The sequence below is a fragment of the Letharia lupina genome (assembly GCF_014066315.1).
Source record: "Letharia lupina isolate WasteWater1 chromosome Unknown contig_6, whole genome shotgun sequence".
NCBI classification, from domain to species: Eukaryota; Fungi; Ascomycota; class Lecanoromycetes; order Lecanorales; family Parmeliaceae; genus Letharia; species Letharia lupina.
The window spans coordinates 926,695-1,210,681 of NW_023502975.1; the positions used below are offsets into that span (position 1 = coordinate 926,695).

The following is a 283,987-nucleotide window of genomic DNA, read 5'->3' on the forward strand; positions in this document are numbered from 1 at the left end:
TGGGTGAGGTAGAATAGGATAATAAGGCTACCGAACTATGTAGGTGGGAAGGAGGCATGATATGGTAGGGGATGCCTCCGCCAAGGCCCGCTAGCCATAGGGCTGAGGGGTGTGTCAAGGGTACGCTCGTAACAGTACTCCCCCCTCTCAAAGAGCCATGGCCCCCATGGCTGGTAGACCGGAGATGCAGGCCCATTGCTTGCCTTGTATCTCCAAACATCCATAGTCCCTGCAGGCCTTGATTGGAGAAGATTTGTCAAGGTATGGTATTGCTGCAGCAGTCAAAATCCGAGTCTTGGCGATCGATTTTCTGAAGAACATCGGATGGTTTCAATTCGTTCAAAAACACCATGTCCGAGGTTTTGCCGGGCCGCATGCTGGTCTTGACTGTGCCATGCCTGCCATATCCTTCAGAGATCCTGGAGATATAGCCACATCTTGCCTGCGTACCAGCAAGATTCTCCGAGTTCTTCTCCTTGCCCAGTCTTCTTGCCATAGTCCTTCTTGCCATAGTCCTTCGGTAGAATTGAAGAAAGTCCAACGCATGCATGTGTCATGAATCCACCTCCAACACCCGTTGGCAGCCTGGCCTGGGAGCTGCACTGTAGATTTGCCCTGTGTCTCCCATGCTCTTGCCATCAAGTCCATCCATTCCATCCTTTGTCGTAGAGTTTGATAGGAGGTAGGTGATAAGAATCGAATGTGTTGAATGCCATTTGGTAGCAGGCTCACTATGTGTGTTGTCGACATGCTCAGTGAAGAGATCGTACGTTTGCTGTGTTTCGGGTCTGTTCCCGTCGCCTTGTAGCAGGCTCACTGTGGGGTGTTTTGATGAGTTCTTTTCGATTCGCTAATCCTACGAATGGTCCAGCGGTGCTTTATCCCTCCTGCTGTCCAGAGGCCGTTCCGTCATGCCGAAACGAATTACCCGTTTGGTGGGCTGACCCAAGGATACGATGCCTCAAGTTCCTGTCTTGACCTCAACCGGTCGTGGTGTCTTGGTCTCAAGTTAGTATCTTGACAAAGCCCTTGCCAGCGCGTTTGTTTATTAACCATTCGTCCGCTAATCCGAATGGGCGTGAGTGTGCGTTGATTGGCCCGTATGTGTTTCTCTTCGCCGGGTGTACGAAGGAGCCTTATTATAATGTCAGGACCAGCATAGAGGTACGTCATATGGGTGAGGTAGAATAGGATAATAAGGCTACCGAACTATGTATGTGGGAAGGAGGCATGATATGGTAGGGGATGCCTCCGCCAAGGCCCGCTAGCCATAGGGCTGAGGGGTGTGTCAAGGGTACGCTCGTAACAATTATAAGTAATAAAGCTATTTCTATAGCGTAGTAAAAGACTTTATCGAAGAATTATAATACTTTCTAATTAATACTTATTAGAGAATAATAAACTTAATTATTAAATCTCTTAATATTTATAAAGTAAAGAAATAAATCTTAGATCTGCTTATAAAGATTGATCGCGACACTAAGTATTTTGTGTGAAAGCAGACGTCATTGAATTACACTAACATGCTATGGGGGTGTTTTTTGATGTTCGGTCGGAACCCCTGAATTTTACCCCCTGCCAGACGATGGGATAGACCAAGCTTCGTAGTATTCGATGAACTCGAGCCCTCGCTCTGGAAGGTTGCTTTCGGAAGTGAGGGATATGAAGTTGAAACCACCAGTATCACTCTCACCTACTGATCTTGAAAACCTCCTCCTTTCAGACGCTGCGCAATTCGGGACAATATCTCATTTTTATCTTCCGGCGTCTTTCCCACAGCTTCTATGTGCGCCTTTTGGAAGACATCCCACACCTTGACATACCTGTTTTCTGTCAATCCGATTTTGCGAAATGCCTCATACATCTTGTCATGACCCTTGAGGTTGTCGTAATCCTCCCGCAGCACTTTCTCCGCTCTTTGGATCGCTTCGTCGACCTCGACCTTGCTCCGTTGCGCTCTCAAGTCCGCCTCGGGATCACGGGGAATTTCTGTGATCTCTGAACCGTCCCTCTGGGTTGGTGGCCGGGTTGAGTTGAGTGTCCTCTGGTCATGAAGCAACTTCTCGTAGTACAATGCAGCACGTTGGACACAATCTAGGATGAGTGCCGCAAGACCTGCTGCTATGGCTGTTGCTACCGACGAGCCTGTCAAGAGGTTGCAACTTTGTATAGGGCCCTCCTCGTTATAGCGTTCCTTAACGACTTTGTGGCCTGGGAAGATGAAATCGACATTTGTCGCATTTCCAACCCATTTCCATTTGCTGCCTTCTTCTGTCGCCGCACCAATTTTGAAGAGTTTTTCCTTTAGGGACCTAGCGGGAAAACTTCGATCGCTCTGGGCACCGCCGTCGCTGGCCGCGCAAAACATCAGGATTCCTTTGTTTGCAGCGTCTTGGACCGCCTGCTCCAGAGCATCGATATCGGATTTGTTTTCATCTGTCTTTTCGATTGTCCAAGACATGGATATGATGTCAGCCTCTCTCTCTACAGCATATTGAAGGGCCTATTGCTCAAATATCAGAAAGATAGTTAACCTACATCCGGATCTCTGAATGGGCTCATACCTTCGCGGCACTTTTCGCGGTGATTTGCCTCTCCAGATTCTGGCCGAGGTACTCGTCTAATTTCAGCGCAATCAATTTTGCGTGTGGACATACTCGGCATATCAAGCTTGCCATGGCTGTCCCATGTCCACCGCTCTTCAAATAGAAAGACTTATTCAAGTTCTTCTGCTCGTCCCTCAAACAAAAGCTCCTTCCTCCGAGGACTTTCCCATGCAGAGCGTCCTCTTTCATGTCAACACCATCATCTATTAGCGCTATTTTTACCGGTTTATAGGACGTACTAGGATACTGCAAATTTCGCATAAAGTCGGCGAAGTCGTCCATGCATATCAGCCACCGATGGCGAATCTCAAGCTGTTCCCGCTCTGCGTTAGTGTGAGTATTGCTGGATTCATGCTTTTGGGGAGAAGTTTCGTCGATCAACTCGATTGAGACATGAGGGCAACGAATTGCTATGCGGTCTTTATACTTGGAGACATTTTCCAGGGTGCGGTGGGCGGCTTCAAGTCCCTATGTGAGTGTATGGTGCATTAGCTTCCTTCAAGTTCATGGAGGTCTCGGGTTTGGTGCTGATGCAAATACCTGAGTGGTATGCAAATATATCTTCTTTAACGAATTCATTCGCTTCAAGACCTCCTTGTCGCTCCATCCCCATAAGACAGCATTGTTGCCACTCCAATAGAGATGCATCTCCTCCACATCTGGCGCGGCCAACGCAATTGTCTCTGTACATATATCGAACTTCTGCCAGTCCCAGATTTCCACGCTGAAGGTTCTCAAAGCAATCTCCACCGCAGCATCACTATGTGCGTTGTTATCTCTATCGGCTACAATAACACGAACGATGCGTTTGACTCTCTTCGTCCGGAGGAACTCGAACAGAATCGTCATGTCATCGCGGCCGTTGCCGCCTCGTCTGACGGACGTTCCTCTCTGAGGACGGGGGGAATTCTTTTTAATTTGCAGATTTGGGAAAGCGACATACTGCAAGACGCTCTCAAATTCCAGAGGGGCGAAGCCTTGGTAGATCTGGTCTTCAGTAATTTCTAAAGAAAGTTGGTCGCACAAATCGAAACAAATTTCTTTCCCTATGCATAAAACATCCCGTCGTTAGGAGCTAACCTGTACAAGACCCGTTTCACCAACTAGCTGCACGAGGGAACTCACCTTGGTCCTTGCCGTAGAGAAAATCCTCCGCATCCTCAGTCTTCATCGTGCGCATGCAGTGCAACATCAGGAGATCTTTCACGGCGTCTGCGCTTGCATCTGTGACCTTTGGGAGTCTATTATTTTCCTGCTTCTTCCTTTTCCTCGGTTTCTCGGATTTCTTCGAAATTGTGTCTTGTCGACTGAGAGTCCTCGAATAGCCATCCTTGCGGTCTCTCGGAAGTTCGTCCGATCCCTGTGTCCACTCGCCACTTCGGGGAACGCCAAAAGACGGACTCAGAGGTCCATGTCTCATCGACGATGTTTGATTGAATGCACCAAGAGGACTCATTGGCGGTTTTCCAAGAGTAGGCTTTCTCTGTCGGCTGAAGCCTACGGAAGGGCCTAAGGCTTTCAACTCCTCCGTATAATTAGTCTTGAGGTTTCCGCCCTCGCCATCTTTTCCTATCAGACTATCCCTATCGACAACATTGATGTCGTGTATCTTCCTCTGAGAGTTGCCTTTTCTCTTCTCCTTTGCGACCTCGGTTACGACCGGAGCTGCCTGCGCCTCTGCACGAGTGCGCATATGATACAAGTACGGGGAAAGGCATGCCTCACCTTTGCTCCGTTTGTACATCGCCCCTTTACATCGCTTTGCAAGTGTCTCCACGACTTGTAGCTGCTCCTTGGTGCAGCGCTTGTATTCCACTGCTAGATGCAACGGGGTATTGCCCTGAGTATCTTGAAGGCAGAGAACTTCTTTACTTGCCTTGTTGATAAGAAAAACAGCAATTTCTGGCGTAACACTCTTACGGATCGCAGCATGGATGCAAGTTTCTTTATTGCTCGAGCAGACTCTTTCGAGAACACTGTTGATATCGGGGTGCGTGTTACACATGAGTCGAACGAGCTCGTTGCGTTTCTTCGAGACGGCACAATACAAGGAAGTCTCGTCGACCCTGTCGCTTTCTTTCAGAGTATTCGGGTGATTGCTGATAACAAATTTCGCAAGCGGTTCGTACTTGTCAAAATTCTGGTCTGTTGCTCCGTCCACAAGCAGATGCAAAAGTGTTTTTTTGTCGTGTTCTTCTGAGGTACTATCTCCAAGGTAGTCTCCGTATTTATGGGCGAATTTTTCGAGTTTCTCGCGATCACGCAAATCGACTTCATTTCGATCGATCTTCTCTTTGATAGCCTGGAAGATAGAGTGAGTGTCCTCCTCATCAGAACTGTTCTCACTCTCTAAGCCTGACTCCTTGACGGTATCAATAGGACTCTCCATAAAAAAGGCCGACATCATGCTGAGTCCGATTCAAACAATTTTGACTTCTCCAATCCAAATGCACTGTAATGAGTCAGTCTCATAAAGAAGCCAGAGAATCTGGAGGGTAATCTTGTTCAGAGAGGTGCACTAGAGAAGAGTCTAGACCACTAGATAGAACATGGCCTCATAAATTGATCCAAAGTATCCATAGGTAGACTCCAAGATAACGATGGTTCCATCATCTGCAAGCTGCCCCATTTGTTCACCCACCCTCGGCAAGAGCTGCGGTTTCGTTCTCAAAGCATCAGTCATCTTGGCAGAGTACAGTAAGCACTAGGAGCCTCGCATGATTGCTGCAATTACGTTTTCGTGGGATTCGATAAACGCCAGCGCCAAGTTCCTGAGTCTCCACTCATGTTAATCATGCACGAGATATGTAACAGCATCGAGAGAGCCTAGGCTTATCTACTTACGGAGTCTCTGAGTTGGAATTTCGTAGTCGCACATCTAATGAATCTAACACAGAGGGAACCCGAGCCTCGCGGCATCGGCTTTTGCGACTCGTTGTGTCAAGCACACATACTGAAATTCAGATATATCTTTCTCGCCAAATAGACAAGTAGCCATCATGAGGACAAGTTTCCTTACTGGGTTTTAGTCTTCATGACATCGTCAAGGGTAGTCATGAAGGTCACGTCGCACACGCTCTCCATCTCAAATGACCCCAATTCCTTCTCATTGTATTTCCGCAATTTTGACGTCGAGGGGAAACTAGGATCGAACAAGACAGGATCGTCTCTTGGTGCCCTCCCCTTGAGCCCAAATACTCGCTCAGTAGTACTCCAGAAATCGACCTTAGCGTCAATCTTGACCACGCATTGAAAAGGGTTTTCATGCTTCCGCTTTAGAAGTATCGCCGTCTGCATCAACGCGGGAACCCCTGTTTCAGTAGTCTTGTTCTCCAGCAGAGTCCAGGATACACAGTTCGAAGGCCCGTAGTTCCTCCCCTTCAGATCAATGGATCCTGTCACGGTCGTTTGATCTTTCGTATCTCTACTCAAAGATTTTTCCCAGCCTACCGTTCCTGTTGCCGTCAATCCCCCAATGGGCGCTGCTCCCCCTAATTGCAAATTCAGATTTCGCTTCGTATCTTCATGCTGTGTTGTTGGCACCAAACTCATCCTTCCATTGGGGGCGATTGCAAAGACTTCTGGCCCGGTCTCTTTGATCTCCATGCCCTTGAATTCTAGCTCGATATTGACAGACTGAAATCTTCTTGCCACTTTACGCGGATCGAAGCGGAATTGTAACACGATTAGGGTGGCGAAAAGGTCGCTGGAAGCAGAGAAATCGCCATGGACTACATCGAGACACGAGCAGCGGATGTCAACGGCGCCCTTGCGTTCAATGATGTTGGCTCGTTGCCAGGGATCTGAGGGGTCGTTCTCAGTGCGGAAGTGGCTGCCTGCATCACCGGTCTTGAAGAGGCCGATGTCGAAAGAAGGGAGTTGGCTGGTTGAGAGGTCTTCTTCGGAGTCGTATTCGTCAAGATGGGTCCAATCTTCTGATTGAAGGCTGGCATGCTCGTCTGGCATCATGTTAGACTAATGACTTGATCTTGACGTTGGAACGGGGACCGTGGGCGGCTGGGAGGAGCTCGGGTACGAAGCAGAAAGAGCATTTAGAAGACAATTCCCTTCATATAGACCTATTTCTTTCCCGATAAGATGAATAAGCCGTCACGTCTACGGCTGAAAACTGCAGGTTGGAGAAAAGATTCTAGAACCTGCACCTCGACATGTGGAGACATGAGAAATGTAAGACAGAAAATGTGTTTGGCAGGCAAGCATTGAGCATTTGATTAGATTCCGTGCCACACCACTGAACATGAAGCAATTGATCCCTGGTAGCCAAATGCGTGAATCGGCTATAGCTACCCTGCCTTGCTCATTATCTCGATCATCTTACCTATCCACCGATCCTCCCATTTGCATATGCAGAAGCGGAAGAAATTCCGAAGAGACTTGCTGCAGGTGCAATGATTGATCTTCCCATTGGTACCGACAACGTGACACAGCAGGACCTTAGACAGGGAGTACTGGTCCGGATATGATCGCCAATGCAGATCTTTGGGTGGGGTCCACACCTACCGGCGCAGCTTCCCCACGGAGATGCATCAACGAAATATATTCCCTCAAAACCATCCACCTATGAAACAAAGTGAGCAAGGGTACGGATGCTAAACGAATGATGATCAGGTATTTGATGTGCAATCACCATTTCTCTCTACGCCATTTTCAGCCTGACTGCGTCCCTCTCGTGGAAGGTATACAACCCTTGTAGCCATGATGCCGGAGGGTGACACCAAACCAAAGCCAAGATTGGAGGAAAACGCGCGATCGGAGGCAAAAGCAGAGGCAGAAAATCAGACGATAACAGAGGTCACGAAAAATTCGACTGTGAATGCTGAGGACGACATGACGCACGACAGAACATCCAGTCATAAGGTAAAGGAGCAAGGAGGTATGCTGGTTATAGCTGGGTCACTTTCAAATTCTGTTCCCAAAGCATACGATTCAGTGCCTTTCGAGTAAGGCCCCGGCCCTCCAGCTCTGATCAGTCATTGCATTTTAGTCGTAATCTCTAAGATTTGGACAGTGTTGTAGCTGTCCACGGTATTCACGGCGACCGTGAAAGTACGTGGATGCTAGAGGAATCAAACCAGCAGCCAGGGAGCCAGTGGCTCCACCAGATATACGAAGATAACCCAAGCTCCCGGGTAATGACTTTTGGCTATGATTCGAGTAGATTTGAGACAGGACTCTGCAAGATGGGGCGCTTTAAGGATGCGGCCTTGCAGTTGCTGGATGATCTCGTCGAGCTAAGAAGAGGACTGGATCTAGTCGCTGTATATATCCTGTGGAATCTGGTCATGAGTATTGGAATGGGACAGCCAGCTAATATCTCGTACCACAGGATACGCGGCGTCCAATCGTGTTCATCACTCATGACCTGGGAGGTATTGTTGTCAAAACGGTAAGATACTTGCAAGTCGGTCTTTCATTAAGCCATGGTCACAATGCAAACACAGCTCTGATAGTCCGCATAGGCTCTATGGATCGCAACGCTGGAGAACAGCAAGTATAAGGATATTAAGGACTGGGCCCGGTGTCTGGTGCGAAACTTTTTCCAGGCTGCTGTAGCATGGGAAGGGCGTTTACTAATATGGTATAGATCTTTTTTGGCTGTCCGCACAGGTGCAGTAGCACTCGAGAACTGGAAGACAGTATGGCCAGATTAATTCTCGCTAATAAAACTGTGTGCCCGTGCGATATCGCAAACACCATCAGAGAGCTAAGCAAGTCGATCATTGAGATCAATGAGGCTTTTTTGACCTTGAAAACACCATTGATCGCCAACATATTGAACATATATTCTGAGGAGCAAGAGATTCTTTCAAGGGTGAGTTGCAGCATAAAGGCTATCATTCATAAGCTACTGTCTATCCGGACCGAAAGACTAAATAGGGCAGATATTTGACACCTTTACGTCCACTCTAGACCTGCCGCTTGAGAGGCGGGTTGCATGCTGGAGATCCCATATGAGCTTGTGTAAGATGACTCTCAGCGATGATATATATGGGTGCATAGTCAAACAGCTACGCAAGACTGCTTCTCGTATGTTATACATCCTATGAAGAACACGAAGGCCGCCCCTAATAGACAACTGTAGCGCTAGTGGCCAGTGACGGTTCTTTCAAGTTCTTGCAGACTCTTTGGTCTCTCGCTGCTCCGGTATACCCAATTGGGCCTTCGACCGATACGGGACGTCGATTAAGATGGATTACGGAACACAAGGCATACAAAACGTGGATCAACAGCCAACAACCTAGTATACTCCATGTCCATGGAACTAGCGGAATGTCCAATGCCTCTGGACACATTTTTAGGTCTTTGAATATGGATCCCATCCGACAGCATAAGGGTGAAATCGTCACATATTTCACTTTCAAGAAACACGATGAACGATTCAACTCGATAGTCACCATGCTGAATACGCTCATGCTTCAGATCTTCAGCGAACGCCAAGAGGTCTATAAAGCTGTGAGGCTACAGTTTGACCACATGTTTCACAGTTCAAACTGGACCGAAACAGACTGGAAGCTGCTCTTCCGAGATATACTGTCCAGTCATGAGCACGGTGGCATTATGTGCGTGATCAATAGCATGGACGAATGTGACAGTCCGTGCACCTCATTTCTAAAAGATATTTGTAGCTTTGCCAGTCACACTGAGCGACATTTCAAGGTCGCTATCACCAGTAGCACTAGTAGCAATCTCCACTCAGTGCTTGGTGACTGGCCAACTATCAACCTTGACGATCATCGAGAGGATGCTCAAGGTGATAGCAGGACGATAGCTTTAGATGTTGATCTTGAAGTCATAGAACTCATTCGGCATCGACCAAACTTCTACGGCTTCAAAAAGAGAATCACTCAGAAGCTTTTGGAATGTGGGCGAGATAGGCACTGGCGCCGTCTGGTTCTGAACCAGCTCAGGTTTAGCAAAGGTCCGCTCACAAGATCAGCGACTGAACGGCAGCTTGACGTTCTACCTCCCACTACATCTCAGGAGATCTTTGTTCGAGTTCTAGCAAGCATTCCGTTAGAAAGACAGCATTGGGCTCGGAAGGTACTAATCTGGACCTTATACTCATTTCATCCTTTATCCGTGTGGGAACTCGGTGCTGCTCTTACGCTTCAAGGTGAGAGCCTCTGCATGAGAACTGGAGATCTTGACGCATTCGTCTCCCAAGATATCACTGGTGAGCTTGAAGAGGTTTTCAAGGGCATTTTTATCGTCAAAAACAACGAAGTCCATCTTAGCCATCCCGGCGCACGCGACTTTCTTCAGAACGAGAGTAATGCCCAAAAGTGTGCCTGGTATGATGTGAAAGAAGCAGCACATCAACAGATAACCGAGACCTGCTTCTTCTATCTCTCTCTGCCACGGGTGCACGAGTCTATGGAAACAAGTTACAACTACTTTCTCACCAATCTACTCGAATCACCAACCCTCAATCTGAGGTCCAGTCTCTGCTTGTACGCAATTAAGTATTGGGCAAGGCATTACCAGCTCATCCCCAGATCGAATCGACCACTGGAAAGTGCTCTTGAGTTTTGCCGGGATACAAATGCTGTGCGGCTTTGGACTCAAGCATACTGGTCATTATGCAGGCCGACAAGACAAACAGAAAGCGTATTCAAGTCCAGGCTACCCATTCTAGCAGGGCTGGGTCTAGAGGATCTATTAATGGAATGGCTTGACCCAGGGACTCAGCCGAATCACAATGAGGACTGTGCCATAGCGTTGACAGAGGCAGCACAGAATACGGACTTAGAAATCGTTCGCACACTCCTTCTCGATAGCGAATACAGTCAATCGAATCTAGAAGACGCGCTTATCGCCGCATCCTCTCGTTGCGATGAGTCAGTTCTGGGCTTGCTGATCACACACATTGAGCAGCGTTGCGAGAGCTTCAAATGGCCACCTACTCTCCTATGTCGGGTAGCGCAATTCGGGCTAAATGATGTGATCAAGCGCCTACTCAAGTGCGGAGCTTCACTTGAAGCGGCAGCCACGCTGCATGGCTGGACGCCACTGCACCTCGCAGCTCGACATGGACACGCAGAAGTCGTCAAAGTCTTGTTATATAATAAGGCCAGCCTTACAGCTCTGGATGAACTTGGCCTAACTCCACTACATATTGCGTCTAAGTATAGCCAAGCCACTGTGTTCAGCCTCCTTCTGGCTGCCTGTGCCGACTATACCACCATAGATAAGAACGAAAATACTGCGCTATATATCGCCTGTAGGAACGGTAGTCACGTGGTCGTCAAAATGCTGCTCATGAAGTCAGAATGTAACATGGGTTCTATCCGGCAAGGCAGATTCCCGCCCTTATCAATTTCCTCCTACTATGGCTTCTATAAGTGTACCCAATTACTACTCGAGAACCATGCAAATACAGAGATTCAGGAAGTAGAAATTGGAACGCCACTCTTCCACGCTGCTCTGAATGGCCATGTTAAGCTTTGCCAGCTGTTGCTCACACACGGAGCTAATCCAAATACATCCTTTGACGGCATTCCTATTCTCTCTGAGTCCGCCAAGACCGGAAATCTCGAACTTATCAAGGTGCTCATCGAGCATGGAGCAGAGATCAATGTCACTGATTTAGAAGACCAGGACGCGCTTCAAAAAGCTTCGATGAAGGGAGATAAAGCTCTGGTAGCATATCTACTTGAGCAGGGTGCCAATGTCTACCATGAGGATGGCAACGGCTGCACTGCGACTATCCTTGCTGCTCACCTCGGGTTTGCGGACATTGTCCAAATTCTGATCGACGGAGGAGCAGACCTGGAACATCACTCTTTGGATGGCTGGACACCCCTTCATTCGTGCTATTCTCACGCCGAGACGACCCGTGTCTTGTTGAAGAATGACGCAGACGTGAATAGTGTCACGAAGCAGGGCTCCACTCCACTCTTCCTTGCGGCCTACAGCGGGGTTTTCGATGTCGTGAGGGTGCTCCTGTCGTACAGCCCTGACCTGGAGCTTCTTTCGGCGGAAGGAGCCTCGGCACTGACCGTTGCTACGAAGTCAGGTAACCCTGAGGTTATCCGATTACTCCTAGAAGCCGGAGCGAACATTAACCACCAATCTGAGCGGAATAAGTTTCCCTTGCAATTTGCTGTTGAAAGAAACATGGAAAATGTTCTTCGGGTACTAATGGAATACAGACCTAAGATCGATCTCGTTGATGATAATGGCGACACCGCGCTCCACTGTATAAACTCTGACACCTCTATCACAACTGCCAGAATCTTGGTCAACGCTGGCGCAGACGTCAACTTCCGCAATAAAAACCAAGATACGCCAGTCTGCAAGGCAGTATGGTGCAATATTCCGGAGGTATTGATTTATCTTGTAAAGAAAGCCAAGCTTGACATTGTAGGGGGCATACGTGGCGGCCCGTTGCACATCGCCTGCTACCTTCTCAATCTCCGCCTCGTGAAGATCCTCGTTGATATAGGCGCAGAAGTGAATCTTGTTGATCCTGTTGCCGGAACACCCTTGCAGATTGCGTGCCGCGGCCTAGAGACGTCCAAGGAGCAGCAGGAGAGTGTCATCTTTTATCTTATCAACGAAGCTAACGCAGATCTCGGCATCGTTGGCGGTTTGCATGGATGTGCGCTCAACGCAGCTTGCGGAAGGTCAAGCTTCGATGTTGTGAGACTGATGCTCGAGAAGGGCACGAGTATTGATGACAAAGATGATATGGGTAGAATGGCCATCCACTTCGCAGCGGCGCGGAGCATAGAAGTCTTTCACGCAATTCTCGAATCGGGAGCGGATGTTGAGGTAGTCGATAAGATGGGTAGAACAGCACTACATTGGGCTTCTGTCAGCGGCATGGTCCACGTTGTTAATCATATTATATCTTTATCGAGGCGGTTGGTGAATCAGCCTGATCTTGATGGCTGGACTCCTTTGCTATGGGCGGCGAGGGGCAGCAATACTACTCTAAAACAAGTCTTGCCGAGTGCCCAAAAGGAAGTCATCAAACTCTTACTGGACCGTGGCGCGGATCCATGCGTTACGACCAAAGGTCTGAAGTGGGAGTGGTCTCCGGCCAAGATTGCTAGATACCATGGCGTGGTTGACACGGTCGTTCAGTTACTGGAGGGAAAGGCAAAAGAAAAGCTCGGTGCCACGAAGGCTAGTGAATTATGGCATAAGCATTCCCATGTAGAGAGACAGGCAGATAGGAAAACAGCATGGTGTGACTACTGTTGTTCGGTAGGTACCTCGTGGTGATTCCACTAGCGGTCTTCGTCCCAGCACAATTCTTTTCCAAATCCCTCCTGCACCATTTGTTGACGCTGGCATATATAGTTCATTCACGGAATCCGATATCATTGCGAGAAGTGCCTGACCTTCGATCTTTGCTATAAGTGTCATCATTCCAGGGAGCGTATACACCCCCCGGCTCATCCATTCTTATCCATCGGACCCGAATACCCAACAGAGAGCGAAGCAAGTACTTCCGAGAGTGAGGAGGAGGACGACGAGGAGGATGAGGAAGAAGGGAAAGAAGAAGAAGAGGGAAAGAAAAACTCCGAATAAAGAGACAGAGCAGGTAGAGGCGAAGAAGGAGGAGGAACCAGGGAAAATTGAATGGGATGATGATAGAGCCTCAAAGACTGGACGATAAGCGCGGGTTCGCTTTGTACTTGTGAATTTCAAACATGCATGCATATCAATGATACTACTTTCTTCTCTCAATTGAACACGCCCATTTCATAGATACCTTCGTTACCGGAAGAATACGCCGCTAAAGCATGGTAGAGAAGGGAAGTTCAGATAAAATTTTCATTCATGATACGGATTACCAGCCGCTACCTTACTTAATTTCATAAGGAAACGCGAAATAATAGAAAATGCGAAATTTTTAAATCGGATAAGTCCGATTCAATACTGAAATATCTACTACTTATTAAAATTCTATAATAACTCTATATAATAAGAATAAAAGATTCTAATTCTTTCTTACTATTAAGACTTCTATATCGAAAAATTTAATTTATTATTTTTTAAACCTTATCGATCTATTAGTATATATAATAGAATAAGATAAAACTAAGCTTAAAAATCTTAAATTCGTATATGTAGTTAATTATAAATTTAGAATTACTACGCTCTTTAATTAGATCGACTAAGTTATTATAAATAAATAAGTAAAGGCCTATAAATTAAATTTATAGAGTTAAATTTTTCTAAGTTAAATCGAATTTTAGCTCTAGCTCTAAGTTAAATCGAACTCTAATCGCTTACTATACGTTTTTAATTTACTTTTATTATTATAAAATTAATTTAATCTATATAATATATAGATATATATATACGGAGAGAGGCGCGCTAAGACTTAATTAGAAAGGTATATCGAGTATAAAGAATTAATTTATAATAATTATCTATAAAAAATAGAGAAAGACTATATTCTTATAATAAGAAGTATTAAAATATCGAAAAGAAATAAAGATAACATGCTAATTAGTGATATAAATTCTATATTATCTTCTATCGCAGTAAAATCCTTCGAATAATAAAATAGCTATTAGAGTAAGATATTAAACGATTTCAATTCGTTTAAATATATATTATTCGATATTTCTTCTATAGAGACTTAATTAACTATAATCGTCGTAGTAGATTCTTCTCTTATAACGTTATTATCAGTATATATAAAAGAATAAGATAGGGCTGAACTAGAAAACCTTGAATTTGTATGTGCAGCCAATCATCAATTCGTCAGGTCTACGCTTTTTGGTTAGACACCACGGGTAAACAAATTAGCGTCCGCAACCATCAAAAAAATAGGTGTACATTATTAACATATAGAAAAACATTTTTGTTTTCTATTAACTTTTTGAGATTTTAAATTTTAAATTTTGGAACGCAGTCTGCGCTTTCCGAATTTTTAAGAATTTTGAAATTTGGTCTTATAATTATTAAAGCGCAAGGAATTCAAATATCGCTCACCAGAGTTCGCTCGACAGCCGGACAGCCCTGATCAAAAAAAAACAGGTACACATTATTTGATTTTAGAATAACTTTTTTGTTTTCTATTAAAATTTTAAAATTTTTTGTTTAAACTATAGAGTATAATGTGGGCTTTCAGATAAAAAAAGAATAACTAAATTTAGTCTTATAGATATTTAAAGGTAAGGAATTCAGATATCGCTCACCAAAGATCGCTCATCAAAATTTACTCGACAGCCCCGATCAAAAAAAAATGATTATGAATTTAATTCATAGGCCTTTACTCGTAGTAATATATTATATTAATATAATAAGAATAATAGATTAAGTTATAGTAATATTCTTCGCTTATTAAGTAATAATTTAATATAAAATCGTAAAGAGTATATAACGTGGGATCTTAGAGAGCTAAGTCGTGTTCTTAACGATAGTAATCTTATTATCGCTTAATTTCTCCGTAGTATTCTCCGTAGTATTCTCCGCATTTATCTATTATAGTTTCTAACGTTATTATAGTAATATATTATATTAATATAATAGAGATAATAGACTAAGTTATAGTAGTATTCTTCGCTTACTAAGTAATAATTTAATATAGAATCGTAGAGAGTATATAACGTGGGATCTTAAAGAGCTAAGTCGTATTCTTAACGATAATAGTCTTATTACCGCTTAATTTCTCCGTAGTATTCTTCGCATTTATCTATTATAATTTCTTCTCTTACTTCTTCTCTTATAAAGTATTAAATTAAGTAACTAGCTAAGTAGTTAACTAAGTAAATAATTAAGTAAATAACTAAGTAATTAATTAATAATTTAACTAAGTAGATTATTAAGCTAATAGAGTAGATAGTATTAATTAAGCGATTAATTAAGTATCGCTAACTTAGAAGAAGTATATAGAGAAGAACAATAGCTATAAATCCGTTTAGACTCTTTTTAAGAGCTTTTTAACGCGTTTATAAGTAATAGTAAATAGCTATTAAACTCGCTTACGGCCTCGATTATTAGTAGTAAAGACGTTAATAAGAAATTTAAAAGACGGGCGAAAGAGATATATATCTTAGATACTTAGCAATATTTAAATAAGAGATATCGAGAGCGAATATATTTATAATTAATGAATTAATAGAATTATAGAAGAAATATAATAAATAGATAAAAGAATTATTATTCGATCTCGGACGCGTCTAATATAACTATTATAACTATTATATTTAAATATTTATTTAATCTATTAATAATAGATTAAACTTTATAATTTTTATAGCGTTAGAATAAGAAAGCGTAAAGCGAGCTTTATAATTTAAGGAATTATAAAGTATCTATATATATCGTAAGCTAAGTACTTTAAAGTATAAAACTTCTATATATAAATTTTTAATAAGAAAGGCGCGAGAGAGCTATTAAGCTAACTTAGTCGATCTAATTAAAGAGCGTAGTAACCCTAAATTAATAATTAACTATATATATAAATTCAAGATTTTTAAGCTTAGTTCTATCTTATTCTTTTATATATATTAATAAATTAGCGTTCATAACTATTAACATCTCGTTCTTCCGCGTCTCTCTAATTAAAAAATAGATATACATTATTTGATTTTAGAATAACTTTTTTATTTTCTATTAAAATTTTAAGATTTTTTTTTTTAATTATAGAATAAAATATAGGCTTTTAGATAAAAAAAGAATTCTTAAATATAGTCTTATAATTATTAAAGCGCAAGGAATTCAAATATCGCTTATTAAAGTTCGCTCACTAAAGATCGCTTATCTATTTACTCGATAGTCTTAATTAAAAAAATAATTATAAATTTAATTTATAGGCCTTTACTCGTTACTTTATAAAAATCGTATCTCTTTCTCTACTATCTTATCTTATCTTATCTATCTCTTTTATCTCTTTTATCTCTTTTATCTTATTATTATTATAATAAAGTTTATAATACTTTAAAGTCTTTAAAATATCGAATATTATTTAGATATATATATCGATAGAATAAAAATAAACTATATCTACGTTTAAGATAGAAATATCTATTATATGAAAATATATAGACGACGATTATTATAATAATAAGCTATTTAAATTAATAATAGTAATAGTTATTATAATAATAGTTATCTAAATTAAATATATCGAATTAAAAAAATTCGTATTATCTAATATTTCGCGTTTTCTTATAAAACTTAATATTAATCTCTTCGAATATTTAATCTTAATCTTTTTCTACTATCTACGCTCTATATTATCTTATTATCTTTTCTCGAAGAATTAAAAGAGAGCGAGTTCTATCTTCTAATCGTAAAGTCGAGCGATAGTAGAATCTTTTATATCGTCTCGATTACTTTATCTTACTAATTTATCGAAAGAAGATAAGAGTATTAAAGTATAAGACGAGAGACGTTATCTATTAACTTAGAATAAATTTTTATAATAATATTTAAAATTCGTTTTATCTTTAATAAGTTAATATTTATTTAGTTATTAAAAGTAGATTTAAGATCTTTTAAGAGTATAATTCTCTTATTTAATATATTCTTCTTTATTAATTTATTACTCTATTAATAGATAGCGCTAGTATATTAAAAACTTTAATTTTATAACTTCTTCTATCTTATATTTATAATTATTAATCGAAAAGATATAATATAATATAAAATATTAATCTACTATATTATATTCTAATATAGTATAGAATATTAATATTTATATAATTTCATATCTAATATAATATATCTATAGTATTATATTATAAAATAATATATATATAAGATATCTTATTAGAATTTCTATATTTAGAAGTATAAGTAGCTATTCTAGTTATTATTCTAATTAATTATAACTAATACTATTATAACTAATATTATTATAATTAATACTATTATAGCTAATACTATTATAATTAATATTATTATAGCTAATACTATTATAATTAATACTATTATAATTAATATTATTATAACTAATATTATTATAATTAATATTATTATAATTAATATTATTATAATTAATATTATTATAATTAATATTATTATAGCTAATATTATTATAGCTAATACTATTATAGCTAATACTATTATAGCTAATATTATTATAATTAATATTATTATAATTAATACTATTATAATTAATATTATTATAATTAATACTATTATAATTAATATTATTATAATTAATATTATTATAATTAATATTATTATAATTAATATTATTATAGCTAATATTATTATAGCTAGTATTACTATGACTGATACTACTATAGTTGACACTATTATAGCTGGCACTACTATGGCTGATATTATCATAGCTGGCACTACTATGGCTGGCACTATCATGGCTGGCACTACTATGGCTAGTACTATCATGGCTGGTACTACCATGGCTGGCACTACCATGACTATCACTACCATGACTATTACTACCATCGCTACTGTCGAAATGTGGCCCCCGCGCATCCCAGCCACCGTGTTCTTCAGCCACCTGATTTTGTACTGTATTTAGGACCTGGCCCCGGAGAGGTTTTGGAGAATCAATCCGTCCGTTCTACACATCACATACCTGATATTTTAACAGCTACCACTACCATGGCTATCACTATTTATTATTCAAATAGCCTACTATCATATGGTAGCTATGATAGTGGTAGTCATGATAGTGGTAGTCATGGTAGTGGCAGCCATGGTAGTGCCAGCCATGGTAGTGGCAGTCATGGTAGTGCCAGCCATGGTAGTGCCAGCCATGGTAGTGCCAGCCATGGTTGGCCAGAATGATGACTAGAATAGCTACTTATACTTCTAAATATAGAAATCCCAACGGGATATCCCATATATATACCATTTCATGATATGATATCACAGATATACCATACCGTGGTATATCCCGCCAAGATCCCGAACCCATACCAGAAAAATGGAATGATATCCGACCCTACCCATATCATACCCGGGTACGATATGGTATTACTTGGTATGAAATATTCCATAAGATATATCATATCTTTCCGGCCAGTATAATAATATAATTAAATTTTAATATAATATATTAAAAAAAGATTTTAAGTCTATTAGAATATTATAAATAATTTATATAATTTATATATTATCGATAAAGCTACGTTATATATTACTATAATAGCTATAATTAATATAAAAGATCTTAATAAAAATATTATATATATAATTATATAACTTAAGAGTTAATTTAATAGAGTAATTTTCGAGTAATATATAAGAATAGTTAAAAATATTAAGAGAAATAATATATTTAATAAGAAAGCTACGTAATAATTAATATTATAAGAGAAGATTTAAAGTAAAGATAAAATACGTACGCTACGTAATAAGACGAGATAAGACGAGATTCAAGATAGTTAATATTTTCTCGCTTCGAGGCGAGATTTTAACGAAGTAAAGTCGAGTTAAGATAGATTTTTTTATTAAGATAATAAGAATATTTTATTATCTTCGCTAAGCGTATTAATTAGATTAATTTAGAATTATTATTCTTATAATCTAGCCTTTTCGCTTGTTTCAACCCACACATTGGCTTGCAGGTGGCGTACTGGCCAGATGCAAGCGACTTGGGTCTATATGCTGTCTTTCACTTTCCGGGTATACCTTCTGCACCTAGGCTTCGTGAGATAGCCTTCGGTATGAGCTTCCGTTTTCAGTCTCTCATACGAGGCTTAGCCGCTTGGTTCTGCGGGAGGTTGTCGAGGCTGAGAAGATACTGTGCGTTGCTAACGAGCGGTCCTTGGATTGATTCCTTCTTGGATTTCCTTTCTTAAGTAGAAGAGCTTTAGACTAATACTTTGAGTACAAAAGATGAAAGGACTTAATGATTGGGTAAAGAGACGCTGCCTACAGATTTTGAAACAAGCAAACACAAAAAAGGGCGAATTGTTCAAGAGACGAGACCTTTCTTTACATCATTACTAGGGCATAAGGTGTCTATATATGAAGAACTGAGAGGCACAATCTACGGAAAAGAGATGGCTGTGTAGGGTGGCCGTCCTTTATTTTGATCCTTTTCAATGCATGAAGACTGCGAAATTAATACTTCAAGGAGATGAAATATGTAAAAGCACAATATCTTTGGGAAATTGACCCGTCCCGATTTGCTATCTTGCTTTCCGAGCAAGCTTGTCACACCTTTTAGTGACTATACAAGGGTATTCTGCTATGAAATGACAAATGCGCATGAATTCAGTGCCTAAGCGAACCAGTCGAAATTTCTCTCACGAATACTGTGCCATTACATGTGCATATGAAAAACCATACATTTCAGGACAGAGCCCATCTCGTAGTGCGAATGTCCAGATCTTGATATGTATCTTGGGGAATCACATGGGTATAAGGTGACATGTTAGTTGAAGAACATGAGCGAATCACGAGAGCTTTTGGCGATGAGATGTTTGGTCAGGGTGAAAGAAGTCTAGATGAAGTATAACATTAGACCTTTGCACTGTGGATGGGGGAAGCAGCTCCTACCTGTCTTGCCACGCTTGCAATTGATCCTTGATCGCAACGTACTGACACGTGCTTTTTGCCTTCGTAGCGCCTCTGCGTCGATCCGTTTCACGCCTTTCGAAATTCCCATTGCCTTTGAATCGCTCGCGCTGAGTGGTGCTTTAATTCTCGATTGCTTTGCGCATTTTTCATCGTCCAAAGAAGTCGACACTGTTTGTTTTGCGCTCTTGCTCTTACGTCCGAGCTTCCTTTTCCGTGGCTTGTTCGTTGCTTTATTTCTTGGTGGGTTGGAACTTTGATGATGATCTGGTAGGTGTCCATCGGACGCATTTGATTCCCCGCGTCTAGTCATGTTGCCCCCGTGCGCAGGGCTCGGCGACCTTGATAGTGACGATTCATCGATGAACTCTGGATAGTACGGAATGCGCATCGCATCCATTGAGTAGTGAAATCCACGCGGTCCATTCGATCCCGTATTCGTATCCCAAACCCATCTTAGAAATTCAGCTCTAGAGAGATGGGTCTCACGAGCCTGAATTTTGTTACCCTTTGCCAGCTCGTCTTTCAGGTATTGAAAGAAGGGTGAACCTGTTTCTCTATTGGCAACATGGTAACGCTTCCCAAGCCAAGCCCGTACAGCCTTGACATCTGTCCAATCGGGTTCGGACATAGTGTATTATGAACGTCGTACTGAATATTGTAGTAGCTGAGCGAGAATGGATATTCCCTTTTATTGTTTCCGATATGAAATGGTATACGGATGTCGACACCAGAAGTTCTGAACGCCAAACCTTGTATGGCCCACGTAAAACCTCTTTGGCTGGGACTGAATCCTAAAATATTCTCGAAATCGTAATCAAGATACCCAATTCTGACGTCGATCTTCTTAAAGATCGTCACTGAATTGCTCAAATAATTGTTTCAAGATTCAAGTCACAGCCCCTAGGTGTTTCGCGCCATCCCGATACATTTTTCAGCAGCTAAAATTAGCCGCCGCCAATGAGATGGTCGTATAAAACGCTTCGAGTCAGCACATCCAATAAGACTGACTGCCGCAGCTGAAAAGACTCGGCTAGCCGTATCATACATTTATAAGGTACCTAGTCATACGGTCAGCGGGACTCAGCCTGATCTGTGCGCTGCCGTTCCATTGGACATCGTTATGACCTAATAATTTACAACCCCGCCACCACATACTTGGGTGTCACCCCCGGATGCAACACCCTGGCAGATGCAACACTCTAATGACTCGTCGCTTCACAACTGTATATTAAAACAAACGAAGATTCAATTCCAGATCATGAAATATCATTTCTAAATCTTCAAGAATTCTTAAGATAATAAAATACGCTTCCTATGATCTAAACTCTCTAAATTTATTATTCTATTAAATAGTTTTACTACTTTAACTCCGATTACAAAAAAGATTAAAAACTCAGAAATTGTATTTGATAGTTTATAATTCATTCTTTATATATATTTTTAAAATACTGTTGTGGAGCAACGAGTTATAAAGATTCAAATTTAGAGTGTTGCATGTGCCAGGGTGTTGCATCCGAAGGTGACACTAAGTAGCCTCTACGAGTTCATCTTGGTCCTGGAAGTAGTATATTATGGTGTAAAATATATCCAAATATAGTCTTCAGCGCTAATCGTACGAATAAAGCATTGAGCTGGTCACATTCAATGCATGTGAGAATCCGCGATCGACGCAGATGTACGCTGTGCCTTGTCTTTTAGCAATCCTACTCTGATCGTTTCATAATTCTCGTAAATCTGCCATTCGATATGCAGGAGTTGTTCCATGCTTCCGTGGGTTTTGGACTTCACCAAGTCGATGCTCCTCAGCGCTTCACGTGAAGAGGGGGCAATGCATAGACATGGTGTGCAGCATTCATATGAATCATTTCTCACCGGGCGGTTAAACGCTTCGAGGTCTCTTATCAGCCGTTGCGTTATTCAAATATATCAGTATTCGCTCTCAATTTGACACAAGATACCGGTCTTCTAGCTCAAAGACCTGCACTGACCTAACATCTAAAATTCTTGTCCTCACGCTACACAGATTAGCCCACTGTCGCCCTTACCTTCCGATGTCTCAACCAACGGAATCGTTGGAGCCTGAACCCTCATTACTCGACTACGCTCGAGGGAGACGCTTGAAAAATGGCGGACAAGGAATTGTCTACCAGTATATCAACCGTCAAACGGGGGCCCTCTATGCTGTCAAAGTCATGGAGTACAACCATGAAGAACATTACTCACAAGAAAGACCACAGAGTGAGATCAACATGCTAAGGGAGACATGCGTCACAGCGTTTAACACACGTAGGCTTCCTTGTCACCCTGTACCATTTCAGAGGGCTAAGTTGAATCATAGGCTCACCTACTTCGCGCGGATGCAGTCTTCGAGTACGAAGACGGCTTTGCAATCATCATGCCTTACTTTCAGCGGGGTAATCTGCGACAAAATCCTCCTCGCCTGACCGAATTGAGAGAGGCTGTACGTCAGATTCTAGAAGCTTTGCGTCACTTACATGAGAGAGGTCACATTCACCGAGACATTAAACCGGACAGCATCCTCGTGTGAAATGAGAAAGACCAGCCTCTCGATCTCGTCGTCGCCGATTATGGCTTGGTATCCTTGGACAACCCGGTCTCCTTCTGCGGATCACCGGGGTATGCGGCGCCAGAGGTAGTCCGAAATGGCGCTGTCCCGAAGAACCAACGCCGTCCCTATACTCAAAACCTGGACATCTATGCTTTAGGCATGCTACTCCTGGACATTCTTGGCGTCAATCCGCCGAAGATGTGGATACAGAATCGCAAACGGTTCAACAAGTACATCAATGCACCAATAGCTGAACAGCTAGATGCGAGCGAACCAGATCAGATCGACCGTTGCGGCGCTCTATCGACAGTAGGCAGCATGCTACATTTTGACCCCAGCGATAGACCTTCCGTAGACAAATGCCTACGCCTCCCATGGCTTAGCGAAACAATAACGACACCGCTAGCAGTACAGCTACCTGGGACACCCTCAAAGCCTTCCGTCGTTATTCCTCTAGCGAGTCTTCCAATAGCCAATGACGAGACATGGTGGCACAGCAACCCCCGGGCAGTCACTCCTACACAGCAGGTCACACAGGATAAAAAAGTTGGCCGTCACTATGATCTTCGAAAGAAAAGGCAGGCAGAGCGACACAATCCAATCTCGGTCCCAAAAAATAACAGAGTTCAGAAAAGGCATTACGAGTCACTACCAACCCCCAGACTGACGCCGGACAAGAAGAAGAAAGGTCAAGAGGTCCACAACTCCCAGCCATTAGAGACCCCCAAGGACAGACACTTCGGAAGGAGGCTCGCTAAATTTGCGTCGAATACCGATCAAGAGATCTCCCAGGAATCCAACAGCCTCCCCACTTGGGATAAGATGGAACTGTCTGATTGAGTACTCTCAAGATTAGCCCTAGCTTTACTCTGTAAGACCTTCTCTTTTGGTTCTCATGTGTCTAAAAACGCTCGCATGACCCAAGTTCTTGCTCATTATTGTCTCGCCATGCATCGATGCTTCCTACATGTTCATTTTGTGGAACGTGTACAAGTACCCAGACCCCCAAGCCGGGCCCCCCAAGGTCGCTACCGACGACACCCCCGTGAGCAATTTAAGAGAATCGTCTAATTCCGAGCCCGAAATCAGGCTGACGTTGATGAATGCCTCCCTAAAGACTTCCCGTCGTTGCCAACATGTATCCGATATCGAGTGCAGCTTCCGGGCTGCAAATTGCTGTAAATTACGCAGTATACGCAACTTGCAACTTGAGATTTTCTCGCGGGTTCCTGGTTTGCCGATGTAGTTGTATTCTTTCAAAGACGCATTTATAGTTCAAACTACATAGATCCAATTCGCGACTTTCTTCTACAAGTTAAAGATAACGATGTTCACCAGCATATTTTTTAAGCACTGTTAACCACCAGGCCCTAGGCCCAAAAATGCGAGGGTATCGCGCTTCATGCACGAATACACCCTATTAAGCCCTATAAGCTTAGGTATCTGTCAGAATCAGGCCTGACACATATCGCAATCACATCCATGCTTAGGTCACTACGCCCAAAACTTGGCCTCGACGCAAGTGGAGGGCCGAGACCCACAATAGAATATAGACAGACGGACCGTCTTCGACGAAAATGGCCGGCCACCTAACCCTCCGTGACTCTTTAAACCTCGTGCCCTACCCCCAATGCCCCAGTGAATCCATCCATCTCAGTCTCTTCGTCTCCAAGAACCATGAATCCCCTCCCTCCCGTGTCCTGCTGCGCCAATGGGCCGGTATGACTTCGTCTCCCGGAGGGTACGGCCGTCTTTCGATGCGATACTGAAACCGGGGATGATTTTTTGAAAATGTAGTTGGAGGCGAGGTATCTGAAGAAAGGTTTGAAAGCGGTGGTGCAGCTGCATATGAGCCCGGTGTTGACCTCGAGGACCCTGTGAATTGTCAGTCGCTCAGGGTTGCAAGAATGTGAAGAGATGGAATGCTGTGTCAAGACGCAGTGGCGTGGATGGTGAGTACATGGTAGAGAAAGAATGACTCACATCCAGAGCAGGTTCTTTCCGTCATACCATATGATATCGGTCGCGGAGTATCTACGAAGTAGGAAGGCATAGCGAACGAGGGCAACGACAGAGGCACTGGTGGGTTTTAAGCTTCATGTCACGGAATAACTGCGTTGGCGGTGGACCCTTACATGGCTCCACCCATGAAAATGAGGATGACACCTAGCTTGTTTTCCCGAGATAGCTTCAATCGCCAGATCATTGGTAGAGGTAAGATAAAGATAAGGACATCTGTGATGAAGTTCATCGAACCATACAAAAGGTCTGCCTTGGTCGAGGGGATACAGTGACCGGGATTCATTGAATTCCAGTATTTGTCGATCGGTGTGCAGCCGAATATCAGAGTCAAAAGATTGCTAGATAGGTAACCAAAAACGAGGAACATGACTGTCCAGGTAACGTATCTAAACGGCTTATGCACATCGAAGAGACGGAGATAGAGAAGGAGAATAGTAAATTTGTACAACCATAAGGTGGAAAGATAGACGGCAGAGATGATAAAGAGCCACTGGGATGAAACTGTTGTCAGCAATATCAGAGCAAATGCCGAGAGTCTTATACCTTGTAATAGAAAACAAAGCGATCAGGTGGAACGTCGGCAGTGTGCCAACCAAAGCCATAATTCGTTCCTAGAGCTTGGTGAGCAGGAAGGTTTACACTTAAGGGGCAACAGGTATACCTAAACCAACAAGAACACTGAAGGCTATGCAAAATGGCTGTTCGGATCTCATTAGTAAGGCTACAATGAGTAAAGGCTAGCGTAAGCATCACCAAAGTAACCAAAGAAGCATCTGTATTGTGTGAGAGTGAGACCGTAAAAAGAGAAAGGTGAGGTAGCTTACAGTCGTCCCGGCCAATGGAATGAGTAATGAAGATTCTGGTCCAAATACGGATCGCTGCAAACAGACTGGAGAAAATAGGAGCAACGATGCAAACAACTACAATGGTATGTTGCTGGGTCGAAGGATTAGTATTGATAACCATGGCTGGTGAAAAATTATCATAGAGGTAAAGAAATAATGAGAGAGCATTGTCCGGGTCACAAAACATTTATGGCTGGGAAGACACAGAGGCAAGGACAGATCGTCACGAGCGTTCTCCGACTGGATCCGACTGATCGGTACAAGGCTCTGTACAGGAAAAAGGAGGCGAAAGCCGAGGCATTTGACATATGAGTCTGTCAATAATGGATGCATACGAAATCGACATGTATTTCTGCCATCGATGCATGTAGAACCTTTCTCGGACCATAGATACCGTGCAACAATAGCCGTTTTGCTGCCCATGTCCGTATTTATTTGCTTAAATTGAAATCCCCACAGGTAGGTGAATGTTTTCGACAATTTCAAAGGAGCTGAGTACCCTTGTGCTTAGACATTCGACAGGCTCGAGGGAGAATGTGCATGCTTGTTGTAAATTCCTCGGTGCTGATCTAAGTAGCAATCGCACCACCCCCTCCCACATTCTCATGTTGTATATGATCGACTTTGCAGGGAATCTGCATGTATATCGATGGAACCTTCCGAAATGAGAGAAATCGACAGCTTTAAGCGGCGAAGGATCTTGAGACAACTTATTCGCGCATTGCTCTTTACATGTATGAGACTTCGAGGGGCACTGGCCATGTAGCCAAGGACTCAGCTGCTGCAAAGAATGACCTGCATAGACACGACGTTTTCACTTGTTACTTCCGTGTCTTGGCTTACTGGGGAAACTTCTTCATCTGGCCGAGCCAAAGCAGCCATAAATAGATTCGAGCTCCGGAAATATCGGTGTGGATGAGAGTGACGACGGTGGTGTCCCCATACGAAGTTATTTTCGTCGGAAGATGTCATGATACCTTAGTACGGCCTCAACCCCGCGATTTTTTGATTTTCTCTCTTCTTTAAGGGGCGCTTTTTGGGGCGGTAATCCTTGGCGGTCACTATTGTACTCTTCTTTGCATGGTCCTCGAGAAGAGTGCCCCAGAAGAGCGCGACTTGAAGGGATCAGATCATGGAAAAATCAAGAACCAAAAATCGCCGATTGGGATACCGTGCATGAGTGGTCGCCCACCATGGGCCAATCAACGTAAGCGGGATTGGGAAAGTCCGGGCCCCTTTTTGGTGCGCTTATGTGCCCGCAGGAACAGGCACAGTGAAGCATGTGATGTCGATCAATAGCGCAGGATGCAGAAAAGGAGGCCTGAATGAATGGTTGGGGTTGCCTAATTCCTAATGAAAGTACCGTATAAACTGGCATACAAAACACTACATCGTTATAAGACATCTTTGCATACAAAATACTGTTCCAAATGACCTTTTCAGACGTAGGCCATAATCAGACCGTAGGATAGCAGTCCCACAGCCTGCTTAGTAATGATACTTAATCTTTATATGAAGCTAGGTTGCTCCGGGCCGAAGCGACTTGGTGGAGTAGCTAATCACTCCTCCGGAATCGCTGATCCTATAAGTGATATCATCGCACCAATACTCAAGTTCAAGCCTACTTGGCTTCAGATTCAACGTCAGCTGGGAAATGGAATGCAACTCAGCGATACTACAGCTGGTCGAAGGATTGCTCAAGACTTGTCCGGGAAGATTCGGAAATACCAGGAGAGCTTCGACTCGACATTAGCCGAAATCCAGCAGTCACACGAACACAAAATACGGGCCGCTTTACAAGAACAAGCTAACAAGTTCAAACAAGATCTTGCTGAAGCCAAGCATGATAGGGAGATGTTGAAGGCAGACTTTGAGAAGAGAGTCAAGGCGGACAATGAGCGGCGTAGGAAGCTAGCGGAAGAACAGCGTTCACCGGGAGATTGGCAGTCAGGGCTCAAGAACGCTGCAGTCGCTATGGGGATGGCCAGCTTAGCCGGCTTCGCCGCCTATAAGTACCTCAATGGAACAACCATGAAATAGTTGGTTTCAGGTTGAGGTAAGAATGTCTGCGCTTTTCAAAAGTCATCAGGTAACAAATATCAGGGATGCAGAATATATAGGCGTTCGAAGTTGCTCAGGAGTGTTCGTATTAAAGTGGCGAGTTTGCTGTGAGATATAGAAAGCGTGTAGAAGTCATGAGGATCGCTAGAGAAAGCTAAAGCTCGGCGGTCAATCAGCATGCAACGAAACCTAACACTAACCGATAAATTACAAGCTTTCAATCACATAGACTGCAATTGTTGGAGCGGTTCAACAGCCGATACCCATGATGGGGCCCAGTGGACTCTAATTCTGCTCGGACTTGGGGGCCCTTCGTTTTTGCATGCCTGCCTAGCGAAGTCTTGACGATCTTCCAAACTTGCTGTGCATAACGGAGTTCCTCAAAAGACAACCAACTCGGCGCCCATTGCACCAAATACCGCTTGGCACACTCGGCACGCAATCTTCGACCTCGGTCGGGGCGCCTTTGTAGTATTTTCTCAACTTCCCACAACCTGCCCAGGGATTCTATCGCATGTATCTTTGAGGCAAATGCGTCCTCAGGCAAGGTCCGTGTAAGTATCGGTGTAAATGTGTCATCGGTAAGCTGAGAGGCAGATTCTCCTGCCCGCGAGGCGGAAAGAGTGACAGAAATGTTGTTATCGCTGCTAGGAAATGTTGTAGAGTCATGAGGCAAGGCGATTCGACCCTTGGGGTAGAGTCAGTGAGTTGCTAAAGACGGCATTCATGACAGCTCACCATGTTGTTCCAGCTCGTCACATCCGGATGTCACATCCTTCGTCTCGTTGAGTGCCGCTTCTCCTCTCACGAATTCAGGCCACCATTTGGGCATCCTAAAGACGGGGGACTGTGATATGCTGGGATGCATATCGCAGAAAGGAGCCATTTTTCTGGAGATCGGTGTTAATAGATAAAATCAAACCAATTTTGTTGAACGTGCCTTTTGACCGCCATAGTCGCAGTAAAGGGTTCGTTTGAATGTGACAAAAGGTGCGTCCTCCGTTGGCGAATGAGAGTAGAAACTCAGGGCGTAGGCAGGTATTCATAAGATCCTCAAATTTACACAGGTACGCTCACATCGGTCGATCTACCCTCGATCAAGCCATCAGCTAAGGGAACGAGTAATCGATTATGCTCGTGAGTTGCACAACTGGAAGGCTGAGAATCCGTCTTGGAAGCTCAATCTTCGCGGTCGAGGCTCATGGCTTGGAGCAGACAGGCCCATGGATAGCGGCAAAGTGCAGCAGCCACGTCACTCCCTCGTTTCAACCAGCACCGATCACGAGAGTAGCTGCGTGCACGCACTGCACGAATCTTAGTAGATCACAGCAGACTGATGCTCGCATATAGGTCTGAAGACCTCTGGCGGTTGCCTAGATCCAGATCTGATTCGCCGATGGAGCTCACCCCCTCTCGCTCCAGGATGCAGCCTCTACTCCCTTCACCTTCAATATAGTCCTTACTCCCAAACTCTGAAACATCAGAAAAACGAGTCCGTGCCCTTGCCCAGAGTCTATTTTTCAATGACGATAGGATCGCGGAGCTCGAGTGGCTAGTTTCGAAAAGGTGGGAGTGAAATCCTGGTTCAGGCCTTGTTGGCGAGGAAAATCCATGTCTATCGCAATCAAAGCATACAATGTCGACGCCGCATGTATTAGCTGCGGTTGATATCGCCGCAAGTATGACCGTGTTCAGACAAATGCCCGTGCCGTGTTTGAACCACATCAGCGTCTGACCGTCGCTCAATTCTAGCCCATATCGTAAATGTTTGCGAAGCCAATCAGGCAGCTGGCGGTGTTGTTGATGGGGAACGAAAAACTTAAACGCGGCAGCCACAGTAGATCTCGATCGTGAAGTAGACACGTCGGCTGATGGAGGCGCAGTGCAACAGATCGGTGCCGCCACCTGCCTAGACTGCGCCTTTGGTTGGAACGGCGCTGAGCAAGTCGGTCAACGAAGCCATAATTGGACACTTCATCCGAGCCCTGTCAGTGGGCGGGGGGGCAGTGCATTTTCAGTGACGGTCGTTCTGGGCAGGTCTTCTGGCGGAGGCGCAGTGCAGCAGCTCGACAATAGCATTGGCGGCGTGAATCGTTGGGGACTGGAAATTTCGATCCTTGACCCAACTCTCGATCGATGGACGCGGCGTGCGGGAGACAAGGCAGACATGACGTGGGGTCCAGAAAGACGGTCTGACCATTCGGCGATGGTGCGCAAGGACGAACGTGATGGGCAAACAGCGAGGGATGTCGAGGGGTTTATATAATCGTTCTGATATTCCGTGCAATAGCGCTATATCCGATCGGGGGTTAGCGTGGCCGCCTTGCCGGGTTTCGGTAATTCACGTAGGTCGGATGGAGGCGACAACCACCAGGTGTCGACAGAAGTCTGAACACCGAGGTTTACCCGGCTACTGGAGGCTTTCCCACCACCAAAACAATTAAATATTCTTCTTAATTGTCCACACCACACAATGAATACACCTCACACGCCTCCGCGTAATCCTCTCCTGGTAGACGTATTAAATCGACATTATGGTGATGTAATGAAGGAATATGTATATTAGATTCTCAGCTTTCTCCAGGTAGCCGGGTAAACCTCGGTGTTCAGACTTCTGTCCACACCTGGTGAACCAGAAAAATCAGAGGCAGCTGCAGCCAATCAAATCATTGCCTGACTTAGTTATGCCTTGGCGTGTCTCTTGAATTACTCGTGGTGCTTGAGCTCTTTCGTATTCAGAGGGATGTTTTTTACAACGATTTGACTATTGATCTTGTGGATATTATGCATTGTCATCTCACAAAGCTCTTTCTGAATATCGCATCATGTTGGACATTTGGTTCCTTTGTGGGCTCCCTTAGAAAGTGAACACAGAATACTCTAAGAACGCGATCACGCCCAAGCCATCAAGCTTGCAGCAGGTGGCAACCAAGCAGACCTCGGCCCCCCCAATTGCTCCTTGGAATCAGTTGCAGCGTCAATTCTTCTGTGTTTCGAACCACCTTCACAACGACGTTTCGCTAGACGCAAAATGAGGTCAGCGAGAGCTTCGGACGTCAAGGGCGAGAAAAAGGCTTACCCCTTGGTTCCTTTGAACGATCTCCGCGACCTTACCCAGCTTCTCGTGATTCAACCAATTGACGTCTCCGAACTTCCGTATCCGGTCACCAGCTTTCAATCCCGCATCATCTGCCGGACTCCCAGGCACAACGCTATTGACTTTTGCAAAAGGTGTATCAATCAAGTCTTGATCCGTAGCAGCGCTCCCACTTCTCAAAGGCCCTTGGCTGGAGCCTGAGGCAAGTGAAGGATTCGAGGCTTGATACGAAGCATGGTGTTCATGTAGACCCAGTTCGATTTTTGACATCAGAGTCTTGTAGTCGTTCCGTAAATATACTATGCGTGCTCTTGTTGTTCGTACTATACCCTGTTGGCAAACCAGACTCCAAATTTGTTGGAGGGAGGCTACGCACTCTGGGCGATGTCGAGGTCATCTCGTGGGTAGCCGTCAAAGGTTGTAAGGGTGGTGTTCATGTTGACGCCATGCTGTGGAAGAAAAAGATCAGCCAGCTGCTGGTCTCATGGGTAGAGATCTTTATAAATCGTAACACACGCTGTCTAGAACGCTCCCCAAAGCAGTAAGTTCCTCCTCAACTCTCGTTTTCTCAGCAATCAGATCCATTAACGAGAGCTTGTCCTTGCCCACGCCATCTGCGGCTCTCTGCCCTGTGGTAGGTCCAGAGGGAACCGTGGGTGTATGTATGTCATCCATATACAATCCCATGCTGTCTGTCAAAAGACGAATATCTCTTAAGAGAAAGTGTAAATAGCTGGTGCAGCGGAAAGCTCCAGACTAGCGCGCTTTTCGCGGCTGTCGACGAACATCTCCCCGCTCAAGCTTCGACCAAATCCTGTTCTGTACGAAACTACTGTACAATCCCACGATTCTGCCTACATCCATCATGCTCCGCCAATCCATCATCCAAACCCTTAGACCAGGTTTCTGCAGCGCTGTATACCCAACCAGCCGAACCCTCGCCACCACCGCCAGCAGAATGGGCGAAGGAGACACTGGGGCAACTAGGTCTGGGGGTTCTGCTCAAGGGTAAGTTCTTAGCTCCGGAAGCGTTTTCGAGAATCACACTTCGATGTCGTGCGTTAATGCTAATTCTTTTCAATAATAAAGGGACGCCTTCAGCAAACGCGAGCAAGCCGACGAGAACCTCTACGTTCGTCGACAGGAGCAAGAGAAGCTTCAACAGTTGAAGAAGAAGATTGAGGACCACAAGAAGCATTTGGATGATCTGGATAAGCACGTGTATGTATCATATCTGAGGGGGATGAGGGATTCGGGAATACTAATCAGGTGCGCAGGACGGATCAGATGAATTCGGGTTCGGAGAAGAAATAGGAGGGAGGTCTGGAAAGAGGGTACTTGTGAGGTTGACAGAGGCAGAGGAGAAACGTGTGAAGACTGGTAGCTACGTGTACTCGATGCAGGAGGTTCCTATTTCTGTGTGCCGAGCTGTTTATAAGCAGTAGCAAGGTGCTAGTGCAATGTACACCTCTCTCAAAGTGATTGACACTGTGTTTGGTATCAAGTTCTATCGACCGCTCGAAAACAGCATCACAAGATTAAACATCTCATCATAATCTTACACGGAGCCTCGACATAAGCAGATGCTAGACAATTGCGGGACATGCCTTAGTTAAACCGTTTCCCGGTCCTTTATGCTTTTTGTTATCTGGACGATCATATTTCAAATCCTTTCCTGCAAACCTCAATCATCTTCGCCCCATGTAGGATCGATAGAAGTCATCAGCGGCATCACTGGTTGGACCACTTAATGGGCCGAAGCTGAGGCCCATCCTCTGCGCTTCTTGCACCTTCAACTGAAGGGCAGCGGCACCTTGATCAATCTGCTGCAATTGGGTAAGATGGCTGTTGAGAACTCGGACGACTTGGGTGAGCTGCATTAAGACGCAAGGTTAGCTATCATTGATTGGAAGATGAAGGCAAAAAGAAACTTACAGGATCATCTGCTTTGCCTGTCTTGCTGAGAGTAGACGATGCATCGTTGATCTCTTCGATCATATCGGTCAAATCCTTGCCCATTTCGTCTAGTCGCTCGGATAGTTTAGAAGCGATTTGGTAGCTTCGGGACATTATCAGCACAATTTTTCCTACAAATTAAGAGTGTTGTACATACGTTCTCTCCCTCTCTTGATCGGGCGCTGAGATAGTTTCACCTTGGCCACCTTGCTGGCTCGCTATCATCGAGTCCACTTCCTTCTCGTAATGATCAAGCCACGATTCCAGTGTTTCTTGATCGCCCTCGACAGCACTCAACTGCCTCTCAACCTCGGTGGTTGCTCGCTCCGCTTCCAAAGTACTACCATACAACTTCTGAATTTTCTCACTGTTTTCCACGAGCATACGATCCCACGTTGCTACTTTGTCGGCTTGCTTCTGGAATTCTTTTTGGTACTTTGATAGGTCAGAGGCCCATCTCGTGATAATATCATCCATAGACTTGTTTTTAAGCCGTGATTGGGCAGGTGGTGGGGGGCCGGCTATTGACGCCCCCAACTTCACATTCGCAGCTCCGGAACCTTCAGCTGTGGCAGTCGTAACGGGCTGCGTTGGTGCTTGCGAGATCTCAGATGGAGCGGCGGATTTCGCAAAATTATCGAATAAGCTTGAAGTAGGGGCGGACGCTGACGCTGATGCGGCTGATGTGCTTGTGGCTTGAGAAGCGGTAACAGGGGCTTTGTCTTGCGGTTTCCCTATGTTGGGAAACAGACTACTAGAGGGAGCATTAGTAGAGAGTGCAGATGTGCCCGAGCTTTTTTGTGGACTGCTAAAGAACCCAAAGGCATTTGGTGCTGTTGGTGGTGATGATACAGGATTTGTTGCGGATGGTTGAGGTTGGTTAGCTCGGAGAAAGCTGAATTCGGGCTGGGAAGCACTCGTTGTTTGTGCAGAGGACGCGGTGGCGGAAGACTGTCCACCAAGGTTAGGGAACAGACTCGAAGCCTTTGGCACTTCGGATTGGGAATGCTGCGACGTAGCGGGCTTAGTCGCTCCTGTGTCCTGGCTTTTGTTCATGTTGAAGAGATTTCCTCCATCGGGTTGAGCCGATCTCTTATTGCCGAAGAGATTAGAAACACCAGCGCTTGGTGTGGATCCAAAGATACTGGGAGACTGCGCAGTAGATGTCGTCGCAGGAGCTTCTTTAGGCTTACTGGCTCCAAAATCGAACCCACTAAAGCCGCTGGACGGTGCTGCTGTTGAGCTAATACCTGGGGCGGACGATTGACTGCCTAGGGTTGCAAAAGGATTGCTTGCATTCTGTGGAGGTTTACTGCCAAATAACGCGGATGCGCCGCCAGCACTGGTGCTTGGGGGTGGTCCGGCAGGAGTCGTAGAATTCCCAAAAAGATTTGTGGTGGGTTTGCTGGTTGGTGTGGTGGTATTTGTCTGATCTGCGGAAGATGTGTTCGAGCCTAGATTGCCAAAGGAGAATGCCCCGGTGCTGCCCGCGCCGCTAAACACACCAGGCGTTTGACTCGGTCCAGTCGTTGCTGTTTCTGAAGGTTTGCTCGGCGTAGAGAAGCCAGTGAATCCAGAAGAAAGCGCGGCGCTGCTTGAGGGTGCATTGTTCCGTTGTCCTGCCTGCCCAGTGCCAAAAAGTCCACCAGAAGTATTGTTGCCTTGCGCCTGGCTAAAGCTCCAACCAGATCCACCCGCAGGCTTGTTTGACTCTCCACCGAATAGGTTGCTGCCACCTCCTCCGCCACCAAAAAGAGAACTCCCTCCGGCCGTGGTTGTGTTGCCGAATGGATTTGCAGCCGACGATGCAGGAGGATTGACACTCGATCCGAACAGTCCACCGACTGGAGTCGAGGCAGTGGTATTTGTCTGGCCGAAGGAACTACCAGAGCTTCCACTCGTTGCAGGTTGACCGAAAGAGAACGATGTGGTAGATTTTGCTGGATCAGACATGGTGTTTGATAGTGGAGGTGTCGCTCTGGGACTCAGCAATCTGTTAGCCGTGGTTCTTCGAAGAGGCATCTTGGGTTTTTGGAGAGACGTCTGAGGTTGCAGGCGATTGTACTTACCGGGAGGAGAAAGAGGGATGCCGTGACAATTATGGTAGATTCTGGATGTTACGAGTGAACACTCCAAAGCGGGACGCGATATATTGAACGCGAATTGTGCCAAGCTATACGAAATGTACCACGATCTCACCCCTATCGAGTCTAAGGTGAGCGCCGCCTTATCAAGGATTGCGGTGCCAAAAGACCTCACTACACTAGTTAAATGAAATGGCGATTCCTAAAACTCTCACATCTCATTTTCACGGTTGCAAAGCCAGACGTAGGGCACATTTGTGGCGGTAATATCACCATAGCAAGAGGTCAGTTGGTCTGAAAGTTTCACATCACACTCATAGCAAGAACAGATTCGGCAGATTTTATGTATAGAGGTGCCATCAAAGCCCATATACAGAAGTTTAATGGGAAAGGCTGAGCCCCTTCAATAAAGCCTTTCATGCATGCTTGACCCGGGACAATCTCCTTTCATTTCAGTCATACCTAAAGACTTCCGCAAAGCCACCACCAATAACTCAACAGATGAAGCCTCCACCGCCGCCAACACTTCCCATCGTACAGCACCTCGACACATCGGACTGCACACCTTCAGGGCACATTTTGCTCTGTTCTCAGAGTCGGTTGGAGGTAATCCTCATACCACTCCCCCCAGCAAGAATTGAGTGCCCCATTAGGCCGGATTAGGCACGCTCCGCCAAGTTTGCATGAACGACAACCATCGGGCAGCGCGGTTATCTATTGTGCAGAAGCCTTTCAACTCTGTACTTTCCCTTTCCCGCGCCCGCAAGAGGAAAACCAGGTATCTTACGCAATCGCCGGCGAAGATGCTTGTCATTTGTTCCAAATAGATATATACGATGCTGAAGAACCCTTGAGATGATGCAATTATCTGCATATGTCCCAGAATGTCCACGTTGCAATCTTTGCCATCTTGGATCTTTTGCCACACGGAGGGCCAGCCTGCAGTTGCCGCCTAGCTTTTCAAGCTCCCCAGTCATACAATCAGTAACCACAGGGACAAGTTTAGCAAAGAGCAGATCCATCAACCTTTCGAGTAAAGTATGTCGACCTTGGCGCGGACAGAGTGGGAAAAGAAGTTTGTATCGAGGATAACGTGGTAAAGAGGACCAAGTGCTTTATTTGCAGTGAAGAAGAGGTTTGACGGAATTTGGGGAATGTGTTGAAGTTCACGGCTCTCATGCGCCTTCTGTGCCTTTGGCTTGAGGTGAAATTGTCAGCCTACCGGTTCAATTGTCATATAAGATACCTCATACAGACGAAACGTCCGCAAATTCTCATTTGGAACCGTATCTTATAAGCGAAGGGGCCTTATGACACTGTGGTATCGTATGACCTAGAGTGATCCCACAAGGTCCACAAGGTTCTCAAAGAGGGCCTTATGTTGAACCAACATCGCCATACTACCAAAAATACGATTTTTAGCGCTCCTTCCAGGCTGTCTCCCCACCCAGCGTGGTGGTGTCTGTTGTATTCTATCAACCCCACGGGACTACGATCTTACAGTCTAAGAGTACATAGCCTACGTCTGGAAATGATCATTTTGGACAGTATTTTATATGACAATTAAACCGGTATTATTGGAAAGCTTGCTTTCTCCTGGCTCAAGAATAAAATCACTTCTATGCCAAGCCTCGCTGTGAGATCATTCTAGGAAACTCTTATTTTATTAGGAAGTAACTAAGGATTTAGTAAGTCTTAGCTAGAAATATTAAATTTTCTCTGATTTTCTCTATTTCTCTCTATCTCTATCCCTACTATAATATATCTTAATTAATTTTAGATTTTGGCCTCGCATCCTCTGTAGCTCGACGTATTATAAATCGACATTAAAAGAATTATTAATAATAAAATACCGAGCGCGCTCTCTTATAGTTATACTCTCAAAATTAGTTACAATCTTAGAGAAAAGCTTAAAATCGATAATAACATCGATTACCTTCGTGTGATATCGTATTATAATCTCAACCTTAGCTTATAACACCTTAAAATCTTTTCTAAACTACTCTCGAAGGTATTAATTCTATACGTATTATCGAGATATAAATAAATATCTTTAAGTCTAATACTTTAGACCTCGATATTAAACGCCCTATATTCGATATTTATAATATATATCTATAAAAAAATCAAGGTCTCGACACTCTAAAACGCGTTTACGAAAAAGTCGAAATAAGTCGTTTTTATCTTTAATGAGAGGTTGTCGAGAATTTATATAATAATTTTATATATTAGATATATCTTTAAAAAGAGTAATTCTTATAAAAGCCTATTAGTATCGAATTATAAGACGTCTTAGATTACGTATTTTACGTTATAAAAGCTAAGTATATAGCGATCGATTAATCTTAAATTAAGAATAAACTTAAGATTTTATTATATATAGTAATTCGATATAAAGATCTTAAGATTATTTATAAGCAACTTCGACTTATAATTAATAATTATTATAAGAAATTTCTTTAGAGAGATTATAGTTATAATCTTAACGAAGCGAACGACCTTATATCGATCTCAAAATAGACTTTATATAAATAATTTCGAGCTTGCGAGAACGGTCCCTCCGACAAAAGCCCCCGAAGGGCCCTCGAAGAGCCCTCGAAGAGCCCCCGGAGGGTAGAGGGGTTTAGGGGATCTCCTCTTAATAGAATTAGTACTATGCAGTAGTAATCTTCCCCTCGGAGAGCCCTCGGAGAGCCCCCGGAGGGTAGGGGGGTTTAGGGGGTCTCCCCTTAATAGAATTAGTACTATGCAGTAGTAATCTTCTCAGTCTTCTCAGTCTTCTCAGTCTTCTCACATCCTCGGCAAGTTTTCCACTACTGGGTAGCCCCGCGCCCCAGCACATATTTAGTCTCTGCCCTGCCAGGCCAGCTGCCGACCTGTGCGAACTTCCGCGTTCTTTTTGCTATGCCCATTCCATTTATTATCTAACAGCTGTCCAACGAACCGTAGATAAGTGAGGAGGAGGGTACCTCAGAAACACTCGAACCTTTTTCCGTGGTGCAGCCAATGCACCTAAGGACTAGCGTGATTTCACATAAATCTAACGGGGTTTCTCATCTCTTCTCTTGCCAAGAATTGCGGAGGTTTAGCGTTTCACCACAACAGTCACTTGTCGTTTTCTACTCTCATTCTAAGAGCTTATAGTGAATTCTTCTAGACACTCAATCCTAGCCAACTATCTTCTTCGAAATGGCAGATCTCTCTCATCCTCCCAAGAGCCCTACTCTGGTGCCTCCTCGCAAAAGCGTTGAGCTTGAAGATCCTGGGGCGCATGATCTGGGTGCGTAATTGCGCTTTTCAAGCTTCCATACGGAAGATGTCACTGAGCAGCTGCTTACCGTGGTCTAAGAGACGTCAGAGGCTGAGGAAGATGTGTTTTCGGATGCACAAGAGGCTCGGAATTCTCACTCAGGACCAAGCTCTCCTGTACCTACGACGAGGGTGGAAAAGGTCAACCACTCCTTCTATGTTTCTGGACGTAAAGCTCATTACTGCTAGGTCGATGATAGAGATAGCTACGGACAAGTACCCGGCACAGCCGCCTACAAGACTAGAGAACAAGACGCCGTGCCAGATGAGCTCGAGATCATACCAGATGGCCGCGAAAGTAGGCCTCATTCAAGCACGGGCCAGCAGGATCATTTGGCTAGCCCAAGAGACATTCCCATACCGAAGATGGTCGTTGAGAAGGTTGATCTAAATTCTCCAAGTCATGGAGATGTTCCAGGCACTGCCGCACATTCAAAAAGGCAAGCAGACGCTGTGCCAGATGTCATCTTGCAAGTACCTGAGCGCGATGAAGCCTCTGTTAATGAGGATCGAGGTGACGGCATCTCTCCCGAGATCCCGATTCCCACGACCGTGATTACGAAAGTGGATTCTGAGCCAAGCCATGGAGAAGTGCCGGGCACTGATGCTTTTGACATGCGGAAAGGAGATGCAAAGCCTGACGTTGTTGAGAAGAAAGGCGATGTATCAGGTGAGCGAAGAGACTCTTTGCTGGGTGCTGTCCAGCGAGCCAATGACTGAGTCAGATAGATCCAAACTTTCCAAGCCGAAGCGAACAAAACCTCCAATAGAAGGCGCGTCGCCAATTGCGGCAGATGGTGGCTTCGGTCCTATGGAGTATGAAGATTCTGAAAACGAAAGCGTTGAATCGAAGCATGACGAAGCTGGTAATGGGACGGAGGCGGACCATGGTGAAGGCTTCGGGGATGATTTCGACGACTTTGAAGCAGGTGCAGAGAACGAAGATTTTGGCGACTTTGATGAGGGCTTGAAGCAATCTCCAATATCAGACGAAGAGCCGGCAGAGGCGGGCCCACCTTCACACTCTGTCCAGTCTCTGCCGCCTTCGATATCTCCTTTTGTAAGTAAGATTCCTTGAATCTTCAAACCCACGGTAGCACCTCGTCCCTTGGGTTGCTCCATATACTATCGAAGCTGATTTACGTGTCAAAGTCACTCCTTGATTTTAGCGAGCTGGATACTCTTGACGACATTATTAATGCGACCAATCCGTATCTCGACGAATTGTTCCCCTCGACGCAGGAATCCTATCCTCCTGCCCCACCAACAATATCGGACCAGAATTCTATATTTCTTACAGACCGAAGCCTCTCTTTGTGGTCTCAACTTGTTGCTCCACCACCTTTGCAACCTCCCAATTGGGTGCGGTCCCGTATTCGTCGCCTCTTTCTTGTGTCTCTAGGGGTGCCGGTAGACCTTGACGCGATATTGCCCGCATCAAAGCAAAAGAAGCTGATCCTACCCTCCATACACCTACGCAATCGCTCTCAATCACCACCAGACGGTCGTCGAACAGGGTCTCGAGTACGACTCAAGCAAGAGAATGCAAGCTCTGCCTCTGTCGACCAGCCATCAACCAATAAAACCAGCCGACGGAGAAAGGGGCCACCCTCCCCTCCGGAACTCAATCTCCAGACCACAAAGATGCTATGCGCGACGACACATGCTGCGCTATCCAACATGACGGATCATGAGCTGCAAGCGCATGTGAGGCAGCTTGAGGAGCTGACTGCTAAAGCCAGCGAGGTGTTGGAGTATTGGCTGAAGAGAAAGGACAGTGCTGTGGGGGATGAAGAGGCGTTTGAGGGTGTAATTGAGAACCTGGTCAAGCACGCGAGGAGAGTTCGAAAATAGTAGTAATCCTAGGTTCCTCCAGGAGCGACCCCTTTTTGATATGGTCAATTCCACGTGACGTGAAGCTAAATAATGTACTCGAAGCTCCTGCTCTGAGCCTCTGGCTTTCGAAAGTCAAAAAGTCAAATATGACGCCGGTGGCGGAAGTTGGAGGACTAATCGCGGTTCGGTAAAGCTATCAACCTAATACTCCTATCCTCCATAAGGTACCGTAGATAATGTTTCATCGTCCGATGTCCTGTCCTCAGCTTTGATCCTTCCAATGACCAAACCCCTTGATCCTCTACATCATTTATAACGTCAGCATGTAGACCATCATTGTAGGGAATACGCTTCTGGTGCGTTCCAATCAGACTAGACCGGGCATCGGGATAAAGTAAGGTATGAGGAGTTGAACAAAGCAGAAAAATATTGCCGTAGCCCCTATCTTACTAGCGTTGCATTTAATGCGTGGCTGTCAAAGACAGGGGGCCTTTGGACCCCACGTACTGTACTCAGAAGGATGAACTTCCACACGAACTTCGACCAACAATTTTTCCAGTCGTTTCGCTGACAGCGACAACGATCAATATTATGATCTGAACACATCTACTCTTCCATCCTCTCCTTAATTCCACAGTTCGCCTTGAGCCATCAAAGCTCTCACTAGCCGATCCCCATCTACGTTCCTTTGTACACCATCGCACGGCCCTTACCCCAAACCACAAAGCCTCCAGCCTCCAGCCTCCAGCCTCCAGCATCACATCCCACCTTTCCCATTCTTGATAATTTGAATAGGTACAGCCGTCCAATATGCAAACAAGCAGCGGTCGCTTGTGATCTCCGGTAGATCCAATACGAAAGCCTTCCTAATATTGCCCGAGTCCGGCCCCGCGTTATGCACCTGCGACATCGAGCTGCAGCCTCTTAATACAGATTGATATACACTTCCGCTTCTTCCTTCTACGGACGGCGCCGACCTCATGATGTCTTCTGTCGAAGAAACGCTCTCTGCGGCAGCCAGCATTGTGCGTGGTTTGGCTAGGAATGGTGCTCCTTCCTACAACCCACCAGAATTCAATATTCCTCAGAAGAACGGTGCCACAAACAGAAAGATCTTGCTGCCTGGCATAAGTATCGCGTCGAAAGAATCGCTCGAAAGCGAGCTATCAGCCCTTGCAACTCGGATACAATATCTAGAAAACAAGGCCAGCACGGTCAACCATCAAATCCTTCCCGATACTCCTAATGAGTCTGGCGGACCGACATCGCCATTTGCGGATGGTACAACGGGTACAGTCCGGAATGGTGTCTCTTTCCCAGTCCGCCAGCTTTCAGGGTCCTCCCAACAAGCTCGCGTGACGAATCTCCTCGCTGGTAACAATCTTACTTTCACTGAAGACGAGCTGAGGCATCTTCGTGATCATGTCGAGCAGCAAGCGGAGCACATCAAGACCCAAAATCAGACAATCATAGAGGTGAAGGAGCAGCTTCTTGAGCAAAAGGAGCACACAGCACGCAGTTTCGACGCTGTCAAGGACGAGAACCTCGAAGATGTTCGGCGTGAGCTTTGGAAGCATCAGCAGGCAAATGATGCTTTCAGGAAGGCCCTCAGAGAAATTGGAACTATCATCACGAACGTGGCCAACGGCGACCTGAGTCAAAAAATTCAGGTGCATGCAAAGGAGATGGACTCTGAGATTGATAGCTTCAAACGTACAATCAACACTATGGTGGATCAATTGCAGGTCTTTGGAAACGAGGTCTCTAGGGTCGCCCTTGAAGTTGGTACGGAAGGCAAGCTTGGTGGACAGGCTCAGATCTCTGGAGTCAGCGGAGTGTGGAAAGACCTCACCCAAAATGGTGAGTAGTACCGTCTGACCGAAGTTGCCTACAGTACAGTTTACTGACACTACGTAGTCAATCAGATGGCCTCCAACCTGACTTCGCAGGTTCGAGAGATCGCCGAAGTAACTACTGCCGTGGCGGAAGGTAACCTCGACAAGAAGATTCAGCGACCGGCTCAAGGAGAGATCGCACAGTTACAGCAAACTATCAATGGTATGGTGGACCAGCTACGAACTTTCGCTGCAGAAGTTACTAGAGTTGCTGGAGATGTTGGCACCGAAGGCGTCTTAGGTGGACAAGCTCAGATCGAAGGTGTCAAGGGCGAGTGGAAGACCCTTACTGTCAACGTCAATGTAATGGCCGATAGGTTGACGAGTCAGGTCCGGGACATTGCTGCCGTGACAAAGGCTGTGGCTCGAGGTGACTTGACCAAGAAGATATCAGCCAATTGCAAGGGAGAGATCTTGGAGCTCAAAACCACCATAAACTCTATGGTTGACCAACTGAGACAATTTTCTTCCGAAGTCACCAGAATTGCCAAAGCCGTTGGCACGGATGGTGTTCTTGGGGGACAAGCTACTGTGGACGATGTCGAAGGCACTTGGAAAGACTTGACCGAGACTGTCAACCTCATGGCGAACAATCTTACGACCCAGGTTCGTGAGATTGCTTCTGTCACTCAAGCTGTCGCAAAGGGAGACTTGAGCCGGAAGGTGACCGCCGAAGTCAGTGGTGAAATTTTGGACTTAAAGGTTACCATCAACACTATGGTGGACAAACTCAACAACTTTGCTTTTGAGGTCAGCAAAGTTGCTCGCGAAGTGGGCACAGACGGTACGCTTGGCGGGCAGGCCAATGTACACGAGGTGGAAGGGAAATGGGCAGAACTTACGACAAACGTCAATACGATGGCGAACAATCTGACGCAGCAAGTACGAGGTATCTCCGATGTCACACAAGCGATTGCTCGCGGAGATCTGAGTCAAAAGATCGAGGTGCCCGCCCAGGGCGAGGTGCTCACACTGAAAGTTACCATCAACGATATGGTTACCCAATTGGATACCTTCGCCCGCGAGCTGAAGAGAGTAGCCCGCGATGTCGGTGTTGACGGTAAGATGGGTGGCCAGGCCAACGTGAATAACGCCAAAGGCCGATGGAAAGAAATCACCGAGGATGTCAATACCATGGCTGAAAATTTGACATCCCAAGTGAGGGCTTTTGGGCAAATTACTGACGCAGCTACTGACGGAGACTTCACCAAGCTAATATCCGTCGAAGCTTCCGGGGAGATGGATGATCTGAAGCAGAAGATCAACAAGATGATTTCAAATCTTAGAGATAGTATTCAGAGGAATACAGCGGCAAGGGAGACTGCAGAATTCGCAAATAGGACAAAGTCTGAGTTCCTCGCGAACATGAGCCATGAGATCCGGACCCCAATGAACGGAATAATTGGAATGTCACAATTAACCTTGGACACCGATCTTACACAGTACCAGCGGGAAATGTTGAACATCGTTCACAACCTCGCCAACAGCTTGCTCACGATCATCGATGATATCCTGGACATCTCCAAGATAGAGGCTAACCGTATGGTAATGGAGAAAATCAGCTTCTCCATGCGGGGCAGCGTCTTTAGCGCACTGAAGACGCTGGCGGTGAAGGCGAACGACAGGTTCCTGAACCTTGCCTACCAGGTCGACAGTTCAGTCCCCGATTACGTCATTGGCGACCCCTACCGCCTTCGTCAAATTATTCTGAATCTCGTTGGAAATGCTATCAAATTCACCGAGCATGGAGAAGTGAAGCTCACTATACGTAAGGCTTCGAATATGATCCCGGCCATTGATGAGTACGCTTTTGAGTTCCAAGTATCGGATAGTGGAATTGGTATTCAGGCCGATAAGAAGGACTTGATCTTTGATACCTTCCAACAAGCTGACGGCTCCACGACTCGAAAGTTTGGGGGTACTGGCTTAGGTCTTTCAATCTCAAGGAAACTTGTGGAGTTGATGGGCGGTAGACTATGGGTCGATTCGGTCTATGGCAAAGGCAGCACTTTCTCTTTCACGTGCGTTACAAAGCGGGCTTCACAAGATCTAAGCGGCGTCATGTCTTCGTTGAATGCCTACAGAAATCATACGGTTTTGTTTGTCGACAAGGGCAAAACGAATTGCTCTCAAGAAATTACCAGCATGCTCAAGCAACTCGAGCTGAAGCCCGTAGTCGTCGATAACGAAGCGCAGGTCCCTCGTCCAGCTCCTCCGGGCTCACCAACAAAGGAAGATCACGGCGGTCTTCCCTACGATGTCATCCTTGTTGACGGTATGGACACGGCAGTCCATCTTCGTAATCACGATGCGCTCCGCTACGTGCCCATCGTCCTTCTCGCCCCCGTCGTCTCAGTAAGTATGAAATCCTCCCTCGACCTCGGCGTGGCCTCCTACATGACCACACCATGTACCGCCGTCGACCTTGGCAACGGCATGCTTCCTGCCTTGGAAGGTCGTCAGACAACGTCCATCTCGGACGCCAGCAAGTCTTTCGACATACTCCTTGCAGAAGACAACGAAGTCAATCAGCGTCTGGCTGTCAAGATCCTTGAGAAGTATCACCATGGCGTCACAGTGGCCAACAACGGTCAAGAAGCCTTGGATGCAGTCAAAAAGAGGCGCTATGATGTTATTCTCATGGATGTGCAGATGCCTGTAATGGGCGGATTCGAAGCCACGAAGGAAATTCGCGCGTGGGAGCGAGCGGAAGGCCTGTCACGAACACCAATCATTGCCCTTACAGCACACGCCATGATGGGTGACCGGGAGAAATGTCTACAAGCGCAGATGGATGAATACCTCACAAAGCCACTAAAGCAAAATCAGATGATGCAAACAATACTCAAATGCGCCACCCTTGGCGGCAAGCTTCTTGAGCGAGGAAAAGACGTAAGGTTAAGTGCGAAGGATGAAGCACCCGAGCCAAACAAAAATTCTGGCAGTCATTCTGGAGGTGTGGGCATTGCGAAAGCGGCAAAAAGACCACCTCTGGAGAATCGGGCTATCACGAGTGCAATACCACTCAATGCGGCTGGAGGAGGAGATAGTCCGGCGCTACTCAGTGCAGAAATGCAAGATCCAATGTCCATGGAAAGGGTACGTTGTTGCGCCTTAATAGCTTCAAATGTTGCATGCTAATAAGTCTAGATCTTGCTACGCTCGCACAGTAGTTGATCTGTTGTCGTGCTCTAATCTCGACAAGCGTACTGATGAACGAGCGTCTATCTTACTGGAAGCGTGGCGTATGGGCGAACCCAATTCAGGGCCATCTGTCCCGCAAAGCACTCGTACAAGGTGTGTGAGATGCTACGAAACGTGTGGCGTTTGGTGAAGAGCATTTGTGCTCGTGTATTTATAGAAGCTATTCTTGGCTTTCACTTGAGGGGATGTGCCTTGAGAATGGTGCTTGATGGGTACTGGAGCGATGATATCCCAAGTGCGAACAGTAGTTCTTGAGACGATGGGCCAGAATGAATAGTATAGTTCCTACCAGGTTGGGCACGACTGAATGGCTTTATACTGTGCTTTAACTCAAACATATACCATTGGTATTCAACCCAGATTCCCAGTATTGTGAGCTTCGCATATGACACGTGCTTCTTCGTCTCGCACCTTCGGTAACCTTCGGTGGACCTGGCCCAGAGAGTACATTGACCTTCACCTGGTCCCCTATCTTCCCACATTCACCTCGCATCTGCTGCGCCGTCCTCCGTACAATCCTGGCCAAAGCAAAATCCGCCTAGTAGCCCACACGTGTCTCCCGTCTCAGACTTGATATGCCCAAAACGGAGACTTGAGTTGGAGTCGGCCTTCTCTGAAAACTTTAAGGACGTGCGATAATTGTACAGGATATCTGAGAATTTGTACAGCGCGGAAGTGCCGGGAGAGGAGCATCTAGTACCCCTCTTGTGCAATCATGTCTTCGAACAAGTCAGCCTGCTAAGTCTATATCGCTTCGCACTTCAACAAAGACATAGCTTACCAGCAATGTTCAGATAGAATGCAATGGCATTGAAGCTGGAACCGAGTCAGTCACCACATTCCGGCAACGTGATCAACTAGTGACTCACTTCCTCTTATTCCCCGTCATCTCCCAAACGAGCCACCTCAACCGATTCGTCCAATTAATCAAGTCCAAGTGACTCACATCAATCAGCGTCCCCTTATAGGTTCCCCAACGAGAGCTTGCTACACTGACTAAACCATCGTTGGGTCCTTCCTCTGCCTCCACAATCCGGTGCGGCTGTCTAAAGGCAGACCAAAGGGGCGGCGTCGCCATAGCGCCGTAGGAGAAATATCTCACCCCCTCTCGATCCGGCGTCTTCGGATTGAAGTCTTTCATCATATACCGCCTTGTCAGCTGACTGAATGCCCCAGTCCCTATCCTCATCAACTGCAGCGCTCGATACATTCTGGGTAGATTTTCGGGCCCAATTTGATCGAACACATAGTCTGCGAACGCAGAACCGCGGTGCGGGCTCGCAACCGTAGTCAAGCTTAGCACCTTTACATTTGGCGGTTTGAGTCGACTGATCATGTATCGTGCGTCCAATCCTCCCATGCTGTGCGCAACGATATTGACGCTCTTGCCATGAGCCTTTCTCTCGATATCATGGCTTAGTTTGGCCGCACGCTCTTCTATTGACGCGGACGGGGGGACCGAGGTGAGGATCACTTCGATGTTATTGGCTTTGAGGGCTTCGGTGATGCCACGCCAGTAGTGGACACCTGGAAGGAGCTTGCCGACTAGGTGAAGCTCGTCGAAGCCGAGAAGGCCATGAGCGAGGACGATGGGATTCTGGGGGGATTCTGTAGAGGCTTAGACAGGGTTTGGCAGGTAATGCGCTGGGGACACACGGTATTTGGCGCGGATGCTGGCATAATCGTCCTTTATTGTGGGGCCAAGGTCTGAGACTCGAGGGTCTTGGGAATCATGGCGCAGAGCCGACACGGTGAAATGTCGAATGGTGACTGCAGAGAACAGACGGCTTGAACAGCATCTTCTTGTGGTCAAGGAGATTGAGTGTGCCATCGGACGGTGGAAGACAGAGCTCAATGCTGCGGCCTACACACCATAATGTCTTGCTCCATTGTCGGCCCTCACGAGTCGGCCTCTTTGCCGCGATGTAGAAGTCTAGCGGTTGATCGAAGTGAAGGAAGTATGATCCGGAGCCTTACGGCGGACGACGGCTGACACTACGACAAAACCAAAAAAAAATTCTCTTTTCGTTTTTTTCTTTGCGATTTCTAGTAAATCTCTCCAAAATATTCTTTTTAGAATATTCTCAACTCTTCGAGAGGTACTTTTTGAGGCACTCTTTAGGGGCTACTCTCCGGGGTACTCTGCCAGGTACTCTGCGGGGTATTCGTCCGGGTACTCTTCGAGGTACTCTCCGGGGTACTCTCATTACGATTAAATATTTTATGAAGTTCTTCGCAAAAAAAAAAAAAAGGGAAAAAAAAAGAATTCGCGGGAAGTTCCGTGGAAAGTCCCGTAATTTTTTTTTTTTTTTTTGCGAAGAAATTCATAAAATATTCGATCGTAGTGTTAGTTATTATCCGTCGTAAGTACCCGGAAGAGTACCCGGAAAAGTACCCGGAAGAGTACCCGAAAGAGTACCCGAGAGAGTACCCCGGAGAGTACCGCGAAGAGTACCCCGGAGAGTACCCCAGAGAGTAGCCCCTAAAGAGTGCCTCAAAAAGTACCTCTCGAAGAGTTGAGAACTAGAAATCGCGAAGAAGAAAACGAAAAGAGAATTCTTTTTTGGTTTTGTCGTAGTGTCAGCCGTCGTCCGCCGTAAGCCTGCTCCGGATGGGACGAGAATATTTACCGACTATCAGCCGAAAATCTTCTATAAATTTACCGCAACTCCTTGCATGACCTTTTCAACTTTGTTTTTCAATCGTCAGGGCTGGATGCGACATCATGCCGCTCCAAGAAGGTAAGTCATGGGTAATCATGTAGCAAGTCCTAAGAGAAGGCAGGGGCTGCACCCTTCCGCAAGCGTACATTCCACAAACAATGCTGACACTAGTTTAAACGGTTGCAAGCATTTCATTGTGTTTTGTTTGGTCTCACTCAATCTGCCATGCTCCTCTTCCTGATTCAGATAGCTCTTCTCTTTGTCATGTCTTTACTTCATGGCTGCTTGTGTCCAAGACCGCGTCTCCAAATTCGAGTTCCTCGTTCTTCTTTCCTAGATTCCATAGATCCTTCGCTTCACTACTTTGGCCATGGCGTTCCCAGCAGCAGAGGGTCCAGATACAGAGGCTGTCGTTGAGAAGACCTCGCGACAACCACCTTCTGCTCCAACATGGCATTCGATCAAGCCAGATGGCGTCTCGTCCGAGTTCGTCGACGCCCCTGAGAGACCTCTGAGCGAGACAGAAAACATGACGCCCGGATCAGAGAAAGCACATTCTCGCAAATCGAAGAAGTCAAACGAATCGAATGTTTCATTTACTTCTACGATCGAGTACGATCAGACGCCTTTCGATCAATACATTCATCAAGTCAAGGAGCTGTGTCACCTCTTATGGCCGCCCTTGCCCAAAATTTCACAAGATGTCAAAACTTCCCGCGTCGAGCGTCTGCTAGCTAACAATCGTGTGGCTGGGGTTTTACTGCCAAAAAGGAGTCGCTCCGCACGAGCTCCTGCTCCGCCCAAAGAGTTCCTGATTGAGCGACTACGCGGCGGAGGCTTCAATCGAGTCATCGGTATAACCGCCAAGCATTCGCCTGATGAAGAACCTGTGCGCCTCATATTAAGAGTGCCTCGATTTGATGACACTCGGCCCGATCGGGAAGTCGCTGTACTACATTTCATTCGTCATTATACACAAATACCAGTACCGGAGGTCAAATACGTCGATTTGACCAGCGACAACCCATTGAAGCAGTGTTACGTCATCCATAATCGCATTCCCGGATGTGACCTTCAGAACAATACCGGTCCTACATTCTATCTCAGTCTGAACCATGAGCAAAAGTGCACGTTTGCGAAAGAGTTCGCTCTGCTATTGCTCGAGTTACATGATATCACGCACCCGTTTCCTGGCCTCATAGAAGTTTCGGCGGACAGTGATAACGATCGGAGCTTTACTGTTCGTCCCTTCGAACTCGAGACGGTTTCTGGCTACGAGCGAGAGCTGGACTTGACCACTAAGCTTCCTTTCTTCCAAGTTCGTCCATTCGTGAAGGATTGGAAGCGGTCTGAGAATCCGCCTCGCGAACAATGCACATACTATTTCATGATTGCACAATTTGGTCGGTGGAAAGCTCTGGAGTTGCGTTCCGACCCAGCGACCATCAGCTGGTCGAAGAGTTATGACCGCCTTGTCACGATGGCACTTCAGATGGACACTTTTGGCTTCTTGGGTAAAGATGAGAATTGTATATGTCACCTCGATCTCTTAGGGGCACCGCGCAACATCATGGTAGACATCAAATCGGACGGCTCTATGAGCATTACCGGCATTCTCGATTGGGACAGCGCGGTTTTTGCGCCCAGGTTCGCCGGCTGTGCGCCACCTATGTGGCTATGGGCCTGGGATGATATCAAAGAGGACGAAAAACACGCTAATGATACTCCATCGAATCCTGAAGATCGAGAGATCAAGAGAATCTTCGAGGAGACAGTCGGAGACTGGTTTCTGTCGTACGCGTACAAGCCGGAATACCGTCTGGCTAGAGAATTGTTTCGATTCGCAAAATCTGGCATAACATCGAGCACAGAAACGCAAGAGGTTGAGGAGCTTTTGAAGGAGTGGGCCGCGATATACGAATCTAGGGTAGCAGATGCAGAGGAGGAAGCCACAAACACGGAGGATGCGGCTTCAGAAAAAGCCGCAGAGGGCGAGGTCGACGGTTTAACAGAAAAAGGGCTTCTTAGCGATGAGAGGACCTCTTTTGTGTGAGCGTCGGAGAGATCTACGTGCTTAGCTTGCTCATCTAAATTGTCTCCTTTTCCCAAACATTCTGCAGACGGCTCATTGAAGATCAGAGGCACGTCAATAAAGCTGGCGTACGTACTCGTTTCCTTTGATATGCTGTTCCGCACAGCGTCTGGTCCTTGCCAATGAACCATTTGCTCGTGAAGCTTCACGCAAACGGCTATATTCATGCAAACAGTGCTGCACTTTGATTGTTCTTCGCTCTTTATTGGGTCTTCTTTGACGTGGGAAACGATGTAGTATTTTGAGGCCTCCTTTCCTTCGTGCCCAGACGTTCGACTCCTGCATAGTCTATACTCGCCTCTATCCCTCACGATCTGCCCCTAACACGCTGTCCATTGAAGGACATTGATCATCGTCCTCGTTCCACTGTTCGTCCCCAACTGCTACCCTCTCTTTCCATCCAGTACACTCCAATTTGAGTTCTAAGCTCTTCCACTCATACACTATGCCGAGCATAGCCAAGACCACAACCAAGCATCATTGCCCCAAGAAAGGCAGAGGCCAAGGCAACTGCCGGCCAGGCAAGGGATACTGTCTCGAACACCAAATGAAATGCCCACTCGGGCATAAAAAGGCGTACCTCAAAACAGAGCCATGTCCGCAATGCGACGGTGATACTACCGTAAGTTCTACGGCCGCTCGACATGGTTGGAAATATCCGCTGATCGAATTTCTCTAGCACGATGATAGAAGAGAAGCCCAGACGTATTCTCAGCGGAGAGTCGCCGAAGTCGCGAACTCCTCTCGCATGACAGACAAGGGGAAAGGCAAACGAGGTAAATACGTATGAGTCTCTGAGAGCGTTTGGTCAAGGGAGCCATCGAAGAACGGCCTCTCAACCTCCGGCTGAATGGTCTGTAAGACAAAAAGTCGTCAGACCACGAGTACCTGCACAGGCTGCACATGTTTTGCGTCAGAGCTTTGTTTGTATGGATTTTTTGCGTTGTTGGATACGGAGTTTACGGCAATTCGGAACGCATTTGTTGCTTTATTGCCTTTGAATGTTGGAGTATTTTTGGTCTATTCTGTTCGCAGGATGTCATCGTTTGTTAGTAATTCCCGTCACGAGTTTTGGAACAATCTTTCTTGCTTTTTGAGCTCTTTCTATCAACTATTCCTTTGAACTTGATGGCGTCGTGGATGTGCTTGTCAAGATTATACGATCTTTTAGCAAGTGTGCTCTCGAAGCTATGCTTGACGACGAGTGAATATTTTTTTGGGAGGAAAAAGTGGACCGAGTGAGAAATACTGACGAAAGCCGCTGTTAAATCGGAAACAAGTAAAACTGCTGCCACAAAAGGGTGAGGTGCGCTTCGGGTCTGGCTAGTAATGGATGATGCTTTGGGGAGAGCTGCGTGAATGGCGCAAGTGCTTATCGGCTGACAGTATCAAGGTGATGGGAATCCATGGCTTGGTATGATCGAGGGTGATGCTGAGGTAGTGTTTGAACCTCGATGTACTTGCTTGAGCTGGGCTATTCTCAGTCTTCTCGGCGCGAGATGCTTGAACAGACATATCGGGATCTCCTTCTGCTAGATCTGCATGCTTAAATATCAGAACCATAGCAAACAGACAATTAAAATACATCTTTCAAGTCATTAATCCCCTTACTAATGACACCACCCACACCACCATCATCACCTCCTCCTCCTCCTCCTTTAATGGGACCACCCAACCCATTCAGCGCGTCCTGCGCCGCAAAAACATTTCCCCTATCAAAATTATCCACCAATACTCCCACCGGCGCCCGTCCATACAACCCTTCACAAATCCCCACCTGCGCCCCAATACTTCCCACTCCCGTGGCCGCATTAGTCGTATCATCCGCGCTATCATCCGGTATATCAACGCTCCCAATGCTTAAGTCCAGGAAATGATTCACGATATACATTCGCCCGTCAGCGGTAGCACCCTTCGGGCGGTCAAGAGTGCATTCGGCAAATTTCGGGTCTGTGACGTCGAAGGGAGTCTCGAAGAAGTAGGTGAACTCGTCGAGGATGTAATGTACTGAGGGCGCGGCGCCGGTGTCGAGGAAGGCAATGAGGCGGGTGTTGTTGCCGATCAGTTCGTTGAGAGTTGGCCAGGCCGAGAGGCCGAGAGGGGAAGTGGGTGGCGTGTAAGTGTATTTATTGAGGTTGCTGATTGTGAATGCTGTATCGAACAGACTTATGTTGACGTTGTCCCCGTTTGTGAGGAGGAGTGTGACGACCTCGTTTGGGTTAGCGTCGAGCCATATTTTGAGGTCTGTGAGATAGTCGGAGAGGGGGCCGGCATCCTTTTCCATGCAGGTGGTGTGGCAGAGATTCAGACTCCCAGAGCCATCTAGGTGGGACTGGGCTTGGAGAAAGCGAATACCGGCGTCGAGTTGCGCTGTAATGTTCACCTCTTGGTTGTCTGTGGGCATGGTGCCGACGAAGGCTGAATCATGGGTGCCGATCTGGGTTATGTTTGAGTATTGGCGAGAGCACAGCTCCGCATGGCCGTTGCACAGCGCCTGCGCGTATGCAGAGAGAGGGAACAGGCTGAAGATAAAGCTAATGGGACTAAGAGGATAGCGCATTTTGAAGAAGAAGAGAAGAGAGAATGGAAAATGGAAAATGATGGGGGTTTTCTGAACAGAACGCAAATATAAAGAGAGAGATTGTCTCTTACCGCAAGCTTTACATCGAAACAATAACACGTGCGCCACCCATCTTTGTAGTGGGCGCATCGCAGACGAATAGCGAAAGATATGACCAATTGACTGCAAAATAGCTTTCCAATTGACGAACGATACCCGTCGTTGTTCCCCAGTATGGCATCACCGTATCTGGAGTCTCTCGGGGTGTCTATTGGATGACATCCATTGAATATATTCGGGACAAGGGGTTGGCATGTCTTAAAAGGAAGACTTGAGAGGCGAGGCAGTCATACTGGTGGTCTTTTGATTCGGGTTGGCGTCAAGTGAAACAATAAGGGCAACGATGCAGGTGGGCTCCTCGGATGATGCAGCACTGCAGATCAGCGCGCTTATTCTTATTGGGTCCTGACCTGAACGGCGAACGCAGCTAAACTCGCTTAGCCGCCCATGCAATTTCACTTGTCGCTACATTCGAGGCCGTATATTGCGATGTACGAGATCGCCATAAGAACTAGCTGTCAACAGTACAACCCCACGGCCGCTCGGCCGAGAGCTTGGACGTCAAGTGGCATATCAGTAGTATTGGTCCTATAAGAGTCGCCTTCCTCTCAGTATATTCAATAATAGACTCCGCAAATGGCAGCCATGTCTGACTTCGCCCTCTCTCCTGCTACCCTTCCCGATCTACCTGGCATCGCCAAGGTCTCCACAGCCGCCATGATCGAAAGCCGGCACACAATGTCCTACTGGATGTTTCCGCCGGACAACGAGAACGCGATCTACGAATGGCGGCTAAACGGTATAACAAATACGTTCAACAATATTTCATACTGTATCTACACCAAACTCGTCGATACTAAGGTGGGCAAAATCGTAGCATTCGCGCTGTGGGAGGCGCCTCACCCACCCGAGACAGAGGAGGAGAAAGCCAAGAAAGAGCAAGAGAAGAAAGAGAACGGTGACAAAGATGACAAGCTGCCGAAAGGTACCAAAGCTCAACTTTTGCACGACTTCGATGCCGAGACCGGTAAGTTTTACTCTCCAAGGCAATTTTTCCCCATTCATGCTGTTCTATGAGTCGTCGGACATGTCTCAAGGGTTCTCTGCTCCTAAGACATGTCTTGCGAGTCAAACTTGCTCCTGAAAGTAATGCTGACTCCAAAATCTTCAAGAGAGGATGAGGGCGAAATATGTCGACAGGGAGAAAGACTACAGTGAGTGGCATTTTCTAAGTCTCTGGAATCAGACAAGATGACTGTGTATGCTCAAGTCTTGAGAGCTATTGCTACTCTCCCAGAATACCAAGGCAAAGGCTGCGCATCAAAGTTGCTTCAATCCGGGCTAAAGAAGATCGACGCCGAAGGCGCCAAGACTTGGCTTGAGGCAACCCCACAAGGGCAATCCTTGTACGCAAAATTTGGCTGGAAAGTTGTCGATGAGATCATTTTTGATCTCGAGAAATATGGCTGTGGTGAATGGGTGCAAAGAACCACGGTCATGAACAGGAAAGCGCAAATGTAGTGGGTCAAAGCCACGAAATGATTCTTCTCACGTTCTTATTTTCGTCTTGTTGTACAGCGCAAGCTCTGTCAATCCATGAGAAAGGGTGAGATTCAAGGTTTGAGCTTTCACAGTTCAGATAGATCAGTGTGCAGCCGTGCACGTTATGAGAGTCAAGAGTCATTTTATTGGGTGAAATCATGGCTCAATTCAGGCGAGCAAATGGCTTGAGTAAGCCTTGCTATTTTATGAAAAACTTTTTTTGAGCAATTTTGAGTACTTCGTCCGAGCACGCAAGGTAGAAGCCAAAGCTTCCGATTAACAAACAGGTATTGCGGCTTTCTCTGTTCCCGCCTGTTTCATTTGTTCCCCAACATATTTGATTCTTGGACTTCTCCCTTTCTGTCTGTCGCTTCAGGAAGTATAAAGGTAAGGGCTCTAGCTATCTGATTTGAAGCCGGCTACAGTGAAGTGAAAGGGTATGATAGTTACTTGTTATCGTGACGAAGATTCTAGGGATGGAGGTTCAGAAGATTAGCTGTCATCCGAATACGGTGTCTCGAGTCTCGAAGCACAAATGAGAAGATGGAAAAAGCAGATGTGGCCACCGTCTGATTCCAAGCTCTCATGGAGGAAGCAAGCTTGGAAACATCAGTAATGGCACGTTGATCTTGGCTGGCAAAGATGGCCAGCTGTCGGGAACTCGAGACAGCTGGGGGTTCTTCCTATCAAATAAACATGCAGCCGACTAAAAATAGCACGATTGCGCTGATCAAGTACCGCGCAAACCATTTGGGCTGGAGATCGGGACGGACGTACCTAGATTTTATGTGACAAAACCGGCCAAGTCGTCATATCCGAGGGCAGGCTGGTAGTAAGCATTCATAAAGATGGGGATCTAGAGGGCAGCGTTCCGATGACACGAGGCAACCGGTATAACCCCATCCCAACCAGACTTTCTGTTCGGCAGTTAGCTGGGTTGATATTAACCAGAACAAGGCAAAGAAGTATGCGGAACCAGCCATCAATTCTGAATCATCCAAGGTCTCTATAAGGGGATTCAGAGAAACACCAACCAATGTGCTGCTTAATAGAGCACAGAAATGTCATCAGGATCGCACAACAAACAGAACGTTCGAAGGTGCAAAGCCTACCAGAGTGTGTGTCCCAAGCCCCCCATCAACGATGGCTGACCTTGCATGACAGGGCACCGTGTGATCCACCCACTCTCAGAGGACATTGCGGCAGTCTAGCGGAATAAGTCGTTCCATTCCTCATGCTAGTATTCAGTATTCGAAGCGGGTGGCTGTTGAGGGTTTCTGGGAAGGTCACAGAGGGTTGTCAGCCAGTGCAATACACAGTGGTGTATCTGATAGCTGAGGAAATAGAGGGCGGCATGATCGTCAGATACACAGCCGATTGGCCAATGGCCGAGAGCAAAGAGGGAACGTGAATTTCAAGCCCGACACCTTGCAGGTCCCTAATTTTGCAAGTTACCAAAGTGGTAGGGATGCTGCGACTGGTGGGCATCAGGGCTTGCTTGATATTGGGCCCGGTGGGCACGAATGAATATATGAGGAAGATGGCTGTTGTCGTGAGACGTTGAGGAGCAGAAGCCGTGCCTGCAATACTTCTCTGTGTGAAGCACGGGAGGAAGACAGAGTCGCGAAAGAGAGGACTGTGATGACAAACAAGGACAGAGGGCAAGGGAGGCCGACGTGCCTGATTCCTGCGCAAGCTTTGGTATACTAAACGCTTCCGCCAGTCATTCATGTTGTGGTCTCCTGATACCTCCTCGCAATTGCTGCGAGGGCATTGAGGAATGCCTGTCTGGTGTATGCTGAGTCCTGGACGGGAGGCGTTTTTCGAGCATTGGCTGGTGCTCGCAGAGGGCTCTTGAAGGAGGCAGCAGACTTGCTAAGGAGAAGAGAGGAAGACACAAGAGCTGCTGCAGTCGAGAAAGGAGAAGACAACGGACTTGGTCACTAGACGCGTGGAGGTGTAAAGGGTCAGAGGGCTGCTGTTTGTTGTGTGTGAAGGAAATTGAAAAGGGATCAAAGGTAAGCAAGCTGTTATGGGAGGCACGAGCTACGTTCTATGCTAATTTTCCATTCCCCTTGGCATTGTTGAGAGCCAGACCTAAGACGGCAGTCGCGACCTGATCCTGGTATGTGAATTTCTATGCTGATGCCTTTTGTCTACATGAAATGCTACTCTGTAGAATGATCGCTACGAACTGTACTACCGTCACCTGCCAATTTGGAACGAGGAAAATTTTGAAGATAAAAGGGAACACTCTCTACGAGGAAGCAGGAGCTCTTACCCCTTTTCCCGGCCACTACTTGGCGAAAAGCATATCATATCTGATGCAGAACCTAGAACATCCGCCTGCAAGTTTAAGGCAGACTTGAAGCTCCTAGAAAGTGCGTCCAGCCATCGCCTCTATTCACCTCTTTCAAGGTGCGAGATATAGACCAGCTTTGGGTCGAGTAGCTGTGTGGCTACGTGGTTGGACTCGAAATCAATGAGAATTCTTATTGACTCATTGGCCTCGAAGATGCTATTTTTGGGTTCTTAGAACCATCAAAATCGTCGGTAGAGATAAGTGTGCTCATATGATTCCCCGGAGTGAACAAATGCGGAACTGCAGCATTTGGTTTTTGTATAAAAGTGTGCCTTTCCCGTTCCAGGTCTTGACATTAGCAGCTTAAGGCATTCACAAAGTCCATACTTCTCCCCTCAGGTCCTCATCAAGTACAGGCATTGAAGGGCGTCTCCACCGCTCTGACTCCACTACAGAAGACTATGTACTTACGTCGTCTGAACCTTGTATCACCAGAGAAATCGAATTTACAAATAGACCAAATACAGGAGGTTTCAACATGCATGTTGCGGGTCAATTTCCAACTCGAGCCCTAGTCTATGAAAACGCATGGACGCCCTTCTCCCAATCAAACTCGTTCTGGCTTCAGCTTGCTCCATTCACATGTATCTACGAATTTGCATCTGTCTCGCACCTCAAAGTAATGTCTAGCAGCCTCGAATACGCTCAGATTTGGAAGGCCATGCTCTGGAACCCTCGAGTACCAAGGGTTTGCAACCCCCATTTCCCAGCCGTCGGGCTTTTCTCAGAGCGGTATATCTGAATCACAAAATCCACGAGGTCGACTCCAATGCTAATTCGCACTGAAGAAGGACTGTAAGGTATTGTGTTATCCTTGGGTCGCCGGTTTGGTCCCGGCTCGAAGGAATTAATTTCCTAAATCCCTTTATTGATTTGTCGTCTAATGACTGCGTGAAAGAGGTTTAACTTATCGTTATCACAAATTTGCCCGTTTGGCTTCGTTGGATTGGCAAAGAACAGTAGTACCACATAGGCTTATAGTTGGATTGAAGCTGCAACTGGATCTTAAGCCAATCCAATTATGCTTTCAAGTGAAAGGAAGCCTGCCTTGGTGGTTTCCACATACAATATTCAGGAGTCAGGGAGTGAAAAGGGGTGATAATGAGTAGAATACTAGAAATAATGAGGAGATGGCGATACGTGGGTCACCCATAGCCCTAACCCTGGGTCTAATCCAAACATACATACCTTAGGCGCCTTCTCCGTCAGAGCCTCCACGCCTACTTTTGCTTGCTCAATGGCCTGATGCTATATGACTATCGGCAACCCCCGATTTAAGCGTAGATCCAATCGATTCTTGGACAGATACATATACTCTTCCCCCTTCGTCGAGATACAGATGTTGCGAGGCAAGGTCTATAACATGTGTGTTCTAAAGTTTGGAGACCCTACGATACTCTGTACTATGGGACAAGCTGTGTTTGTCTGCCTGTGCCAAGTGCTTCTTGTCATCACTACTTAGTCTGATGGGCCAGATCCGCTCAGAGACCATCAACCCCACCTGAGATGTTCTGCATGCATACACGCGCTGCCGTTGCCTTGCGATCGACATCATATTCAGCCGCACCATACGATTCGCACACTGAATGCTGCCTAGATCTGGCTACCAGCTTCGCTTGAGTCTTTTACTTACCCTTCCCATCGCATCTCTGACCTCGGGATCCGCCCTGATGGTGTTGTTCACTAGCCACTCCTTCACTCTTCCCCTCAACTCCTTTGTGCCCTGCTCGTCGCCCGCAAAAGGCGCCATATCCATCGCCAGCAATCTACTGGATTCGATCTCACTGGCCTTAGCGGTTCCCTCGAGTCTCACTAATTGCTGCAGGTCGAGTTGAGAGGTAGTCGCCGCAGGGGTAGGTTTTCCTTGTGGAAAGAGGTTTCCCAGCTGCGAGAAGGCGATGAAGAGTGTGAATGTTGTCTTGCGGGCTAGCGCGAGGAGCTGAAAGGGTAGCAGTGGTGGGTGAAGTGTCAGTTTGCTGAGTATAGGGTTGAAAACTTTGGTGAGTAACGGCGAGGGGTAGGGGCGTGTGATGGTGTGATACTCGAGTAGAAAAAGACCTGCGAAGGTCAAGTATCGCCAGAAGCGTCCCCATTGGAGATAATTTGTGAGGCTCAAGAGGGCCATCATGAGGGTTGAGCCGGCGTAGAGGGGTAGGGAGGATGTCTGTATGCCGGTGGCCAAGTAATCGCGTATTGTTTTGCAATGCTGCCATTTCAGCATATCGGGACCGAAGCGCTCATAGGCAAAGCGTTTGATAGGGTCAGATAGGGTGTCTTGGGCGGTTTTGAGATTGACGAAATTGGATTCGGCAGCTGCATGTCGGATTAGGTCGTCCGTGGGGACTTTATCCGGATGCTGGAGAGCAGCTAGTCTCCTAAATCTCGACTTTATCTGTTTTTCTTCGACTCCTGGAGCAAGGCCAAGATCCTGGTAGAAATCCCCACTCTGTTGTATTATATAGTCCGCTTCATAAAGGGTGTATAGCAGGTAAACGATAATGACTGTCATGTGTATGCGCCGTCTGTGTTTCACGTATCTAGGACTCCCTGGTTGCGGCTTAGGATCACCGGCGCGGATTGTGATGCCATAGTAAATCGATTGGAGCCACCCTGTCACGAGCTGTAGATTTCCGTGTTAGTAGAGCACAACCTTGAGACATGCATATATATGCAGGCACGCTTGAAACCAGCTTTCTAAGGTGAAAGGTACATACATTGGGCAAGAATGCCCATCCAGCGTAGGAGAGAACTGCTGTTGACGACATGCTAAACGAATTCTTTCTGTACAGAACATGTTCGAAAGACCACAAGGTAAGGAAAATGTTGGTGAAGACAGGTGTTGAAACACTTGCGCCTATTTATGCGGCTCGGCAGATCGCCCGGGATGTCGCGTGGACTTTTAGCCGATGGAGCTAGCCGAAAGTCTAAATCTCGAGCTTTTCGGGAAAAAGTACGTGGGGACTTGACGATATCATCCACGCCAATTGACAATCGAGGAAGTATGTCATTGGAGATCGACAGCTCGCGGCTTGAGCGCAAGAAGCAGGGAAAGTCGAAGGATAAGGATGTCGAGAAGAGAGAGAAAAAGCGCAAGCGGGATGCTGTAGACGAGGTCGATTTTGGGATGGCCTCGCCCACAAAGAAGCACAGGTCAAATCAACAGCCCAAATCACATATAGCGCAGTCCAAACCCGACATTCCCTCTCAGACAGAGCCAATATCTCCGTTCTACCAGCAAGTATCCTCTCTGTACCTACCACTACCACCAATCTCTCAAAAGCATGCTTTACAAGGCATTTGTGCCGAGCATATCTCTCCACTCATCCTCACATACTACCCGCCTTTGCATGGGGTCATCGTATCTTATTCGAATGCGCGACTCTCCACCGATCCTCAGAGCGAAGCGTCCAATCCAGCTTATGCACGAGCGATCGACGAGTACGCGTCCAGCTTCGTATGGCTTACTGCGGACTTCCTCATTTTCAAGCCTCGGAAGAGTAGCGTGATAGAGGGCTATGTCAACCTCCAGAGTGAGAGCACTATTGGGCTTCTTTGTTTAAACTTCTTCAATGCAAGCATTGAGAGAAGGAGATTGCCAAGGGAGTGGAAATGGATACCCGGTGGGATGACGGCCCCAAGAAAGAGAAAATTGAAGCAAGCTACGAAGGACACCATGTCGGACTCGGACGGATCAGAGGCGGACGAGGACGATGCGGCTGGGCAGACTTTGCAAGACGCGGAAGGCTATTTTCAAGATCAGGCAGGTAAAAAGATTGAGGGACTGCTAAAATTCCGGGTCAAGGACGTGGACACGTCGAAGAGCATGGATCGCGAGACTGGTTTTGTGAGCATTGAGGGCACCATGCTGAGCGAGGACGAGGAAAGGCAGTTGCAGGAACAGGAGAGACTGAGGATACCAAATGTGAAAAGGAAACAATTGGGCTGGCAAAATGAGCCCTCGAACTCTATGACAGGTGCAATTGTGAATGGCTCTGATGGTGCAATGGATGTAGATGATTCGCCGAATGCGAAACATAGAGCCAGATATTAAGAATGCCTTTTTGCTTCTAGAGCTATCTATAAATTAAGATTCGCCATAGTCTCTATAACATGAATCTAAGGTTTCATGCCTTCCCTTGGTCAATCATACCGCGCAGGGAATGATTTGCTCACTGCTCTGGTCAATGGCTCGCTAAGCGAGAGTATGATATAAATTGCGGCCCCCGCGTCTCAAGTCAACGCGCTTTCCCCCTCACTTCCACCAACACCCCACATCTAAAACATTGAATCCTGGGACCTGTAGCCATGAGACTTCAGCTAACGGTTCAAAGGCACGGCTTGCCACCAGTACAAGTGTTGTGGACCTTGGCATCAGCAGTCCGACCTCCCCTTCTTGCAGCGGGTAACAGTATCACGATCTCGCAGTTTCTGGAACAGGTCAACGAAGTCATACCTCTTGAGTCCGAGGATTGGGGCCTTGAGGATTACTCGGTAGAAGTGCGCGGCTTCGAATGTCTGCACTTTTCCGAAATCAACCAAGTTCTGAAGGAGGACGATGAGGTCTGGTGGGTAACTCAGCTTAGGCTTCTTTTTCATAAATTCATTCAGGTGATGCTGAATTCTTCACAGCATACGGCCTCTACAGACTCAAGATCTACGCTTTCGGAAAATATCTGGACGACACCAGATCGCCGCAGATGGCAAGCACTTGGTCGACGGTGTGGCATTTGGTCGCCCTTTTCTACGACGAGCAGACAGACCGGGCATAAAAATACCTCCGAGGAAGAGAAGACGGATTACATATGATGAGGAAGAAGGTTTCGACACGGATGAACCAAATAACGATCGGCGAGTCATCGTCAGGGCTGGCTTTGACGATGCCGACGAAGCTACGGGGGGAGACGAGAGTGACGATGAAGAGGACTTTGCGCCCGACGATGAGGAAGAGGAGGATCTGGGTGCCGAGCTAGAAGATTTACAAAAGGACCTTAGTGCTGGTACGGATGCAGAACAGGGACTAAGTGTGGACAATGTTCAGCCACAACGGACTACTAGGTCTCGAAGATCGCCCAAAGGTTTAGGCATGCTACAATTGTTGGATGACAACGGACGACCGTATGCTGGACAATACAGTAATCCTCTACTGGATTTTTACGGACAGGATGGGGCTCCAAGCAGCCAGTCTGAAATCAGAGTCAGGAAGCGCGGTACCGCAGACTCGACTCAGAGCTCTTCCGAGAACATTAGAAGCATCCTTCGGGATTCATCAGCAAGCCCCCAACGTGTGAGCAGGCGGGACTCGGCCGGCAGTAATAGAAGTGTGCGTTTCGAAAACGCCGAGTCTGCAACGCCCGCAACCATTCAAGAATCGCAAGATTCAGAGGACCCGGACGATGGCGATTTTGAGCTTGGCGAGGTGGACGAATCTGATAAAGAGAATGCTGAGCCACAGGTTGAAGAGACTGAATCCAGCGATGTATGTGGCGTCCTTGTAAAAGCTGTATTACTTGCAAGACATGTTCATTTCACGGTTTACTGTTTGCGCTGATGGCATTTTCGCTAACTAGTGGCTAGAGTTTCTTTGAAGGATCACAATCGAGCTCCTCGACGTCTTCGGATGATCAAATATCTGACGACGATACTTCCTCGTCTGGATCATCCTCTAGTGGCTCGAGCTCGGATTCAGAACCAGAGCAGCAGCCAAGCAAAGATATATCTCACAAGTCCGAAACGTCTGAAACATCGTCTTCAGGATCATCATCCTCCAGCAGCAGCGACTCCGAGCCTGAACCGCCAAAGGCTGGCCAGAAGCGGAAGTGGGCAGTCCGCAATGTCAAATTGAAAACGCCTGCAGGTGAGGCGCCGCCTGTGCTCACAAACTCGGCTCCATCCACGATACCACCTGGCAATGGGAGTAGTTTGACTCGTAGCCGTAATAAGCGGAGAAAGGAGAGTAAGAGGCTGACTTTCATCAAGAGCAAGGGCATGCTCCCAGCTACCGCCACTAAAGCTGATCTATACAAATTCGAGGAGGAGACTACCCATCCAGAAATGCAGGAAATGATAGCTGTTGGAGGAGTTCGCGCTGCTCTTGAGGCTAAGAGACAGGACTTAATGACTTCGATCGCTGCTGGTGGCATCGACGTCAGTCTTGATCCGAGCTTGCAGGAAAAGGGTGCTGATATGGTTGAGGATCAACTGCCTGTAGATGACCCACTCTCGAAGACTGCAGCCATTCAGGACACCATCATGACTGATCAGCCAGCAAGTGAGGAGGGTTCAGAGAAAGTTGAGCTTGAAAACCCTTCAGCGAATGACCCTACCAGCACTTCAACAATTGCAGAAGTCCAAGACTCAACGAATTGTTCGCCAATGAAGGCCAAAGAAAGTCGGCTGACCGAATCTATAAGTACTAGCGTAACTGCGATAGTGCCAGACTCGATCACTGCGCCTCCCGTAAAGGCTATACAGGTTCTAGCGAATGACTCCCAAAGCACTCCACCTGCTATGGAAGGCTCAAAATCACAAACGACACCAGCGCCTGAATCACAACATCGTCGATCCAAGCTTGACATGTCTGGCGCAAAGCGTATGCTCTTTGGCTCTTTGGGTCTTAAAACACCAATGACCAAGGACGATGAATTGAAGACGCGGGAGAAGCTGATGAAAGATGTGAGGCCTATCAAAGATTCTCAGGTCGACGAAAATTTCGAGACAGTCGAAGACATTGCGGCTGCAGCAGAGGATGAGAGCTGGAAAGACAAGATCGATTTGCGAGCCGTAGAATGCTGTTATGAGGGGATTGAGCTGAGCACGCCGCCATTTCCTTTCGTTCAGAGATGGGACCCTCAACAGCAGAGAGGATATAACACGGGCAATGCGAAAAAGCGGAAGGGAAAGAAACGAAAGCGTAACAACGATGACTACTACGAAAACAGCTCTTTCCATCCACAAGACAAGGTTGCACATCGCAACAACCAAAACAGTTACGAAGACATTTCCTATAATCTACAAAACGCATCCGTGCGTCTCAACAAGGACGACTGGCCTAGACAGGAGGCAGAACGAGAACCATCGACAGAGAAAGCCCAGGCGGAGAGCAAAAGCCAGGAGCGCTCGCATGATGAGAGTCTTGAAGATTCCATCAGAGCTAATGAACAGTTACGCCACGAGACCGAAGACGCCTCTGCAGATATGCTTGTCGAAATGGAAAGGCTATACGACCTGACACATGACTTTCCCGCTCTGCCCGAAGACCTCTCTACATGTTCATCCTTGACTCCAGACACAGCCGCGAAAGGAAACATTGTTGCCTTCAAACAGCTTGAAATGTCGGCAGAGACCAACTGGCAGCCCAAAATATCGGAATACCGAACGGCCATTGTCGACGAAATCTTGGACGACGGTACGCTATTAATGACGCTTGCAAAGCGTGACCAACCTTCGAAGGATATACAGTACGACGAACAAACTGGCGAACGCCTCTACACCAAGTTCGAGATGCCGGGCTATCATGACGAACATGGCGGAGACGATAATGGAAAGATTGAGATTTCGTTCGACGAGTTGATTAGCCCAATTCTGGTTGAGGCTGCAGGCGAAAATGGCAACCAGGATAATGTGCGGCAGGCTCAAGACCTTATCGTAGCCCATTCCGACTCAAATGATAGGACCGTTACTGGAGAAGCTCTCGATACAGACAGAGTTCCGCAAGGCGTTGGTCTAGATGGCCCAATTCAAGAAACCTCCCACAAGGAAGCTGCTGAGCCGAGCGAAGAAACTCGACATGAAATCTCCGAGCTGATCAAGGATGCTGGATGGCGGTCGAGCGTAGCAAGTCATGAATTGATTGACGGGCAAGATGAGAACCCTCTTAGCCAAAGAAACGACCCCAATGAGGATGCTGTTGTGGGCCCACCATCGCCGAAATTTCACGGTTTCAGCTCCAGCCCACTTACCAATGGATTCCAGGTGGCATCATCGCCACCGCCAGCAGCGCTTCAGACGTCAAGGCATGTACATGCTTTAGATATTGAAATAGCTGAAAGCGTCCCTCTTCAAGGTCCCGACGAGCCACCCGCTCGCTCAATCATCTCAAACCCTAGATCCGCGATTGACTACCCCAATTTACCAAAGATGAATGACGACACCGAAGTGTTCCAGCAAGAAGCCCAGGATCGCTCGGGCCTTCTAGAAGCAGACCACCAGATCGCGTCTCAAGATCTCACCGCGCCGAGTAGCATCCGTGGAACCCCATCTCAAAGCATCGCATCTCCTACTCTAACGTCGCTTGAAAGAAGCTCTCCGAAACTGGTCAATGTATTTGACGGGGCTGACTCTGACGAATCATTACCAGAGTTGTTTTCGCAAGCTTTCGAGAAACGACTGTCACAGGGAAGGGAAACCAAACCACAGCACGCAAAGGAAGATCCTATTTCACCCCCGAGTCGTCGCAAATTCAAGCGCAATAGCAGGACCAATCTATCCCAGAGAGAATCTAATCGTGATTGGGAGCCTGATCACTCCGAGGGTGAGCATGAGGATGATGATGCGAGCACGCCGCGCCCATCGCAACCCGATTTTTCTTCTCAAATTGTTGACTTGACCATCTCGAGCGATACCGTGGATCCTCCAGACGACTCATACAATGATGACGATGACTTTGTTTTACCAACGGGGCCAGGATGGGTGCAAAAATCTAGGATAAGCGAACCTCGTGATAGCCCCACAAAGAAAACCACCACAAGAAGTTCGATGAGGAGTAGGTGATAATGTGTGCATGGGTGAGAAGGACAACATGCTTTGGCTCGGAAGAAGTGAAGGCATTCTATCTACATCGATAACATGTTACTGTTGCTCACCATGTAGGTTTGTTTTCAAACGTAGAGTATCGCTAGGTAGTCGGTAGCTTCATGGCAAACCATGTAATAAGGCATCAAGACCAACCTATGTTGCCAACGTAAAATTAGGAGTAGTTGCCAAAAAAATGTTTGAGCGTACCATCCGGATGTGGTTGTTGCACCGTACGTTATTCCTTTGTCGAAACTTTTCAGCACAGCCCGCCTCGTCCGCACTTCTTTCTTCCTATAAGGCAGTTTCGGCAGTAATCATGCTCGCTCCTGCAAGTGCCAAGTCGCAGTCGCACGATGCGCTGTCTCTTCTTGTATCATTATACTCCCTAAATCCATCAAGTGAAAGGCAGACCTTAGTCGAAATCGCTGATCAGTATGTCCGTTCGGATACAGCTCGACAAGCCTCAGGGCGCCTTTACAAATCTCGACCAGATTAGCGGAGTGGTCATCCTGAGCATACTTGGTCCCGAGACTGTTTCTGCAATAACCGTGAAACTCGAGGGGGAGAGTAGATCTCATCTAGCGGGGAATATCAATCCGCGACGCAACTATGACGGCTTCGAGAAGGAAGGTTCACGACAAGAGGTCCACAAGGTAAGTGAGTGCTGTTGGACTGCGTCTGACAAAGGACCATTTTTCTGATCGGCTTCATAGCTTCTCTACAAGGTCCTTACTGTCTTTCCTACACCGGATCTCCTAAGGGCAACAGGCCCGGATCAGGCCTATACCCTACCATCGGGTCCTCATGCCTACCCTTTCCGGTTCAAGGTATGCTCCAAGTTGTAAAACGTTTACCGCTTTCTAATACGAGGGTCAGGTCCCTTTCAACAATGACTGCTCCAACAACAACTCCTTGCTTACAAGCCTCAATGCCTTGCGTTTTGAAATGGCAAGAGATACGAACAAGCATGTGAAGAAAACCCTTCCACCTTCTCTCAATGGACTTCCAGGAGAAGCAGAAATACATTACTACGTGAAAGCTACGGTGCAGCGACCGGCGTTCTATAAGGAGAATTTCAGAGCAGTATGTTGAGTCGTTTATTTGAACAAGCCAACGAGCCAGGAAGAATTTCACGACCTCTTACTGACTCCGTCGCTAGACCTACCCATTCATATTTCTTCCTATCGAACCACCTCGACCCTCTCCCAACAAACGAGAATCGTATGCTAGAAGATCCCACCAGTTCGGTCCAAGTATTGATGTGCCTGAAAAGCCTGGCCTCTTCCGGAAGGCGTCTGTGGCAACCACCGATCCATCAGTCCCGGAAGTGCCACCTCCGAGCATCAGTATTGACGGTCGCTTGCCTGATCCAGCCATCATCACCTGCAACGAAGCGCTACCCCTACGGATACTAATTACCAAGAAGAATGAGACTCCAGCAACTATATACTTAAGAACGCTGAGTATCATACTTGTAGGCTTCACTGTGATTCGAGCCCACGAACTACGAAGGCAAGAGGCTCAAAGCTGGGTGATTATGAGCCAAGCCCACATAGACAAGGCTCTAAACAGCACCGTTGGCGGTAATGGCAACAATATTTTAGAGGTCGACTCAAACCTGTGGAAGCAGCGCCCTTTGCCAAACACGGTCTCACCGTCATTTGCCACATGTAACATATCACGCCGCTACGAGTTGGAAGTCAAGGCTGGATTGTCCTGGGGCTCTGCTCAGAACATAAACGTAGGTCTGAATCCATTTGCGTCGCAGGATCTGCTGATAGCCCGAAGCCTGAACTTACAGTACAATCCGTTCGAATGCCTGTAGAAGTCTATTCTGGGATCGCTCCTCCCCAAGCCCTGCTCGACCAAATGGCGGATCGACCCACTGCGCAGCCTGCTTCAAATTACAACCTTCGCCCACCTGGTTCTGCCAATGGGCCTTCCACTGGGCACTCTCCCGGACCTTCTCGGCCTCATGCTCAAGCGCAAAGCGATCATATTGAGCCTTCTCCGTCAGATATTCCTGACGAAGCACCTCCAAGCTATGAGGATGCAATGGCGGATGATCTAGCACCGATCGATGGACCAAGGCGAGACTATCACCAGCAGACAACCTCGGCGCCAACTGGCAGCAACGGCACCAGCGGTAAAGGGTCTGCGAGTGACGACAGGTTGTTTCCTGAGAGCAGGCGATGATGGACAAACAGTTATGAGAGTATTGATTAGCGATTCAGCGTGTCTTGTAAGGGCCGAGAGATGAGAATGGCAATATGAACCTTAGTGAGACATGAAAATATGAAAGCTTTATAAGTCAATCCAGAGACGAGCAGTGAGGTTCACTTATCATTACAACGTCTATGATTGGCTGCAATACTAGCGCCCGCATTATCGATTAGGGCTAGCAGCTGGAGGTGCCGTGATGATGACGTTCATGAGCTTCTTACCTCATGGAGATGTTTCCGCAACTACTATCCACAAATCCACACTCTTTACATGCCACCCTTTCTTCGTTACACACCTCGAGTCGTCTTTCGTCGTCCTCCACGGCTCACCAAGTTCCTAGTATCAACAATCACCACTTCAGCTAGAACTATGGCACAAGAATACCAGATCAAGGGGCTCTCGAAGCTCGACCTCAAGAGCGGAGAGAAGCGCGAAGTGGAGGTTGAAGGAATTGAAAATGGCAAGGTCTTGCTGGCCAATTTGAACGGCAAGACTCATGCTATGAGTGCCAAATGCACCCATTACGGAGCACCATTGAAGTTGGGAGTCCTGAGCCCTGACGGAAGACTAACCTGCGCGTGGCACGGAGGTGAGTCCCCTCAATTGTGGTACCCACTCAGTAAAGGATTACTAACCATATATTCTAGCTTGCTTCAATGTCTCTTCGGGTGACGTTGAGGATGCCCCAGCTCTGGACCCCTTGGCCAAATTCGAGATTGTGGAGAAAGACGGAGGGGTATACATCAAGGGAGAGGAGAGCACGATCAAGGCGAACAGGAGGGCCGTCAATACCAAATGCAAGGCTCAGGGTCAAGAGAAGGTCGTGGTTGTGGGCGGAGGAAGTGGAGCAATGGGCGCCGTACAGGCCCTCCGAGAACAGGAATTCAAAGGCGCCATCACCATGATTTCAATTGAGCCCAGCCCTCCTATCGACCGCACCAAGCTCTCTAAAGCCCTCATGACAGACAAATCCAAGTTGGAGTTGCGTCCTCAGGAATGGTTCGAAGAATCTTCCATCGAAACCGTCTCGGACGAAGTTACCAGCGTCGACTTTGATAAGAAATCAGTCTCCACCAAATCCGGCTCTTCCTACCCTTATACCAAGCTCATCCTCGCCACTGGCGGCGTACCCAAATTACTACCGCTGCCCGGATTCAAGGAATTATCCAATGTGTTCCTCCTCCGTTCGCTTTCGAGTGCGCAAGCTATCGTCTCGGCTGTTGGCGAGAAGAAAGGCAAGAAGGTTGTCATCGTAGGCTCTTCCTTCATAGGAATGGAAGTCGGAAACTGTCTAGCCTCGGGAAACGATGTCACAATCGTAGGCATGGAATCTCGGCCCTTGGAGCGCATCATGGGCGCCGAGGCCGGCGAGATTTTCCAAAATCTCGTCTCGAAGAATGGTGTCAAATTTCACATGAACGCTGGTGTCGAGGCCGCCGGACCCTCCAAGGAAGATTCCAAAAAGGTCGGCTCGGTCACTTTGAAGGATGGTACAATTCTGCCTGCCGATCTTGTCATCCTTGGCACCGGCGTTAGTCCAGCTACTGGTTTCCTGCAAGACAACAAGGCCGTGTCATTGGAAAAGGACGGCTCTCTTCAGGTCGATGAAGGATTTCTTGTCAAAGGTCTAAAAGATGTCTATGCGATTGGCGATATAGCAACATTCCCCTATCATGGCCCCGGGAGCAACGGCAGCTTGACCCGTATCGAGCATTGGAATGTCGCCCAAAATGCAGGCCGCGCTGCCGCAAAGTCCATCGTCTCACCTTCCTCCAAACCAAAGGTCTTCATACCAGTATTCTGGTCAGCACTGGGCAGTCAGCTGAGATACTGTGGCAATACTCCGAACGGCTGGGATGAATTGGTCATGCAAGGTGAGCCGAAAGAAGGGAAATTCGCTGCTTTCTACGGGAAAGGTGACACCGTGGTGGCTGTGGCGAGTATGATGATGGATCCAATCATGAGCCAGAGTGCGGAACTGATGAAGCAAGGCAAAATGCCTGGGTTAGCAGAGTTGCGGAAGGGCGTGGATGTCCGAGACATCAAATTGCCCGGAGAGATCAAGATGTGAGTGGAGATGGAAGATCAAAGAGGATATGAAAAGCATGAGACGAAAAGGGAGTATTGTAGGTAGAGAAGAGCATATGATCATACGAGATACACGAGCTTTTGAAGAGCAGCCTCGCTCATCAAATATACATTAGTTTTGAAGCCGGTTGAGACTTGTGTAAAACTACAAATGCTCCACCAACCAAGCTCGAGTCAAAGAATTTCTACATTGACTCTTCATGTACGACAGGTAGCAGTCCAATCCTTCTCTGTGGTCCCAAAACCAGCGAAGAAACTACAACAGAAGCGCATCCTCGAGGGACCGAGTATATGTAGAAGAGCATTCTCGAGGGACCGCGTATATAGAAAAGAGCACCGACTCGCAACCGTCCTCCTCTGCCAAAGCGAGCGAGCCCGAACGGCCTCCTCCGCCGCAACCCCTCCGACGACCCGAACGAAGTCAGCCGGATACCCGCGAGTTCGATCGCCACGTCCACGAGACTGCCAAAAACACGTGGAACGAGGACCCGAGCCACGGAGAGACTGTGAAAGGACGAGAAAGAAGGAAGGAAGGAAGGAAGGGGGAAAGAGGGACCCAAGCACGACGGCTACCCTTGAGCAACGATCCCGGCTCCTGCGCCCCAGCAGCCAGGATCGAGACGGTATGCCGTGCGGCTAGGATAGTCCTCCACCGTTGGGGACCGTCGGACGACAGACTTCCGGAGCGACGGGGACCGGCGTCGACGGTGGGTGATGGCCGGATGATGCGGAAGCGGGCGCGGAGGCTTGATTGCAGGACGGGTCCGTTCGCTCGTTGGAGTGTTTTCCGTCGATGATGGAGTGCACCTGCTATTTGATCAGGGTTGATCGGATAGGCCGTGAGGTACCTTAGGCTCGGTCACGGTGTTGGCACGAGGACTTGTTCCTCGCTGAGGACGACCTGACGTTTCTGCCTGTCATAGGTTCCGTGGTCCGCTTATTCCGATCGATACCTACAAAAACGGTGCGCAGATGAGGAGTAAGAGAGCTTTTCTCCTGTTGAATGCTCATAATGGGAGATCCGACTCTGTCAGACCTTCTCACAACTACGAGGCTCGTCTTTCAGTCACACACACCCATTGGTCTCGTTCAGCGACCATCACCAGAACGTAACGCTTCCGCTCCCCACGGGTCCCGCAGTATCATCCAAGATGGTGATCGAGGTCTCAAACCACACCCGCAGTCCATCGAAAAACAATCTCGACCCTTCCAACGTGTCCGCCAGTATCAACCAGGTCAAGTCTTCCTGAGCGAGTGGGCGACTGATTCTGACATACAGCTTCGCCTCAGACCATTCGAAATTGGGCTGCGGCACAGGCCCATCTCCATGGGCCGCGACCACCGCCCGACATATTTGGTACTGCGCTCTAGCGATGAGATTGAGGAACGTCTCTAAGTGTATTGGGGGTCCGTATTTACTGAAGATTAGGGACGTGGTGGTGCCAGGGACTCGCATCTGGTACGGGTCAATTGGGTAGTCATTGGGGCTTTGTAAAGTTGAAAGGCTAGAGTTTAACGACCTGGCTTGTGTGGGCTATTTCTGTGGCTGTTTACTTACCTTATTGCCGGTCCTGACACATTGATTTTAACTGGAAATTGTAAGGCTGACGTCTTATTGACAAGGGAATCGCTTTCGGGGCTTAAGGAGACGGAAGGAGATGGGGTTGCGGTCTCAGTGAATTTGATTAATTCAAAAACAAGAGCGAGCGAGACTATGATCAACACCTGCATTCTGTGAATGCTTCCTTTTGGTATTGATCTTCGTTGAAGTTCAAGACTACGAGTTGCAGAAGAGGGTTTGTCAAAGTCCATGCCGTCTATGGGTTGACTGGTGCGCTCCACTTATACAGCCGAAGTCGCGACATGCAGTGATTGCATAGAATAAAGACAGATTCGAAAAGTACGGTCCGAGCGCATCGCGCCTGGATATCACAAGTCCATAGGATGAGCAACCCGGCAACTTCGAAACCGCGGGATTAGTTGCAAAAGAGCTATAGCTGATGTAGGTCCAAAGCCGAGGGTACGGAGACGAATGGTCGATTCGAATCGCTTCTGGCAATCCCGTCAATTAACGCGGGTATTAACCTTTTGCTGCATTTTCAGAGGCGTCGCGGACCACGTGCATGTCGAAGTTGATTCAAACAACATAAGACATCCCGGTATTCTTAGTGGGGTTCCGGCGTGAATACGTGGAAGGAGTCGTACGAGCTCGCACTATGGCGGTGGGGGTCTCTACAGCCGTGTTGACATGGAATAAGTGGGAAAGCAGCTTTCTGATGTCTTCCTTCCAGAGGAAGTCTGCCCAAGAATCCAAAGATTACAAGCTCGATGCAGTGCCCACTTTGTTCCTTCTGCAGAGGATATCAAAAAAACCAGAGTCGCAGTTGATGGAGATAAGCTTGAATTCGGAGCTTGAGGATGAGATGTTGAGAGTGGAGAGGTCTTAGACGCCCCCACCAGCCCGGCTCCCCCACGTAATTTTAGTTCCGTGGCCCGTGCCGTCGTTCCAGTTTCAGATCTTCCCACCAATCCTTTAAGCGACGTATGGATGGAGTATTGACAGAGAGAGACCGTACCCACAGAATTAGGAATGGAAAATATTAAGGAGCGCAAAAAAGATGATGCAAACAAACGTTTCAGCTGGGCAAAGTATTGCTTCGGAAGGTGGCACCACTGGTAGGGCATTTTCCAAGCGGCAGCTGACCATCGAATCGGTTGGAAAATTACCGGTCAATACGTTGATCTTACTGTTAGACACTTTCCACGTTTCAGGCGCAAAAAAATGCTCAAGATTCGGAGCCCATTCATCATAAGAACCCTAGCTGTTCGTTAGCAGTAAACGTTACTTTCCTGCAATGTTGTAGACGGAGTCCTGTGTGAAATTTCATAGATTGCAAGCAAAGCTAGATGGGTATCAAACGTCAAATCACGCTCAAGTCGAAGGGGCCGTCACCCTTCCAGAGACTCCTGAAGCAGCGTCTTATCGATACTCACTGCTTCCACATGAGTCGAAAGCCGCTTCTCTGCCTTCCTACCACGAACCGAGTCGCCTTTCTTCTTGTCTATGCATCTCTCGTCGACAGCAGCGCTCAAAGCATCTATGGCTCGAAGGTTACCACTCGATTTGGTGGGAGCATCGCCCCACTTGCCAAACATCCACCCGCCGACACGTTTACCCAAAGTGGACTTCTCAGCTGTGGTGGTAGACGCTGGCGTGGCCGGGCTCGTTGAAGCATGACTAAGAAGCAGGCGATTGTAGTTGCTGCTGTCATAGCCCCGATCGCGTTTGGATGCCTGAGCGACGGCAGCGGTGGAGCTTGTCACAGGGCCGATAGAGGCGACAGACGGGCCGAGTGAAGATCGAGGATTGAAGCCTTGCGAGTCCTTGCTTCGTAGTTTGGGCATGTCGAACCCCGGGCTTGGTAGTATGCTTTCGTGTGACGAGGCTCGATGCAATCGAGGGCACATTTCTTCCAATTGAGAGTACGTCTGTCGGGCATTTCTGTTGGGGTCAAAGTGATTATCCAAGAAAGAAATCGTGGTGTCATCTTCTGGCTCTTCTAGAATGGTGCTGTGCTCTGATGGAGGAAATTTGACAGTCTCCGTAGACTCGTCCATGCCATATCGGTTCGCGGCCCGCAGTACCCCTGATATGCTTTGGAGTACGCTAGACGATGTTTGTGCAGATAGACTCCTCGTCGAGACGTCTGAGTTACGGTTGGAATATCGGGGGTAGATAGTGGGCGATCCAAGAGCGGTAGACCCGGGTGTCGTTGGTCTTGATGAGTACATGTTATCATCCATGGTGTCAAACACCGAAGAGTTCCTGAACGCGGATTGAGGAGAGCTTGGGAAAGACGAAGGAGCGTGCGAGGACTGCGATGACCATCGATGCGACTGAATGGGAGGAATAGTGACAGATGTTTGTGATAGGATAATTGCAGCAGAGGAGCCTGCTGTGACTTGCATAGAGTGAGCGCTGGGTGTTCGTGGTGTGTGAGGCGTCTGAGTACCAGAAGACGGTGTTCGAGATCCAGGCGAGGTAATGTTCCGCCGCTTCTTGGTCCTTGCAAGTCCAACAGGCCTTTCTCTAGCAGTCTTGACTTTCGGTGCGGCGTGATAATGGTGGTGAAAATGGAAGTCAGGTGGGAGTACAGCCTCGTTTCCAAGCGTCTTCGCAAGCTCGTTATTCAGGTCTTCTCCGGATCCAGGTCGTTCGGGATGCGGCTGAACAGGCTGATGAAGCATCATTTGCTCTCGAAGGTTCTCTACCTCCTCATTCGAACCCATTAGCATCTCCCGCAGCTCCACAATTCCTAATTGCAAGTTGGCATTGTCCTGGAGGATATCCTTGACAAAATGTGAGACAACGCTGCTGCTTCGGTCAGCGCCAAGCGTAGTTGCGGCCGCCGCTCCTTTCAGGTGTCCAGCCGCGTTCTCGAGTTCCCTTTCGACAGCCCTCCGCCTTTCAAATCTCCTTACAACTTCAGCGTGCCTCAAGCGTTCTTCTCGCGCCTCCCTGTCTATTCGATCCACCTGTTCTTGTAAGGTACTGATAGTCCGCTCAGCGCCTTTCCATCGTTGTACCGCTGTTTTCTCCTTCTCTTCCCTAGACTTTAATTGGTGATGAAGGTCAGCTGCTTCCGACTCCAGACTTGCCAACTGTGCTTCGAAGTGTGACGTTTGCGCAGCAAGGACCGTGAGTCGCTCGAGTTCTTTGCGTGTAGATTGAAGCGTTGCATTGAGAGATAGGATGTGCGCGTCGGAGTTGGAGACCGTATCATTCATCTCTTCCAGCTGGTCCAGTAGGTAACGGTTCTCCTCTATTATCCGGGCATTCGAGACCTCCGACTCCTTCTTGTCTGTTTCAAGCTTCTCGATACTCCCAACCATCCTGCGCCGCTCCCCCGCCGCTTCAGCGATGTATGCCTCATGGCGCGCGAGCAGTGCCTGTAGCGCGAAGGTCAGCGACATGCCTATCAACGAGCCTGGGAGCGGTTTGCTCCCTCAAGCGTGCAAGTTTGGTACTATATAGCTGACATACGAATCACTAGGTGTTCAAATGCGCTAAGTCGCACGGGTCCTGAAAGGATTGTTTCATTCGAAGGATCAAACACGATTCCCAAAAAAGCATGCACCTACTTGGCCAATGCGCGCAGCATTTTCGAGCTGATTCTCCAGTCCTTCTAGAGCTGCATCATTGTGTCTGAGATAGGCGCAGTGCAGATTACCGCAACAGCAGCTTGTTGGGCGCTCCCTGTTTCCTCGCACTCCGCAGGATGATTGCGATAACAAGGCGTCAAGAGAAGAAGCAGCCGGTGATGAAGTAGCCGAGGAACGCTCCATGTTATTCATGATCCGTCACATTGGTAGGCTGAGCAGGCTTCTCTATGCGCATAGCTATTGTTAAAATCTTGAGAGGTCTTCATCGATAGGATAGGTGAGGGGTAAATGGGAGGTGAGGTGTGCGCATGTTTGAAGTTGAAGCGAAAGTCCGGCGTAACACCCCATGATTGGTCCAGCCACTGGTTATCTACTCGAAACGCCAAGTCATATGATGACGAATGAGAAGAGTGGGAGGGATCGGCAACGAAAGATTGTCGATAAAGATCAGATCTATAGATCGTAAAGTTTTTCTTTCTATCAATAGTACAGTATCATTACAATCTCGAGCAATGCTTGAGATAGGAGTCACAGTTTCCCACTTTCCCATTTTCCCAGGTTCCAAAATTTCTCCAGGCTTCAAGGATCTTTCCCCGCCACTTGCGAAGCACTCCTTTTGATACTTCTCAGCATGCACGCCGTATCCCCGTACCTCATCCATACCGGACCGTAGATACACACAGCCCCGAGCTAATGTCTTCGAAGCAGCATATGTTGAGTGACTTCGATGATAGGATGCGCCACTTTTCGCCTTTTCTTGCCTCCCGGGACAAGTGCGCCCTCCAGGTCTGGCAAACAAAGGATATCGCTGTTTTTCCAGTATATTTCTTGCGCCGTTGGCTTGGACACATCTTCTGATTGCGGAAAACATGGCCTCAGTCCTCGATCCAATCTTTCATCCCTCCCAATGCAGTATCAGCCCTTGCCCCTAGCTTTCTCCGGCCCTCCTTCACCATCATGCACCTGCTGCACCTTTCTATACTCTTCCTCCAGCGCCTTTTGCATCTCGAAATCCGCCTGCCGTTCTTTCTTGACCCGTTGTTGTTCAATGTCTCGTACCACTCCAGCATGCATTGCCTGTAGAACGTAAGCGGTTGATCAAGACAACCGGGCTAGAAAGTCCATCGTGGAAGGGAGGCTCACAGCTTTCTCGGAATTCTGCTGGTAGTGAACAAGCGCAACGACCGCAAAGGCTCCTATCGATGTACCCGCCAGCGTGAGTTTCGCAGCCCTGGACATGCCTGTGAGATCGTAGCGGTCGAGTGATGCAAAAGAGCGAAAAGGGTTTCGGCGGGATGCGATGGTGACGCTTGGCGGAGACAGGGATCTCGAAGCTCCGGTTCCACCACCTCGATCGCCAACTTTCTTTTGATATCTACGCACTCGTGGGCAGACAGCCGCAAAGATGGTAAAGCCGTGTAAATCTACGAGCTAACGACCAATTGCTGACCGTGTTGCAGTCTGCACAAAATTCCAAGGGTATCCAAACCCTTCTCGACGTAAGGACAGCTATCTGCCTCCCCAATTTGCAATTTCTAAACCTCTAGTAAAGGCCGAGAGAGACGCCCAGAAGATAGTCCAACAAGGTATGCTATCCAGGGCCTGTCAATACTTTTGTTGCGAATCTAATGACTATCTACAGCTCGAGAATGTATGCCTACAATACCCTCACCCTCTGATCATCAGCCCACCTAACCCCGACTCCAGACCGATCGAAACGTGTGAAAGACGCCAAGAACGAAGCGCAGAAAGAGATAGAAGACTACCGGAAGCAAAAAGATGACGAATTCAAAGCATTCGAGAAGAAGGTGCTTTCCCATTCCATACACTCCCTCGGTCACCCATGCTCGTAGTAAGCACAGCAGCTGATCGACGGACGATGGATAGCACACAAGCGGCAACAAGAAAGCAGAAGAAGACGCCAGCAAAGATGCAGAAGAGCAGATGAAACGGATCAAGGAGGCAGGGAGCAAGACGGGGGATAAGGTCGTTCAGGATTTGCTGAACGTGGTCACGGAGGTAAAGCCGGAGGTTCCTGATAGAGTTGCTGCGCCGCCGGAGGCATGATTGGCACAGAGTGTACGATGGTGTATCAAGCGGAGAATTACCACAATTGCTGGGGATATATGCTCTAGCTGTTATTGGGACATCATAGATCACAATGCGTTTTGTACGAGGTTACATGGGATCGAAATTTATGGTATTGATCATGCCTTCAGCTATAAGTTTGGGCCCGTAGCCCCTGAAAGTGTAGATGGGGTAACAATTTGGGTCCTGCACCATGACAATTTTTGAGAAGGGAGTACTACTGGATACATCCTTCAAAAGTGTCAGTGGGGGCCATTAAGGCAACGTCCGCACTTGAAGTCCGAATCTGTCAAGGTAGTAAGTAGTGTTGTTGCTACAGGTGGAGTTGATCGTGGAATATGTCGGTGCCGCGAAGGAGTTGGTCGCAGTACTGGGTGAGCCGTTCGTGGCTAGGCCTGTATCCGTTGATGAAACTGCTAAACGACTGCTGTTACTGCCTCCAGGAGTTCAGGTATTGGCTTTTCCGGCTCCAGTACTACCGGCGAATGCTCCAGTATAGGCGTTTCCAGGTCCAAGTTCAGCTGCAGTGTTAGTTGTGGGGGGATCAGCATGTTCAGATTGAACTTAACAACTGCTAGGAATTCCGGGATTCTCATCGTCAATTCCATGAATGCCGTACTTGAGGCAACAATCGTTGCCTGCCGATTGCGAACTTGCGGCGACAGAGGATGCACCACTTGCACCGTACAGACCCGCCTCGGAAGTGTAATCGGAGCAAGCCAAGAGACAATCCGCCAGATTTTCGGTCTGCAGACCAGAAAAATCGCTACCGTAGAAATCGAAGCCGCAGTCGATTTCGTAGGCGTACCCACCGGCCATGTAATAGGTGTGTTATCCTGAGCACAGGCGGGACTTGTTTCTGTCTGCAGAGTAGGAGTGGTGATGGCAATAGCTGTGCTGACATAGGTACTCGTAGCCACTACAGTAAATCCTAGTGAGTTTGTTGTCGTAATTTCGGTTTTAGCAGTCAAAGCGGTGGTGAAAGTGGTGATAGCACCGTTTGAGTTGGTGCTCGTTACGACCACTGTTGTAGTTCCGCAGGCTACGGAGGCCGGTATAATGGGATAGATCGAAGTCTCGATACCAGTGGTGACGGGGTGATTATGGACTTTTGTAGGCCCATGTTTCAGCGCCAAAGCGATTGTCGCTGCCCTCAAAGCCTGAGCCACTTGCACCTCCAGTATGAGGTACAATCACCGGTCCCCGCTTTTACAGTCTCGACTATCTGACCTAGGAAAGCCGTGGGAGCAAAAAGTCCAAGGCCCAAGAGAGAAACCCTCACAGTGACGGTGGCTGCGGAATAGGAAGGTAAGCCTTTCTGGAATCATGCGAAGACCAAATCAGAGTAGTGGACGTGCAACGCGTAAATTCAAGAATACTTAGAGCTTCTGAGATCGCGTGGATTGGCGAGATCAGATTAGTACAGGGACTCATAGAATGCAGATACATCGGCGGGGTCTCATTCTGGAGCCGAGAGGCTTCCGACACAGCGGCCAGGAGCATGATGTCCTTATCATGAGACTACTAGACCTCGGTCATTGTGACCAATTTTGGGAAGGCGTACCCTGGGTGATGGACGTCTCACACCAATTGTTGTCAGAGATGACAGGGTCTTGCCGTACTTGAAAAAAGCGAGGAGCCTGTCGGTGACTTGAATTCGCTGCATTGCGTTCGAGAAATGTTTGTAGACAGCAGAGGTGATGTTCTGCGAACAGTGCACGATTGTACGAATACGAGTACTGTCAACCCTCGATACACGCTAATACGCGCGCTTGGCAAGGCTGCCGCTTCTGGGGCGACAGTACCTTACTTTATGTGATTAACTAATCCCCTAGCGCCTCAGTTCTCCAATGTCCAAAATATGCTAGGGAAAAGTCGACAGTTCTCTCCTCATAATACTCGAGCGCTCTCGAGTCCTCTGCATCGAACAAAAGGGCTGCTTGCTTCAGAACCCAGTCCTTGTCGAACAGTGATTTGATATTGAAGGGTTCGACAGTGAAGGCATGGACCCTATCTTCGTGACCTCTTCGTCAAGGCTCGGTACAGGGTTGCTCATTTCTTAGACTTGGAGCATGATCCGGCCATGTTCCCACGCGATTGCATATCGCTTTTGATACCTCACGCCATTTTGTGTGGCTGTACGGAGGTCCGTCCCAGCCATCTGGCTTTGAACAACATACTGGTCCACGAATTGTCACAGCTGAATTCGAACGTTTTAATGTCAGCGACTGAGAACGAGCTATGCTGGCGAACGTAGCGCAGGGTAGCGACGTCACAACCGGGTCGGGACATTCACGCTATGCGTGGTACTCTCCAATTGAGCTGCTCAGGACGGTCAGCATTAGGATCAATGACTGTAATGCCGATGACCCGATTGAAAGTGCCGTCATTGATTCGCTCAACAATAAGATCCTTGGTAAGGTGCTTGAAGGTCTCATCGGACGTACCTGTACCAGGGGATGAAAACTCTAGTCGATTGAGCTGTCTGGATTTTAGGAGGCCCGAAAATTTATGACCATAGGCCCCAAGAGAATGCTCTGATAGGGGTCCTCTGGACGCAGGAGGCCATACGATGTAATTATTCTCTTCGTATCATCCAAGAGAAGCGGACACCAGTAGATTCCAACCCAGCGTGCTTCTGTAGACGAAGCCACTTCTTACTTCGGGAATAGGAGACCCAAGAAAATTAAAGAACGTGAAAAGAGATAAGTCGACAACAAAGAGAATTCGCGTATTGGCAAGCGCGACTGGTAAGGCTGATGATTAGACTTTCTGATTGGCTAAGATCCGCCAACGTCAAGTCTCTGCCGACGATCCTTCTACAATTGAGTCATTATATTGTCAAGTGGCAAACTCGGACAACGACCCGAGCACAAGAATAGCAATTGACGTCTGTGTGGGTATGATGCGTGATTACGAAGGACTCAGTCCTACATTGCTTCCGAGACTCTGCCTCACATCGCCTTCTAATTCTAAGTCCTGACGTCCCAGACGCTAGTGTTGCTGCCTGCAGCTCTGTCGCCTTGCGGCTTCAACAGTGTAAATGGTATCAAGGCGAAAAATGACTCAATTGATAACAGTAAACGCTCATGTGACTGCTGATGCCCAATGAAAAAAGCCTCATTTTCAATTCTTCACTCATACCTGCATTGACCGGTCGATGCATTCATCCAATGCACTGCCCCATGGTCACGTTGGTCCCTTAAATAGTTCCACACCAAATCATTCCTCCCCAGTCGTACCCTTGGCATGATCATATGACGCAGTCGATGATGCCGCCGCTCGATGTTGAGATGAGAGTGAAATTCGTGTTGTCGTAGAAGAAGGCCGTCAAGCACAGCTGTGCGGTCGTTCTTGTCGTGAATCCGTAGGAAAAGTGAAGCGCAAGGGAACTCATTCGAATGGATAGTCTCACAGTTCTAAGGCAGGGGGCTCGCGCCCCCAAGAACGCTTGTCGATACCCTCTGCCATCTTCTCTCCTCGTTGCCCGTTTGATTGGCAATGCTGAATTGCGTGGTCCTCCAGAACTTCCATGCTGTCCAGAATGTTGAGCTTTCGTCACCGACGAAAACTTCCGTCGGCGTTGCGTCCGCCGGTACTGCCGCTGGCATAACCAGAGTCAGGGTAGTTGTATTGTTGAGAGGATGCGGAGCGGGAGCCGTTGACCGTGTGTCTCGAACACGTGTAGCCGACTAAGACCTCCTGTGTCTTGATGCTGTGGCCACGACGGCCATAGGCGGGGCAGGCATCAACAGCATGACTGTAGTAGATGCAACGACAGACTGCGTAGCGTTCGACTATCTTGATACACATGATGGCGGCGGCAACGGTAGTGGCTTGTTGTGTTAGAGTTGACTGAAATAGTGATCGATGATTGTGAGGGCACTCGTTGTCTTCTTAAATTTGGATTATGCTTATGGTATAAATGGTACTGATGTGGCAAAATGAGAAATAAAGACAAATTTATGGAATCAATGAGAGTGAAGACGGAAGGCGATGACATAAACAGATGACACAGAGGAAGTAGTATCATGGGACAGTCGGATCTATATAAAGTCCTTGCTATATAGAGGGAGTTAAAAATGTGCCACCATAGAACTTGGGCACACCAGGCACCGAAGATACTAGGCATCTGCAAAATCCATCGCAGTCCCCGAGAGGAGGACGGGCACAGTCCGAATATCAATGCTTAGATACGAAATCTAGAAGTGACATATAAGGTCAAACACGTACAGCCCCGAGGCTCTAAGGGAATAAGTAGTCCAGGGTTCTTAGCATGATTCCAACATCCTGTGGAGCCAACCATTTCAGCTCGCCTGGGTCAAGGAATTCTCCTAGCCATAGGCAAGCCAAAGCCGTGACTTTGGGGCCATCCAGTGAGAATAATTGCGCAATTGACTTACCCCCATTCATCGTTTGGTGCCGGAAGGATGCAGATACACGACAATCCTTCGCGCTTGAGCCATACCTCGTTCAGCCCGGTAGTCGGAGACCATGCCCCTAATGCGATGTGTTAGGGTTTCCGAAGTCTGACAGTGCGAACTTTTGTGACCCATAACTAGGGCACTCTTCGGTATTAGAATAGCAACATCGTAGCCTGCAGGAGGAGTAGTGGTCGTTGGACGAGGCTGCACCGCCATGCGCTAGAACCAGCAGGGTAAAGCGGTGTCAGATTACTCATCACTCCTGAAGATTATGGATTGATCCGTCCAGAGGCACCATATGATCCTCAGGCATTGTTGATGATATCAGGATGACATGGCTTGGCTCTCATGGATATCGCTCATTTTTGTCGAGATCAGGATGCGGATTCACCATCCTTCTGCTGCTACTTCCTTGGGCATCCGGGCGCTGCGTGCATCGCCGGAGGGCACGGAAAAGACGAACGTCTCAAAGTTTAGCTGACTGGACCTATCTGCGGAGTAGCAACTGTCATCTATAGCAAGGACTTTCAACAACTGTTTGAAATGTACTGTCATCGTAATGGTTGTTGTCGTTGTTCGTAGGATTGTGGGCGACATCTGCGAGCAGCCTTATCAACCGGGATTTGCCTTGCCCTTGCGCAGCCGTCTGCTCTTTTGGTGGCTCCTTCAGCCGCAGTGGAACTATTGCACCAACCATTTCCATGAAATGCTCAGTTGACGGCATACAGGAACCGCGCGATACTTTTTTAGACTTGCGCTTGATGCATCAACCGATGGTCAGCTGACATTATTGGTGTAGGGAAGACGATCTTAAACGCAGGTGCCGCTTAGCTCCATAGAATTCACCGGTTCAGCATAGGTAGCCTTTCCCTGCGTCGACAGTGAGATGTATCGGCGCCGCCGACGGATCTTCATCTGTCCAAACATCATCGTGCTCTCGAATACCTGTGGTTCCACGAAGTGCCTGGGAACGTATTCGTGTACAGAACTTGACCAACAAATGCCTAACTATTATCTCGGAAATGCCGCAATTTGGCAGCCTGGTCGCTCATCTAAGCGAAGACCCCCAAAAGGCAGAGAACAACGTCGTGCGGAACATGTTCTTCGGAAGCTGCATCGCGGGCTTTGGAGATGATCGTCGGTGTTAGCCTGACAGAAAGCAGAGAAAGTGTTGGAGAGGTAGAATCCCCCAGAACGAGAAACATACGTCTGTTGTGCTCTTTTTCACGAAGTGGACAAAAGATGCGATGTTGAATGATCCAGTAGGGCCATCGCTAAAGGTTTCGGCAAGTAAAGAATAAATGAATGTTATTGATACTTCTTGTAGGTACGTTTTCTCGTCTGGACTCACTGCTTGACTTCAATCCGAGATGTGCTGTCGTCATCACGTCCGCTACAAATGCAATCACGACACTCTTCTCGAGGATGGCTTATCAAACCGCAAAGGTTTGGCTAGAATCTAACCTGGATAGGTACGGCGTTAACGAAATCTTTGTGCTATGCGACAACGTTTGCCCAGATTGCATGGCAAGAGGTGTATCTTAGATACAGCCGTCGTGGAATTGATAGGAGAGGAACAGAAATATTACCATGAATGGCTGAAGGGTGTGAATAGGACGAGCCTTAGGGTTGTTGATTGAAAGCGTTCGGGCGTAATGGAGATCGCAGCAAAACAGCAGAGGGGCGTGGCAAGAGGTGAAGAGAAAGGAGAGAAGATACAGCGGTCTTTGATGTATATTCGGGATTGCTCATGTCCAGACTTTGCAATTTCGAGAAGAAGTGAGAATATGTTTGAGTAGAGGTCTAAAGAAGCTTAAACCTCTTGCTCGTTCCTTCCTTCAAATACCATATTCCTTGGGGCCATTTTTCTAAATTACAGCAACTACCCGACAATCCCACGGCTGAGAAGATCGTGCACACTCTACTCTATGAAGCCTGTTGCATGCGTCGATAGAGAGCCATAAGTCGGACGATGAATGAGAGCCATTTATCTGCGTCTCTGTCCAAGGATTTATGCATTTCTTTTCTGAAATCTGCAACAATTCGAGGGACCTGGTCTCATGACATCGACGCAAGCTTGCATTGGTGCAATTGAGGCAGGTCGGTCTTAATCCGAACAACAGCCTTTTAATACTTCAACATCATGATCATCAGTCGCACCGATATCAAGCATTTCATAATGATTTACGATTTGGAGGCTAATCAAGAGAAACCCATTACCAAGTTCTCTAGCTCTTCTGGACTCAAAGTACTTCTTCTTCTGCTGCCCTTTAGTTTCTTCGTGACAGCACTCTTCGAAATGCTCTTCCGCGGTCGATTCTCCTCTCGTCTCTTTGCCTCGTCGGCCTCCGCTTCTACACGTTCTAGTTTCTGCTGGATTGTGGGAGCGGGCAATAAAGCGGTTGGCTGTATCTGTTTCATGGGAAATGTTAGAAGCTGTGATCTTGTTTGGGAGAGGAAACGTGTTACCTGAAGGGCGATGCGTGACTTGGGCTTTGACGGACTGGCAGGTTTGTATGTCGAGAAGTCCAGTAAGACGGCATCTTCGTCATTTGCGAGAGACGTGGTGTTCTCTTCTGGTATTGCTTGGAAAGAAACCTTTGGTGGTGATATAGCGTTCGCATCTATGTCGCCCAAGACTCTGCCTCTCGCGTGTACATCGAATTCTACTTGGCTTGGTAGATTGGCCTCAAAATCGTCCATAGACGGCTCCTCGGAATCTTCGTGGAGGTCTTCGAGGATGCCCGAGCCGATTAGTTCTGCGTGTTCCTCGTCTTGTTTCAGAAGCGATGTTTCCTGAGCTTCCTGCACCGTCGGTATTCCAGAGCCAAGGTTCAACCCCATCCTCAAATCATCCAGGTTTATCGTATCACCAGTATCAACCATCCTCTTCTTCCAGCCATCCATCAGAGCCACCGCCTCTTTCCATCGTGCCGCCATTTTCTCCCAACCTTCTCTTAGCCTCTGGATCTCGTCTTCCCTGATCTCCACTTCTTCTAATGGAACGAATGAGGGATTTGTGAGCAGTCCTCGCAGGTGCTCCAGCACTTCGTCCGTGCTCGTCGCCAGAGTCTCATATGACGGAGGCCCACCCATGATGGTGTTCGCGGCATCCACGTCTTCTAAGCTTCCGTCGATCTCGGATCTTGGTCGTGTTTCCGACAACCCCTGGAGACTTCTCAAAGTCGCCAATGTGCCTCTCACCAGGCCAATCAGAGCATCGTTCTCATCGCTGAGTCCTTGGCTCAATTGCGTCAGAAAGTCCGTCGTCTCCTGTTTCAAGGAGTATGCTGGGCTTTCGAGATCCGCCTCTGTCTCGGCGTTTCGTCCTCCTTGCGGTCCCTTGCTCATACCCGGCGTGACAACTACTACGCCCACTTGCCCACCATTCCCATCTCTCCCCCTACGCCCTTCTAAATGACGCTTCAGCCTTTGGATCTCTCCATCTCGACGGCGGACGTCTGTTGCGCATTGTGCCCGTATCTGGGCAACAGTCCCTTTGAGCCGCACCATTTCCTCCCGGAGCGCCCTATTCCTCGTCTCCGCGCTCCGCAGCGTTGCGCGTGCGGAACGCTCTTGGGCGCCGGTCAACGCCAACTGCCTATCTAGGTCCGCGTTGCGGTTTTGCAGGCGTGTGACGATCTGTGTCTGCTGGGTTGAGGAGATGCGAAGCGTTTGAAGGTTCTGAGAGAGGCTCGCCAGTGTGTCGGATTCACGCTGTGGTAGATAATAAGTACACATATTGCACAGACTTCCTGGTTCAAGAATGGTTGACATACATCTCGCCTTAATATCAAATCATGTACTAAGTTCATCACCTGCCCCATTGTCGCATCCAACCCACCCTCAGCATTCTCAGGAGTCGCAAACTCGATGGGCACGCCATTTCTGAGAAGACCACGTGATAGTAGAAGATTATTGATATAAGTGGATGCTGTTCTGCGATTACGAGGATCCATTGTTGAATTCAACTTCTCTATCAAGCAAGATAGGACTGCGGAGAACACCCGGAAAGAGAAAAATAAACAAACGCCCCGTCGGGAATACCTCGGTAGTATATATTAGGCTCGGAATTTTGGCGCGTTCCCGACAACTTCAACTTTTGTTTGCTTCAGAATTGACATATTCAACCAACGCGGCACGACTCTCTCTTTGCCTCATAGGTACTCGTTAGAAGCTCAGATTCTCAGCTACTCATGTTAGACACCTTGTGAGCCATGTCCTAGCCACGGAAGGGCGAGCGTCCAAATACCCTCCCTCCTCCCTCAATACCATCTGTAAACTCACCGCGATCATCATGTCTGGATGGACAGTGCCACTTTCGTCAAGCCCTTTGGCACCTTCTACACCGGGATCAGATAAACGACATACCAGCTACTTCTCAAATAGCTATGCCTCAAACCCCTCCACCACACCCGCTGGTCGCCCCCCATCTTCAATCGGCTCCTTTACACCTGCGGATCCTCCCCCTTCCTCAATCTTTGGTAGCTCTCAGCTAGGTTCTGGGAAAACACTGTTCAAGAAGAAGCCCTCCCCTGTCATGAATACGGGCTCGCGAAGAAGTGTAAATATTGCGTCGTCCAACTCAATCGATGAAAGCAAGTTGGCTCGGTACCTGGACAAAAGCGGCCGATTTGATCTCGGGAGCAGCAACAGTCCATCGTCAAGGAAGACTTTTGGTGTGCCGAGCAGCAGCCCACCATCGAGGCTCGCACACGATAGTGATCAAGACGAGGAATATGAGACCGAGTCGTTCGACGAGGACGAAGATGCCGAAGGCTCAGAAGCAGGGGACAGAACTGTGGACGTGAGCATGGGTGCCGACGATCGACTTCCCAAACATGGCTCAATCCCCAAACCTTTCGCGAATGGGTCATTCGCGAATGGAGATTCGCTAGACCTTGGCTCTTCCATATTGGACGGGACTCCCCGAGGAATGAAGAGATCCCGTGGTGGTGCTATGATACCTTATGCCCCACCTCGAAGCGCGAGGAAGCATCGACAGCCAATGCAGGACTCAGCTGTTCCAGGAATTGCGAAAAACATGGCCACAAGAATGGGCCTCGCCAAACTCAGCGAGACAGATGACTTTATTAGTAACACGGAAGAAATCCTTCAAGAGGAATTGTATGGGACGGAAACTTCAGGTACCACGCCCGAACAAGCTCTGAAAGCAGCACTACCCAACGCCTCTGAGACATTGAGCCAATTCTGGAGGTCATACCGTGATCACGATATAGCAAATGCGCCTCCCATGCAAGATGTCACTATAGGCATAGGGCCGGCCGAGAGTGAGCCTGCACTACACAAATCTATCTTTCTAGCCGCCCTACTTCTACAGCTCCGACACCCACCTACTGCCAAAGGGAAGCAAGCTTTGGCCGTCACTCGTCTCAATCGATCTTCCACTCTCTCAAAGTCTTCTAGAGATTCGCCAACGCCGGCAAACCCTACAGCCTTTCCGAAAATACTCATTGATTGGATGGAGAAGGAGCATAATGCATACCGATCTACCATCAACGAAGTCCAGTCGTTGCATCCAAACCCTACCGCTCATTCCAATTACTGGGACATCGTCCATGTTTGTATAATGCGCGGGAAGCTTGGTGAAGCTGTGCGGATACTGAGAAGATCGAACTTTCATCATGCTAGAACAGCTAGGGAAGACGGTCAGGGTGACGAAGGCTACAATGGCATGCAGGTCAAAAATATCGAGCGAGTTGTTAACAGAGCCATTCAAGTCCTGGAGCTGTGCCCAGCCGTGCAAGATGACGATTGGAATGTCACAGGGAATGAATGGATCATTTTCCGAAAGCGCGTTCAACAAGCAATGGAGGATCTTGCCACATTCGCCGAGACTCGGGACCGAGATTTGGATTCTTCACACTCAACCTTCGAATCCTCAAATTTTGGACTCCTGAGTACGACGATGAGTCTCACCCAATCTACGCGGAGAGCTGAAAGTAGAGTGCCCTGGACTGTCTACCAGGAGTTGAAGATCATGTACGGGATCTTGCTTGGGGAAGCCACAGAGATCCTCTCCTCTGCACAAGACTGGGTGGAGGCAACCGTAGGTTTGACGATCTGGTGGAACGGTGACGACGACGAAGATATAGCTGTCACTAGCCTAGCCCAGACTCGACGTTCACTCAGACCGTCTCAATCACGAGGGTCTCGCCTTGTAGACGTCAATGCGAATCCTGCATACCTGCGCCGATTAGCCTACGCTTTTGCATGGTCGACTGACGAAAGGGACGACGATTTGTTCCAGATCAACTCAATGAACCCTATTGAAGTTGGCTTGGCATCGCTCTTCGAAGGTAACGTCGCAGGTGTGATAGGTCTTCTACGAGGGTGGTCCCTTCCCGTCGTTTCCGCAGTCGCAGAGATCGCAAGCATAGGTGGCTGGTTTGAGACTTCAGTAGCGAACAACCTGATGGAGTTGGACCTCGATGAGGATGACCGTTCGTTGCTCAATGGACACGGTATACAAGGGCCGCCGATGACTAGGGACACGATCTTGATAGAATATGCAAACGCTCTGTCTAAGAAGGCAGAGATTCAGCGAAATCATGGAAAGACCGCGTACGAAGGGTGGGAGCTCTCCATAACATTGCTTTCTCGCTTGGACGACGACAGCGTGGCCCGAAAGAGAGTTGGCGAGCTGTTAAATCGACTGGATCTTAACTCTGATTCGCGAATAAACAAGATCCTAGAGACTTGCCAAGACTTCAACATGGTCAAGGAAGCCCGAAGTATCACAGAGGTAAGCTCACACTCTCCCCAATGAAAATATATTCTAATCATTGACAGAGGTACGCTGATAATATCGCCGAAAGTTCGGAGAATTATGGCACAGCTCTCATTTACTACGCACGGGCTCATCACCACAAAAAGGTCAAAGATGTCCTGGACTTGCTAATATCTCTGTCCTTGGTCCAGTCGATTGCTTTCCCTCCATTATCAGCGCTTGACGAAAACCTCCGCGCGCTTCTATTTACACCGGAACAAAGTGTTGGGCAGCTCTCCCTAATGGATCCAAAGGCCGCAGAGATGCTCCATACTTACCTCACAGGCTATGCGACTCTGCGCAAGTACTATGATCTGCGAGATGAGGAAATCAATCTAGAAGAGGGTCAGAAGCCGACGGCGAGACCCAACGCACGGAAGAGTGCAGCTGCCACAGCACTGCTTGCCGTGATCAACAGTGCTGCAGATAATATCCAGGGCGGACTATTCGATGAGCATCGGGGCTCAGTTGTGCAAGTCGATGGACTGCTATCACTGCTGGGCGAAGCCTTGGTCTTTGTCAATCGTATGTGCTACAGAGAGCCGTTGAAAGTCTACAAGGCTATCGCTGACTTCTTCCCGCAGAGGCTAAAAGTGTACTCTCTCTTTCCCAATGCTTTGCCCTTCTGAAAGCAATCGAAGACCTCCAGACCATCACTCCCCGCGTCTACGCGCAATGCGAAGAATGCTTCCGCTCTACTCTTGACGCATACCAAGGACGCCGTGCACCAGCATCATCACGGGAACTTCTCAAGAAGACCATGAGCAGTATGAGCAGTAGCTTCTCTTTAGTGGGAAGTTCGATGCTAGACTTCGAATCGAGCAATGGCATTGGCAGCGGTAGAGCGCTCGTCAAGCCCCAGGAGGACAGAAAGAGAGGCTGGGATTGGAGGAAGGGTTTGGCCGAGGATGCAAAGGGCGAGGACGTGCTGAGGATCCTCCGTTTGGGCCTGGCGAAAGATATCGCTCGGCGTTGGATCAGCGAGGGAAATTGAGTGAAGTCTCAAATAGATCCCCGGTGTCGGATGCGTGTATTGCAGGGCGCAGGAAAAAGCATAGCTAAGGATATCCCGGTGCCAGACGAGCACCATTGCGATTGCTGTTTGATAACGAGTACCCTGCCTGTCCAGCGACCGTGCTAGGCCCAAACAAACAGATTTGAAACTGACACCACTGTACATCCGTGAGGCTGGCCCATGACATTGACCTCCCAATCATTTACCAACCTCCTCTTCGATCACCCTGAACACGTGATGCCGATCGACCTCCCAAAAGCAGCCTGCACGAACCCGATGCGGGGCGTAGAGGAAAACGAGAGCCGCGGGATATATGCTAACCGAATAGAGTCTCTCCCACCCGTGTGCACCAATGGTCCACTGTTACAGTAGTACATGTATGTGACTCGCACATGCGCGAGGGGGGAAAAACTCCCTCTGGATATGCAGAGTACCTCGAACGGCGAACCTCTCACGTCGTCTCGGACGCGCGCACGCACGGACATGGATCGTTATCGGCTTGCTACGGGTTGGAGAAGTGACGCCATCGATGGTGGAAACGTCGCTCGCTCTGATGACACCCCTCGCCGGTGGGATGTGGGACCGGGTTTCCGGGGGGGAAAACCGCGGCGGTCGTTTGGAGTGTGGCGGTTGGGCGTCGCTGGTGTTTTCTTTTGGTTTTTTGGAAAGTGCCTTTCGAGGTGGGGATCTGTCCGAGGCGTCTCAGTGCTCTTTTACGAGCTGTCATACACTTCGTCCCCGTCGGTGTGGGTGCTGAGGAGACTGTACTCGATTGGCTGGACAGCTAGCTAGCTATTTAGGACGTAATCCGCTGGGATCTCGTATACTTACATAAGGATCGGGGTGATTCCGTTGATTTTCCGTCACGGTCTGCCGTTCGGCGCTTTGTTCTCTGGTGTTGGATTGAAACGGCTCAACACGAAATCGTGGAAGGATGTTTGGGGTCGGCTTCTGCACATCATCATCCTCTTCAACGACGGCTTAGCTTGCTGATCGATACGTTTGCTGTGCATCGCGCAGGCAGTCGTTGGAGGATCTTCAACTGCAATTTTGCTGATCCGAAGCCTGGCGGATTGGTAGCACCATAGACAAATCAGTCAGCGTGTGTTACAAGTAGGGACTTGAAGTGGATGCGGTAGATGTCTCGACCGCCCACGGACGGGGTTGCAAGTCGTCACTTGCCAAGGATCGCCAAGGACCCCGACAGGTCTAGGCCGAGACTCGGAGAACGTAGGTAATAAACAAGCGCTCCAAGTAACGGCGCCGCCAGGCAGCCATTGCGGAAACGCCTCACGCCGACTGGAGCACTCTGTGTGGAGGGAATTGAAAGTACCGTAAGCCAGGTCAATCTAGTCTGGAGGGAGCGCACGGACGGGCGTCGTCCACACCAGCAGTTGAATCAATCTTCAACCATACAATTGAGTGACTTGTGATAAGGACGTCATCATGCGTCGGTCTGATCAGCCGCCGGTATGGGGTTGGATGCTTGCATGCTCTCTAGAGCCTCAGAGTGCTTGCGAATGCTACGATGGACGGCACGGCTTTCTTGGAAGAAGAAGAAAAGAACGTCGTCCCTAGCCAATCATAGCTTCTTTGGCGATGAGTACTCCGCCATTTGTGTCGGAGTTGTTGAGCGCTCCCGGCAAAGTTGCGACTTGTCGTCACTTGGTCTCGAACTTGTTCAATAGGCATGCAACGGCCCTCCCTTTTGGGGCCGGTCGCTTTCCTTCTTCCTTCCAAAGTCAGTAAGCACGTCGGCGCACACCGCTTTCGACATGTTGGCTGATAATACCTGAAGACTCAGGAAGTATCGATGAAGTCTCTTTTTTCTAACCTCTTTCTAAGCATGCCAAGAGGGCTCGAGCCGAGGCGATGTTTTGGGGGTAAACGTGAAGCTGAAGTAGTAGTGTGGACCTAGAGTTGGGGTACAAGGTTACTTTGGAGTGGGGTGAAGAAAACGGTCTGTACGAGGTGACGATTTAGGCGAAATTGTGTGGTGGCTCAGTCTTATTTGGATGATGATGATGATGATGATGATGATGAGCTTACGTTGGAGGGATAGGTAGGCCACTAATACTCTAGCTGATCGCAATTCGCAACACGAGGGAGCATCACCAAGTTACCTACATCTAATCTCTGTGCAGTATTCGTACTACTAAAGTAGGTACTATGAAGTGTTGGTATGCATCCACCAGCATCCAAATCGCATGGCTCGTGTGGATGTGTTCAGGGTCCTTCCGGATGGGCTTGACTGTCTGGAAGAGAGTTGCGAGCAAGTGTAAAAGATGGCGTGGTGGTGAAGCCAATAGAAATAAATGCCTCACTGCATGGCGTGCACCTCTGGCTGACACATTGCAGCCGCCATTGCACGGCTCAAGAGTCAAGGTTGAGTAGTACGAGAAATGGCACTCCAACATTCTGGGGTCTCATAGGGTCGCTAGGCTCACTAGCACTCTTTCACCGCCGGAACTTAAGGTACTTAGGTTGTACAGTACCCTTCATCTCCAGGTTCTCAGCCCTGCTAACAAGCATGTTACCGAACTCCGCCTCGTGAGTCGCACAAAAAAAGTAAAGTAAGCATGCAAATATCGATCCACCAATCATACCTTTTGAATTAAGCCAGATGAAGCTAAGCTTTGCTGACCACATGCCTTCCCGCGCGAAACGAATGGCTTTGATGAAGTTAGTGCTCGCTTCCCTCCCTAATCTCGCTGGGCACCCCCCCCGGTCCCTGCTCAGTGGTCTCCGACCATTGACATTTGTTCCATCTGCGGCCTCGATCAAAACCGTATGAATCAGGCGCAGTCATTCCCTTGCTATCAGTAGTAAGCCATCCCTCCCATCCTTCTATTCCTTTTCCTTTTCCTTCTCCATTTTCATCCACCCTTTTCTTCTTCCCTCAAGGAAAATCCCCCATCTCCACTCCAACATGAAAGCGTAGACATACCTTTCAGCCTTATTGGAAACCAAAATACATTCAACATCAAATAGAGGCTCAGCGGTCCAAGGCAGAAAGATGCAGCACTTTACAGAGTCCTCTACTCAAGATGAAAAAAAGCCGACAGAGCTTCCCGACAGGACCTCAACTTACAGCCCTCTACCGCAGAAAGATGCTGCGGCCTTCTCTCCAACCGCCGCCGTGGTGTCTCCCATGACATCCGATCACGGCATACCCGATGTCGCCTCTCTCGGTCCCGCTTCGCCCGGGCTGCATTCGCTCAGGACGCCGGATCCAACGGAAAAGGAATACACACCTCACTCGACAGAGAAAGAATTCTGGGACCAACCGGCGTTGGAAGTATCCGAGAGGAGAAACGATGCGCCTCGCAAGCATGGGCGGAAACCGTTGCTCTTTTGGATCGTAGGTCTGGTCGCGTGTCTGGTGATAGGACTTGCTATTGGACTCGGTGTGGGCTTGACTCGAAAGTAGGGGATATACCAGCTTCTAACGCCATGAGTCCATTTGGCTGATGCACGTACTGTACAGGTCGAGCAATGGGTCCTCGACCCCTGCCAACCCACCACCGCCTGCACCAACCTCTATCCCTCAAGATTTCTTTTCGACTGTCGGAGCATTCAATGGCTCCGGGATAGCCTTGGCTTCCGAGTCCTTCGCCTCCGGCGGCCACGGAGCAATTGTCATGTACTTCCAACATCACTCCGGCCAATTACGTTCCGCGCAGCTAGCAAGCGATGGGACCTGGCAGGGGGGAGACATCACCGACATTGTCGCCAGCAACGCCAAGAATGGAACCCCCATAGCCGCTGTAGCCTACGCTAGAAACCAAACCGCTGCTGTAGGTATACAACCAAGCCTGGAAATAGGTCTCGGTCTAACGGTAGAATAGTGGCATATATTCTATATCAACGTCAACAATACCATCACCGAGATCATCAACGATAACGCCACCAACGTCTGGAGGCCTGGACCTATCAACGATCTCAATCTGCAAGCCATGAATGATCCCAACGTCGGCCTCGAGGCTTGCTGGTACGGTAGTTTCTACAGCGACACCGCCTACAACCATTCCCCAGTTCCTGGCCAGACCACGGGTACAGGGAACAGCTCCGACCAAACCGTCGGCATACATCTCTGGTACGCCAGTAACGCCACCACTTTCGACTCCGTGGGCTGGACCTACGGCGACGATACATGGACCGAGCAGCAAATCTTCAGCGGGTACAACGGCCACGGGGGCGTGGGCTGCTACTCCTGGGGTCCCGGCAGCGACACTTATGTGTTCTTGGTCAACCTGGAGAACGAAGTCAACATACTGTGGAAAGACTTGAACACGACGCTCGTGGGCAACAGCACCCATCCGGTCAACACATGGACAAAGAGTAAGTGACGAACTCCCCGTGGACCCTTCCGATGAACGTAATCCCTCAAGGGAAAAAAGACTCACGCTGAACGTTATTTCCGCAGGCGACATCAGCATCCCCGTCGTCCAAAACAGTTCCATGGGCTACACCAACTACCTCTACGTCCAAAAACCCGACCTCACCATCGGCGGCTTCAACGTCACCTTCGCCGCCGAAAACACCACCATCCCCACCGACCCGGCCGACACCTTCGTCATCAACGGCGCCCAAGGCCTCCCCGGCACCCATCTGTCCGTCACCGCCCTCCCCGACAGTTCCGGGGGCAACTCCTTGCTGGCGTTCTATCAGACGAACGGGACGGACATCACCGAGTTCGTGCGGGATCTGGACGCGGGCCAGTGGACGAGTTCGAGCGTGCCGATCCCGGATTCGTGACGCTCGTCGGGGTTGGGGGCGGAGTTTTGGGGACCGTTCACGAAGGGTGATGCATTACGACGTTACGATCAACTTTTTTTTTAATTCTTCACTTGACTATATCCATTGTCGTCTTCACCCTTACCTCCCCTTTTTTTTTAAATATAGTAGTAATATCATGTACTAGTACGATAAGGAGGATTTCAGCGCGCTTCTGGACAGCGTCGCCGAGCACCGTGGATGGACTCGTTCCCTCGGCCGGTCCTGTGAGAGATCTTCTTGAAATAGAATAGGAAGTTCAACGTCGCTAGCTAAAAAAAATATCGATGACAGCTCACCCTGATTGAGGAGTGAAGATGTCGATGTAGCCGACCGGTGTTGTCTCCTTTGAAACGGTAAAAACTATAAGCTGTAGAAAAAGTGCAGCAGTCGAGAGGGCCAGTGGGGGAAAACACAAGGGGGGGAGGAAATACGTCTAGGGCAACATACTCGAACCGACCACGTCTACTCCCCGTATCATATCACCGGATGTAGTCAAACAAACCGCGGGATCTCCATCCGCGCACTGCCCATCTTCTAGAACCCCTCGATCAGTTCGACGATCGCCAGGCGAGGACAGGCGCCTCTCGAACCCATTCTTCGCTCCTCGAAAACACGAATGTTCGAGCAGGAGCCGGCGGTGTCGAGCCATCCCTCCGAGACGGGCGGGCGTTACCACTCGAAGAGGTAACGCACCGTACAACAGCGCGCGTCGACTCGACGACGACCCTACGGAATCGCCCGCGTCGTCCGCCGGCATCTCGAGGCCGGGTGAGGAGCCCATCGTACATCCCAAGTATCCGCCGCACGGTCATCGTCCGCGATGGGTGCGGCTCTGGGTCGGGAGAGGCCGCGCCGGCCCTGTCGGAGCGATCTTCGGGGTCAACGGCTTTCTCGTCGATGCGGCTCGGTTGTCCAGCGTCGGCTCTGGTCTTCGCCACGTCAGTTGGATTACTACCAGGTTTTTCGGATGTGTTCTCATGGCACGCATTTAGTTTCTGCTGCTAGTGGTAAAGGAGATCGATGTCGAGCTCAGTGGAAGGGTCTGCAAGCGCCGCAGACGGTGTTATTGACGGACCGTATTCACGTTTCAGCTGACGCGCATACGGATCGGTTAAAATGGCCGTGGAAGCCTGTGGTTGCTCAAGAGTATCTGTTCTTCGCTGTTTTTGCCCAGGTGTCCTGAATCGTTGCCGTTCCCGGAAAGCTCCTGCCGACGAACACCAGGTCACGATTTTTCAGAGACGAGCATACGCCGTACCCCCATACGATGCTTGACGATCACTTTTTGGAACGCGACGCGTGTGTGGGTAACATTGGGACCAATCACCCTCTTCCACAGAAATCGGAATTCCAGTCGACTGGATGGCGTTCACAAATTGATTTACAATTGTTGCCGATGTATGGACATGCAAAACGCTGCGACTGCGGCAGTAGACGAAGAGTGCGTGATGCATAGAATGAGGTTCGCCTCCAGAAATTAGCTTGACTGTCCAAGGCAAGGACTGTGAGATCAACGCGACCAAGGCCAGAGGAAGGTCGGCCCTGTCTCTGTTTGCCGACAGCCCCAATTCTTGTGTTACGTGTGATCGCGTGACTGAAGAGGACGCAAAAGACCTGCTCGTCTCCTCTTGCAGACCGCATTTGTCTGCCAGATGAGACATGAGAATGAAGTCCTCTGCCAATCGCTTCCCCATGGTACAATCGAGCGCATACCGAGGCCCCTGAAGCTCCGTTGGTTGAAAGCCCTTCTCAAAGAATCGATGCACCTGGGACGGGATATCAGACTGAAGGTGTTTCATACAAGCCGATAGGGAATTCGTCTCGCAACAAATATGGCAAGACCAGCTTCCACGTGCAGGTAATACACACCGAGGATCATAATACACGCTAAAAGCTGTGCTCAATACTAGTACTGCATTTTCTGGGGTGAAACAAGCATTGAGGCCTGCTACCAAAGGAGTCATGGTCCAGAGAAGCTCGTTCCCGTTTTTGGCCAAATCATTGAGTGCACAAGCCTCAGGCGACAATTTGTGGAGATCACCAGGAGTCAGACGCATTCAATGAATCCATCCGTTCATCTCTGTGCGAGAATAGACCTCCGGGTCCAAGTTTAGGGGACCGAAACGTCGGAATAACGGCTGATAGTAGAAAGCGTAGTACATCGGCAATGATAAGCCGACTTCGGGACTAAAGTCTGTCTCGAGCTCGGACATGGTCTGGTCTTCGATCGCGGATTGATCAACATGCAGCCCAAGTAGGGTGCCGAAAGTGATTCTGGATTGGTGGGATCAATGGTTTTAAGGTCCGTCGTAGGTCAGCGTGATGTACATTAAAAACCCCAAGAACGTGTTACAAGTACCTCAAGAGCTTCGTTCAGATCATGCAGTGACATTTGAACCACGGTGGTTGAATCACCTAATTCTCTGAGCAACTTGCGGTGCGGTCCTTCGCGTGTGGTGTTGATCTTGATTACAATCTCCTTAAACTCCTCTTCTTCTCTATCAATCTCTAGCTGAAGCTGACGGAGCCCTCGCTGCAGTCCATTGATCTCTTGCTTCATTGTTTCTTGGTTCCTCTCAAGTACTTATGTGATCTGAGCTCGAGTATTTTCATCTACCTCCTCGATCCGGGCAGAGATATTGTCGGCTTCCGTGGAAATAGCATTGTCATACCTGGAAGCTACATCAGCGACGGCATTATGTACCTCCGCCCGGGTGCTCTGGTGTTCTTTGGCCGTAAGGGCGCGGGTTCCTTCGCTCTGCTTTACTGAATTTGCAGCCGCTGATTTGAACTCTTGAGAGAGTATCGTCTCAGTCTGTGTATGCAGTGCCCTCATCTGCCTGGTTTGTGAGCCTGTGGCAGCGACTAATTGGTCTCGGCTGTCACTCAACGCCTCTAAAATCTTTTGTGCGCCCTCATTTGTAGCATCGTCAAGAGCTTGGAAAGACTATGTTTGTTGAAAGTTCAGTACGTCAATCCGAGATCTAGAAGCGTATCATCAGCCTTGTATGCTAAAGCAGACCGCAAACAAGAGCAATTGTACTTCAGGTTCACAGTCATCTCCTGACGAAATCCAGCCAATCTTTGCTCAAGCATGGTCAGCTTCTCTTTGCCCCATAACGCCTTTAATGCTCTTCTGAGGCTCGGAGACCGTGTGTAATTTCCTTTTGACACCAAGATGTTCTAAAGCCCTCAGCAGGTCCTCAGCGACCTCGCTGCATCTTGAACATGGCTGCTCCAGCACCGAGTCCACTGACCCTGCTGAGGCCTACAAACCGACCGCTCAAATCCTTAAAATGAATCGTAAGGCGTTCTAGATCGTCATGCTCCTTCAAGGTACCCGAAATGGAGGCATGGATCTGGCGGCTCTTGGAGATTGCGTCGCCTGTGAGACTGAGGGATTGGAGGACGTGGCCAGCTAAGCTGGCGGCGGCAAGGGCCACCATGTTTAGACATAATAGAAGTGAAGCAGGAGGAAGAATGCTCGATAGGAATCATAACTTTTGGAGAGGGCATTGTTGAGGGCGCGTTCACCGTGGGTGTAGCCTTTTTCTAAGAATCTAAGTATGCATCTAAAGCGACTTACTTGAAGCTAGGCCGCTTTGAGAACGTTGCAGCGAAAAGATGCAGACAATCGGCCTTCTAAAGAGGAAATCCTCTTCTCGGGAAGTAAACCCTCTCACTCCCCCAGACAGCAACAATCTGGGTTCGACGAGGTGTATGTCCAATATCTGAACCTGACAGGTGGCAAATAGAGGAAGGAAGCAGGTTAGCCATTGTATGAGATGCGCGGTTGGCGACGCAGAGTAGCAGAGAAGAGCTTAATGTTAATCTCAATCCAAAGCCAGCACATCTCCGTATTTTACGGCATCCGAATACACCGGAGTGCTAGTATACCAATCAAGTTTGCACGAGCGTTGGGAACAAAAACCGTTGATAGCACATCGTCTCATAGCAAGGAGTATCTCAACAGAAGTGCTCTTATCCACAATATATATCATCCTGACCAGGTCTCCGTAGCAGCAGCACGAATACCCGAAAACAATCCTGTAGAATGTAACTCCATCATTCCCACACATTGCATTTAAAATCGTTCAACAAACCAACATCTCACAACCACAACTCGCGCTAGCAGCCCATCCCGAACCGTCCTAGCTCGGCACCATCAACCCATCCCCCAAAAGCTTCCTGCCACCGCCGCTCTCCCACAACCACAACGTACCTACCCCCTCCGCACACCAATCCCCCAACATCACAAAGCATCCTCAACAACCCAGCCAGCGAACCCTCACCGGCAACATGGCACCCAAACGCGCCCCCACCGCCACCCCGACATCCTCCACCTCGCGCTCCTCCGCCGCCGCCGCACGCTCCGGCGGACCTCCGGCTCGCCAGCCGGAGCCGGGCACGGTCGGCGGGGCGCTGCGGGACACGTATGACGCGTTGACGGCGCAGGAGAACCGGAGCGTGTTGAAGGCTGTGGGGTTTGCCGGGGTGAGTTGCGGTTTTTTCTTGGTCGGTCGAGGAAGGAGGAGGGAGGGTGGGGAGGGAGGAGGGAGGGAGGGGGAGGGAGGGAGGAGAGGATGCCTGAAGGCTTCCCTCGGTACTACTGAGCTGAGGGAGCTACAAAAACTTGAGGGTTCAAAAGCCCCGACGGATGCGCAGTTGCATCATCGTTCCAAAAAAAAAAATTGCTTTGGAGCCGCGTTGAAGATCCATTCGCGGCACATGCTAAGTATTGCCGTCCCACAGGTCGCCGTCGCCTTCTTCTCGAGCAGCTGGAGCGAATATCTACACCCGCCGTGAGTCTCCCTTTCATTCACGCCCTTTCGCCCTTCGCCGCGGTCATGCCGTAGCTCTTCCTGCCGCCTCCGCAGCTTTGGGGGGGGTTGTTTTTCGTGCATTCGGAATACCTGCCCCATTGCAACGATTTGCAGGAGCTGATGAGGTTTTCCCCTCAGTGCTTAGACCCATCCCGACCGCCATATCCATACCTCTCGTCGGTACCGAATCTCCACTTTCTACGTCTCTCGCATGGGGGCGACCGGTTGAGGGAGCGTGGCGGCGCTGTTACGAAAAGGTCCATTCCACGCTAGCGATGGATGTATTTTCCCCGGGGGCTTCTATCCATGTACATGGAGCACGGTCTGATGGGAGGTTTCAGGGCAGGATATCCCAGGCTATTGGGATGGAATGACCGCCTTGGTGGCCAGATCAGCGGCTGTTGATCTGTGCTGCGCTGTCGCACCGCAAGCGGCGTGGTTACGATAGATAGTCATCAGCACATGTACCCTTACCGCAAACTCCCCCCAAAAATGTCAGCCCCATTGGGAGCGGTTCTGTGAAAACAATACGCGCCTGCTTCCTGCCTTACCCCTCACAAGCGAGACAGCATTGATCGCACAACCAAAGCACATGTCACGGGTAGCACAACCGCAAGAACGGAGTGAGAATCTCATTCTTTGTCGAACACGTCGGGTATCCGCATCCTGCATTGATCGCTCGCTATGCTAAGCTATCTATGCAACACAACACAAATCCCGCCCCAATGCCGCTTCGCTCGCTTAACCGTAATCATGGGCATCAATGACAAGTTGCCGAAAAGCAGTAGAGATGGTGCTCGGTGATGGTAGTGTAGAGAACGCTCGACGACAAGGTGTCCAGAAATGCCCTCACGTACTCATACGGGTATCGTTGGTGGTGCTATAGGTTGGAACAATCTGGTGTGGGAGGTGGAGTTGGGCGATCGATTCGGGGTGTCCGAAATGGCCAAGTCGAGGGGTGATGGTGTTGGTGTTGGGGTTGGCACATCTCGGATGGATTTTTTTCTTGGTATGGGGCAAGAGATGGTGGGTGATGGTAGATGTTGAAGAAGCTGGACAGGCGAAAGGACTGGTGGTTGTAGTAGTAGTGGTAGTAGTAGAAGTAGTAGTAGTAGTAGTAGTAGTAGTAGTAGTAGTAGTAGTAGTAGTAGTAGTAGTAGTAGTAGTAGTAGTAGTAGTAGTAGTAGTAGTAGTAGTAGTAGTAGTAGTAGTAGTAGTAGTAGTAGTAGTAGCAGTAGGTGATGTTTAGAATGAAATCGCTCATAATGCATCGCTCCGGCAAAAGACAGATGTATAGCCGCCGAGTCTGAGACGCCAGGCTATGCTGAAGATGCCACACACATGTACTGTGTTCCATGCTGTGGCACCGTTTCCCACCGGGTATAAACGCCGCGCCACACAAGTCTAAGCACTGTTAAAAGTGCTGTGCGTACGAGGACGAAGGGTCGTCCGGCAAACTGAAAGGTGGCGCCGAGTAGGGCGTGTGAAGGTCGAATTCGCCGGCGAAATGATGACCTAAAGTTTCATCGAAGTAGTTGCCGGCTGACCCAGGGGTGGTCTGATTGCTGAAAGCAAAGGTGTGATCGCCAGGATCTGATGCAGCGTGGGATTGATTGTTGTGGGCTAAAGTTGCGACATGCTGATGGGGTTGGGGGAACGCTTGCGGACGAGGCGTGGTTTCGAAGTGATGGCGCTGCTGCTGCTGCTGTTGGTGTTGTTGTGGGGAGTTGATGGGGTGGAAGCCTTGGTATGTTGACTGAATTGGCGAGAAGAGATCATCTTCAGGCTTAATGGCTGGTTGTGGCGTGACCGAGAAGTTGTGTTGACCTGGAAGGACAGTAGACAGAGAAAGAATAGGCGTGCCTCGATTGGCTTTGCGTTTTCGAGACTGTTTGGGTGTTGCACCGTCGGAGAAGCGACGGTCTGTCCACGGCCGCTGAGCGGACTTTCCAATAGATTTCTTCTCTGATTTTCCTTTCCCCTCGCGACCGGTACCTGATTTGCGTTGTGCCTTCTTTCTTGCAAGTTGTGACGCTTCTGTACGATACCCTGTGTCGCTACCTTCCCTCCTCATGCCTGGGGTGTCAGACCCACCGGCCATTTGGAAGCTGAGGGGTGAGAATGTTTCAGGCATAGAACCCTGTAGCCCAGGATCTTCCAGAAGCATCATGCCTTGCTGCCCCATCACAGTCTCGTTCGCAGGATCACCTGCTCGGAATTCTTTCATCAAAAGACCCAGTCGTTCAACTGCCGCGCCAGCTAGTCTATGAATGCCTAATTTGTTCATTTCGAGGAAGGTGCTGTACGTATGTTGAACTGCGCCCAAATCCTGAGTGTCACCTGTCTCAAGCATGGACAAGAGTAGGATCATGGCCGCGTTGAAGGCCATTTGGCCCATTGTCCAGCAGATCATGGCCGCACGGACTCGAGTTGAGAAGAATTGAAAAGCAACTAGAAGCGCTCGACAGGACATGAGGACACGACCTCTGCCGCGGGGCACATTGTTTGCATCCACACTGGGATAAACAGGGGAGAAGTTGATATTGGGTCCGTCAGAGTTACGACGCACATTCTCAATTCGTTGTCGGTTCAACAGGATAAGAAAGTTGTGCGTCTTTGCGTGCAAGACCCCTGCTTGAGCGTCCAAAGGCCATCCTGGGAGTACCTTGTCCTTATCTAGCCAGCTCATATCAAGTGAAATCAGAGCAGGCAGAGTCTTTTGCAGGGCCAACAGATCGTCGGAGAATTTGTCAATTTGATCGTTGTTCAGGTAGCCAGCAGACAGGATCTGGCGTCCCAGGATGCTGAATTGAACGAGATAGTTGGAAAGGCTCTGGACGAGCGGATCTGGGACTATCGGCTCCGGTGGTCGGCAATCGCCCATGCTTGATATTGCCATAGGTCTCCCCAGCGCCATTGAGTACTGTTGATCCATGTGTATCATCCACCACCAAAGATTTCTTCGAATGTTCATCTCTTTGGGAGGTGCTGGAGGGTTCAATTGACTTGGATCCCGGTGCACTATATACGTAAGCACAAAGCTAAAGCTGTTCAGCGATGATCGACTTACAGCCAATACTTTGAGCAAGCCTGACAGTGCCGCCGAAAAGAGCCGATGCATCAAGAAACTTGCCGCTGTTGGTAAGGTATGGTCCCATCATCACCAGTGCCTCAATGACAAGTAATGTTGGCCGGCTCATGAATGAAGCAAGCCTCAAACACTGATAAGCGGCAGCGACTGATTAATCTTTAGTAGGGAAAGCAGGGTTCTAGTCATTGATACTGACTGTAGACATCGCCCTTCTTTGACTCCTGTTCAACGCTACCGGCAACCCATTTCCCGCCAAATTTGTCGTACACACCATCCTGCAAGCCTTGCGCTAGGGTGGCGAAAAGCAAAGCCAGCATGTCGGGATAGAGAGCGGCGTTGTGCTCAAGGTTCTCCAGGAATCGTGCGACCTCGTTGTTTGTACATTGATCGGGCACATGAGGGAAAGAGCAGAACTGTGCGCGACGTTGGAAAGCATCGAGATAAAAGAAGAGATCTTGCTCGGGTGGCAGCAGCTTGACCAGGCTCGATGTGTCATCTTTAGCAGACCAAAGGGTAGGAAATGGATGAGACGTTGCGAGTTGAAAGGCGAAGATATCAGTGGCACGAGGAAGGGCATGAGTGAGATTCGAAGGTCTACGGTCAAAAGCGAGATGCGCGAACTGGGGGCCACACCTTAGCGGGATGGTAAGACGATCCCGAGGAGTGAACGGGCGCTTACCTCTTCGACAACACTGGTCATGCCTGGGCTTCCAAAGTAGATGTTGTCATTGATATCTCCACTGAAGGCCTGCATTTGGAGTGGCGGTAGGGGTGAAGGCTTCTTGGTCACTTTCGGAGGCAATTTGATCTTTTGTCCGCTACGTGCAAAAATGTTGTCGTCGGTCGGCTCGGCTTTGATAGGTTCTCCACGTAGAATGGCCATTTCATTGCGAAGATTAGCTATCGTCTTGTCTCGTTCCTTCAGCGCCTCTGCTTGAAGTATGGGCTGCCGCTCAGCTTCGGAGAGGTCGAATTCACATAGCTCGGCGATCTGATGTAGAGAACACGCCGTACAGGGCTGGATGCGATCACACTGGCATCGTCTGCGTAAGAGGAATGTGGTAGCTGGAGTTGGAATTCGACTTACCTTGACCTTGCGAGCTCTGCATGGGTTACATGATAATTGGGGACGTTTCGACTTTTCTCGAGGTCGAGTTGGCTGCACTGGTGGTCGAGGCTGGGGTGAGAGATCGTCCGGATCAAAGGTGGTGCTGATGCCGTCCATGACCTCCTACGACGAAATGAAGGAAAGTGGGCGAATCGAGTGGGACAGCGATCCATTAAACTGCTTGACCTTGATGGAGCATGCTAGCATGTGATGATGGTGAGAATGGGTGTACTGGTACTGATATCGACGAGCACTATCAACGCCAATCTCAAATAGATTAGGGCTTTTCCGTTATGCGACACAGGGTAAGTGGCAGATCTAGGCCTGTGGTCGAATATGAGCCACTTATCCAGCTGCATGGTGTTGTCTTCGTGCATGCAAGTAGTCAAGGGCAAGGAAAGACAAGTGCATCTGAGAGTTTTCTACGCAGATTGCCGAGTCGCATTTTGCTTTCGATGCTGAATACCGAGTTTGCCTCACTCTCTTCCCCACAAACATCCGGCTCTAATAGGTCGGCATACGGGGCATAACAACTTAGCGGCAGCCCCAGGGCGTAAGCTTGAGTGTTGGAGTGCATAGCGTGGGTGATAGTATGGGAGGAATGCCTGGTCAGAGATCTTGGTGGCTTGCATTGGCTCGGATGGCTAATGATGACCCATGTCGATATCAGGGTCACGACTGGTACGGAGTCGAGCCGTTGAGCGTTGAGATTGAGCAAGACGATGAAGAGGGAAGGGGGGTGGGGGGAGGGGGGGAGATGGTTAGCTTGGAGTTGTGAGCACTGGGCAGAGCGCTTGTTCAGCCATTTGCATTGTGACAGCGGGCTTTGTTGGGAGTGAGGGCAGAGATTGGATGGAATGGTTCGTCATCGACTTTTTCATTTCCATTGGACCCCCTTTTTTTTCATTGGATTTGTAAAGGCCGCGGGACACTGTTGCGCCCCGTCCTCTTTCCAACATGGCAAACAAAGCCATCCATATCGGCAGTGGTCAGCGTCAGCCCTTTGGTGGTTTCTTTTTCTCTTTTTCTCTTTTCCTTTTTCCTTTTTCCTTTTCGTATGGGCCCATCTCCGAAGAATGTGACTCTAGGGTCTTCTAGGGTCCTCTAGGGCCCTCTAGGGTCCTCTATTTTCAAGATTGGGGCACATGGATCAAGGGATGGAGAGATCGGATCCATGGAAGCCAAACTTGATTGGAAGTTTGGTAACGAAACCCTTTCCCGCTAGTGGCCGTGCAGATCCCGTTATGGCCCGCCGGAGCCAGTCTCCGGGCTGGGTCACGCTCCAGTCAATCTTCTCGTGCCTGTCTTACTCATCACACAGGTCATCCACCCCCCGATCTTCCCATCTTCCCAGCAGATAGATCTACTATCTGCTACTGAGATCAGCGGGCAATTCGAATCGTACATTGATCTTCCATCCTCTTCCTCTTCCAACTTCCAACGGAGCGGTTCTCCAACACGCGATGCCAAGTCTGGGATGGATTCAACAAGATTTTCTTTCTCCTGACAACGTCGCACTTTTGAAGCAGGGGAAGTATAGACAGCCAATAGAAAGTCCATGTTCCAAGTGAGAAAATAAGCGAGAAACCTCGGGCGCCTGCAGGTGAGTGCCTAGACGCAAAAGTATTTGTCAACCTCGATGATAGCTCCATTACAGGTATTATTATCTTTTATCATCATCATCGATCATTGATCAATGATCAATTATTTTAAACCTTGGGCGCTTCCACTCCTCTTGCATACAAAATTTCAATCTTCGTCTTCTCACCAGTCACACTATCGTCTTCTATTCCACACACTTTTTTCTTCTTCTTTTTTTTTTCTTCTTTTTTTTTCTTCTGTCTTTTCCTTTCGCGGCCCCAAAGGCTCTCCTCAATTATTGCGGGTTGCGAAGTTGGGAGATGGGTCAGAAGACTGAGCTTCAGCTAGCCATAAGTAAACTTACGCGCCACGCCACACACGGTTCACCTTTTCTCGGTCCGAGTCTCGGCCACGGTCCATTCTAAACCACTGACGTCTTCATCCCCCAAGAATAGCCCTGTCAAAACCCCTTACCCCCCCCCCCATCCGTGCTAATTATCATACTATGGCACGAGATTTGACTCCAAAAAAGCAATTGCATAAAGTAATCGATATCATTATCTCTTGCACCGTTCTTTTCTCATGAGATCAAACTGACCCAAAACATATCGCTCGTATTCTCGTCCGGGTGACACTTCCTGAGACTAAGGTTTTAATATGCTCTCTGCTCGGCATTGTTAGTTGCGTACCAACAAATGTGCCGCCTCCAACGCACCCAATAGCTGTAGCGCGCTCGTCGACTAAGGTATCTTCTAGGGGCTTCATGACCGCGCGACGGCTAATACTCAAAGAGTCAAAGTCACCATTTGGCATGAGTGCAGAAATGCTTTTTCTTTTCTGGACGGGGAGGCGAGCAATGTTCGCTTCAATGTCGCCTCCCGCTGCACAGCCAGGTCTGCGAATATCAAAGATCTGGGAAACCGACCACGAGAACGCAGATCTGCAGCTCAGATCTCTGGGTCTCCGTGCGTCTGTGTGTAACCGGGTTCCCAAGGGGAGCTTATTTGTTTCCATCTGTGCTGCTCTGCGGCTGCAATGCAAGCAGTAACGCTCCTTCCCAGGCTAAGAATTGGAATAAGTAAAATTGGCAACCATCTTTGGAAATCGCTTCCGCAACCATCATTCTCTCCTCACGAGGAGCTGCGTAGTTCAGTCAGTCCGGCGGACAGCATAATACACCATAGTGACTGCAAAGCGCCATGGCTTGCCAATTTTGGCTTTCCGGATCTAGATCATGAGCGTAAGCGGTGTCGGATGTACGGAGTATGGAAGAAGGATTAGTGTTGGATGACTATGCAATTTCTGATCCTGATGACCGTACCCACCCACACTAACAGCCCTTGCGCCAATGGTCAAGGGTCAGGAGGATAACCTAAACATCTCGGAGCGTGCCGAGGCGAAAGAGAGCCTACAAACGCCCGGCATCTGAGAGTGGAGTCAAGTCCACGGAATTGAAATGCTTTCGCCGTTGAGATGATTGGGGCGATTGTTCTTTGCTTGAAGCCATGACTGAATCGTTGGGGTGCCTGGAGGAGTGGAGATCTCTAGCCCCGCGAGGTGTGTGACATTGGTGGCTTTGGATTACCAGGTTTCGACACGGGAGGACGCAAGCTTCGTGCCTCTGGGACCGTCCCATCTTTCAACATGCTTCTTGGGCCGCAGACGCTGACATCCCCCAAGCGGCCGATGCATCAACACCCTATCCCATCGTGGACCCTGAGATCTCCTCCGGGCTACCAGCTAAATGATACTCGACTGCGTGGAGTACCCGCATCAACGCCTATACTAACGGGCATATCCATGGGAAACACACTAACGAGAGACGAGAATGATACTTCAGATGTTTATCAGTGGGCTGAAAGATGGACCGGCTTCATCCCGACGTATTAGATGTAGAACAAAAAGAGCTCGTCGACGCGAGAGCGTTCTGTCGATCATCTCTCTATGACCGCGCTTCAGACCAGGTGCCGATCAGCACGATGTTGCGGAATAGGTGAGCCGGCCGAAGTAGGTCCTGACGGATTCTTACAAAGCTAGCGCCAACCGCACACAGTGGCCTTCTTGCATGACCAGATTTCGAGTCATGAACAGCCTTGGAATCTCCGCGGTGGCCTTCCAAAATTACTGCTCCCACCTCAATCGTCAAGCGACCTCTAGGCCAAGCAGCATGTAACAGAGACGCTGACAAGGATCATAAAATGAGACTGCCGAGGCTATCGAATGCCGAGACCTCCTTCGTATTGCAACGGCGAATTTCGAGCTCCTTCGCCAAGACGGCTGCGCGCTGAAGGATTATCTCGCAGTCATCGTCAATGAACACGTGAAGTAAAGGTGAGGTATGTATTGGCGAAGGCTGGGAAATGCCCAGGGCGGAGCGCGTTGGATTCGTGGACTGATCAGAGCCTTTGCCACAGCCAGCGCAATGACTCGTCTCGTTGCTCTCTGCTTTATTGCCTGCCTCATAAATCCATATTGGTCGACATCGAGCTGAAGACAGTACGTCTTGCAGCGATGAGATCAAGAGGAGTCTGCTGATGATATCCTCTAGGTGATCTCAATGATAATTCATCGTTACCCGTGGCCAAGTCCTCAATGCTGCTCTTGTTTTCGGCCAGGAGAGCTTACACTGGCGAGGCCGACAGGACTGAATAGCTGAGACCACCTGTCATGTCTCCCTGGGTCTCTGATGAGCTCTCTCGAAGCGTGCGCTGTTTTCGGCGGTTTCTCTCTGGTAATATGGGTTTGAATGAAGGTGTTGAGCTGCACTCGCAAGATGCTGCTACAGAGACAGTAAACGCCTGTGGGGTACCTGTCCTTGCAGCTGCAGCCTGTTGTCACGCTGCTGGATTTCTCTTTCCAGATATGGACACCTCATCGCTCCGTGTCTCTCTCGTCGCTTTTGTCCTGGTTGATGGGCTCGTTGTGCTGCTGCCAAAGCCTTTGGCCTTGAAGGATCAGAACGCCATCTTGCTTCTATCTATAGTCCTCATTTCTCACATGTGTCGTTCAGGCCTCAAGAAAATGGTGTAGACAACATAGAAGTAAAAGCATGGCACAAGACTGCCGAGGCCCGTTTTGGTTTCGACCCAATTCTGCCAAGCATTCCGGTCTTGGCATAAACATTTTCCTGGCTGCAAGCGTCCCCCCCAAACCTGGCAGGCGCGGCCTCAGGGCCTTCAATGACCGCCATAAAGCCTCCATCATGTCTACTCTCACCGTAATTTCCCACTGACTCCCTCCAAGATGTCCCATTGCCCAATAACCGTGTAAAGCCCAATCCCGACCCGCGCATCGCCCAACATGCTCACCCGCCTCTGCCTCACCCTCATCAATCTCTTTTTCCCCCCCCTCTCCGTCCTCCTCCTCACCGGCCCTTACACCGACACGCTCATCAACTGCCTCCTGTTCATCGCGGGCGTAATCCCATCCCACGTCCACGGATTCTACATCTCGTGCACATACTACCACCGCAAGGGCAAAGTCCGGAAGGGGAAATATCCGGGGGGCCAGAAGGCGGGGATCTTCGACGAGAAGGTGTGGAGAGGGGGGGCGAGTAGGGAACGGGTGGAGGAGTTGAGGCGGGAGGAGGAGGAGAGGTTGTGGGAGAAGAGGGAGAGGAAGAGGGGGAAGAGGAACGGGGGGGATGTTAGTAGGAGGGGGAGTCGGAGGATGGATGGTTACGAGGGGAACGGGGGGGATGGGAGAGGTGTTCGGGATCGTGAGGGGTATGATGCGCGCAGGAGGGATACAGCGAGCTACCGAGGAGACAGGAGGAGCGAGATGAGTGAGGGATTGGATAGGAGGAGAACGATTTTGGGGGAGGTAAGTGGGAGATATTAAAGCCGGGCAGGCTGCGCCGATGAAAAAGAATGTGTCTGTCGATATGAAACTCTGTATTGGATGCAGCTTGCTATAGATCTAGATCAATATAGCGCGCTGACGAAAGAAAGATAGTTATTAAAACACCAAGTCCAATCCGCCACAGCGACTAATGCCTCAATAAAGGCCTCCCTTCCCTCTTACGACGTCGCGGTGCCAGGATTGATTCCACACGCAGCCCCCAGAGCCTGCAACGCCGGCGTGAACGACCCATCTGAATTGGTCAAACTCGGGCTGCACGCCGCAGGGGCTTGGTTGATAGTCGTGCTGTCACTTTCCCCACTATTCCAGAAGATCTTCTCGACGTAACCGAGCTTCAGGATTTCGGGAATCAATGTACTGATGTAGGTGGCCATTGTAGCCGTATTTAAGTCGCAGCCGGCGGTAGCAGGCGAAAGTTCCGTGATCCAGATGGTCTTGTTCCACGTACCGTATAATTGTGTAATCTGGTCCAGGACGCCTTGGGGATCGGGATTATATACGTGCAGGGCGATAGCGTGGAAGTCATCGATGCAGCCATTGCAGGCCTGAAAGAATTCGCCGAGCCAGGGACCATTGGCATCCATAAGGGCTGGCGAGATGAATTTCGTGTTTGGGTGTGGTGTGTCGAGGAGGGTTTTTAGGTCTGAAGCAGAGGGAGCAGGCTCTTCGGTGAGTGTCAGGCCTTCGAAAGAGAAGTCGGGCTCGTTGTAGAGTTCGAGATATAGTGGCGGGTTGTTTGCTAGCATTCCGACAGCGTCTTGTATGTAGGTGTGGTCCATGACAATGGGTATCTGAGCTTTATTGAAGGCACCGCTGAGCTGGGATGCTTGAGTGGCGGAGAGGTCGTAATCGGCTTGCTTGTCGAGAGTATCGAGGGAAAAGCCGACTAGATGGAAAGGTTTGTCAGTAAGCAGGAAGGTCTTTTGGAGCTGCAAGCGTAACGCACTCCAGTTGTTTATTCCGTATTCTGTGAGAGTATTCCAAGTAGCGGTGGGGAAGCCAGAACTTTGGCCGGCATTGGTGTTGAACACGGTGTTGAGGAAACCCTGCGGACAGCTTCCACTCGCGGGAGTTAGGGAGGCAGAGGTGTCAGACGTGCCAGATGTGTCGGAGCTGCCAGCAACACTCGGACCAGCATTGTTTGCGCTGGTGCTAGACGGCGCAGGCGATTCCTGAGAATAGGGCAAAGGCAGGTTCAGCCCGGCGTTGGCTTGAGTGCCAAGCTTCTGGTTCTGATTGACGGCTGCACTGCCATGACCATCACGATGGAGAGCAGCTTTTGCTACTGTTGTTGAAGACGAGGTCCAGTTTCCAGAGTGCAGTTTACATGGAGATGCATTGCTGCCAGCAGCAAGGAGTAAAGACGCATAAACGAGTGACAGCATCATCTTCAAGATGAGATAAAAGACAGTACTATTACGTCAAAATTCTTGACAAAAATGAATGGCAGAAAATCGAGGGGTAAGAGCTGAGATACATATAGTTGCAACGAAATGACCACGCAATCCCACCAGACGGCTTACAGCAGAGTGGACCCATCTCGCAAAAATCGTTTCAAAGATGCGGACAAGAACACATTGAACGTTCATGCATGCCTATGGAGCGGACATGGGGGTAGGAAACCGGAAATTTACAGAAGAAATCCTTTGGCCGTTACTTAGCTCTTGTAGATGAAGCATGGAGGAAGGAGGTCGCATCTCCCGCAGCGAGTTTATACGCGCCGGCAGGGGGAGTGAAACACAATAGCAGGTTTGGCCTCTTTTGCGCACCTATGATCAGGTACCACAAGCCTGACAGGGTCTCGACCATATGTTGCGTCTGAAACGATGGGCAATTTGCGATGCAAGCCTTGAGTGCCATCTTGGGCTTCCTTCGTACCTGCATTGCATGCCAAAGTCTTACTATCCTCACGAAGCTGGGCGATGACTCGTGTTATCTAAGGTGGAATATACAGAAAATGTTCAAATGAAGGATGTTGATACGGTACATTTATGCGTGGGGGATCTCCCATCGTTGAAACACTTGCCGGTTGCCGAAGATGTGGAGCTGCCCTATTCACCACATGCAATAGCAACAACACACAGGCCGTGTCCTTATGAGCATTATCTACGCGCGGAGAGATATTCAGGGTTCATTATGATGCAATTATCGTTTGATCATGTTCCCGTCTACCTACTCCAGGCACTCGGAGCACTGCAAGGACCATGCCAGCAATACAAGATCCTCACCAGTTTCCGGACAACCATTATACGTATTTATAATGCAATGCCGCGCTCCTGGGTATCTTCGATTCAAAGCCACGCCCACGCTATGCAGAAGCAAATTTTTTAGGTCAAATGAGAGGACTTTTAGAACTGAAGCCATTCTTGGAAATACTCGCAACTCCTCGCGTTCACCGGCCCTCCCTCTTCACAGAAGTCAAAGACGGGACATCGTCCACACGGAGACTCTGTAAGTGCATTTCCAAGCTCCACTCCGTCTTCGCCATCGACTTGTTTTATAGCTCTGTACGCTTTGCCGTGTCTTATTTTTTCCAGCCGCCCATCCCAGCAGAGGATGTCGAGCAATTGTCCCATCTCGGATTCCTTCATAGTCACGCCCGACAATCCAGACCCATTGATAGCTTTAGTAACTTCTGACAGATTGGGGAAGCCTCGGTAGCCTGGATGCATTGGTAACATCGTCTTGCTTCTATCTCTACCATGCCCTCGTTGCCGAAGCTCTCCTGCCCTAAGCTCCTCCGCTTGTTCCTGAGTCATTTTCGAGCTTGACTTCTTCTTGTGTTCTGGTAGTGGTGGATGCCACCAACTCCTCCCGATGATGTACTTTTCCGTCCATAAAGACATCTGATGAACGAATTCCTCGTCCAGTACGCCATCGGTGTAGAACGGTCCACCAGTCACATTTTCGGAGGGTTGGAGCTTGGCCAGCATATATGTCTTTCTGTTGGGATATTTGACAATCTTGACTGCCTTGATCATGTTTTTGTTTTCGAGAGACTTGATGGCGCGATTCATGGTAGTCATGTGTAAGTTAGTCTTATTACGTAGGAGTTTACTCCATATTCCTTCACGGGCCGCACCCTCGATGTACGAGTACACGAGGGCTTCTTCTTGAGAGAGGGAACGATATCTAACATTTGCAGTTGCGCGTTAGCTACTATTTTTAAACATAGATTGACAATATATCTTACTTAATGGCATCCGCTCTCTTAACCACCTTCCAGCAAGCTTTGCCATCCTTAGTCATGAGCTTGAACAACCCATCCTTCGCAAGCTGTTTCGTGTACGCCAGCAATTTCTCGACGCTGTTGTCAGGTATAATTTCGAATGCGAAGAGCTCATCCTGATTGAACACATGGCCCTCTTCAAAGCTTGCACACCGGGCGTACAATGCGTTCCTGAGCTCCTTGGGGCTTGACACACCACTTGGTTCCGTCATTGTGACATCTTGATCTTTGGGAGGCACCCCCTCCGTCGAGGAGGTCATATTTGAAAGTAAGCAAGACCGAGCTTCAATCGAGAGGTGATTTGAGAATTGGAGTGAATCTTCAAGAAATTTGTGTAAGTGTGGGCTCCGCGATTTCAGGCGCGTGCGGAATGGATCCGCTCAGAGCTTTCGGCTAGGGCTGAGCAGACCTTCTTCCATCAGTTCTACCGATTTCTGTAGAAATCCGATCGCACACGCCCACTGTTCTCTACAAAACATCAAAATTTTCTCGGTGTTTGTCATCACCGGAAACAAAGTAATTGTATACATTAAATCGTTACAATGGCGGACGCCCTCAAAGCCGAAGGCAATAAAGCGTTTACTGAGAAGAAGTTTGAAGAGGCAATGTATGTAACCAGCTTTTCGCGTTTACTTTGCTGCTTACTGACTTGATCTAGTGAGAAGTTCACCCAGGCCATCGAAATCGAACCACAGAACCATGTTCTCTACTCCAATAGATCGGGTGCCTACGCTTCGAAAAAGGAATTTGACCAAGCTTTGGAAGATGCAAACAAGACCACGGAAATAAAGCCTGACTGGGCCAAAGGGTGGACCCGCAAAGGCTCTGCGCTGCACGGTACAGGCGATCTAGGTGTGTCTGAGTCCTCCGGGTACAAATCGAGAGTCTGCTGACTGTCGTCTCTAAGTTGGAGCCAACGATGCTTTCGAGGAGGCATTGAAGCTTGACGCTAACAACGCACAAGCCAAATCAGGTCTCGCTGCCGTCAAGCGAGCCATCGATGCCGAAGCAAATGCGGACGATGGAGGTGGTATGGGCGGTGGCCTGGGCAACATCTTCAACGACCCCCAGATGTTTGCAAAACTCGCAAACAACGCCAAAACTCGCTCGTTCCTGGCAGATCCTCAATTCATGCAGAAGCTTCAGCACTTAAAGCAAAATCCAAATGACATTGGCGGTGCGATGCAGGACCCGCGATTCCTTCAGGTCATGAGTGTACTATTAGGGATCGACATGTCCATGGGAGGTGCACCAGGCGAGGGGACTCCAGACTTTGGCGGCTCCAAAGAAGCGGAAGAGGACGTCGCTATGCCAGATGCACGCCCTTCATCTGCCAAGCCAGCGAAGGCACCGGAACCGGAGCCGGAGCCTGAGCCTGAAGACGAAGAAGCTGTTGCGGCAAGGAAGGCGAAGGAAGACGCTGAGGGTGAAAAGAAGCTGGGTACAGAGAACTACAAGAAACGACAGTTCGACGCCGCCATCGAGCACTATGACAAGGCTTGGGGGTTGCACAAGGATATCACGTATCTCACCAACAAGAGTGCGGCACAATTTGAGAAAGGAGATTACGAAAACGCTATTGCGACCTGCAAGCAAGCTATTGAAGAAGGTCGCGAAGTCCTCACAGACTTCAAGATCATCGCCAAGGCATTCGGCCGTATCGGCACTTCATACGAGAAGATGGGCGACCTTCCACAAGCTATCACCAACTACCAGAAGTGCCTGACAGAGCATCGTACACCTGACATCCTTAACAAGCTTCGCGCCGCTGAGAAGGCTCAGATCAAAGCAGAGAAGGACGCCTACATTAACCCCGAAGAAGCTGAGAAGGCGAGAGAGCTTGGTGGCCAAAAGTTCAAAGAAGCTGACTGGCCTGGAGCAGTCGAAGCGTACACAGAAATGACCAAGCGAGCCCCTGACGATCCTCGAGGCTATTCCAACCGCGCGGCGGCCTTGATCAAACTGATGACATTCCCTAGCGCCGTTGGCGATTGCGACATAGCAATCCAGAAAGATCGTAAATTTATCAGAGCATATCTGAGGAAAGCGCAAGCTTACTTCGCCATGAAGGAGTACAGCAAGTGTACGGATGTGTGCACAGAAGCAATGGAACAGGATGATGGTAGCAACCGTCGGGAGATCGAACAACAACAGCAACGAGCAATTCAGGCTCAGTTCGCGGGACGTGCTGGGGAGACGGAGGAGCAGACCATGGAGAGAATTCAGAAGGATCCGGAGATCATGGGCATACTACAAGACCCTATCATGCAGAGTATTCTTCAGCAAGCAAAGGGAGACCCTGCTGCGCTTCAGGATCACATGAAGAACCCAGACATCGCCAAAAAGGTGCAGAAACTGGTGGCGGCTGGAGTCATCAAAACTCGCTGAGCGTGAAAAAGGGAAAAAGTATTCTGAGGTCTGTTATGACATTGATTCTAGCAACTTTAGCGATGTTCTACATAGACGAATTGTATAAATACTGCGAGATGAGGATAGCAGTTGAAGCTTCCGCAGCAAAAGCTTTTACTTGAACACGCAGCATAAACTCAATTCTCAACCACCCTCCAAGATTGGTGGATTAAGCCGGAAAGTCTCCACAGCATGGGTCCTCGTAGCTCTGATTAGCTGCAGGCCTCGGAGTTCGCCAAGAATCATTAACCAGTGCACAGTGCACTGGCTGAGCTTCCTGCGCTTACAGGTAGCTCATCTCCGTAAAAGATGCCCACATTGCGAGAGATTCTGCGATGAGCAAATAATGAGTGACACAACGATATCATAACCAAGTGGAAATCCGCTATCAACCTCATTATCATGTCGTGATCCCAATTTACTAAGGTACTAACCTACCTACTTCAGCTGTGCAGGGATTTATGAGGGTCTTCGGGTCCATCTCATAGCGCCGGAGTTTAATCTTAAAAGCTCAACGGATCTGGCCGAGGGGCCTTGGCTCTCAATTGCTAGCTCCACCAGCTCCATTCCATTCAACTCGCGACTTCCAACTTTCTTCATCTCTTCGTCTTTCAACGAAGCTAGCCGTAAGCCAACTGCGAATATACTTGAGCCAGTCTCACCTCTTCTCCCTCCATGAGCTCAAGCCAGACTTTTGAGGTTCCACCATAACCTTGCATTGGCTTGTTTTCCGCCAAAATGATGTCCAATCTGAGTTCGCGGGCGGGGGAGCTCAAGTCCCAGGGCGCGGCAATGGCAGCACAAGACCCAGATAGCAAAGTCACGGCTGAAGATGCGGAGGCAGTCATGACTGATGAGTCGAAGAATGCGGGAATTCCAGCATTTCAATTCGATCCTGATGCGTCACCAGAAGAAAAAGCTGCCCAAGCTAGATCGGTAAGCTTATTGTTCCTTTACTCAACTATACAAAGGTACATGATTGACACCGAGTAGCACGTTCCGCCAGGCTTTCATCACGACAAAAAACCTAAAGGTGTTGGCATAGCTACGGACATTGTTTGTCCCCCTACCCTTTTGCACAAACCTGTGCTGATATAGAACCAATAGGATGATGGTACGCCAGACGCATATGATCTTCCTCCGCCGAGTAAAGAGGGTGCGGTACCTGCATCACCAGCGCCGGATGGAGAATCTAAGAGCCCCAATGGCCACATGCAGCAAGACGAAACCGCTCGGTTCGTTGCGAAGACCGGTTGGGCGCCCAGGTTCGGTCAGGGAAGTATCACATCGGAGGAAGCCCAAGAGAGTCTCCTTGACCATCAGACGCTTTTAGAGAGCAAATTAGACGACAAGTTTTTCGGTGGTACGCTTCCGACCCTCGGGTCATGATGGACTGATTTTTGGAATGATGTTGGCTAATGGGCTGCTAGACTGGTATCACAATGCGGGTATCATAGTATTTGCTTGTCTGAGCTCATGGTTTGTAGCCTTGGTTGGAGGTGGCCTTGGATGGGTGCTGCTGATCATGGCTTGCTGTGCGACCTACTACCGTACATCCATTCGTCGGGTACGTCGCAACTTCCGGGATGATGTCAACAGAGAAATGGCCAAGAGTCGTCTGGAAACGGACACAGAGAGTCTTGAATGGATTAACAGCTTTCTGGTCAAATTCTGGCCAATCTACGCACCAGTACTTTGCGATACAATCATCAACTCTGTTGATCAGGTCCTCAGTACTTCCACACCAACCTTTCTCGACAGCATGCGTATGAAGGTATTTACTCTGGGTTCCAAGCCACCCAGAATGGATCATGTCAAGACATATCCAAAGGCCGAAGATGATACGGTTTTGATGGATTGGAAGTTCAGCTTCACGCCTAATGACACCATGGACCTCACTGCTCGGCAACTCAAGAACAAGATAAACCCCAAGGTTGTACTTGAGATCCGAATCGGAAAAGGAGTCATTAGTCATGGAATGGACATCATCGTCGAGGATTTCGCATTTTCCGGGTTGATGAGGGTCAAGGTCAAGCTTCAAATTCCATTTCCACACATCGAAAAGGTTGAAATTTGTTTCCTTGGGAAGCCGGACCTTGATTATGTTTGCAAGCCCTTGGGTGGCGACACATTAGGCTTCGACATCAATTTCATCCCGGGACTGGAAGGGTTCATCAAGGAGCAGATCCACGGTAACCTTGCTCCGATCATGTACGACCCAAATGTTTTCCCCATCGAGATCGCCAAAATGCTTGCAGGAAACCCAGTCGACCAAGCCATTGGCGTACTAGCGGTCACGATACACGGTGCACAAGGTCTAAAGAACCCGGACAAGGTTGCAGGAAGTCCAGATCCATATGCTGTACTTTCACTTAACAGCCGTGACCCTCTTGGCAAAACCAAGACAGTCAAAGAGAATGCCAATCCTCGCTGGAATGATACATTGTATCTTATCATTACCTCTCTCGCCGATTCTTTGACATTTCAAGTGTACGATTGGAACGAATATCGCAAAGACAAGGACCTTGGAACTGCAGCATTTCCTCTTGACCAGTTGGAAGCAGTGACAGAGCATGAAAACCTACAACTGGAGGTCACGGCTAACGGCAAAGCTCGAGGAATCATCCAGGCTGACGTTCGCTTCTTCCCGGTTCTAGAGGGCCAGAAGATGGAGGATGGTACCACTGGACCAGCCCCTGAATCCAACACCGGCATCGCAAGACTCACTGTCGAGCAAGCCAAGGATTTGGACGGTACCAAGAGCTTGATCGGGCAGCTGAACCCGTACGCAGCCCTCATCCTCAATGGTAAAGAAATCCATACGACTCGTAAACTCAAAAGGACCAATAATCCTATCTGGGATAACGGTTCAAAAGAATTCCTGGTCACTGACCGCAAAGCAGCCAGACTGGGCATGGTGGTCAAAGATGACCGCGATCTCGGGACTGATCCAGTACTGGGCACTTACCAAATCAAATTGGACGATATGTTGCAATTGATGGGGAAGGGTCAAGAGTGGTACAACCTGGCTGGAGCGAAGACTGGTCGTGCCAAGATGATGTTACAGTGGAAACCAGTGACACTGAAAGGCGCGCTCGGCGGCTCTGGTGGCTACATCACGCCCATCGGTGTTATGCGGTTTCATTTCGGAAGCGCTCGCGACCTCCGGAACTTGGAGACCATGGGTAAATCTGATCCCTACGCTCGAGTCCTCCTGTCTGGTATCGAGAAAGGCAAGACGGTCACATTCCAGAACAATCTCAACCCCGACTGGGACGAAATTATCTATGTACCAGTTCATTCGCCACGTGAGAAGCTCACAGTTGAGGTCATGGACCAAGAGACCACAGGGAAGGATCGCTCACTCGGCCTTCTCTACGTAGACACCGCTGACTATATTCATCAAGCCGACAACGGGGAGTATGAAGTTCACGGGGAGAAGCGACAATTGTCAGAGCCTTTGCGCATAAACGGCAAAGGATCTCCGAAAGGAACTCTCAACTTCACTGTTTCTTTCTACCCCACACTCAACGTCATTGATCCAGAAGAAGAAGAAGCAGAGAAAGAAAGAGCAAAAATTGCGGAAGAAGAGGCTGCAGGAAGACCTTCAATCAACGGCACAAGAGCCAGCATTGATGGAAAATCTAAGAGCAGCATAGATGGAGAACCAAGGAGCAGCACAGTGAACGGTTCTACAATAGCGCCGAGCTCCACAGAGAAAGACCGAGAACACGGAAAGATCGACACCAATCTTGCTAAGCAACTTTCGAAGAACGAAAAGGAACAAGAAGAACTACAAGGGGAAGGGCCAAAAGTTCCACAAAAAATAAGGCTTACCCCGGAAGAGCTCCTCAAGCACGGTATGCTAGCCTGGACGCCCTGAACAAACGTCTTATGGCTGACTCTTGGGAACTATAGAGTCTGGACTTATCATATTTAAGCTCATAGAAGGGACACTGGCGCGTCCAGACGTGCGCGTGGAGATTGTCATGGACGACTACATATTTCCCTCATACTCCTCATCGAAAGCCAGATCGCGACAGACCCAGTTTGGCGAAAGTGAGTGTTGATAGAATCCTGGCTTGTTTCAGTGCTAATATCGCTCGCTCAGCTGGGGATGCCTTTGTACGAGAACTTGATGTATCCAAGATCACTTTACGACTGAAAGAAAAGCAAGACAAAAAGGGTGACAATGAACATGATAATGATCATACAATCGCTAAGTTGCAGGGTAATACCTTGGACGTGTTGCAGAGATGCCTGGTAAGGCTTTAATGGATAGATAGTGGTGTTTCGCTAATCAACGACCTTCGCAGTACAAACCGACTGAATTGATCCTAAAGGGCGCTGAAGGTACTATCAGCAGAATCACTGTTGATCTTAGGTATCTGCCTGTCAAGATGGACCTAGACCCTAGCGAAAGCATCAACAACATGGGTAACCTACGCATTGACGTTTTAGACGCTGACGATTTACCGGCCGCTGATCGCAATGGATTCAGTGACCCTTACTGCAAGTTCAACCTCAACGGCAAGGAAATGTACAAAACCAAGACTCAAAAGAAAACGCTTCATCCCGCATGGAATGAATATTTCGAGTGTCCAATCAAGTCCCGAACAGCCGCTAATTTCAAGCTCACCGTTTTTGATTGGGATATGGGAGACAAGGACGACCTTCTCGGCGAAGCCACCATAAACCTTGACTTACTCGAGCCCTTCAAGCCGAGTGAGATCGTGCTACGACTGGATGGTAAGTCAGGTGTAGTTCGGCTGAAGATGCTCTTCAAGCCAGACTATGTCACTAGATCACGTCAAGGATCTTCGACATTCTCAGGAACATTTGCAGCACCAGGCAAGATTGTCGGTGCACCCGTCAAAGGGGTCGGCAAGGTCGGCGGAGCAGTTGGTGGAGGTGTGGTCAAGGGTGCATCGTTCCTACGACATGGCTTCAAGGGCAGAAAGGACAGTCGAGAAGTAAGCAATGGAGAGGTAGAGCCACCCGAGATAGAGGAGCCAATCGCCAATGGAGGCTCCGCCATGGCAACACCGTTGGGGACACCACAGCGTGCAGCTCCAATGATTAACGACAGCCCGTCGGCTCCTCAAACCCCACCACACGTACGACAGAAGAGTTTTGGAGCGGCATCTACAATGAGTGTCGCGGGCGGAGTGCCTGGCAAGGGAGAAGCTGGCAGTGCTATGTTCTTGGTGCAATCCGCCTCCGGATTCCCTGCGACATCGAAAATCCAAGTCCACATAAAGCAAGTTTCAGCGAAAGGCGCTAAAGAAGTTCACAAAACGAAAGGTGTCAAATCCTCCACTGGAGAAATCACGTGGGATCATGAGATGTTCAAAGTACCATGCTCTGCCGATACCCAATTCCAAGTTCAAGTTAAGGACGACAAATTCTTGGGCGATCACATCCTTGGTGAAGCACCTTTCTTTATCGATGACTCTACGGCAGGAGGTGAGAAGACGATCAAGGTTGGGGAAGGAAATGTCACTATCCACACCACTTTCATGCAAGATAGTGGGCCAGGTAGTCCAAGGAGTCGGCGAAGCCTTCTGAGCAGGAGGCCTCGGGATGTGAGTGGCGCGAAGGGATCAAGTTGAGAAAGCTGTCAGCAGGACGCTCCCTTGAGATGGAGAAAAATATTGTTGTTCACTGATTAAGTTACTATTAGCGTGTTGATACCACTCTGTTCTTATGGGAGAAACCTCCAGTTTATAATACAACACGAACAATTCTACTTGTAGGACCGCCATCATGCGGGCTCAATGTTCAAACGGTAGCTCTAGCGTTCTCATTCGCAAGACAGAGAGATACAGCAACCAGACAGACTGCTGAGTCTCGTGCGCTAGCATTGAGGTAATAGGTAAAAGCCAGCGGCGAGAAGTCTAATTTCAACATGTCTGCAATGATACGGATTCTGCGGCTATTCCATTGTTGCAGAAGGTATTCTCAGCGGACTTGTTAGAGAGTACATGGAACTTTCCATCACGTGAGGTCAATTGCTTTGGTGTCATCGATCCATTCTAACCCTACTTAGAATCTCCCTCAACAACTGTCTTCACCCTCAACACTTAATGCAACCCACTATCTGGCAGCGACTAGGACTGCACACGCGGCAGTATCACCAAAATTCTCTTTACAAGGACCCAGGGGGGAAGCTATCAGGACGTTTTACTCAGTTTCACCCAAAGATCTCAATGTCCGAATATTCTCAGCAGTGCAAAATAAGGCCTTCTCCGGGGCAGATTGCGTGAGCCATCCTGTCGTCCCATTCCTCCCCACCCACGGCGACCTTTACAGAAAGTCTCATACCTTTTACGCTGCCTCGATGGTGGCTTCATGACTATACCCTGACCGTCTATAGACAACATTAGATCCAGGTACAAACAGTATTTTGTAGGGGCCACACATTGACAAAACGCAATGCGAACTCTTAATCACCATGGCTTTTTTTTTGTTGAGACGTCGACGCTTGATTCGAAGGCTGCTCTCGTGTGCTGTCGAACAGGTCAAACCTCTTTGCCCTTCGCCTCAACCACACAGAACATCAATTTTCTCATGCTGAACGGATCACTACCAAACACAGGTTCGAGAATCTAACGGTTTGTAGGCCACTCCGCAACTTTTACCATGACTAGGGGGTTTCTTGGTCAAATGATTAAGATCGAGAACAGTGTCACAAGCGACGTCAGTCAAGCCTGTCCGATATGCTTAGAGGGATACGGTGGTTTTGAAGGGGTGCCTTAGAGGGGAAGACAGATGTGCATGTGTAAAATTAAACGATTTTCTTTCTTCTTTACATTTCTCTTTCAATAGATACTCAAAATCCCGTCTCATTAACAAGCTACCAGCTCAAGACCCGAAAATTTCATGATCAATTTCCCATACCTTCCCAGCGTTAGGGGAGTCCTAACACAAACATCCACCGATCATGGATTCCCAACCCGCCATCAACATCGCCTTTACGACCTCGACGTCGAATGAGAAACTCCACAGCACCATGACCGAAGTTCCACGCCAATCATTGACCACAATCTCAACTCAGACAACCCATTACCAAATCCAGGTCCATCTACGAAGAACGTGAACACGCGGCCTTTCAGGTAGATGATCGATAGAGCAGTCGAAACAGCATACACGACCCCAACGTTGAAAAACGCCGTCGCCAAAACATCTCCAGGAACGTGAAGGAGGCGATCGAGGAGAAGTGCACGGTCCGCAGGACACCCGGACGCAGGCTCCCCGACGCCGGGCGCGGATGAGACGGACGTCCGAAGTGAGGGAGGGAGGGACAAGGTTCCACGACGGAGGATAACGATGACGGGTGATCCGGTTTTGGGAAGACGCGGTCATCGAAGGCCTGGGTCCTACCTATTCCGGGCGGGGGGGTGCGCACGGACGACACGTGTTTCGGTTTCGCGCCCGAAGGGATCGTGTGCACGGGACCACTTTACACTGCGATGTGGTTGCCGAGACCGGTCTGATGGGGCTGACGTTGTTGTTCCCGTAGACGCTCGAGGGAGTGTGGTGGAAGCGGCGACGGACCCCTTGGTCGTATCGGCCCGGGCCAATAGCGGCGATTGCATTTTCGTGAGGGACGCCCTGCGCGTTTCGAGACTACGTTGATGTCGGGTGTTTGTGGGAGAAGGGGTCAGAAGACGTCGTGAATGGACAAAGTACCCTCGTGGGGAGGTTGGCGGCAGGCGAGAGGTCAAAAAGGGTGGCAGTCGGAGCGGTAGCAACCCCTGAAACATGGACGACTTTACAGGGACGAGAAGGGATTTTGACGTTCAACGCTCAAGCTGTAGTGATTTTTGATTTGTGAATAACACCTGTTTTACGGGTGAAGCCCAAAATCGGCGTCAGAATAGACTACTTCAACGTCTCCGACTGCAAAGATTTTTCTTAACATTTTGCCTGCTAAATATTCTCTCTACTCGTGACTTCTGATCCACTCTCTGATCGACCTCCCTGTCGCTCACGGCCTAATGGTTCGCTGTGCTCTGGTCAGGATAGATAAAATCAGTCTGTTGGTCCTTCTTTACATCAGACCCCGGCAATGCTCGCGATGATACAGCAAAGCTGATGATAGTGTGCTGATGCGAACACATCAACTAGCAATGCATGAGCGATTTTTGTCACGATAAAGGTATGTTTTCGAGAGGACTCACTTCCCTACGGGGTGAAGGATCACCGCAGGTCGACGAGACGATGAAGGTGAGTTGTGGAGCAATTGGACGGCCATCTCTTAGCCGCCCATGGGACGGGCGTAGCTCCTCTCAGGCTCAGACGAACGAGTCATCGATCCCGTATTTTTGCATTTCGTTTTCCAATCGAGGATCCTCGCTGGCTTCCTCAGAATGCGCGGAGTCCATTCTTACACTTGTATTCATGGGCTTCGAGACAAGAATTCCTTCCCTGATTAGATCATCCGTCATGGTATCCTTGCGTTGATGTCCATGACCATGGATGTGGTCATGGTCGTGGTCGTGGTCGAGGTCATTCATGGCAGTATCACTGCCATTTTCTGTTCCCTCACCAACGTTCTCGACCCACGATTTTGGATCGTTGGTGAGCGGAAATTTGATGTTCGTGTCCAGCCCTTGCGTGTCACCCCCTACGCGTCTCATTACCCACAGGTACAAGGGTCGTAGGGTCGGTATACAAGCAGCAATGATCCCAACCTGCACCTCGAATAGCCGCCATAGCCAATTGATGATGCCGTTGTATGTGCCGTCGAGGGGTACGGATTGACTGTTGAGCACTGTCCGGACAAGGCAACAAGCTCCTGTGATGAATCCCAGACACATCAAAACCCATAAACCGATCTTAGTCCTGAGATCAATCTGTACCCGCCAAAGAAATAATATCGGGAAGGCTGCAAAAGCAAAATCGGAGATAACCGATATGACCGCTTGAGCAAGTATGATGCTTTCTTTTGCCTCCCTGCTCATACAAGTGCCCCTGTTATCCCATGCCGCGTGGATCGGTTGGCACTGCATGATCCATACAACGGTCAAAATAGTATTCGAGAAGAGTAGAAACGCCACGGCACATTGTAGCGGTAACAGCAGCGCTTTGCTGTTGGGTAGTCGCATCAAAAATAGACAGATGGACACTTTAGTCCACATAAGAGTAGCAAAAGTCTGAATCCACTCCCCGTAGGTGTATTTCCTAAACTCTTGCAAGTTGTGGGGGGAGAGGAATTGCTGGTGTTTGCCAAAGCCGTAGTTGACTTCCTTGAAATCGAGCCCTGCGCCTATAGTGGTTCCGAGCTGTGTGGTGGTCAGCAAGCTGGAGGCCAGTAGCGCTGGGAAGCACTTACCACCGCCAGGATGATAGCAACATCATCGTACCAAAATTGATGCACGATCCACACGCGGGTAAGAATACGAAGGAAGAGGGAAATCAGGACGACTACGAGGAAAGCGATGGTGAGGGCGAGGATAGCGGGTCCCCAATTGCCTTCGTCGTTGGCCATTATTGCGTACTGCCTTTGGTTGTGAAGGTGAAAAGTATCTCTTGCTTGAAATGCATCTTGGAAAAGAGAAGAAGAGGGCAAATGAAACGCTCATCATCAGACTGAAGCTAGGAAGCGGCGCTGCTGATTTAGCCTTACTGTGGGGAAGTCCGCTGTCTCGAATCTGCCTCGCCATCCCGGCCCCTACTTTATGACACGAGTGAGAAATATACCCGATAGACTGGTTCAACGACAGTCCCTAGCTCTTACTCAACTTCCGCTTTACCGTACGCGAGGTTTACTTGCGTGTACGCAGAAGACGCGGGGTTCATCAAGCGAATGGGAGGAATACTACTGTTCATTCGTTACTTTAGCTTCGTGAAATTCTTAGTCCCTCGGTCATTGATCCTTGGCATAGTTGGCCTAGGGACAAGCTCTACGGAGTGCGCTTGGTGAATGCTAAAATCTACCTAGTGCTCAACACTCACGATGATATACATGACCAGTCGATATCCTTCACTCTATGCCATCACGGACTCCTTGACCACCACATTTACCGCCGGCCCCTTGTCCCGCCACCCACAAATACCCGTAGCCAACATGGTAGCTACCCTAGTCGAAAGTTGTGGTGGAGCAGTGTTAGGTGATGGCGCAGATGTAGGTGTTCGTATTGGTGATGTTCTGGGCGGAAAGGTCGAGGTAGTTGAGGTTATCAATGTCGTATCTTGGGGAGGACTTGTTGTTCTAGGAAGGCCGTGAGTGCTCACCGGCGTTACTGAAGCTAAGATCAAAAATTGAACGACGCGGACAGCGGTACTGAGAGGACTAGTGACCAAAGCTGTAGAAGAAATGACTGATGGAAATACGGCTACTGTGGTTATTTCCGAAAGTTGACTGCTAACGTGAAACTTGCCGTACTCGTATTGACAGGTGTGGCGCTAGGGGCCATCAGAGTAATGAACTCCAATACGGGAACGCAGGAGAAGGGGCGCTGATGATGATTTGCAACGATGTCCCGCCAAGGACCTCAATAAAGCCCGTGGCCGAGCCACTACTGAATGTCAGGAAGTCAGAAGTGACTGAGACTGCGAAGAGCCATGCTATCAGGACAATGCTAATCTTTTACGACTTGCGCATCATGGCGCTAGATGGGAAATAGAGAGCGGAATCTCAACACAGAAACCAATAGAGAAAGTTTCGTGACATCTAAATGAGAGGTGCGATTAGACCGTAATGCTTATAGGAACGATGTCTTTGGCCACTTTCACGAAGGAATCATTCTCGTCTTTGATCTCTCATGTTTTCTTTCGCCTATTCTCTGACAGCCTCTGATGAATAATTAAGATCTGCTGGCATTGTGCGAAAAGACAGAATTACAGATATTATATAAAGGGGCATGCTCTCTCATCGGTAGATAGCAAAAGGACGCGGGCCACTTATGCCCAATTCTGCCCTCGATAAATTTCCTCGATAAACGTATTCGATCAATTATACATGAGGCAAAACTACAAAGCATCGATCCGCAATGAAGAGGACACTAGCCGCAGTGGCATCGGTCTCAGTGCTTAGCTTTGTAATCCGATCTTGCGAGCCATGTCCCAGCTGGATTCAGACAATGCCATAGGGTGGTAGCACTATCGTTCTATGGCTCTGTCGACCATGACTCTAACTTGTGATGTGAAAGACAGCAATTTTGCTCGAGTCTTAGAAAGCCTTTAACACTTCCAAGGCTCGAAGCCATGAGCAACTTAGGCCGCTCCCCAAAAAGGACAATATCCCATCGTGGAAGGCGTTCGACGGTTCGGGACCTTCGTACCCACGGAACTTGTCAGATCAAGACGTCTGTCGGATATCTTGCTCAACAGGTGGAAATTGCGTGCCTTTATGGCTTCGACGACGAATACTCGATCTGTCTTTATAGTCCAATTGGCTTCCCGAGAAGAGAGTGCGTGAGATGAGGACGACAAATCTGGAGTAGTTGACGTTGACGGGTATGTAAATTTGTGGGTCCTGATAGACCGGAAAGGGGCATTCATACAGGGGGATCTGCCGCCAGGGCTATTTTGAGCATTAGGGTTATTGTTGAGTTGGATATTGAATCTGCATCTAGCACTGCTTGCCTGTCTTGGTAACCAAGAAATTGCTAGTCGGACAAGACCGTTGATATTTGGCCTCATCTTCTGGGCCATTGTTAAATGAGACCGATCATATCCATCGAGTGAAAGAAGGCTCTGGGACACGTTTTCTTGTCTTGTCGGAGAATTAACTTTTTTTTAAGCGTTACGGCGGCCCGGATAGTGCTGGCAGTTTCTAACACCCAACAAACCCCACCATTCTGTATGTGCATAACGTTAAGCCTCTCAGGTATTTTGGACTTCGGACCCTACCCTCTCCTCCATAAATACCTCTTCAGATCCCTTTCTCATTCTTTTCCTTCTACCTTCACGCATTATCCTGTACATAAACAGCTCCAGCAGCTCAATTGAGTGAGTCAATTCTGCTTTCCCCCTTTCTGAAAGGCCAAGTCCCGAACCCCAGCATCGCTCCCCATTCGTCCCGGTCCACCCCTTCTTCGAGGTCTGGGGCCTCTACATGGGCTTCCCGCAGTCCGATTGGCATTGGACAACATGAGCAGACTGTTCTAGTCCTCGCCAAGTCATTGTCCCTTTGGCCAAAGTCCCACGTTGCACAGTTGCCATACCAATGTCGAAGCTAATTGATCTTCTGAAAGCCATAGGAAACCAGCCTGCTACCTATTCTGATATACTCAAACAAACATGGCGGCAGCACAGAGAGCCATACCCTCTCACCTAAGAGAAAGTGGGGCCACAAACGGGGAGGCAGGAGCTTTCAAGCGGAACCACCATGGAAAGTCTCAATCACACGTGGTGAGTTTGGAATGTTTTTGAAACCCCTAGATCGTGTGATGTAATGGCAGCCACGTGAGGTGCTATTCTGGGCCTGAGGAAGCGCCGGCACGCTTGTTTCAAAGCAGTCGGTGGACCTCGGTCAGAGCACGGAAGTTGTGACCTTCATTAGGAAATCTCGGAAGGCACTCTTCTATGATCTGCAAGCTCAAAGCTCCGTCCCAATCTTCCTTCACACAATAATTATTCCTTCGCGAGTGATACCTCAAGCGTCAAGCACCATCTGAGTGTCGTTCAAGGGCCTCTCAGCTGTCCAAACCTCTTGACGCAGTCGAGGGTTCAGCAACGGGCATTCGACAGATGATATCTTCGTCACTCGTCACTCCTCCTCACATACCCTTACGATATTTCTTCCTTCACTCCAACAACTCACAACGCAATGGCCACTGCACAAAACGTTGCCGCAGACATGGTACCTATCATGGCAGCGTTTCATTCTTCAGGATCACAGCTGACCAGATGTCGCGCAATTTGACAGGCTTTCGAGAATACCTCCACATCCGTTGCAGCTGGGCAAATGCGAAACGCCCTTAACGCTCTAGCTGAGACTTGCAAAGATGAAGAAGAGAGGGAGCGCTTCGAGACAGAGATGGACAACTTCTTTGGCCTCTTCCGACGCTATCTGAATGATAAGGCCAAAGGGAACGCGCTGTCCTGGGACCGCATCGCTCCTCCACATCCAGAGCAAGTCGTCGACTACAACGATCTTGCGAACTCCGAATCCGTCGAATTTCTTAATAAGCTTGCGGTCATCAAGCTCAATGGTGGTCTCGGTACATCCATGGGATGCGTTGGCCCGAAATCTGTCATCGAGGTCCGCGACGGCATGTCCTTTTTGGATCTGTCCGTCCGTCAGATCGAATATCTCAACCGAACCTACAGTGTCAACGTGCCTTTCGTCTTGATGAATTCCTTCAATACCGATGAGGACACCCAGAACATCATTAAGAAATATGAAGGCCATAACATCGACATTCTCACCTTCAACCAATCCCGGTACCCCCGTGTTCTCCGCGACTCGCTACTCCCAGCTCCCAAGAAATACGACTCACAGATCTCCGATTGGTACCCTCCCGGACACGGAGATGTATTCGAATCGCTCTACAACTCTGGTATCCTCGAAAAGCTCATCGACCGTGGCGTAGAGATTGTCTTCCTGTCCAACGCGGACAACTTGGGCGCAGTCTGCGATCTCCGCATCCTACAGCATATGGTTCAGTCCGAGTCGGAATACATCATGGAACTGACCGACAAGACCAAGGCTGATGTGAAAGGTGGTACCATCATCGACTACGAAGGCTCAGTCCGTCTTTTGGAAATTGCTCAGGTTCCCAAGCAATACACGAACGAGTTCAAGTCGATCAAAAAATTCAAATACTTCAACACCAACAACATCTGGCTAAATCTGAAAGCCATCAAGCGCGTAGTGGAAAACAATGAGCTTGAAATGGAGATCATCCCGAACAACAAGTCCATTCCCGCTGATAAGAAAGGAGAGGCGGATGTCAATATTGTTCAACTGGAGACTGCCGTCGGTGCCGCCATCCGCCACTTCAAGAACGCTCACGGTGTCAACGTGCCTCGTCGTCGTTTCCTGCCGGTCAAGACTTGCTCCGATCTCATGCTTGTCAAGTCAGATCTCTACAGCCTGAAGCACGGCCAGCTCATGATTGACGATAGCCGATTCGGCCCAGCACCGTTGATCAAGCTCGGTAATGACTTCAAGAAGGTCAGCGACTTCCAGAAGCGCATCAGCAGCATCCCAAAGATCTTAGAATTGGACCACTTGACGATCACAGGAGCTGTGAATCTAGGACGAGGTGTGGTGTTGAAGGGGACAGTCATCATTGTGGCCACGGAAGGCAGCACTATTGACATTCCTCCCGGATCGATCTTGGAAAACGTCGTCGTCCAGGGCAGTCTGAGGCTGTTGGAGCATTGAGCGACGGCGTCTCTATTGTGTTTTATGTGGCGATGTCATTGTGTGTGCAAGGAATGGAAATAGCAGATACCTAGATGACTCGCTCGTCTCCATTCGGCATGGTCGTCTCCAGTTGTAAGGTTGGAATATGAGCAGGGGCTCTCTCTGTTGCTGCTTCGCCTGTCTCCAAAGGAGATAAGTTAATGTTACATAGATAGACCTTGCTACACATCATGGCCCTTCACCTTGCATTCGTATATAGATCAACGGCGAAATTTGAGTAGAGGCAGCCCTGGTGTTGACCTACTACCACTGTAGACTGACGGAGACACTCAAAGCCAATACTAAGCTCCCGTACCAAGCTTTCTCACATGTGATAACGGCGCCATGTTTTCCACGATCATCGTTAATGAACCAATACTTCTCACAAATCCATGTTTTTAAGGCAATAAGTATTGCATTGCCTTCGATACAATTTCTTAGCCAAGTATAAGGCGTAAGATCGTATCTCGGTGTAGCATGTCCGCTTGATGACGACGCTTTATCGGCCAAAATAAAAAGGAATTGGGGCCCCCACCAGGGGTAAATAATCAATCTGCATTTTGCCGTACGAAAACGGCAATCCCTTCACATCTTTCCTTTGTACTCATGGTATGAGACTGGACTGAAACGCTACATCAGAGGACGAGCGGACGCCTGTATCCTACACAGAAGAAATCCTCCACCGAGAGGCAAGGCAAATTGAGCACGCGACCCTTTTGGGATCTGGACGAGACATCAATTACATTTACAATATTTGCAATCAGAGAGACTTCAACCAGAGCCCCTTTTATCAGGCTAGCCTAGCATCTATAATGCGGCGATATCTTTCACGGCAATAATACCAATGATCCTTCGGTCACCCTGCTGGCTTTCGCTCGCCCTCGCCTTCACGGTCTTGCTGCTGCAGTACGGTCTGGTAAAAGGAGACGCAGACATTGAAAGTGTAAGGATACATCATGGTTACGAAGATATGAGTGGGAGAGGTGGAGACCCCAAGGCGAAGTATTGGCGTAAGTACAGTGCATGGTCTTTAGATGCCCATCGCTAATGCTGCTGTTTTTTACAGATGAGTCGGTGTAAGTTTTACTGTACTTCTACATTGAAAAGCAGAAGCGCTAAACAGGCTCCTCAGCTTCCATCCACACTACGATGGCCGGTAGGACAAGGCTCTACTCAATGGAATAAGACAACACGCTGACTAGATCTAGCTTCACCGACCACACCCTCCCTTACGAGGAACAAAAAGCAAACCTGTCCCTCCTCATGCAATCATACCTCTCGTCGATGTCAGATATAGGCGCAGAAACATGGATCATACACGGCACGCTCTTAGGCTGGTGGTGGAACCAAAAAGTATGCTCCCCAAATCACATCGCGATATCTTCTCCTGACAGTACCACTCAGATCATGCCCTGGGACTCCGACATCGATGTGCAAATGACCAATACCACAGTCCATATGCTCGCCAGCTACTACAACATGACTATCCATACTTTCGATATTGGTGATGATGAGAAGAGGGATTATATGTTAGAGGTCAACCCAAAGTATACAGACCCGTCATATGATGACACTCTCAACGTGATCGATGCAAGATGGATAGACGTCGAGACGGGCCTATTCATCGACATAACGGCCGTCCGGCCACACCAGAGCAAAAAGGGAATCATATGCTCCAAAGACCAGCACGAAGAAAAAGTAAGTGAATCCTCTCCCCTCCTCCCGTTTCCATCACCAAGTCTTCCGACCAACCCACCGCCAGGTTCAAGACCTCTTCCCTCTCCGCGACTCCCTCTTCGAAGGCCAAGCTGTCAAAATCCCCTATAACTACGCTCGCCTGCTCACGCAAGAATACGGCAATGCTGCCCTCACAAAGGCCGAATACTCGGACCACCGCTTCAACTCTACCAGCATGGAGTGGGAGAAATTCATGTCAGTGAGCTCCCAAGAGAAAATTGCTTGTCACGTTTCGCAGGCATTGCTGCGTGGTGGGAGAAGAGGAAGGAAGAAATGCGCTGGCTGACGCGCCGGCAGGACCCAAGCTGACGAGGATGGAGACGGGGTGAAGTATCCGGATGGGAGTGTGGAGGAGGAGGATGGGGATGAGGAAGAAGCTTGATACAACAGCCCACGTGGCGAGATGATTTCTGTGCTGCATAGCTTGCGATGTCGAATGCATTGAGCGATGGAGTATCGGAAGATATTGGCATCCATGGAAAGGAAAGACCCTCACGTTCTGGATGATGACTGTAATATACGACCTAATTCAATCTCGATCTGGTGTATCTCTGCACTAATAAATCAACTCAAGGATACTCTACTAAAGACCATGATCCCCAAAGCAGCTAGCCGCACACGGTTGAAAGGCAATCCCTCACCACTCAATCACTCCGTCAAAGTTCGCAACCAACATGGACCTCCTCGCCGAGCACGCACGCTCGCCCACAACCAACCCCACCATCCCCCCGCGACCGCCCCGCCGAACCCCTCATCCACCGAAGCCCGCAATGCCAAACCGCGGAAACCCCAAAGGCCGCCAGACCCGTTGCAACCTCCACTCCAACCTCAACGGACGCCGAAGATCCCACCGACGTCCCGACCCCCCCCTCCGAAACCTCGCCTGCTCGCCAGGTAGGTCGCAAGATTTTTTTTTCCCTTCCCCCACGGACGCAAATCCAGTAAGTCAGATGGAGCACATCGCCTCCGAACCCTTTCGCCTCCGCACCTCCATCTCACACGCCGCCATAAATCCCCCACCTCGCCACCACCTCCCCTCCCCTTCCCTCCTTTCCTCCCCCGACCCTCTCGAGCCGCCCGCCCGCCCACACCGTCCCCGATTCCCCGATTCCCCCCCCGTCTGTTCGAGAAACCACATCGAACGCGGAATGACGAAAGAAGAAGAAGAATGATGGCGGTCGCGTGCGAGATCTGCGTGCGGGAGGGACGGGTGCCACCGTTTTGACACCCGGGTTCGAGGCGCGGGGGAGGCGGCGAAGGCGGGGCGGGGTGCGAGGAGAGGAGGGAGGGGGGGGGGAGGATGGATGGATGGATGGATGGGGTGGCGTGGCGTGGGGATGGGGAGGTGGCGGGGGAGTGGGGAGTTGGGAGTTGTTGGTGGGCAGAGGGATGCCATGGGAGGGAGGGAGGGGGGTAGGGTAGGGTTTGAGGGCAGAAGGGTGTGGGTGAGAGCGGTCATCGGGTTGGTGAGAAAGGGGGCGATGGGGGCAACGGGATACTCTCAAGGAACGGAGGGCAAAAATCCGATTGAAGGTGCTTTTGTTGGTTGGGAGGGCTGAAGGTTTGAGGGAGATGCTTGTTTGGGGGAGGGCGCCTATGAAGTCGATCTGTGCAACGTAGGGGCTGAGGGCAAGAAAAGTGTCAGTCCCTTGGGGGAGAGCTTGAGTTGACCGACGCAGGCATTGTTTAGGGAAGGAGTCATGGAGGATGTTTTGATGGAGTTTCTCGATCATTCAAGTTCTCGCATTATAGAGTCATGAGACTATTCTTCATATATTCATGTCGTAAGGCATCAAGAGCCTGAACTTATGTTACAGGCAAAAAGCCACTGCAGAAATGAGTAGAGATGCCTCCGAGTACATGTAGCGGTGAATGTTGTCCACCCGTGGTATCATCCTCGTCGGTATCCATTCTCCTTTTCTTTCAGTGATCCAACCATGATAAAAGCTGCTGGTCGTTTACCACCAACTCATCAAGTTCACGTCCTGCTGCGGGCCAGTCGGAAGACTCTGGCCATTCTGATTCTCCAGCTGATAACCCTTGATCATGTCATCCCAACCAGTCCAATTCATATCATTATCCTCAATCAGGCGATCCTGTGCAAAGATGCTGGGATCAAAATTCCATTGGTCTGTGTTGTTCGTTCCATTCATTCTATCTGTAGATTGCGGTTGACCCAGAGGCACAAATGACTGTTGCAACCCGTTCAGGCCGTTCGAGCCCGTAGCGGTGGCTGATAGGGTATCAGTCACTGGCCCTGGCATCTCGAAAGTAGAAAAGTCTAGCGAAGGGTCTCCAGTAGACATGGGGCCTGGCGCGAGATTGAACCGTGTAGTGGCGGGCCCCAGAGAGCCATCTAGTGGGAATCGAGCTCGCTTCTCCAAGGCTTTCGACCGCTCGGCTCTTGCCTTTGCCATGAGCTTCCGCAGCGGTTTCCAGAGCATTCCTCGCTGGTTGGAGGTAACGGTCCCTCCCCAGTCATCGAAGACCCCTTCAATTACCATCCAAGCCTTATCAACCTCGGGACCAATAGTCCGAGTACATAGCTGCGAAATGACGAAGGCTATGGCATGCCACTGTACATATGTGCGGAAAAGCCAGCCCCATCTCAGTGTGGTATCTTCAGTCTCTAGAAGACGGGAGAACTGAACAACCTCAAGTGAAGTGCGGAACAACCGGTCTTTCGTTTCTTGTGGGAGGCCTGCACCAGCATCTGATCTTGAAAAAGGATGATGCACCACAAGCCACATCTTGGCGAGAATGAGTCGTGCTACCGTCGCTGCGACCCAATGGAGAGGGACATTCGTGTCGCAGTGGCTGAGATACTTTTTCTCGAGATATTGGTGCAGGTCTTCAATCATGCGTTCTTTATCCTCGATACTAAGGCTAGCATTCAATGTTTGGCAACGGCCTTCTCCAGGTGGAGCGTAGCTAAGACGTCTGACTGTTATACCCATTGAGTATCGGATGAGATCGAAAGTCATTTCGGTAGCGCCTTCATGTTCCGCGGGAGCCTCTTTCATACTGGGATCAATTTCCTCATCGTTGATATTGAGGGGGAATTTGGTGTCGAAGCTCTGCTCGACAATGGAGGGATCAGAGCCTTGATCTTCTGAAGCACGCGCATCGAGTGAACTGATCTGCCACCACAGCCGTCTGCGCATCTCGGTTTCAAATGGTGAAAGCCCAAATCGCTGTCCGTCGCGATGGATACCGAGACCCTGGGCAAGACGAATGAGAAGACCTGTGAGAGTCCAGACATATCGTGTGTCGTCAGATCTGCGGACACATGTCAAGAAAAGCAGCAAGGACTGCAAGACCAATAGCTCCTGAGTGTTGAGGAATCCGGCGCGCGCTAAAGCTTGCTCAACTGCAAATCGATACTTTCGAAGCGCAGCTTGCTTCTCCAAGCCCAATTGTAATATGCAGTCGTCAGTCGATAGCGTTGTAATTGCAGCAAAGTATATGGTGAACATCAGGACCTCGATAGGCTTACTGACATGGTCGAGGTCAAGCGACGCCTGAGATATCATTTTCTCGTAGTGGGGAATATGGAGGAGCTTGATCACCGGGTCGACGTTTGCCTTGAAAACGGCCCAGTATATTGGGATTTGTTCGGGTGGGGGATGAAAGTTGCGTAGAGAGCGGATTGCGGAGCTAAAGCCGAAGATGAAACCCTGATGATGTGCGGATGCTGACGAGCCAGAGCCCGGCGAAGGATAGTCCTCTTCGTCTTCGGTGTCATCGTCAAGTATATCGCGCATCTCTGCTACCTCTTCACTTAGACTGTTCCAGAATTTGTTACTGACATATCGACTCTTTCCGTTCTCCACTTTCAGCCTTCCAAATTCTCTAATCAAACTGCCCGTCTCCGCACAGACACGATTGGGCTCATGCTGTCCTAAAATGCCACAATCTTTGGCTATTTTGATATCTTTGATATCCAAATCGCTAGGTCCATTCGGCTGTAATGGCTCGAATTCCTGCTTTTGGACCTCAACCGGCTCATTCGCAGTTTCTGCCTCCTCATCGATTCCCTTCCCTAGGCTCTGCACCACACCCTCTAGCCTTCTCAGTCTCGCCAAGAGCTCCGTATCGGGCGGTTTTCTGCTGCGTCTGGGCGCTCTTCCTGGGCCAGGAAATATACACTCGATTACTGCTCTGTTGCAATTTGAGCATGGATGTCTCTTATCACACTTCACTTTCCTCTTCCTGCATGTGGTGCATGATCTTGCATTTAAGCCTGAGGTAGCATTTGCAGCACTAACCGTAGGGGATGTACCATGTTTTCCGTTGGTTGTGGGCGGGTCACTGGGTTCGCGACTGCTGTTTGGGGTACGGGTCGCCAAGCCGAATGTGCCTGAAAAGTTTGTTTCTACCGGAGAGGTAGAAAAGTCCTTGTCGAATTGAGGCATTGGAGGAGGTTCCTCGATGTCTGAAGTGTGATTTCCAGAAGGACGGCCAGTAATGAATGCGCAACTTCAAGTCCCGATGGTGAATGGGTAAGTAGACGGTCAAGACAGCCGCCAACAGACAATCAGATGACAGATGTTGAATTCTCTACAGGGATGTTGAGATGGTAAGCAGAGAAGGGGTCAATCGATAGTCGTGTGATGCTTGAATGGGGAAATGGAGAAGAATCAGGTCAGGCACGACTTCTTCGTTGCGAATAGGATTATAGGAATCCGTCCTTTCAACCTTCAACTGCGGAACTTCCCGTTCCCTCGTTGACGTTTGACTTGTTTGAGTCATATGCGCATTTCGGACTTTAGAGCTTCCCCGAAACTTTAAGAGTACGAGTACGAGTACCTCTGGGCAATTAGTTGAAGAAGCATAGAAACATCTTGTCTCTTGCACACCATCTTTGCCTCTTTCTATCTGAGTCATTACTACTTCCAATGCCAGGGAAAGTCATCTATTGGATTATTGGAGTAAGCCCCTACGTCTAATGTAAGGTAGAGAAGCCTGAGGTTCGAGTCTATGACTATGCTCACGAGAGCATGTCCATAATCTCCCTCGATTACTGGCATCACTGTTGCCTAGAATTGTCCATCTTCATTCTTCTCGAGCAAGCAAGACTCCATCAATTCCATCAACCATGTCATCTGCTTCAGACAACTTAGCCAAATTGGCCAAAGATGTTCCTTGGGTTTTCAAGACACCACCAGAACTCAGTGACGCCGCACGAGAGCTCCTAGAACAGTATTCCCATATCCCCAAGGTCTGGTAAATCAGCACGTCCTTGATATGCGAGAAAGGGCCTGGTCCATATTTCCATATCCATGTATAGGGAAATAGCAAGGCATATTGAGCACTTTTCCAGTCTCTTTTCTAGAATTCGAAAAAGGACAATATCCTTTCCTCGACCTCTCCGTCTCGCTCCATCCCTCCTATCCATGCATCCTTTCCTCGCTCAAAGCGCCCCAGTCACAGTACACCCCCCTAGACCTAGGCTGTTGTTTCGCACAAGATATCCGGAAACTCGTGTATGACGGGGCTCCTTCTCAGAACATGTACACTTGGGACTTGAAGGGCGAGTTCCAAGACCTGGGTCATGACCTCTTCAATGACAAGGAAACACTAAAGACGCATGGTTTTGCGGCCGACATCTTCGCCCCAAGCTCGGCGCTCGGTGAGATGGACGGCAAGATTGATGCAATATACGCTGCTAGCTTCTTCCGTACGTACATTTCGGAGCTGATCCTTTGAGGTTGAGGCACAAGACTTGTCTCGGGAGCAAAAGAACCTTTCTACTCTCGGGACCTGTCTTGCATGTCTTGCAACTCCAGTTTCTGCCTCCAACAGGTATTGCTCACTCCAAAATCTGCGTAGACATTTTCTCCTGGGACGACCAGATAAAAATATGCGAGCGGGTCATCAAGATACTAAAAGCACAAAAAGGCAGTGTAGTGTTTGGACGGCAAATGGGCAATGTAAAGGGACAGGAGATAGAATACACAGCGCGAGCGGGGGCTAAAATCTGGCTACATAATGCTGATAGCTTGGGACGAATGTGGGGTCACGTAGGAAAAGAGACTGGAACAGCTTGGAGAACGTGGGCGGAGCTGTACGATGTGGACAGACGATGGAACCAAGATTTTAAGAGTTGAGGTCGAGAGAGTTGCGTGAAAGTTGCAATATGTTTGTCGATCCGCAGATGTTTTCTGACTGTATCGTCGTGATCGAAATGCAAGCACAAATCTGACTCCCTTCTGTTGTTCCAGATACACACATCCTGTGCGAGGTTGCAAAATTTGATATGGCCACCTTGCAGTCTTCACCATATCTGCAAAGCATCCAATCGCGATTCAGCTTTTCCAGTCGAGATGCTTTGAGAAACAAGATTCTACCGTCAGAGGCTCGAATCGCATGACAAATTCCACATACCTCCTTTCCAGTCATAATCTACGTATTCACCCTAGCAGATCATCCAACGCACCTCCACCTCCACTCCTTTGTCCGTTGCTCTGCATCGGCTGCATTGGCGCCGTAGGCATGGCTGCCTGGCTGCTTACCGCAGGAGCTCCCCAGATCTGGGTCGACGCCTTTTCTCTCTGTATTGCCGCCAGACCTGGTCCTGCACTAGTTGGCGTTGAGGTTTTCTTGATTCCCGCACCTGCACTTGCCGTAGACCATAACGAACCAAAGACATCGCCGCCGGATGACGAGGCTTTCGCGGCGGGTTTGGAAAAACTATTCGTGGAGGCCACGCCTGGTCTTGCACTTGGGACTGAGGAAGGCTGCTGGGAAGGTGTGGGCGCTTGCACAGAAGTGAAATAGTTGGGTGTTGCGGCTTGATAGCCTGTAGGACGAGGAGGTTGCTGTTGGGTTTGTGTTTGTGCGAGCGGTGGTGGAGATGTAAAGGCGCTTGCTGGTGGGGAGGAGATGTTGTAATTAGGTGCTGGCGGCGAGGCCTTACTGCCCATAGCGCTGGGTGCTGGCGAGATGGAATTGAAGCCGACTAGATCATTGAGGTTGTTACCTTGTGAGGGGGCGACGGGTCTCGGCGCCGCGAATTGGGTGCTTGATGCTGTAGTGCTGGTGGATAGCGGTAGACCAGGTATCGATGGCCTTGAAGGAGCTGCTGTGATAGGTGTGGCAGATTGGAAATCGTCGAAGTCATCGTCGTCTGCTGCGCCAGTATTTAGTGGGTTTGTAGCGGGTTTCCTCATACTGGAGGCGAACTCTTTCGGAGGGGTTTCAGGTGGAATGTCGTTGTCAAAGGCCAGAATATCGATCTCTGGTTCTTTTGGTTTAGCCGGCTCGGCTTTCTTTTGCTCTCGTTTTGGGACGTCTGCTTTCCGTCGTGAAGTCGACGAAACCTCGCCATCGTCGCCCTCGTCATATTCCTCAAATCGATCTTTCCTGCTGCTCGAGTCCTGGAAACCAGACGTATTTCCTCCATATCCACCACCATCACCGTAGACTCCACCACTGTATGCCCCGTATCCACCAGAATCTTCACTGCCAAAGCCGCCATACCGGCTGCCGCTGGACATGCCACCGCTCATCGCACCGCCCTCGACGCCTCCGAATTTATTGCGGTTGGACCTGGCTTTTTTCCGTTCGGCTCGGATACGTTCAACATCTCCTAGCAGCTCGGCCAGCTCTTTTGATCGGTTACGCACGTTTACTCCCTGATCTTTGCCATTCTGATCGATAAAGTGGAACTGCCGTAGCATCTTGAGAAGAGAGGTGTGGGATCGGGCATCGTCAATCACTCGCTCTGAACCATTCTTGATGAGAAACTCGAGTAGTTGGAGACCCTGCGAGCCGTCAGTGACCAATTGTAAAATCTCGAGCGAGCGATGTCTGGACCTTATAGATCTGCCTCCACTCCTCCGCAGCTTTCTCCGTGAATCGTTTGTATATCATGGGCATAATCTCATTAAGCAATTGACTGAAGTCGTCCCATTAGCAAGCTCGATGCAGGGAACCGTATTCCATACTAGTTGTGTGTGCCATTGGCAATTTCCTGCATCAGTGACGATGAAGCGCCCCATGGCTCGTTATTGGTAGCTTCTCGGACCTGGAATTGATAATGAACAGATTCGATGAAGCTTTGACACCACCAATGCCTACCTTCGCTTCCATCTCCGTGTAATTCATGACGGCTTGGAAAGGCATGTCAGCTTTAGCTTCAGCTACAGTGCCAATTACAGGCTCACCATTTTGAACCTTCCGCACACCGGCTTTCAGGTCATACAAGGTCAGGTTGCTGACCTGATCTTTGAGACTGTTGAGATCCATGTTGGTTTTTTACGTTGGTGGTTGGGGGAACGAAGGGGTTGCAGCGGTCGAAAGCTGGGTTGGGGGGCTTTTTTTGTCCATCATTCTACGCTAGCCAGATCAGACCAAGATGCAGATTCACGCCTTCTACGTGCATATTTCCGTACGAATTATGGTCTTTGGAATTACCCTTCCTTTGATTCAAGAAATATTATTAAAGACGTCTGTTAGGGTAAGCCACGAAGATCTCTCCAGAACTCCATGGCAACCTTTTCAATCAAGGAGCAGTGAAATATAGGTGACAGAGGGCAAGTGCAGAATGGCTGAAGAGCCTCTCAATTTAATCAAGATGCTCTCCGGCACCGAAGGAACGCCTATATGCTACTCCTATGCCCGCTTGCTTGATACTCGCTCATGTAACGCTGATGGAAGTTTGCGTCTAGAAACTCAATAGTATTGACACGAAAGAATATCAACAGGACGTAAGACTCAGCTGACAGTAACCACCAAGAACGAAAGGGAATGTTCGGGTATCTTAGAAACGAACGTCTGTCATGAAAAATGGAAATGCAACGATCAATCAGTCGCCTGTGCGAGTGTTACCGCTTTCCTTTCGACTGATCCTTTTCGGCCTCGCTCTCCTCGTCTGCCTCCGCTTCTTCCTCCGGTCCTTTCATAACCTCGAAACCTCGCAGGCCATGGGGACCTGCAGAGGGGCTCGTGACTGTAGGACTTCCATAATGCACCACTTGGGGTGGAGTGCCTCCTGCCTTTTCACCCCGCAGATGATGGGGATAGGGATTCAAATCCTTGCTGCTCGTTGAAAATGTGCTGACTATCGGAGGCCGCTTCTCACCGCCACTGCTTACGTTGCTGCCGTGAGCTGAATGCGTGTGCCCCCCCGGCTCAGACTGGGTTGGCGTCGCTACGGAGTCATGCATCGTTGTCACTGGGGACGATGGACCGCCCTCTTCAACTGGCTGCTCTCCACTCAAAGCGCTCCAGCCGCCTTCAATGTCACGCAGTAGCCGCACAAATTCTTCTGGCACAAGCCCCGATTCACCAGTCTTGGGATCCTCGGCCACCAGCCAGCCTTGACCGTGACGATAAGAAACCCATACTATCTGACCCTCTTTTAAAGGAAGCTCACTCACGCTCTCCCTAGCAAAATCGAAGAGTGCGACAGCCTTGCCGTGCATTTCCTCGTCAGGAGAAGCAATCGTAAACTGGTAGTCTCTCGAATATCGAGAATCTGTATCCTGGTCTGGCATTCCTGAACCTTCGTCGCTCGAATCTTCTGAGGCATCTTCTTGTGCGTAAGACCGATTCGGTAATGTTGCAAAATGGGAATCTCTTTGTCTGGGGCTTGCATAGGTGTTCGGAGCTAGCAGTGACTGCCGTGCCTGGTCAGGCGGGTATGTGACGAGCTCCCCTCCAGGACCATCTGCGCTTTCGTCCTCTTCGCCAATGTAGTATGTTTGGGTCCCATCGCCGTTGACACCCGCAAAGTAACTCCGCGATCCTTCATGGTTGGGTGGCAAATCATCCTCATCTTCCTCCTCCACGTCTTGCTGTGGGCTTCTTCCCCTTCTTTTTCCAGGCCTAGAGCCCGCAGCAGCAAACGTTGACTTGTTCTTCTTATGTCTCGAGCTAACCACGACTGGACTGTGCAAATCCTCATCCTCGCTGTACGGTGGGCCATCTCCGTATGCCATCTGAGGCAGCTGCTGGTTAGAGAAGAAACCATCACCTCCCCAAGGCCCGGCAGACCACTGTGGATTTGCGCCGTCCCATGTAGCGTTTGCAGGATCTGACGACCTGCGCTGCCTTTCGCTAGCAGGCGTCGAATTTCCAGAAGGCGGCTCCGATACCTCTGGAGGAGGCCCGTAATGCCAAGGATGTACTATTGGATACGCAAAATCTCGAACTAGGGCGTAGGGGAGGCTAGAATGGAAAGCAGGAAAAGCATAGGAGACCGGTCTCGAACCCCCGTGAGAGTATTTCGATGTCGTAGAGTACGTTGACATTCGACTTTTGGCATATGATGGCGGCCGCTGCAACGGTGCTCGCCGATTAGGGGGGTTGGTGTTCAAGGGAGATAGCGTGGGTATGTGAGCACTAGGCGATGGCGATCCCGATGGTGATTGTGTGTGATGCGGGGAGGAGGATGGAGAATGCGATGGAGACATTACGGCAGTCGTTTCGTCGGTGTAAAGTCAACCTCTAGAACGATAACCTCCCAAAAACCTCTCGTGTGACACAAGAGCCCGACGCTCCAAACACCGTCCACCGGCTGTCAGGGTTGCAAATTATTGGCGTCGAAGGTTTGTCTAAGCGTGTAGATTTCGTACCGGACTCGATCCAGGTGATGGAACCCGTACCCGAAGCTGTTGCCAGGGGTAGACACCTCCTTTCGGCTCAGTGTATTTACACCACCCGAAGATCTCGCTGAAAAGGAGCGTGCGCTGAAGATTCCGAGATGCGGAGTTTGGCCCCCACTGGGCCCAGGTATACGAGACCCGACCTCTCAAGAAAGAGGGTGTATCACGGTTGAGGATGTGGAGACACAGACCAGCTGCAAGTCTTCACCGCCAGGATGCAGTAATGTGTGAGGGCGGCAAGGAAGAGGCTGAGACCAAGAGGATCACTGGGCGCAGGCGCTTCTCGAGCTGGGATGCGGCGCCGGGCGTGTCGCCGTGTTCTAGCAGCTTCGATTGACGTCGACCGTCGATTATTTCCTTGTCGAGTAACTGGCACGGCCAAGTCTGAGAGGAGGGGATTCTCGTGTTGATTCCCTGAGAGTGGTGAAGGGTGAACTGATTTGTTTTTCTGAACGCAAAGTAATCCAGACTCGGCGGGATGTTTATAAATAGATCAGCGTAAATTCATCTTCGTTTCCTTGATATCTGGCCGCAAGGACGTTGAACTTGCTGGAGAGTTCTCCAATTACAATCATCACCAGCGACTTTCAACAATATATTCACTGGTGTCAGAGAGATACCAGAGCCTCGGGCTGTTTCCCAGTGCTTCGGACAGATCGGTTTATGCAGGGATCAGGCTTGGCCAAGCGTCAACATCCTCAGTCTCGCAAGATACGAGCGTCTTATTGATCTTCATCTCAAACAAGAAAGGCCTAATGAGGCTCATGAATTCGACAAAATACTGCTTCGGATCGTCAATGACGACGACGATTTCATTAATAAATTTCGCTGTGGGCTTATGGTTGTTTGACTGACAACACTAAGGAATCATTTATCAATGGAATTTATCCCATTATTGTCAGCCCAAGCCACAGGCCTTTTGCTCTCGAGTATTGACGGAGATGTGGCGGACATAAATGGCCGCGCTATGAAGCGAATGCAGGGCGATTTCCAGACGTAATGCAGCGGATCCGGAGTGACGAGATGTATCCCTCGAGATAGTCCAATGATTTTTATAAACCCTCCATACCATCCCAGAATTCACAATGAAAGTAGAAGTCCCAGTGATGCTGCTGAAGAATCTGGATCCTTCCCAACTGTGAAATGAAAGGAGTCTTCGCGTCACACTGTGTGGAAAGCATGAGTACGAGACTGACTTGACAGCTGGCAAATCGGCTGACGAAGATGTACGACTCTTCAAGATCAAGCTACATGGAAAGGATAACAACCCACACATACTCACCTAATCAATCCTTTCGTGCGGATTCCATACTTCATTCAGTCTGCAATTGCTATGACTATTACGAGGTCTCTAGGCCAATCCATGAAGTATGTAGGTGTGGATTTACAGTGACATCAATTTTTCAGTCATGGATATGTGTATGTCGCTCGCAAGAAGCGAGGCCTACGTATCATCGGTCTAAGTGCTCTATATACAACTTATAAATATGTGCTATCTACAAGCAATCCTTGCCTGCGCGGAAAATATGCCAAACTCGATTGAGAACCAGCATTTGCCTTTCATCTGCGGCGAATGGGGTTTTCGGCCGTTGTGCGGTAAGCTTACCTTGCTACCTGCAGACCTCGACATCCGTTCCGCGCTGCGGCCTCTCCGGCCTATTTTGGAGTCTCACACGAACAATGGGCTGCAACACGATTGCGGCACCGGCTATAAGTCATCGAAACCTTCCCGTACCACCTCAAAGAGAGCAAGTCAGCATGTGACTTGGCCAAATAGTCGTCATAACAATGGAACCATAATGGATTCTTTTTTGAAAGATAGCGCTTGCTGTCGAATATTTCGTAGCTGCAACGAGGGTTTTCATGATAGATGGTTATCATGTGGGGATTTTCTGCACGCACTTGGGGCTTTGCTAGAAATTAGTATCTACCTTGTAGTTGCTGTCAAAGGTTTTTTTCTTCTTCCTTCTTTACGGACTTATGCCGCCAAGTCACAACTGTTCTTTTTGGCTTACCACGCCTACAACGCGATATCACGTGATTCAGCCCTACAAGCGAGTAAGAATCGAGAGTCTAGAGGTATCAAAGCATAGAAACTGCATTTGAGTGGCAGCCAGGGTTGTCAAGATCGCTGATTCATACTCCGTACAGCAAATTGTGAGCTTGCTCAACATTTTAGCACGACCGCCATGCTTCCAGCTGAGCACAATGTCAGTACATTTATCATGAGAGTGTTGGGAGAACGACGATACGTGACGCGGGCGCAGATATAGGGGCAAAGAAACGGGTCTTGTGTCATTCTGGCTAATGCAAGCGAGTCATACATATGTCACTGATCTTTGCGGCCGGGGTGGATGAAGTTTGATTTGTAGCTGATTGAGATACTTAAAGTACCAGTGCTAAGACGAGTCATTTCTATTAACATTCGCCCGTCTCGTAAGAAAGACGTGATTCAGGCCGGGAATTTGGGGACGCCGAGGTGAATGATGCTGTGCTGATCCGTGCTTGGGGTTACATGATGGTGAATCTTGTGGTCGTCAAAGGGTCGTCGCACTAGTCGGGGTCGTGGATTGGTGTAGATGTGTCTGCGAATGGGAATCCGTTCTGTTGGTGCCAATAGAGTGGGTTGGTGTAAAGGGGTATAGCATAATACGGGAGACGAAGGAGTCGAAGAGCCAACATACTTTCGATATCCAGGCCAGGCGACAAACGAGCATTTGGTGTGATGCTCGAGCTCCTGGTAATATCATTCGAGCGAATCCGAGGGAATTGTGAAGAGGAGGCTCCTTGCAGGAACCGTGGAAGACCGGAGTGCGCAGGGGAAGCGCTTTCGTACTGAAGAGGTGTCTTACATGTCCATTGAATCGCCTCCGTTGGCAAAGCTGAAGTGTCCCGATGGTTGCGCTTGCTGTTGCTGCTGGCCGAAGCCGAAGCCGCCTTGCCCCGGCGGCGCATTCTCAAGCATGTCTGCGCCAGCCTCCTCCTCGTCAGAAAAGTACTTCCCAATGATGTTGAAAGCTTTCATGTATATTTCCTCATTGATGTTGTTTTGACAATCATGAATCTTCTCCATGCCTCCGGCTTCTTCAATATGAAGAGCAAAGTGATTGACGCTCTGATCTGACGGGTCTTCGGAAGCTTCCTTGTCCATATCTCCCACCTTCAGAATGTTCTCCAATCCATCAAGAGCGACTTGGATAATCTTGTTATCGGGACAGGCGAGTAGATCGCAGAGCGGCCTAATGCAGCCGCATTGCACCAAGTAACGGATCTGCTCTGGCTTCTGAAGCCCACCAGAGGTTGCGTTGGAAATGGCCCAGCATGCCTCTTTGCGAGTCTTGAAGTCTCCGTTGGACAACAGATTGATCAACGGAGGAATGATATGAGCGTCAATGACTGCCTGGATCTGGGTAGAGTTCCCGGCTGTAACGTTCGAGATGGTCCAGCATGCCTCTTTGCGGATACCGTCCTTTTGGGAGCCGAGTAGTGAAAGAAGCGCTGGTAGTGATCCACAATTAATGATAATCTGGGTCTGTACATCGTCACCGGTGACGATGTTGCCGACGGACCGAAGTGCAGGTGTCTGCACTGATGTTGATTGATGAGTAAGAAGCTCTACCAGGCGACGAGGGATTCCTGCTTCAATGACTGCCTGGATCTTGTCGTTGGCGCCGTCAGATAGATATGAGATAGCCCAGCAGGCGTCAATCAGAACTTCGTCATCCAGAGAGTAGACCAGCTTTGCGAGAACGGGCAATGCGGGAAGGATCTGAGAAGACTGGTCAGCAAGGTTGACAATTGGAGTGTGACGAAGGAGGTAGGAGACCTACAGTCTGCCAATCTGGCTGGGGCGTCTTCCCACGACAGAAGTTGCTGAGAGTCCAAGTTGCATTTCTAAGCATACTGAGCTTACGGCTGTCGCCCAGAAGAGCGAGCAATGGTCGTAATGCACCAGCCCCCAAGACAAAGTCTCGACAATGCGGACTGTCACCAGCAATGTTTCCCAACGCCCAAACAGCTTGCTCTCGAACATCGGGTTCATGGCTGCTGAGGAGTTCGACAAAGATCGGCACGGCTCCGGCGTTGATGACAACCTGAGTCTGTTGTGCTGAGCCAGACGCGATGTTGGTCAAGGCCCAGGCGGCCTCAAATTGGACCAGGGTATGAGGAGAGCGGAGGAACTCCACAAATCGGCTGACCACACCAGTCTCAATAACCTTCTCAATGGGTGGATTGCGTTCTTTTGACAGAAGCTTGCGAAACTTTGTAGTGGCTTGGATCTGTGAATCGATCTCATTGGAGAATACACCATCTACCATCTGAGGAAGTTCGGTAGTAAGCTGAACAGAAAGAGTTTGATTAGCTTGATGTATCATGAAGCCCTAAGCATGGATTTGCCCTCCGAGCATATAATTTTGGGCGCGTAATGGTCACGCATGGACTGCAACTGAGAAGTGAGAGGACCCTTGCGGAGCAGCGCGATCCATACCAAGTTGGCATCAGAAAGATGTTACACCACTCAGGTGGCAATAGGCGGAGGTAGAGAGAAAGCACGAACAATCTCGAGTCTACGTACCTGGCTTTCGATCGTGCCTCCCTCATCATCGCTATCGATTGAAGCGCCCAAAGAAGCACCAGGTGCTGACGTTTGTGTCCCATCGCGACCAGCAATACCTCGTCTCTTTGCTAGATTCTCCTCTCTCTTTGCTTTTCGGATTTCAACTTGTTGCTCTTCACGACGACGACGCAGCTCATCCGGCTTGAAGGTATTCTTAGCTTTGAATTGAGTGCGACGATGCTCCGGGATGAAGCGTTCAGCCATTTTGACGGTGAAGTATCGATCTTAGTCTTGGCTTTAGAGGTAGAATACACTGCACAGTGATGTGAGACTGTGTAGTAAATCAAGTGCAGTGTCGTGCGTACGTGAGTGTTGTGGTTTTGCAGAAGTGGGCTGCTTGGAACGGGCTAGCCATTTCGCCTCAGACCTAACCTTTACCTTAGTCCAGGCCTGTTCCGGTACCTAGTACCTCATGATTGGTCAGCCTCAGCTAGCCGGACAACCCGGGCCGGCTAGCCTGCAGACTTCTTTCAACCTGCTACCTTAGCGCAATATCGGAATTGGCAAACCCTCCAAACACTCCAAGACTCCCTGGCTTGCAAAGAATTAATCCCTTATCTATGGGATATGAACGAGCCCTGTTTGGAATTTCCATCATCATAACGAGGAAGTATCTCTTCAAAGAGTCTTAAGGTGAGTTTGTCTTCCGAGCTTCAAATACACATTCCATACCCTTCAACATGATGAAAGTTCTATTGGAGCTGTCCTAGGTGGCTGGAAACAGTACATGAGGATATAAATCTACCTATACGCATACTCTCTGACAAAACAAAGCACATTCCTCTTTCAGTCTTAACACACCCACGCACACCGATGTTGACATCGTGTTGCCAGCCTTAGGAATATTTTCCCCTTCCTGCTCAGTTGGCGAAGCTCACTCACTTGCGTCGCTTCTCCAACAAGATGGCCACAGACCCACGATTAGCACGTCTGGATCCACGGCGGACAGCAACTCCAACACAGCCTCCTCCACCACCTCCACCAGCAAAATCAGATCAGAAGCCTCTGGGTGGGTACGATGGAGTCGAAGATGCGGACCCAATGGCTGTATCACGAAATGAGGAGGGTGGCTTCAAGCTGAAATTCTGCACAGTATGTGCAAGTAACCAGAACAGGTACGCTTTTTACCCATCACAATTTTACCAGTTGTCCCTGTAGTTTATTTCCCTCGCCGATTGACCTAGCCCAAGTGACTGCCGTAGAACACTTTGTGCACCACCCAAATAATGTAACTACTACTTTAAGCCTACAACAAACACATTATTACGAATGCCGTCTAGGTCTATGGCTGACTATCCAACGCTTAGATCAATGGAAGCCCACCTCCGCTTGTCGCTCGCGTCCTATCCCGTCCTCTCTTTCGGAACCGGCTCCCTCGTACGCCTTCCCGGTCCGTCGATAACCCAACCAAACGTCTATCCTTTCAACAGCACTTCTTACTCGACCATGTACCAAGAGCTCTCGCAGAAAGACCCTCGCTTGTATCGCGCCAACGGCATACTTTCCATGCTTGAGCGCAACCTGAAGGTCAAATGGGGTCCTGAAAGATGGCAGGATTGGCCAATTGGGAAGCCGCGACTAGATCAGCAGAGGGAAGACAAAGGCAGCAGAGGCGCAGAGGGAGGCGTAGTGGACGTGGTGATCACATGCGAAGAGAGATGCTGGGACGCTGTGGTGGACAATTTGCTTGAGAGAGGTAGTCCATTGAATCGGCCGGTGCATATCATTAATGTAGATATCAAAGACAACCATGAAGAGGCGTTAGTGGGTGGAAAAGGGATCCTTGATTTAGCAGACTCGCTGAATCAGGCGGCAAATGAAGAGAGGAGGTCTGGAAATGGAAACGGTTTCGACGAAAGGGTGCCAGAGCTGCTGGCAGAGTGGCAGGAGAGATGGCCGCAATTGCCGGCGTTGTGGACTCTAGGGTGGTTTTAAAAGCTGGGCTTTGCTGGATTTTGTCGACCATTTTGCATTACCGGATACCCCCATGCAGCTGTATTATGAGACTTCCAGCATCTGAGACGGTGAACATGCAGTGATGCTATTGGGAAAGTGGAAGCAACTCAGAACATGATCAGGCCGTTCACACCTACCTTTCTCTCTCGGCTTCTAGGTGCCTTGTAAACTCGGGTTAAAGCAGACTGAGTAACAGAATATATGGATTAAGTCCGCCTTTTCTTGTATTTTGTAACATTACAGACTACCAGTGATGTTAGCAGCCGCGGTTGGGGGTTAAGGTAGTTACATTATTGAACCCTAGCTGCAGGGGCTGGCGGCGGCGCGGTCGATCGTACTTCGGAGGGTATTTATCGGACAGACGGGATGAAATAATAAAGTTCTTAAAGGTCAGCACAAAAGAGTCCTGGACAGCGCTAGTCGAGCCCTAACCCTATTTTCGAAAGGCAGCCCTGTACAGTACCGTAGAATTATTCGTGACCCCCTAAGCCCATTGTCTAGGCAACCTTTTAGGCGGGGCGTTATCCGGCAGCAGTCTTGGCGTCCAGGACCCTTGGGAAGGAATAGGCGGATTTTCGCCATCGTGTTTTAACACCGAGCCACCATTCTCCATCACGCAACAAATGCTCAAAATACACATTCTTATGAGAGAGTCAGATATCGTACGGAATTCTCATAGAGACTTTCAGCACCCGAAGTCCCCAGTTGTAAAGGTTGGACTTCGATTTTTAGATCCTCCATATAGTGAAATGAGTCTTTGTACAACCGAAGAGTGGGGATGAACCGAGTATACTCGGTAAAAAGAGCTTGGAATTCGTCATTGGGTATGCAGATCGCGAAGGAGATATCGCTGAAGGCATACGAGTAACCGTTGCGTAGTCGGTCAGAATCGACGTCGTAAGGTGTCTCGGTAATAGTCATCGAGTGTCGCGACGGCCCTAGGATTGGTGGATAGTAGTTCTCCGGAGACCTCCCTTTGGTCTCTGGTGTTGAGGCGCTATCGTCAAAGTTCTGCCGAATTAGCGTGTGAACCTGCCTTCTCCTCAACCACCGTTGAAGAGTCCTTTCGTCTTCTGTTTCATCGAGTTTTGCTGACATAGTAGCACGCAAAGCAAACCATATCTCATGAGCATCGCTGGTCTGCTTTACGATCCTGCCGCCGCGAGGGTATATCACATACTCCTCACTGATAATCGAAAAGGTCGAAAACATAGGAGTTGTAGGCTAGAAACATCAGTCAGTCAGGGTAGAAGATAGAGTTTTTTGTCCAGGCACTGAGTCTAGGAATGTTCGTGTTTCTAGACTCTTACTTGTTCCCAAGTCTCGCGAAGTGCTTCTAGATCTGACGGGGGAGGTGGTGTTGAGGAGTCAAAGTCGGGATGGCCGCCTGGCTTCAAGTAGCAGTCTACTTTACTCGAGTGGTGTAAAGATAGTTGTTGATTTGATGGCGATTTGCTCTGCGAACAAGACGATCTCCAGGCTTCATCATGTCCAAAATTCTAAGCGTTTGATGGCGAAGTCATAACACATTCTTGATTTCCCAGCTGCCGCCCCGAATCCCTGTAGAAGTGCTTCTACGGCCAGCCACGGACCTTCATATCATGAGAGATTGTGGGATGTATTTGTCTTCTTGCGTGATCCACTTTACCCTCAACCTGTGTCTCCGTAGATGATCTGAGTCTATACCATGAAGATTGTGTGCCGTTCGGAACAGGCGAACTTTTCTCAAGGTATAAGGCTTCTTTCTGGTCCGTGTTCGACGCGAAAAGCGTAGCCATAGTGGTGATATAAAGCTGTATTGACTACAGGCGAATTTTAATTCTCATTTTTGTGTTTATTTTCTATATATCGAAAGGTAATCTCCTAAAAACGGGCCGCCTGGGTCGCGATTGTTAAGGAGATAGATGTTCGGTGGCGGAAGAACTTATGAACATGGCCATGAAGAATAAAACAACAGAATTATGCCAGATACATGATTTTATCTATGAAATCTAATGAATCTAATAGTACGCCGTTTTTTATTTCTCATGCTTGCTGACTCCTTCCTCATGATCCTTAGCGTTGGGTTGAAGAGGTGATGAGTCTCTTAGCCCACCAGACGAAGCAGTAGTAATCAGCTTTCTTCGTCTCGTGCCTGATCCAAAAAAGGTGTGCAGCAAGCATGTAAAGAAAGCCCGTGATTCCCATGATTGAGTTTGAACGCCTGTATCACCGTCACACTGAATCACACAATGAAAGTCTCACCACGCTCCCCCTCCCCTCCTCGCTTTCCTTTCCCGCCATCTCCTCAAAGCTCCCACGGTCTTCCAAGTGCCGCTGAAGAGCAGTGTGATGTAGCATGATTACCCCGATACATCTTGCGGACAGCCTGTGCGGGCTGCGTTGATTGAGTCAGTCCAATATCAATGAGGTCTCCCTCTTCCGTAACCGCCATTTCGTCAAATATGACTTTATGGGTGGTAAGATTTCGAGATCTCTGAGCTTTTTCGGCCACAGGAGCAAGAAGTTGAGAGCCCCTACTTTTTTTTTGCGCGGCGGAGAGTTTTCGTGTTGTGGAGTTGGGTTGCGTAGAGTTGACAGAGTCAGGGTCTTGCTGGGTGGTGGTAGTGTAAGATGCTTGTTCCTTGCTGCCCTTGTCTTCATGCTCTGGATTGTGGTGTAGGGTATTCTCAGTTGTCGTTTGAGCTTGAGAATGCTGTTTATCTGCCATTGCAGGTGTGGAGTTGGGTTGCGCAGAGCTGAGAGAGCCCGGGTCTTGCTGGGTGGTAGTATAAGATGCTTGTTCCTCGTTGCCCTGGTCTTCATGCTCTGGATTGTAGTGTGTGGTATTCTTAGTTGTCGTTTGAGCTTGAGAACGCTGTTTGTCTGCCATTGCAACATGAGACTGTAGGATCAGGGCTAGTTGGTCCCGGGACTCTGCAGAACCAGGGCACTTTGGTTTGTGTGTGTTTGTGTGACCTCTCATGCGCCGTTCGGATACATACGTCTTTGGGCAAAATGAACATTTATATTGTTTGGCTCGGCCGGGCAAGAATATAAAGAGAGGATGAAAGCCATCGTAATTTCCATAGAGGTCACCGGCGTTCGAAAAATGAAGCTGACAATCTGGATCTGGACAGGGTAAAGAGTGAGTGCTTGATAGTTCTGCAAGTTGAGAAGACTCTGCAAGTTGAGGAGACGAGCCGGCAGACATAATGGTTATCTTTCGAAGATAGATAGATTGGAGAAGTCTTGATGCTCTTTGGTTGAAGTTGAAAGGTTGGGAAGTGTTTGGTGGAAGATTCGAAGGATGAGGATGGTAAGTCGTACAGAAAATGAACTCTTGGTGCTCTTTGGTTGAGGTGTTGGCAAGTGTGCGGTAGAGGATTTGTAAGATGAGGATGCTAAGCCGTACAGAAGGGCAACTCTTGGTGCTCTTTGATTGAGGTGTTGGCAAGTGTTCGGTGGAAGATTTGTAGGATGAGAATGGTAATTCGTAGAGAATATGACTTTTTCTGGTGAGTCTGGTAGTCTGATCGCGATCATTTCTGTTTTTTGGGTGCATCTCTATTTCTTTGTCCCATGAGTCAGATGCAGAGCTCCGAGACAGCCATTGCCTGATCTGGCATAAGACATGCCCGGTGCTCTGGTCGTTACCCCAGTTCCTATACGAAATGTTTCCATGGAAGCTCCTTCAGGCTTTGTTCGGAAGTCGTAATTCCGTTCTAGAACAGATTCTTGTCTTTGATTTCGGACTTGCTCAACTATACTGATGGCCGACTGCATCGTGGCTTACCCTATTGTAACTTCCGAGAGACGCAACTGATCCTCTTTTGAATAATGCGGTGTATAGTGTGAGACTTAATGCTTGGGAACAATGGTATAAAAATAGCCACTTATCTATCACGGTCCACAGTGATGAACAACCTGCATTGTATAATCAGTACCCTTAGAATCTTGACCGGTGATACAGCCTACATGTTCATCATTACCCCCTTTGCTCTCTGCATTGTATTGTCTTCCTTACACTTATTGCATGTCAGAACTCGTAATGAAGTCTAACTTCAACTCGCATGAGCTCTCGCCTCAAGAGAGTCAGAACAGTACGTATTCATCAGCCACTTGTCCAAGTAGAGTACGTTAGTGACTTGTTACTCAGGAACAATACGCTAGGGGAATAAACCCCACAGATCATGGCCGCGCAGATCGTACTCGAAAGTCAAAATACGTCCGTTTCGAGGCAGCCATCGACCGAAGGCTCCAAGAGTTCGAAGCAGACCAGGAGACGTCACAAACAGCTATCAACAGGAATGGCAAGCGACCTCAACTTGGCTACGATCGAATCGCCAATGCTCGTCGTCGGCAATCCATACCTGACTACGAAGTCAAACAATCTAAGAAAACGCCTGGACGGTAAAAAGGGTTAGATTGGCTAGAGAGGCAGGGCAAGGCCAAATTCGAAGCGCAGTTCGCATCGATCCTTGCGCAGTGGGGGGTCAAAGATACGCATAAATGGACCTGTGTTCTTCTCCCAGAGGATTCGAAGTCGTTGGACCCTATACTTCTCAGCAATCTGTTCACTCCGGAGAGATGCCCACTTGCCGGCTCTGGACGCTTCTCTTACAAGTACTCGGACCATGTGACAGCCTTTGCGCGAGCGGTTGCATGGTACCAAACGTGGCCACGGAGAGCAGCCGATCTGGACCAATTCCTTGGGTCTGCAGCTTACAAAGATAAGGATACTTCCCATACCTGTCACCAGGAGTTTTGTCTCATACACATCACGTATGAGGGAGCTGACATAAATCACGACCGAAAACTGTGCTGTGAGAGAGATAAATTCTTGCGCGCGGAAGGCCGACCGATTCCAGAAAACTGCACCAGGCATAATCCCCCCTGTTCAATACAGGTAAGCTAGCCCAGCTCCATTATCTTCTAATACTTATTGCCGTTAGCATGCCTCCCTGACGACACTTGAAGCATTCAACATTCAATTCTCGGTCTTACGTCAAGCAAGAGGTATACAATCAAGCGAACCTCTTGCAAGGCCACGCCGACATCCGTTTTCCTTCTTTGAATCTCAACTTCCTCTCTCCTCTGGCTTTACCGCAGTCACCTTAGGCTTAGATCACCTCCATCTCCATACTCCGTCACCAAGTGATAACGGCAAACCCGACTTAATTTGCGAGTTCTGCACCAGGATCAAGTCTTTTACAACTATTGTTGGGTATCTTGCTCATCGGTCCCATAAACACGGAGATGTTGAGGAGGCGGGACGACCGCATGAACGGTGTCTGAAGGAGATAAAGCGTGTTAGCTTGCTTTGGCTCTTATACTGGCGTCGATGTCCAAACAGAAGTAAGTATGGCCAATCGACTCTTAAGAAGCTGGAACAGACTCGGGAGGAAGACTTTGATTGGGATGTTGTTGAGAGTTGGCAGCTTCGTCGTTGATTTGGCCTCACTCGATTGGGTATATCAGGCCTCAGTTAGAATCAGGCGTGCTTTGCAACTAGATTTTGAGCATTCGGACTTACTCACGTTGTTGATGTTTGCATCCTCATCTATCGCAGTAAGAGTGGTCCTCACCATATTATAATGACGATTGTGCGTATTTGGTCAGGTGAGCTTCCTTCTTTTAACAATCTCACTTTTTCAACGACTCTATATCACATACAAAGATCCGTCAACAAGTCGTGCTCTTTAAAAACTCCTAATAGCTGTCAATCGTGCCCAGTAACGAGCTAGAAGCCGAGTATTGTGGAACACATATCAACGTTGCGGGCAATGACTTGCCAGTGGATCGTGCTTCCCTCCGCCCATCCCCTCTCCGCCCCCCATCGAAAACACACGCCAAACTCTTTTTCCGAACTAATGAGACGACTGCTCGCTTCTTCACTCCTTTCCCACTCAAATTATCTTCCTTGTTCTGTCGTCTGACCCCTAGATCCTCCTAAATTAGAAATCGCGGAAGACGTTTCCGACGACTCTCATAGAGAACTGTCAGACGGCAGACAGCAAATACTCCTCCAGCTTTCCACGACTGCCTCCCTCAACGTCCAGTAGACGCCACACCGCCTCAATCCCATCCGGAATCGTAGACCCGACATCGCAACCCAGAAATGTTAACGCTACAGCTACATTTTCTTCTGTCACCTTATCCTTTACATCAAAGCTGCAAGTAGTCTGAAAAGCTGGATCAGAGCGCACATCGGCAGGAGATCGTATTTCCCAGATCTCGTTAATCTGCGAATCCGCCCCCTCAGGAAGGCTGAGATGACGTTCAATCTTCTCGTCTTCAAGTTCCGCTGGAAAATTGAACTTTTCGCAATTCCAACACCAGGACTCGAACAAGATGTTGCATCTTTCCGCATCCCACGTCCTCCAATCAGGATATTCATCACCTTGCCAGTATCCCGTCGTCATCTCCTGGCCATGAATCTTATGGGCGATCGATGCAGTACATGGTGTACAATCGTATGGCCAGAGTTCGAGACCCACCCGGCCCCTTACCGCCCAGAGGTTTTCTCCCGGGTGGTCAGGGTCCGGTTCCCCTTTGATCTCCTGTGCCATACCGAGAAGCCTTCGCAGAGCTACTTGCATAAGGATATCGGCGTTGAGAATGATATCGTTGTCCTTGTTGCACTGTCCTCGCAGTACAGATATGCGATAATTGAACCAAGCCTCGCAGTCGGCTTCTGTCCATTTCGCGGGATACGAGCGCTCCGAGAAGGGGAAAAATACGCCTTCCCTTAGCCAAAGCCGTTCTGGAATTCTCTCGTATCTGAACTGACTGGCTATACCTCGAAGTTGTTTGTCCCGATAATCAAGATTTTCCTTGGAAGGAGTCGACTGCTTTCTTCTTCTAATCCAGGTTTCCTCGCTGATCCTCAATTGCCGACTGTATTTTCTCGTCGCGAGAGGCTGCGCGGTCCGCATAGTTTCATGTAGCTCTACCATCTGTGACTGAGTAATCGTAGAGTTAAGGCGAGCTGTAAGATCTCTGCCACATTCATGGTGCGTGTCGACGAGGTTTCGGAAGCTGATGGCGACATTTTAAGTTCTGCTTTAGTCCACGCTTGGGAAGAGAGCTTGGTCAGAGGCAGCAGAATCTTTGGCCAGGCACCGCAGAAAAGATTGAACGCCCAATTAGTAATAGCAATATTCCCGGAAATTTGATAATCCGATAGTACCATCAGAACAGAAGGTTATGGGTCGAATATCGTCAATGCTAGCGACAAAAGGATTACGGATTGTTCCATCCCAGCTAGTCATCTGGGATTCTAAGAGAGTATGATATCAGTATCATCTTGTTGGAGTGATGAAGTACTTGTCTACCTAATTTGCCTCGACAGGGTATAGCGCAATACTGGTCACGCCACTGGATTGTATCATCTTCAAGCTTATCGACCTGCGTCTGAAGCGTATTCCAGATTGTCGTTCCTAGAAGGTCAATATCTCTTTCGGGTTTTCCAATTTTTCTCAGCGCTTGATTTTCTTTCCGAAGTCTGTCCAACAGCCTTTCACACAAGGACCCTGGCCTCAGTCCTTTCTGGGCAGACAAACTATGCTCAGGTACAATTGAAAGTCCTTGTTTTAAGGCGGCTTCTCGATTGTCGCTAGTACGTTCTCGATGTTAACGCTTCGTCGTTGTGATGTTAGATTTCTGACAGTTCGTGCCGTCTTTGTTACGGCCAGCACACACACTTGTATTTGGGAAAGGGCGAGTGAGAAGGCGATCTGAGAGCGATGCGCTTCTGGTGCTGTCCTCGCCGGAGTCACACATATCGACAGAGGAACTGATGCCTTCCTGACGGAGATTTAGCCCAAGAAAATTAAAAGCCTCTATTGGAGAGCAAATGCGTAGGTCGGAGTTTGAGGTCATACGCCGAACGCGTAAGAGTTCCTTGTAAGGATGGCTCAACTGCCACTTCAATGTAATGGTTTTAATCCTGCAAGTGATTATGAAGATGGCCGTAAGGGATATCTTGATTGAATAGGAATGCTGCTCTGAAATGTTGAAGTGGCGAATTTCGTGAAGGAAGACATTACTTTCCTCATTTCTATTGCCTGACGAAGCCATCAACTTGTGTTGGGCATCTGAGTCTTACCTTACACTTGAAGCAGATGTTAGGGATTTGGCGTGATGCTAAGGTAACCCGTTTACCCCATGCGTCGATCGCCCCAAAATAGATCTTCACAGGTGAGACTTGCAATTTGATACTCATAGGTTTCGCAAAGATTTTGAAGACAAATTTGAACAATTATTAAAGATTATTAAGATTGAAGCTAGCCACTTTGGGCTAACTTCCGCATGCGACGAGAGGGTGCAAGATCGCGACTACTCGTACTTTGACTTCTCTGATTATTTTGACGTTTTTTAGTCAAGGCCTACCCCCAGCAATGCAACGACGCTAGTCTTTCTACAGGGGCTTTCATTGGTCAATTGGCTTCTTTGAAGTCTTCATGTGTGTTCTGAAGACTTCAGGACGTCCATGAAGCTGCAGCCAAGCAAATAGTATGAGGCCTAATAGTTACTCAATGGCGTTAGGGTAAACTCGAAATCTAGCCGCATGTAGGCAAAATGTGGTCTTCAAAATCTTTGCGAAACCTATCTAATTACTCTACTCATACCAGACTTTTGGACTGCCCTGCCAAAACATGGGTCGTTACAGTAAGGATATCAATGCGTCACCGTTCTGGTACCCGCTTGGCCTCTTTCATCCGTTACTCGGAGGTTCCCTGCTGCTTCATTTCACATCAATGGTGATCAGTTAAGAACCTGGCTAAGAGCATCCTGACGCTAATTGATGGCGGACGACGAAGGAAGAGTGCTACCCACGACGCCCGAAAACATAGCAATGCTACAAGCAGAAGTCGCAGCTAAGAGACAGCGGAGAGCAGATCGGGCTGCGAGACGACTAGCAAGGGCTCAAAGTAGGCCGCTGGAGTCACAGGCTACGGTATGACTTCATGTCAGCATGTGACTTCCACCAGCATAATGACAGAGAGGATATTAAATACAAACTTACTGCTCTATATAGGAAGACATAGGGAGTGCCTGTCAATGGAGAAGCCGACGCAAACTATGTTGCGTCTTTACAGAATACATCCCAAGCACCAAGCGGCCTGGCTATTGATCCCAGCCACGACAATACGCGCCAACGCATTGTCACCGCCTTCCGAGCCTCATCCATTGGATCCATCGAAATTTGTCTCCTCAATCCGCTTCCTTCATAGCGAGCCCTCCAACCAACGAAGCTCTCCCTCCCCAATCCGCTTCCTTTTCCGCAGCACACTCTGCATCCATTCATACGGTGAATACTCAGCGGCGCGGTCCAGTCGCTATACTACCCAACGCGTTAGGAGAAGGTCTTTACGATGAGAGGAGGTTCACCAGTCCATACAGATTCACGGAATCTACATCTTTTACTGGAGACGATGTCGCAGAGACTGTCGCTACAGGTTCTGCAGACCAAGAACATCAGAACCTCGAAACGTGGCGCTCTATGCCTTCATTGCCGTTCAAGGATGAAGCAGGATCTACAGACAGTGCCGCAAAAGACGACTCCGAGATGGAAAGCGATGGAGAACACTTGACGACCGAAATTCAACGTGTTTTCATGACTCTCAGGGCTTGGACTAGTTGCCTTGCAATTAGGGACACCCTCTCGAACCTCTCAGAGTCAATCTTCTGGATGTGGACCCAAATTATCTTGTGGATCCTTGCATCTCTCCCTTACATTTCTCGACGCGTTCTCAACAAAACTACACTCCTTGGGATATTGGCTGTTCTTGTTGGTCTTGTCGGCCTAGCGGTTTACGGATGGGTCGCTTCTGTCCATGCAAGTGTTCACGGATGGGCCGGTTCTGTTCTGCACATAGGTCCATGTTCAATCTGCAAGGCATCCAGGGGAAACTTCTTTCGAACAGCCTGCTACCCAAAAGACATCACCGCTGATGTCATGAACACGTTCAACGAAACTTACGCCAATTTCGATACAGCTATGGCTACCAGAAATCTTATTTCCACCGCTCCAATAGACCTTCGCAGCAGCCGCAGCTCCCTTCACCGTGACCTCTTGCGTCTCCGAGCCCTCAATGCTACTCTTTATATTCCTAGTGCCAACTTCGCTTCTATCGATAGCCAAACCGTCAATGTGCTCGAACTGAGCAAAGCAATACCGGACGTACTGTTCCGCTGTCTCTCAAGACTTGCATCGACAGTGGCAGTAGTGGACTACCAGACCAATGTTACGATAGCGGAAATTGCAGCCTTCCGAGCAGGGAAGACGTCTCCGTACATCTCTATCCCTGGAAAACGGCCTCGCCGAGTAAATGCTCAACATGCTCTGTCTATCAGATTTGAAGGGCACGTTCTCTCCTGGCAAAAATTCATGGAGCCTCTTTTAGCCGTTGATAAGGCCCTTCTCGATACAATCGGGCAAGTATAGATCCTATCGAAGCCTTGAGCGTGTCTCTGGAAACCGCTAGTAACGCAATATACGATTCACGAGTCCACGTCAATTCCGAATGGGGATTACTAAAACGATCTCTCTATTGGCTCACCGGCAAAGAGCCTCCAGAGACAAAAGCCTTACTGCAAACGCTCTCAGTGACTGAGGAAATGAAAGGTCCACTGCATCATCTATCGACTTGGTTTGGGCCAATGTGGCCAATAATTTAAGCGTCAATTTGGGGCTGGAGGAGATTTTGAGAGCAATCGAAGGGGGAGGTATGTTGGTATTGGGGGAGGGGTGCGGGCATGGACTTATTGAACGAGATGCTAGTGGTATTCAATGAGGCGAGTGCAAGGATGGTCGAGGGGAGACGAGGGCTCGAGGCGACGAAGATGAGAAGAAATTCCAGAGAGGGATAAGATAGATTGTATTGTGCTAGGCGGATAGACTCAATCATATCAATAATATCTAATACAAACGATTCGACAAGTGAAATGTCTACATGGCCGCTCTCTGTTTGGACAGCAACAACAATGCTTGTGACTTGCTAGTGAGAATGATTGTGAGAATGCTTCTATGTCTGTGTCCCAGACCGCAATCTCACTACCAAAAGCTTGGCGGTCAGGTTGGAGGCTACCTACTGCCATCTTTGAGTTTGACCCACTGTCAAAAGGAGACCTGTGCAACCAGTGAAGCATGGACATCTTTTAACATACCATACCTTCACTCTTCGGCGCTTGACGTTCTATTGTGCGCAAATGCTTTGGATCGTTTGTTAATTGTTTGCGCGTATACCCCCTCTTTGTTTTTTGTTACCTGGTCTCGATTCTGGCCCGCCTCCTCATCGCCTACATGTCACCACCTCCACGTGCAGGAATCTAGATATCTCGGTCTCTATTTCTCAGGGGACACAGGATAATATACCCATATTATGAATGGCCACTTAGGCCCGCTTTCGCCAAACTCAACACACGGCAGCGAAGTTTCACAATATCAGTACTCCGGCCCGCCTCCGTACTCTCCAACCCTTCCCCACAACCGCGGCAACCTTGTCACTCCTCCTATCTCAGGCTCATCAAATGGTGGTCAGCGACGGATCTCGAATGGGATGAACCACAGACCGGGCGACCCATCCCCACCACATTCAATAGCACGCTCCAGCTATGGAACTACAATTTCCATCTCCGAGGGTCAGAGAAGGAGGACATTAGTCATGGAGGAAAGATTATCGCAACACTACACAATCCTCAAGAGGTTCCTCGCTCAATCTCTGCGCGATGAGAAGGGCAATCCAAGACCAAATAGAGCGAGGGACAAGCTGTTGCGATTATCACCAGTCCAATTCCAAGAGTTGAGTACAGACGTTTATGACGAGCTGCTGCGAAGGCAAAGCTCTACAGGACAGCAAACCAATGGACCAGGCCAGGTGCCTCCTTACTTGCTCCCGAAGGACAACTTCCATCCAAAACGAAATCAGGCCCGTCAAAAACTTGCTACTTTACCTCCACCAAGGTTTCAGGACCTGGCGACAGACGTCTTCTACGAGCTCGAAAGAAGGTTTCCAATGTTCGCTGGGAATAGTGTCAGCCGCATTGGCAGTCCAGCTATGAGTACGAGAGGCCCACCAAGTCGAGTGGGCTCGCCCAACGGTGTGAGACCGAATTATGGTCAAAGAAATGCATCATTGGGAAGTCAGGTCATGGCCGGTTTGGGCATACCCGGTGCGGAAGGGTCCAGTGACAATCAGGGGAGGCCAATGGCGAAGACATCTCAAAGTAATACTATAATACCGAATAAGAGCACGATGGTGGAGGACGACGATGAGGAAGGGAGTGATATCTATGGAAGCCGGAGAGATACCACATTCACATCTCGGAGCATGGGTGGATCGGACAAGGACCGTAAAGCCATTGCGGAGTTTGAGACCCAGGTCGAGGAGCTACAGGTGAAAGTCAAAGGGTTAGAGGAACACGTGCGCGAAAAAGACTCGGAAATGGACAAGATGCATGAGTCTCGAAGCGAGGAGCAAAGCGTAAGTCTCAAAGATCCATCTCCGAAGTTGAGCGCCTAACAATTTCAATCAGGCCAATGATACAGAAAGGGAGAAATGGGTGACCTTGCAATCCGACCTTGAGGACAAGCTGACTGAAGCTCGCAATCTCAACAATAACTTACAGTCAGAGCTTGATAAAGTCAGAAATAAACAAGCCAACACTGAGCGCGAGTTACGATCCCAGGTGGACACTCTGACAACACAAGCCAGCGTGGGTAAGAGCGAATGGAAGGCTCGTTACGACAATCTTGACAGAGTCCACCAAGAATCGCGGTCAGCACTTTTGCGGCAAGACAAGGTCACGACCGAAGTGAAGCAAGAGGCAGCTAGTTTCCTCAATCAAATGAGAGCACTCTCTGAGCGAAGTAATGAATCCCAGGAACGAGAAGAGAATCTGGTTCGTCAGGTTCACAAGCTTGAAAAAGAGGTTCAGGAATGGAAAAGTCGATATGCTCGGAAGAGAACGCAAGCACGGACCTTACGCGCTTCCGCGATGAATATATCGTTACAGCAGTCAGACGCTGGTCAAGTAGCTAAGGACAGAGATTTTACAGCGCAAGATGGGCTTGTCAAAGACATACATGTTACCAGGTTCCAGATCGCTGTTGACGAACTGTTGCAAAGCGCGAGAGAAGATGAGCCGAATGCTGTTATAACCCGTGTCAAACCTGTGGTCGTTGCGGTTAGGGATATCACAATAAACTTGGGTGATACACAATCTAGCCAAGACGGAGCGATGCAGCAAAGACACAAACTCAGGGTCAAAGTGTCCGCCACAGCTAACAACCTCGTTACAGCCTCTAAGAATTTTGCAACGTCGAAAGGCCTCTCACCAGTGTCTCTCCTTGACGCAGCGGCTTCCCACCTCGCGTCCTCCATAGTCGAGCTCATCCGCCTTGTCAAAATACGGCCTACCCCTACGCAAGAGCTGGAAGAACAGGAAGAAAACGATGTCATCGCCGACTCTCCAGCGGACTACTATGGCATGTCCCGGGTAAGAGAGAGCACTGGTGCAGACTCGGTCTACAGCACCGTAACCGACCCTCGACGCTCAGTCCAGCCTGCGACTCAAGGTAAATCGGCAAAATTCGCCCAAAATGGCTTCCCCAATGGCGGGCAATATGGTACTGGCTCCAAGCCTACGCACGGCATCTACAAGTCTCCGGACAACAAAATGGAAGAGCTCAGGGTAAGTTTTCCTTTTTCTTCCCCCCGCCGCCCTTTGAAGTATGGCTAACAATTCCAATCAGATTTTCCTTGAATCCCGCACTGATCACCTTATTCCCTCGATCCAAGCGCTCGTCTCCTCTATCCGGACGTCTGCTGAGGCTCCAGACATTCTCGACCATCTCGCAGCGATTGTATCCACTACCTCTCAAATCATTGCCAAAACGCACGACGCCTCGCCCAGCGAGCAGTCGGTGCAAAAACTCGTGCTCAGCTTATCAGAATGTGTTGACAGACTCGAGGATAAGGGCAGGGAAGGTGAGGGCATTGATGACGATAGGGATTGGGGCATCTTTGTGAAAGGTCTGCCGCCGCTGGCGTTCGAGATTGCAAGGAGTGCGAAAGAGTTACGAACGTGGGTTGAAGGGAAAGGAGACAAGGAGTGAGGAGGATCGGGCTGATCCAATGTACAGTATTTAATCACTGGTGTGCTGATGGGTTTGGATCTGCATGACACGGCGTCTTGGGATGGAAAGGCCTGAACATGCCTGACACCATGTCTGATGTGGCATATATTTTGGTTCTTACGGTTTATACAGGATTTAATCGAACACCAATCCTTCTGTCCGTGGAGGATACGCTTCATTCGTTGCCAAGGCTTGCCAAATATTCAATCCCAAGTAATCGATTGCGTATACCTATGATTCGTCAAGTGAATAAAGAAATAAAGAAGGACCAGCCATCATACTCAAGAAACGTGTCCTTGAGAGCAGGATTTCGACGCATTGTTGCCGTCTCTGAATAAATAGCGCTCCCTCGAATTAAGTATTCCAAACTGAGTAGCCCTTTACATTCATTACCGTGTCAGACGTCGAAGACACGTTATGTTCAAACCTCGGGCCACCTACCGTCGACACAGCTTCCATCCAGCTCGACAGAAAAATCACACCCCGTACCATCGCAGCTAGCATTGCGAGTAGCTCACTGCTCACTTCAACCAGACACGACATGAGTGTGACGGTAACATCCAACTTTGACACTATAACAGCCCCAGCCAACCTGTCCTTTCCCTTTTCCTCTCTTCCATCTGAGATCCGCAATACGGTCTACGTACATCTCTTACTGACCCCAGGCGCCAACAAGACTATCACGCCCGACCTAATTCGCAGCCACCGTGATGAGTATGCCCTTTCAGAGTGGCTCTACGTGGTCGGATCTGACGATGGTCCTCCTCGTCAGGATCCCAATGATGCCAGTGTCCACAGTCAATATGGGTAGTGGCCTTCCCTTTTTGCACAAAGTGCCAGCAAATGCATAAGGAAGCGACAGCGGTGTTGTATGGCAATCACGTGTTCCGATTTGACGACACGCAGTATGGTTAGGGACGTCGTGATCGAGTTTTTCCAAAGCGTACTGGTACTGTATGGAAGAGAATTTCAGGGGACCTTCTTGGGGCCACTACCTTCATTTTCCATACTGCGACTACGTGCCCATGCATCTCCGGCTTGATCGCATTGAGGAAAAGAATCGATTCGAGATCAGGCATCTCTAGCTCACTTTCTCTCGCAAACTATTTATTGAGTATTTGGGTAATAATGTTAGCGAGATATACTGGAACCAGAGTCTGGCTGTCTTGTAGGCAATGCTCTGGAGCTTCTGTTGGAGAAATAAGACCTCCGAACCGTGATATCACGCCCACAGAAACACAAGCAATCCCTGGGCTGGAAGCAATGGAGGAGAAGACGAAACATAAAGCGAAACTTTCTGGTGCCGAGACTTGCTAAGAATCGATATGAGGAGACGATTGTCCATGATTCAAGGCACTCAGGAGCTGAAGTATACGATCCTCTCAAGAGAAAACTTGAGCTCGACGGGGGCAATGGAGTCTCCAAACACGACAGGGAATAAATGCGCACTGAGCTCAACGAAGTCAGAAGATATGCAGTCCGGTTATTTGACACGTACCCAGTTTATTAGCTCTGACTCTTGGTCGAAAGCTGCGAATGACAAGGTAGACACAACACTGTACGGTGCGAGTCAATTGACTGGTGATCTCTGTACGCTCGGACTGCTTTAAAGCAGCTGGGGTCATTCGCCGACGTCCGGCCATCTAGCAAAGTCGAAAAGACGTATTTGTCCATGGCACGAACTCTGAACAGGTCTATCACATTGGACCTGCAAAGCTTGATGCTTTAGGTGCTCCTCGAGGGCCATTGGCTAGATCGACAAAGCAATGCGAGGGACGTGTGGAAGGTTGGGGGTTGCACGGATGCACGCCTTGCTTGATGACAGCTGCCACTATCGAAGTTGCAGAACTGAGAGAATGCATTCAAGCGGGAGACAAGATGCAAGAAAGCGAGGGTAGAATTGAGAATCTTAGCGAGCTGCATGTAGACAAAGACAGACGGAGACTTTCTACTTCACTTCATGGATTGTTCTATTATTTGTTCTTCATCACCATTAAGGATCGTGCACATGAGTCTATGCTCGAATCTTCCGCAAGCAAACAATCCAAAGACGAATTTGCGTAGGGATGTTTGTTTCCTCGACAAAATGCTAGAGTAGAAGTCCCCATAGCTGCTTTCGCCGTCCCCTCGCACCACCACAGCGATGCTTGGAGAATTTCTACCGGGGTCTTTCGTAAACCAATGCCGATTCCGTCGTTGTGATTGTCGTCTCTGCTCTGCTCTGCTCTCGTCTTTTGCATGTTTGGGTGGTGGTGAGGGAAAAGCGAAAGTGCGATGTCGATGGACCTCGGCGTGTTCCAACAAGCTATTCTCGAAGCGAGCTAGAAGGAAGCAAGTCCACTTCCTTCCTCTTTTTCCACCAATCATCACAAAGCGACTTATCAAGTTGGTATTGGTCAAGGTAAAATTCGCCTATCTCTCCAGTCTCCAGACACCAGTCAGCGCCGGCGACGTCCGTTCCATGATTCCATCGTATCTAACTTACCTCGCTTACCGCTATATCAATCAAGCCCTTACTCGACTAAGTACTCATGTATCTCGCCACTTATGTTAGTATCCCGTCTACCGTAGAGTAACACGACCGGGCGAGGGCCGGGTCTAGATGATACTCTCTCGCCAGCGCCCGGCAAATCAGACTGCCAGCCATACAGACATCTGATCATCATAGGTCTTAATTTCTTACGCAGCGCTTTCCCGTGTCGAAATCGGATCTACTCATGCCTTGCCACACACATGGTCAATCACAAGTGTGGCATCGCTGGGACAGATCCGATGCTTATCAGCGAGCTTCCCCCCAACGCTGGGCGTATCCTGTGCTTTATAAAATCCGTCGGCCACCTCCACTCTCTCCGCGAGTGTGCATGTACAAGTGCTGACCTCTCTTTAAGCCTCTTATTCTCTCATTCTCTCATTCTCCCTTGAGATTCTCACAGAGATCTCTCCTAATTTCTCTCCTACGCACTGAGCATAATTCTCCTAACCTCATCGCTGTTTATCCCCGCATTTGAGGTCACCCCACCCTCACGCGACCCAGCAGACCTGCTCATGCTCTGCATCCCCCTGCGATAATGGACGACAAGAACGACTATCACGTGGGCAGCTACTCCCCGAATGGCACAGACGCAGAGAAAGGACCTCCGATCTATACTTCCGAGGCTCCTGCCGTACCCACAGAGATCTTCCTCACTGGCGATTCGGTGTACGCCAAGATCCAGCGAGCAGTCTTCCAATTCGGTGTTGAGCCGCGAGGAATTGAAAGAGTCCCGGAAGATGAGAGGACGGATACAAATTTGATGAAGGTTGGGACAATGGTGGGCATTCCCAACAAGTGGGCCATGTGAGCGCTGGAGGTGCTGATATGGCTTGACAGTGGTTCTCTGCGAATATGGTGGTCTCATCCTTTGCTATTGGCGCATTGGCTATTCCAGTCTTTAGTCTTGGTTTCGTGGACTCCCTCCTCACCATCTTCTTCATCAATTGTCTCGCCATTACTCCCGTTGCCTTTTTCTCCACATTTGGCCCCCGCTTTGGTCTGCGCCAGATGGTGCTCTCTCGCTACTTTTTCGGTTTTCACGGCGTCAAAATTAGTAAGTGGCTACGTGCTTCCCCTAGCAATGAAGCATTTTCTCTATCCCCGAATCCATTTTCCTCTCCAGAGGAGCCCAGTAACTAACGCCGCTCCACAGTTGCATGCTTCAACGTCCTCGCCTGTGTGGGCTGGTCCGCCGTGAATGTCATAGTCGGCGCCCAGTTAATCAACGCCGTCAACACCAACGTCCCAGGCTACGCTGGCATCATCATAATCGCGGCGGCGACGTGGATTGTCACCGTCTTCGGCTACAAAGTTGTGCATGTCTACGAGTTCTGGTCGTGGATCCCTAGTCTGATCATCTTCCTCATCGTACTCGGCGAGTTCGCGCACAGTGGGAAATTCAGAAATCTGCCAATGAACAGCGGTAGCACGGAAGCGGGTTCGGTTCTATCATTTGCGGCATCTGTATTCGGCTTCGGAACCGGCTGGACGAGTTATGCAGCCGATTACACCGTGTATCAACCCGTATCAGTCTCACGAGTCAAAACTTTCGCCTGGACATGGGGCGGTCTCATCTTGCCCCTCTGTTTCACCGAAATGCTCGGTCTAGCTGTTGCAACAGCGACCCTCGACCCAGTCGACACCAGCTACGCAGACGGCTACAATCAATCCGGCATCGGCGGACTCCTGGCAGCCGTGCTTTTCCCACCCCTTGGCCGCTTCGGCCAATTTTGTCTTGTCATTTTGGCTCTCAGCATTATCGCGAACAATTGCCCCAATATCTACAGCGTGACCTTCAGTCTGCAACTGCTGGGTCGCTGGACGCAGGCCGTACCGCGTTTTATCTGGACATTCGTCGGCACCCTCGTATACTGCGCTATTGCTATCCCAGGCTACAGCCACTTCGCGCAGGTTCTTGAGGACTTCATGCTATTAATCGTAAGCCCTCCACCTCCATCCATCACCCCACGCCTCTTTCCCATTGCAAATATACATCTAACACATCACGCAACAGGGCTACTGGCTGGCAATCTACGAAGGCATCTCCCTAACCGAGCACTTCATCTTCAAGCAGCGCAAATACGATATCACCATATGGAACAGCCCGGGCCTGCTCCCGCCCGGTATCGCCGCGGTGTTCGCTTTCTGCTTTGGAATCTTCGGCGCCGTGATGGGTATGTCGCAGGCGTGGTTCATCGGTCCCATAGGCAAGAGGATCGGGGACCCGAAGTATGGGGGTGATGTGGGCTTCGAGCTGGCTTTTGCGTTTAGCGCCGTCAGTTTTGCGGTGTTTAGGAGTTTGGAAAAGAAGCAGTTCGGGCGGTAAAGTTGAAACGATTAGGATGGGTGGGAGGCTCATGTGGATTGGTAAGATAGGTTGTTTGGCTTGCGATATGTAAGTGCATGTGGGAATGAGGCATATACCCTCTGCAGCTCCAAAGTTGTTTTTTTGCAAAAGGAAGATGCACCTTTGCATGTGAAAAGTCCGTCTCCGCTCAGACCTGCTATGGGGTATCTACCATCTTTTCCATCCAACGAACGCCTCGCTCACAGACCGTAAAAAACCAAAAGATAAGCAAATCAAAGCAGATCCACACAATCATCCCTCCAATCCTTTCACCAATCCCACCCCATCAACCTTCTTCCCCTCCCCAACACCAACACCAGCACCAGCGCCATCACCAGCACCAGCACCAGCACCAGCACCAACACCAGCACCAGCGCCATCCAATCCCAACCCCCTCCTCCTCCCCCGATAAAACTTATCCAAACACTCCCTCCTCTGCGCCTGCGTCCACCCCTCCACCACCAACGCAAACTCCACCGCGTCGGCAAACCCAAACGTCGTCGCCATGGTGCACAGCTGCCTCTTCATGACCTCCCGCGGCGGATGGTACCGCCATTCGACCTCCCCGTCCGCAGTCCCGGAAGCGTCGACGTCGTCGTCGTCGTCGGTGGCCGGGTGGTGGTGGCGGCGGCGGCGGCGTTTGGCGCGCCGTTGGGATTGCGAGCTGGCGAAGATTTTCCGATCGCCCATGTCGACGTCGTTGCCGGCCTCCTGGGCGCGGCGGGACAGGGAGGCTTCGACTTTGGAGGAGCCGACGACTTCGGAGTTCTCGTGGGTGTATTCGACGCCGGCGTTGGCGAGGATGGCCTGGACGGGGTCGCTCTTCTTGGCCCCGCCGGGGATCTTCCTCCGTTTCGCCTTGCCGGCCGCTTCTTCCGCCTCGTCGACAATGAGGGCTGCGAGTTGGGACATGGCTTTGTTCTCATTGTCCGGTTCGTCTTTATCGGTGGGTAAGAGAGGGTCGTCGCCCGCTTCTTTATCGTTTGGGTTATCGAGATCAACGCTGATGATCGTAACGCCGGCTTTTGATTCCGCTACGTTGGTCTTGTTGATGACGTCTCTCAGAACGAGGTTTTCGTTGTTGAAGGAGAAGAGGTTTGCAAGCCCGAAGATTTCGCCTTTTTGGTCTTTGTTTTCCTGCACGCCTTTGAAGTAGCGGCGCTCGGTGCTGGCGGTGTAGCCGATGTTTGCTTGTTGCTGTTTATAGATCTGTCTAGCGTAGACGATTTCTTCAATCGTGCCGGCGCTGACGAGACGGAAGACTTCGACGTCGCGGACTTGGCCGATGCGGTAGGCACGGTCTTGGGCTTGAAGATCGTATGCGGGGTTCCAGTTTGGGTCTACGACCACGACTTTGTTTGCGGAGGTGATGTTGAGGCCGACGCCGCCTGCTTTCGTGGAGATGAGGAATGCGAATTGGCCGGGATCACTGTTGAAGTCGTCGACGGTCTTTGCGCGATCTTCGTATTTCATGGCGCCGTCGAGGTAGGAGACGTTATAAGTGGTGTGTTGGAAGAGCATTCGCAGCATCTTCAGCAGACGCACGCTGTGGCTGAAGACCAGTACTTTGTCGCCGTTGCCGTGCCAGAAGCGCAGAAGTTTTTTGAGGATTTTCCATTTACCGCAGAATTCGGGATTGGAGTAGTTGAGGATGGAATCGGGGTTGCGGTAGAGCTTGCGCCACTGGTCGGGGACGGCGACCTGGAGCATTTCCAGATCTTTGTCTCGTTTTTCTTTTGGATCGTCGGACTGCGGGATGAGAATTGCGAGGTGGTTAGAAAGCTTTTGGAGATGGGCGATGGCTGGGAAAACGTAGGATTGCCATTTTCCACCGTCAGGGAGGAATTGCTGGCAGCACCAGCCTTGCTTCTTGCCGGAGCCGCAGTTGCAGTCGAGAGTGGATTCCTTGACATAGCGGACGACGTCGCTGTCGATGCACCTTTCGTAGGCGTCGGCCTGGGTTTCTGTGAGGGGACAGAAAACGACTCGATCGCTTTTCTTGGGGAGTTGGTCTGCTATCAATGTCTTCATTCGACGTAAGAAGAATTGAGGCAGCAGATTTTCAACTAGAGCTTTGGCAGTTTTGCGAGCTTTGCTCAGCTGATGGACTGTTGCGTCATGGGACTGACCCATCTTGAGTGGTATACTGATGCTCTGCTTCCACGTTGATATCGGTCCGAATTTGCCTGGATTCGTCCAGTTTAGCAGCGTCCACAACTCATCGTACGAGTTCTGAATAGCAGTTCCTGTAAGCCCGATCCTGCACAAAGCATTGATCTCATTCATAGACTGCGTAGTCTCCGAACTCCTTCCCTTGAGCTGATGGCACTCATCCGCAATAACGACATCCCACTCGACCATATTGATCGCGCTCTTGTTCATCCTGTAGGTCGTATAAGTCGTAATCATGATCTCCAGCCTCCCCTTCGCCGCAGCCTCCAGGGCCGCCTCTTTCGTATCTCCATGGTAGACATCCACATGCCACCAACCCCACCTCTTCAACTCGTCCTTCCAGTTCTCAATCAACGTTCCCGGACACACCACTAGAGCTTTCGGATACCACGGCGCGTCCGCCCTCCTCATCTTCCGCATGCGCTTCGCATCCCTCTCATCCGCCGTCTTCCCAAACGCAGCGGTCAGAAACGCAATCACTTGCACCGTCTTCCCAAGACCCATATCATCTCCCAGTATCCCACCCGTCTGATACACAAACAGCGCATGCAAGAACGCTGTCCCCTCCACCTGGTAATCTCGTAGCCACTGTGCGATAGGCGCCGGTATCAGGCCCAACGACTTCGGCAGCTGCTTGTCCTTGTACGGAGCCGCTGGCGTCCCTCGAGGGAAGTCAGGCCTCTCAGCCAATTCTTCCAGCCTCTCGTCGTCTGAGAAGTCAACGTCATCGTACTTCGGGGGTAATTTCAACCCTGCTGCTTGCAGTTTCTCAGTTCTCCTATCGAACCTAGCTCTCCTAGTTTGCAGGTAGTCTGGCAAGGTGTATTCCATCAACTGATCATCGTCGGTTTCGTCACCCCACTGCTTCTCCTTCCCATTGACTTTGCCGTCCTTGGTGATCCTCCTCTGTTTCTTGCCGACCAGGTCTTTCTCTTTCTCGACAGCTTTGGCCCTTCGAGTACTAGCAGCTGCTGCCTTGCGCTTGACCGATTTGCGGGCCTTGAATGTCTTGTACGCGTCCGAGTCGTCGTCTTCGGACCAGTCAACCTTCTCACCATCATGGAGCGCATCTCGCATGCGCGTGGGAGCGGCGTGATCATGGATTCCGGCCGCTGAGGATTCGTCTGAGGTCTGGGTGCCTACAACTCCTGGGGCCAGAGGGTGTCATTTCACAGCTGAAGAATATGGGGTGGGGGGATAGAGGCGCACTTTTGATGAAGTCTTCATGACCAAGATCTTTTCGCACGGACTGTGTGATGTCAAGGTCGTCATCGCTGTCGGTCGCGGCTCTCATATCATCCATAGCTGGTGGTGTAGATTGTGTAGAGCCACGTGGGGTGAGGTTCGCGTCACAAAACTCCGCAACAGCTCCGCAAGTTCAACACTTTAGGGCGCCAATGATTTTTCGTAGTTGAATCCCACTCTTTCCTCAGCTTCACGACCACCTTCTCTCCACGAATATCGTCCCCCGTCTCCTCCTACGCACACCTTTCCGCAATGCCCCTGGACACCTCAACCTACCACCTCGCGCTCCTCCGGCTCGATGGCCGGCGCTGGAACGAACTACGCAGGCTGCACGCCCAGATCTCGACCCAAGCCTCCGCCGACGGCAGCTCCTATCTGGAAATGGGCAACACGAAAGTCATATGCACGATAGCCGGCCCTGCAGAAGTACGCGGGGCAGCAAGGCGAGAGGGTGCGGAGAGAGACAATGCGGTGGTCACGGTGGAGATTGGCATAGCGGGGTTTAGTGGGGTCGATAGGAGGAGAGGAGGAGGAGGAGGAGGAAAGGGGAGGGGCGATAAGTGTGTTCGTCCGTGTTGACCTGGCCATAGGGGCAAGGGAGGGAGTAGGAGACTGAGGTGAGGGCTGACTGTGACAGGCGAACGACGGAGATGCAGAATACAATTGCTTCAGCGTTCCAGAGCACTCTCTTCACACATCTATATCCTCACTCCACCATAACAATCAGTCTCCACATCCTTTCGCAAGACGGCTCCCTCCTCGCTGCCTGTCTCAACGCTGCAACTCTCGCCCTGATCGACGCAGGGGTTCCAATGAGTGATTACATCGTTGCCTGCACGTCTGGCCTCACACCCCCCAAATCAGGAACTGAGAGCGCGGACCCGCTGCTGGATCTAAATGGCATGGAAGAGCAAGAGTTACCGTGGCTGACGGTGGGGACGTTAGGAGCTGGCGAGAGGGTTAGCGTACTAGTGTTGGAGAGTAGAGTGCAGGTGGGACGGTTGGAGGGGATGCTAGCGGTTGGGGTGGATGGGTGTAAGCAAGTTAGGGAAATCTTGGACGGGGTGGTCAGGAGGCAGGGAAAGAGGGTTTTAGAAAGTGTGATTAGCTGACACCAAAAGTATAGCAGAAAAACTTGTAAATCAAGGCAAGTGTGCACTGATGCATGAGTGGTGTAGGTGCTTTTATTGCCTGATATTAGAGCTCGCTTTTGTCTGCAGTAATTCCACCTCGGTTCCGAAGCAGATGATGTCGATTTTTTCAAGCCTTGATAACATTGCCAAAACCCGCCTCAACTATGCTTTTCCATGTCTTTACTGTTGACCAGCCTTTGTGATGACAGGCTCCTTGGTGTATTGGGTAGTGCCGGACGTGCTGCCAGTAGCCTCGATGGCCTTGACAATCTTCATTGATTCCGAATCCGCGACTTCACCGAAGACGACGTGCTTGTTGTCCAACCAGCTGGTGACAACGGTGGTGATGAAAAATTGAGATCCGTTGCTGTTCGAAGCGGGGAAGTCAGCAACTGCCAAATGGCATAGAAACTAGATTGAGAGCTCACGTGTTGGGACCAGCGTTCGCCATCGACAAGAGACCAGGAGTGGTGTGCTTCTTAGTGAAGTTCTCATCCGTGAACTTCTCGCCGTAGATAGACTTGCCACCAGTGCCCTGGGTGGAGAAGTCAGCTGTCTTCATATTCCTGTAGGATGCCAGCGATGTAGAGACTCACATTGCCACGGGTGAAGTCGCCGCCTTGAAGCATGAACTGGGGGATGACACGGTGGAACTTGGAGCCACTGTAGCCAAAGCCCTTCTCGCCAGTGCAAAGGGCACGGAAGTTCTCCGCGGTCTTGGGGGTGACATCGTCGTAGAGGTTGAAATTGATACGGCCAGTTTGATCTGTGATGGAGTTAGGCATAGATCTAATGCAGTGATGCCAGCAGGATTGAAGGATTTGATTCAATGGCAAAAGGCGGGGCAGCAGTGTTGTCTCACCTTTGATTTCCTTAGTTGGACGTGAGTTGGAATCAAGGACAGGTCCCTGCCAGGAGACATCGAAGAAGACTTTGACCGTCATGTTTGCTGGTGATGTAGAGAAAGTCCTATGTGATGGTCTGATGTGGTGGAAAGGTTGATTGAGAGTTGTTCGTGTGAGGGATCGAGGGGTGTTAGAAAACCACGAAGATGGTGGGGTTGAAATCCTTAGCGCCATTTGGTGGGGCAATTGGGTTACGCAGAATTTGTGAGTTGTGAGTTGTGACCCCAAGGGACTATGAGACTAAGTATGATGCGGCGAGTGGCGAGGCTTCCCTTTACTTCCTTGGACCTTGCAAACGACCCTAAGTCCAGGAGAGGAAACTCCAAGACAGAATATATATTTCCCAACGCTTGTAGCAAGCCGAGTGATTTGTTCAATGTAGAGTACGAGTACTGATCGGGGTCCAGGACTGTTCTTTGGGCAAGAGTCTGAATGTGCCGGTCTCCGTCTTGTAGAATGCAATAATGCAATAATGCAATGGCCGCTGCAGCTGGATTGATAACAGTCTCGGTGGGGGTATAGGGGATGTTATCACTCTGACATGACTGGCTCCTGATGGAAGATGATGTGGAGAATCTGCGTGAAGGAGGAGAACGGATGATGTGCGTGAAAAGGACTCCTATCTCACGCGCTCTCGGCCTCTCGGCTTCTCCAGAGATGAGGACCGGAGCTGCTTACATCATCACTGCTGCTCTAACAGCTCACAATAAAGTACCTACAACATAGCCAGGCAAGGCACACTCGTGTTGAAGGGCAGTGAGCTTTCTTCCCACATTGTATTGTTACGAGTCTACTGTTCTTCGTGTATGGCGATGTTGAATGATTCTCTATGTCTTGTATTCGTGTATCGATCGCATGCTAGCCGACTGATGAAGTTGTGGCTAATGCAAGCAACTTACGGCAAGCCTTCTAAGCTGTAGCTCAAAATGAATGCAACACATGTACGAGAAGAGAACAAGAAAATTCGAACGTCGCAAAGTCCGCAGGTGGTATAAGTACAATCGGAAATGGGATTTCGGTCTGCAGACGCAACCATCAACCCTTGGGTGTCATCGTTAACCCCTCCACTCTGTGTCCTTTGCCCGGGGCCGCACTTAGGGCACCAGATGTAGGCGTAGCGGCAGTCATGCTTAACCCTTCATCTGACGCGCTTTTGCTGGGGGTAGAAGGGTTCGATGCAGCAGGTCCTCGCGCATTCGTAGTCATTGACAACCCTTCCGCTGCTTGCGCTTTGTTGGGTGCCGCGCTCGCCACAGCAGATATAGGCGTGGTCGACCTTGTTGGCGCTTGGCTCCTATTGTGTGCCATGTGTGCTCTGACGAGATGACCTGCCGCCAGAGCACTGCAGAGACTAAGTTCTCCGGCAAGGACACTGGCGGCTACGATTCTTGCTAGCCGCCGCGCGTTTTCTCCAGGGTGGGTTGGATGAGCCCCTCTGACGCCGAGTAGGTCGAGGCAAGCGCTCTGGGGCTCGAGGACTGTACCGCCGCCGATGGTTCCGACTTCAATCGAGGGCATTGAGACGGATATCTGAAGGTTGCCGTTATAGCTGTTGACTGTTAGCGACAAGTCTTAACATTCGTCAAAAGTGACCACTTACTTTCGCATGACCGTAATACAATTACTGCTCTCCACGTTCTGTGCAGGATCTTGACCAGTGGCCAAGAAAATCGCAGTGACAATATTTGCTGCATGTGCATTGAAACCCCCAATACTACCAGCCATGGCACTTCCAATCAGATTCTTGCTCGTATTCAATTCAACAAGGGCATTGACGTCGCTCTTCAAGACGCTTCGAACGACATCTCCAGGGATAATAGCCTCCGCAACGACGCTCTTGCCTCTACCGTCAATCCAGTTGATGGCAGCTGGCTTTTTGTCCGTGCAATAGTTCCCTGATACGGAGATGATGGACATATCATCGAATCCGCTCTCTTCCCTCATGACGGCTAGGGCGCATTCGACTCCTTTGGAGATCATATTCATTCCCATCGCATCACCCGTGGTCGTCTTGAATCTAATGTAAAGGTAGGTACCGGCTAGGGCTGTCTTCATCGACTGCAAACGAGCAAACCGGCTGGTCGAGTTGAAGGCTCTCTTCATCGTTCTCTGACCGTCTTCGGAATCCAGCCAAAGCTTGGCAGCACCCGCTCTGCTCAATGTCTCGAAGCCAACGCAAGGGCCTCTCGTCATGCCATCGCCAGTGAGAACAGTGATCGCCCCCCCAGCAGCATTAATAGCTTTGCAACCTCGATTTGTACTAGCAACGAGGACCCCTTCGGTGGTTGCCATGGGCAAATAGTAAGACTTTCCGTCAATGACCATTGGCCCAGCAACACCAACCGGTACCGGCATGTATCCGATGACGTTCTCACAGCACGCGCCATGAACATTCTCATAATTGTACTCTTGATACGGTAGTTTCGATTTTTCCAATTGGCCGGAGTTCTCTGCTGTCGCAGGGGTTCTTGATACCAATGTTCGCCGGATCTTGACAGCTCGCGTTAAAGAAGCAAGCCTTGTCATAACATCGAGATTCTCCAATGTCTTCTCAAGGGCGTACCCTGGAATCTTGCCTCGCACAGTCAAATCATTCAGTTCATGATCGTTGAGATAAGCCGCTTGACGGTCTTTCACCATCTGCTCACATTCTACGGGGTCCCTAGATTCTGAGGCTTGAGTAGCTTCAATGTCGATGAATCCATTCGGCTTGGGAACGTGGCCGTCGGCGTTCGGCAAACTTCTATCGAATGCCGGTAGCCTTTCATGCCCCAGCAGAATCTTGTGCTTAGATGTTTCTAAGGCATGATCGTCACGGACAACTTCCTTGGTAGCTCGAGGTTCTTTAATGCTCCAACGGGCGGCGTTGAACAGGTAGCCATTGAGTACAAGGCTCACAGTCAATGTAACGATGATCCACTTGCTCACGACTGGGTCTTCCAGGCTATTAAGCACCCCTCCGACCACCCTTCCTCCAACGACGTAGTCCAGAAAGTGGTCCGTGTAGTCCCCGTCAGACATTGAGCCACTGATATTCTCAACGTCCGTATCCAATTGAGATGATTGAATGTCATACTTGATTGGCGGTAGGACGGTGACAGTGATAGAGTAGTTGTTGTCCACAGCCTCATTATAGAGGAGATCGAGCCCATTTTGTGCTACCTTGAAAGGATCCATGGAAGGTGATGTAAGCACATTAGATAGTCCGGAGACAGATGTAGGCGCTGCCTTCCTGCTGCGTGCTCGAAAAGGCATGGTGCCCAGATTCAAGGCGTTGATGAAGAGGAATCCGCCGACCATTATAACCTTGAACTTTGGGATACTGCTGTCGCGCGCCTTCTTACCGTTACCGAACACGTCGCTGACACCATTGCCGTTGGATCCCACACTTTGTATCCTATTACTTGCTAATTCGTCGTTTAAGGCGACGTTCTCAGCTACCCGTTTGCTGATTCCGTCTTCTTGCAAAGCTCTGCTTAGAGCCACATGGCGTTTGATGCGGTTAATCTCCAACTTCACGCTGAGTATAGCGGTATAAAACGTAAAAAGTAGTAGACAGTCAAATACCAATATCCAAGCAGCAAGAAAGCAGAATTGTGTCAAACCACCCTGCACTCCCGACGCAGAACCAGCAATGAGAATGGCGAGTTCTACGCAGTAGTCTCGAATTATTGCGAAGCCTTTCTCCTGTACCGCTACCTGAAGCGACGATTGAATAGTCTGCGAAGAGCTGGCGGTTGTAGAGAAATCCGAGTCTTGTCGTACGCCTTGCCCTCGCGAGTTTCCTGAAGCTGAAAGAACGGCTTTTGTGAGTATGATAGGCTTCTCAAAGCCGATAGTGACGACAAGGAACGGCAAGCCTTCCGACAGCAATACAAAGTTGATAGGGACCCCGAGCTGGTTGGTCATGCCGAGGCCGAAAAGGAATGCGAATACAGAAGAGATCAATACTGAAGTTGCAAGCCAAAAGTTCGAGCCCATATGTCGCATCGACATGAAAAGTGAAACAAACGTCAAATGCATAGCTAGGTACCCGATGACCATAATAATGATGTCTAACGACTCCGCGTTCTACGTTTTTTTTAGCATGAAGAACCACTGTTGGCGATACTAAACATACCTTTATGAGGTCTACAAAACTGGTCCATGTATTGGCAGCTGAAACACCTATCGTAGCCTGGGCAGATTGACGACCCATTTTTGCGGCTTTAACAACCCATGCGTTCGGCTTCTGTGTAGGACCGCCGTCATAAGCCCCCTCTTCTCCTTGCAACTCTGGTCTATGTGGTATCTCTTGAACAGTGGCCAAAAAGTCTGATGCTTCATTGGCGGGGACCGCGAAAGCTAGAGTCGTGTCTTGCGAAATTGGAGATAGCGGGTTCCACGTCGTTGGCAGAGTGCTCACTGAGCTGTTGGCAGGTATGGAAACCTGGTCTGCCAATGGTGCAGTTCTAGGGGAAGAATTCGATAAAGAATCGGGAAACACCAAGGTCATGACCATCGTGTGATGGGCTCCCTAAGCTTGATGAGCGAAGTCCAGTCAACAGTGTTACAGGCTCACCGTACCTCAACTGGGTCCCTGGAGGCTCCATTTTCGGACTGCCATTTCCATGATGTTTCTTCCCCGAGCCGTAATCGTCGACCGCCCTCGACGAGCGACGTAAGATCCGTGCCAGCTATATCTTTACCCACTTTTGCATGGCCGAAGAGGCTGCCTTCCAGGAGACCGTGATATGATGTGCTTGCCAATATCGCCACGGTGAATATGGTGTACATAGGATGCGTGAAGGCGGCACGAGCGACGCTCTGGAGTACTTGGGTGATTTGCCGATTCAGGTAGCCTGGATTCGACGGCGCTGGTTGATCGTGCTCATGGCGTAAACGAGCGGGAAGAAATGAGGCTCCTAACATCTTGAACGCTGGACAGGTCGAGAAGGTTATAAGGAGAGGGATCAGAGAGGAGCACTAGTATGTCGACATTGATGGAGAGATGCACTATGGACGTCTGGAAATCGTGAGCTTCTGGACTAGACACGGCGAATTCATGAAGTGCAGGGAAGACTGTCTCCGATTTCTGCAGCACACCCACCTTATCCGCCTTATCCACATACTCTGCACTCAGAGCCGACCTGGTTCTGATTTGCTCTGCCAAAATTGGACAAGCCTTAATCGAAGAGAGCCGGTGTGTTGATGTTGTAGGCCAAAGAATGGCATCACTAGCTGGCAGCTTTTGCAGCAATTCTTCCGAGGCCTGCTGAATATGAGTAAGGAATGTATGCTCCGAGGAGCAGCGACAAACAGATGAGTGAGTGGGGCTTTGGGGGTCGTTGTTGTCTCTGAGTAAACGGTACTGGGTTACATTGAAGAATTCCAAAACGCTTTTTTTTGTTCCGAGGGTTTCCTGGGGCAAATGCTTAGGCGCAAATTGAACCTTGGAAATACAAAAGCGACCAAGGCCAATCATAGACAAGAGACTCCGCCACTCTTTGCTTAGCGTTCTTCGTTCTAAGAGGCCATTCCGGCCCGAGTGCACGTTTGGCCACTACCGAGTCCCGACACCTTTGGTTGCCTGATAATCAAGTACCTTTACTCTAAGGTACTTCAGCAATTGGACCGCTTTCTCTATACTACTGGCTACAAGTCAGGAAAGACGATACTTTATACCCTCGGTGCTCCGCATAGTACAAAGCTTTCAATTGCTGGAACGGGTAGCCTTTTGTACGGCTTTGAAGGACAGTCAGCCCGGAGAAAAACTCGTCGCTGCTTCAGGGCTATCGCTCTGACATAAGCTGATACTTAGTGAAACCCTTGAGAAGTGTCGTGTCTCTGAATTCCCACCAAGGTGCTCGAGTACACATGGACCAATGGCAACGCCTATTCTGACAATTTTCATAATCAATTGCTGGCTCAGAAGGCTAGTGTGTATCATTGAAGTGGGTGAGGTCTTCTACAAGTGGCCAACACTTCGCCCAGTCAAGTCGTCCGCTAGATGGCCTAGAGCTCGATGATTATAAAGAAATAGTAGGCCTTTGTAAACGAAAGGGATTGGCTTCATATGCCAATAATGCAAACAGCCACTTTTTGTAACGTCAACAATTTGAACAGCACAAACTTGACGTTCCTAAACAAACCAGATCACAGCAACAGTCAAATCTCCGGACCGCCGTCTACTGTCTGCCTCAGTAACAACACAGCTATCAATTCAAGCTCGATGATGGTCAAGGCAGTCAGACAACCGGCAGCCGTACCAAATCTCTGTTTGGTGGATCTAATTGGGGAGCTCGTCAACTTGGTTCATCATCACGCCCTTGTCTCCGGCCATACCACCATCCTCTGTGCGTCTCGCCGTGTTTACAGCGAAGCTTACCAGATTTTCTACCAATCGGCCTTCTTTCGCATCTATTATCAAGGACCCTACGACAAAATTCCCTGGCCGGTTACAGCTACTCCCGTTAGCACAAACACCGTGATGCTTGTCCAAAAGATCGACATCTGCGTTGATTTCGCCATGTCCAAAGTTGAATTGAACGACATGTCAACTGGATTGCTGGCTTCATCAAGTGATACCAACGCCCCTCTACGGCATACCTGTATCCTCAAACTTAGAGGGTTCCAACTGGCCATCAATCTCGACAAAGTATACATTATACTCCGTACTATGAGCGGCTTGGTTAGTTTTTAGAAAGTGCATGTGACAGCCATGACCGTGAAACTCGAACATGACTTCGGGTCTACCTTGCCTGGTTACAATATGGATGAGGGGAGGCTTCTATCTGGTGATACGTGCACGTAATATCCTAGTTTTTAGATTAGCTAAGAAAGTACCGGAGGCTACTTCCGGTCCATTAATCTGGTACGACGGTAAGAAAGAGTCAGGCAGATATTTTGACTTCCGTCCTCTGGAGAATCAGAAGAGTCTTTGAGGTCGTGTGTTCCGAGAGTGATGGACTGGACCGGATTGCGAGCACCAGTACTAAGAGATTGATGCGTGACGAGGACTTTCATTTGTACTAGGAGGCTAGAAGTACCGAGATTCTCGAAGCAGCACTGTTGCGCTCTCTGAAGAATTCAGTGTGGCTTGCTCAAAGCGCTGGACGAGGAGAGATTGTTACTGCAGTTGTCACGTGAGAGTCAGACAAATTGGTTGCCTCACGAAGAAGTCGCCAAGCAATGTGTTAAAGGGGTTTGACAGGCTTGTGTCACCATACGACCAAATGTAAAACAACAAAAGCCCCGCTACTCCCTCTAGACTTCAAAACACATCATCAGTGCTCCATTTCTTGACCTCCCAACCATGCATTTCCACCTAGCAAAAAAGATATTCCCTAGCTTCCACAAAAAATGGAAAAGACGAGGACGACAACGCATCTACAATGTCAAAGGGAACCTCGCGCAGCTCAATGACACTTGTGAACCCTGACAGCTTTCCAGTTCGGTCTCCCAGTCCACCTCATGCCGAGGTTCCAAACGACGTCCCCTTTGGACTGTCGGGTGAAGATAAGGCTGTTGTAGCTCGAGCCCCCGGTGCCACCGACAAGACCTATCCAGAAGATGCTGTCGCCGCCTCACACCTCATCAATCGTTCCGAAAAAAAAGAGACCGATCTGGGACCACATGCTGTCCACACCTTTGTGAAAGTATGCCCGCACGAGAACTTATCTTTCGAACGTCTACAAACCATCTTGAAACTTCCGGGTTTCAAGTCCAGCAAGGAAGCCATAAACGCCATTGGAGCCATGGATGAAATACAGCAACACACTAAATCCGGCCCGAGGGTTTGCTTTCCCATCGATGGCTTTCCCCACCGCCCTACAGGCATCTTCAAACTAAAGTACAATTCTAAACATAAACGTGGATGGACGGGCCCTGTCATCGGTTTAGAGTTGCACGCTACCTGGATGCTCGACTCATACAAACCTAGCACGACTCGGAATGATATCCAAGCTTCTTTACAGAAACTCGAGAACGTCCCGCTCTGCCCTCACAGAACGATGAATGATCCGTGGATTCTCGAAATGATTTACAAGATAGCACATCCACATGAGGAACCATCAGATCCCATTGACGAATGGGGGAAGCCGCCAAGCAGCATATCGGACTTCGCTGAACGCAGTCAAGACTGCGATCGTTGCAAGACCCCTGACACAGTGTGCAAAGGTGGTCTTGGCGGTCCTCAGGTCAAGGTAACTCTTCGCTTGGGGCCAGGGTTCTCGGAGAATGACCCAGATTGGCTCGCTCAGTGTGGCGTGTAGCCAAAGAAAGGTCTGACAAGGACCCGCAATGGCTGGCTCGTTAAGACAGGATAGAACGTCTGATTTGATCGTGGCAGCACGGAAGGTGGGAGGGCCTGTACCTGAGACTGCTATGGCCAGCAGTGCCGTCCAAATAGAACTACGAAGAAGCTCGCCCCAAATACTGAACATGTGTCATGACGCTCGAGGAAGTTGAACTCAGTCTGGAAGCCGCGTAACATTCAAAAGTAGTTTGAACACGGCGTCTATCATGAGGCATTTTCCGCAGTAAGAGGTACAAACGGCACGCTTTAGGAAGCCATGTCGGTGCTAGCGTCAGATTTGTGTACTTGAACATTCAGAACGTAGTACTAACGACTCAGCAACCCCAACATTATCAGACCCATTACATTACCTTGAACTGGTTTCTTCTCTTACGCAGCTGCTCATACTCGAAGATCACTGCATCTTCTTACACGAGACGAATTCCACTTTTGAACCATGCCTTTCAGCCTCATGGAGATGATCTGCGCAACGTTTCCATAACCGAGCCATAGGCAGAGACAACTCAGCCTCGACGGCATCACAAGCAAACTCCCTAACCCTTACGAGCCCAAGCAGCGAGTCCAAGGTACCCATCCATGCTAGTGAGGAGATTACTCAACCTCTGCCCGCTGGTGCATGCGTACAACCGTGTCCCTACGAGATCATGTCTTTCGAGCGAAGTAGTCGCATCACAAATCTCCCAGGGTTCATGAAAAGTCGCTCAGGCAACAATGCTCTAGGATCGACTACCTGCGCGCCACGCTCGTCCTGGTTACCCTCGCCCCATCGTTCTCGGCTTGAAAGTCGCTGTTAACTATATTGCAAATGTTACCTCGTCACTAGACACGATTTGAGGGCTCTCGAGCTGCGTATCTTTCGGAGGGGCTCTGACGTCCTTGAAGACAGTAGGAGCAAATAGTATCTCTTCAACCGTTTCGATAAGCTGAAGATTTGGCCTTGCCGTCATAGGAGCAATAGCGCCTCTCACGTAGTGGATGGACTGGGTGCTGTGACGCATTCGGAGTTGGGTTCAACAGATCCAATACACGAATGGCTAGTCAAGAATCCCCTCGTGCCAAACGAGAGGTGCTCACATTGCGATACGATGTCTGAGGTGGTAGACCAGGGTGAGCGTTGGCCTATTGTGATTGTCACAGGGTCCGTGGGCAAAGCCGAAAATGCGGAGGATCCTGAGCGGCTTGCTCCATTCATTGTACCGGCGACCCACTCTTGATACGGTATGGTAGCTCAAACGCATCATGAAGGGATGCTCCCACAACCTTGTGCCTTTCGAGCAAGGTTAGTGGTGCAAGACGAAAGATTGCCCCAATGCCAAGGCATGTTGAGAGAATAAGAGGCGATAAAACTTACTCACCACGCTATGAAAGCTGGTGACTCCCTTTGCTCCTTAATTCCAAATTATCTCCCATCATCTTTACGTTGTGTCACAGCTATCATGGTGCTCAAGAGACTTTTTGCGCTCTTCTTCCGGCCCGATGAAACCAAGAGCGCATCAACTTCGGGTAAGAGTAATCGAAGCTCATGGACTCTCCTTCCCGAAGGGCAACGAGCGACATCTGAACGTGGTCCGAGTGAGGAAACGGACGAAAGGAGACCCGCAACCACGCCATCAGCGGATAATTATGTACGACTGTGCCCTCACGAAACTCTGTCCTTCAAGCGTGCACAACGGATTCTCTCCTTGTACGGCCAGGGAGACATCCACCCAACCATGGATGCATTCACGTCAGCTCCGCAGCTCCACCATAGCGAGCTATCCGGAGGCGAGTTTGGACGTCGTAAACATCCCCGGCTCTGTAAACAAGATCCCAGCGGCTATGATGTCCTTCAAGCAACCAGCGACTATGGTTTCGAAAAGGGCCTTGTATTGAACATCCGGTGGCAATTGAGCTTCAAGGCCCACCCAGAGCTTTTGAAGTCAGTGGAATGTCTCCAGCAATTCTTGGACTCTTGCGACATTTCTCTATGTCCGCATAAAAATTTGAGCGACGAGGAGATAGCCTTCAAAACCTTCTACTCCTTGAAGCCACCGACAGATCCGATCGAGAAATTCGAGATTGCGTCAATGAAAATTAAAGGGTGCGATCAATGCGGCACTGATTTCTGGGTATCGGGAAGGGATGACAAGAAATGTCGAGTAGAGACGTTCAGATCTCTGGGTACAATTGAAACTGTGGATGACAAGCAGTGGCTCGCTCAATGTAGCGACTAGGAAACCTGTTTGACTGCGCTGTGAGAGAAAGACGTGGAACTCGACGCAAAAGGTTCGACACGAAGCCTATCACTAAATATTGTATATATATAGAAGAGCGGAAAATGACACTTTAGCACAGACTCTGCCTATGACTCTGTGCAGGAGGAGTCGGTGGTTCATGCTGGGGAGTCATACTTGCCAAGAACATTCGAGAGAAGCAAAATAATGGATTAAAATAATTGCAGTTTCAAGGGTGGAGAAGAAGGGGCTTTCCCTTACGCTTCACTTCAACCTCCGAACAAAATTCCCTGACGAGAGAGCCTGGTGCACCTTCGGTCACAAAATGGCCCCAACACTGCACAGAAAATTGTTTGACAAAACTCCACAGCGCACAGACGATGAGAGGCTTCCCCCTCCAACCCAGAGCTCCAAAAGTTCAGAGACACTTGTGACTGAGGGTTCTGATACTGATATCTATAAGAAACCCTCGAGTGCCGAAGAAAAGGGCCGCAACAAACTCGATATCAAGACCAGCTGCGTCCAGATTTGCCCTCATGAAACACTAACATTCGAACGCATGAAGCGGATTGTCCACCTGCCATACTTCAGGTACAGCGGAGACAAGGTTGATGGATTTACTAACGGCTTTGGTCCCTACCATGTGTCGTCAGTGGTGGGAAATCACCTGTGCAAGCCACATCCAAATCGCTTTAGCTCTCTCAAAGCGAACAGCTTTTACAAATACCAGCGGGGCTATGAAGGAAGTTACGACGGTCTCTTGTTATGCGTCCACTGGACGATGAGTTTCGACGACCACATGGATGTTGCGAGTTCCGTTTCCGACTTTCAAAGGTTCTTAGACATATTGGACATACGCCTCTGCCAGCACACGAAGATGAGTGATTCTAGGATCGCCGCAAAACTTTATAAACTTTGCGATTCAAGTCGTATGGCCCGGGACCCTGTGGAGGCCTATGAGGAAGGGTATCGTGGCTGCATAACCGAGAGATGTAAAGAATGTCACACGACATTCGAAACCTATAAGGAGGGGGAGGTATGCCACATCCTGGTGAAGAGATACTTAGGCAAGGGTAGTTCCGCATACGAGAAGCGGTGGTTGGCTCAATGTGGTGAAAAAAGGCACAGACTGTGGAGTTTTGCGGCTGCATTGCGAAGCTGGAGGACCTGAGATGGTAGCGGATGTAATGAAACTACGCGGTGTAGATAGGAATCCGATACCTGGTAGATAGACTCAATGTATCTTATCATTCCAGAGTGTGGAAGATGGAGAAATTGCCTGGTGCTCGGATGTCACTTCTCTATCTGTAAGGCTGAGCAAGCCGCCAAGACGCTAAGCGAGACCACGCACCAAACCCTTCCGTCGACAAATGTACGCCTCGATCAAAGCACTCGCAACCACAAAACTTCTCTCCCCGCAACCCCCAAATCTACGGCAACCATGGAAAACGACAAAGGCGAGCTCGTCGACCTGTACGTCCACCCTCTCTTTCCTCCTCACCCGTTCCCAAATCTCCACCTCTCTCCCCGCCCCATCCCTCAGGACCACACCAGCTAACAAAACCCCCCCCTTTCACAAACCAGTTACGTCCCCCGCAAATGCTCCGCGACCAACCGCATCATCAAAGCCAAAGACCACGCGTCCGTGCAAATCTCCGTCGGCAAGGTCGACGAGAACGGGCGCTACACGGGGGAAAACCAAGTCTACGCGCTGTGTGGGTTCGTAAGGGCCATGGGCGAGGGCGATGACAGTTTGAACCGGCTGGCGCAGAGGGATGGGCTGGTGAAGAACGTGTGGACTGGAAGTTCGCAGCGGTAGAGGCGTGTCTGAAGGAATGGGAGGGGCGGGGAGGTGAGTGTGAGGATTCATGGGTTGGAGGGGGGAATTGGCTGACGGTTTGATAGGTTAGTGTTGTGGAATGACTGACTGAACGAATGGATGGTTCGATGGGGATGTGTGATGGTTCATCGTGCCATGAGGAGGGTCAGATAGACCAGGCAAGCAACAACAAGCTTCGAACGCCCAAAACCGTCCATCGAAAAGTTCCGCATCAATGAACGTGTCATTAGCGGACTCCTCCATTCCATTCAAAATTCATGCCCTGCCTTCCAATGCAATTCCCTGTCTCTGCTTCAAATCATTTTCTCCGCACCCTAATCGGCCATCCATCGCAGGCAGCACGAACCCACCTCGTGGGATCGTCTCCTCTTCTCTCCTTTCTCATTTTCCCCTTGAGTCAAGAGAAAGATTTTACAGGCCGTAGATGACATTTGCAATGCAAGCTCGCCTATGAAGAGATAGGGTCTTTAAGCTCACAAGTCCTATCACAGATACGGGCGGGACAATCATATTAATGCTCAAGGATATGGATGTTTTGAACGAGAAATTCCTAGGCTGGTAGAGAGAACAATATTTGTACACTGGTATCAAGTCTCATAAATGGACAGTGGTATAGCAAATAGCATCCATGATTTGGGCAGCATTTGGCTCCCAATCTGTCAAGCCGTGTCTCTCCCCAATCCTTCCTTATACCTCTTCAGACACCTCTCCCTACTCTCCTTATGATCGACGCACATCTTAGGATACCCTGCTTTCTCTGCTGCCTTCGTTGCCTTTCTGCCATAAGGGTCATGTATCGCCTTCCCTTCTATCCCTTCCAACTCCTTGACCCATTTTCTGATGTATTCCCCGTCAGCATCAAATCTTTCACTCTGCAACAGGGGATTGAAGATCCTGAAATACGGTTGCGGATCTACCCCGGTTGAGGCACTGAAGCCCCATCCGCCGTTATTTGAAGCGAAGTCACCGTCGATGAGATGTTCCATGAAATATCGCTCGCCCATGCGCCAGTCAATGAGCAGGTCCTTTGCAAGGAACGAGGCAACGGCCATACGGGCACGATTGTGCATGTAGCCAGTATGGTTCAATTGGCGCATGGCAGCGTCGATAAAAGGATAGCCTGTCATTCCGGTGCACCACTTCTGGAAGAGCTCGTTGTTGTACTCCCATTGGATGTTGGTATACTCGGGCTTGAAGGGCTTGTTCATGCACACGTATGGCCAGTGGGCAAGGACATGCTTATAAAAATCTCTCCAAGCCACCTCTGAAATCCACCCAACAATACCCTTTTCACCTCCGTCAAGCTTCTTGGTGCTATTGGCATCCCTCGCAGCGGCTATCGCAGTCCTTGCACTGAGCGTCCCAGAAGAGAGGTGAACACTGACTATTGCTGTACTGTTACCTGCAGGAATGTTCCTCGCGTCTGCGTAATGGTGAACTTTCTCCGAGAGAAACTTACCCAACCGCTCTCGTGCCTCATGCTCGCCAGGCGGCCACATGCTTCGAAAACGTTTCTTCTCTTCATCAGTGAGCTTTTTATTCTCTGGCGCCTCCGGTATCTCGCACTCGAACAAATCCTTGAAATTTCTTCGAGCATCCTCGGGGTTCTTGTTCGGAGGATCGAAAAGGTCGAGCTGATGAGGATGCGTGTGCAGATATGCAAGCCAGGCGCGGAACCATGGAGAGTACACCGAATACTGGTTTCCGGTACCGCTCGAGAGCTCACCAGGAGCAACCACGCATGTGTCCGGGACTGCATGTACTGCAACGCCGTTACTCACCCCAGTTCTGGTCATCAATGCTTCCCGTCGCAGTTCGTCGACTTCATACTCGATATTCGTGTAGAGATGGCTCGCGCCCCATTTTTCACATAATTCGAAGATGCGATTTGGTATCGCTTTGCGCTTTGCCACTGTCTCGACATACAGCGGTATATCTAATTGCGCTAGATCCTCCTTGAGAACCTCTAGTGTCCTGAGGACGAAGTCCACACGCACAGCGCTGGTCACATGCGCCTTGTAGTCTTGCGGTGATACAATATGTATGCATATCAACGGCACGCTCCTGCTCTTCGCCTTTGCCGACGCCAAATGCAAGGCCTTGTTGTCTGTGATCCGTAAATCGCACTTGAACCAATGCACTACAGCGTCTTTGACTCGGGTCTTGTCCCGCTCGGACTGAGTTTCTCTCTGGGCCTCTTCGAAGGTCTCGATTGGACGTTCAATTGCACTCGTGTTGTACTGCTTGCATCGCTCGTTTTCCATTTCCGGAGGATAGAATTGGCGGTCAACAATGTCGTATTCCTCTTGTGGCGAGTCGTTGTAGCCCGGAATATCACTCTTCGCCTTCTTGCTGGGACTGTCCTCAACGCCATGTGCTTTTCGCTTGGCGCAATTTGCGGCAACTTGAGAGGGGACCATCCTGTATATGGCTGAAGTCTTGTAGAATCGTTGTTGAGATATTGGAAGTGATTGGCGTGAGGGTTTGAAAGGTAGGACTACGGCTTTGATGCACAATTGGAATGGCGCAGTCGCTGAAAGATGGCGTAGAGTCATACAGATTTCAAGTAAAACAAGCACAGATCTATGAAGACGACGGTACTGAAAAAGCGACGAATCAAAATCTTTCTTTTTGACGAGCACCATGCATTAAAGCATCGGCGGCTATCATGACGTTCTGCCTTTGCTAGCGCCAATCCTCGAAGATGCGCGAGATCTTAGCGGCGTTTACCCCTGAAGGCGGCGCTTTTGACCCCCCATTCCTGGGTTTTCACGTGTTACTATAGTACTTGAAGCTTCACTTCGTCTTTGAACTTGAACTTGTCTGACTTCATTCATTATTTATTGCATTCACTCGACTAGATTCCCAAACTGCCTAGCCCCTAATTCACAATCATTCCGTCCCGAACAACATCTAGCTGACTCCAACCCACATTGAACATTAAGTGGGGCGACCGCACATGACCTGAACGCCTCATCGCCTGAGCCGCGAGACCCAGCGCCATCAACCATCCATGAGATCAGGGTGTAGAGGGTGGACTCGCGGGTAGTCGGAGCTCCTGGGGGGCTTGGATTGCGAATTCGGGGCCTGCCAAGGGTGCAACAGGGTATGACCCTGGACTGAATTGCCATTGTTTAGTTGTCTTTCCTACATGAAGAGAACCGAACAACGTACGCAGAAGGTGCGGCGGTGGCCCATAAACGTTGAGCGGAGTATGTTGCTCGTGCTTTGGCTACGACATTGTTTTCGAGGCTGTCGCGAACTTCTGTTGTCAATGCTTTTCTCGGAGTCAGTATTGCCGATTCGAGGCGTTGCGTGGAGCCTTGGAACTTGTCTACAGAGTAGAGACTCCCAAGACATGTTTCAAGACTCAACATTTGGTGCAAAGGAGGAAAGATGGACTCCGAAGATACATACCATCATTGGGCCGTTTGAACTTCTCCACAAGCTCTATGACGTCCAAATCCCGCTTGCCGCACCATTCGGCAATCGGTCTCTGGATCGACTCAGCACGCATCTGATATACTTCTGTACGCTGGACAAGAGTATAGATAGCTTGCAGCTCTGAACGGCTCAAGGTTATCTTCTTCTCTGGTGTTCCGTAGTTATCCATGCTTTCGAGTGTGATTTAGGATGACTGGAGCGAAGTCTGATCTGAACCTCGTAAGGAAACGTCAGCACGTTATCTCCCTCTCTCAAGAGAGCTCCTAATACTTACTTCCGGTGATTGAGGGTTTGCTGCTGGTGAGTCTGCTGGATGAGTGAAAGATGTTGAGGAGCCTGAAGAGAAAGATTGAAACCTAGGGGACGCAAATGTTCTTCTATAGGTGAGTGAGCGTCGCCTCAGCTGTCTCTGCATAGCTGAAAGAAGGCGTGCAATCTCGCGGAATAGAGGTCGCCTCGCTCTCGAGACGTTTGGGAATCAGCTGGACCTGCCAAAACATCCATTTGCCTCAACCACCTCCGCATCACTGGAAGAAGGCTTGCAAATTCGCCGCACAGAGCTCGCCTCAATTTCGAGACTCGTGGGCCTTTGTTGGACATGCCGAGATGCTCTTCTTCTTGTCGTGAAGGACCTGGGCAATATTGAGGCAGACCAGAAAAATCTATGCCGTGGCTCAGCCATTTCGTTTGCGATATCGTTTCAAAATCGAAGCTCTTGACGCACAAATGGATCTCTTGAAGCATTCATGTTTCAGCCTTAGACGAGTGCTGACCGACGGTTGCGGCCAACATTATTGGCTCAGCCACTTACTCTACGACGTCACTCTGATACCAATTAGGTTAGAGGCTCTGTAGGAGGCCCAATTAGGTGCGTAACTCACTGACTGTATTGAGCGATGTCTCGGACACAGGCTTCGGGTGCGAGGAAGGATATCAATCACGAAATAGGTTAAGATATCCCTTAAAGAAGTCCCCGGACGTAGATACACAATCCAATCTTGTTGACTCTCACATTCATTATCTGCTGAATCTTGGATAATTAACCTTTTACGAAGGTTGGTCAGAAATTCCTAAACCCTCTTTGTCTCTGCCAACACAAGTCCTTGGTATGTAAGTTCTAAAGCACCCCGGGTTGACGGACTGTATTGGGGCATGTCGCAGGACTTGGGTAACGACTGGGTTAAGGGTCTATTGCACTTCGAGCTGGTGACTTACTCACTGCATCAATTGATATTCTCGAATACATAGCTAAGGGTAGATTCTTCCCCTTAAAATATATATATTAACTCTTAAGAAGTTTTATAATATATTAAGAGACGTAATACACGTATATCTTCTTTTAATATATATATATCCCCTTTAAATATATATATACCCCCTTTAAATTCGATTAGTTTTCGCGTAATCGCTAGCTATATAGAGTATAAAATCTATATATAGTCGAAGTACGAGTAACGAGATAAATAGAGAGATAGTCGATAGCGAGATAAATATAATACGTTAGTCTATAGTAAGAAAATAAGATTATATTTATAATCTTTTAACTATAGAAAGACTAGATATTAATAAATAATAAACGTATTTTTAATAGTAATAAGAGAGAGTAATTAGCTAATTAGCTATTATTATAGAAGAATAATTTAAAAATCTTATTATTTAACGATTTAAAATCGTTTAATCTTTTAAACTTTATTAGAATAAATCTAAGAAAACTTATTTTACTATTATTAAGAGTCTCGATAATATTTTCTAAAAAGCTATATATAAGATTTATATCTTATATAACTAGCGATTACGCGAAAGCTAATCGAATTTAAAAGAAATATATATATATTAAAAGAAGATATACGTATATTAAAAGAGAGTATACGTATATTATATTTTTATATTAATTTCTATTATAATAGTCTACGTTATATTTAAGTATATATTTAAAAAGAATATATATAAAGTAAGATATTTATTATAGTCTCTAAGCTCTTTATATTCTCTATATTCTCTATACTCTCTATACTCTCTATACTCTTTATATACTTTATACTTTTTCTACTCTTTATATTTTATTCTATATATTCTATTACGAGCGTATTCTTAATATATTACTACTTAACTCTATAGTTTAATATCTTAGCGAAGATATCTTCTATTATATTATATCTTCTTTCTATTTATATAATTCGATAGTCTTATTACGAGCGTATTCTTAATATATTACTTAATACTTAGCTCTATAGTTTAATATCTTAGCGAAGATATCTTCTATTATATTATATCTTCTTTTTATCTATATAGTTCGATAGTCTTATTATTCTTAATCTATCTTATTTATATTAATATCGTATTTATACTAGTTCTAATATTATAATAAGACTTCTTTATATACTCGACGAAGAGAAATATAATTAAATACTTACTCTATTCGAATTAGCGAACGAATTTAAAGAAATGCGTTAATAGAGACTTTAATAAGAAATTAAGTTAAGCTATTATATTTTTAAATAAGTCTATTAAACGAGTAACTCGATTTTATAGCGAATTAAACTCGATAAATAATAATTAAGAAATAAATAAGATATTAGATTATTCGTACGACTAGCGAATTAAAAGAAATCGCTAATATTATCTTCTAAATATTTTTATATTTATTAATAAACGTATAATCTCTTTATTAAGTATATCGATAATATATATAATAAGTCTATTATAATAGCGACGAAAATAGTCTTAAAACGACTCGATTTAATCTCTTTATTAAGTATATCGATAATATATATAATAAGTCTATTATAAGAGTATATACGATATTTATATAGTAAGTTTACTATTAAATAATATTTAATATATTCGATTCTTTTTCTATCTTCTTATTATATCTACGAATTAATAGAGTTAAAATAAAGAATAGAATATAGAATAAACTTAATAATAAGAGTATAAGAGATATAGAATAAATCTATAGTAAATCTTCTAGACTAGACTATTAAAAGATATTCGAGGTAAATATATACGTTAAATTTTCTTTAATTCTATCGAAGAACTATAGTAAGAAGAAGAACTTAAAGAATCTTATTAGCACGTAGATAAGATATAGTTAATATCTCTAGAATTTCTATAGAATAATATAGATATAGTAGATATAGATAATATAGTTAAGACTAGTATACGATTCGATATTTTCGACTACTATTACTATATCTCGATAAATCGTCTTCGATTAAGACTTATATAGACTATAGATATTTAAAAATATAAAGTAAGTAATAAACGTATATCTTCGATCTATTAGTTATAAGAGCTATAATTATTTAAGAGAGAAGAATAATATTATAAGCGTACTCTTAATATATTACTTAGTACTTAGCTCTATAGTCTAATATCTTAGCGAAGATATCTTCTATTATATTATATCTTCTTTTTACTTATATAGTTTAATAGTCTTATTATTCTTAATCTATCTTACTTATATTAATATCGTATTTATACTAGTTCTAATAAGTCTTATTATTCTTAATCTATCTTACTTATATTAATATCGTATTTATATTAATTCTAATATTATAATAAAGCTTCTTTATATATCTCTTAACGAAGAGAATTAATAGATATTTTACTTTCTACTTAAAGTAAGCGATCGAGTCTAATAAAGAAAACGCTAGATAGTTCTATTATATAGAAGCTCTATTATATATTTAAATTATTAGATATCTATATTATTCGAAAGAATCTATATTAAATAATCTATATTATTAACGATAGTTTAATTTATTAAAAAACGAGTCTTCTATATCGAATATAAGAAATTCTTTTTCGCTTTACTTCGTTATTATCTATATTTAATATATTATAAATTCTAACTTAAATTTACTTATATTAATATTAAGATATCTCTCTTTATATTATTAATTATCTATATATCGCGACTAGCTCTATCTTATATACGACGATTTATATAATAAATAAATATCTTTATATAATATAATAAGTCTATTATAATAGCGACGAAAATAGTCTTAAAATAATATATCGATCTCTTTATTAAGTATATTAGTATATATAAAAGAATAAGATAGAGCTAAGTTTAAAAATCTTAAATTTATATATATAGTTAATTATTAATTTATTAGATCTACGCTTTTTAATTAGATATCGCGGATAAATAAATTAACGTTTATAACTATTAAAAATCTCTCTCTCTACTTTTAATCTTTTAATAACTTTACTATTTTCTATTAAAATTTTAAGATTTCTTTTTGAATTATAGTCCGAAATATACGCTTTTTAATAATAGAAAAATTTCGAAATTCGATCTTATAATTATTAAAGCGTAAGGAATTTAAATATCGCTTATTAAAGTCGCTTATTAAAGTTCGCTCGATAGCTCTAATTAAAAAATAGATATATATTATTTAATTTTAGAATAACTTTTTTATTTTTTATTAAAATCTAATTTTTTATTATTTAAATTATAGAACGTAATGTAGGCTTTTAGATGAAAAAAGAATTTCTAAGTTTAGTCTTATAGATATTTAAAAGCGAGAAATTCAGATATCGCTTATTAAAGATCGCTTATTAAAGATCGCTTACTAAAATTTACTCGATAGCCTCGATTAAAAAAAATGATTATGAATTTAATTTATAGATCTTTACTCGTTAATAATAATATAATAAATCTACTATAAGAGTTATAAACGTATAATCTCTTTATTAAGTATATCGATAATATATATAATAATTCTACTATAAGAATAGTAAATATACGATCTCTTTATTAAGTATATTAATAATATATATAATAAGCTTACTATTAAATAATATTTAATATATTTAATTCTTTTTCTATCTTTCTATTAAATCTTATAATAAAGAATAAAATAAAGTAGACTTAATAGTAAGAGTATAAAAGATATAAGATAAATTTATAGTAAAGCTCTTAGACTAGACTATTAACGAGTATTAGAGAGTAATTTATAATATATATATACGTTAAATTTTCTTTAATTCTATCGAAGAACTATAATAAGAAGATTAGATAAGAGATTAAAGAAGAATATAAAGAATCTTATTAATACGTAAGTAAGATATAGCTATATCTCTAGAATCTTTAAAGAATAAATATAAGTATAATATAGTTAAGACTAGTATACGATTCGATAAAATCTCGAATATAATATTTTTAAACGAATTAAAACTATCTAATATTTTCGACTACTATTATTATATCTCGATAAATCGTCTTCGATTAAGATTTATATAAACTATAGATATTTAAAGATATAGAATAAGTAATAGACGTATATCTTCGATTTATTAGCTATAGAGACTATAACTATTTAAGAGAGAGAGATAATATTACGAGCGTATTCTTAATATATTACTACTTAATTCTATAGTCTAATATCTTAACGAAGATATCTTCTACTATATTATATCTCTTTTCTATCTATATAATTCGATAGTCTTATTATTCTTAATCTATCTTACTTATAATAATATTATATCTATACTAGTTTTAATATATTTTATATATTAATTTTTTTAAAATATCTATCTATTTAATCTTTTATTTTATTTTATTTTTATTATTTATTTATTTTTATCTATAATATTTTATAATTAAATTAACTTATTAAAAAAAAATTAATATACGCTTATTATAAAAAATAAGTAATAAAGTATTTAAGAAATACGAGTAAAGGCCTATGAATTAAATTCATAATCATTTTTTTTAATTAGGGCTGTCGAGTAAATTTAATAAGCGAACTTTTAATAGGCGATATTTAAATTCGTTACCTTTAAATATTTATAAGACTTAATTTAGTAATTCTTTTTTTATCTAAAAGCCCACATTTCGTTCTATAATTTTAAAAAAAAATCTTAAAATTTTAATAGAAAACAAAAAAGTTATTCTAAAATCAAATAATGTGTACCTGTTTTTTGATTAGGGCTATTCTACTCCGGCTATCCGCGATCTTTAATAAGCGAACTTTAATAAACGATATTTGAATTCCTTGCGCTTTAATAATTATAAGACTAAATTTCAAAATTCTTAAAAATTCGGAAAGCATAAATAGCGCTTTAAAAATTAAAAAAAAAATCTCAAAATTTTAATAGAAAATAAAAAAGTTATTCTATATGTTAATAATATATACCTATTTTTTTAATAATTATAGACGCTAATTTATTTACTCGCGATATCTAATTAAAAAGCGTAGATCTAATAAATTAATAATTAGCTATATATATAAATTTAAGATTTTCTAATTTAACTCTATCTTATTCTTTTATATATATTAATAAATATAATAATATAATAATAATAATAATAATAATAATAATAATAATAGTAATAATAATAGTAATAATAGTAATAGTAATAATAGTAATAATAATAATAATAATAATAATAATAATAATAATAATAATAATAATAATAATAATAATAATAATAATAATAATAATAATAAGTTTAATTTAAATTTTAATTTTAAATTTAAATTTAAATTTAAATCTATAAATTAAATTAATAAAAAGTAAATTAACTTTTAAATTTAAATTTAAGATTAAATTTAACTCTCGAATATATTATATAATAGAGTAAGAAATCTTAACGAAGTTTTAAAAAAGAGTAGAGTTAGAGTAGAGTTTTAGAGTAAAGAAATAAGTTTTCTTAAAACTCTAATTCTATTAGATTTTTTATTATTATAGTTCTTAATATAGTTTATACTTTTATATTAATATTATATATATTATATTAGAGATTTCTTTAAAATTATAATTTTAATAATATAATTATAATTTTTAAAAGCTTAGCGAATATAGATTTACTTTATATATCTCGAAGTTTTAATAATTTTTAAAGATAAATTTCTATTATTAATATATTATTAAATTCTATAATAATTTATATCTTTTATAACTTATATTCGCTAGCTAATTATTACTATATTATATTTTTATACTTTTAATCTCTTTATCTTTTTAAGAAAAAGATTTATTATTATTTTATTATTAAGTTTAATTTTAATTTTAATTTATATTATAAAAGTTAATAAGATATTAAAAGTCGCTATAGAGTTAATAATATTTTTAAAAACTTCTTATTAATAAAAGATCTTATTATAAAGTAACGAGTAAAGGTTTATAAATTAAATTTTTAATTTTTTTTAATTAAAACTATCGAGTAAGTAGATAAGCGATCTTTAATAAGCGAACTTTAATAAGCGATATTTAAATTTCTTATACTTTAATAATTATAGAATTAAATTTAATAATTCTTTTTTTTCTAAAAGCCTATATTTTATTCTATAATTTAAAAAAAATATCTTAAAATTTTAATAGAAAATAAAAAAGTTAGTTTAAAATTAAATAATATATATTTAATTAAGACTTAATTTTAAAATTCTTAAAAATTCGAAAAGCATAAACGGCGCTTTAAAAATAAAAAAATAAATTTTAAAAATTTTAATAGAAAATAAAAAAGTTATTCTTTATATTAATAATATACGTCTATTTTTTTAATAAAGAAGATATAAAAGAACGAGATTTTAATAATTATTAACGCTAATTTATTTATTCGCGATAACTTAGTCGATCTAATTAAAAGATATAATAACTTTAAATTAATAATTAACTATATATATAAATTTAAGATTTTCTAATTTAGCTCTATCTTATTCTTTTATATATATTAATATCTTTAAAGTATTAATATTAAAATTTATTATTTAAAATAAGAATAAGAATTAATTATATTAAAGACTCGTAATTACGAGCTTTATAATAATATAATATTATCTATTCTTAATATAACTTTATTTATATTAATTATTATTATATCTTTAATAAATAATTTTTATTTTAAAATACTAAATTTAATCTTTTATATTTATCTTAATTTATTTATAAATTCAGATTAAAAGATCTAAAACTATTAAGAGAGCTTTCTTATTAATAATATAGAAAATATATTTATAATACTTAATATATTTTTAACTATCTTATAGACGATAGATAATTAAATAAATATTATAATAATAAATTAATTTTCTATTTATCTATATAAGTTTTAATAAAAGACTATTAATTTTAATTAGATTCTATTTAATTATAAAACGCTAGCTTATTATATTTATCTTTATATTATTATTAAAATAAATTTTAATAAAAGTTTATAACTCGTCTTAATTATTAAAAAGTACTCTATTTTTATAAATTAACGATAAAATAAATATTACTTCTATCTTTATTCTTATTATTACGAAGTCTTTAATAAAGATTTTTCTTTTTCTATTAAATCGATTATATAAAGCTTATAGTTATTAATTAAATTAATCGATATAGTATTAAAATTATTTATTTTCTATTTTTTCGATTTAATATCGATATTAATATAATACTCTTTTTCTTTATAATTATAATATTTTATATTATTTAGATTACTAGTTAAAAAGATATAATATAATATAATATATTAATCTATTATACTATACTCTAATAAGATATAAGATATTAAGATTTATATAATCTTATATTTAATATAATATAAGATCTTAATTATATTAATATTATTAGAATTAATATAGATATAATATTAATATAGATATATTAAATAAGATAACTAAGATATCGAATTATATAGATAAAAAGAAGATATAATATAATAGAAAATATCTTCGCTAAGGCTCGCTAGCTATAAAACTAAGAAATATATTAAGAATACGCTTATAATACTACCCCCCTTCTTTATTAAATTATATTCTATAATTAATAAGTAAAAAGATAGAAAAATAGATATATATATACGCTTAACGTCTAAAAAATAATAAAAGTAGTAAAGAAATAATCGTATTCGAGAACTCTAGTATCGTATCTTTCTTTATAAGAGATATTAGAGATAATAATAGCTCTTTATATTTACGCTATAGCGATATCGCTAGTCGAGATATAGGCGTATATAAAGAGCCTAGTCGAAAGAAAATCGATATAGTATAATAAAAATCGTATTTATAAACGTAGAGGTAAATAATAGTAATTTTCGAACTCGTATTTAAGCGAATAAGATATTGATAAAATAATACGATATAATTAATTAAGGGCTTTCGAATTAAACTAAGTCGTAAACGCTAAAAATTATAATTTAATATTAAATAACTTTAATATAGTCTTCTCTATAGTATATTATTTAGCTAATATTAATTATATTTTATAATAATAATAGCGTAATTTATATATATATTAATATGACTTCGAAAGATCTTTAGAGTTATATTAATAAGAGGGGCTTACGCGAAAGATTATATATAAGATAACTCTCGATTAATATAGATCTAAGGAATCGATTCTTAGATTTAGAAAAAAATAAGACTATTATAAAGATATCGAACGGTTTTAATTCGACTGAAAATGAGATATCCTCTATTATTCTATAAGTTAACTCTTTATAAATAAAGCTCTTCGAGATATTATTTATAAAAGTCGTCTATTAGATCTTAATAATTTCGAATTTATTATTATTCGTATTATACTAGATAGAATTATTATCGAGATCTTTCTATTTAACTTTATACTTAAGACGGTTATAAATTAATTTAAAGCTAAGTATTTCTTTAATAATTTATTCGATTTAATTATTAATAGTAATATATTTCGACGAAGAATTTATTTATTCTAGTAAAAGATTATTTATAATAAGATTTAAGAGATTAAGATAAAAGACGTCGTAGATTCTTATACTTAATAAAAGTTCTAGATAATATAAGATTTTAATAAGACCTATAATCTTAAATAAATCGAGTTTTTTATAATTTAATTTACGGGAAAGGCGATTAAAGATAATATTCTTATTATTTAGAAAGACCTTATCGTCTATTTAAAAAGTAATCTTTTATTAATACTTATTAACTTATATAACTATAGCCTTCTAAGCGCGATCTATATTACTTTAAATATATTTAAAAATTTATTCTATATAATTTATAATATTCTTTATCTAAGTAATATTAAGACGTTTATATATAATCTTATAATCGATAATATTTAGACTAAAAGTTATTTAAGAATAAAATTTCTTATTCGCGAGGAAAGATAGAATACTAGTAGTCGATAAGATAGTATTATTATCGACGAACTCGATAATAAATAATTATCTTATTTAGTTATTTTATATATAATTATAATATATTCGAAGATAACGCTTTATATTCTAATTCGCTTATTTAATTTATTTGTTAATCTTAGAATAAAAGGCTATTAATAGCTTAGCTATAATATCTAATTTCTTATAAAAAAACTTTTATATAATAGCTATAAATTAAGGGCCTCGATCTAATATTATTAAAATCGATAAATTATATAAATAGAATACTTTCTTAAGTAGTAAGTTAACTATCTTTTTAGCGATAATACTTTTATCGATATTAAAATAGATTACGTAGTAATATTTCTTAGTAAGTTTATTAATTACTATTTAAATAGCGTTATAGCTATCGAATATAAATAAGCCTATAACGAAGTCGATCGATATATCTTATTATCGTTTCTATAGAATTAATAGAGACTATAATAAATTATACTCTTAATTATAAGACGCCTTAGCCCTTTAATAGATATAGTAATTCTAAACGTAGATAGCTACGATAATTCTTATATCTTATTAATAGTATTTTCTTTTAAATAGCTTATAAGTATATACTATTTCGAGATATTTATAGAATAATTAATCGTATATCTCTCGAATAATATTAATATATATATTATCGAATATTTATAAACAATTTTAATAATAAAGTATCTCGTCTTATATAAAGTATTTACTAAGAGTAATCTCTTAAAACTTTTCCTTATTTTTAATGATAGCCTTACGAATTTTTATATAATACTTATTTTTCTTATTAATCTCTATTATCTTATAATAGATAGAGTTATTAATTATATATATATCGATATATTCGCTATTTAATTTTAATTAATTAGAAGTAAGAATTATTTAATACTATTAGCGTAATCGTTTATCTTCGAAATTAGTTAATTTATATTTAGCTATTTATATAAGTATATTCATCTTAATATTTTAAGATCTTAATTAATAAATAATCTTTATATTAAATTCTAATAATATATTTAAATATTAAATCTAATATTAACTAAGGTTTCTTTTCTTAATAAAATATATTAGTTTTTTATAATCGATAAAGATTTTAATAGAGACGTTTATATATTCTAGTTTAAAGCGCTAATATTCTAAATAGCGAATAATTATTAAAAGTTTCTTATCGTAGATCTAATAATTATATTTAATTAAGATTAGATTTTTATTATAAAAAACTATTAGATAAAGTACTTTCTTATTATTATATTAAGAAAGAATATCTTTATTAACGTAATCGAAAAAGTTAATCTCTAGAATAACCTTCTTTATCCTATCGAAATAACGTAGAATTAGAGTTTTAATAATAATAACTTTAAAAAAGTAGAAGATTTCTTAATATACTAAGAACTAATTAAATATTATCTTCTTTATAATAAGTTTTATTATAGATTTAACTATTTTAAAGAAGTCTCTAATAAATTATTAATAAAAATTATAAAATTCGATAAAGGCCTATATCTTTTTAAGGTTAATAGATATAATTTACTTAATAATAATCTAAATTTTAATAGAGTTTATTTATAATCTATTTATAGATATTAGTAGATCTAGAAATTTAATTTTCTAGATATAGAATTCGTACTTAAGAATATTTATCTAAAGATCGACGTCCCTTAATTTCTAAAGGATTTATTTAATATATTAGATATATTTCTTTTTTATCTTATTATAAATAAGTATATTATCGAGGTAAATCTAATAGAAGTCGTTTAGATACTCGAATAGAATATTATTTATATATTATTAATATATAACTAGATCGTTAATTAGATTAAAGAAAAGAACTTAATACTTATATATCTTAAGGAAAATAATAAAAATAGTAAAATCCTCGCTATCGAGATATATACGTAGTTTATTAAACGCGGTTATAATATCTAATCGAGTAAGATATTTATATCTCTAAATTCTTATTAAAATCTTATCTATCAGTAAAATTAAGTATTAGTTCCTTTTAATAATAGCGTTTAGCTTTCGATAGTCTACATAAAAACGTAATTCTTTATTTAGCTTTTTTGCGAATAGAATAAATAAAGCGAATAGTATATAGCTTAGTATTATAAATCTCTTCTTTAAATATTCGTTTAGATACTTCTTTATTTATTCTAGTTTATATTCTAATATTAAATAGATTCTACTTTTTAGAAATTTCGTCTTATCGAAGCTATTATTAAATTTGAGCTTATAATTATAAGAATAATATAGAAAAAGTACGTTCGTCTTAGTTTTATTAAAAACATCGAGATAATCATAATACTTTATAGATAGCTTATATTTTATTTTTTTAGAACTAATCTCATCGATATTATTAATCTAAATAGAATAATAGAAATTATAATACTTTTTATATTTCTTTTCTAAGTTATAAAGATAGAATTTATTAATTAATATATAAGAATCGCGAGATATTCGATTAATAAGAGATATATATAATATTAGCGAGTTATTATAAATCTTATTCATCGTTAATATAAATAACTTATTATCTTTTTTACGGGCTAGTTAATAGTAGATTACTATATTAATCTTAGCGATATTAATAAACTTAAACTCTTTATTATTCTTATTCTTATTTAATAAAAAGATATTTAAATTAATCTTATTATTATAGATAAGTAGAAGAAGACTTTATCGTTTTAATATAATAGATAAAAAAGTAGGTGATATAGATAATTAAAGCTTCGAAGTTAATAGAAAGAGAAGTTTATTTATTATTAATATTTAATTATTATTATAATTACATTAACTAGATAGAAAGAGTATCTTATCTTATAACATATTAAGAATTACCTCGTATTTATTTATCTAAGATTTTCTAACTATTATATTATATTTTAACGAGTAAAGGCCTATGAATTAAATTCATAATCATTTTTTTTTGATCGGGGCTGTCGAGTAAATTTTGGTGAGCGATCTTTGGTGAGCGATATCTGAATTCCTTACCTTTAAATATCTATAAGACTAAATTTAGTAATTCTTTTTTTATCTGAAACCTCACATTATACTCTATAGTTTAAATAAAAAATTTTAAAATTTTAATAGAAAATAAAAAAGTTATTCTAAAATCAAATAATGTATACCTATTTTTTTTTGATTAGGGCTGTTCGGCTGTCGAGCGAACTCTAATAAGCGATATTTAAATTCCTTACGCTTTAATAATTATAAGACCAAATTTCAAAATTCTTAAAAATTCGAAAAGCGTAGACTACGCTTTAAATTTTAAAATTTAAAATCTCGAAAAGTTAATAGAAAATAAAAAAGTTTTTCTATATATTAATAATATATATCTATTTTTTTAATAATTGCGAATATTAATTTATTTACCCGCGATATCTAATTAAAAAGCGTAGATCTAATAAATTAATAATTAACTATATATATAAATTTAAGATTTTCTAATTTGATTCTATCTTATTCTATTATATATACTAATAATATAATTAATATTAAATATATTTCTTCTCGATAATCTTTTACTATTATAATAAGAAGTAAATAGTATATAATTAATCGTTTTACGATCTAGTCGTTATAACTTCTTAATAATTTAAATTATAATAGTAGAAATAATTTTAAATATAAGATCTTATATATCGCTAAGATTAAGAACTTATTTATAACTATATAAGTATTAATATATCTATTATCTATAAGAAAGTTTTAAAGTAAATACTCTCTTTCTTATAAAGATAGCGTAACTTATATACGAAAAGGATAACGTATCAAAACGTTATTAAAAGTATCTATTAGATATACTTTATAAATACCTCTTATTATAACTTTAGAAAAAATTATTCGTTTTTCGAATTTAAAGAAAAATCGTCGCTATTCATAATATCGATATTATTAATTTCAAATTCTTTATTTATTCCTATCGCGTAAAGTTATACTTTCTCGAAGGTTTTTTTATTAATCTTAATTTAAATAGTTATTATATAGTTCTTTCGATAGTAATCTTTCTTATTATAATTATAATATATTAATTTTCTTAGTTTTAAATTAATTATAATATTTAGAGGCGTAGTAATTATATTTAAATTAAATTCGATAATAAGTATAAGACGTATATTAATCGCTAACATTATCGTCGATATTTATATTATAATTAACTTAATAATAATCTTTATAAATTTAAAATTCTTATAATTAATATATTATAAGTTATTTAGCTTTTAAAGATATTCTTTTATAGTCTTTAAGATAGTAAAATTTTTTATAATCTATTATATCTTTTTTAGTTTCTTTCTTAATTTCTTAGAAAGATAATTTTTTAATATAAGAGTTTTATTATAGCTAAGAATAATATCTAATTAAATAAAGTTTAAATAGAAGTTAATAAAGATTCGAGTTTTTTATTATAGAGTACGAGTAAAGGCCTATAAATTAAATTTAAAATCATTTTTTTAAATTAAGACTATCGAGTAAATTTAATAAGCGAACTTTTAATAGACGATATTTAAATTCGTTACCTTTAAATATTTATAAGACTTAATTTAGTAATTCTTTTTTTATCTAAAAGCCCACATTTCGTTCTATAATTTTAAATTAAAAATCTTAAAATTTTAATAGAAAATAAAAAAGTTATTCTAAAATTAAATAATGTGTACCTATTTTTTGATTAGGGCTGTCTTACTCCGGCTGTCCGCGATCTTTAGTGAGCGAACTCTAGTAAGCGATATTTGAATTCCTTGCGCTTTAATAGTTATAAGACTTAATTTCAAAATTCTTAAAAATTCGGAAAGCACAAACTGCGCTTCAAAAATTAAAAAAAAAAATCTCCAAATTTTAATAGAAAACAAAAAAGTTATTCTATGTGTTAATAATATATACCTATTTTTTTGATAAGGGAGGCGCGGGAGGGCGAGATTTTGATGGTTGCGGACGCTAATTTGTTTACCCGCGGTATCTAATCAAAAAGCGTAGACCTAACGAATTGATGATTGGCTGTATATACAAATTCAAGGTTTTATAGCTCAGCCCTATCTTATTCTATTATATATACTAATATATATTATATAATATATTACTACGTCGATTTAAATTCTTATAAATATCGATTAACTTATTTATAATCTTAATAAAAGATTAATATAAGTTAATAAAGTTTTAAAGTCTTTTATATATTATATATTATATAGTCTTATTACTAAGTTATAAGACTATATAAATTATTTTAAAGTTTTTAATAAGATAATAATCGCTATTAATCTTAAATTTCTATTTTATTTTAAAGAACTAGTCGTTTTAAATAAAGTCGCTATCGTCGATAAATAGAGATAGATTTAAAATCTTAACTAATTTCTCTTTTAAACGTTTAAGTATATATTTCTTCTTAATTAATAATAGTCGTAAATCTTTTATTAACTATATATTAAGGCTATTAACTTTTCGCTATAAAAAAGTTATATTCTTTTAAAAGTCTTAGACTAATTAATTTATCTTCTTAATTATTTTATAAATCTAATATAAATCGTTTATAGCTAAATTCTTTTTTATTATAACGATATAATACTAAGTAATAATCTTTCGAAAATTATCTCGCTTCTAACGAATTTTATTTAATATAATTATAAATTCGTCGAGTTAATATTTAACTTAATATTATAATTATAAACTATTAATAATATTCTAAAATATATTTATCGAGTTTATATCTTATTAGAGATATTATCTAATAAAATTAATATTTATTAAAATTTAATTTACTCTAATAGAGTTTTAATTTATTTTATTTTTTTAATATTAAACTTCGCTATAGAAAAGAAGAAAGAAAGATTTAAAATAAAGTAAAGAGGAGTTTAAATACTTCGAAAGAATAGATATTAAAGATATTAGATATATTAGAGAATAATAAAACCTCTTTAAAACGTATCGAAATTATTCGATATTAAGAATAAAAATTTTTACTATAAAGTCTAAGATAAGATTATTTCTTTACGAGAGTTTAATATACTTATTTCTTAATTATTTAAGACGTTAAGAAAATTATAAATACTTTAAATAGTAATTTTTCGAGTATACTTACTTCGCTTAGAGGGTTTTTTATCTTATAGAGAAGTTATATATAAGAAAGTTTTAAAGAATAATATCTTTAATTAACTATAACTCGATCGTTTTTTATCTAATTAAGATCTCGTTAAAACTCTAAATATTATAATATATAAAGTTATAAGTAATATTATTAATATATATTTTAAATATAGAAATATAAGATAGTATTAGCTATTTCTTTTAATTTACTAATCGTATAAATAATTTAATATCTTCTTTATTTCTTAACTACTATTTATCGAGATCGTTTCGCTATCTCATTTAAGCTCTTTAAAATTAATTTATCTATTTAATAGACTTATTTAAAGATATAATAACTTAACTTAATTTCTTATTAAAGTCTTTATTAACGCGTTTCTTTAAATTTATTTATTAATATAAATAAAATAAGTAAGTTAATCTTAGTTATAGTATTAGAATTAATATAGATATAATATTAATATAAATATATTAAATAAGATAACTAAGATATCGAACTATATAGATAGAAAGAAGGTATAATATAATAGAAGATACCTTCGCTAAGGCCCGCTAGCTATAGAGCTAAGAGGTATATTAAGAATATACTTATAATAAATATATATAAAAAAATAAGATAGAGCTAAACTTAAAAATCTTAAATTTATATATATAGTTAATTATAAATTTAGAGTTACTACGCTCTTTAATTAAATCGACTAAGTTATTACGAATAAATAAATTAGCGTTCGTAATTATTAAAATCTCTTATTCTATTACGCTTACTTTTAATCCTTTAATAACTTTACTATTTTCTATTAAAATTTTAAGATTATTTTTTTTAAATTATAGAGCGTATATTACGCTTTTTAAACGCTTTAAAAATTTAAAAATTTAGTCTTATAATTATTAAAAGGTAAGGTATTTAAATATCGCTTATTAAAGATCGCTTATTAAAGATCGCTTATTAAATTTACTCGACAGCTCTAATTAAAAAAAACGATTATGAATTTAATTTATAGATCTTTACTCGTTAATATATATAAAAGAATAAGATAGAGTTAAGCTTAAAAATCTTAAATTTATATATATAGTTAATTATAAATTTAGAGTTACTACGCTCTTTAATTAGATCGGCTAAGTTATCGCGAGTAAATAAATTAGCGTTCGCAACTATTAAATATTCGTAACTATTAAAAAAATAGATATATATTATTAACATATAGAATAACTTTTTTATTTTCTATTAAAATTTTAAGATTTTTTTTTAAATTATAGAACGAAATATAAACTTTTAGATAAAAAAATAATTCTTAAATTTAGTCTTATAATTATTAAAGCGTAAGGAATTTAAATATCGCTTATTAAAGTTCGCTTAACAGTCGAATAGCTCGCTTACTAAAGTTCGCTTATCTATTTACTTAATAGTTCTAATTAAAAAAATAATTATAAATTTAATTTATAGATCTTTACTCGTATATTATAATATAATATATTTATAATATTAATATATATAAAAGAATAAGATAGAGTTAAGCTTAAAAATCTTAAATTTATATATATAGATAGCTAATTATTAATTTAGAGTTACTACGCTCTTTAATTAGATCGACTTAATTATCGCGAATAAATAAATTAGCGTTCGCAACTATTAAACGTTTATAACTATTAAAAAAATAGATATATATTATTAATATATAGAATAACTTTTTTATTTTCTATTAAAATTTTAAGATTTTTTTTAAATTATAAAACGAAATATAGGCTTTTAGATAATAAAAAAAATCTAAATTTAATCTTATAACTATTAAAGCGTAAGGAATTCAAATATCGCTTATTAAAGTTCGCTTATTAAAGATCGCTCGACAGTCGAATAGCTCTAATTAAAAAATAGGTATATATTATTTAATTTTAGAATAACTTTTTTATTTTCTATTAAAATTTTAAGATTTCTTTTTTAGATTATAGAATAAAATATAGGCTTTTAGATAAATTAAGAATTCTTAAATTTAGTTATATAATTATTAAAGCATAAGAAATTCAAATATCGCTTACTAAAGTTCGCTTATTAAAGATCGCTCCTCGATAGCTCTAATTAAAAGAAGAATTATAAATTTAATTCATAGACCTTTACTCGTTATATTATAAAATAATATATATATAAAATATTTTAATTAAAATTTCTATATTTAAAAGTATAAGTACGATAAATTCGATATAATAACTATTACTACTATAGTTATTACTATTATAACTATTATTACTATAGTTATTACTATTATAACTATTACTATTATAACTATTACTATTATAACTATTACTATTATAACTATTATCGAAATATAGCTCTCGCGTATTTTAGCTATTATATTTTTTAGCTATTTAATTTTATACTATATTTAAAATCTAATCTCGAAGAGATTTTAGAGAATTAATTTATTTATTCTATATATTATATATCTAATATTTTAATAGCTATTACTATTATAACTATTACTATTATAGCTATTACTATTTATTATTAAAATAATCTATTATTAAAATAATTTATTATTAAAATAATCTATTATTATATAATAGTTATAATAATAATAGTTATAATAGTAATAGTTATAATAAGATAATTATAATAGAAGTAATTATAATAGAGATAGTTATAAAAAAAGTAGCTATAATAATAGTTATAGTAGTAATAGCTATAATAGTAATAGTTATAATAGTAATAGTTATTATATCGAATTTATCGAATAAAAGTAGTCGTTAACTAGAATAATAACTAGAATAGCTAGTTATACTCTTAAATATAGAAATTTCAATTAGAATATTTTATATATATATTATTTTATAATATAACGAGTAAATTACGAGCGTATTCTTAATATATTTTTAAGCTCTATAACTAGCGAGTCTTAACGAAAATATCTTCTATTATATTATATCTTCTTTCTATCTATATAATTCGATATCTTAATTATCTTATTTAATATATCTATATTAATATTATATCTATATCGATTCTAATATTATAATTAAGATTAATTTACTTATTTTATTTATATTAACGAACGAATTTAAAGAAATACGTTAATAGAGACTTTAATAAGAAATTAAGTTAAGCTATTATATTTCTAAATAAGTCTATTAAATAAATAATTCGATTTTAAAATAAATCGAATTCGATAAATAGTAGTCGAGAGATAAATAAGATATTAGATTATTTATATAATTAGCGAATTAAAAGAAATAGCTAATATTATCTTATAAATATATATTAAGCTTTTTTATATATAACTTTTTTATAAGATAAGAGACTCTCTAGACGAAGTAAGTATACTCGAAAGAATATCATTTAAAGTATTTATAGTCTTTTTAATATCTTAAACGATTAAGAGATAAGTATATTAAGCCCCCGTAAAGAAATAATCTTATCTCGAGCTTTATAGTATAAGATAGTAAGGCCTCTTTTAATAAAACTGCGTAGCAGCTATGTAATTACGAGATCTAGATATATAAATAATAGAATAAATAGATTAGTTACTAGATAAACTAATAACTAAAGAAAAAAGAAGAAAAAAGAGAACTCGTAAGTATTTAAGACTTTACTAAGTATATTAGATACTCGTTTTAACTACGTAGCTTATAATTTAATAAGCGACGTAAGCGAGTCTATTAATTCGCTTCGAGTACTTCTATTCTTTATAACTATATTCTCTTTTAAAAGATTTAATTCTTAAATCTTATTATTATTACGTTTTATAATTAAATATATATAGATTTATTAATATTATCTATATTACTTATTATTAGCTTAAATATAATCTAAATTAACGTATATTATAATAGCGTATTTATACTATATACTCTAAGATCTTCTTAAATATATTATTATATTTATATACTAAATCGCGATAGTATCGCTATATATATTATTATTTTAATTAATAGAATATAGATATAATATTACTTTATTATAATATACTATTATCGCTATTATTATATATTATTATTATATTATTACTTTATAATTATAGTAATTTTATTATAATAATTATCGAAAGTCGCGTTAATAAGTATAAAAGACTTATTTTTAGTCTAACTTTTATTCTTTTTAATAATAATACTAACGTTAACGCTATTATAAGTAAGTACTTAATTCTTCTTTATATCTATTATCTTATCTTTATTTATTCTTATCGTAGTATTATAATAGTAAGCTATATTAATATATATAAAAGAATAAGATAGAGCTAAACTAGAAAACCTTGAATTTATATATATAATCAATTATAAATTCGTTAGATCTACGCTTTTTAGTTAAATACCGCGGGTAAATAAATTAGCGTTCGTAACTATCAAAAATCTATAAAAATCTATATATAGAAGTCTTATCCTCTAAAATAACTAGCTTTCTATAAATGCTATTTCTTTATAATTTCGTAAATTATAAAGCTTAGTATACGCTTTCTAACGCTATAAAAATTATAAAGTTTAATCTACTATTAGTGAATTAAATGAATATTTAAATATAATAGTTATAGTAGTTATATTAAACGCGTTCGAGATCGAATAATAATTCTTTCATCTATTTATTATTCTTTTATTATTCTATTAATTCTATTAATTCTATTAATTTTACTAATATAAATATAATCGTCTTCGATATCTCTCGCTTAATTAGAGCCCCTTACTAACGCCCTTAAGCTATCTCTCGGCGAATTCGCTACTACTAATAATCGAGGCCGTAAGCGAGTTTAATAGCTATCTACTACTATTTATAAACGCGTTAAAAGATTCTTAAAAAGAGTCTAAACGAATATATTTTTCTCTATATACTTCTTTTAAGTTAGCGATAGATAGATTAAATTAATATTTAAATATTATAGTTATATTAAACGCGTCTAAGATCGAATAATAATCCTTCTATCTATTTATATAATTATTCTTCTTTTACTATTCTACTAATTTTATTAATTCTATTAATTTCATTAATATAAATATATTTACTCTCGATATTCTCGCACTTAGTTAAATAAGAGAAGAATCTATAATAGACGAATACGAAGAATACTACGGAGAATATTACGAAGATAGTTATTAGCAGTAGTAATATAATAGGCTTACTCTTTACGATCTTATATCAATCTACTTAGCTAGTATAAGAGAAGTTACTATAGTAGACGAATATAAAGAATACTATAAAGAAATTAAGCGATAATAAGATTTCTAGTATTAAGAATAGACTTAGCTCTTTAAGATCTCACATTATATACTCTCTACGATTTTATATTAAATTATTACTTAATAAGCGAAGAATACTACTATAACTTAATTTATTATTTTTACTATATTAAGAAGTAAGAGAAGAAATTATAATAGATAAATGCGAAGAATACTACGAAGAAATTAAGCGGTAATAAGTCTATTATCGTTAAGAATATAGCTTAGCTTTTTAAGATTCTACGTTATATTAGTTATCTACTTAGTTAGTTACTTAGCTAGCTACTTAATCTAATACTCTATAAAAAAAGAAGTAAGAGAAGAAACTATAATAGATAAATATAAAGAATATTACGGAGAAATTAAGCGGTAATAAGACTATTATCGTTAAGAATACGACTTAGCTCTTTAAGATCTTATATTATATTAATTATTTACTTAATTAATTACTTAGCTAGCTACTTAGTCTAATACTTTATAAGAGAAGAAGTAAGAGAAGAAATTATAATAGGTAAATACGAAGAATACTACGGAGAAATTAAGCGATAATAAGATTCTTAGTATTAAGAATAGGCTTAGCTCTCTAAGATTCCACGTTATATACTCTCTACGATTTCATATTAAATTATTACTTAGTAAGCGGAGAATACTACTATAACTTAATTTATTATTCTTACTATATTAAGAAGTAAGAGAAGGAATTATAATAGGTAAATGCGGAGAATACTACGGAGAAATTAAGCGGTAATAAGATTATTATTATTAAAAACACGGCTTAGCTCTTTAAGATCTCACGTTATATACTCTCTACGATTCTATATTAAATTATTACTTAGTAAGCGAAGAATACTACTATAACTTAATTTATTATTCTTATTATATTAATATAGTATATTACTATAATAACGTTATAAGAGAAGAATCTACTACGACGATTATAGCTAATTAAGCCTCTATAGAAGAAATATCGAATAATATATATTTAAACGAATTAAAATCGTTCGATATCTTAATCTAACAGCTATTTTATTATTCGAATAATTTCACTACGATAGAAGATAATATGGGATTTATATCACTAATTAATATATTATCTTTATTTCTTTTCGATATTTCGATACTTCTTACTATAAGAATATAATCTTTCTCTATTTTTTATAGATAATTATTACGAATTAATTCTTTACTTAATATACTTTCTAATTAAGCCTTAGCGCGCTACGCGCCTCTCTTCGTATATATATATCTATATATTATATAGATTAAATTAATTTTATAGTAGTAGAAGTAGATTAAAAACGTATAGTAAGCGATTAGAGTTTAACTTAACTTAGAACTAGAGCTAAAATTTCATTTAACTTAGAAAAATTCAACTTTATTTAACTTAGAAAAATGAAAAATCCAACTTTATAAATTTAATTTATAGGCCTTTACTTATATTATTATAATAGTATAATATATATATCGATTAAGATAATAGTTAAATAAGATTATAGTTATTTAGATTAACTTTATATATAATAAGTATCTCGAAGAATACTTTACGATACTTTATAGATAGTATAAGAAGTATATTAATATATCGATAGTGATATTAAATCTTCGCTCTCGTAGCTCTATAGATCGCTAAGTACTTATAATCGTTATAGTTCTTACACCCCGCGCTATTATTAATAAATATTTATATTTATTTTAAAGATATACTTAGCTAAAAAGACTATTAGCCTCTCTTATCGCTACTCTTATTACTACTTTTATCGCTACTTTTATCGCTACTCTTATCTTTACTCTTATTATTTATATTTTAGATATTATTTATAAGTAAAAGAGATATTAGATAACTAAGAGGTTACGCTAATATATATTAATTCCCTTTTATTATCGTTATATATATACTCTTATATATAATTCTTATATAATTTATATCGCGTTTTCTACTAGCTCGCGCTAGTATAAATATAAATAATATTTTCGCGAGAGTTATATATATATTATAAACTCGATTCTTATCTATTAAAGTAATATTCTTACTATAATTTATATTAATAAAGATATTTATATTACTCTTCGCCGTTAAATTAATATAAATTCTATTAGTATATATTAAGGTACGTAATTAATATATATAGCGGCTTATCGCGTTAAGGAACTTCGATATAATATTATTATCTTCGCCTCTTCTTCGATTACTTCTCTTACTATTCTTTATATTAAGTCTTCTTATTATCTAATAAATCTTCTAGATAAATAATTACTTTTTAATATAAAATAATAAATTAATTAATATTAGATAGTAATAGTTTTATATATAGCTCTAATAGCTATTTTTCTTACTATATATAGCGTCTCAACGCTTTAAAATCGACTTATAAGTATTTTAACTATTTTCGCTAGATCTTTTAGCTATAACTTATTTACTCTTTAAGACTTTTATATTATTACTACTTTCGTAATTTTTTTTACTTTTTAATCTTCTTTAATAATTATATTTTTAACTTTATCTTAAATATTAATTTATATAATTTTTTTACTTACTTAAAGTTCTTAATTACGCTTTTAATATTTTCGAGATACTCTATTAATTTCTATAAAGCTTTATAAGATAAAGAGTTTTTCTAGTTAATAAGATATTTAGTCTCGCTCTTATAAACTCTTTTATCTAGTATCTTATTAATCTTCTACTCTTCTTCTTTATTAATTAAGACTATTTATAATTTTAAATTCTTATTACGCGAGTATTACGACTTTAATAGCGATATATAAAATATAGAATAAATTCTTTTATATCTAGCGAAGAGATTTAATTTATAAATTTATAAATTTATATATCTATTTTCTCTAGTACTTTAAAAGGCTTAAGTTATTTATAATTAAGTTTCTTCTTTAATCGTAAAATATATATATTTAAGCTTCGTAATAGTATTTTATCTTTTTTTTTAAAGATTATAGTTTTATAATTACTATTATAATACTTTACTTACTACTTTAACGCTCGCTCTTATAATCCTTTTAAATATAATCTTATTTCTTATAATTATTTTACTCGCTCTATAATAAGCGATACTTCTTCTCTTAAGATCTTATCCTTAAAAGTATTTTTTAGATTTATTATATATTCTATTAATAGATCTTATAAGATCTTATTAATATTTATATATATACTATTAATATATATAAAAGAATAAGATAGAGCTAAATTAGAAAATCTTAAATTTATATATATAGCCAATTATTAATTCGAGGTTATTACGCCTTTTAACTAGACCGACTAAGTTACCGCGGGTAAATAAATTAGCGTTTATAACTATTAAAATCTCGCCCTCCCGCGCCTCCCTTATTAAAAAAATAGGTGTATATTATTAACATATAGAATAACTTTTTTATTTTCTATTAAAATTTTGAGATTTTTTTTTTATATTTTGAAACGCTGTTTGTGCTTTCCGAATTTTTAAGAATTTTAAAATTTAGTCTTATATTTATTAAAGCGCAAGGAATTCAAATATCGCTCACCAAAGATCGCTCACCTACTTACTCGATAGCCCTAATTAAAAAAAAATTATGAATTTAATTCATAGGCCTTTACTCGTTATTATATATAAATATCGCTATTAATAAGATTTTAGATTAATTATTTTATTTATTATTATAATATATTCGTAAATAGTATTTTAATATCTAATTTTATCTCTTAATCTAATTATTAATTTAAGAATAGAATATAGTACTTAATTTACGCTTTATATCTAGATATTAATATAGCGTTATTTAGAATTTACTTATAAATAGAAAGTCTTAATTCGAAATTAAGTTATATATTATATCGCGTAATAATATAAACTCTCGTTATAAGATATTAATAAGATTATTAATTTTTAGATTTTTAATAGTTATTATATATATTATATACTTAATTAATTTATCTATTAAAATTAAGATAGTATTATAAATCTTATTAATATATAAATCTCTTATAGATAATAAGTTTATAATAAAATCTAGTATTATAGTATAAAATAGATCTACGCTATCTAGGGGAATCGACGTTAGCTTACTATATAACTTATAATAATAAATTTATACTCTTTAATAATCGAGGTAAGTATAAATATACTCTATTATATCGCTTATTATATCTATTTAATAGTATTTAAATCTAATATCTTTCTTAGTACGCTTATAGACGAAGTGCTTAATATTAGAGTTATTATAATTTATATGAAGGATCTCTTTTTTCGTAATAGAATCGTTAGGAATATAAATTACGAGGCTACGACGTAGTAGTTTATTCTTATTAATTTTTTATTTTAAAAGCTTATTTTATTTAATAGCGTATTTTTAGCGTTACTTCTTATTTATAATAAAAGCGTTCTTATATTATAATTTAAATAGCTATATTATTATTAATTCCCGTAATTTTAAATAGAATCTCTTCGATTTTAAAATTTAATAAATTAGAAGTTAGAATAATATCGTAATATTTAGAATATATATTTATCTATTAAGTACTCTCTTATTTAAATTAATAACTTAAGTATTTATAATAATAATATTATCTAATTACTTCGTTAACGCTATAAATTTAATTATAATAAATACGCTATTATATTTTTATAGATTAAATTAATATTTCTAATTATAAAGCTTATTTTATAAGATAATATAAGGTAGTAAGATCTCTTTTAATAAAACTGCGTAGCAGCTATATAATTACGAGGTCTAGATATATAGTTAATAGAATAAATAAATTAGTTACTAATTAAATTAATAACTAAAAAAAGAAGAAGAGAAAAGAGAACTCGTAAGTATTTAAGACTTTATTAAATATATTAAATACTCGTCTTAGCTACGTAGTTTATAGTCTAATAAGCGACGTAAGGAAGCCTATTAATTCGCTTTAAGTACTTTCACTCTTATAACTATATCCCCCCTTAGAAGATTTAACCTCTAAATCTTATTATTATTATATCTTATAATTAAATATATATAAATTTATTAATATTATCTACGCTATTTATTACTAGCTTAAATATAATCTAAACTAATATATACTATAATAGCGTATTTATACTATATACTCTAAGATCTTCTTAAGTATATTATTATATTTATATACTAAATCGCGATAATATCGCTATATATATTATTATTTTAATTAATAGAATATAAGCGTAATACTATTCTATTACGATATACTATTATTATTATTATTATACGCTATTATTATATTATTACTTTATAATTATAATAATTCTATTATAATAATCATCGAAAGTCGCGTTAATAAGTATAAAAGACTTATTTTTAGTCTAACTTTTATTCTTTTTAATAATAATACTAACGCCGACGCCATTATAAGTAAGTATTCTATTCTTCTTTATATCTACTATCTTATCTTTATTTATTTTTATCGTAATATCGTAATAGCGAGCTACGTATTATTATAATAGTATAATATATATATTAATTAAGATAATAGTTAAATAAGATTATAATTATTTAGATTAATTTTATATATAATAAGTATCTTAAAGAATACTTTATAATACTTTATAAATAGTATAAAAAGTATATTAATATATTAATAGTAATATTAAATCTCCGCTCTTATAGCTCTACGAGTTATTAAGTACTCTTAGCTATCGTAATCCCGCCTCCTCGCGCTATTATTAATAGATATTTATATTTATTTCGAAGACGTATTTAACTAAGAAGGCTATTAGCCTCTCTTATCGCCGCTTTAATCGCTACTCTAATCGCTACTTTCATTACTACTCTCATTACTACTTTTATCGCTACTTTCTCTATTTATTCGAATATTATTTATAAGTAAAAGAGATATTAGATAATTAAGAGGTTATATTAATATATACTAGATTTCTTCTATTATTATTATATATATACTCTCGTATATAACTCTCATATAATTTATATTATATTTTCTATTAGCTCGCGCTAGCGTAAATATAAGCGATACTTTCGCGAGGGTTATATATATATTATAAACTCGATCCTTATTTATTAGATAAATATCTTTACTACGGCCTATACTAATAAGAATATTCATATTATTCTTCGTCGCTAAACTAATATAAATTCTATTATATAGTATATATTAAGATACGTAGCTAATATATATAATAGCTTATCGCGCCGAGAAACTTCGACGTAATATCGCTATTCTCGCCTCTTCTTTAACTACTTCTCTCGCTATTCTCTCTACTAAATTCTTTTATTATCTAATAAATCTTTTAAATAAATAATTATTTTCTAATATAAGATAATAAATAAACTAATATTAAATAGTAATAATCTTATATATAATTCTAATAGCTATTTTTCTTATTATATATAACGCTTTAACGCTTTAAGATCGATTTATAAGTATTTTAGCTATTTTCGCTAAGCCTTTTAATTATAACTTATTTACTCTTTAAAGCTTCTCTATTATTACTACTTTCGCAATCTTTCTTACTTCTTAATTTCTCTTAATAATTATATCTTTAATTTTATTTTAAATACTAATTTATATAACTTCTTTACTTACTCGAAGTTCTTAATTACGCTTTTAGTATTTTCGAGATACTTTATTAATTCTTATAAAGCTTTATAAGATAAAGAGTCTTTTTAGTTAATAAAATACTTAATCTTACTCTTACGAACTCTTTTATCTAATATCTTATTAATCTCCTACTCTTCTTCTTTATTAATTAAGATTATTTATAACTTCGAATTATTATTACGTAAGTATTATAACTTTAATAGTAATATATAAAATATAGAATAAATTCTTTTATATCTAGCGGAGAGGTTTAGTTTATAAATCTATATATTTATTTTCTCTAGCACTTTAAAAAGCCTAAGCTATCTATAATTAAGTTTCTTCTTTAATTATAAAATATATATATTTAAATTTTATAATAATACTTTATCTTCTTTCTTAAAAGTTATAATTCTATAATTACTATTATAATACTTTACTTATTACTTTAACGCTCGCTCTTATAATTCTTTTAAATACGATCTTATCTTTTATAACTATTCTACTCGCTCTATAATAAACGATATTTCTCTTTTTAAGATCTTACCCTTAAAAGCATTTTCTAAATCTACTATATATTCTATTAATAGATCTTATAAGATCTTACTAGTACTTATATATATACTATTATTATATATAAATATAGCTATTAATAAGATTTTAGATTAATTATTCTATTTATAATTATAATATATTTATAAATAATATTTTAATATCTAATTTTATCTTTTAATTTAATTATCGATTTAAAAATAAAATATAGTACTTAATTTACGCTTTATATTTAGATATTAATATAGCGTTATCTAGAACTTACTTATAAATAGAAAGTCTTAATTCGAAATTAAGTTAAGTATTATATCGCGTAATAATATAAACTTTTATTATAAGATATTAATAAGACTATTAGTCTTAAGATTCTTAATAATTATTATATATATTATATACTTAATTAGCTTATCTATTAAGATTAAGATAGTATTATAAATCTTATTAATATATAAATTTCTTATAGATAATAGATCTATAATAAAATTTAATATTATAATATAAAATAGATTTACGCTATCTAATAAGATCGACGCTAGTTCGCTATATAACTTATAATAATAAATTTATACTCTTTAATAATCGAGATAAGTATAAATATACTCTACTATATCGCTTATTATATTTATTTAATAATACTTAAATCTAATATTCTTCTTAATACGCTTATAAATAAAGTACTTAGTATTAGAATTATTATAATTTATATAAAGAATCTCTTTCTTTATAGTAGAATCGTTAGGAATATAAATTACGAGGCCACGACGTAATAATCTATTTTTATCGACTTTTTATTTCGAAAGCTTATTTTATTTAATAGCGTATCTTTAATATTACTTCTTATTTATAACGAAAGCGTTTTTATATTATAATTTAAGTAGTTATATTATTATTAACTTCTATAGCTTTAAATAAAATCTTTTTAATTTTAAAATCTAATAAATTAGAAGTTAAAACGATATCGTAATATCTAGAATACGTATTTATTTATCGAGTACTCTCTTATCTAAATTAATAACTTAAGTATTTATAATAATAATATTATTTAATTACTTTATTAACGCTATAAGTTTAATTATAGTAAATATACTATTATATTTTTATAGATTAAATTAATATTTCTAATTACGAAGCTTATTTCGTAAGATAAAGAGAAAATTATTATTATTATTCTCGCTATTATTCGATTTAATAATATTAAGCCTTTTTAATAATATATTTATAGAGTTAAATTTTCTCTTATAATATTTAATTATAAAGTTAAACGTAGTTAATTTCTTAATTTAGCGAATCTACTTTATATTAAACTCTTTTATTATTATAAAATAATATAAATTATTATAATCTAAGATTATATAAATAGAATACTTACTATTTTATAAGTAATATCTTTAATTCTTAAAGTCTAATATAATTATATAGAGCTTTTTATTATATATATTCTAGTAAAACTTAATATTTTTAAATTTATAATTAAAAAAAGTAATAGAGTATTATTATTCGTTTTCGCTTAGTTAATTAAGTATATTATCTATACTCATATTAGAAGTATTAATCTCTATAATAAATAATACTTTTTAATTATAATATTTTAATATAAATATAATAATAAACACTCGCTTAAGTATCTTAAAAGCTTTATATACTTTTTTATTAAATATAAAGAATAATCTAGCTTTATCTTTCTTTACTTCTTAAATTAAATTTATTAAAAACGTAATTATCTATAAAAAGCCTTATATGAATTATTAATAGAAATTTACGAATTTTAGAAAGATTAAGATATTTTTAATAAACTTTAATTCTAATTATTTAGTAATAGTTTTAATACGTAATAGCTTTATTTAAATATTACGCTAGTTTATTAAGAATTCTAAAAAAATAATCTTATTATAATTAAAAGTATATTTCGATAATTTTATATAAAGACGATATTTTAATAGTATATATAATATTTTATATATATACTTCTAATATAACTCTTTTATTTTAAAATAGATTAATATATTATCTAAATATATTATATAGAAAATATCGATATATAGCTTAAATACTTTATTTATATAAATTTAAAAGATTATAAAGATATTTATAAGATTAAAAGATATTATTTAATATTTAAATTAATTATAGCGAGTTCGAAAAGTAATTTTCTACTTATCTTTCTTTCGTACTTATATTTAATAATATATATTATAAATATTAATTTTAATAAAGTACTTCGTATATATAAATCTTTTTAAGGTCTCTAAAAGTAGTAATAATAAGTAATTATTCTTAATAATTATTTTATTAAATTCTTAATAATTAATATAAAGTTATAGCGAATTATTTAATTTCTTAATAAATAATATTAACGAGTTAATCTAACTAATTAAAAATTAAATCTACTTTCTCTTAAGCGTAATATCTAAATAATTTCTAATCGCTATAAATTTATTATATAATATATTATAAATTAAATTACTTTTAGATAGCTTTCTAGAGTATAAATCGATTAAATATTTAATTTAATTATATATATTAAGACTATTAAATAACTCTTCTAAAAAAACTTCTAATAAATCTTTAAATTATTTAAATATATTAAAGTTATCTAGCTACGTAATATTATATTATATAGCTTTATTATAATTATTTTTATTATTTTTAAATAGAATCTAATATAAAAAAGCGATAAATACTTATCTTAAACTATATATAATTACTATATTAACTAATAACGTAAACTATTTTATATCTATTATTACGATATTTATTTATATTTTATTATTTATAAAAAAATCGCGATAGATCTAAAACTACTCGCGCTAATAAATATTTAAATTAATATTATAAATTTAAGAGAAATTAAAAATAAAATTATATTCTTATATATTTATAATATACGCCTTTAAGATTTACTCTTACTTTTTTTTTTAACTATTCGCGAGATTAAAGATTAGATTATACTTCTTATATAAGAGTATTTAATAATTATTAATAATACGTATTATTATTAGCGCGTATTTAGATTTAAAAATCTATATTTCTTTAATAAAAGATTACGATATAAAGATTTTTTTATTATTAATATCTATTAGAGTAATTATTTTACACTTTTTATTTAGCGTAGTAATTTCGCCTCTTAATAATAGAGAGCGAGATTATCGCTTAATTAATAGCGTATTTAATACTATAGCGATAAGTATTAAACTTTATTTTTTCCCTTATTTAATTTATAATTATATACTTTATTATTTATAATATAATTTAAATATTTAAAAGAATTTTTATAATATCTTAGCTATTTATAATTATAATATTATATTTTAATAAGAGATATCTTAAATTTAATATAAGAGTTACTATCTTTAAATTTAATTTATTTAGACTTTTAATCTTATAGCGTTAATAAGAATAAACTCTTCTTTTAATCTTATTAATCTTTTATATATTATCTCTTAGACTTAGTATATTATTAATTACTATTTCTTTAATTACTTATTTTATTATTAAAGCGAGTCTTATCTAGAGTAAAAAGCTCTTTTATTTTTTATAATCTTTACTCTATATTTTAATATTATTATAATAATATAATATAGATAATAGATTAAATAATCTCCTTTATAACTTTTAAAGAAATTTTCTCTATTATTTTATTTTATAAATTTTTTATATATTCTAAATTAATTATATAGCGATCTCGCTATAATTAAAGTATAATAAGATAATTATTAAAGCTAATTATCGATTATATATCTTTTATTATTACTTTAACTAATTAATAATTTATATTATAAAATTTAATAGCTAAATTATAAACTTAATTTAAGTACTATTTCTTATATTTCTCTTAAATAAATTTCTTAATATTATATAATATCGTATCTCTAATATTTCTTTAAATCTACTTTTTAATATCTATTAAGAGAGCTAAAGTCTAATAAGTCTTTTCTTTATTTATATAGAAATTAATATAAGACGCTAAGGCGATAAAATTATTATAGTTTTAAAGAAATATAACTATTAAGCTATAGTTATTAAGATATTATATATTAAATATTTTAATAATACTTATTTTTTTATAACTCAAATTATAATAGTAATTATCGCTATACTTATAGCGATATTTTTATATATTCTATATTTTAATTAGCTTAAATTTTTCGATAATTAATTACTTTTTAATATTAAACTCTAGAAATCGATAGCGTTAAATTTAAATTAAGTTTATAAGATAAGAATCTTTATTTATAAATAAAGAATTATTAGATATAACGCTTCGGCGGTTATTATTTCCGTCGATAATATTATTAGAATTTTTATTAATATTAGAATTAATATTATAATCGCTTAATTACGTAATAGATATATTTTAATAAAAGTTATTTATTAGATTAAAAACGTCGCTAGTAGATTATAATAAGATATTTTTACTTTATAAATTAATAGAATTAACTCGCGAGTTACTTATTATAGCTAAATTAAATAACTTTATATAAATAAAGTTATTAAAACTATAAGATAATAAGATCTCTTTTAATAAAACTACGTAATAGCTATATAATTATAAGATTTAGATATATAATTAATAGAATAGATAGATTAATTACTAGTTAAATTAATAACTAAAAAAAAAAGAAGAAGAAAGAGAACTTATAAATATTTAAGACTTTATTAAATATATTAAATACTCGTCTTAGCTGCGTAGCTTATAGCTTAGTGAGCGACGTAAGCGAGCCTATTAATTCGCTTCGAGTACTTTCACTCTTATAGATAGAGAGAAAATTATTATTATTATTCTCGCTATTATTCGATTTAATAATATTAAATCTTCTTAATAATATTTATAGAGTTAAGTTTTATCTTATAATATTTAATTATAAAGTTAAATATAACTAATTTCTTAGTCTAGCGAATCTATTTTATATTAAACTCTTTTATTATTATAAAATAACGTAAATTATTATAATCTAAGATTATATAAATAAAATATTTATTATTTTATAAGTAATATCTTTAATTCTTAAAGCTTAGTATAATTATATAGAGCTTTTTATTATATATATCTTAGCGAGATTTAGCGTTTTTAAATTTATAGCTAAAAAAAGTAATAGAGTATTATTATCTATTATCGCTTAATTAATTAAATATATTATTTATATCTATATTAAAAGTATTAATCTCTATAATAAGTAATACTTTTTAATTATAATATTTTAATATAAATATAATAATAAATACTCACTTAAATATCTTAAAAGCTTTATATTTTTTTTTATTAAATATAAAAAGTAATCTAGTCTTATCTTTTTTTACTTTTTAAATTAAATTTATTAAAAATATAGCTATCTACGAAAAGCCTTATATAAATTATTAATAAAAATTTATAAACTTTAGAAAGATTAAGATATTTTTAATAAATTCTAATTTTAATTACTTAGTAATAATCTTAATACGCGATAACTCTATTTAAATATTACGCTAATTTATTAAGAATTTTAGAAAGATAATCTTATTACGATTAAAAGTATATTTTAATAATTTTATATAGAGTTAATACTCTAATAATACGCGTAATATTTTATATATATACTCTTAATATAACTCTTTTATTTCGAAATAAATTAGTATATTATTTAAATATATTATATAAAAGATATCGATATATAGTTTAAGTACTTTATTTATATAAATTTAAAAGATTATAAGAATATTTATAAGATTAAAAGATATTATTTAATACTTAAATTAGTCGTAGCGAGTTCGAAAGATAATTTTCTACTTATCTCTCTTTTATACTTATATTTAATTATATATATTATAAATATTAATCTTAATAAAGTACTTTATATATATGAATATTTTTAGAGTTTTTAAAAGTAATAATAACGAGTAATTATTCTTAATAATTATTTTATTAAGCTTTTAATAATTAATATATAATTATAGCGAGTTATTTAGTTTTTTAATAAATAGTATTAACGAGCTAATCTAACTAGTTAAAAGTTAAATCTACTTTCTCTTAAGCGTAATATTTAAATAATTCTTAATCGCTATAAGCTTATTATATAATATATTATAACTCGAATTACTTCTAGATAGCTTCTTAGATAGTAGATTAATTAAGTATTTAATTTAATTATATATATTAAGACTATTAGATAGCTCTTCTAAAAAGACTTCTAATAAATCTTTAAGTTATTTAAATATATTAGAGTTATTTAGCTATATAATATTATATTATATAACTTTATTATAATTATTTTTATTACTTTTAAATAGAATCTAATATAGAAAAGCGATAAATACTTATCTTAAACTATATATAATTACTATATTAACTAATAATATAAATTACTTTATATCTATTATTACGATATCTATTTATATCTTATCGCTTATAGAAAAATCGCGATAAGTCTAGAACTACTCGCGTTAATAAATATTTAAATCGATATTATAGATTTAAGAGAAATTAAAAATAAGATTATATTCTTATATATTTATAATATATATCTTTAAGATTTACTCTTACTTTTTTTCTTAATTATTCGCGAAATTAAAGATTAGATTATACTTCTTATATAAGAATATCTAATAATTATTAATAGTATATATTATTATTAGCGCGTATTTAGATTTAGAAATTTATATCTCTTTAATAAAAGATTATAATATAAAGATTTTTTTATTATCGATATCTATTAAGATAATTATTTTATATTTTCTATTTAATATAATAATTTTATCTCTTAATAATAGAGAGTAAGATTATTACTTAGTTAATAACGTATTTAATATTATAATAATAAGTATTAGACTTTATCTTTTCTCTTATTTAATTTATAATTATATATTTTATTATTTATAACGTAGTTTAAATATTTAAAAGAATTTTTATAATATCTTAATTATTTATAATTATAATATTATATTTTAATAAAAAGCGTTTTAAATTTAATATAAAAGTCGCTATCTTTAAATTTAATTTATTTAGATTTTTAGTCTTACGATATTAACGAAGATAAACTCTTCTTTTAATCTTATTAGCTCTTTATATATTATTTCTTAAACTTTATATACTATTAATTACTATTTCTTTAATTACTTATTTTATTATTAAAGCGAGTTTTATTTAGAGTAAAAAGCTCTTTTATTTTTTATAATCTTTACTCTATATTTTAATACTATTATAATAATATAATATAGATAATAAATTAAATAATCTTCTTTATAACTTCTAGAGAAATTTTCTCTATTACTCTATTTTATAAATCTTTTATATATTTTAAATCGATTATATAGCGATCTTATTATAATTAGAATATAATAAAATAGTTATTAAAACTAGCTATTAATTATATATCTTTTATTATTACTTTAATTAATTAGCGATCTATATTATAAAATTTAATAATTAAATTATAAACTTAATTTAAATATTATTTCTTATATTTCTTTTAGATATATTTCTCGATATTATATAATATCGTATTTCTAATATTTCTTTAAATCTATTTCTTAATATTTATTAAGAGAATAAAAGTAAGAAGATTAACGAGTCTTTTCTTTATTTATATAAAAATCGATATAAAACGTCGAAACGATAAAATCGTCGTAGTTTTAAAGAAATATAATTATTAAATTATAGTTATTAAGATATTACGTATTAGATATCTTAATAATATTTATTTTCTTACGACTTAAATTATAATAATAATTATCGCTATACTTATAATAATATTCTTATATATTCTATATTTCGATTAGCTTAAATTTTTCGATAACTAATTACTTCTTAATATTAAGCTTTAAAAGTTAATAATATTAAATTTAAATTAAGTTTATAAGATAAGAGTCTTTATTTATAAATAAAGGGTTATTAGATATAACGCTTTAATAATTATTATTTTCGTTAATAATATTATTAGAATTTCTATCGATATTAGAATTAATATTATAATCGCTTAATTATATAATAGATATATTTTAATAAAAGTCGCTTATTAGATTAAAAACGTTATTAATTAATTATAATAAAATATTTCTATTTTATAAATTAATAGAATTAACTCGCGAGTTACTTATTATAGCTAAATTAAATAACTTTATATAAATAAAGTTATTAGAATTATAAGATAATAAGATTTCTTTTAATAAAACTACGTAATAGCTATATAATTATAAGATCTAGATATATAATTAATAGAATAAATAGATTAATTATTAGATAAATTAATAACTAAAAAAAGAAGAAGAGAAAAGAGAATTTATAAGTATTTAAGACTTTATTAAATATATTAAATACTCGCTCTAGCTATATAGCTTATAGTCTAATAAATAACATAAGCGAGTCTATTAGTTCGCTTCGAGTACTTTTATTCTTTATATATAGTAATTTTTTTTTTCTTAATATTAAATAATTTCGATACGCTTTAAAGAGGTTTTATTATTCTCTAGTATATCTAGTATTTTTAATACTTATTCTTTCGAAGTATTTAAACTCCTCTTTACTTTATTTTAAATCTTTCTTTCTTCTTTTTTATAGTAAAGTCTAATATCGAAAAAATAAATTAAATTAAGATCTTATTAGAGTAAATTAAGTTTTAATAAATATTAATTCTATTAGATAATATCTCTAATAAGATAAACTCGATAAATATATCTTAAAATATTATTAATAGTTTATAATTATAATATTAGACTAAGTATTAACTCGATAAATTTATAATTATATTAAATAAAATTTATTAGAAGAGAGACGATTTTCGAGAGATTATTACTTAATATTATATCGTTATAATAAAAAAGAATCTAATTATAAATAATTTATATTAGATCTATAGAATAATCGAGAAGATAAATTAATTAATTTAAGATTTTTAAAAGAATATAATTTTTTTATAGCGAAAAGTTAATAGTTTTAATATATAATCGATAAAAGATTTATAACTATTCTCGATTAAGGAAAAATATATATATCTAGATATTTAAAAGAAAAATTAATTAAGATTCTAGATCTATCTCTATTTATTAATAATATTAACTTTATTTAAAATAATTAATTCTTTAGAATAGAATAGAAATTTAAGATTAATAGCGATTATTATCTTATTAAGAATTTTAAGATAATTTATATAGTCTTATAACTTAATGATAAGACTATATAGTATATTATATATAGAAGACTTTAAAACTTTATTAATTTATATTAATCTATTAATAAGATTATAGATAAGTTAATTAATATTTATAAAAATTTAAATTAATATAATAATACGAGTAAAGGCCTATGAATTAAATTCATAACCGTTTTTTCTTAATCAGGGCTGTCAAATAAATTTGATGAGCGATCTTTAGTAAGCGATATTTGAATTCCTTGCACTTTAATAATTATAAGACTTAATTTAAAAATTCTTTTTTTTATCTAAAAGCCCATGTTTCGTTCTATAATTTAAAAAAAAAATCTCAAAAATTTAATAGAAAATAAAAAAGTTATTCTATGTGTTAATAACGTACACCTATTTTTTTGATGATTGCGGACGAACTTTGGTGAGCGATATTTGAATTCCTTGCGCTTCAATATTATAAGACTAAATTTTAGAATTCTTAAAAATTCAGAAAGCACGAATAGCGCTTTAAAATTTAAAAAAAAATTCCAAAATTTTAATAGAAAACAAAAAAGTTATTCTATATATTAATAATATATATCTATTTTTTTAATAAGAGAGGCGCGGAAGGGCGAGATTTTAATGATTACGAATATTAATTTATTTACCCGCGGTGTCTAATTAAAAAGCGTAGATCTAATAAATTAATAATTAACTATATATATAAATTCAAGATTTTCTAATCTAGCTCTATTCTATTCTTTTATATATACTAATATAACGTAATATAAATATTTTATAATAAAAAATCTAATTTTTTATTAACTTTTATTTAGACTTTATTTAACTAGCTATTATTTTTAATATTAAGAAAACTCTTCTATTAGAGAATTATCTTTTAAAGAAATTAAGATTTAACTTAAGAAAGTTATAAAATATCGTAGAGAGTTTTATTATCTTAAAGACTATAAAGAAATATCTTCGAAAATTAAATAACTTATATCGTATTAGATATAAAGATATAGAGTTTACGAAGACTATTATTAAGTTAATTATAATACGAATTATAATTAATATATATCTTATATCTATTATTAAAATTACGATTACTACGCCTTTAAGTATTAAGATTGATCTAAAGTTAAGAAAATCTATATATTATAATTACGATAAGAAAGATTATTATCGAAATATCTATATAATAACTATTTAAATCGAGGTCGATAAAAAGGCCTTTAAGAAAGTATAACTTTACGTAATAGATATAAATAAAGAATTTAAAATCGATAACGTCGATATTATAAATAGCGACGGTTTTTTATTAAATTCGAGAAATAAATAGTCTCTTTTAAAGTTATAATAAGAAATACTTATAAAGTATATTTAATAGATACTTCTAATAACGTTCTAGTACGTTATTCTTTTTATATATAAATTACGCTATCTTTATAAAAAAAGAATTACTTACTTTAAAACTCTCTTATAAATAGCGAATATATCGATACTTATATAGTTATAAACGAGTTCTTAGTTTTAGCGATATATAAAGTCTTATATCTAAAATTACTTCTATTATTATAATTTAAATTACTAAGAAATTATAATAGCTAGATCGTAAAACGATTAATTATATACTATTTACTTTTTATAATAATAGTAAAAGACTATTAAGAAGAAATATATCTAATATTAATTATATTATTAAAATATAATATAATAATTAAAAAATCTTAAATAAATAAATATAAGATAGTTTTTAATATATTACGAGATAAGATACTCTTTCTATTCGATCGATATAATTATAATAATAATTAAATATTAATAATAAATAATCTCCCCTTTTTATTAATTTCGAAGCTTCGACTATTTATATTACTTATTTTCTTATTTATTATATTAAAACGATAAAGCTCTCTTTTATCTATTTATAATAATAAGATTAATTCAAATTCTTTTTTATTAAATAAGAATAAGAATAGTAAGAAGTCTAAGTTTATTAATATCGCTAAGATTAATATAGCGATCTACTATTAACTAGTCTATAAAAAAGATAATAAACTATTTATATTAACGATAAATAAGATTTATAATAACTTATTAATATTATATATATCTCTTATTACTCGAATATCTTACGATTTCTATATATCGATTAATAAACTCTATTTCTATAACTTAGAAAAGAAATATAAAAGATATTATAATTTTAATTACTTTATTTAAATTAATAGTATTAATAAAATTAGTTTTAAAAAGATAAAATATAGACTATCTACGAAGTATTATAATTATCTCGATATTTTTAATAGAATTAAGACGAATATATTTCTCTTATATTATTCTTATAATTATAAATTAGAATTTAATAATAGCTTTAATAAATTAAAATTTTTAAAAAGTAGAATCTATCTAATATTAGAATATAAATTAAAATAGATAAAGAAGTATCTAAATAAATATTTAAAAAAGAGATTTATAATACTAAGCTATATATTATTCGTCTTATCTATTCTATTCGCGAAAAAATTAAATAAAGAGTTATATTTTTATATAAACTATCGAAAGTTAAACGTTATTATTAAAAGAAATCGATATTTAATTCTATTAATAGATAAGATTTTAATAAGAATTTAGAGATATAAATATCTTACTCGATTAGATATTATAGTCGCGTTTAATAAACTATATATATACTTTAATAGCGAGAATTTTATTACTTTTATTATCTCTCTTAAAGTATATAAATATTAAGTCTTTTTCTTTAATCTAATTAATAATCTAATTATATTAGTATATATAAAAGAATAAGATAGAACTAAGCTTAAAAACCTTGAATTTATATATATAGCCAATTATTAATTCGAGTTCGCTACGCTTTTTAACTAGATCGGATAACTTATCGCGAGTAAATAAATTAGCGTCCGCAATTATTAAAATCTCGCTCTCTTATTAAAAAAATAGGTGTATATTATTAATATATAGAATAACTTTTTTATTTTCTATTAAAATTTTGAATTTTTTTTTTAAAAATTTTAAAACGCTATTTGTGCTTTTCGAATTTTTAAGAATTTTAAAATTTAGTTTTATAATTATCAAAGCGCAAGGAATTCAAATATCGCTCACCAAAGTTCGCTTACTAAAGATCGCTTATCTACTTACTCGATAGCTCTAATAAAAAAAAAAATTATAAATTTAATTCATAGGCCTTTACTCGTATTAATAATATATAAATAATATTCTATTCGAATATCTAAACGACTTCTATTAGATTTATCTCGATAATATATTTATTTATAATAAGATAAAAAAGAAATACGTTTAATACGTTAGATAAATTCTCTAGAAATTAAGAAACGCCAACCTTTAGATAAATATTCTTAAATGCGAATTCTATATTTAAAAAACTAAGTTTCTAGATCTACTAATATCTATAGACGAGTTATAAATAAATCTTATTAAAATTTAAGCTATTATTAAGTAAACTATATTTATTAATCTTAAAGAGATATAGATCTTTATCGAATTTTATAATTTTTATCGACGATTTATTAGAGATTTCTTTAAAATAGTTAAATTTATAATAAAATTTATAATAAAGAAAATTATATTTAATTAATTCTTAGTATATTAAGAGATCTTTTACTTTTTATAATAAATAATCTATTATTAGAATAGATAAATTCTTCGTCGAAATATATTACTATTAACGATTAAATTAAATAAATTATTAAAGAAATACTTACTTTTAAATTAATTTATAGTTATCTTAAGTATAAAGTTAAGTAAAAAGATCTCGATAATAATTTTATCTAATATAATACGAATAACGGTGAATTCGAAAATTACTAAGATCTAGTAAATAATTTTTATAAATAATATTTCGAGGAGTCTTATCTATAAAGGGTTAATTTATAAAATAATAGAGCTATCTCGAATACCTCGTTTTTAATCGAATTAAAATCGTTCGATATCTTTATAATAGTCTTATTTTTTCTAAACTCGAGAATCGATCTCTTAGATTTATATTAATCGAGAATTATCTTATATATAATCTTTCGCGTAGACCTCTCTTATTAATATAGCTTTAAATATCTTTCGAAGTTATATTATTATATATATAAATTACGCTATCGCTATCGCGAAATATAATTAATATTAGCTAAATAATATATTATAGAGAAGATTATATTAAAGTTATTTAATATTAAATTAGAGTTTTTAGCGTTTATAACTTAATTCGATTCGAAAGCTCTTAATTAATTACGTTATATTATTTTATCGATATCTTATTCGCTTAAATACGAATTCGAAAATTATTATTATTTATCCCTACGCTTATAGATATAATTTTTATTATATTATATCGATTTCCTCTTAACTAAGCTTTTTATATATACTTAAATTATAATTAATAATATTATTATAATATAATTAAGAAGAGCTATTACTATTATTAATATCGTCTTTAAAAAAAGATATTATATTAGAAGATTCTAGATATAATTATTTCTTTATTATTTTTATTATTTTTTAGATATTAAGCGTATATATATATTTATTTTTCTATCTTTTTATTTATTAATTATAAAATATAATTTAATAAAGAGAGAGAGTAATATTATAAGTATATTTTTAATATATCTCTTAATTCTATAGCTAGCGAGCCTTAACGAAGATATTTTCTATTATATTATATCTTCTTTTCACCTATATAATTCGATATCTTAATTATCTTATTTAATATATCTATATTAATATTATATCTATATCGATTCTAATAAAGTAAAGATTTATATATTAAATTCATAATCGTTTTTTTTTATTAGAGCTATCGAGTAAATTTAATAAGCGATCTTTAATAAGCGATCTTTAGTAAGCGATATTTAAATTCCTTACGCTTTAATAATTATAAGATTAAATTTAGAAATTCTTTTTTTATCTAAAAGCCTATATTTCGTTTTATAATTTAAAAAAAAATCTTAAAATTTTAATAGAAAATAAAAAAGTTATTCTATATATTAATAATATATATCTATTTTTTTAATAGTTACGAACGTTTAGTAATTGCGAACGCTAATTTATTTATTCGCGATAACTTAGTTAATCTAATTAAAAAGCGTAGTAAATTTAAATTAATAATTAGCTATATATATAAATTTAAGATTTTTAAACTTAGCTCTATCTTATTCTTTTATATATATTAATATTATAAATATATTATATTATAATATACGAGTAAAGATCTATAAATTAAATTTATAATTTTTTTTTTAATTAGAACTATCGAGTAAATAGATAAGCGAACTTTAGTAAGCGAGCTATTCGACTATCGAGCGAACTTTAATAAGCGATATTTAAATTCCTTACGCTTTAATAATTATAAGACTAAATTTAAAAATTCTTTTTTTATCTAAAAGCCTATATCTCGTTCTATAATTGAAAAAAAAATTAAAAAATATAATAGAAGATAAAAAAGTTATTCTATATATTAATAATCTATATCTATCTTTTTAATAAGAAAGACGCGAAGGGAGGAGATTTTAATAATTGCGAACGCTAATTTATTTACCCGCGATAATTTAGATAGTCTAATTAAAAAGCGTAGAGAATTCGAATTTATAATTAGCTATATGAATAAATTAAGATTTTTAAGCTTAACTCTATCTTATTCTTTTATATATATTAATATTATAAATATATTATATTATAATATATATCGTTAAGATCTCGAATTTATATTAGAAAAATAGTATAATATTCGACTCTATTTATATTATATTCGAATACGATATAATATTACTTAATATAAAATATCTTATAAGATATATTATATCTTTTCGACTAGTAATTTAAATAAGACTTATTATTCTTAAATTTATTCTTAAACTTATAATCTTAAAATCGTTTTTCTCTTAAATTAAATTTATTTTATCTTCGCGATAACTACGATTTATTATATTAAAGATTTCAATTTTCTTATATTAATTCTCTTACGAAGTAAAAATATTACTTACTTCGTATTCTCTAATAAAATCTTACTTTCTCTTATTATTCTTTAAGTATATTATAAATATTAGAAGCTTATCTCGCTTTATTAATATAATTTAAATATTAATTAATTAATAGCGAAGATTTATATAAAGCTTTATAAATAAATAATATATTTATTAATTCTTAATATAGAGATTTATTTATACTTTTAATAATTAAAGATAATTATTAAATTAATATATAGTTTAATTTAATTTTTAATTAATTTTTATATATACTTAAATAACGTTAAATCTATAATTTATTAAATCTTTAATTTAATTTAATAAAAAGTTAATAAACTTCTATTATATACGAGTAAAGGCCTATGAATTAAATTCATAATTATTTTTTTAATCAGGGCTATCGAGTAAATAGGTGAGCGATCTTTAATGAGCGAACTTTAATGAGCGATATTTGAATTCCTTGCACTTTAATAATTATAGAACTAAATTTAATAATTCGTTTTTTTTCTAAAAGCCCATATTTCGTTCTACAATTATTTAAAAAAAACTCAAAATTTTAATAGAAAACAAAAAAGTTATTCTAAAATTAAATAATGTGCACCTGTTTTTTAATTAGGGCTACTCGTACGGGCTGCCGACTGTGGAGCGAACTTTGGTGAGCGATATTTGAATTCCTTGCGCTTTAATAATCATAAGACTAAATTTCGAAATTCTTAAAAATTCGGAAAGCGTAAACAGCGCTTTAAAATCTAAAAAAAAATCTCAAAATTTTAATAGAAAATAAAAAAGTTTTCCTATATATTAATAATGTATATCTATTTTTTTTAATAATTGCGGACGCTAATTTGTTTACCCGTGGTATCTAATCAAAAAGCGTAGACCTAACGAATTAATAATTGACTGCATATACAAATTCAAGGTTTTCTAGTTCAGCTCTATCTTATTCTATTATATATAGTTATAATTCGAAAATCTATTCTTCTTATTAATTTATATATTTTTTAATTATTATTAAGAGATTAATAACTTTAAAGAATCTTATTTTTTTTAATAAGAAAGTTTTTCGAGATTAGATAAAATACTTTATTTATCTTTTATATTAGAGCTTAATACTTTTAAATACTCTTTTTATAATAAATTAATAATTTCTTTAATCGAATTATCTTTTAAAACTATTAGATAATATTATTATATTTAAAATTAAAATTATTTATAATTCTCTTTATTTCTAAAATCGCTAATAATTTTAATATATTATCGTTATTATTATAATTATAATATATAAATATTTTATCTAATTTAAATAAAATAATCTTCGCTTTTAGAGATTAAAAATAATATTTTTATATAAATATATCTCGATAGCGAGTAATATATTCTATTTTATTATTTAGAATAAGTAAAGATCTATAAATTAAATTTATAATCATTTTTTTTAATTAGAGCTATCGAGTAAATTTAATAAGCGATCTTTAATAAGCGAACTTTAATAAGCGATATTTGAATTCCTTACGCTTTAATAACTATAAGAGTAATAGAAATTCTTTTTTTATCTAAAAGCTTATATTTCGTTCTATAACTTAAAAAAAAATCTTTAAAATTTAATAGAAAATAAAAAAGTTATTTTATATATTAATAACGTATATCTATTTTTAATAAGAGAGACGCGAAAGGAGGAGATTTTAATAATTACGAACGCTAATTTATTTACCCGCGATAACTTAGTTAATCTAATTAAAAAGCGTAGCGAACTCGAATTTATAATTTACTATATATATAAATTTAAGATTTTTAAGCTTAGCTCTATCTTATTCTATTATATATATTAATATAAATAGATTTATTAATCTATTTATTAATATCTCGCTTTTTATTAAAAATACTCTCTTAATTATAAATAGTATTATTATTATTATTACTATTACTTAATTTCTTCGCTAGATTATTATCTATAATTAATATTAAGATCTCTTTATTAAAGTTTATAATATATCTTAATATCTTTAATTATACTATAATAATATTTTATTTTAATATTATATTAATTAATAATAATTTATTTTATAAATATTAAGACTACGCTTTAATTATAATTACTATATTAATTTTAAATCGCTATCTCTAAAAAGAGTAAAAGAATTAAAATTATTAGATTTAAAGAGCTTTAGAGTTATATAGTAATATAAAATTAAAAAGATAGATATATTTATATATCGATTTAATAGTAAAACTAATTCTTAAATAAATAAAGAAAACTCGAAGAAAATTACTTATTTAAGCTTATTTACTAAGACTTTATTAAGTATATATTAAACGTATATAAGTTAAGTAATCTAGAGTTCTCTCGCTTAAAACTTATAATCCTCTTTTTTAATAGCGTTTATATTAATTTTAACTATATATTAATTTTAAAAAGTATTAATTCTTTATTATATAAATTAAGTTTCTAAAGTTTATTATATTTATTAAAGATATAGCGATAAATTAAGAATATATTACTACTATTAAAAAATAATCTAAGTTATTTTTTTTATAAAAATTTATAAATCTTTTTAAACTTTATAAATTTCTATTAAAAATTTATTTATAGCTATTTTAGTCGTTCTATTAAATAATCTACTTATAGCGTATAATAATATATATATAAAATTAAAAAATAAATAAGATTATTAAAAAGCTTACTTTCTTAATATTTAAGAGTTAAATTTTTAAATAACTTCTACGCTAAGAAGCTAGTAACTAATTAGATTTATAAGAGCGTAGTCTATTAATAGTTAGCTAGCGAATATAGATTATAAAAGACGTAATATCGTTATAAGATTTAATAGTATATTTAATAATAGAACTAATCTCTAAAGAATATTAAAACTTTAAGATATATAAAGTAAATCTATATTCGTTAAGCTTTTAAGTATATAAGATATATTATTAAAATTAGATTCTAAAAGAAACTTTAATATAATATATATAATATTAACGTCTTAACGTAAATAGCGTTAAGGTTTATAATAATATTAAATCTAATAATTATCTCTTCTTCTAGACTTTAATTCTTAGATATCTAAATAAAAATAGAACGCTTATTAAAAAACCTTTAAACTTTAATAGAGAAATAAGGGAAAAGAGTTAATCTATTACGATATCATTTCGATAAAATAATAGAATTAATTATTACGCGCTATAAGCGTATTATTAATATATTATATAATAATATTAATACTATCTTTAAGAATAATATCGCTTTTATAATATTAATTAATAATAATCTATAATAAGCTAACGCGCTTAGTATTAGCGTTTTTATAATATTAATTAATAATCTCTATAGCGAATAAATATTTAATTTAGAAATTTCTAATAAAATTTTAAAAACTTAATAGATAAGAGAAGGGAGAAGAGTTTTTTTTATAAATAATATCGCTTCTATAGCGTATTACGTTTATAGCGAAGTAATGTAATAATAATCTTTATTATAAAGATTTAAAGATAGTAATTAATAGAGCGACGCGTTCGCGATAACGCTTTCGATTATTAATTAATAATAGTAGAAATAATAACGATAATTAGATAACGCGGCTCTATAGATAATAGCGAAATATTACCGCGTCGCTATTATTTATATTATTAGATATTACTCGCTAGTAATAACGCTATAATAGAGAATATAAAAACTTCTTTTAAATTATTTATTTTTATTCTTTATAACTTCTAACGCCTCTCTTATAAATACTTATTCTAATATTATAACGTTAATATTAATATTAATATAAGTATAGTATATCTTATTATATTAGTAGTCTACTTCTCTTTATTATAAATATCTTATTATTATTAATCGCGTCGATACGTAAATTAATAATTTTATAGTATTCTTTTTTAATAATAATAATAACTTTAATAATAAGTATATAATCGCCTTATAAACGCGATTACTAACCCTTAATTATTCTTATTACTATTACTCTATATACGTAATTATTAATAAATTCTAATATCTAATTTATTATATAGAACTTACTTTTATTAAAACGATAATTTATATATTTAAGATAAATCTCTCTTCTATAATAATTATAAAATCGAAAAGCGCGATATTAATCGCTATATTAAAATTCCTTTATATCTTTAAATATAAATAAGAAAATTAATATAACATTATTATCGCGTTAAATAATTTTAAAAATTATCTTATTAACGAGCTAAGCTTAATAAAAAGATTATTTAATAATATAAGTTATAAAGATATATAATAGCGATAACTTCGATTATCTCTATTATAATTATAAATTTTTAAGATTAATTTATAACGATATATAAGCGTATAGCGAAATTAAAGAGAATAAATAAGTTATTAAAGAAGAAGCTTAAGAGTCTTTATCGATATATAATAAACGTCGACGAGTATTAACTCGAAGATTATACTTTAATTATCTTTTTATTAGAGAATTAAATTAATAAACTTAACTTAAGATTTAACGCTAAGATAATAAAGAATATTTAAATAACGATTTTTTTTTAGTAATAGCGCTAATATAAGATCTTTAAATAATTCTTTAATAGCTATCTTAGATAAAAATACGCTTATATTAATAATATGTGTTTTAATATAATAAACTTTTTTTATAATAAAGTTTAATAGATAATTAAATAATATAATTATTTTATTAATTTATATTTTAATAGTAGTAAGTATAGAGAAGTATATATATAATATAAGTATTATCTAGAAATATATCTAATCTAATTAATAATTATATCTTATTTTATTATCTTTACTTACTTATTATTAATTTATATAATTAATTAAACTCTTTTATAATAAGAGACTTATTATTTATTACTTAATATTTTCGCTTATTATTTATTTATTTATAGATTTAAATTAGCTCGCTAATATTAATAAATTCGTTATTTAATAGTTATTAATTATATTCTTTATTTTAATTAGTTTATTTAACTTTATATTAAACGCCTTTCTTATATTTAATCTTATTAATAATTTCTTTAATCTTTTAAAGCTTATTATTATCGATAAGATTAAGAGTTTATATAAAGATTTTCGCTATATTATTATAATCGCGAAGATAATAAGACTTAAATAACGATATATAAAAAATATTATAGATTTTATATATTAAGAATAGAAGTAAACGATATATTTACGCTTCTATCTTATCTATAATTCGAAATAATTTTATAAATTTATAAGATAACTTCTTATTTAGACGTTTTTACTTTAAATTCTTAGTCGCTAATATTATTAAATTATCTATTTTATAGCTTTAAAATTAATATATTTTATTATAATATTTAAACTAAGCTATAACCGCGCTATAAAGATACTTTATTATCTTATTTCTTAATATTTATAACTTCTTTATCTTATTATTTATAGCGAATATCTCCTTCTTAATAAAGTCGTTCTTAATCTTCTAATAAATTTTAAAATAATATTTATATATTAGAAAGAATAATATCGTTTTAATAAAGGAATATTAATTATTTATATAAGCGAACTTTATTATTAATAGTTATTTCGCTTAAACGTTTTACTTATTATTAGTAAATATATATAAGAAGTATTTTAATATTTAATTTTATCGCTTAATTTATCTATTAATTTACGAGTAAAAGACGATATTTAAATATTATTTAATTTTAAAATAAAAGTAAATAATAAATTAGAAGCTATTAGTAAATATAAAGCCTCTATTATTAATAATATTATTTAATATACTATAGTAATATGTTATTTCGAAATAAAATACTTTCGCTAGCTAAGCGATATCGATTATAATAAATATAGAAATATATTTTATTATTTTTATAAATCGATTTATTATAATTAGAATAATATTATAAATAATATCTTTATATTTACTCGCTAATAAGTCGATAATAAAGTCTATAGATTTTTTTTTATAGCTTAATAATAATAGAAAGTAAGCTTAATTCGCTATATAAACGATATCGCGAAGCTTTAGTTCGTTAATAAACGTTATATATCTTAATATAATTAATAATTTACTTTAAGCTTTTATTTTAATAATATTTATAAATAAATAGCTTATATATCTTCGTAGCGTTAAAGTATTTAAATAACGAATTATTATAATATTTATTAATAAGCTCTTTTCTTAAGATCTTATCTTTAAAAATATAAAGGCGATTATTATATTTTAATAGTTTCTTAAAGTCTAAGATTTATACTTAGTTATATACGCGACGCTTAATTATTAACTTATTAATATTAATTTAAAAAGAGCTTATTTAATTATTATAGACTTATAAATCTTAAATTAATATTTTTATTAATCTTTAAAATACGTTATAAGTAATCTCTTATATAATCTTAAATTTTCTTCTAGAAATAATTATCTAAACATCGATAATATAAAATATAGGCGCTATTACTATTATAAGCTTTTTATTTCTTTATAACTACTTATCGCTAATTTAAAGTATAAGCTTATTCTATAATATCGATAAAAGTTTAATATTTAATAGCGAAATTCTTTTATAATTAGAGCGTCGCGATAGCGAGTTAATAGAGTTTAATTTATTTATTTAATAAAAAATCTTAAAGTTATAAATAGCTAACTTTAGCGCTTAACGAGTTTATTTAAAGTTTAATTTCTTCTATTTTATAAAGCTCTTAAGATTATTATAATTCGTTAGAATTTTAATATAAAATATATTATCTTCTAGATAATAACGTTATTACTTTATAAACGCTATAATAGCGAGTAGCTTTTAATTATAAATCTTATAGTTTTATTTTATAGAAATTATTTTCCTAGATTAGAATATTACTAATCGCTAGTAGTTATTCTTATTTAATTATAAAAGTATAGTCTTTATATCGAAGTTAAAAGCGTTAATCTTAAAATATAATTTTAAATTTAGATCGTAGTAATTAGTATATATAATAGAATAGATAGAATTAAACTAGAAAATCTTAAATTTATATATATAGCTAATTATTAATTCGTTAGATCTATATTTTTTAATTAAATACCGCGGGTAAATAAATTAGCGTTCGTAATTATTAAAAAAATAGATATATATTATTAATATATAGAAAAACTTTTTTATTTTCTATTAACTTTTTAAGATTTTAAATTTTAAATTTTAGAGCGCAGTCTACGCTTTCCGAATTTTTAAGAATTTTGAAATTTCGTTTTATAATTATTAAAGCGCAAGGAATTCAAATATCGCTTATCAAAGTTCGCTTATCAAAGTCCGCTCGACAGCCCTAATTAAAAAATAGATGTATATTATTTAATTTTAGAATAACTTTTTTTTTTATTAAAATTTTGAAATTTTTTATTTAAACTATAGAGTATAATATGAGCTTTTAGATAAAAAAAGAATTACTAAATTTAGTCTTATAGATATTTAAAGATAAGGAATTCAGATATCGCTTATTAAAGATCGCTCACCAAAATTTACTCGACAGCCCCGATTAAAAAAAAATGATTATGAATTTAATTCATAGGCCTTTACTCGTATAGAAATAATATAATTATAAAAGTATTTCGAAGTTACTAGAACGCTAGCTCCGCGTTATCTATTTACTCTAATAATTTAAATTTTTTATTATTTTTACTCTCTTTAAGTAAGTTAATAAATAACGTTATTATATTAAAATAGCTATAGATAAATCGTTAATAGAAATTAATAAAGCTTAAAAAAACTTATATATCTTAATAACTTTTTAATTTTAACTATTTTTTAATAATAGCGATATATTTTTAATTTATCGCGATATCTTCGATAGATATAATAAACTCTAGAAACTTAATTCGCTCGATATAGAATTAATACTTCTTTAAATTAATATATAATTAAAACTAGCGTAAACGCTTAAGTACTTATTTAATATATTATTAATACTTCGCTAGATTAATATTATAAATTAGAATATTATCTAAATATATTATATATATTATATTTATTAAACTTATAAGAATTCTATTAATATATACTTAAAAAGTTATTAATATATTAGCGAGTTTAAAAGATATAATTAAATATTTAAAGTAGTTATAGCGACTATAAAACGCTATTTTTTACTTATTACTTTCTTTAATTCGAATTTAATAATAAATATCTTTAAGATCTAGCTTTATAAAGATTTTAGACTTATATAAGCGATTTAGAGTCTTAATAATTAGAGATAGTAAATATCGATTTTTAATAATTATCGCGTTTAGACCTCGATAATTAATATAAAAACGAAATCCTCTTATTCTTTTTAAGAATAAAAAGAATTAATACTTCGACTAAAAAAGTCGAGTAATAAATTTAATTTTTCTAAAGAAAGTTTTTTAAATAGCGTTATAGCTTTATTAATTTCGTTTAAAATAGATTATATAAAAGACTATATAGCGGCTTTTTATCGCTTTTAATCTTAATAATATAATTTCTTTACTTAAGCGTAGATAAGATTTCTACTTTTTTATTAGAAAAAATATTATTAAACTTTAATAACTTCTAAAAAAGCTTTAGATTATATTTATTTTTCGATTTATTATACGCTATTATAATATATATAATCGTAAATATATTTAACTTCTATTCGATAATTCGAGTAAATTTAATTAATTTTTTAATTTATAATTTATTAGCGTTAATTTTAAATTATTACTACTTCGCTACTTCGCTACTAGATCTAATAATACTTATAATTAATTTAACTTAAATATATTTAATACGATATTAAAGCCTTTTTAATTAATAATATAAAAGAATATATTATACTTTTTATTTTAATCTTAATTATCTATTAATTAATAATTTAGCTAATATACGTTATAATAATATATACTTTAATCGCTTAATACTTTTAATTATAATAAAATAATATTATAAGATTTTAAGTCTTATTAGACTATAAACTTTTATAAAATTAAATTAATATATACTTTAGTATTAAATAGAGTAATAAGTTATCTCTATTTACTTTAAAGCTTTATCTATCTCTTTATAAGAATAAAAGAAATTATCTTTATTAATTATTATTCTTATCTCGCTACTAAAGCGATTATAAGATTAAATCTTTTTTTATTAATATTATATCGATATAGGCTATAGATAATTTATTAAGATTTAGATACTTAGATATTTAATAATTCTATTTTTTATAATAGAAATAACTATTCTTCTTATAATTAGAGTTAAAGAATTCGACTTTATACTTTATACTATTATCTTAAATATATATTACGTAAGCGCCGTCGTTTAGAGCTAATTTAGATTTCGAAATTTAATTCTTTAAAAGCTTATTCTTAGCGAACCCCCTTAAAAATTTTAAATAGAAATCGCCGTCGAAGTATATATATTCTAAAATCTTTTTCTATATAATAGCCTAAATAAGAATTTCTTCTTATTATTTCGATATATTATTAATATTTAAAATCTTATTTTTAAGCTTTAATTTAAGCTTAATTAAGAAGAAATTAGTTTAATACTTCTTAGAAAATAAGATTATATAAATCTCTAGCTTCTTTAAATAAATTTTAAAAATAAATATCTTCTAATTAAAGCGTTATTTAGTCTTTTTCTACTTTTTATATATAAGAAAATAAGAATTTATTAAATCCGCTATTAAATTAAGTAAAAACTATTTAAAGAATTTAAAAGTTATATTTCTTAGACTATAAGTTTAATAATATCTATATTATTAAGTATTAAAATCGTCTTCTAAGAATTATATATAATAAATAATTCTTACTTAGTTAATAATAAAATACTTAGAATTTATAAGAAATTTAATTTCGACTTCGCGGAACTAGCGTAGATACTCTTTCTTATTAATATTCTTATAAGAATATATTCTTTTAAAACGAAGTATTTTTATCTTAATTAATATATTTATTAAAAACGCGATAATAATCGATATAAATAAATCTTCGCTAGTTATAAATAATAAGCTAGCGTTATAAAGTTTACGATTATAAATCTTTAATATAGTTAATTCTTATTCTTATTCTAGATAATTTTCGATCTTAATAATTATAAAACGTTATTTTATAGTAAGATTTTTTACTAATAAGAAATTCTTAAACTTATTATCAACGCTATAGCGACTTTCGATATTATCTTTATTTTCTATTATATAATTTAGAGATAAACTCGATATCGTAATAATAATAATTCTTTTTCTTTAAAAGATAAAGAAATTAAAATTATAAAGATATAGTTTATTAATAATTAGCTAGCGAATATAGACTATAAAAGATATAATATTATTATAGAATTTAATAATATATTTAATAGTAGAATTAATCTCTAAAAAATATTAAAACTTCGAGATATATAAAGTAGATCTATATTCGCTAAGCCTTTAAGTATATAGAGTATATTATTAAAATTAAACTCTAAAAGAAATATTAATATAATATATATGATATCGGCGTCTTAATGTAAGTAGCGCTAAGGCCTATAATAGTATTAGAACTAATTAGATTATCGAATTTTACTATTTTTAATTTAAAATATATCTTATTTCTTTATTTTCGATTTAAACGCGAGTATATATAAGTATATTTAAAAGAGAAAGTTAGAAAAAAACTTTAAAATCTTTAAATTTATCTTTTTTAATTTCTTTTCTTTTATTAAAAATATAATAATAAACTAAGTATATAGAGTTATAGAATTATTTATACGCTTTTAAATAACGTAGCGTAAACGAGATTTAATAAATTATTTATCTATCGAGTTTACGAGAAGAGTCTCTTCGATAGAAGCTCTCGAAAAACTCTTAAAGAATTCTTAAAGAATTAGAGAGGTTTTAGAGAATTTCTCTCTAAGTATATTAAATAAATTATAATATCTCTCTTAATTCTTAATAAAATATAACGTCTCTCTCGATTTTTAAAGTTAGATTTCTTAAAATTTCTTAAATCCTTCGAAGCTTTTTAAGGGCTCTTTAAGAGCTTTTATCGAAGAGACTATTAAAATAAGCTCGAAATTAAAGTTCGAGTTTACTTTAATGGTTCCTTCGATAGAAGCCCTCGGAGAGCCCTTAAAGAGCCTTCGAAGGGTTCGAGGGGTTTTAGGGGATCTCCCTAAGAATTAAACAATCAAAAACCAGTACTCGGCAAGCTTTTCACTACTGGGAAGCCCGCGCCCCAGCACATATTATTGTCGGGTTACAGCTCGGCAGGGGTGAAAAAAAGTTCGACAGGGGTGAAGCTTCAGCATATGCTTACTTCACCCCAGATGAACTTATAGCATATGCTGAACGTATCCGTTTCACCTCGGATAAACTCGGGCCGAGTCTAAAATGATATCGGCACTTTAGGGGGTTAAGGTATATACTAAGCATATACCTCAATCTCCGTAATCTGTTAAAATATTAGGTATGTGAGAACGGACGGATTGATTCTCCAAAACCTCTCCGGGGCCAGGTCTTGAATACAGTATAAAATCAGGTGGCTGGAAAATATGATAGCTGGAATACGTGGGAAAGAGATAATTTCAAATTTGTAGGTGAGTTACCCCGCGTGGGCTAACGTCGCTGGACTAAATTTAATTTTCTTCACCCCCGATGAGGTGCTGGCATATGCTGAGTGTATCCCTTTCACCCCGGACGAGGTGCATATACTTAGCATCTACTCACCCCTGCCGAACTTTTTTCACCCCTGCCGAGCTGTGAGCCATATTATTGTAAGGCCTCTCCGCGAGAATGGGCCCAAGGCATGGATATAAAGAAAGCAGCTGCGGGCTCTGATGGATACAGAGCAAGGGGGGACATAGATGATGGCTGAGCTGTTGTGTTTTTGCCATTGTCAAGTTAGGTGCGCGAGAGGAGTCGTCTTCTACATCGTTTCGAGCGCTTTGTTGATAGTCACAACAACACGTTTTGATTAATTTACACATATACATCCATACCGAGCTTAGGACTGGGACCTACCGTTCTCGTTCCGCAAAAAGAACAAGCGTGCTTTAGAGGGATCACGGGTGCAGCGCAAGGAGGAGCGAGTAGATAGGGGGCAGAGTGAGTGGATAAGGAGCAGGAGCGAGCAAGGCGATAGCCCGGGGAATCGATCCTGTCTCATCTTCTCCTAGGGTCGCCAATCTGCCTGGGATCGGGATCCGTATCCTGAGATTGCCAAGCAAAACAATAAACCACCGTGCCACCGAAGGAAGCCGTTGGGGCTCCTCGTACTACATAGAAGGGACGCAGCGCAGTCGAGGTTGAATTGGTTGCCTTGTGCACATTTCAAGCGGATTGATTATACTTTCACTTGTTGTATAAGAAGACATGATGTTGAATCATGCTTGATATGAATCCCCACTACACTAAACATACATGTTGTTGAAACACGCTGGACACAAGTGGCCCATATACTTAGAAACTGACATGATGTTGAATCATGCAAGCTCCAAACACTTAGTGCCGGCCTTCTGGAACTTTGCCTTTTCCTTTGACCCTATCACCCTCCCCCTTCGGAAAGGCTTCTGCGTGCCCCCTTTTCGTTCCGTACCGGGTTTCGAATAACGAGACAAATTCTTCCTCCACTTGAGAATCCTCCGCTTTCGCTACCTTTTTTAGAGGATGTCCTCGCATCTATCAGATTTGTGAAAAATTCTCCAAAAAGATCTGCCGTCTGATTCTTGTCGCATAGACGAAATAGTTGACCATGTTGCTGCTTTTCCTTCTTTTCCTGCTTTTCCTTCTTTACCAATTGCGCGACATAATCTGGACGGTGATTTGTCGCAGTACTGGCCAGAATCCGAATAACTGTTGCGCCCTTCCAATGTGCGAGCTCTGTCTTCATCTGCTTCCCTTTGACATCGTCATCTTCATAAGACATCCATAAATTTGTCGTCCGGATCGCTTTCTCCATGTCATCCACAGCCCCCGTTTTCAGCTTTTCAAGCGCACGAAAGTCAGTAGGCCATCAGCTTCTGCGCTCGGTCCCAAACTCACCTGCAAAACACACAAGACTCGGGGTTCGGAGCTGTCTGTGGGTTCCAACGAGAATACGATGTCTGGTCCACAATAATTATCAGGGAAGTAGAAGCTAGCAATTGGTGTGAGATCCTTTTGCCGGATCGATTTCATCCATTCCCATATTGGAACAACGGAACCAGAATTGGGATTTTCATTTTCCCCGCTGTTGACGATTAGCAGGGTCCAGTGACGATGGTATTCTCTCGCTAACCTGCTATCAAAGCTCTTATTTCTATCGTGTGAATAACCAATGTTTCTTCCTTCGACCAGATGGTATGTGGATGCTTTGTGCTCTTTGCCGTCTTCACCAGCCTCGAAAAGAAATTCCAAAATCTTTTCACGACGTTTTTCGCCTTCTGACCCAGTCATGCGATCCGAATGATGTAGACAATTCCACAATTCCTACGATCTAATTAGTATATATTGTACCTACTGTAAGTATCAATTCTTACCAATACTAAAAACCACTCTGCAGCTTTCCCAAAAGATGCTGCATCGTTCGTTGAGAACCGTAAATACTTTTTCAACATGTCATTATACATATCTTTGTTCTCCTCTCGAAACCACTCCCTGGCCGCGTCCATAGCAAGATACTCTTTCAAGGTGCCTTTTAGAGATTGTCCATGCGTCTCGACTACGGCAAATGCTTCCGTAATCATCTGATGATCCTCGTCCTTTTCGAAGATTGTCGGCCTGTCTAAAAGATCGCTTTGAATGACAACCCAGCACAGCTCCTGTAAGATGGCGTCGTAATTGTCTCTCCGGAGCCGAGATAGTCTCTTCTTCAAGGACTCCTTAGCTTCCCGCATAGCGCTATCCGCGGCAGTAGATATGGCAGTCGAATCCAAGTTATCGTGGCCTTTCAGATGCTCCACATATCGAACTGACCACAAGTATCGTCCCCGCAGCCGAATACCATGCTCCTTGATGAGATTCAACACCTCCGGATTCGCTTTGATTTTCTTATTGAGCCCATCCTCTTCGATCAGTTTCGCTAGTTGGTCGCCATTTGTGAGGAGTGGGAAATTTGTAAATGTCTTACATGTGGTGAACAAACGCCCGGGCCCAGTTACTGAGGGAAGTTTGTGAGTGCTTTCGAGAATTGAGATTGTCTTCTTCAACTCCAGAGATGTTCCAGAGACGACGTATCTCTGGTCTTGATATTGCTCAACCCTTGCGTACACTAGAATGTACTCAGAAAATATCTGTAAAAGGTTTTCTGTCTTCGAATTTCCGATGGGAACAAGGGTGTCGAGATAGCACTGCGCTTCATCAAGGCAATAAATGAAAGTCTTATTGTCAAGCACCTTGTCCACATGTGTCGTAGTGTACCAGTAGCATGGGTCCAGCCTTTGGGGCAAATTATTGACTAGTAACAGTAGCCTGAATATAGTCTCGAAAGGATCAATCTTAGAACAAGACTTCTGAAACCTTAGCCAGTTCGCAGGCGTGTCAGCCCCATGTATTTTTGAGGCAACTTCAAGGAACTTGTCGAAGATCAAATGACGTGATAGTATAAGACGGCGAGACCATTCCGTAATTGAATATTTGCTGATATCCATCCCAGGCACAACATTGCCGTTATTCTCGATCAACTGCCATAGCAAGCACGAATCTCTTGAATATCCCCCCCGTAGAGGGTCGTACAAGTTATCGCAATCACGTTGCTGATTCAGACTGAGATTACCGGGCAGAAGATAGTAGCCCCAGTGTTCGTGAAGAAGGCCCTCGATGCTTCTCGTCTTTCCAGAGCCAGAAACTCCATAGAGTAGGAGTACATCATCCGTATTTTCCCAGGAAAAGTCTTGGAGCTGAACTTCTCTCGGCAAGCTATAGTCTTGTGGGAGAGATGTCCTCAGTCTATCCGCTATATCGTTAAGACAATTATCAATAACATCACGAATTGCCTGGTTGACACCACTGGTGAATGGAGACATTCCACGTATGGCGTAAAACATGGAATACCGACGATGTAAATGGTATTCTAAGCAGTGCACTGCTATAGTAAGTAAGATAGAAGGCCCCTTTTTTTACACGTCGGCTTACGATAGAACCTGAACAGAGAACTGTTCTTCTTCTTCTCATTAACATCTCGGTCAATTTGCTCAACAAGTTGCGTGCTACCTCGACTGGCAAGAGGATCATAGATTTTGGACAATCTAGATCTTGAAGACTGGTTGTCCTGGGCGTTGTTCTCTTTGAGAGTGTGCGATAGTACTTGTATCCACTGTGGAAAGCTCTTTTTCATAGCTATCATGAGCATCTCCAAGTATTTCTTCGGTGCGTCGTGGTACAATTCCAACACAAGAAGGAGAAAAAGAGCTTGGCTTTCATCCCCATAGACATCAACACGAGACACAGTAGCAATCATAAGCAGATACTCTTCAGATAGTGCGTTAGTATTGTTGCTATTTGGAGAAGATCGACTAAGTTAGGCGGTAAAGACATGCGAAGACATACTATAATAGGCTGTTACTTTGTCATCATCTCCAGTCCAGATAGAGTCATTCTTTGCCGCGTCTAAATTCTCAAAGCTTTTGATAAGGGAAGTCTGATCATCCTAAATATACGATTAGTAAGAAGTAAAGAAGTAAAACTAAATTTATTAAACTTTTAATATTGATAATTTATAGTATTAAAGAAAGCTAGAACCGAATATAAAGGGGTGAGATAATAGTATAGAGATCTTAATCCTAAACTTACGCCAATATATTTCTTAAGTATATTCTTAGACCATACAAAATTCGAAAACGCTATAATTCTCGATGTCAGCACGAGAGATGCATTACTGCGCTTCGTCTTAAATGGCAGATCTTCATAAGCAGCTCGCAAATCTGTTATTATGGCTTCTGTTGATGTATCATGATTATTAGAAAGCAGTGGAATTAGATTAGTATAACTTACCTCTTGTCTTGCTTTCAACGGATGAGCTATCCGCGTCTTCAGCTGTGGAAGTCGATTCACATGGGTCGATTCCCATAGCGTCAGAGTCAGGCGGATCCATCTCTCCGAATCAACCCAGATGGATTAACCATCAAAGGAGAGGTATCCAAATCTTCCCTTGGGTGATGATGTGAAGAACATGTCGTCGGAGTCATGACGAAGGTGTGCCTGAGAAGAAAAGCTTGTTTCTTTAGCTGCATAGTCCTCAGCGAATGCACTACGATTCTCATCCAATGATATGAATCCAGCCACAAAGGAGAGACTACTTTACGTTTATAAGACTGTCGTCGATAAGGTCAACTATGTAAGGAACAAAAGGAGGCAGAAATGCTCGCGATCAGCAGTCTAGAGACGTGTCAGCGGATTTTTGGGCACAGCCACATTGTGACCGTTGATGCTCTAGAAAGTCGGGCTTATGATATGAATCAACAAGGTCGCCTGCAAGAGACGTTGAGACTGTGGACAACGTCGCTGCAGATCAATTTGGACGCACTGGGAACAGATCACTTTCGAACCGGAAGATCCACGTCCGCTTCGGCAGAAGTCTACTTCAGACTGGCGCGGTGGGATGATGGTGAGAAATTAATAGCTCAGGCTGTGTAAAATTAGCTGATATAAGAAGAAACAAGAGGCTTCTATCGATTGTGACGTAGGCAGTGGCTAAGAATATTATTCTGAGGGTAGTATCGCTGATAGAAGCTACATATGCCTGAGTATAGAGAATTCTATATTCGTAATAGTGGGACTATGAGTTAGTGGGTTTATTATAAGGCTATAGCGTTAGTAGTTATTTAATCAATGGTTTTATTAATATACGATATACGATAGTAGAGAGATAGATAGCTATAACGAGTATTATTTCTATAGCTACTATATTAGTAATTAACTCTTTATTTAAAAAAATCTCTTTTAAAATTCTATTATTCTTCTTCTTCTTTATAATTAAATTTATATATATTAATCTTTATTTAATTATTATAAGTATACTATTTAATTATTATAAATTTACTTTATACTCTTTAAATACTTTATAATAAATTTTATTATTACTATTAAATTTAAGAATATAATTAAATAAATTACTCTTATCTTATATCTGTAAATCTAAAAAGTTTCTTTTTATACGATTTTCGTCGGGTTCGTATTATAAGTACGATTTAGTCTATTTAGCAGACTTTATTTATATTTAAATTCTTTTCGTTAATTCTACTAGTTTAGTAACTTTAAAATTTTTTAATAACTTTAAAATTTTTACGTAATATACTCTAATATACTCTAAGTACTATTCTATATATATATAATATTAATATATATTATTATTAATATACGTATTATTATACGTTATATTAAAATATTATTTACGCGACTAATTTTATTAAATCGTCTAATTTCGTAGCTAAATTTAAGTTAGCGTTAATACTTATCGTCGTAAAATCTTATTATTATAACGTCGATTATTAGAACTTTTCTTTTTTTATATATATTACTATTATTCTCGCAATTAGCAACTTTAAATTACTAATCTAATAGAATTTTAATAAAATTTTAGAATAGTTATTAAATCGGCGGAATTTAGACGAATTCTAATTAGAGTTACTAATCTAACGAATTTTATAATTTCCGCGATATACGCGCGATTAGCAATTTTAAATTTTATAGAAACTTTTCAGATTTGCAGATATAGAGTTATTAATAAAATCTTAAGATAATTAATAAGATTTTTAAAATTAGAAAGATTATTAAGATTAAATATCTTTCTCTTTTAAAAAGAGTATTATATATTAAACGTTATCGAGTATTATTAATCTAGATAAGATTAAAAAATATCTCTATTTATTATTAAAGTAGATCTTTAAAAATTTAAAATTTAAATATTTAAGATTTAAGAGAAGCGAAATTATCGCTATAGATTTTTTTTTAATATCTTAAATTCTTTAAATATTCGAAGCTTTTAAAAAGCGATAAAGATAATAAATTAGAATTATTATTAGATTTAATAAATTAAATAATAGAGATAATTTTATAATAGATTTATTCTTTTTATAAATAAGAAGTATTTAATTAATTACTATTATATAATTTATAGATAATCTTAAAGGTTAAATTTATAATATTAATAAACTCGTTAATTTTAAATAAAACGAAGAAAATAAATCGAAGTTATTTATAAGTATTTTAATTTTAAAAATTTATAGCTAATAAATTAATCTTAAGACTTAATAATAATACTATTCTTATTATAATTAAACTTAATAACGCTAGTTAAAAAACGAGTTTAATTATTAAAATCTTTAATTTTATATTATTCTCTTAGATATATTATTTATCTTAATATCTATTAAAGATATTATTATACTCTTAAATTAAAAATTAAAAATTAAAAACTTTTATATTAACGCTTAACTTATAATATAAGAAAGTTAAAATATCTTATATATAATATTTAAGTTTAAAAGAGATCTTATAAATATTAAAGTCTTATTTAATTTTTAATTATCTATTATTTAACTATATCTCTTTATAATATAGAGTTAAAAGTTAATTATTATAATTACGCTACGTAATAAGATAGAATAAGACGAGATTTTAAATATCTAATATTATCTCGCTTCGAAATAGAACTTTAATAAAATAAGATTAAATCGAGATAAGATTTTTTTATCGATATAATAAGAGTATCTTATTATTCTTATTAAGTATTTAATTAAATTAAAATTTATATATTATTTATATATAAATATCTAATCGCGTATCGAGTAATATCTTATTTTTAAAAAAATTTAATATAATCTAATTAAGAAAAGAATTTATTATATAAAAAGTTATAAATTACGATATATATTTTTATAGCGATAGAGAATTCTAATTATCTTTCTAATTATCGTTATTTAAAAATTATTATAATAGCGAAAAATATTTAAATTCTTATCTCTAATCTAAAATTATAAAATAATTTAATAAGATTTCTAATTTAGATAATTTATATTATTATAAAAATATTTAAATTACTTAAATATATTAAATATATTAATAATATTCTTATATATTAATTAGATATAATAAGTTAAAAAGTCTTTTATATCTATTTACTTATCTTATTAAATATAAATATTAATATATATAAAAGAATAAGATAGAGCTAAATTAGAAAATCTTAAATTTATATATATAGCTAATTATTAATTTAAGATTATTACGTCTTTTAACTAGATCGACTAAATTATCGCGAGTAAATAAATTAGCGTTTATAATTATTAAAATCTCGCTCTTCCGCGCCTTTCTTATTAAAAAAATAGATATATATTATTAATATATAGAATATTTTTTTTATTTTCTATTAAAATTTTAAGATTCTTTTTTTAAATTTTAAAACGCTATTTATACTTTTCGAATTTTTAAGAATTTTAAAATTTAATTCTATAATTATTAAAGTATAAGAAATTTAAATATCGCTTATTAAAGTTCGCTTATTAAAGATCGCTTATCTACTTACTCGATAGCTCTAATTAAAAAAATGATTATAAATTTAATTTATAGATCTTTACTCGTATATTATATTATATTATATAAGTAAAGGCCTATAAATTAAATTTATAAAAAGTAATTAATTTTTAAATCTAATTTCGAGATTAAATTCGACTCTTAAAGAGTAAAGATATTTTAATTTAAGATTTACTTAGAACTATAAGATTAAATTTAATAACTCTTAAATTATTTAAAAGCGTAATTTACGTTTTATAATTTAAAAAAAAAATCTTAATAGAAAAAAGAGAAGTTATATTAATAATAAGTTTATAGAAAATTAATTAGCTTTAGATTAATTTAAAATTAATTAATAAGAAGTTAAATTTAATATCTATTATAGTTTATTTTATTAATTATTATTACTTTTATTTTTATAATTTTTATTAATTTTATAAATTTTACGATTTTTACGATTTTTATAATTTTACGAATTTACGAATTTTTAGCGAGGGAGATTTATAAATTCGAATCGAGAAGAAAGCGAAATAGTTTCGAAATTTATTAAAACTATTATTACTCGACTATCTAAGTTTATATAAAAGAGTATTCTTAATAGAGTATATAACTTTAAGAATAAAAGTACTCGAAGCGAATTAATAAGCTCGCTTACGTTACTTACTAGACTATAAGCTACGTAACTAAAGCGAGTATTTAATATACTTAATAAAGTCTTAAATACTTATAAGTTCTCTTTTCTCTTCTTCTTTCTTTAGTTATTAGTTTATCTAATAATTAATCTATTTATTCTATTAATTATATATCTAGATCTTATAATTATATAGCTATTACGTAGTTTTATTAAAAGAGATCTTACTATCTTATAGTTCTAATAACTTTATTTATACGAAGTTATTTAATTTAATTATAATAAGTAACTCGCGAGTCGATTCTATTAATTTATAAAGTAGAAATATCTTATTATAATTTATAAGCGACGTTTTTAATTTAGTAGATAACTCTTATTAAAATATATCTACTACGTAATTAAGCGATTATAATATTAATTTTAATATTAATAAAAATTCTAATAATACTATCGACGAAAATAATAATTATCGAAGTATTATATCTAATAATTTATTATTTATAGATAAAGACTCTCGTCTTATAGACTTAATTTAAATTTAATACTATTAACTTTTAGAGCTTAATATTAAGAAGTAACTAGTTATCGAAAAATTTAAGCTAATTAAAATATAAAATATATAAAGATATCGCTATAAGTATAGTAATAATTACTATCGTAATTCGAATTATAAGAAGATAAGCGTTATTAAGATATTTAATTAATATATATAATAGAATAAGATAAAACTAAGCTTAAAAATCTTAAATTTATATATATAGTTAATTATAAATTTAGAATTACTACGCTCTTTAATTAGATCGACTAAGTTATCGCGGGTAAATAAATTAGCGTTCGTAACTATTAAATATTCGTAACTATTAAAAAAATAAGTATATATTATTAATATATAGAATAACTTTTTTATTTTCTATTAAAATTTTAAGAATTTTTTTTTAAATTATAGAACGAAATGTGAGCTTTTATATAAAAAAAAAATTTCTAAATTTAGTCTTATAATTATTAAAGCGTAAGGAATTCAAATATCGCTTATCAAAGTTCGCTCGATAGTCGAATAGCCCGCTTATTAAAGATCGCTCATCTATTTACTCGATAGTCCTAATTAAAAAATGATTATAAATTTAATTTATAGGCCTTTACTCGTATATAATATCTTAATAACTATAACTTAATAGTTATATTTCTTTAAAACTATAACGATTTTATTACCTCGATATCTTATATCGATTTTCGTATAAATAAAGAAAAGACTTATTAAATTTTTACTCTCTTAATAGATATTAAGAAGTAGATCTAGAGAAATATTAAAAATGCGATATTATATAATATTAAGAAATTTATTTAAGAGGAATATAAGGGGTAATATTTAAATTAAGTTTATAACTTAATTATTAAGTTTTATAATATAGAACGTTAATTAGTTAAAGTAGTTTTAAGAGATATATAATTAATAGCTAGCTTTAATAATTATTTTATTATATTTTAATTATAGCGAGATTACTATATAATTAATTTAAAATATATAAAAGATTTATAAAATAGAATAATAGAGAAAATTTCTTTAAAAGCTATAAAGAAGATTATTTAATCTATTATTTATATTATTAATATATATAAAAGAATAAGATAGAGCTAAGCTATAAAATCTTAAATTTATATATATAATTAATTATAAATTCGAGTTCTATACGCTTTTTAGCTAGATCGACTAATTTATCGTAAATAAATAAATTAGCGTTCGTAACTATCAAAATCTCGCCCTCTTATAGCCTCCCTTATTAAAAAAATAGGTATATATTATTAACATATAGAATTACTTTTTTGTTTTCTATTTAAATTAAAATTTTTATTTTTTATTTTTAAAGCGCTATTTACGCTTTTCAAATTTTTAAGAATCTTGAAATTTAGTCTTATAATAATTAAAGCGTAAGGAATTCAAATATCGCTTATTAAAGTTCGCTTATTAAAGATCGCTTATCTACTTACTCGATAGTTCTAATTAAAAAAATAACTATAAATTTAATTTATAAATCTTTACTCGTATTATTATAATAATATTAGAATATAGAGTAAAGATTATAAAAAATAAAAGAGCTCTCTACTCTAGATAAGACTCGTTTTAATAATAAGATAAATAATTAAAGAAGTAATAGTTAATAGTATATTAAGCTTAAGAGATAGTATATAAAGAATTAATAAGATTAAAAGAAGAGTTTATTCTCGTTAACGCTATAAGATTAAAAGTTTAAGCGAATTAAATTTAAAGATAGCGACTCTTATATTAAGTTTAAGATATCTCTTATTAAAATATAATATTATAATTATAAATAGTTAAGATATTATAAGAATTTATTTAAATATTTAAATTATATTATAAGTAATAAAGTATATAATTATAAATTAAATAAGGGAAAAGATAAAGTTTAATACTTATCGCTATAATATTAAATACGCTATTAATTAAATAACGATCTTACTTTCTATTATTAAGAGATAAGATTACTATATCGAGTAGAAAGTATTAGATAATTACTCTAATAGATATTAATAGCGAGAAAATCTTTATATCGTAATCTTTTATTAAAGAAATATAGATTTCTAAATCTAAATACGCGCTAATAATAATATATATTATTAATAATTATTAAATATTCTTATATAGAAAGTATAATCTAATCTTTAATCTCGCGAATAGTTAAGAAAAAAAGTAAGAGTAAATCTTAAAGGTATATATTATAAATATATAAGAATATAATCTTATTCTTAATTTTCTTTAAATTTATAATATCGATTTAAATATTTATTAGCGCGAGTAGTTTTAAACTTATCGCGATTATCTTATAAGCGATAAAATATAAATAGATATCGTAATAGTAAATATAAAGTAATTTATATTATTAATTAATATAATAATTATATATAATCTAGAATAAGTATTTATTATATTTTTATATTAGATTTTATCTAAAAGTAGTAAAGATAATTATAATAAAGTTATATAAGATAATATTATATAGCTAGATAACTTTAATATATTTAAATAATTTAAGAATTTATTAGAAGTTTTTTTAGAAGAGCTATTTAATAGTTTTAATAAATATAATTAAATTAAATATCTAAATAATCTATTATTTAGAAAGCTATCTAGAAGTAATTCGATTTATAATATATTATATAACGAACTCGTAATAATTAGAGATTATCTAAATATTACGTTTAAAAGAAAATAAATTTAATCTTTAATTAATTAGATTAACTCGTTAATACTATTTATTAAGAAATTAAATAACTCGCTATAATTATATATTAATTATTAAAAGCTTAATAAAATAACTATTAAGAATAATTATCTATTATCGCTACTCTTAAAGATTTTAAAAAGAGTCGTATATATAAAGTACTTTATTAAGATTAATATTCGTAATATATATTATAAAATACGAGTACGAAAGAGAGATAAATAGAAAATTATCTTTTAAACTCGCTACGATTAATTCGAGTATTAAGTAATATCTTTTAATCTTATAAATATCTTTATAATCTTTTAAACTTATATAAATAAAGTATTTAAGTTATATATCGATATTTTCTACGTAATATACTTAAATAATATATTAATCTATTTCGAAATAAAAGAGTTATATTAAAAGTATATATATAAAATACTACGCGTATTATTAAAGTATCGACTTTATATAAAGTTATTAAAATATATTTTTAATTATAATAAGATTATCTTTTTAGAGTTCTTTATAAATTAGCGCGATATTTAAATAAAGTTATTACGTATTAAAGCTATTATTAAGTAGTTAGAATTAGAGTCTATTAAGAATATCTTAATCTTTTTAAAGTTTATAGACTTCTATCGATAATTTATATAAGGCTTTTTATAGATAATTATATCTTTAATAAATTTAATCTAAAAAGCGAAGAAAGGCGAGATTAAATTATTCTTTATATTTAATAAGAAAATATATAAGACTTTTAAGATACTTAAGCGAGTATTTATTATTATATCTATACTAAAATATTATAATTAAAAAATATTACTTATTATAAAGATTAATATTTTTAATATAGATATAAATAGTATACTTAACTAATTAAGCGAGAATAAGTAATAATATCTTATTACTTTTTTTAGCTATAAATTTAAAAACGCTAAATCTTATTAGAATATATATAATAAAAAGCTTTATATAATTATATTAGACTTTAAGAATTAAAGATATTACTTATAAGATAATAAGTATTCTATTTATATAATCTTAGATTATAATAATTTATATTATTTTATAATAATAAAAGAGCTTAATATAAAGTAGATTCGCTAGATTAAGAAATTAATTATATTTAACTTTATAATTAAATATTATAAGAGAAAACTTAATTCTATAAATATATTATTAAGAAGATCTAATATTATTAAATTAAATAATAGCGAGAATAATAATAATAATTTTCTTTCTATCTTATAAAATAAGCTTTATAATTAAAAATATTAATTTAATTTATAAAAATATAATAGTATATTTATTATAATTAAATTTATAGCGTTAATAAAGTAATTAAATAATATTATCGTCGTAGATACTTAAGTTATTAATTTAAATAAGAGAGTATTTAATAGATAAATATATATTTTAGATATTACGATATTATTTTAACTTTTAATTTATTAAATTTTAGAATTAAAGAGATTCTATTTAAAGCTATAAAAATTAATAATAGTATAGCTACTTAAATTATAATATAAAAATATTTTTATTATAAATAAAAAGTAATATTAAAAATACGCTATTAAATAGAATAAGTTTTTAAAATAGAAAGTTAATAAGAATAGACTACTACGTCGTAGCCTCGTAATTTATATTTCTAATAATTCTACTACGAAGAAAGAGATTCTTTATATAAATTATAATAATCTTAATATTAAATACTTTACTTATAAGCGTATTAAAAAAGATATTAGATTTAAATATTATTAAATAAATATAATAAGCGATATAATAGAGTATATTTATACTTATCTTAATTATTAAAAAGTATAAATTTATTATTATAAGTTATATAGCGAGTTAATATCGATCTCTCTAGATAATATAAATTTATTTTATATTATAATACTAGATTTTATTATAAATCTATTATTTATAAGAAATTTATATATTAATAAAATTTATAATATTATTTTAATCTTAGTAAATAAATTAATTAAGTATATAACGTATATAATAATTATTAAGAATTTAAAGATTAATAATCTTATTAATATCTTATAGTAAAAGTTTATATTACTACGCGATATAATATATAACTTAATTTCGAATTAAGATTTTTCATTTATAAATAAATTTTAAATAACGCTATATTAGTATTTAGATACGAAATATAAATTAAATATTATATTCTATTCTTAAATCGATAATTAGATTAAAAGATAAAATTAGATATTAAAATATATTATAATTATAAATAGAATAACTAATCTAAAATCTTATTAATAGCTATATTTATATATAATAATAGCGTATATATAAGTATTAATAAGATCTTATAAGATTTATTAATAAAATATATAATAGATTTAGAAAATATTTTTAAAAATAGAATCTTAAGAAAGAAAGTATCGCTTATTATAGAGTAAGTAGAATAATTATAAGAGATAAGATTATATCTAAAAGAATTATAAAAGCGAGCGTTAAAGTAATAAGTAAAGTATTATAATAGTAATTATAGAGTTATAATCTTTAAAAAAAAGATAAAATACTATTACGAAGCTTAAATATATATATCTTATAATTAAAGAAGAAATTTAATTATAAATAATTTAAGTCTTTTAAAGTATTAGAGAAAATAAATATATAAGTTTATAAGCTAGACCTCTCTACTAGATATAAAAAATTTTATTTTATATTTTATATATTATTATTAAAATCGTAATACTCGCGTAATAATAATTTAAAATTATAAGTAATCTTAATTAATAAAGAAGAAGAATAAAAGATTAATAAGATATTAGATAAAAGAGTTTATAAGAATAAAACTAAATATCTTATTAATTAGAAAGACTCTCTATTTTATAAAGCTTTATAAAAATTAATAAAGTATCTTAAAAATATTAAAGATATAATTAAGAACTTCGAGTAAGTAAAGAAATTATATAAATTAATATTTAAGATAAAATTAAAGATATAATTATTAAGAGAAATTAAGAAGTTAAAAAGATTATAAAAGTAGTAATAATAGAGAAGCTTTAAAGAGTAAATAAGTTATAATTAAAAGGCTTAGCGAAAATAATTAAAAATATTTATAAGCTAATTTTAAAGCGCTAAGGCGTTATATATAATAAGAAAAATAGCTATTAAAGTTATATATATAACTATTACTATCTAATATTAATCTATCTATTCTTTTATATTAGAAAATAATTTTTTATCTAGAAGACTTATTAGATAATAAGAAGATTTAATATAAAGAGTAATAAAAGAAGTAGTAGAAGAAGCGGCGAAAATAGCGATATTATATCGAAGTTTCTTAGCGTAATAAGCCGCTATATATATTAACTACGTACTCTAATATATATTAATTAAAATTTATATTATTTTAATAATAAAGAATAATATAAATATTTTTATTAATACGAATTATAATAAAGATATTAATTTAATAAACGAGAATTAAGTCTACGATATATATATAATCTTTATAAGAGTATTATCTATATTTACGCTAGCGCGAGCTAATAAAAAATATAATATAAATTATATAAGAGTTATATATAAGAGTATATATATAATAATAATAAAAGGAAATTAATATATATTAGCGTAATCTCTTAGTTATCTAATATCTCTTTTATTTATAAATAATATTTAAAATAGCGATAAGAGAGACTAATAGCCTTCTTAGTTAAGTATATCTTTAAAATAAATATAAATACTTATTAATAATAGCGCGGGGCGTAGAAACTACGACGGCTATAAGTATTTAGTAACTTATAAAATTATAAGAGCGGAGATTTAATACTACTATTAATATATTAATATACTTCTTATACTATTTATAAAGTATTATAAAGTATTCTTTAAGATACTTATTATATATAAAGTTAATTTAAATAACTATAATCTTATTTAACTATTATCTTAATTAATATATATATTATACTATTATAATAATACGTAGCTCGCTATTATAATATTATAATAAAAATAAATAAAGATAAAATAGTAGATATAAAGAAGAATTAGATACTTATTTATAATAGCGTTAATATTAATATTATTACTAAAAAGAATAAAAGTTAAATTAAAAGTAAATTTTTTATATTTATTAATATAACTTTTAACGATTATTATAATAAAATTATTATAATTATAAAGTAATAATATAATAATAGCGTATAATAATAGTAATAATAATATATTATAATAAATAATATTATACTTATATCTTATTAATTAAAATAATAATATATATAGTAATATTATCGCGATTTAATATATAAATATAATAATATATTTAAAAAGATTTTAGAATATATAATATAAATTTACTATTATAGTATATATTAATTTATATTATATTTAAATTAATAATAAGTAGTATAAATAATATTAGTAAGTTTATATATATTTAATTATAAAATACGAGTAAAGGCCTATGAATTAAATTCATAATCATTTTTTTTGATTAGGGCTGTCGAGTAAATTTGATAAGCGATCTTTGGTGAGCGGTCTTTGGTGAGCGGTCTTTGGTGAGCGGTCTTTGGAGAGCGATATTTGAATTCCTTGCGCTTTAATAATTATAAGACTAAATTTAGAAAATCTTTTTTTTTCTAAAAGCCCAGATTTTATTCTACAATTTAAAAAAAAAATCTTCAACATTTAATAGAAAATAAAAAAGTTATTTTATGTGTGAATAATCTATACCTATTTTTTTAATAAGGGAGACGCGGGGGGGGAGATTTTGATAGTTGCGAACGCTAATTTATTTATTCGCGATAACTTAGCTAATCTAGCTAGAAGGCGTAATAATCTTAAATTAATAATTAACTATATATATAAATTTAAGATTTTCTAATTTAATTCTATCTTATTCTTTTATATATACTAATAATAAGATTTAGAGATTAAATCTTTTAAGAAGAAATATAATTATAAGAATAAAAGTACTCGAAGCGAATTAATAAACTCGCTTACGTTATTTATTAGACTATAAGCTATATAGCTAAAATAAATATCTAATATATTTAATAAAGTCTTAAATACTTACGAGTTTTCTTTTCTCTTCTTCTTTCTTTAGTTATTAATTTATCTAGTAATTAATTTATTTATTCTATTAACTATATATCTAGATCTCGTAATTATATAGCTACTACGTAGTTTTATTAAAAGAGATCTTATTATTTTATAATAACTTTTTAATAAGTAATATCTAAATTCTCTATCTTTAAATATTTATAAGATTAAATTTAAAAATTCTTTTTTTATATAAAAGTCTATATTTTATTCTATAATTTAAAAAAAGAATCTTAAAATTTTAATAGAAAATAAAAATGTTATTTTAAAGTTAGATAATATATATCTAATTAAGATTATTCGACTATCGAGCGAACTTTAATAAGCGATATTTAAATTTCTTACGCTTTAATAATTATAAGACTAAATTTAGAAATTCTTTTTTTATCTAAAAGCTTATATTTCGTTTTATAATTTAAAAAAAAATCTTAAAATTTTAATAGAAAATAAAAAAGTTATTCTATATATTAATAACGTATATCTATTTTTTTAATAAGAGAGCTTAAGAGAGTTATTAAACTAACTTAGTCGATTTAATTAAAGAGCGTAGCGAATTTAAATTTATAAGTAGCTATATATATAAATTCAAGATTTTCTAGCTTAATTCTATCTTATTCTATTATTAATATATAAGTAAAGGCCTATGAATTAAATTTATAGAGTTGAATTTTTCTAAGTTAAATCGAATTTTAGCTCTAGCTCTAAGTTAAATCGAACTCTAATCGCTTACTATACGTTTTTAACCTACTTCTATTATTATAAAATTAATTTAATCTATATAGTATATAAATATATATATATAAAGAGAGGTACGCTAAGACTTAATTAGAAAGGTATATCGAGTATAGAGAATTAATTCGTAATAATTACTTATAAAAAATAGAGAAAGACTATATTCTTATAATAAGAAGTATTGAAATATCGAAAAGAAATAAAGATAATATATTAATTAGTAATATAAATTCTATAATATCTTCTATTATAATAAAATCTTTCGAATAATAAAATAGCTATAGATATTAAACGATTTTAATTCGTCTAAATATATATTATTTAATATTTCTTCTATAGAGACTATAGTAATATACTATATTAATATAGTAAGAATAATAAGTTAAGTTATAATAGTATTCTTCGCTTACTAAGTAATAATTTAATATAAAATCGTAGAGAGTATATAATATAAGATCTTAAAGAGCTAAGCCGTATTCTTAATAATAATAATCTTATTACCGCTTAATTTCTCTATAGTATTCTCTATAGTATTCTTCGTATTTATCTATTATAATTTCTTCTCTTACTTCTTCTCTTATAAAGTATTAAATTAAGTAGCTAGCTAAGTAAATAATTAAGTAAATAACTAATATAATATAAAATCTTAAAAAGTTAAACTATATTCTTAACGATAATAATCTTATTACCGCTTAATTTCTTTATAGTATTCTTTATATTTATCTATTATAATTTCTTCTCTTACTTCTTTTTTTATAAAGTATTAAATTAAGTAGCTAGCTAAGTAATTAATTAAGTAAATAATTAATATAATATAAAATCTTAAAGAGCTAAGCCGTATTCTTAATAATAATAATTTTATTATCGCTTAATTTCTTTATAATATTCTTTATAATATCCTTTATAATATTCTCCGTAGTATTCTTTATAGTATTCTTCGTATTTATCTATTATAATTTCTTCTTTTATTTCTTAATATAATAAAGATAATAGATTAAGTTATAATAATATTCTTTACTTATTAAATAATAATTTAATATAAAATCGTAAAGAGTATATAACGTAAGATTTTGAAGAGTGAAGCCGTGTTTTTAATATTAAAAGTCTTATTACCGCTTAATTTCTCCGTAATATTCTTTATATTTATCTACTATCATCTATAAATCTAAAAAGTTTCTACTAAATTTCAAATTGCTAATCTTGCGAATAGGGCTGAAATTAAGAATTCCGCCGATTTAGTAACTATCTCAAAAATCAGCTAAAATTCCGCCGATTTAATAACTATTCTAACTTTTTCCGCTAGTTCTATTAGTTTAATAGTAATATATACGAAAAAAGAAAAGTTCTAATAATCGACGTTATGACGATAAGATTCTACGACGACGAGTATTAACGTTAACTTAAATTTAACTATAAAATTAAACGATTTAATAAAATTAGTCGCGTAAGTAATACTCTAATATAGCGTATATTAATAATAATATATATTAATATTATATATATATAGAATAGTATTTAGAGTATATTAGAGTATATTACGTAAAATTTTTAAAGTTACTAAATTTTTTTAAAGTTACTAAATTAATAGAACTGGCGAAAAGAATTAGATATAGATAAAGTTTACTTAATAAACTAAATCGTACTTATAATACGAACCCGGCGGAAATTATGCGGAAATTCACTTTTTAGATTTATAGATAATATTAACTTCTCTTATATTAGCTAAGTAAATTCATATAAGATTATAAAGAGTAAATCTATTATATTACTACTACTAATAACTATCTTCATAATATTCTTTATAATATTCTCCGTAGTATTCTTCGTAATATTCTCCGTATTCGCTTATTATAAATTCTTCTCTTATTTAACTAAATACGAGAGTATCGAGAGTAAATATATTTATATTAATAAAATTAGTAGAATTAATAGAATAATAAAAGAAGAATAATTATATAAATAGATAAAAGGATTATTATTCGATTTCAAACGCGTTTAATATAATTATTATATTTTTAGAAGCTTCTTCTTAACGATATTTAGAATCTAATACGCGTTAAGAGATTTTAAAATAAAGTAATAAAGAATAAATAGAGAAGAAAAACGCGTTTTAAGAGATAGTATTACTAAATTAAAAGATATTATCGCTAGCTTAAGAGGAGTATATAGAAAAGAATATATTTATTCGAGCTCTTTTTAAGAATTTTTTAATATATTTATAAGTAGAAGTAGATAGCTATTAAGCTCGCTTACGGCCTCGATTATTAATAATAATAAATCTATCGAGAAATAGTTTAAGAGCGTTAATAGAGGCTCTAAGAGGCGGGTAATAAGGATATACGTATTTAAAATATTAAATAATCTTTAGACGAGGGATATCGAAGACGATTATATTTATATTAATAAAATTAATAGAATTAATAGAATAGTAAAAAAAAGAAGATGAAAGAATTATTATTCGATCTCGAATACGTTTAATATAGCTATTATAATTATTATATTTAAATATTTATTTTATTTACTAATAGTAAATTAAACTTTATTATTTTTATAGCGTTAGAAAGCGTATACTAAGCTCTATAATTTACGAAATTATAAAGAAATAATATTTATAGAGAGCTAGTTATTTTAGAGTGTAAAACTTCTATATATAAATTTTTAATAAGAAAACTTAAAAGGGCTAGCGGGCTAACTTAGATAGTCTAGCTAAAAGACGTAATAATCTCGAATTTATAATTAACTATATATATAAATTTAAGATTTTCTAATTTAGCTTTATCTTATCTTTTATATATACTAATATAATAGAATAAGATAAAACTAAGCTTAAAAATCTTAAATTTATATATATAGCTAATTATTAATTTATTAGATCTACGCTTTTTAATTAGATATCGCGGGTAAATAAATTAACGTTCGTAACTATTAAAAAAATAGATATACGTTATTAACATATAGAATAACTTTTTTATTTTCTATTCAAATTTTAAGATTTTATTTTAAATTATAGATTAAAGTATAGGCTTTTAGATAAAAAAAGAATTTCTAAGTTTAGTCTTATAATTATTAAAGCGTAAGGAATTCAAATATCGCTTATCAAAGTTCGTTCGCAACTATTAAAAAAATAGGTATACGTTATTAACATATAGAATAACTTTTTTATTTTCTATTAAATTTTTTATTTTTTTTTTTTAGATTATAGAACGAAATATGTGCTTTTAAATAAAAAAAGAATTTCTAAATTAAGTCTTATAATTATTAAATTGCAAGGAATTCAAATATCGCTTATTAAAGATCGCTTATCAAATTTACTCGACAGCCCTAATTAAAAAAAACGGTTATGAATTTAATTCATCGGCCTTTACTCGTATATACTAATTTTTTAAGTTATTATTTAATTAATTTTAATAGTAAGATTTATTCTTTTTTATTCTTAAGCGTTTATATAATATAATTTCTAAGAATTTTATAATTTATTCTAATAAAAATATATATAAAAGAAAGAGATAGTAATTTTTTTAAAACTTTATAATTTAAGATATCTTATAAATAAATTTAATATAAATAAAATTAATATATAATTAATTAATTTAAATAAATATAAGTTAGAATATTAAAATTAATAATTAATATATATAATAAAATAAAATAAAGCTAAATTTAAGAATCTTTAATTTATATATATAGCTAATTATAAATTTAAAGTTATTATACTCTTTAATTAGATCGATTAAATTATCGCGAATAAATAAATTAACGTTCGTAATTATTAACTATTAAAAAATAGATATACGTTATTAATATATAAAATAACTTTTTTATTCTCTATTAAAATTTTAAGATTTTTTTTTAAATTATAGAACGAAATATAAGCTTTTAGAGAAAAAAAAGATTCTTAAATTTAGTCTTATAATTATTAAAGCGTAAAGAATTTAAATATCGCTTATTAAAGATCGTTTATCTATTTACTCGATAGTTCTAATTAAAAAAATAATTATAAATTTAATTTATAAACCTTTACTCGTTAATATATAAAAAACTTATATTAATATATTTTATTTTCGCGATTCTTTTTTAAGAAAGATTTTATAAAATATATAAGACTCTTATATAATAAATATAGATTTTCTTTTAAAAGTCGATTATATCTTTAAAAATTTCTAGATTTAATAAAAATATAAGATAAGATATTTAGTTATATTAACTATAGAGTTAATATAAAGAAAAGAGCGACTTAATATAAATACGCTAAGACGTATTACGTAATTAAATTACGTAATTATTAAGACGCTAAGAGTTACGTATTTCGAATTTTAATACTCTTCTTCGTATATATTCTCTTATAAGTAAAACGTAATAAATATAAAGTTTAATATTAACGTAAAATAACTTAGTTAATTTTCGTCGAGTTATTAAAGTAAGATTAATATTAAGTAATTAAAGTAAAGTTCGAGCTAGATAGCTAAAGTAACTTAGTAATAAATAATAAAAGTAAAATTAATATCGAATAGTTAAAAAGTATTAGTCTCGAATAGCTAATATAAAAATATATTCTCTTATATCTTTTATTCTTCTATTCTTCTATATAAATAAAATTAAAAAATATAAGATTTAAAGTTTATAATATTTAAAATAAAGTATATAAAATAAAAAGTTGAAATCTAAAAACGACTATATTAAATTAAGTCTCTATTAAAATTTAACTTAAATCTAACTTTTTATTAAAAAGCGATTTTTTAGAAGTTTTATTTTTAGACTATTTAATATATATTAAAAATCGATTAATTTAAAATCGAAGAATATATATAAAAGTAACTAAATAAAATTATTAAAAGAAATTCTTTTAACTATATATTAAAAATTATAATATCTTTATAAGATTAATTTAAATAATTAATTCTTAGTAATAATAGTAACGTAGATAAGATATAATTATATCTTTAAGATTTTAATTATTTTTAACTAAGATTTAAAGAGATTATAGATATTTAAAAGTATAATTTAAGTAATAGATATATATCTTTAATCTATTAATTATAAGAATTATAGCTCTTTAAGAGAGAGAAGTATTATTATAAATATATTCTTAATATATTACTTAGTTTTATAGTCTAATATCTTAATAAAAATATCTTTTATTATATTATATCTTCTTTCTATATATATAATTCGATAGTTTTAATATTCTATCTATTTATTAAGATTACTAGCCGAAAAGATATAATATATTTTATAAAGTATTTTATATTAAGTAATATTATACCGTACTCGAATATAATATAAATAAAGTTAGATATTATTTTATTTTTCTAATATAAGTTCGAAATCTTAGCGAGATATTTCACGATATAATATATTTATAATATTATATTATAAAATAATATATATATAAGATATCTCGATTAGGATTTCTATATTTATAGAATAATTTAATTAAGATATATAAAATATATTTATTCTTCTTTATTAAGAGAAAGGGAATATAAAAAGTAATTTAATATAGCTATTTATCTTTTTATTAATAGTAATAATTAGAATAATAATTAAAACTATAAGCGTTTTTATTCTTCTTTTTAAAATTATAATATAAAAGAATATTCTAAATTTTAAATCTTTAAATATTATAAGAATAAAATTCTATAATTATCTCTATTTATATATTCGTTTTAACGCGTTAAATAAGCTTAATAGATTTTATATTTATTCTTCTCTCAAACTCTATCTTACTCTTTTATTCTATTTTATCTTAATTCTTTTAAATACTCTAAGTTTATTTTTATTTAATTAAACTTATTAATTATTTATAAATAAATTCGCTTTTTAAATTATTTTAGATCTTTTTATTAAGATTAAATCTATTATTACTAACTCTTTCTAATTATAAATTTATTAATTATTTCTCTATATATTATAGAGTATTAGCGATATATTTTAATAAATTTATAAATATTAAATTTATCGAAGTACTTTTCGTAAGCTCGTTATCTTCGCTAATATAATTATTATAATTATTAATTAAATTTTTATATAAAGTATTATTAGCTCTTTTAATCTAATTTAATATATTAAGATCTTTTTTAAAATTAAGTTTAGTCTATTTAAATTTATTTTCTCGATATTTTATATAAAAAATTATTATTAAAATACGAAATATCGTTAATAAATAATACTTTTAAGTATTATAATATCTTTTAATTATTAAGAAGTATCGCTTATATATAATAATTCTTATAAATAAATAAAGAATATTATAAGCTATTTAAGCGATTATAGTATATTTAAATTTTAATTTCTTTTATTATTTTAAGATTAAAAGATTCGCTAGATTATTAAAAGAAGTTTTATAAAGATTAGAAATAAGATTATAATTAGAATAATAATTAGAAGACTTATTATTTTATTTATATTATTAAAGCTAATTATATTTATTCTTATTATCTAAATTCTTAATTTTAAATTTTATTATTTAATTAAGCGTATTTTTATTTAATCGATTTATTCGCTTAGCTCTTTATAATTAATTATTTATATTAATATCTTAATAATTTTAGAATATTCTTTTAAGCGCTTTTTAATAGATTTTTATTTATAGCTTCTTTCTAATATTAATCTTCTAATTTAATTCTTTTAACTTTATATTATTATAATTTAAATATAAAAGCGTAATTTATTTATATAGATAATTTAAATCTAATTAAATTCGATTATAATAGATAATTAATTTCTCGCGAGCCGCCTTAAGAGCTTTAAGAAGTTCTTTTTTCTAAGAAATTCTCTTTCTTCTTAATTTTCTAAGCTTTTTATCTATATAATTAAATAGATAATTATAAATATTAAAGATAAAGTAAATTATAATCTTTTTTTCTCTATTTATTAATTTTATAAATTTATAAAAAGACTTAATAAGCTAAATTAAATATTAAATCTATTAGAAATTAATCGAAAATTATTTAGACGTCTAGACTATAATTTTTATTTATAATTATTTTTTATTATTTAATCTTAAATAGATAGTTAATCTATTTTTTAAAAAGTATATAATATTAATATAAAGAAGTAGAGCGCGAATTAATATCTAATAAGTTAAATTCTAGCGAGTCTTAATATTCTAAAAAAGCTTAAAAAAGCGTTTCTAATAATATTACTTCTTTTTAGAAAATTAATATTTATCTAATATTAAAATGTTCTTATTTTAAAGTCGTTTAGCTTATAATATAAAAAAGATCTTTTTACGCTAGTCGCTAGTATTAATATATATAGCGATTTTTTAAATTTTAATATAATTAATAATATAATAATTAGAATAATAATAAGAAATATTATATTTTTATTAGAGTTATTAATAAGCTAATTATATTTATTCGAATTTAATTCTTATTTTCTTTATTACTTTAGCTTTTTTAAAATTTCTTATTTATTAAAATAATTTTAATATTATTTAAAAGTTCTTTTAAGACTAATTAAATAATATACGCTATATAAAAAATATATTATAAATAATTCGAGAACTTAAATTTTCTAATATTAAGCGGGTTTTTTATTATAAAAATAAAAAGATAAATAATTAAATCTTTAAAGAGTATACTATTATTACTAGCGTTATTAGTTATAAATTTAAATATATAAATTTAAATCTTATATTCTACGAGAATTAAATTAATAATACTTATAAGTTTTTAATTAATATATTTATCTTCGATATACTTAAAATCTATAAAAATCTTATATTATTATTAATTAATATTAATAAAAAAGATTAGAATTATTATAAATAATTAGCGATTATAAGATAACTAATAATCTAGAGCTAGAGAGATTTTAATATTATTAATTAATAAATTCTTTAATAATCTTATCTCTAGCTTTATAGCTTTTTTTATTAATCGATTCTTTATAGTAGATATCGATTTTAATAATATATTAAGATTAAGATAGTATAAAAATTATAATATTTTAAGATTATTAGCGATTATAAATAAAATATCGATATTTATAATTTAGCGATAAAATTATTTCGAGAAGTTTTCGCGTATAAGCTTTCGATTTTCTAATATTATAAAAAAATCTTAATATTATTTTTTCTAGAGTAAATAATAAATTAAATATTTTATTTATTATTTTATTTATTAATAGTTTATATCGTCTAATTTAAAAATATATTTAATTTTTATAATTATCGACTAGATTCGTTTATTATAAACTACTTAAATTAGATTTCTTAATATATTTCTTAAACTTAATATATACTATTATATCGCTTATTTTATAATTTATAAATAAATAAATTAGAATTTTATTATAGTAATAATAAATAATATATAACTTCTTAAAATTAATAAGCGTATATTTATTAAATTATATTTATTTCTAAGATTTTCTAATTTCTAAACTTTAATAGATAGATTAATAATTATTATTAGATTTAGATTAATTCTATATAATCTATACTATCTTTATCTATTATTATATTTTTTATTTTTTATTATTAATATTAAAAAGAAAGTAAGATTTATTATTATCTTTATATCGAAATATATTTATTAATATTTTATATTAAATATCGTTAATTAAGGAAATTAAGCCTACGCTAGATAAAGATTTAATTAATATTTTAAAATTAAGATATTTAAAGAGAAATTAAAAGAGATATATAAATAAATAAAATATTAGAAATAAAATAAGATTAATATTTAATATATAAATTCTATCTTCTTATTATAATAGAAACTTATATTACTTTAATAATATATTATTATATTATTTCTAATATTTTAAATTAGAGATTAATTTTTTCTAATTAACGTTATAATTAATAATTATATATTTAAAAGTATATAATAACGCTAATATAGAATTAATATTTAATTTAATTAATTTAAAACTCTAATTAGTCTAGCTATTAACGCTTTTCTATTTAATATAATATATATTTAATTCGCTTTAATATTACTTATTTATTATTATACTATTTTAAATATTAAAATTAGAAATTATATCTTTTTAATTAATATTTTAATTATTAATTATATTAATAAAAGCGTATATTAATATCTTAGAACTATTAAATAAATTTTATTAAATATTAATATAGAATTAAAATTTAATTTAGATACTTTAATAATTTAATTAGCTAGATTAATTATTATTTAAATCTTCTATATATAAAAATTAAATCTTTTATTATATTAAGATTATTTTTAAGTTTTAAAATCTTTCTTATTAATATAACTCTCTTTTATTTAAGTAATATTATAATATCTTTTATTTAGATATTAAAATATTAAAGTATTATATTCTTCGCTTTTAATTAAGTAATTTTATTTTTAAATCGATATCTTTAATTTTATAAAAATAATAATTAATTTATTATAGACGAAGGCGAAAAAGAAATAGTATTTTCTTTTATTTTTAGAATAGAAGAAGAAAAGAAAGTAAGTAAATTAATTATAAATTATAAATAGCTCGATATCTAAAGATAATAAATTAGTAAAGTTATAATATTAAAATAAAGAGCTTTTCTTATAATTAATAAATATAAGATTAAATAGAAATTAATTAGATTAATAAGATTATCTTTAATAAATATATCGCGTATATAAAGAATATTAAAATATATAAAATATAAAAGAAGATATATATATATAGCTATAGATATTTAAAGTATATTTAAAATATAGAAAGAAGCGCTTATATATAGCTCTACGATATATATTAATAATAAAAAATCTCTTTTTCTAGTTAGCTTTCTAATTAATATTTAAACTTAATTTATCTTTAAATAATATTTTATTTTAATAAGATTTTAGTTATATAATATTAGTTAGCTCGATAATAAATATTTAATATTATTCTTTTCTAATCTACTCTTTTCTTTCTTAAAAATTCTTTTTATTATTATAATATTTATATTATAATACGCTCGTTTATTACGATATTATTTATATCTAAAAAAAATAAAATTATTTTTCTTATACTCTATAGTTAAATTAAATTAACGATATTATTTTTATAAAGTAAGTATATATATAACGAGTAAAGGCCTATGAGTTAAATTCATAATCATTTTTTTTAATTAGGGCTGTCGAGTAAATTTGATAAGCGAACTTTTAATAGACGATATTTAAATTCGTTATCTTTAAATATTTATAAGACTAAATTTAATAGTTCTTTTTTATCTAAAAGCTTATCTTTCGTTTTATAATTTTAAAAAAAAATCTCAAAATTTTAATAGAAAACAAAAAAGTTATTCTGAAATCAAATAATATATACCTGTTTTTTGATCAGGGCTGTCCGGCTGTCCGCGAACTTTAGTGAGCGATATTTGAATTCCTTGCGCTTTAATAATTATAACATTAAATTTTAAAATTCTTAAAAATTCGGAAAGCATAAATAGCGCTTTAAAATTTAAAAAAAAAATCTCAAAATTTTAATAGAAAACAAAAAAGTTATTCTATGTGTTAATAATATATACCTATTTTTTTAATAAGAAAGGCGCGGGAGGGCGAGATTTTGATGGTTGCGGACGCTAATTTATTTACTCGTGGTGTCTAATCAAAAAGCGTAGATCTATCGAATTAATAATTGGCTGCATATATAAATTCAAGGTTTTCTAATTTAGCTCTATCTTATTCTTTTATATATATTAATAACGCTATATCTCTTAATACGATAATTAAATATAATATTAAATATAATTCGTTAATATATAATATTATTATTTATTAGAGCTATTAACTCGATAATTATAAAAGTTTAGAAATTTTTTAATAATTTATTAATTATTAATTTAGACTTATTTAAATTATCGAAATAAAGTAAAAATAAGACTTCGCGAAGATAAAAATTAGAAGATTATACGCGAAGTTTAAGAAGTATAGCTATAAATAAGAAAAGTACGTAATTATATTAATTATATATATTTAAATTAAATAGTAAATTAATTATACGCGTTAATTATATTATTACTAATTAGACTTTAAAGCTTATATATTAAAGAAAATCCGCGAATTATAAAAATTAACGAATTTAATTATTTTTTAAATCGTATTCGCTTAAGTAATAAAGAAGATCTTAATTTATATAACTTTAAATTTAATTAATTCGCTTTAAATTTAAATTTTTATATTAAACGCACTTTAAGAAGCTATAAAGATAAAATTAGCGAGCGATTTTAATAATATAACTTATTCTTTAGTAATTATAAATAAAGAAAATTACTAATTAATATCTAGCGGCTTAATTATATATATTTTATATAAAAAGAATTACTTTATAATTAAAAGATATATAGCTTTTTAAATAATTATAATAAGATATAAGTTTATAAATAATAATATAATATTATTAAAGTCTAGATATAGTTTTTATAAAAAGAAAATATATAATAAATAAAAGAAAAACTATTCTAAGTTAAGAATAAGATATTCTAATTATTATTTTACTTATTATACTTAATTAATAATATTTAACTATTATACTTAATCTAATAACTTTATATATTTTATATTTATAAAATAAAACTTTTTAAATTAATTTAAATATAGATATATATTTATAAAAATATTATTACTTTAATAAAAGAGGCTTTTTATTCTAAAATCTATATTAAATTAAAGATTATATTTCTATATTCGATAGTTTTAATTCTTATAATTATTATTAATATCGCGATTAAATTCGTATAATAATAGCACGCTTTTTTTATTAGCGGGTATCTCTACGTTTAATAGCTTTAATTTCTATAATTACTATTAATATCGCGATTAAATTTATATAGTAATAATATACCTTTCTTATTAACGAGTATTTCTATTTATAATTAAATTCGTATAATAATAGTACGCCTTTCTTATTAGTAGATATTCTTATTTATAATTAAATTCGTATAGTAATAATACGTCTTTCTTATTAGCGAGTATATATATAAAATTAGATATTATACTATTATATTTTTAATTAAGAATTTTAAAAAGCTCTTAGTCTTAAATAAGAGATTTATTAAGCTAGTTATTATAAACTTCTCGATTTTAAATAAAAAGCCGACTAAGTTAGCTATAATAAATTTTTTAACTTTTAAAAAATTAAATATTAATCTCTTCGATCTTTTATTAATTAAGAGTAAAAGATTCTCTCTTTTAATTTATTTATTAAATTAAATTATTATAACGAATTATAAGATAGTAATATATATTTAATATTCGAGTAATAATAATATCTTAGCTTCGATCTTAGATTAATAATTATTAGTTATTATTCGCGAAGGATAAGAATTAATTAGTATATTAATAGATTACTACTTTAAGTAAATTTATTTAATATAATAATTTAAGAAGTAAATTAATAAACTATAAAAGAGTTAATATAATTATTAAAAGATTAATTTCTTTAGAGTTAATTAGTATAATTATAATAATAATTAGAAGTATAATTATTATATTATATAATATATTTTAATAGATTAGATTTAATAGACTTCGCTAGTATAACGCTAGATAGATTTTAAGATATTAAAATTATAAGTAGAAATTCTCTCTTTCTTTCTTTCTTAGCATTTTATTATAAATTAAATATTTTCTCTTATTAATATTTTATATTATAATTATTTTATCTTATTCGCCTTAATTTAATTTAATAATAATATATTATTAATAATTATTAATCTCGATAGCGATTTTATTATATTATTATTATATAAGAATAGTAATATTAATCTATATACTTCGTCGATCTATTTAAAAAATAATATAAATCTTAATAATCTTCTTAACGATATAAATAATTAGTTAAATAATTATCTATTTAATCTTTATATTAAGATTTTAAATCGAAAGAAAATCTTAAAATCTTCTAATTATAAAAAGATAATCGCGAAAAAAATCGAATAAGATAAGTCTTTAGTTATTCGCGCTTTTAGTATAAAGATTATAAAAAAGAATATTTTGAGGTTTTTATTTATAAAGATTAAAAATCGACGTTAAAAGTAAGAAAGTAAGTATAATAATATAATATTTTATTAAATAATATATATATATAATTAATAATAATTTAATAGTTATTTTATAAGAGATTAAAAGATATTAAAAATTCACTAATTTACTTCTTCTAAAAAGATCTTTCACTTATATAATATAGAACATTATCGATATAATATTACTATCTTATCGTATTATATAAATTTAAGCTTTTATATTAAATACGTTATAAGAAACTATCGAAGCGACTTTAATATCGAAATTCTATTATATATTAATTTTCTATTAAATTATTATTTTATTAATAAATTATATAATTAGTAATCTCTACGTTATTTATAATAAAAGTTATATTAATAATTAAAGATATAAAGCTTATATAAATAATATATCGATATATAATAAGAGAGAGTACGTAAAAAATAAGAATAAGATAATTAAAAGTACTTTATTTAGATAGAAGAGAGTTAAAATATTTAATATAGAATAGAATTCTAATTATCTTTCTAGTTATCGAAAAATATATAAATTTATTATTCTAATAACGATCTCTTTATATTTCTTTTATTAATAAGAATTTCTTATTCGAAGAAACGCGTAGCTAATAATTCTAATACGAAAAATAAAATTTTAGATTTTCGAATTTTAAAGTATTATAAGCTAGATAATAGTTATAAACGACTTTAATATAAATTAGATTAGAAGTAAGAATCTAAATACGATCTCTATTATTAATAAGAAAATTATTAAGAAAAAGATAGTATTTAGCGTTAATCTATATTTTCGAATATATAAATAGAATATAATTAAATTATAAAACGCGCTTATAGATCGAATAAGAATTTAAATAATTTATAAATATAGATTTTTCTTACGAAAGCTTATTAAGATAATTTATAAGAGTATAAAATCTTTATTATTTTTATATTCTTATATTATCGATAGCTTTATTTATAAAGATATTTAATAAAATAAAGATATCGAGATAAAAGACTCGATTAAGAAATATTTCTTTTTAACTTATAAAAGTGCGCTTATAGATTAAATAAGAATTTGAATAATTTATAAATATAAATTTTTTCTATAAAAGCTTATTAAGATAATCTATAAGAGTATAAAATCTTTATTATTTTTATATTCTTATATCGTTAATAGCTTTATTTATAAGAGTATTTAATAAAATTAAGATATCGATTTAATTAAAGACTTAATTAATAAAAATTTCTTTTTAATCTATAAAAGTACGCTAAAAATTTAATTAGACGTCGAGAATTAGAAATTTATACTTAATTACTACGAAGTATTATTTTAACTCTACGCGAAGTCTAAAATTCGAAATCTAAATTATGAAATCGATTATATTTATTACGCGTATAAGATAAAAAAGAAGTATTAAAGATAAGCGAGTAAAAGAACGTTTAAGATATAATCGTAATTACTTTAATAAAGAATTTTAAGTAATAATATTAATTACGTATATATATTAAGAGTATAAAATAAGATCTTAAATTCTTAAACTTTATAGTATTATAAGTTAAATAATAATTATAAACGAATTTAGTATAAATTAAATTAAAAATAAGAATTTAATATAATAGCGAAAGTTTAAAACGTTATTTATAAAATTAAAGAAGAAAAAGTTAAAAAGTTAAAAAAGAAAGATAAAGATAAATCTAATAGAAATATTAAAGCTAATAAAAAGAAAGATTTAAAGAAAATGAAATATATATCTAATAAATATAAATATCTAAACGATTTAAATAATTTTCTAAATAGTAATATCTATAAAGATATAAATACGAATCTTAATCGAGAAGTATTATTTATTTTTAGGTATATCTATAAATAGAAAGTACTCGCCGCGTTTATTATTAATATTTCTTTTAAAATAATAAAAAAAGATATCGTAATCGAGAAAAACTATATTTTAAAATTAATTATAATTTTTAATAGAAATATTAAAGGGGCTTATAAGATAGATAGCGTAAATAATTAGAAACTTAATAATATAAAGTTATCGCTTTATTATTATTAAGTATAAGAAATAGCTTTTATAAAGAATAAAGAGATTATTTATATTTATTATAAATTCTTATCTTCTTTAACGCTATAATTTATCTCTTTATCTAAACTTTAAATTTATTATAATATTAAAATAATCTAGATCTCGAATAAAGAGTATAATATATAATATAAGAGTTAGCGTTTAATATAAGAGAAAAGAATTTATAATATAAAATTCTAAAAGTCTTTTTAATTAATAGATAGCGAAATTTATTATAATCTCTTTTTTTAAGCTCTTATATTTAAGTATTTATATTTTAATAATAAAAATAAAAAGCGATTTAAAATTTTATTATTATAGTTATTAATTATTATTCGAAAGAATTTTTTTATCTTATTATTATCTTTATTTAGCTTTTATTCGTTTAATATATAATTATAATTCTTTAATTATTATTTAGTCGAGCCTAGTAAATCTAGAAAATTATTATTATTTATATTAAATTATTATATTATTAAATTTCTTTATATTACGCGCTTAATCTTATTAAAATAAATATATAAAGATAGTAAGTCGAATTTTAATTAATTAGTCTAGGTGATTTTTAATATACTTTTATTAAAGAGAGAGTAATAAATAAAAAGAGTATTTACTATAGAATTCGTTTATATATAATTATATATTTTTTTAATTTAAAAATTATAAATTAATAATTTTATATACGCGAGAAATAATAATAGTATATTTTATAATCGATCTTAGAAGAATAGTTCTATATTATAAAATCTCTATATTTATATATCTTAATTATATAATAAAATTTATAATTATAAGAGTTAATATATATTATTTTCGCTCGTAGAGATTAATAAGCTCTCTATTAAAATTTTTAAATTATTATAAAGATAAGAAGTAATCTCTATTTATAAGATTATTTAATTATATTAAATAATCTAATTAATAGCTTCGAGTTATTATCTAATAATATACTTATTTCTTATTCTTTCTCTTTTTCTATTTATTTTAAAATTATAAAATAAATAGAATTATTTAATATTTTCTTCTCTATTAAATCTTCTTATTATAAGATTATACTCTTATTATTATTAATAATACTTTTCTATTTTTAATTATTTAAACTTAATTATATAGCTAATATAGATATATACTTTCTTTTTAAAATATTAAATAAAAAAATTATATATATTAATATCTAATAATATTATAATATAATTAATCTTATTATTTATAAAAGTATATATCTTTAATCTCTTATAATATCTTTTTCTATTTCTCTAAATTTACGCTTTTAAATCTATTTATATTTTTAATTTTATCTCTCGCGATTAATATTATATTAAAATAAATATTATATATTTTTTATAAGCGAGCTTTTAATAAATTATATACTTCGAGAATTATTATATATTAATATAGTTTAATAATATAAGAATTCTATAAGAGCTCTTCTATCGCTTTACGCTTATAATTTTTAATATTAATTAAATAATTACGAGATCTTAATAGCGATAGAAATAAGAAGAATTCTATTAAAAGACTATTATCGCGAAATATTCGTTAAAGATTATTTATATTATCTACTTCTATATATATAATTAGAATTATAAATTTAATTTTATTTTATAATAATAAAAGATTTTATCTTTCTCTTTTAATAATAGATTATTTATAATTCTATTATTATTTATCTTCTCGCTATATAAAATTATTATTATATTAATTTTATAATATATATATTTATTAGATCTATAAATAATAGTATATAAAAGATATATTATAAAAAGAAAATAGAATATAAATTTTAAGTATTTTTCTAATTATTATAATATTATAATAAGTAAGAAAAAAAGAAAAAAAGGAAGAAGTAGTATATAAAAAATTTACGATTTTAATTTTAATTCGTAGCGCTTATATAAAATTTAAGATAATAATTAATAATATAAAATTATAAGATTTTTAAATAAAGAAGAATAAAATAGATATAATAAAAGACTTAAAGAAGAATTTTAATTTAAATCTTAAAAAAGGTTCGCGAGCTTAATTATATATTAATAAATTAATTAGCGATTAGTAATTAATTCTAAAAAAAAAAATCTTTTAGATTTTAATAGAATCTTTTATTTTTTTTAGATAATAATAGAAATCTATTATTAAATATGATATTAATTAATGCTAGATAATAAAATAAGATATTTAAATTATAATTATAAATACTTATAATTTTATTATAATAGATTTTTTTTATAATTTAATATAATATAATTTTTTAAATTTATAAATTAAATACTTTATATAATATTAATTATAAAAATAATTAAAATTTAAATTAAATATAATTTTAAGATTAATATAATAATTAAATATCTTATAGATTTTAATTAGAATCTTTTATTTTTTAAAATAATAATAAGATTCTATTATATAAATAGAATATTTATTAATTAGATAAGAAAGTATAATATCTATTTAAATAAAAATTATAATAATAATATATATTATTTTATAAGAATAAATTATTTCTATTTTTTAATATAATATAATCTTTTAGAATTATAAATTAATTATTTTATATAAGATTAATTATAAAGATAATTAGAATTCTAAGTCGAATATAATCTTAAGATTAATATAATAATTAAATATCTTATAGATTTTAATTAAAATACTTTATTTTTTAAGATAATAATAAAAATTTATTATATAAAATATTATAATATAGTTTTTATTAATTAAATAAGTAAATATAATATATATTTATATTAAGATTATAATTATAATATAAATAATTTTATAATAATAATTTATTCTAATTTTATAATATAATATAATCTTTTAAAATTATAAATTAATTATTTTATATAATAGTAATTATAAAGATAATTAGAATTCTAAGTCGAATATAGTTTTAAGATTAATATAATAATTAAATATCTTATAGATTTTAATTAATATTCTTTATTTTTTAAAATAATAATAAGAATCTATAAAAATTTATAATTATTATTAATTAAATAAGAAAATATAATAAATATTTATATTAAAGCTATAATTATAATAATAAATAATTTTATTTTTTTAATATAATATAATTTTTTTAAATTATAAATTAAAAATATTATATAATATTAATTCGAAGTAGAATATACTTTTATAAATAATATAATAATTAAAGATTATATTATAAATTAAGAAAGTCGATAATTTAATTATAAAGTTTTTTATTTTATTATTTATAATAGTTTAAAAATCTATCTAAATTAAACTATAAGCTTTTAATTTATTATTATACTTATATATAGCTTAATATTAAATAATTTTAAAAGTTTATATAAAAGCTATATATTCTTAATTTATAATATTACGTATTTATTATAAATTATTAAAAGTTAAGAATCTATATTCTATTATTAACGATTTATATATAAAAATAATAAAAAGTCTTATTTTAAAGATTATTAGTTAGAAAAGCTTCTATCGCCTTCTATATCGTCTTAATAATAAAACTTTAAAATCGATAATTAATATAATTTTCGAGTTTATCTTTATTAATTAATATAATTTTTTAAACGAGTTTTAAAAATAGAGCTTTCGAAATTAATAGTTTAGTCGATTTTTAAAAATATTTAATTTCGCGAAGGGCGATAGCTAGTAAGTTATAATTAGAAAGATAATTAAAAGTATATATAAAATTAAATTTACTATCTAAATAATTTCTTTATATTTTTCTTATTTTAAATATATATTTAGCTACGATTTTCTCTATATTCTTTCTTTCTACTTATAATAGATTTTCTAAAAATCTTATTACTCGACTTTCTAGCTACTTTTATTATTAATAATACTTAAAATACTCTTTTATCTATCGTAACCTTCGCGAAAAATCTAATAGATTTTCTCTTTTTAAATTTCTTATTATAAATATTTCTTATTACTTCTTATTATAAAGATAAATATTTTTTAATTATTACGATTTTTATATTTTTACTTTAAATATTATTAAAATTTCTACTTTTATAAATAATATCTCGATTTTAAGAAGTAGTTTAATCTTAAAATAGAGTTACGTTATTATCGCTAAATATATTATTATTAAATATATATATTAATTTTTTATTCTTATTAGTAATATATTTATAAGTTTATTTAATTTAAAAAGTTAGATAATTATAATAATAATTAGAAAAGAGAAGATTATATCTAAACTCTTTTTTATTATAATAATTAGAATTATAAGAGTTATCTCTTCTTCTTCTAGTCGTATTAATTATTTATATATTAAAATTAATAAACTTATATAGATTTATTATAAAATTTACCGCTAGATTATAATATTACTATTTTTATTATATATTAGAAGTTTTTAATCTTAAGCTTCTTTTATAATAAAGTTTATCTCTTCTTTTTCTAATATAATTAGATTTATTAGCGAATTACTATTTAAATTTATTATTTAACTATTTTTAAAACTTTATAACTAATTATTTATAAAACTTTCTAATTAATTATCTTAAAACTTTTTTAATTAATTATTTCGAGAATTTTTTAATTAATTATCTTTAGAAAAAATTAATTAATTATCTCTAGAACTTTCTAGCTAATTCGATATTTCTTTATTATTAAAAAATTAAATAGCTAGTAAAGAGTTTATTAATAAAGATTCTTAATTAAAAGTATTTATATTTATTATTATATTTTTTTAAATATAAATATAGAATAAATAATATTTTAAAAGTAAGCGATCTAATTAATATTCTAATTATTTTTCTAATTATTCTTTAAAAGAGAAAACGCGTATAAAAAATCGAAAGCGTAAAATAAAATTTAAAAAAAGATAAACTTATTTTATAGAATTTTTAGATTTAAATTCTTAAAAGCTTAAAATAGATATCTATTATTATATAAAAGCTAAGAAAAATCTATTATTAATAATAATCTTTAAAGACTTTAATTAGATTATTAAATTTAAAAAAATTTAATTAAAATTCGATTTTATAATATTAAAAATTAGCGCCGAATTTCTTTATAAATAAGAATTTAAAAAAACGCGAAAACGCGTTAATAAATTAGCCTATTTTTTAATTAGCGTATTTTTATATTTCTTTATATTCTAATTTTTTCTAATACTCTTTCTAATTATATTATCTTCTATAATAATATAATTCTACTTAAATTTTCTTATCGTTTCTATTATAATATTAATATAATCTCTATAATATATTCTTTAATATCTTATAATAAGCTTCTTATACGAAAATTATCGTTATAACTATTTTAAGTAAGAATTTAATTAAGTAAGTAAATTTATATATTTTTTATTATCTCTTAATATTATAAAAGCTAATATTATTAATAAAGATAATAACTTTAATTCGCTTTATTATATTATCTCTAAAAAAATAAAAACGTTTTAAGAGTTTAAGTAATAGTAAGATATAAAAAATAATAAATAAATATTCTAGAAATAAGAATATAGTAAAGTCGTATTAGTATTTAGTAAGTTTAAATATATATAAACTATTAAGAGTAATCTTAAGAAAATAAAATAATATAAATATAATAGCGAAATAAATAGCTAAAAAAAGACTTCTAATTTTTTTAAAATATTAAATAGTTATTTCTAAATAAAAGAAAAAAATAAAAGAGAGAATTATCGAATATATTATATATAATCGATATACTTATTATAAATTCTAATTATTATTATAATTATTCTAATATCTTTCTAATATTATAACTAATATTTACGCGTAATATTTTATATATTATATCGAAGATAATAAACTTTATAAACGATTAGATTCGCTAGATATAATTTCGATTTTAGATTTTATTAAGAATATTAATATAGAGCGCGATAAGTAATTCGATATAAAGAAAGAAGATAAAGATATAATTATTAATATATAATTAAATATTATTAATTAAAAGATTAAGCGATTTAAAAATTTTTAACTTCTTTTAAAGAATATAAATTTCTTAATAATATTAATAGAAAAAATATAAATATAAAAAGATTAAAATATTTATTAATATCTTTTTACTATAATAATAAGTATAATAAATTATAATCGAATCTATTAGAAAAAAGATTAAATATCTAGAAATTTTCGAAGATATAATAAACTTTTAAAAGAATATTTATTTTTATTACGTAGAAGTCTTATATAACTTATAAAAATTTTCTTAGAAAAGAATTATTAAAATAATATTTATTAATATAAGTTTTTTTTTATATTAATTTTAATTTTAATATTCTAATCTATATTTAAATAGACTTATTATTTATATATTAATTTTATTTATATTAAACTTATTTATAAGAAATTTTAAATTATAAAATTTAAGAAAGTTTATTATCTTTTTCTCTTATATATATTTTTTATTAGAATAAAATATATAATTTTTAGAAATTATATAGTATAAGCGCTTAAGAATAAAAAAGAATAAAAAGAACTTATTATTAGAATTAGCTAGATAATAATCTAAAAATTATAATATAATAAAATATAAATTTATATTTAATAAGGCGAATAAAGAGATATAAAAGACTTTTAAACTTATTAATATTAAATTAATATATAAAAATATTATTAATATATTTAAGCGATTTAAGCGTTTTTATAAAAGTATAGATTATTTAAGTCTAAAATCTTAATAAATTAATTATATAATTTTAATTTTAAATTAGAGATAAGAATATAAATATTTTTCGCTATTATAATTATTTTTAAATAATAATAATTATAAAGATAATTAGAATTCTCTATCGCTATAAAAATATATATCGCGATTTATAATTCTTTATATAGAAGATTCTTTTTTTAGAATAAGAAGAGTTAATATAAAAAAGAAAGTTTTAGAGAGAAGAAAAAGCTTAAATATCTATCGCGTATATTAAATATTTAGATTATTTTATATTATCTAGCTTAATTTAAGTATTAATAAATAATATACTTTCTCTTTAATTTTAAAGATTTAAATTTAAGCGAATTATATTTATTAAACGCTATTATCTAGCACGATCTTATCTACTTTTATAATATTTATAATTATTATTATAATTCGTATAGATTAAAAGATAAGATATTTAAAAGAGCGATTTAATAAATAATTATTTTTATCTAACTTAATTAAAATAAAACTATTATAACTTATTAAAATTTTCGCGTATTTTATTTTTATTTTCTTTTCTTTATATAAATAATTATTTTTTTAATTTAAACTCTATAATTAAAATAGTACGCGGTATATATTCTCTTTATTTCTAACTTCGATACTTATTAGAATTAATAAACTTTTTAATAAAATAAGTATTAATTAAAATTAAATATAGTTTAATATTTATAGATATTCGTATAAGCCCTTTAATTTCTTTATATATATCTATTAATTTATCTTTTTATAGCGATTAAAGTAGAAGATATTAAGTTTAATAATTTATTATAATAAGTATTAAATATTAATAATAATAATAATATTAAAAAATCTCGATATAGATTAGTTAGACGGCGATTAAACTTTTAATTAAAACGAAAAGCGAAGAATAAATTTAGTAAAAATAAAAATATTAAGAAATCGCGATAGCGAATAAATATATTTATATTTAAAAAGAAATTAATTAAGAAAATAAAGAAAATTAATATTTTAGCTATTAATTATATTATAGCTCGTAATAAGCGTAAAGCTAGATATATTAATATATTGTAATTAAAATAAAAGTAAGCTTTTAAGAAGATTAGATAAAATATAATAGATAAATAATAAATAATTTTTAATTCTAATTATTATTCTAATAGACTTATATTTTAATAATATTATATAAAAAAAATACGTAAGCGTAATTTAAAGAAAGTCTAGAGTTTCGCTTTTCGCGTAAATTATTATATATATAAATAAAGATAAAAGCTTAGATTATAAGAATATAAATAATATTAAAATTAAATAAAATATAAGTATTAAGAATAATTTTATTATACGCGCTAATAATTAAGTAGACTTTATCTTTTAAATTATTTAAAAGCGCGATATAGAATTTAATAATAAGCTTTATTATAGTTTAAATATAATAATATTAACGCGTTAGTTAATAAGTATTAAGCTATTATAAAAAATTTAAAATATTAAACGCGATTATATCTAAAAGATAAAATTATAAATCTTTATTAATATATAATTAATTTAATATATAGTAATAAAAAGTTTACTACGAAAGCTACGCTATTTAAATTAATATTTTAATCTTAATTATTACTTTTACTATTATATAAGTAACGCGAAGTTATCTCTTATTCGAGTATATCTAATTCTTAATTTTAATTATTATTATAAATATCGTTAATTCGTTCTAGAATTATTAAATCTACTTTTATATACTTTTTATATTTTATCTTTTTTTAATTAGATAGCGATTAAACTCTAAATTAAAATAAATACTTAGAAGAGAAAAGTTTATAAGTACTTAATTATATAATTTTATTTCTCTTATATTTTTTATAATTATTAAGATAATTAATAATATATAACTATATCTTATAATTATATTTATAATAATTAATTAATTTAATAGCTAAATTATATAAAGATAAATATATTTTTATCTTTAATTTAAATAACTTAATTAAAATAATTATGAGATCTAGATTCTTTTTTTATAATATAACTCGCTTTTTATATATTATATAAAGATAAATATTTATTTAAATAAAGATTATTAGAGCTAATTATAAAGCGTAGTAATAGAAAATTTATTCTTAAATTAACGAATTAGAAAGATTTCTATTATCTTATATAATACTTTAAAAGTAAATCTTTAAATGTAATAGCGCTTTAATAGATTTTTATTAAGTATAATCTAACGAACTAGACGTTAGAAGAAAAGCTTTAAGATTATAAGATTAATTATTTTTTAATAGCGATAAATCTCGCGTAAAGCTTAAGCTATAGCTCGCGTTAATTATATATAATTAATATAATAATAACTAAAAGAATATATTCATCTATAAATCTAAAAAGTTTCTTTTTATACGATTTCCGCCGAGTCTATATTATAAGTACGATTTAGTTTATTTAATAGACTTTATCTATATTTAACTCTTTTCGCTAATTTAATAATTAAATATAATAAACTTC

General features: G+C 39.0%; 65 protein-coding genes across 65 annotated transcripts; 31 read left to right on the top strand and 34 right to left on the bottom strand.

Moving 5' to 3' along the window:
- Positions 1-1,693: 1,693 nt before the first annotated feature.
- HO133_009132 (uncharacterized protein) lies at positions 1,694-5,013 on the bottom strand (the record flags this gene model as incomplete). Its single annotated transcript, XM_037299993.1, has 4 exons — positions 1,694-2,503; positions 2,565-3,074; positions 3,147-3,652; positions 3,732-5,013. The coding sequence occupies 4 exons, from the start codon at positions 5,011-5,013 to the stop codon at positions 1,694-1,696; spliced, it is 3,108 nt and encodes a 1,035-aa protein (XP_037154819.1).
- Positions 5,014-5,621: 608 nt separating this feature from the next.
- HO133_009133 (uncharacterized protein) lies at positions 5,622-6,575 on the bottom strand (the record flags this gene model as incomplete). The annotated part of the gene is made up of 1 exon (XM_037299994.1): positions 5,622-6,575. One exon carries the CDS (start codon positions 6,573-6,575, stop codon positions 5,622-5,624), a length of 954 nt encoding a protein of 317 aa, XP_037154820.1.
- A 750-nt stretch (positions 6,576-7,325) lies between these two features.
- HO133_009134 (uncharacterized protein) lies at positions 7,326-13,166 on the top strand (the record flags this gene model as incomplete). Its single annotated transcript, XM_037299995.1, has 8 exons — positions 7,326-7,567; positions 7,636-7,885; positions 7,954-8,013; positions 8,087-8,152; positions 8,212-8,439; positions 8,510-8,654; positions 8,710-12,839; positions 12,936-13,166. The coding sequence occupies 8 exons, from the start codon at positions 7,326-7,328 to the stop codon at positions 13,164-13,166; spliced, it is 5,352 nt and encodes a 1,783-aa protein (XP_037154821.1).
- A 6,806-nt stretch (positions 13,167-19,972) lies between these two features.
- On the bottom strand, positions 19,973-20,724 carry HO133_009135 (uncharacterized protein; the record flags this gene model as incomplete). Its single annotated transcript, XM_037299996.1, has 2 exons — positions 19,973-20,019; positions 20,076-20,724. 2 exons carry the CDS (start codon positions 20,722-20,724, stop codon positions 19,973-19,975), a joined length of 696 nt encoding a protein of 231 aa, XP_037154822.1.
- Positions 20,725-22,147: 1,423 nt separating this feature from the next.
- HO133_009136 (uncharacterized protein) lies at positions 22,148-23,505 on the top strand (the record flags this gene model as incomplete). The annotated part of the gene is made up of 2 exons (XM_037299997.1): positions 22,148-22,382; positions 22,655-23,505. 2 exons carry the CDS (start codon positions 22,148-22,150, stop codon positions 23,503-23,505), a joined length of 1,086 nt encoding a protein of 361 aa, XP_037154823.1.
- Positions 23,506-24,272: 767 nt separating this feature from the next.
- On the bottom strand, positions 24,273-25,653 carry HO133_009137 (uncharacterized protein; the record flags this gene model as incomplete). Its single annotated transcript, XM_037299998.1, has 7 exons — positions 24,273-24,540; positions 24,649-24,744; positions 24,801-25,177; positions 25,231-25,298; positions 25,349-25,385; positions 25,441-25,460; positions 25,512-25,653. 7 exons carry the CDS (start codon positions 25,651-25,653, stop codon positions 24,273-24,275), a joined length of 1,008 nt encoding a protein of 335 aa, XP_037154824.1.
- Positions 25,654-26,612: 959 nt separating this feature from the next.
- HO133_009138 (uncharacterized protein) lies at positions 26,613-27,572 on the top strand (the record flags this gene model as incomplete). The annotated part of the gene is made up of 2 exons (XM_037299999.1): positions 26,613-26,739; positions 27,055-27,572. 2 exons carry the CDS (start codon positions 26,613-26,615, stop codon positions 27,570-27,572), a joined length of 645 nt encoding a protein of 214 aa, XP_037154825.1.
- Positions 27,573-30,485: 2,913 nt separating this feature from the next.
- Positions 30,486-31,377, bottom strand: HO133_009139 (uncharacterized protein; the record flags this gene model as incomplete). Its single annotated transcript, XM_037300000.1, has 5 exons — positions 30,486-30,551; positions 30,602-30,613; positions 30,673-31,013; positions 31,067-31,139; positions 31,207-31,377. 5 exons carry the CDS (start codon positions 31,375-31,377, stop codon positions 30,486-30,488), a joined length of 663 nt encoding a protein of 220 aa, XP_037154826.1.
- Positions 31,378-31,648: 271 nt separating this feature from the next.
- On the top strand, positions 31,649-32,004 carry HO133_009140 (uncharacterized protein; the record flags this gene model as incomplete). The annotated part of the gene is made up of 3 exons (XM_037300001.1): positions 31,649-31,698; positions 31,780-31,911; positions 31,968-32,004. The coding sequence occupies 3 exons, from the start codon at positions 31,649-31,651 to the stop codon at positions 32,002-32,004; spliced, it is 219 nt and encodes a 72-aa protein (XP_037154827.1).
- Positions 32,005-32,378: 374 nt separating this feature from the next.
- HO133_009141 (uncharacterized protein) lies at positions 32,379-34,599 on the bottom strand (the record flags this gene model as incomplete). The annotated part of the gene is made up of 3 exons (XM_037300002.1): positions 32,379-32,564; positions 32,626-32,749; positions 32,804-34,599. 3 exons carry the CDS (start codon positions 34,597-34,599, stop codon positions 32,379-32,381), a joined length of 2,106 nt encoding a protein of 701 aa, XP_037154828.1.
- Positions 34,600-37,919: 3,320 nt separating this feature from the next.
- HO133_009142 (uncharacterized protein) lies at positions 37,920-39,893 on the top strand (the record flags this gene model as incomplete). The annotated part of the gene is made up of 5 exons (XM_037300003.1): positions 37,920-38,010; positions 38,080-38,180; positions 38,229-38,709; positions 38,765-39,099; positions 39,192-39,893. The coding sequence occupies 5 exons, from the start codon at positions 37,920-37,922 to the stop codon at positions 39,891-39,893; spliced, it is 1,710 nt and encodes a 569-aa protein (XP_037154829.1).
- Positions 39,894-40,855: 962 nt separating this feature from the next.
- On the top strand, positions 40,856-44,947 carry HO133_009143 (uncharacterized protein; the record flags this gene model as incomplete). The annotated part of the gene is made up of 3 exons (XM_037300004.1): positions 40,856-41,735; positions 41,793-44,869; positions 44,921-44,947. 3 exons carry the CDS (start codon positions 40,856-40,858, stop codon positions 44,945-44,947), a joined length of 3,984 nt encoding a protein of 1,327 aa, XP_037154830.1.
- Positions 44,948-45,667: 720 nt separating this feature from the next.
- HO133_009144 (uncharacterized protein) lies at positions 45,668-46,805 on the bottom strand (the record flags this gene model as incomplete). Its single annotated transcript, XM_037300005.1, has 4 exons — positions 45,668-45,693; positions 45,756-45,790; positions 45,844-46,582; positions 46,631-46,805. The coding sequence occupies 4 exons, from the start codon at positions 46,803-46,805 to the stop codon at positions 45,668-45,670; spliced, it is 975 nt and encodes a 324-aa protein (XP_037154831.1).
- A 1,202-nt stretch (positions 46,806-48,007) lies between these two features.
- On the top strand, positions 48,008-49,690 carry HO133_009145 (uncharacterized protein; the record flags this gene model as incomplete). The annotated part of the gene is made up of 1 exon (XM_037300006.1): positions 48,008-49,690. The coding sequence occupies one exon, from the start codon at positions 48,008-48,010 to the stop codon at positions 49,688-49,690; it is 1,683 nt and encodes a 560-aa protein (XP_037154832.1).
- A 484-nt stretch (positions 49,691-50,174) lies between these two features.
- HO133_009146 (uncharacterized protein) lies at positions 50,175-50,519 on the top strand (the record flags this gene model as incomplete). Its single annotated transcript, XM_037300007.1, has 2 exons — positions 50,175-50,351; positions 50,409-50,519. 2 exons carry the CDS (start codon positions 50,175-50,177, stop codon positions 50,517-50,519), a joined length of 288 nt encoding a protein of 95 aa, XP_037154833.1.
- A 786-nt stretch (positions 50,520-51,305) lies between these two features.
- Positions 51,306-52,289, bottom strand: HO133_009147 (uncharacterized protein; the record flags this gene model as incomplete). Its single annotated transcript, XM_037300008.1, has 1 exon — positions 51,306-52,289. One exon carries the CDS (start codon positions 52,287-52,289, stop codon positions 51,306-51,308), a length of 984 nt encoding a protein of 327 aa, XP_037154834.1.
- A 696-nt stretch (positions 52,290-52,985) lies between these two features.
- HO133_009148 (uncharacterized protein) lies at positions 52,986-53,870 on the top strand (the record flags this gene model as incomplete). The annotated part of the gene is made up of 3 exons (XM_037300009.1): positions 52,986-53,376; positions 53,522-53,563; positions 53,620-53,870. The coding sequence occupies 3 exons, from the start codon at positions 52,986-52,988 to the stop codon at positions 53,868-53,870; spliced, it is 684 nt and encodes a 227-aa protein (XP_037154835.1).
- A 3,986-nt stretch (positions 53,871-57,856) lies between these two features.
- On the bottom strand, positions 57,857-59,018 carry HO133_009149 (uncharacterized protein; the record flags this gene model as incomplete). The annotated part of the gene is made up of 2 exons (XM_037300010.1): positions 57,857-58,873; positions 58,968-59,018. 2 exons carry the CDS (start codon positions 59,016-59,018, stop codon positions 57,857-57,859), a joined length of 1,068 nt encoding a protein of 355 aa, XP_037154836.1.
- Positions 59,019-59,254: 236 nt separating this feature from the next.
- On the top strand, positions 59,255-65,022 carry HO133_009150 (uncharacterized protein; the record flags this gene model as incomplete). Its single annotated transcript, XM_037300011.1, has 4 exons — positions 59,255-60,262; positions 60,679-60,818; positions 60,883-61,729; positions 61,828-65,022. 4 exons carry the CDS (start codon positions 59,255-59,257, stop codon positions 65,020-65,022), a joined length of 5,190 nt encoding a protein of 1,729 aa, XP_037154837.1.
- Positions 65,023-65,480: 458 nt separating this feature from the next.
- Positions 65,481-67,242, top strand: HO133_009151 (uncharacterized protein; the record flags this gene model as incomplete). The annotated part of the gene is made up of 5 exons (XM_037300012.1): positions 65,481-65,699; positions 65,760-65,873; positions 65,923-66,129; positions 66,206-66,787; positions 66,835-67,242. The coding sequence occupies 5 exons, from the start codon at positions 65,481-65,483 to the stop codon at positions 67,240-67,242; spliced, it is 1,530 nt and encodes a 509-aa protein (XP_037154838.1).
- Positions 67,243-67,638: 396 nt separating this feature from the next.
- HO133_009152 (uncharacterized protein) lies at positions 67,639-69,340 on the top strand (the record flags this gene model as incomplete). Its single annotated transcript, XM_037300013.1, has 2 exons — positions 67,639-67,858; positions 67,917-69,340. 2 exons carry the CDS (start codon positions 67,639-67,641, stop codon positions 69,338-69,340), a joined length of 1,644 nt encoding a protein of 547 aa, XP_037154839.1.
- A 1,116-nt stretch (positions 69,341-70,456) lies between these two features.
- On the bottom strand, positions 70,457-71,088 carry HO133_009153 (uncharacterized protein; the record flags this gene model as incomplete). The annotated part of the gene is made up of 2 exons (XM_037300014.1): positions 70,457-70,844; positions 70,916-71,088. 2 exons carry the CDS (start codon positions 71,086-71,088, stop codon positions 70,457-70,459), a joined length of 561 nt encoding a protein of 186 aa, XP_037154840.1.
- A 1,111-nt stretch (positions 71,089-72,199) lies between these two features.
- HO133_009154 (uncharacterized protein) lies at positions 72,200-74,331 on the bottom strand (the record flags this gene model as incomplete). Its single annotated transcript, XM_037300015.1, has 2 exons — positions 72,200-72,229; positions 72,352-74,331. The coding sequence occupies 2 exons, from the start codon at positions 74,329-74,331 to the stop codon at positions 72,200-72,202; spliced, it is 2,010 nt and encodes a 669-aa protein (XP_037154841.1).
- Positions 74,332-75,435: 1,104 nt separating this feature from the next.
- Positions 75,436-75,759, bottom strand: HO133_009155 (uncharacterized protein; the record flags this gene model as incomplete). The annotated part of the gene is made up of 2 exons (XM_037300016.1): positions 75,436-75,597; positions 75,664-75,759. 2 exons carry the CDS (start codon positions 75,757-75,759, stop codon positions 75,436-75,438), a joined length of 258 nt encoding a protein of 85 aa, XP_037154842.1.
- Positions 75,760-75,925: 166 nt separating this feature from the next.
- Positions 75,926-76,587, top strand: HO133_009156 (uncharacterized protein; the record flags this gene model as incomplete). Its single annotated transcript, XM_037300017.1, has 6 exons — positions 75,926-75,928; positions 75,981-76,019; positions 76,073-76,106; positions 76,163-76,171; positions 76,228-76,328; positions 76,408-76,587. The coding sequence occupies 6 exons, from the start codon at positions 75,926-75,928 to the stop codon at positions 76,585-76,587; spliced, it is 366 nt and encodes a 121-aa protein (XP_037154843.1).
- A 437-nt stretch (positions 76,588-77,024) lies between these two features.
- On the bottom strand, positions 77,025-77,427 carry HO133_009157 (uncharacterized protein; the record flags this gene model as incomplete). Its single annotated transcript, XM_037300018.1, has 2 exons — positions 77,025-77,260; positions 77,301-77,427. The coding sequence occupies 2 exons, from the start codon at positions 77,425-77,427 to the stop codon at positions 77,025-77,027; spliced, it is 363 nt and encodes a 120-aa protein (XP_037154844.1).
- Positions 77,428-83,234: 5,807 nt separating this feature from the next.
- HO133_009158 (uncharacterized protein) lies at positions 83,235-84,991 on the bottom strand (the record flags this gene model as incomplete). Its single annotated transcript, XM_037300019.1, has 2 exons — positions 83,235-84,749; positions 84,812-84,991. The coding sequence occupies 2 exons, from the start codon at positions 84,989-84,991 to the stop codon at positions 83,235-83,237; spliced, it is 1,695 nt and encodes a 564-aa protein (XP_037154845.1).
- A 338-nt stretch (positions 84,992-85,329) lies between these two features.
- Positions 85,330-88,816, top strand: HO133_009159 (uncharacterized protein; the record flags this gene model as incomplete). Its single annotated transcript, XM_037300020.1, has 3 exons — positions 85,330-87,798; positions 87,846-88,347; positions 88,407-88,816. The coding sequence occupies 3 exons, from the start codon at positions 85,330-85,332 to the stop codon at positions 88,814-88,816; spliced, it is 3,381 nt and encodes a 1,126-aa protein (XP_037154846.1).
- A 3,037-nt stretch (positions 88,817-91,853) lies between these two features.
- Positions 91,854-93,595, top strand: HO133_009160 (uncharacterized protein; the record flags this gene model as incomplete). The annotated part of the gene is made up of 4 exons (XM_037300021.1): positions 91,854-92,263; positions 92,325-92,634; positions 92,686-93,178; positions 93,264-93,595. The coding sequence occupies 4 exons, from the start codon at positions 91,854-91,856 to the stop codon at positions 93,593-93,595; spliced, it is 1,545 nt and encodes a 514-aa protein (XP_037154847.1).
- A 569-nt stretch (positions 93,596-94,164) lies between these two features.
- Positions 94,165-95,310, bottom strand: HO133_009161 (uncharacterized protein; the record flags this gene model as incomplete). Its single annotated transcript, XM_037300022.1, has 2 exons — positions 94,165-94,617; positions 95,002-95,310. 2 exons carry the CDS (start codon positions 95,308-95,310, stop codon positions 94,165-94,167), a joined length of 762 nt encoding a protein of 253 aa, XP_037154848.1.
- A 363-nt stretch (positions 95,311-95,673) lies between these two features.
- Positions 95,674-96,176, bottom strand: HO133_009162 (uncharacterized protein; the record flags this gene model as incomplete). The annotated part of the gene is made up of 2 exons (XM_037300023.1): positions 95,674-95,832; positions 95,976-96,176. The coding sequence occupies 2 exons, from the start codon at positions 96,174-96,176 to the stop codon at positions 95,674-95,676; spliced, it is 360 nt and encodes a 119-aa protein (XP_037154849.1).
- Positions 96,177-96,200: 24 nt separating this feature from the next.
- Positions 96,201-97,062, bottom strand: HO133_009163 (uncharacterized protein; the record flags this gene model as incomplete). The annotated part of the gene is made up of 2 exons (XM_037300024.1): positions 96,201-96,563; positions 96,874-97,062. 2 exons carry the CDS (start codon positions 97,060-97,062, stop codon positions 96,201-96,203), a joined length of 552 nt encoding a protein of 183 aa, XP_037154850.1.
- An 853-nt stretch (positions 97,063-97,915) lies between these two features.
- Positions 97,916-98,584, top strand: HO133_009164 (uncharacterized protein; the record flags this gene model as incomplete). The annotated part of the gene is made up of 3 exons (XM_037300025.1): positions 97,916-98,110; positions 98,369-98,418; positions 98,578-98,584. 3 exons carry the CDS (start codon positions 97,916-97,918, stop codon positions 98,582-98,584), a joined length of 252 nt encoding a protein of 83 aa, XP_037154851.1.
- Positions 98,585-99,853: 1,269 nt separating this feature from the next.
- On the bottom strand, positions 99,854-102,755 carry HO133_009165 (uncharacterized protein; the record flags this gene model as incomplete). Its single annotated transcript, XM_037300026.1, has 5 exons — positions 99,854-101,460; positions 101,510-101,677; positions 101,727-102,150; positions 102,210-102,563; positions 102,618-102,755. The coding sequence occupies 5 exons, from the start codon at positions 102,753-102,755 to the stop codon at positions 99,854-99,856; spliced, it is 2,691 nt and encodes an 896-aa protein (XP_037154852.1).
- Positions 102,756-108,238: 5,483 nt separating this feature from the next.
- On the bottom strand, positions 108,239-109,468 carry HO133_009166 (uncharacterized protein; the record flags this gene model as incomplete). The annotated part of the gene is made up of 1 exon (XM_037300027.1): positions 108,239-109,468. One exon carries the CDS (start codon positions 109,466-109,468, stop codon positions 108,239-108,241), a length of 1,230 nt encoding a protein of 409 aa, XP_037154853.1.
- A 960-nt stretch (positions 109,469-110,428) lies between these two features.
- On the bottom strand, positions 110,429-111,569 carry HO133_009167 (uncharacterized protein; the record flags this gene model as incomplete). The annotated part of the gene is made up of 2 exons (XM_037300028.1): positions 110,429-111,212; positions 111,274-111,569. The coding sequence occupies 2 exons, from the start codon at positions 111,567-111,569 to the stop codon at positions 110,429-110,431; spliced, it is 1,080 nt and encodes a 359-aa protein (XP_037154854.1).
- Positions 111,570-111,851: 282 nt separating this feature from the next.
- On the top strand, positions 111,852-113,697 carry HO133_009168 (uncharacterized protein; the record flags this gene model as incomplete). The annotated part of the gene is made up of 3 exons (XM_037300029.1): positions 111,852-111,916; positions 111,968-112,161; positions 112,217-113,697. 3 exons carry the CDS (start codon positions 111,852-111,854, stop codon positions 113,695-113,697), a joined length of 1,740 nt encoding a protein of 579 aa, XP_037154855.1.
- Positions 113,698-114,456: 759 nt separating this feature from the next.
- On the top strand, positions 114,457-119,330 carry HO133_009169 (uncharacterized protein; the record flags this gene model as incomplete). The annotated part of the gene is made up of 7 exons (XM_037300030.1): positions 114,457-114,654; positions 114,712-114,774; positions 114,826-115,081; positions 115,149-117,578; positions 117,637-117,777; positions 117,830-117,981; positions 118,035-119,330. 7 exons carry the CDS (start codon positions 114,457-114,459, stop codon positions 119,328-119,330), a joined length of 4,536 nt encoding a protein of 1,511 aa, XP_037154856.1.
- A 2,685-nt stretch (positions 119,331-122,015) lies between these two features.
- HO133_009170 (uncharacterized protein) lies at positions 122,016-123,211 on the bottom strand (the record flags this gene model as incomplete). The annotated part of the gene is made up of 2 exons (XM_037300031.1): positions 122,016-123,005; positions 123,056-123,211. The coding sequence occupies 2 exons, from the start codon at positions 123,209-123,211 to the stop codon at positions 122,016-122,018; spliced, it is 1,146 nt and encodes a 381-aa protein (XP_037154857.1).
- A 579-nt stretch (positions 123,212-123,790) lies between these two features.
- Positions 123,791-124,349, top strand: HO133_009171 (uncharacterized protein; the record flags this gene model as incomplete). Its single annotated transcript, XM_037300032.1, has 2 exons — positions 123,791-123,945; positions 124,121-124,349. 2 exons carry the CDS (start codon positions 123,791-123,793, stop codon positions 124,347-124,349), a joined length of 384 nt encoding a protein of 127 aa, XP_037154858.1.
- Positions 124,350-125,967: 1,618 nt separating this feature from the next.
- HO133_009172 (uncharacterized protein) lies at positions 125,968-128,059 on the top strand (the record flags this gene model as incomplete). The annotated part of the gene is made up of 2 exons (XM_037300033.1): positions 125,968-126,078; positions 126,596-128,059. The coding sequence occupies 2 exons, from the start codon at positions 125,968-125,970 to the stop codon at positions 128,057-128,059; spliced, it is 1,575 nt and encodes a 524-aa protein (XP_037154859.1).
- Positions 128,060-128,924: 865 nt separating this feature from the next.
- Positions 128,925-130,199, top strand: HO133_009173 (uncharacterized protein; the record flags this gene model as incomplete). The annotated part of the gene is made up of 6 exons (XM_037300034.1): positions 128,925-129,090; positions 129,147-129,156; positions 129,213-129,236; positions 129,289-129,778; positions 129,843-130,012; positions 130,115-130,199. 6 exons carry the CDS (start codon positions 128,925-128,927, stop codon positions 130,197-130,199), a joined length of 945 nt encoding a protein of 314 aa, XP_037154860.1.
- A 1,576-nt stretch (positions 130,200-131,775) lies between these two features.
- HO133_009174 (uncharacterized protein) lies at positions 131,776-134,232 on the bottom strand (the record flags this gene model as incomplete). The annotated part of the gene is made up of 1 exon (XM_037300035.1): positions 131,776-134,232. One exon carries the CDS (start codon positions 134,230-134,232, stop codon positions 131,776-131,778), a length of 2,457 nt encoding a protein of 818 aa, XP_037154861.1.
- Positions 134,233-136,230: 1,998 nt separating this feature from the next.
- Positions 136,231-138,067, bottom strand: HO133_009175 (uncharacterized protein; the record flags this gene model as incomplete). Its single annotated transcript, XM_037300036.1, has 5 exons — positions 136,231-137,583; positions 137,636-137,717; positions 137,767-137,846; positions 137,900-137,931; positions 137,986-138,067. 5 exons carry the CDS (start codon positions 138,065-138,067, stop codon positions 136,231-136,233), a joined length of 1,629 nt encoding a protein of 542 aa, XP_037154862.1.
- A 578-nt stretch (positions 138,068-138,645) lies between these two features.
- HO133_009176 (uncharacterized protein) lies at positions 138,646-140,235 on the bottom strand (the record flags this gene model as incomplete). The annotated part of the gene is made up of 1 exon (XM_037300037.1): positions 138,646-140,235. The coding sequence occupies one exon, from the start codon at positions 140,233-140,235 to the stop codon at positions 138,646-138,648; it is 1,590 nt and encodes a 529-aa protein (XP_037154863.1).
- Positions 140,236-143,275: 3,040 nt separating this feature from the next.
- Positions 143,276-145,249, bottom strand: HO133_009177 (uncharacterized protein; the record flags this gene model as incomplete). Its single annotated transcript, XM_037300038.1, has 3 exons — positions 143,276-144,196; positions 144,258-144,767; positions 145,004-145,249. 3 exons carry the CDS (start codon positions 145,247-145,249, stop codon positions 143,276-143,278), a joined length of 1,677 nt encoding a protein of 558 aa, XP_037154864.1.
- A 699-nt stretch (positions 145,250-145,948) lies between these two features.
- Positions 145,949-146,980, top strand: HO133_009178 (uncharacterized protein; the record flags this gene model as incomplete). Its single annotated transcript, XM_037300039.1, has 2 exons — positions 145,949-146,160; positions 146,353-146,980. The coding sequence occupies 2 exons, from the start codon at positions 145,949-145,951 to the stop codon at positions 146,978-146,980; spliced, it is 840 nt and encodes a 279-aa protein (XP_037154865.1).
- Positions 146,981-147,643: 663 nt separating this feature from the next.
- On the bottom strand, positions 147,644-148,779 carry HO133_009179 (uncharacterized protein; the record flags this gene model as incomplete). Its single annotated transcript, XM_037300040.1, has 3 exons — positions 147,644-148,225; positions 148,312-148,458; positions 148,594-148,779. The coding sequence occupies 3 exons, from the start codon at positions 148,777-148,779 to the stop codon at positions 147,644-147,646; spliced, it is 915 nt and encodes a 304-aa protein (XP_037154866.1).
- A 509-nt stretch (positions 148,780-149,288) lies between these two features.
- On the bottom strand, positions 149,289-149,873 carry HO133_009180 (uncharacterized protein; the record flags this gene model as incomplete). Its single annotated transcript, XM_037300041.1, has 2 exons — positions 149,289-149,317; positions 149,348-149,873. 2 exons carry the CDS (start codon positions 149,871-149,873, stop codon positions 149,289-149,291), a joined length of 555 nt encoding a protein of 184 aa, XP_037154867.1.
- Positions 149,874-151,031: 1,158 nt separating this feature from the next.
- Positions 151,032-151,397, top strand: HO133_009181 (uncharacterized protein; the record flags this gene model as incomplete). The annotated part of the gene is made up of 2 exons (XM_037300042.1): positions 151,032-151,083; positions 151,171-151,397. The coding sequence occupies 2 exons, from the start codon at positions 151,032-151,034 to the stop codon at positions 151,395-151,397; spliced, it is 279 nt and encodes a 92-aa protein (XP_037154868.1).
- A 1,585-nt stretch (positions 151,398-152,982) lies between these two features.
- Positions 152,983-153,939, bottom strand: HO133_009182 (uncharacterized protein; the record flags this gene model as incomplete). The annotated part of the gene is made up of 1 exon (XM_037300043.1): positions 152,983-153,939. One exon carries the CDS (start codon positions 153,937-153,939, stop codon positions 152,983-152,985), a length of 957 nt encoding a protein of 318 aa, XP_037154869.1.
- A 1,850-nt stretch (positions 153,940-155,789) lies between these two features.
- HO133_009183 (uncharacterized protein) lies at positions 155,790-157,433 on the top strand (the record flags this gene model as incomplete). The annotated part of the gene is made up of 3 exons (XM_037300044.1): positions 155,790-155,942; positions 156,034-156,150; positions 156,309-157,433. 3 exons carry the CDS (start codon positions 155,790-155,792, stop codon positions 157,431-157,433), a joined length of 1,395 nt encoding a protein of 464 aa, XP_037154870.1.
- A 937-nt stretch (positions 157,434-158,370) lies between these two features.
- HO133_009184 (uncharacterized protein) lies at positions 158,371-161,105 on the top strand (the record flags this gene model as incomplete). The annotated part of the gene is made up of 3 exons (XM_037300045.1): positions 158,371-159,471; positions 159,524-160,681; positions 160,743-161,105. The coding sequence occupies 3 exons, from the start codon at positions 158,371-158,373 to the stop codon at positions 161,103-161,105; spliced, it is 2,622 nt and encodes an 873-aa protein (XP_037154871.1).
- Positions 161,106-164,194: 3,089 nt separating this feature from the next.
- On the top strand, positions 164,195-165,985 carry HO133_009185 (uncharacterized protein; the record flags this gene model as incomplete). The annotated part of the gene is made up of 4 exons (XM_037300046.1): positions 164,195-164,437; positions 164,497-164,713; positions 164,813-165,597; positions 165,674-165,985. The coding sequence occupies 4 exons, from the start codon at positions 164,195-164,197 to the stop codon at positions 165,983-165,985; spliced, it is 1,557 nt and encodes a 518-aa protein (XP_037154872.1).
- A 273-nt stretch (positions 165,986-166,258) lies between these two features.
- On the bottom strand, positions 166,259-169,481 carry HO133_009186 (uncharacterized protein; the record flags this gene model as incomplete). The annotated part of the gene is made up of 2 exons (XM_037300047.1): positions 166,259-169,326; positions 169,388-169,481. 2 exons carry the CDS (start codon positions 169,479-169,481, stop codon positions 166,259-166,261), a joined length of 3,162 nt encoding a protein of 1,053 aa, XP_037154873.1.
- Positions 169,482-169,675: 194 nt separating this feature from the next.
- Positions 169,676-170,535, top strand: HO133_009187 (uncharacterized protein; the record flags this gene model as incomplete). The annotated part of the gene is made up of 2 exons (XM_037300048.1): positions 169,676-169,983; positions 170,061-170,535. The coding sequence occupies 2 exons, from the start codon at positions 169,676-169,678 to the stop codon at positions 170,533-170,535; spliced, it is 783 nt and encodes a 260-aa protein (XP_037154874.1).
- Positions 170,536-170,736: 201 nt separating this feature from the next.
- HO133_009188 (uncharacterized protein) lies at positions 170,737-171,500 on the bottom strand (the record flags this gene model as incomplete). The annotated part of the gene is made up of 4 exons (XM_037300049.1): positions 170,737-170,923; positions 170,985-171,091; positions 171,153-171,322; positions 171,419-171,500. 4 exons carry the CDS (start codon positions 171,498-171,500, stop codon positions 170,737-170,739), a joined length of 546 nt encoding a protein of 181 aa, XP_037154875.1.
- A 996-nt stretch (positions 171,501-172,496) lies between these two features.
- HO133_009189 (uncharacterized protein) lies at positions 172,497-176,372 on the bottom strand (the record flags this gene model as incomplete). The annotated part of the gene is made up of 4 exons (XM_037300050.1): positions 172,497-173,010; positions 173,062-175,532; positions 175,582-175,912; positions 176,023-176,372. 4 exons carry the CDS (start codon positions 176,370-176,372, stop codon positions 172,497-172,499), a joined length of 3,666 nt encoding a protein of 1,221 aa, XP_037154876.1.
- A 2,462-nt stretch (positions 176,373-178,834) lies between these two features.
- On the top strand, positions 178,835-179,713 carry HO133_009190 (uncharacterized protein; the record flags this gene model as incomplete). Its single annotated transcript, XM_037300051.1, has 1 exon — positions 178,835-179,713. One exon carries the CDS (start codon positions 178,835-178,837, stop codon positions 179,711-179,713), a length of 879 nt encoding a protein of 292 aa, XP_037154877.1.
- A 1,480-nt stretch (positions 179,714-181,193) lies between these two features.
- HO133_009191 (uncharacterized protein) lies at positions 181,194-181,970 on the top strand (the record flags this gene model as incomplete). The annotated part of the gene is made up of 2 exons (XM_037300052.1): positions 181,194-181,260; positions 181,300-181,970. The coding sequence occupies 2 exons, from the start codon at positions 181,194-181,196 to the stop codon at positions 181,968-181,970; spliced, it is 738 nt and encodes a 245-aa protein (XP_037154878.1).
- A 325-nt stretch (positions 181,971-182,295) lies between these two features.
- HO133_009192 (uncharacterized protein) lies at positions 182,296-183,086 on the top strand (the record flags this gene model as incomplete). The annotated part of the gene is made up of 2 exons (XM_037300053.1): positions 182,296-183,006; positions 183,048-183,086. The coding sequence occupies 2 exons, from the start codon at positions 182,296-182,298 to the stop codon at positions 183,084-183,086; spliced, it is 750 nt and encodes a 249-aa protein (XP_037154879.1).
- A 325-nt stretch (positions 183,087-183,411) lies between these two features.
- Positions 183,412-183,789, top strand: HO133_009193 (uncharacterized protein; the record flags this gene model as incomplete). The annotated part of the gene is made up of 2 exons (XM_037300054.1): positions 183,412-183,443; positions 183,555-183,789. 2 exons carry the CDS (start codon positions 183,412-183,414, stop codon positions 183,787-183,789), a joined length of 267 nt encoding a protein of 88 aa, XP_037154880.1.
- Positions 183,790-184,469: 680 nt separating this feature from the next.
- Positions 184,470-186,230, bottom strand: HO133_009194 (uncharacterized protein; the record flags this gene model as incomplete). Its single annotated transcript, XM_037300055.1, has 1 exon — positions 184,470-186,230. One exon carries the CDS (start codon positions 186,228-186,230, stop codon positions 184,470-184,472), a length of 1,761 nt encoding a protein of 586 aa, XP_037154881.1.
- Positions 186,231-186,829: 599 nt separating this feature from the next.
- HO133_009195 (uncharacterized protein) lies at positions 186,830-187,423 on the bottom strand (the record flags this gene model as incomplete). The annotated part of the gene is made up of 3 exons (XM_037300056.1): positions 186,830-186,929; positions 186,985-187,087; positions 187,228-187,423. 3 exons carry the CDS (start codon positions 187,421-187,423, stop codon positions 186,830-186,832), a joined length of 399 nt encoding a protein of 132 aa, XP_037154882.1.
- Positions 187,424-243,251: 55,828 nt separating this feature from the next.
- HO133_009196 (uncharacterized protein) lies at positions 243,252-246,776 on the bottom strand (the record flags this gene model as incomplete). Its single annotated transcript, XM_037300057.1, has 7 exons — positions 243,252-243,689; positions 243,749-244,174; positions 244,225-245,771; positions 245,819-246,154; positions 246,233-246,332; positions 246,476-246,621; positions 246,677-246,776. 7 exons carry the CDS (start codon positions 246,774-246,776, stop codon positions 243,252-243,254), a joined length of 3,093 nt encoding a protein of 1,030 aa, XP_037154883.1.
- Positions 246,777-283,987: the final 37,211 nt, after the last annotated feature.